Source organism: Mobula hypostoma, chromosome 29, assembly GCF_963921235.1.
Source record: "Mobula hypostoma chromosome 29, sMobHyp1.1, whole genome shotgun sequence".
Classification (NCBI taxonomy): Eukaryota; Metazoa; Chordata; class Chondrichthyes; order Myliobatiformes; family Myliobatidae; genus Mobula; species Mobula hypostoma.
Window position 1 is genome coordinate 14144519 of NC_086125.1, and position 207488 is coordinate 14352006.

The 207488-nt window shown below is 43.9% G+C and overlaps 4 protein-coding genes across 10 annotated transcripts; 2 read left to right on the forward strand and 2 right to left on the reverse strand.

Annotated features, from left to right (window-relative positions):
• The first annotated feature begins 5135 nt into the window (after nucleotides 1-5135).
• On the forward strand, nucleotides 5136-63989 carry LOC134339401 (procollagen galactosyltransferase 1-like). The gene is made up of 12 exons (XM_063035864.1): nucleotides 5136-5445; nucleotides 32879-32989; nucleotides 39003-39120; nucleotides 41185-41319; nucleotides 42159-42363; nucleotides 46941-47060; nucleotides 51029-51105; nucleotides 51524-51630; nucleotides 55569-55701; nucleotides 57440-57567; nucleotides 59125-59331; nucleotides 61630-63989. Exons 1-12 carry the CDS (start codon nucleotides 5240-5242, stop codon nucleotides 61895-61897), a joined length of 1815 nt encoding a protein of 604 aa, XP_062891934.1. The 5' UTR covers nucleotides 5136-5239; the 3' UTR covers nucleotides 61898-63989.
• Nucleotides 12689-119368, reverse strand: nxnl1 (nucleoredoxin like 1). Of its 7 annotated transcripts, none has more exons than XR_010016391.1 (4): nucleotides 119015-119368; nucleotides 115518-115669; nucleotides 86762-86856; nucleotides 74666-75634 (listed from the first exon to the last, which is right to left on the reverse strand). XR_010016391.1 is itself a non-coding variant. In XM_063035866.1 (2 exons), the coding sequence occupies exons 1-2, from the start codon at nucleotides 73995-73997 to the stop codon at nucleotides 67519-67521; spliced, it is 603 nt and encodes a 200-aa protein (XP_062891936.1). In that variant the 3' UTR covers nucleotides 66974-67518. The 7 variants fall into 7 exon arrangements, 1 of the variants encoding a protein (XP_062891936.1); XR_010016390.1 differs by having other exon boundaries at nucleotides 74668-75634; nucleotides 86762-86860; nucleotides 119015-119360; XR_010016392.1 differs by lacking the exons at nucleotides 74666-75634; nucleotides 86762-86856 and adding an exon at nucleotides 12689-12843 and having other exon boundaries at nucleotides 119015-119352.
• Nucleotides 92485-178677, forward strand: LOC134339402 (very-long-chain enoyl-CoA reductase). Its single transcript, XM_063035865.1, has 13 exons — nucleotides 92485-92588; nucleotides 125512-125562; nucleotides 129394-129445; nucleotides 133332-133376; nucleotides 134749-134852; nucleotides 136550-136665; nucleotides 137667-137772; nucleotides 150121-150193; nucleotides 163769-163812; nucleotides 166011-166068; nucleotides 173484-173572; nucleotides 174559-174604; nucleotides 176769-178677. Exons 1-13 carry the CDS (start codon nucleotides 92574-92576, stop codon nucleotides 176894-176896), a joined length of 927 nt encoding a protein of 308 aa, XP_062891935.1. The 5' UTR covers nucleotides 92485-92573; the 3' UTR covers nucleotides 176897-178677.
• A 6569-nt stretch (nucleotides 178678-185246) lies between these two features.
• Nucleotides 185247-190877, reverse strand: ndufb7 (NADH:ubiquinone oxidoreductase subunit B7). The gene is made up of 3 exons (XM_063035722.1): nucleotides 190707-190877; nucleotides 186031-186199; nucleotides 185247-185460 (listed from the first exon to the last, which is right to left on the reverse strand). Exons 1-3 carry the CDS (start codon nucleotides 190816-190818, stop codon nucleotides 185376-185378), a joined length of 366 nt encoding a protein of 121 aa, XP_062891792.1. The 5' UTR covers nucleotides 190819-190877; the 3' UTR covers nucleotides 185247-185375.
• Nucleotides 190878-207488: the final 16611 nt, after the last annotated feature.

The following is a 207488-nucleotide window of genomic DNA, read 5'->3' on the forward strand; positions in this document are numbered from 1 at the left end:
CCAGGAATAGATTTTGCTTTCTCAGAATAGTGCTGAAGATTCTTCAAAGTTTTTCTTCTTTTACTGCATACAAGATTCTGCAAGATTTCAAATTTGCTGTGGGTTTCTAGAGCCGTCAGATTCCAGATTGATTTTTTGGAGGCATTTTTAAAATTAACTTACTACAGCATGATCAGCTTCCAGCATAACAATCCCAATGGACCAATTCTCCCTCATCTTCTTATCCTGTACCTCTGTATTTCATTCTTTCATATACCTATCATCATCTCTTTGATCCTGTTCATCACTCACCAGACACTACAAGCAACTTAGAGCAGTCAGTTGACCTACCATCATGTCTTGGGATGTGGGAGGAAAGCTGGGCAGCTGGAGACAATCCACGTGGTCACAGGGAGAGTGTGCAAACTCCACACAGCCAACAGCATGGTCAGGACTGAACCAGGGTCACTGGAGCTGTGAGGGGATGGTGCTAACTTACCACCATGCTGCCGTCTTCTTCCACCACACCACCTAATTTCCTTGTTCCTCTGCTACCTCCTCTTCCATTGCTTGGGGAAGAGGCCGGGGGCTCTAAAATGGAGCATGGCAGCTTGATGCATCCAGACCTCCCCTCCTTTCTCTGGACGTTCCTGGTTGAAGCCTTGGAGGGAGAGGGGAGGGGTTTTCCTTTCTGAATATGTTGCCAGCACCCTTTTATGTTGTTCGTGTGTGACCTGGGCTGGCTCCTGTAGCAGTGGTCTGCTTACCATGTAGACTGATGCCAATACTCTGCCTGCTATAATTTACCTGGTGCCCCTCCTGCCTGTCAGAGCCCACTGACTCTTTACCCAGTTATCTGCTAACCTTTTCCCAAACAACATCTTCATAACCACCCATACACAATCTCTCCATGATGTCCATTCTCCTCTAGATCCCAAAGATCTTCACCCACTCTATCCCACAATGATTCCTCATCCTGTTCTATTGCCTGAAGACTTCAATCCTGTCCATTCCTTGAAGATCCTTTCCCTCTGCCCCTCCTCCCCTCCCAGACCCCTTTCCACACTCTTCTCCCATTCCTGTACCCTCCCTCCACACTCTCTCCCCCACCTCTCCCCTCCCTCCCCAGCTCCCTCTCCACACACTCGTCCCCTCACCCACAGCTCCCTCCCTCTCCGTACACTCTTCCCCTCCCCTCAGCAGTCTTACCTACTGCCTCCACCTCTCTCCCTATTTTCCCTCATGCTCCCCACTCTTCCTCCGTTGATCTCCCCTCCCCACCACTCCTCCTTTCCTCGCCCTCCATACTATCCCACTTACTTTCCCTCAGCATCTTCCTTCCCAATACTCCTCTCACCTTCCTCCTTCTCCACTATTCCTCCCCGCTCCCCATCCTTCACTCCCACCATTCCCCTCCCCACCCCCTTACATCTCCCCTACCCTCCTGCATTCCCTGCCCATGCACACACTCCCCCTCCCCATACCCTACCTAAAGTCGCCCACATCCCCTTTATATTCTCTGCAACTCCCTCTCCCATGCTTCCCTCTCCACATTCTCCCCTCGCCACATCTCCTGCCCACCCCACTTTCCCCATTCCCTAAGACCATTCCCTGTACAATTCCCCAAACCCATGCTGACAATTCCCCCCTCTCTCCACTCCCATCTACCCCTCTGTTCCCACTTGCCACCCCACCTTCACCACCCTACTTCCCTCTCCTTTCCTCCCCTTCACCTCACCCCTCCCCTACCCATTCCCCCTTACCCCTATTCCTTTGCTCTTTCCTTGCCCCATCCTCTGCTTCCCTCCCCCACCTCTGCCCCCATATTCCTCTATTGCCCCTCTCCCCTTCCACTATTGCCAGACTCTCCACTTCCACTGCCCTCTGCCCATTCACTCTGCTCCTCCCATCTCCCCCACCACCCTCACTCCTCCCTTCCTCCCCACTACCTTACCTACCACACCTGCCCCTCCCTTATCCCTCCACTCTTTACACCCACTTCCCTCTCCCACAATTCCCCTTGCCACCTTCCTCTCCCCCCATTCCTCCCCATCCCACTCCCCTCTTCCTTTTACCTGCCCCTTATAACCCCCTCCACTACACCTTTGTCTTCCCCCCATTCACCTCCACTCCCCCTCCTGTCCTACCCTTCTCATGCCTCCAACTCTCCTTCCTCTGCCCCTTCACTACCTCTCCCCGCCCGATCACTCACTTCTCCCACACCCACTCCCCCTCCACTCGCTACCTTCCCTCCCATCAACCTTCCCTTCCCCCTTCCAACTCCCCTACCCCTCCACTTCCTTCCACTCCCCTCCCCTCTCATTCACTTTGTCATTTCCCCCTCCCTATCTCCTTTCCTTGGCCCTTTGCGCTACTCTCCCCCTTTCTCCCTCCCTACTCACCTCCACCTCTCCTCTTTCCACACAACACTCTTCTGACCTACACTCCCCAGCCAACACTTCACATGCTCCCTCCTTCTCCCCCTTCTACTCTCACTCCTCCTGCTCCTACCCTTCTCCCTCATTCCCCCTTTTCCTTACAACCCCCTCTCCCTCCCTTCATCCTTCCCCCATTTCCCACATCCCTCCCCTCCCTGCTGTCCTCATCCTCTCTCTCCTCGTGCCCTCTTACCCCTCTCCCCTCATCCCCTTTCCCACACTCTCCATTCCTTCCCTTCCCCCTCTCCCCACATCCTTCCCCTCCCTGCTGTCCTCATCCTCTCTCCCCTCATGCCCTCTTAACCCCCTCCCCTCATCCCCTTTCCCACACTCCACCATTCCTTCCCTTCCCCTCTTCCCTTGTCCCTCCCCTTCCCCCTCACCTCATTCCCCCTCTCTCCTCATCCCTCCCCTTCTCCCCTCAACCCTCCCTTTTCCCCCACTCCCCGCGTCCCTCCCCTTCCTCCTACTCCTTATTCCTTCAACTCTCTCATCTCCCTCCCCAATCACCTCCGCCTACTCCCCACCTCTCTCCTCTATCGTCAGTCCTCCGCTCTTCCCCCACTCTACTACCCTCCTTAATCCACCATCCCCTTCCTCTCCATCCATTATACCCCCCACTACTTCCCTCTCCCCTCTTATTTCCCCTTCCCCTCTGCTGCTTCTTCACTCCACCTCTATCCTTCCTCTGCCCCCTTCCTTACCCCTCATTCACTCCCTTCACCCTTCCCTGCCCCTCCCCTTTCACTCCCACTTCCCTCTCCATAACTGCTGCTCTTCTTCGTCTCTTCCTTCTCTCCAGCTCCTCTGCCACTTGCCTCACCCCTTCCCCTCGGATCTACCTTCCTCAATCCCTTTTCCCATCCCCTCTCCACTCTGTCACTCCCCCATTCCCTCCTTCCAACCCCTACCTCTTTCCCCAGCCCCTGTCCCCTCTCACTACCCCTCCCCTTCTTCCCTACCTCTCCCTCCCAACCTTCTCCCTCTCCCCACACCTCCCTCTTCTCCTCCAAACCTACCTATCCCCTTCACCTCCCACTACTTCTCCCCACTCCAATGCCTTCTCCTCCATCCCCAACCATACCCTCTTTCCCACCCCTTCCCTATCACAGCTCTCACAACACCTTCCCCTTTCACCCCCCACTTTCCCTCCCCCTTGCCACCACTCCTGCTCTTACTCCCACTGCTCAAATCATCCACCCTCATCCCCCCCACTTCACCCTCCCTCCACTCCACACTCCCCTTCCCTTGCCCTCAAAAACGCTCCTCCTGAACACCTCAACTACCCCTTCAACTCCCCCTCCCCCACCCCACCCCACCCCAATCTCCTCCTCTTCTCAACCACTTACCCTCTCGCGTAACCTTCCCTCAACTTCCCATCCTCCTCCCCTAACCTTCCCCCCCACTCTTGCCTAACCTTCCCCAACTCTCCCTCGCCCTCTCCCCTAACTTTCCCCTTCTCCCCATCTCCCCATCCTCCTCTCCCCACTCCCCTTACCCTCCCCATTTGCCCTCATCCAATCTCTCCCTTCCCTCCTCCCAACTCACCCTCCCCTCCTCGAACACTTCTCCCCTCACCCGCCTGCCCCCTTCCCCTCCCCTCTTTCCCCCTCCCCCTCCCCTCTTTCCCCCTCCCCTCTTTCCCCCTCCCCCTCCCCTCTTTCCCCTTCCCTCTTTCCCCCTTCCCTCTCTCCCCTCTCCCCCTCCCCTCACCCCCTCCCCTCTCCCCCTCCCCTCTCACACCCCTCCCCCTCCCCTCTCTCACCCCTCCCCCTCCCCTCTCACCCCCCTCACCCCCCTCCCCCTTCCCTCTCACCCCCCTCTCCTCTCACCCCCCTCTCCTCTCACCCCCTCCCCTCTCACCCCTTCCCCTCCCCCTCCCCTCTCACCCCTCCCCCTCCCCCTCCCCTCCCCTCCCTCCCCTCTCACCCCTCCCCCTCCCCTCCCCTCTCCCCTCCCCTCCCCTCCCCTCCTCCCCCTCCCCCTCCCCTCCCCCTCCTCCCCCTCCTCCCCTCCCCTCCCCTCCCCCCCTCCCCCTCCCCCCCCCTCCCCTCCCCCCTCCCCTCCCCCTCCCCTCCCCCTCCCCTCCCCTCCTCCCCCTCCCCTCCCCCTCCCCCCCTCCCCCTCCCCTCCCCTCCCCCTCCTCCCCCCTCCCCTCCCCTCCCCCTCCTCCCCCTCCCCTCCCCTCCCCTCCCCCTCCCCTCCCCTCCCCTCCCCTCCCCCTCCCCTCCCCTCCCCTCCCCCTCCCCTCTCCCCTCCCCTCTCACCCCTCCCCTCCCCTCTCCCCTCCCCCTCACCCCTCCCCTCCCCTCCCCTCCCCTCTCACCCCTCCCCTCCCCTCCCCTCTCACCCCTCCCCTCCCCCCTCTCACCCCTCCCCTCTCACCCCTCCCCCTCCCCTCTCACCCCTCCCCCTCCCCTCTCACCCCTTCCCCCTCCCCTCTCACCCCTTCCCTTTCACTCCTTCCTCTTCTCCTCTTACCTGTCCTCCCCCCAGCTTACTCCTCCATGCACCCCAACTACTCCTCCCCTCTCCCAGCTTGCCCCCTGCCCTTTCCCCTCACCCCAACTCCTCCTCCCCCTCCCCCACAGCAATCCCCTCCCCCACAGCAATCCCCTCCCCTCCTCACCCCACCTCCTCCTCCCCCTCCCCCACAGCTAGCCCCTCCCCCTCACACCCACACGCCCCTCCCCCCACTCACCCCCGGCGCCCCTCTGCCCCTGGTCGGCTCCGCCCTGAGGCCGGGGGCGGTCCGACCTGCTGTCAGGCAGCAGAGCTGCCGCGCTCCGAGCGAGTTCTTGCAGTTTCGGCCTCGCCGCATCATGTCCTGCCGCTCGCTGTTGCTGGCCGCGCTCTTCCCCGCTCTGACCCTGGCCTACTTCCCGGAGGAGCGCTGGTCCGAGGAGTCGCCGCTGCTCTCTCCGCGGGTCCTCATCGCCATCATCGCCCGCAACAGCGCGCACGGACTGCCGGCCTTCCTGGGCCGCATCGAGGGGCTCCGGTACCCCAAGGACAGGCTCAGTCTGTGGTAGGTAGGGAGGGGATGAGCGAAGTTGTGGTCGAAGGGCAAGGGTTTGAGGAGGAGGTAGTGGTTGGAGGGTGAGGGGATTATGGAGGGTTGAGGATGGGGAGTGGAGAGAGGGGTGGGAGCAGAGAAGGGAGGCAGGGGCATTGACTGAGGGAGTGGTTGGAGGGCAGGAGTTTGAGGGGGTTATGGAGTTGGTGGATTACAGGAGCAGAGAACGGCGGTAGGGACGTTGGGGAAGGGAGGGGTTGGATTCGAAATGGAGTGGGAGGGTAGTGATTTGAGGAGAAGGTAGTGGTTGGAGGGCGAGGGGATTGTGGAAGGTTGAGGGGGGTAAGAGAGCGGAGTTATGATAGGGAAAAGGACAGGAATCAACAGTGGAGATTAGGAATTGATGGGGATGGGGACAGTGAGTGAGGGAAGTACATGAATGGAGAACGTAGTGAAGAGGGGAGTGAAGGTGGTAGATAACGAAGCAAGAGAGAAGTGGGAGAAGATGGTAAGAAGGCAACGAGGAGGGAGTGAAGTGGGGCAAAGGTGCAGATGGGGGAGGAAGAGGTCAGAACAATAGAGAGGGGATCATGGCAGACTAGGAGGAAGACATAATGGGCAGGAGAAGAGATGGAAAGGATGATGGTGGAAATAAGGGGAGTGGATTGGTGATTTGGGAAAAATGAAAGTGGGAGATTAGAGAACGGAGGTGAGAGAACTGATCTGTGTTTGGGGTAGAAATCCACAAAGGAAGGAAGGTGCAATCATAGAATTATGTGGACCACAATTAGTTCACAGGAAGCAAGATGGACAAGGAATAAGTTTTAAGGAGAGCATTAAATGCAAAGAGTTGGAGAGGTTAAGAGAGGGAATTCTCAAATCATAGCACTGGTATAAGTGAAGGTGCAGCTTACAGACAAACAACAGGAATTCTGCAGATGCTGGAAATTCAAGCAACACACATCAAAGTTGCTGGTGAATGCAGCAGGCCAGGCAGCATTTCTAGGAAGAGGTACAGTTGACGTTTCAGGCTGAACCAGTGTCCTGACGAAGGGTCTCGGCCTGAAACGTCGACTGTACCTCTTCCTAGAGATGCTGCCTGGCGTGCTGTGTTCACCACAACTTTGATGTGTGTTGCGTGCAGCTTACAGAATCTAGTGGTGGTTAGTGGGGAGGATACAGGTGAGAGGGGAAGAGAAGGGTAATGTCTGAAGTACGATAATCACCACTTGCACACCAGAAGAGTATAATATTTAAATAGTTAAACTATTTTGTTGTTAAAGTTTTTGCTTTTTTAAAAAGCAAATTTTATGTTAAGGTACGTATGAAGTTAGTCCCATTTTATGTTCCTCTGTAAAGGGAAGGATATCATTTATTCCTAGAAACGTGGGCTGATTTTCTCCAAAAGCTGAGTCTCTGGAATGCTTTGCCAGCTGTTGTACTGATGCTCCGCCTTTAGGAGTTCACTGTCCATGAAGCAAAAAGCAAAATGCTGTAATTGCTAAAAATCTGAAGTAGAAACAGATAAAGAAGGAGCTGCTTAGCACACCACACAACGTGTGTGGAAAAAGAAACGGCGTTTCATGTCAGTGACCTTTCCCAGGTCTGATGGAAAGTGGAGAAACTGGTTATCTGAAGTCTGGTGCAGGTCACACATGGGCTTACAGATGCTGTTTCTCGAACAAAGTCCAGTTTACTGTTCATGTAAAATATATTCACCCTGATGATAGGCTTTTCCATTCATGGGCATTGGTGTTTGCATATCAGGCTCTGATCAATAATCTGTCTTCACCGAGAGGTGGTTCCTGAGAAATTGGAAACAATCCAGGTTTTAAAAATCTTTAATATCATTCACTGATACTGTTGGAGAGCTTTGAATGGCAGCTATTCTGTGTGCAAGAAAGACTTTTCCTCATGATACATTTGACTATTATTTGTGTTGTCTGCTTTTTGACTTGTTCACCAGAGACAACAGTGTATTGAATTGAATTGACTTTATTTCTTACATTCTTCACATACATGAGGAGTAAAAACCTTTATGTTACATCTCTGTCTAAATGTGCAATGTGCAATTTATAGTAATTGTAATAAATAGTATGTACAACAGGACAGTCAATATAGCATAGAAATACAATTGTATCAGTGTGAATTAATCAGTCTGATGGCCTGGTGGAAGAAGCTGTCCTGGAGCCTTTTGTTCCTGACTTTTGTGCTGCGGTACGGTTTATGCTGCTGTCTCTGCACCATTAAGTTAGCTTAGGGTTAGTGTGTTCCTTGGTCCTTTCTCTCACTTCGATAAACTGGAATAGTTTTTCTTTATTATCACGTGTATTCTGAGATGTAGTGAAAAAACTTTGCCAGCCATACGGATAACCTTAGGCACCTGTTACGTTGAGGTAGTTCAATGGGGAAAAACAAATAACAGAATGTAGAGTAAAGGAACAGTTGACAGCAAGCGGGATGGCACGGTAGCGTAGTGGTTAACACAACACTCCACTGAGCCAGCGATCGGGGTTCAAATCTCATCGTTGCCTGTAAGGAGTTTGTACGTTCTCCCTGTGTCCGTGTGGGTTTCCTCCCACAGTCCAAAGACATACTGGTCAGTAGGTTAATTGGTCATTGTAAATTGTCCTGTCTTTAGGCTAGGTTTAAAATCGGTGGACGGCATGGATCAAAGGGCCTATTCGGTGCTGATTCTCAATAAACAAACAAGTAAATAGAATAAGGGGCAAGGTGATGTAAATTGTGAGGTCAAGTGTTCATTTTTTTGTACACAAGGTCCCTTCAGTAGTCTCATAACAGTGGGATAGAAACTGTCTTTGAGTCTGGTGTCACGTTTTCAAGATTTCGTATCTTCTGTTTGATGTGAAGAGTGGGCGGGGGATGTGTTCGGGCAGAAAATGTGTGCAGCAGTGCTGATTTTTGATTATGTTGGTGCCTTACCAAGCGGCAAGAAGGGTAGACGTTGCCCATGGAGGAGAGACTGCTTTATATTTTCATTTTCTGAAGATTAAACTTCTCCGATTCTTACATACTAAATTAGTTAAAATTATTTATTATGCAAGTTGAATTACTGAGGCATTTAAAAGAAGAAGATAAACACCAGGTCAGCATCCATATAGATGCTGATGACCACAACTTGGGAGCGCCTTAACCACTCACTCATTGCCTTAACCACTCATCATTTAGACAACTTGTCCGGCACCCACAGGTGTGCTGTAAAGTTATCATTCAGTGGGTCCACCCTCCTTTCTAGCCAATGTCTCACACAGTGTAAGATTGTTCAAAGCGTTGTGACTGTGGAACTCAGCGCTGTGCTTTTAAGGTACGAACTTTTCATCATAAGGGTCAACTACTTCCATTGCTACCCATCTCTCTTCTTACCTCTGCTCATCAGTAGAGGCATTTTTCCAAAACTTTACACTGCATAAAGTCATGCTTGTTGATGAAAACCCTTTTTCCCCATATTTTGTTTTGCACCAGAAGAATTGGGGTTAGTTTTGGATTACCTGGAGCATGGGTTTTAATTTGAGGAAATTGATGGTGTGTGGTGTTGCTGACTGCATTTGATACTTTTTGTTTTACTGTTGTAAATCTGGGCAAGATGTGAGCAGTCTACCTTCTCCAAGGCAGGAATTACGATGATGTTTACGGGATTTAACTTGGGGTGGCACAATGCTTCACAGTGCAGGTGACCCGGGTTCAATTCCCGCTACTGCCTGTAAGGGGTTTGTATATTCTCCCTGTGATCACATGAGTTTCCTCTGGGAGCTGCGGTTTCCTCCCACAGTCCAAAGATGTACCGGTTAGTAGGTGAATTGATAATTCTAAATTGTCCCGTGATTAGGCTAGGATTAAATCGGGGGACTGCTAAGTGGTGCTGCTCGAAGGGCCAGAAGGGCCTATTCCGCATTGTATCTCAAAAAAATAAATAACTTCAAAGCTTCACAGTGGCAGTAAGACATCACATCTTCTCCATGGGCTTGAAGGAGCAGTATGTTTCCTCTTGGTCTCCCATCCCTGAAATTGCTGACCTCCCTGGTCCACCAGGCTGGAGACCACCTGGCAGATTGGAAGCCGCGACAGTCGACCAAGTTGAAAGCTTAATGGAGACAAAAGGCTGCAACGCTGTGACGAAGCTTCCAGGTCTGAAATGTTAACAACAGGAATTCTGCAGATGCTGGAAATTCAAGCAGCACACATCAAAGTTGCTGGTGAACGCAGCAGGCCAGGCAGCATCTGTAGGAAGAGGTGCAGTCGACGTTTCAGGCCGAGACCCTTCGTCAGGACTAACTGAAGGAAGAGTGAGTAAGGAATTTGAAAGTTGGAGGGGGAGGGGAAGATCCAAAATGATAGGAGAAGACAGGAGGGGGAGGGATAGAGCCAAGAGCTGGACAGGTGATAGGCAAAAGGGGATACGAGAGGATCATGGGACAGGAGGTCCGGGAAGAAAGACAAGGGGGTGGGGACCCAGAGGATGGGCAAGAGGTATATTCAGAGGGACAGAGGGAGAAAAAGGAGAGTGAGAGAAAGAATGTGTGCATAAAAATGAGTAACAGATGGGGTACGAGGGGGAGGTGGGGCCTTAGCGGAAGTTAGAGAAGTCGATGTTCATGCCATCAGGTTGGAGGCTACCCAGACGGAATATAAGGTATTGTTCCTCCAACCTGAGTGTGGCTTCATCTTTACAGTAGAGGAGGCCGTGGATAGACATGTCAGAATGGGAATGGGATGTGGAATTAAAATGTGTGGCCACTGGGAGATCCTGCTTTCTCCGGCGGACAGAGCGTAGATGTTCAGCAAAGCGGTCTCCCAGTCTGCGTCGGGTCTCGCCAATATATAAAAGGCCACATCGGGAGCACCGGACGCAGTATATCACCCCAGTCGACTCACAGGTGAAGTGTTGCCTCACCTGGAAGGACTGTCCGGGGCCCTGAATGGTGGTAAGGGAGGAAGTGCAAGGGCACGTGTAGCACTTGTTCCGCCCACACGGATAAGTGCCAGGAGGGAGATCAGTGGGGAGGGATGGGGGGGACGAATGGACAATGGAGTTGCGTAGGGAGCGATCCCTGCGGAATGCGGGGGGGGGGGAGGGAAAGATGTGCTTAGTGGTGGGATCCCGTTGGAGGCGGCGGAAGTTACGGAGAATAATATGTTGGACCCAGAGGCTGGTGGGGTGGTAGGTGAGGACCGAGGAACCCTATTCCTAGTGGGGTGGCAGGAGGATGGAGTGAGAGCAGATGTATGTGAAATGGGGGAGATGCGTTTAAGAGCAGAGTTGATAGTACAGGAAGGGAAGCCCCTTTCTTTAAAAAAGGAAGACATCTCCCTCGTCCTAGAATGAAAAGCCTCATCCTGAGAGCAGATGCGGCGGAGACGGAGGAATTGCGAGAAGGGGATGGCGTTTTTGCAAGAGACAGGGTGAGAAGAGGAATAGTCCAGATAGCTGTGAGAGTCAGTAGGCTTATAGTAGACATCAGTGGATAAGCTGTCTCCAGAGACAGAGACAGAAAGATCTAGAAAGGGGAGGGAGGTGTCGGAAATGGACCAGGTAAACTTGAGGGCAGGGTGAAAGTTGGAGGCAAAGTTAATAAAGTCAACGAGTTCTGCATGCGTGCAGGAAGCAGCGCCAATGCAGTCGTCGATGTAGCGAAGGAAAAGTGGGGGACAGATACCAGAATAGGCACGGAACATAGATTGTTCCACAAACCCAACAAAAAGGCAGGCATAGCTAGGACCCATACGGGTCTGAAATGTTAACTGTTTCTCTTGGAAGTTGCTTGACCCGCTGAGTTTTCCCAGCATTTTCTCTTCTCACTTCAGAATTTCATCTGAGAACACCACTATTTCTGTACCACACCAGCTAGCTAACCTACTTAAGTAAGTATCCAGGCTATTGAGCAAGCCTGGTGTGAAGTCTATTTCTGTGTGATTATCTTGCATGTAAATAGAGCAGCTAGTAATTTTATCCTGAACTTCCTGGCTTTATACTTCTCATCTTTCAAAGTGAACAAGAGGGCACTGTGGAGAATTTCGGGTGATGTAAAAGCAGTAATATAATTTTGTTACAGACTTCTTTAACACATACAAGGAAGTTGTTACACGAACAGTTAATCTTTTGTTTTGGTTTCATATTTTCAATGAACTTCCACAAAGGTATTTTGATACTCTGTCACTACCTTACACTTGGCTCCAGCCTTCAGGCCCGCTATAGGTGATCCTTCTGAACCAGAATCGGGTTTAATACCACCGGCATATGTCGTGAAACTTGGTAACTTTGTGGCAGCAGTACTATACAATACATAATAGAGAGAAAAACTGAGAATTACAGTATGATTGGAAAGGAAAGGTACGTTGCATCCGGAGTTTAGCGGACGATTTCCCTCCACGCCTCTCTGACGTAGTGGGGAACCGTGTACGAGGCAAGTTACAGCAGTGGTTTGCCATTGCCAAAGAGATCACCAGCTCGTAACCCAGCACGGATGGAAAGCGTGCAGGGGAGACAGCTGGATTCGAACACGGGACCTTTTGTACCGAAGTCCGACGCTGAAGCCACTACGCCACCAGCCGGGTCCACAGTGTGAATATATATATATATTAAATAGTTAAATTAAAGAAGTAGTGCATAAACAGAAATAAAAAAAGTAGTGAGGTAGTGTTCATGAGTTCAGTGTCCATTCAGAAATCAGACGGCCGAGGGAAACGCTTTACGGTTGTTTGGATTGCAGCAGTTCATCCTTACAGAATTTACAAATCATTCCCCCAAAAATTTAAAATAGGCGATACAATTTGTTCTCTCAGTGCTTATGCAAGTAAAAAGTAAATACATTTTATCAACTTGTATTTTTTGACAAGTGCAGATTACACAGCTGTGCATGACGGAAAATCGCAATACGGACCATTTTATTTATTTGGCAATACAGCATGGAGTAAGCCCTTGGAGCCATGTTGCCCCAGCAACTCCCAACAAACCCAATTAACCCTAACCTAATCACGGGACAATTTTTACGACGACCAATTAATCTACCTGTTACTTCTTTGGACTGTAGGAGGAAACCAGAACACTGGGGGGAGAAAATGGATAATCCACAGGGATTACAGAACAGCATCAGAATTGAACTACAGTCTTCAGAATGCCCCAAGCAGTAATAATGTTACACTGACTGCTACACTATTGTGGTTTTATCAGAATGCTCTTCCTCATAATGCTGGTGTTACCTGTACTTATATATATTACAAATTTAAAAAGTACATTTCTCAAGATTTCAACTTGTGCAATAAATGAATTAAACTAATTTAGTAGGAATAGTTTAATATTTTCAGATGGCAAAAATAAAAAAGAACTTCCGATGCTGAAAGTGTAAAATGAAAACAGGAAATACTAGAAATGCCCAGCAGGTCAGGCAGCATCTGTGGAAAGAGAAACAGAGTTAATGTTTTAGACTCTTTGTCAGAACCGCAAAAAAGAGAACACAAATTAGTTTTCAGTACCAAAAGAGGCGAAACTTTCTCTCTCTCCTCACATGCTGCCTCACCTGTTGAGTATTTCGAACATATTCAGCTTTTATTTAATTTCAGAGAAATGTAGTGTGTAGTAAGATTTCTTGAATAATAACTTGTAAACTAAAAGAAATGGTTTCTAAAGGTTAGTAGAGGTGATCCCTGAGTTATGGGGAGTTTTGTTTTTCGAAAATATTTTATATCACGTGAAGCTGTGTCACCTATGGGAGTGTTAGGAAGCGCAAGCTGAAGAAAATTTTGTGTTTGTTTACTTGTTTCTCCAAATAAATCACTCAAGAGTGAATTTTATTCTGCATCTCAAATTACTGGGTAGTGATTTGTGAATAAGGGTGAATTTCTGTAACCTGGGTGGCTAGAATATGGATGTTGGCTGTCGTTGTTCTGCCCTGACGTTATCTCTTGCGCTGTAAGGTGTATGTTGCCAAGGTGGCAGATTCCATGAGATTGCTAAACATCCCTGTGTTATGGCTTATGGGTATAGCCTGAGTATCGCTTTTCACACTAATTAATATAATCAATTTAATAATGGATAATAGCATTAACAGTCTCAAATGACAAAATGAATAGATGACCAGAGGTTTTGTAACTAACCGATGATTTATTACCATATTGCTTGTCTGCATGCATTCTTATAATATCACCTTAAACACCATTCCTTTTCCAAAATGTGTGGTGGGCTTATGGGTTTACTTGCCAATAAGATTGAGACTTAACTAATATGCTGGTTCACTGCATCTTTCTTCCTTCAACTGACAAATCTTGTAATGTTCATTCCCACCCCTTGCTCAATTCTAGTCACAGACTCCTGCTGTTCTCTGATTTCTCTCCTGTTTCTTCTCGTATTCTTTGTAAGCTCATCAACTTCTGGAGATCCATCTTCTATCCCCACTAACCTACAGATTATCTAGCTTTCTCTTATGGCCCCATTTTAGTTAATATGTTTAACCGATCCCTCTTGTCAAATACTACCCTTTTCCATTTCAGATATGTTATCACCTCTTTCCAAGAAACCCTCTTGAATCCTTGCCTATCTGTATCATTTTTTCATTTGCTTACATTGTCTTGATATAAATTCTTTTACACAGAACATAGTGTTTGAATATGTTCCTTTCCTTGATATTACACCAAAGTGTCTCAGATCAAGTGATTCTAACAATTCATATTCCTGTTAGTACCTCTTCACTGACATCTAACTCGTCCACTTCCATTCCTACCCATTCTTTCATAGCCAGAGAATTATCAGTAATGGTTTATCTCCCAATGTCTACTTCGATGAATTAGACCCTGAGGTGCAGTGGCATACAAAAGTTTGGGCACCCCTGGTCAAAATTTCTGTTACTGTGAATAGCTAAGCGAGTGAAAAATGACCTGATTTCCAAAAGGCATAAAGTTAAAGATGAACATTTCTTTAATATTTTAAGCAAAATTACTTTATTATTTCCATCTTTTACAGTTTCAAAATAACAAAAAAAGAAAAGGGCCCGAAGCAAAAGTTTGGCACCCTGCGTGGTCAGTACTTAGTAACACCCCCTTTGGCAAGTATCACAGCTTGTAAACACTTTCTGTAGCCAGCTAAGAGTCTTTCAATTCTTGTTTAGGGGATTTTTGCCCATTCTTCCTTGCAAAAGGCTTTTAGTTCTGTGAGATTCTTGGGCCGTCTTGCATGCACTGCTCTTTTGAGGTCTATCCACAGATTTTCGATGATGTTTAGGTCGGGGGGACTGTGAGGGCCATGGCAAAACCTTCCGCTTGTGCCTCGTGAGATAGTCCATTGTGGATTTTGAGGTGTGCTTAGGATCATTAAAAGATCATGAAAAGAGCCAACCTCTTTTCATCTTCAGCTTTTTTACAGACGGTGTGATGTTGGCTTCCAGAATTTGCTGGTATTTAATTTAATTCATTCTTCCCTCTACCAGTGAAATGTTCCCCGTGCCACTGGCTGCAACACAAGCCCAAAGCATGATCAACCCACCCCCATGCTTAACTGTTGGAGAGGTGTTCTTTTCATGAAACTCTGCGCTCTTTCTTCTCCAAACATACCTTTGCTCATTGCGGCCAAAAAATTCTATTTTAACATCATCAGTCCACAGGACTTGTTTCTAAAATGCATCAGGCCTGTTTAGATGTTCCTTTGCAAATTTCTGACGCTGAATTTTGTGGTGAGGACGAAGGAAAGGTTTTCTTCCAATGACTCTTCCGTGAAGGTCATATTTGTGCAGGTGTCGCTGCACAGTAGAACAGTGCACCAGCAGTCAAGGGTCTGCTAAGTCTTCCTGAAGGTCTTTCGCTGTCAAACGGGGGTTTTGATTTGCCTTTCTAGCAATCCTACAAGCAGTTCTCTCGGAGAGTTTTCTTGGTCTTCCAGACCTCAGCTTGACCTCCACTGTTCCTGTTAACTGCCATTTCTTAATTATATTACGAACTGAGGAAACGGCTGCCTGAAAACCCTTTGCTATCTTCTTATAGCCTTCTCCTGCTATGCGGACATCATTTATTTTAATTTTCAGAGTCCTAGGCAGCTGCTTAGCGGAGCCCATGGCTGCTGATTGTTGGGACAAGGTTTGAGGAGTAAGGGTATTTATAAAGCTTTGAAATTTGCATCACCTGGCCTTTCCTAACGATGGCTGTGAACAAGGCATAGCCCTAACAAGCTAATTAAGGTCTGAGGCCTTGGTAAAAGTTATCTGAGAGCTCAAATCTCTTGGGGTGCCCAAACTTTTGCATGGTGCTCCTTTCCTTTATTTCCCACTGTAAAATTGTACAAAACAAAATTAATACACTAATGTTGCTTAAAATGTTGAAAAGAACGTTTCATCTTTAATTTTATGACTTTTGGAGATCGGTTCATCTTCTACTCACTTAACTATTCACAGTAACAGGAATTTTGACCAAGGATGCCCAAACTTTTGCATTCCACTGTACGTACAGTAAGTATAATTAGACCTTCTCTTCCATCGTGTTTGCTTTGCTGTTCAATCATGGCTGACTTTCTTTTGAACCTAATTCTCTCACCTTCCCCCTATAAGTCTTAACCCTCTTACCAATCAGGAACCTCTCAACCTCTGCCTTGAGTACATCCAGTGATTGATCCTGTACAGCTCTCTGTGGCAACATATTCCACAGATTTACTACCCCCTAACTGAAGAAATCCCTTATCATCTCAGTTTTAAAGGGAGGTTCCTTTATTCTGAGGCTATACCCTCAGATTCCAGTTTCTCCTACTAATGGAAACATCTTCTCCACATTCACTCTGCCATGTACCATCAGTATGTGGTAAGTTTTAATGAGATCTGCTCTCATCCTTCTGAGTAAATCTCTGGGGCTGTCTCAGACTAGGACTCGCCCTGAGTTTCAACATCTACCTTATCTACTTGCTCTTTCTTGATGATGTGAAAAATGTGAAGTCAGTTTCCACATGTCCTTTTGCTGGTATTTAGCTTTATCTTCTCACCTCTTCATAGTTTCTTGCTTGTCAGGAAAATTAACCAGTAATGGATATTTTCTCAACATATGGAAAGGCAAACTTCAGAAATACCGTCCACTGAATATTTCTCTGCTTGGAAATTAACTGAACTTGAACCAGAGCCTCACTCAAATTGCATCTATGCCCGTTGATTTTCACTTTAATGTTACCGCCCAGCTATGTGCTTTCCTTAGCTTACCTGCCATCGAACCCTGGTTCATGCCTTTGTTCTATCTTAGTCTGATTGTGCCAACACACCCTTTTCTTTTCCCGTTCTTGTTAAACCCGAAATCATTCAAAATTTGTGTCTTAACTAGTACCAAATGCCATTTTGAAATGCACACTGGGTTTGCTGATTATACCAGCTCCCACCTAAGTAATTTTTAAACTCCTGTAGTAAAATCACATTATTTGCTTTCCTATCTTTTTAATCTCTTCTAATCTTATTCCCTTCCTTGATACCTGCCTTCCCCAATTCTGGCCTCATGTACTATATACCTCGAAATCCGATCCTCCCACAGCTGGCAGCTGTACCTGCAGCTGACAGTTCAAATCTCTGGAATTCCCATTTTCAATTCCTTTGCCTCACTACATATAATAATAAATCATGCAAGACAGAGAAATTTAACACCTCAAGCCATTCAATATGGTTATGGCTGATTTTGAAACTTTTATATCACTACTTTTCTGGACTAAGTTTTAATGTCACAAGATCTATTGATGTCTGTGCTGAATATGGTCAGAGACTGGCTTCATAACCCTCTTGGGTTGAGAATTCCAAAGGTTCACCACTTCACAGATCAAGAAGTTTCTCCTTATCTCTGTTCTGAATGGTTAACCCAATTTTTTGACATTCTGGTTTTAGACATTTGACCGTAGAGTAATGTACTTTTTGCATCTATCTTGTTCATCTCCTGTAAGAAAATTGTATGTTTCCATGAAATCTCTTCTTATTCTTTTGAACTCTGGATAGGCCCTGACTGCTTCTCCACTTGTACGATGAAGATTCCGTCACTGGAATCAAGGTACTGAATCACTGCCGCATTCCCCCTACTACAAGTACAAGTGGAGTTTGGTTAATTGGGCCATTGGTTAATCAGGGCAGCGGCTTAGTTAGGCCAACTCGTAAAGAACAAAATTCAATCAAGAAAGTAACTGGGATTCCCTTCATTATTTGGGACACTACGCTGCTAAATTGGAGCAGGAGACTGTTGCCGAGAAGTTTCTAACTAGCATCAGTCATGTGCACTGGAGTGGCTGTTAGATGCTACACTGTGCTTTGAGTGAACAGTTTTTAAATAGTGTCAGTTGAGTGCGCTTGTGTTCAAAAAAGCAGACATCTTTGTTGCTGATAGTGAGAAATAGGAAGTAAGACAATTCAGAACTGTTTTGCTCATTGCGTTTTCAAGCATTCAGACTTGGAGATGCCAAAAATGTCTGGGAGCAAAAGTGAAATGATTTCACAACTGCTGCAAGTTAGGAACTATGAGGACTTTTAAGGTATCGGCAATCATCTTGAATGTTACAATGAAAATCAAGATTTAGAGGATGTGATCGTTGAAAGGATTGTATGAAGGCAGTTCATTATCTACACTAGGTGTCTGCACTAATTTTGTTCACTTACAGTCAATCAAAAGAACACAGCAGCTTACACTGGATTAGTTTCTCCATTGTTAACAGGAACTAACACAGTTTTTTAGTACTGTGGTAGTATTGATAGTCTATTAATTGTTCTGTTTTTCATTTGAATACATAATGTTTTACTCAGTTAAATGGTAGTCTTGTCTTTTTTTTTATATATTTCTAACTATTTCCATGAAACTTTGGCTAACTGGGGCAGCGACTTAATTGGGCTAAAATGTACTGGTCCTGATGTCTCCCAATGACCCCAAATCCACTGTATATCCTTCCTTTGGTGGGTCAACCAGATGCGTACATGAGGTCTCACCAAAGTTTTCTTTAATTTCAGTATGAATCTTTAGTTTTGTATACAAATTATTTTGCAATAAGTTAAACTGGAGAGGGTGCTAAAAAAGTTTGTTACTGGGATTTAAGTCTTAGGCTGTAAGAAGAGGTAGGACAGGCTAGTAATTTCTTCCCTGGAGCATAGGAGGCAGAGGTGTGACTTTATAGAGGCATCACACCATTCATAGTCATAGTCATACTTTATTGATCCCGGGGTAAATTGGTTTTCTTTACAGTTGCACCATAAATAATAAATAGTAATAGAACCATAAATAGTTAAAAAGTAATATGTAAATTATGCCAGTAAATTATGAAGTAAGTCCAGGACCAGTCTATTGGCTCAGGGTGTCTGACCCTCCAAGGGAGGAGTTGTAAAGTTTGATGGCCACAGGCAGGAATGACTTCCTATAACGCTCTGTGCTGCATCTCAGTGGAATGAGTCTCTGGCTGAATGTACTCCTGTGCCCACCCAGTACATTATGTAGTGAATGGGAGACATTGTCCAAGATGGCATGCAAATTGGACAGCATCTTCTTTTCAGACACCACCGTCAGAGAGTCCAGTTCCATCCCCACAACATCACTGGCCTTACGAATGAGTTTGTTGATTCTGTTGGTGTCTGCTACCCTCAGCCTGCTGCCCCAGCACACAACAGCAAACATGATAACACCCTCCCAAATGGAAAATGATCTATTTATTCTAAACTTGCGTCTTCCTTATCCACCCTCTGTCCACCCTGGTGTATTATGCACAGACTTGTGTGCTCTTATTTTCTTTAATTAACTCTTGGTGGACACTTTACCAAGGACTGTTGGTATAAGCTGGATTTCCAAACATGCTTTGGAGCGTACACATTTGACATGTATGAGGAAGAGGCAGTTGGCTGCCCTGATCGAGCCTTGCAGTGAAGCTTTGACAAATCGATAGTGTTGCAGTATAAATAACATTACTCCTGCCTGAACATGTTCCCTCACAAGAATAAATCTCGCTCACTTTGTTATCATTAATTTTTATCTGGTTTGCTTAGTGTTGAGTTACTTTTGTAATGGTTCATGTGCTCAGTCATGTTCAAAGTGCTCCACATGAGGGGCCCAAATGAGGTAGAACCTTCCTCAAAAAGATTAAGACAGAGTAGAGACATCTGATCCAAGGTATAGAATTCAATGACTATGGATTAATCCTGAATGTGATTAACTCACTCTGTGCCATTACAAGGACACTGTGTGTCCTCAGGAACCATGCACAGTGCACCAATGTCACTTGAAAGAACGTCATCAGATTAGATCAAATTATTCTCATACACATCACGATGCAAAGAAATTCCTTCCTTGCAATGTAAACATGAGGAATTCTGCAGATGCTGGAAATTCAAGCAACACACATCAAAGTTGCTGGTGAACGCAGCAGGCCAGGCGGCATCTCTAGGAAGAGGTACAGTCGACGTTTGGGGCCGAGACCCTTCGTCAGGACTAACTGAAGGAAGAGCTAGTAAGACATTTGAAAGTGGGAGGGGGAGGATATTTTACATCTGTCTGTTGAAGGTGCTATCTGTTTGACTGATGAAGGTATCTACAGCTGATGCACTTTGTTCTAGACCACTGTGACAGGGAGCTGGGACAGCGAGCAATTTGGTGGGAGTGGGGAGCTTGGTAGAGAGGTGGGCAGGTTGGAGAAAAGAAGGAGAGAGAAACAGGAATGGGCAGAGAGGGAGAAAAGAGGATGGTAGATTAGAAACATTGGAAAGAAGGGAATGAGGCACAAGAGTGGTGGGTGGGAGTAAAGAATGGCAGGTGAATGGGGAGGGTAGTGAGGAAGAAGTAGTATATTGGGGAAAAGTAGGAGTTGAGAGGGGAGAATGGACAGAGAACAGGAATGAAGGGTACTTATCTGGCTAAGTTGATGGAGGAAGAATTGAAATTTTTCATATTGGCGATGGTCAATATATATACAAGCTGCCAGAAGAAGTGGTTGAGACAGGTACAATAACAATATTGAAAAGACATTTGGACAGGTTCCTAGATAGGAAAGGTGTATAAAGATACGTGCTAACATTTGGCAAATGGGACTAGCATTGATGGGCACCTTGGTTGGCATGGATAAGTTGGGCCAAAGGGCCACATTCTGTGTTAGATGACTGTATGAAGCTCATAGAGTAAATAGTACATGTGGTAATTGGTTTGAGATGATTGGTTTAGGGGACAACATGGTTAGCACAGCGCTTTACAGTACCCGTGACCCAGGTCATTTCCCACTGCTACTTGTAAGGAGTTTGTACGTTCTCTCTGACCGCATGGGTTTCCAACAGGTGCTCCGGTTTCCTCCCACAGTCCAAAGCCATACCGGTTGGTAGATTAATTGCTCGTTATAAATTGTCCTGTGATTAGGCGAGGGTTAAATTGAGGGTTGCTGGGTGGTGCAGTCTGAAGGGCTGGAAAGGCCTACTCCGCTGTATCTCTCTAAAATAAAAATTATAATAAACATAACAGCAAGTATAACGATGAGCACAACATAACAGAATGTCGCAAAGATTGTAGAATAATCTGAGGTAGTGCAAAAAAATCCTATTAGTAGAATAATTGAGAGAGGTGGAAATAAGAGTCTGAGAATGTGGCAGCACATTGAGAGGAGTGTGAAAGAGAAGATTGGTTTAGTCCTGATTCAGGACTCTATGTGGTTCATAATGGGAAAGCCAGATGCCTATTCAAAATGAGTGACAATGAAGAGGGGGCTTATGGGGAGGGAAGTAAAGAGGAGCAGCAAAGAGAGAGAATGCAGAGGGAGGTCATTGCAAGAATAAAAGAAAGATTAACCAATATAGTTTTAAAAGATGGTTTAGGCAAGGCTAAAATGACCATGTTTATTTCAGAGATGAATCAGTGAAATTGTGATGATCTGGAATTGGTTCTTGGTCTGAGTGTATGTCTGTGGGACAAGATAGAGTAAAACAAGTACACTCATACCACAGCCCGGTTAACTGCGAGCCTTTGAATTGTTTACAGACAAAGGGCTACCAGGAAGACAGGGCTTGAAGCACAATGTTGGGTTGTGCAATGCTGACAGGAACATGGTGAGATGTTGGTGATATTTGCATTATGTGATAGACGCACTGCATTCACGATTTCTGTTGTTGACTGTTCAGCTGTGGCTGGAGCGCTGCATCCTGGGTTGAGCGTGGAGAATGCTGGAGGAAGTCTGTAGGCTGTGGATAACTTTCCCACTGGACCGTATCAAAGTGTTTGTGTTTCTTTACTATTGTTGATCTCGGGCACATCAGTTGTAGAATATAGACCCTCTAGGAGCTATGAGGGATTGGAGAAGTGATCAGAGGCACAATTTTTATGGATGGAATTGCTAATTACAGAAGTAGTATTTTAAAAAAAAAAGAGCAGTTCCAGAAAGAGTTGGTGAAATAGTTGGTACCTGGCTACTCGTGATGTGTGAAGGAATGATGTGCAGTATTGGGAGGTGGTGTCAAGGCTTGTGGCTCTGATATGAGGTTCCTTATCACATTGGGGACAGTGGGAATCTAGAACTTCATTGTCCTACCCTCTAAAAGGACACTTATTGATGTCAGCTAGAATCTTGACTATGTGGGCTTCCATTTGTAGAGATGTCAGAGACTATTTAATGATTTTGAATACTGTTTAGGTGGAAGTTTGAAAAGATCTGACTCACTTTTATAACAAGCTTGGGAGGGCTGGATGGTCTTATTTTGTTCCTATATTCTGACTATAGAGGAGTTCATAAGCAATGACTAAGTCTGTCAAGATGGTGTGGTTACCCTCTGGAAGAACTTATCTCCTGGGTGAAAGGGGGTTTGTGTTGTTCAATAGAGCAAGCCCTATCCTTGGAGCAGTCTGGTCTGCAATCACCATTGCAGCATGTTCTGTCAAGCTGAGGGAGCAAACCTCCATAAATATTGACACATTCCTCCTTTCTTCAAGCTGACAGGTCTGGAACTGGTATCTTGCTAATTGAAAGTTCCAGTCATGTCAGGGTAAAGGGTGTAATTAAATTTAGCAAGACAGTTCATTTTTCTACAGACACCTGGAAATGGTCTGTGTAAATTTAGAGGGACTCATCTGGAAACGCTCTAGCCTCTGCATTAATAGGTTGTGGGTTTGAGTCCAATACCGAAGCCAAATTTCAGCATCTGGGCTGATGATTCTTGTGTGAGGGAAGGGACTGCTGAAGTGCTGCTCTTTGGCCAGAACGCTAAACTTGCTTTCACTCTCTCCTTCCCACTCCTAGTGGCTGTAAAACATCCCACAGTCTAGTTTTGAGTATTTTTCCCCAGTATTAACCTTTCATTTGGTGATTATAATGTTACTGATGTGGAATCTTACGGTGCCCAAGGTAACTCCCTTTTGAGAAACAACACATAAAAAGTTACTGTTGACTGTGCAGAGCCCTTTAAAACAAGGCTGTGAAAGATGCAGTGCAAAAGCATGCATCACAGTTTCTTTCTTTCATTGTTCTTTGGGAGAATCTGCCATCATTGCTTGGTTTGGCAGACCTACTAGCAACCTCATGTTAAGTGGCTGACTCACAGTCTCCGTGAATTGGTCCAGCTACGTACTATCATCTCAGCACAACTTGGAGATGGCTGGCAGTTGTAGCCTTGCCAGACAACCATATATATTTAGAGACTTTACTTTGCAATTCAAGATGTTTTAAACCCCTTTCATTTAGGGGCATTTTGTTTTGAGTTTGTCTGTATAACAAAGTTAGGATTTGTTGTGTATGTGTTGAGCAGATGATCTTGTGGATTAAACCATAAGGCATAGGAGCAGATTGGGCCATTCAGCCCATTAGGTTTGCTCTGCTATTTGATCATGGCTGATATGTTTTCCCCCTCAACCATACTCTCCTGCCTTTGACATCCTTACTAATCAAGAATCTGTTAAACTTCACTTAAAATGTATCCAATGACTTAGCCTCCACAGCTGGATATGGAAATGAATTCCACAGATTCGTCACCCTCTGGCTAAAGAAATTTTTCATCTCTTTTCTAAAGTGACATCCTTGTATACAGAGACTATGCCGTCTGGTCCTAGACTCTCCCACTTCTGGAAACATTCTCTCCACATCTTGTAATAATATTTAATATTTGGTAGATTTCAATGAGATCTCCCCTCCTTCAAACTCCAGCAAGTACTGGCCCTGAGCTGTCAAAAGGTCCTCATACGTTAACACTTTCATTCCTGGGATCATTCTCATAAACCACCTCCGGATCCTCTCCAGTGCCAGCATTTTCTTAGATATGAGGCTGAAAACTGCTCTCAGTTCTCCAAATGTGGCTTAGTCAATGCTTATAATGCCTCAGCTTTACATCCGTGATTTAATATTCTAGTCCTCTGGAAATGAATGCTAACATTGCATTTGACTTCTTACTACAGACTCAACCTGCAAATTAAACTTTAGGGAATCCTACACTAGGACTCCCAAGTCCCTTTGCACCTTCTATTTCTGAATTTGCTCTCCCTTCAGAAAATAATCTATGCCTTTATTCCTTTTACCAACGTGCCTTTGTCTCTTCCTTCCTTCCTTCATCCTATAATCTGAAGAAAGAAGTGTCTCATAATTTGGAAATATATTTTGCCTGACAAACAGGCTAGTTGGTTAATGGACGCTGCCTTTCTGAGACATCGCTCCTTGAAGATATCCTGGGTACTTTGTTGGCTAGTACCCAAGATGGAGCCGACTAAATTTGCAACACTCAGCAGCTTCTGTTGGTCCTGTGCAGTAGCCCCTCCCATACCAGACAGTGATGCAGCCCGTCAGTATGCTCTCCACAGCACATCTATAGAAGTTCTTGAGTGTGTTTGTTGACATTGCAAATCTCTTCAAACTCCGAATGAATTATAGTCGCTGTCTTGCCGCCTTTATAACTGCATCGATATGTTGGGACCAGGTTAGATCCTCAGAGATCTTGACACCCAGGAACTTGATTTGGACTGAAGGACCATTTTCTATGCTGTGTAACACTATGACATGACTGTCAGTAATGTTGGAGGTTGTACAAGTAGCCAAAGTTGGAGAAGTACACAGATCCCAGAAGATTATAGGACATCTTGAGTTTTTATTGATAGGGAGGACTGAGATTATGGAGGAGTTTGAAAGGTTTTTGGCACAATCCAGACCTCTCATACTGTTGATTCCATTTCATGTATCTAAGACCTTCTTGTTCAACTCTTTGACAGAAAGGTAACACGGCTGACAGACTGACACTGCATTCATACAGCTTTTACCACATGGTAGACATGAACTTGGTGTTTGTTTAAGTAGACTGGGAACATGTAATTTCCCCTGGTTTGACTTGTTTGAAGTGTCTATTGACCACAAGTTAGTTGCTCAGATTAATAGAATCCAAATTGCTGGAAAATATTGTGCTATAAAAGTAAGAGTTTGCATTCATGTGGTTGGTTGATGGAGCCTACAACTAGTACCACAGTTCCACACATTAGCAGTTCAGGACAGAGGAAGCGGTTGTGTATCAAATGACCTCACGAATACCAGGTGAATGAATTGCCAGTTCTGTGATGTTAGTAGTGGAATTCAACTCCACACAGGAGAACTTCTGACCTCTTCTAGTGAGCATTTCACTATAAGAGCAGACAGTAACTACTCAATAAAGAATGGCATTTCTTCCAGTCTAGCTCCCCCTTCCCTGCACCATCTGCTTAGAATATGCTCAGGACTCCACAGTGGAACTGGAATCCACACCCTTGGTGGAAAGAGCCACACTTCTGTCTGTGTTGGAGGATACGCATACAACATGGTCAATGTGGATAGGTTGGAGCTTCAGTGACCCAAGTTCAATCCTGTCCTCTGGTGCTCTATTGAGTTTGCATGTTCTCCTTGTGACTGCATGCGTTTTCTCCAGGTGTTTCTGTTTCCTCCCAAAGACTGTGGATTGGTGGTTAATTGGACTCTGTCAATTGCCCTCTGAGCATAGGTAGGTGAGGAGCAGATGCACGTGTGAGCGAGAATAAGTTACAAAGAAACGGAATCAATAGGTTTGCTCTGATAGCCAATCTCTGTCATAAGGACGATGAAGTGTGGATGGGATATGCATTTACGGTGAAAGGGGCAGAGTTTAAAGGAGATGTGCAGGACACTTTTTTTTACACAGAGTGGCACGTGAGTGAAACCGCCTGCCAGGGTAATAGTGGAAGCAGATATGATAGTAATGTGTAAGAGCCTGTTAGATATAGGCATCAACATACAATTAATAGAAGGATACAGATTGTGTGCAAGCAGAAGAGATGTAGCTTAATTTGGTATTGTTTTCGGCACAGACATTGTGGGCTGAAGGGCCTGTTCCTGCACAATACTTTTCTATTTTTTGTGATTTAAACTTTGACTAAGCAGAACAAGAACCTCCATGCCTTCTCCAGGCCTGTGAAATCTTCCTTTCAGAGTGAGTGACTGCGCCTCACCCTGCTAAACCTGACTTGGTGACGTCAACAGAAGTGAACCAGCTCTTTTTATAACTTTAGCTGAACTGTTTATTTGCACGCACAGCAAAGGATCTGTAGTTGGTATCAAGGGAGATGATTTATGCATGAGCCTGGATTAAAGGTGCCTTTGTGTTCTGGTCTGATGTGGGCCAGACCCTGTCACAGACAGTGATACTACTATACCATGTGCAGTGTACAGCCCCATTCACTGCTCTCGTGACAAGAAGCTGGGCCTCTTGACCTATGGAAGCTGGTTGATTAATCACTTTGCTTCTGAATTTGGTACCATATTTGTGGTCTTCTGCTGCTGTAGCCCATCCACTTCAAGGTTTGACATTGTGCTCTCAGAGGTGGTCTGCACACCACTATTGTAATGCATGGTTATTTGAGTTACTACACCTTCCTATCACTTGAATCAATCTGGCCATTTTCCTCTGACCCCTCTCATTAACAAGGCATTTTCACCCACAGAACTGCAACTCACTGGATTTTATTTTTGTTTTGGTACCATTCTCTGTAAACTCTAGAGACTGTTGTGCTTGAAAATCCCAGGAGATCAGCAGTTTCTGAGACATGCAAACCACCCCTTTTGGCACCAACAATCATTCTATGGTCAAAGCCACTTAGATCACATTTCTTCCCCATCCTGATGTTTGGTCTGAACAATAATTGAGCCTCTTGACCATGTCTGCATGCTTTTGTGCATTGAGTTGCTGCCACATGATTGGCTGATTAGATATTTGCGTTAATGATTAGGTGTACAGGTAAGGTTGCCACTGAGTGTATGTGTAGGATTTAGCGGGTATTGGCTTTATAAAATGTTTTAAGTTCTTAGGCTCATGTTACACTGGAACTGGTCTGCTTTTTATAAATAAAAATTACTATCTTTCAACTTTGTTGCTGGATGGCTGTATATTTGGTATATCTAGTGTACAGACTCTGTATAGATAGCCAGGGGAAACATAATGGTACTGAAGCTGCATTGAGAAGGCAGGTATGGCTGTGCCCAAGATGGAAACTCTGAGGGTTGATGTGGGAGAGTCCCTGGGCAGGGACTATTGAGCCTTTGCCTAGTTTCCGCACCCATCTATTGTCCTTGGGCTAAGGTCAGGTCGAGGTCTGAACAAATCTCTCATTTACTGTGACAGGGAGGATCAATAACCAAAGTGTACATGTTGAAAACTAATGACTACTCTTGCCTCACCCCGTACTCGCTGCATGCCCAGTTAATGAACATTTCTGTATTTTTCTATGACATAGAGGTTCTTTACCCATCAAGTCTATGCTAGGTCACCCCACAGATTTTCCTTGTAACCTGTTTCTGAACACTCCCAGATTCTACCACTCACCTACACGTTATAGACTATTGACAGCAGCCAACCCACATGTTTTTGAGATGTGGTAGGAAACGCAGAACACCCGGGTGAAACCTAAGTGGTTACCAAGAGAGCATGCAAACTCCAAACAGGCAGTATAGGAGCTGCAAGGCTCTACCACAGATGACGCAGATGCTGTCTGCGGCAGTCATGACTTGGAAACTTTGCCACGGGTCAACATTGGATTTTAACCCCTAACCCATTTCGTTCTTGCAAACTATTGTCCTCATCTCTAATCTCCCATTTTACCTATGAGTCCTTTGATATGCGATTGGCTCTCAAATCTTTGCTCATCCATCCCCTATGTTGTGATCCATCCATTCTGATTTCTGCCCAGTACTGGTCAAATGAATGATGGTCTTTTATGACTGTAATGAAGATAATCTCCACCCCCTTGCACTTCCGCATCGTTCTGAGACCTTTGACACCATGACTGTCCCACCTCAGCCTATCCAGCACCTTGCTGGGTGTGACTTTATTCTCTTGGTTCAATTCTTGCCCATCCACTCATGTGCATCCCAGTCCTGCATGCTCCCTTGTGGAATCTCTAGAGTTTTTTCTTTTGTTCACCTACCCATCATGTCCACTGAAATTACTGTTGTTTCTCTGTGTTATTTGTTTATTTAATGAGATACAGCACGGAGCAGGCCGTTCTGGCCCTTTGAGCTGTGTCGCCCAGCAATCCACTGATTTAATGCTAGCCTAATCAGGGGACACTTTACAATGACCAATTAACCTACCCAACCAGTATGACCTTGGACTGTGGGAGGACACCCACACGGTCACAGGGAGAACGTACAAATTCCTTTCAGCCAGCAGTGGGAATTTGACCCGTGTTGCTGGTACTGTAAAGAGTGTTGCTAACCACTACACTACTGTACCACCCCTCTAGGGGCTCCCCCCCCCCACCCCTGAAGTGTAGGAGGCTGAAAGGCCCCCTCATTAGAGTTTTATAAACTCACTCGGGCAAAGATAAGGTGAATGTTCACAGTCTTTTTCCTAGGGTGGGTGAGTCAAAAACTAAAGGGCATAGAGTTAAAGTGAGAGGAAAGATTTTCATACAGAGGGCGTTAGGTATGTGAAACAAACTGGCAGTGGAAGTAGTAGTGATGGGTAAAATTACAACATTTAAAAGACATTTGGACAGGGATATGGGCCAAACACAGACAAATGGAACCAGCTCAGAAAGACACCTTGGTCAGCATCAACATTTTGGGCCGAATGACCTGTTTCTGTGCATTATAATTCTAACTGCAATATCAAAATGGTTGTTGTGACATGTGTAGTGTGGTAGTGTGGTGGTGTAGTGGGTAGTGCTTGTTACTCTCGCTCACAGCTTCCAACGCTGGCTAGTAATCTCACAAAAAAGAGAACTGAATGCATGTCCCTCCCTGCCAGTACATAGCCTGTCCAGCAGCAAGCCTCATGTAGTGCCTCCTCGCTGGCGACACACAGAAACTGAACTCCTTTCAGACAGAAGCTGAACTACAGAGGATGGGGAGGAGGTCTGGCCCCTGCGCACTTAGCAGGCAGGCCCACCAGTGTGTGGGCTTCCCCTGGTGCTTGTGAACCAGAACCCCAGCTATGGGTAAGTAGCCCCACTGCCTTGTGGGCAGCCTCAGGAGAAACAAAAGCTACAAGAGTAAAGCCAGACAGAAAATCTAGAGTGGAGCCTCTAAAGGCTGGATGTCACTGAACATCATTCCAGCAGCTCCTGCAGCCAAGCTGGTGCCAACGTATTGCTTCGCTGTCCTTTGGACTACACTGGTGAGGCCAAGAGGGCATCCCAGGACTTCCGTACCTTCCACTCAGGCTTGTGCCCTAGAGAGGTCAGCTCTACAATGGACTGACCCATACTGCACATCTGTTGTCCTTCAGGACAGTCTGATACAATCATCATCCTCACAATGAGTGAGTGAACGCAATGATGAGCTAACAATCCAGCACCCAAGTTACCTGGTCACAGTGTAGATATGGTGCAGTAGAATTCTTCACTACACCCAGTACCTGACTGCAGAGGTATTCCAGCAAGGTATGCCTTGCAAACTTGCTTTGGTTGGTCTGCAACTTGACAGTAGCCCCAACACGTACTTGATCTTGCTTTGTGTAGCTCTGCAAAATATGACTAGTGAATGATCACTAAAAAATAGGAACCGGCGCCTTGTTTACACGCAAAGGGATGTTGCGATCTGGAAAGCACTGCTTGAAAATTCAGATAGAAGCAGGTTCATTAGCAACAATCCTGATAGATACTTTAAGGAGAAAAGTTTGCAGGAACTTTATTTCAGAAAGCTTGTAGAAAGGTAAAACCTTGCATCCGTTCAAAAGTAAACTGGTTGGATTTTCGAAGGTCAGCAGCCAGGCCGACCCAGGAAAATTGCTCGTTCTCTCAGAGTTTTGGTTGCAATCATAGCATTAATTGCTAGTTATTTGCTTAATCACCCTTCAATTTAACAGTCTGTTGGCAATTAAGAAATAATCATAATGAGCACTGTGGCTAACTTCTATAAAGCCAGGATATCCATAACTGGCATGTGTTGGCAAGTCAAAGGGTGCGTAGCAAATATTTCATGTCCGCAACTCTTCACGCCAAAGCACAACATCTTCCCTCCTTCCAAGCTTCACTCCGCCTCCTCTTGTCTGTCTTCATCTTTTATGCCCCTACACCCACCACTTGCTGCCCGTTCTCATCACCTCCCTGTCCTGTCTCCAGCAATGTATAAAGTGCTGTCCAAGAGTTAAAGTGTTGGCCGGGGGTGTTCTTCACCATGTAGTGACATGTCACATGAATGACATGCAGTCATTGCGAAGCTGCAGTGTCTTTATCTGCATTTTTACTTATGGGTTTCACTGAGAATTGCCAGCAATTGGTCACATTTATGGTAACAAGCTCGTGACTTTGCCACATGCACATCCAAACGCTGCAGTTCTGAGCTTGCTGGCAGATTCCAGCTGGTGAAGTGGCAGACCACAAACTAGCTGGGATTCTCTGGCACTTGTTCATGTTAGACCATTATTTTTGAAGGAGGTCTTATAAGTAGGGAAAAGAAAAAAAAAAAACAACAAAATGCTGAGGGAACTCTGTGTTTGTGTTCAGGACACAAAACATTGACCATCCATCCCTCTGCCTCCATAGATACTGCTACACACACTGAGTGCCTCCAGCAGTTTGTTTCTTGTTTCAGATTCCAGTATCTGTGTCTTTTAGTGTAACATAAATTGCTTAATTTTTTGTTTGCAGTAATTTTTAAAAAAGTTTTGGGTGATAAAGTTTTAAGAAGTGTATTATAATTAACAGGGCTATTGATATCAGTGTCTAATAGTTTTTTTAATGCTCTTGACTGTCAGAGGCATTGAAAGCCTGAGTTAACAATCTACTCAGAGTTTGGATGGCATGGTGTATTAAATACTTTATCAAAACAAGAACTGGTAATGATAGGATAAAATCAAATTATTTCATCAAATCACTGACAAAATAAAGATAACTAAAATGGAAATTCATGACATGTAATCAGCTGGAGGGAAAATCATTAAGTACTATAGAAGTGAAAATCCAGCCTCACTGCAGGTCTTCACTTGATGGAAAAGGGCTTGCAATGACTTTTAAGCATTTCTTAATACGGCTCTTGAAGTTGCAGTCCTCTGTCTTTTGGTTTGTCTGTCTTGCTCCTTATAAAAAAACCTACACTGCAAATTCAGTCATTGGAAGTTCTCAGTTTCTCCAATTAATGGATGGCAAGGAGTTGGTGCACTGGACAGATCTGAATCACTGGTTCATAGCCTTTGTTATATCCTTAGCACTTACTTTAATACAATATAAGTAGGTATATCCTTTAAATAACTTGTCCAATGATAAAACTGTGCATCTTAAACAAAAGGATGCATTTTCTGCCAAATGATTAACTGAGGACTGTTTGCAATATGTATAGCATCTCCTCTTTGCTGTTGATGGATTGTGTATCCAAACCTCTTGTGGAAATAGCTAGTTCTTTTTTAAAAGTGTTTCCAAAAACAAATTTGATGACTTGCATTCTGTTTTCACTCTCTGCTGGTACCTTGGATTTTATTCGAGGAAGTTTAACTTGGAAGTTAAGGGTGGTTTTACTGTCAAGCCTGTCATTCCAAACTTGAGAGGGAGGAAGGCACCAAGTTCCTGACACCTCTGCAATTTCAGAGTTTCATTCCAAATCACACGCTATTGAAACTTGGTTTTTCCTTCAGTCTGTGGCTAGATTTCAGCTGGTGTACTCCTTGTCCGTTTACACAGGGCTCCTGATGCATGGGTTCAAGGTTCTTAGTATCATATTAGTTGCTGTCCTGTAGTTTGAGTGGCCCCAGAAGTTTGTGGGGCTGCTCCTTTTTTCGAGGAGCCGTATGCACATCCATGAATCTTTTCTTCTGTGCACCTGGTAATCTTTCTCTCTGGGTATAGAGATTCTGCATCAAGTATCTGGTGATAGACAGCAGTGCCTCCTCTGTAGACCTGACTGCCTGTTCCATGACATCAGTGACAAGGATGTTGGCCTGGGAGATGTTGGATCCTTTATCCTTTCAATAAATTCTGGAAATGCAGCACAAACGGCATTGATGGTCCCTTTCGTGTTTCTTGAGGTTTCTAATGAAAATAGTCTGGGGCTGAGAGACAGGGAAGGCAGAGAGTGCTTCCTCTTTTCCTTACCTACCACCCCATGAGCCTCTGTATCCAACACATCATTCTCTGTCGCTTTCACCATCGTCAACGGAATCCTACCAACAAACAAACACATCTTTACTTCCCCCACCCCCACTCTCTGTTTTCTTCAGGCATTGCTCCCTTTGTGATTCTCTTGTCCATTTGTCCCTCCTAGTACGTATCCCTGCAAGCAACAAAAATGCTATACCTCCCCAGTCATCACCTCCCTTGCCTCCATTCAGGGCCTCAAACAGTCCTTCCAAGTGAGGCCACACTTCCACCTGTGAATCTGTTGGGATCGCCTATTGTATCTGGTATTCCCAATGCAGCCTGCTCTACATTGATGAGATCTGGAGGGACTGCTTTGTTGAGCACTTCAGCTGCATCCTCCAAAAGTGGAATTTCCTAGTGCCCAACCATTTTACTTCCTCTCACCATTCTCATTTCGACATATCAGTCCATGGCCTCTTCTTTTGTCACAGTGAGGCCACTTTCATGGTGGAGGAACACCACCTTGTACTTTATCTGGGTAGCCTCCAACCTGATGGCATGAACATTGATTTCCCTTTCTGGAAATTTTATTTTCCTCTCCCTTCCCTCTTCTTCTATTCCCCACTCTGGCTTCTTACCTCTTGTCCTCACCTACCTATCACCTCCCCCTTGTGCTCCTCCTCTTTCCCTTTCTCTTGTGGTCCACTCTCCTTTCCTATCAGATTCCTTCTTAAGCCCCTTACCTTACCAACCCACCTTGCTTCACCTATCACCTTCAAGCTAGTCCTCTTTCCCTCTCTCCAAGTGACGATACTTGTGGTCTTCCCACCACAATCCTTGCTGATTTGATTTGACAGGAACAGCACATTTTGGTGTATGTTTTGATGTTTCTGTGACAAGTAAAGCTATATAAATGCAAGAGGATTAGAGTGTTGTTTTGGAGAAACCTTCTTTGTGTGCTGGTTTAGATTACATTATGCTTTGTTCTCTGTAGGATTGCCACGGACCACAATGTGGATAACACCACCGCAGTATTGAGAGAATGGCTGGTGAATGTACAAAGATTTTACCATTCCATTGAATGGAGACCCATGGATGAGCCAAAGTAAGTTCTGTGCTGGTCGTGCCCGAAAGTATCATTGACCTGTTAATTTTTGCATTTTTTTAATATGTTGGACTGTAGTTTACTCTTGCCATTATAAATGAAGCAGCACATGAGTACTATTTACAAATTGTACCATCTCCAGTACAAAATGCTGGAGAAATTCAGCAAGTCAGGGACCATCTACAGAGGGGAATAAACAGTCAACGTTTTACCTGAGACCCTTCAAAAGGACTCTGTTTTTTTCCGCTCCATAAATGTTGCCATACCTGCTGAGTTCCTGCAGCATTGTGTGGTGTTCAAGATTTCCACCATCTGCCCAATCTCTTCTGTTTAGTACCTAGTAGGTGTTGATGCAAGGTCTCAACCTGAAACATTGACAATTTCTTTCTCTCCAAAGATGCTGTTAGAGCCACTGAGTTCCTTCAGCAGTTTGTTTTTATGCTCCAGATTCCAGCATCTGCAGAATTGTGTCTCCTCTTTACAGTAGCCTTTGTCTCAAACACCTTCATTATTCTGATTACAGAGATGCTGACCAATTGGGAGAATGATTAAGAGATGGAGCAACGAAACAGTTCCTTCAGCCTATCGAGTCTGTATCAACCATCAGCCACACATTTACACTAATCCTATATTAATCCATATTTTTATTCTTCCCACATTCTTCTCAACTTACCCCAGATGACATCACTCACCTACACATTTAGGCCAATTTTAGTGGCCAATTGGCCGTTAGGTTAAGTTCCGCTCTAATCTTGGCAATCCAGTTGCAGACGTTTTGTCACCATACGAAGAGACATCACCAGTACTCTGTTCACTTGTGGTGTCTCCTCGTAATGCTGGGCCTTTATTTAAGTATATAAAGGCCAAGCATGAGGAGGACATACCGTAAGTGATCAGTGCACTGATGCTGTCTCCTCCTATGGTGCCGAAATGATTGCCAGGATTGGAGAACAACTCAACCCAACCATCAACCACCCGAGCTACACGTTTTCAGAGCTATTTCCTGCCAATTGACCTTCCAACCTGCATGCACGGTAGCGTAGTGGTTAGTACAACGCTTTACAGTACGGGCGTCCTGGGTTCAGTTCCTGCTGCTGCCTGTAAGGAGTTTGTATGTTCTTCCAGTGACCGCGTGGGTTTCTTCCAGGTGCTCTGGTTTCCTCCCACAGTCCTAAAACGTACCGGTTGGTAGGTTATCTGGTTATTGTAAACAGCCCTGTGATTAGGGTCAGATTAAATCGGGAGATTGCTGGGTGGCGTGGCTTGAACAGCTGAAAGGACCTATTCTGCGCTGAATCTCAATAAATAAGTGTTTTTGGGATGTTGGAGGGCACCAGAGGGAACCCCACATGGCCACAGATAGAACACAAAGTCAAGATTGAACCTGAATCTTTAGTAGTGATCTTATGGCTGCACGATTGTGTCACTCTTTTTATTTTTATTCCTCAACAGCAGAGTTAAGAGTAAGATTATCACTTTTTTTCATTAGTTTATCCAGCAATCGTGAATACTTGTCATTGATGTGTGCTTATTGCCTGTTTGCACATTGGTCCCTATCTCCATAGTCCCACTCCTGACACTGCCAATCTTGTCTTCAGTCCCTCTTGTAACATAGCCACTCGTAGATTTCCAATTGATTGTTCCCTACCTTGAACAAACAGTCTTCCCACTGACATCTAGTAGTCAACCTCCCCAGGACCTTTTCTCAGTTGAAGGTTAGTAAACCTTCCCTTGCCACAGTTTGAATTATTGTCACACATGTTCACCATTTTTATGTCTCACCATACTGTGCCCCAAGCTTCCCTCTGAGAAGACTGTTCCTATCAAAGCACTGACCATATTGCTTTGGCAGTGAATCAGCTCTGCTTTATTGTTTTGGAATTCCTCACGTCACGTTGTCATGGAAGGGTCAAGAGCTTCAACAATCACAGGTGAAGGATCACTGCCATTCAGGGTGTTAGGTTTCACTTTGTAGGACGCAAAAGCCTGCAAACCCTGTCCGAGCTGATGTGCGTCTATTTCTGGCTCTAACCTCAATCAAAATTGTTCTCTCATTCTTAATGTATCAAAATCAACGCAGCCTGAGGAAATCCCGAAGTTCGCAGAGTTGTTAGAATTTTGCTGCACAGACACACAGACCCTTTGGCCAACCTTATTGCAAGCCATTGGGTATCTATCTGTACTAATCCAATGTACTAGAATTGGATCCATAGCCTACCGTGCCCTGGCTGTTCAAGCAATCATTCAGATGCTCTTGAGGTGCAAGAGCCTCTGCCTTTACCACCTTCTCAGGCAGTGTATCCTAGATTGCAACCAATCTCCGGATAGAGAAAAAAATCTTCTTCTAATCCCCTTGAGGCCCTCCTAAATCTACATCTTTTGATCTTAGACAGAATAGAGAAGTTTAATACCAGAGGGCATGCATTGAAGGTGAGAGGATATAGGTTCAGGGGGGATGTGAGGGTTTTTTTTTACTCAGGGAATGGTGGATGCCTGGAATGCACTGCCTGGTATGTTGGTACAGGCAAATACATTAGAAGCAGTTCAGAGACATTTAGATAGACACATGGATGCGAGGAAGTTGGAGGTATGAACATTGTGTAGGTCGGAGGGGTTAGTTTTGGGGGTTTTTTAATGTACTTTTTAGCTGTTTTGGCATAACATTGTGGGCTTAAGGGCCTGTTTGTGTGCTGTACTGTTTTATAGAAACATAGAAAACCTACAGCACAATACAGGCCCTTCGGCCCACAAAGTTGTGCCGAACATATCCCTACCTTAGAAATTACTAGGGTTACCCATAGCCCTCTATTTTTCTAAGCTCCATGTACCTATCCAAAAGTCTCTTAAAAGACCCTATTGTATCCGCCTCCACCACCGTTGCCAGCAGCCTATTCCACGCACTCACCACTCTCTGCGTAAAAAAACTTACCCCTGACATCTCCTCTGTACCTACTTCAAAGCACCTTAAACCTGTGCCCTCTCGTGCTAGCCATTTCAGCCCTGGGAAAAAGCCTCTGACTATCCACATGATCAATGGCTCTCATCATTTTATACACCTCTGTCAGGGTCACCTCTCATCCTCCGTCGCTCCAAGGAGAAAAGGCCCAGTTCACTCAACCTGTTTTCATAAGGCATGCTCCCCAATCCAGGCAACATCTTGTAAATCTCCTCTGCACCCTTTCTATGGTTTCCACATCTTTCCTGTAGTGAGGCGACCAGAACTGAGCACAGTACTCCCCAAGTGGTGTCTGACCAGGGTCCTATATAGCTGCAAGGTTGCCTCTCGACCCCTAAATTCAATTCCATGATTGATGAAGGCCAATATACTGTAAGTCTTCTTATCCACAGAGTCAACTTGGGCAGCTGCTTTGAGCGTCCTATGGACTCGGACCCCAAGATCCCTCTGATCCTCCATACTGCCAAGAGTCTTAGCATTAATAATATATTCTTCCATCATATTTGACGTACCAAAATGAACTACTTCACACCTTATCTGGGTTGAACTCCATCTGCCACTTCTCAGCCCAGTTTTGCATCCTAACAATGTCCCGCTGTAACCTCTGACAGCCCTCCACACTATCCACAACACCCCCAACCTTTGTGTCATCAGCAAACTTACTAACCCATCCCTCCACTTCCTCATCCAGGTCATTTATAAAAATCACGAAGAGTAACGTCACAGAACAGATCCCTGAGGCACACCACTGGTCACCGACCTCCATGCAGAATATGACCTGTCTACAACCACTCTTTGCCTTCTGTAGGCAAGCCAGTTCTGGATCCACAAAGCAATGTCCCCTTGGATCCCACGCCTCCTTACTTTCTCAATAAGCCTTGCATGGGGTACCTTATCAAATGCCTTGCTGAAATCCATATACACTACATCTACTGTTCTACCTTCATCAATGTGTTTAGTCACATCCTCAAAAAATTCAATCAGGCTTGTAAGGCACGACCTGTCCTTGACAAAGCCATGCTGACTCTTCCTAATCATATTATACTTCTCCAAATGTTCATAAATCCTGCCCCTCAGGATCTTCTCCATCAACTTACCAACCACTGAAGTAAGACTCACTGGTCTATAATTCCCTGGGCTATCTCTACTCCCTTTCTTGGATAATGGAACAATATTCGCAACCCTCTAATCCTCCAGAACCTCTCCCGTCCCCAGTGATGATGCAAAGATCATTGCCAAAGGCTCAGCAATCTCCTCCCTCACCTCCCGCAGTAGCCTGGGGTACATCTCATTCGATCCCGGCAACTTATCCAACTTGATGCTTTCCAAAAGCTCCAGCACATTCTCTTTCTTAATATTTACATGCTCAAGCTTTTCAGTCCGCTGCAAGTCATCACTACAATCACCAAGATCCTTTTCCATAGTGAATACTGAAGTAAAGTATTTATTAAGTACCTCTGCTGTTTCTTCCGGTTCCATACACACTTTCCCACTGTCACACTTGATAGGTCCTATTCCTTCATGTCTTATCCTCTTGCTCTTCACATACTTGTAGAATGCCTTGGGGTTTTCCTCAATCCTGCCTGCCAAGGCCTTTTCATGACCCCTTCTGGCTCTCCTAGTTTCCTTCTTAAGCGCCTTCCTGTTAGCCTCATAATCTTCTAGTTCTCTAACATTACCTAGCTCTCTGAACCTTTTGTAAGCCTTTCTTTTCTTCTTGACTAGATTTACTGCAGCCTTTGTACACCATGGTTCCTGTATCCTACCATAACTTCCCTGTCTTATTGGAACGTACCTATGCAGAACTCCTATGCAGGAAAATCTTTTTCACACAGAGGGTTGTGGATCTGTGGAATGCTCTGCTTAAGAAGGCAGTGGAGGCCAATTCTCTGCATTCTTTCAAGAAAGAGTTAGATAGAGCTCTTAAAGATAGTGGAGTCAAGGGATATGGGGAGAAGGCAGGAACAGGGTACTGATTGTGGATGATCAGCCATGATCACAGTGAATGGTGGTGCTGGCTCAAAGGGTCGAATGGCCTACTCCTGCACCTATTGTCTAGCTCAAACCATCGGTCTGGGCACATCCCTTCTCTATCACCTGCCTGTCCTCCCTCACACACTGTCTCCAAGCTTTCTCTATTTGTGAGCCAACCACCTCTTCCCCAGTCTCTTCAGTTTGGTTCCCACCCCCCAACAATTCTAGTTTAAACTCTCCCCAGTAGCCTTAGCAAACCTCCCCGCCAGGATATTGATCCCCCTGGGATTCAAGTGCAACCCGTCCTTTTTGTACAGGTCACACCTGCTCCAAAAGAGGTCCCAATGATCCAGAAATCTGAATTCCTGCTCCCTGCTCCAATCCCTCAGCTGCGCATTTATCCTCCACCTCATTCTATTCCTATACTCACTGTCACATGGTACAGGCAGTAATCCCGAGATTACTACCTTTGCGGTCCTGCTTCTCAACTTCCTGCCTAAATCCCTGTAGTCTGTTTTCAGGACCTCTTCTTTTTTATGTTGTATGTACCTCTACAACAGTGATATGTTTCTCACTGTTCGCTCTATCTGTACCTCTCATAGTTGTACACCCCTACCGAGTCCTCCCCTCATTCCCCTCTATTCAAAGGAAGTGAAACTCAACCTATCTACTCTCTTATAATTGTAGCATTCCGTCCCAAGCTGGTGAATTTCCTCTGCATCCTCTTCAGCCATGTCCTTCCTGTAGAGTGACAACTGGAATTGTACACAATATTCCAGCTGTAGCCTAACCAACATCTATCAGATTCACGTGGGCCATTGAATATGGGCAATTAATTCCAACAAGAATAATGTCAGTAATAGCTAATACTAAAATACCAGTGGTGTGCCAGTCAGCATAGACTTTGGAAACCATTGTGTACTCTGTAAAATTGGTGTAGGGTTACCCTTCAAACTGATCAACTGGAGAAGGTATGAATGGAAATGGATCAATGAGCAGTGGCCATTTTGTTCACTCTGGTGAAATACCTGTGTTATGCTGGCTCCTAAAGTCCTGTGTATTCTTTGCAATATTGGCTTCCAGATCTTACCCCGATGAAATCGGGCCAAAGCATTGGCCGGACTCTCGATATGAACACGTTATGAAGCTACGACAAGCAGCACTAAAGGCAGCCAGAGACCGGTGGGCTGATTATATTTTGGTAAGGCCAGTAAGGTTTGAATGGAGATAGAATAGGAGGGAGTCCCTGACACCTGTGTTTGTCATTAAGACAGTAGATTTAGTTTTAATTGGTGCTGCTGTTTTCCTGGGTAATTAATCAGACATTGGTTAAGTGTTAATCTGTCATTCGTATGAGCTTGTAGGATTTGTTCTGGTCATCAACCAGACACACTGTAAGCATCACTCTGGTTTCTGAATTAGAAAATTGTGGGTTTGAATTGACTGCAGAGTGCAGAATGTTAGCTGATGGTCTAATAGTGTTGGATTGTTTTTAGTGTCATAACTCAGATGAGATTTAAAATAAAATTATTGCCTGCCCTCTGAACCAAATATAACTAATTCCACAACATGCTTCAAAGAAGAGAAGCGAGTTCACCATGGTACCCTGTTCATTTGCTCAACTAGTCTCCCTAAAACAGATTGTCAGTTACTTATCACATTGCCGATTAGGAGAATATTTTGTATAAAAGTTACCTGCTCTTTTTCAGATAACAATGGTAACTGCATTTGAATGATGAAGTCTAAGTGTTGGGAGAAAGTGCTACGTCACTGTATAAAACAGACACAGAAATCCATCATTTGGAGAGAGCAGAGCATTGAGAATTGTGGGCTCGGCCATCATGTTTCCACTAAACAAACAGGTCCCCTCCAGTTTACAGACACCCAACTTGTCCACAGCCCTTACATATGAATAAGCATTTGGGAAACTGTCAGGATAGGTTTTCCAGCAAGTGCAAAGCTCCAGGCATCTTCTGTAGTGAAGGAACACGATTCACGGCTGTATTTCTGACTTATGGACTGTCCCGGTTAAAAACTGTTCACAAAAATGGAACCATGGAACCCTGATGTAATTGGGGGGGCGGGGGGGGGGGAGAGACACCTGTACCTGGTATTATAGCTCCATCCCTTTGCCTCTTGAATAAATGTGGAACTTTGATTGTAGGTTTGTCATTTGCAGTCCTACATTAAAATAAGGCCACAGTAAATGAAAAAGATCCCAAACCTTGCCAACAGTGTGCTGTTTCTCACCATAATGGGAAGACCAGGTAAGTTCCTGTCACACCATAGGAAATAGAGTAGTAGATTGAGTTATTGATCGAGGTGTTATGGCACCTTTAGGTGGTCAGTATCTGTTGGGGTGAGGGGCATTTAAAAAACTTGATGACCCAAGCAGTGGTGGTTCCTAACCAGTTGACATGGATCAGGAGAATGGAACAGTACATTACAGTACTGGAATGTAGGCTCTGTCTGGAGGAGGTGTATCCTGCAGCTGGTTAGATAACACTTGTGTTTGGAAATTGCTTTCAAACTGCCTCAGTGGCTTGTGCACAAACAAGGATTCTCCTGAAATTCTGAGAGCTTAGTTGAGGGAAAAGGAGATCTGGAAATGATGCGGCTCACCAACCGATATTACTGTGAGAATTGAAAAAAGTAAGCAACATCAATTTCCTCTGGTGGGATGGATAGTCTTATAACAGGAGGATTAAAACTGAATTGTTGACATGTGAGCAAGAAGCACATTTCCACACAACAGTTTGTGAAGATCTGGATTTCTCACCACACAGAAAGCATTGAATCCTGGGAGGCTTGGTAGGATGGAAATTGGTCAAAGTTAAAGTAAAGTTTATGCACAGTGCATGTAACCATCAGTGCAATGGAAAAACTTGCTTGCAGCAGCAGATTGGCAGGATTGACAAGAAAAAACATAAATTACTAAATTATACTATTTTTCCAAGAAAGAATTGGAATTTTTAAAAAAGTCCATTTTAATGCTAAGTGGTCAAACTAACAACTGAGAGATATTGGTTGGGTGAGGAGCACAGAACCGATGGATTCAACCAAGGGGCATCATTGTGACTTTTATACAACTGGTGTAGTTTCCCCTTTTGTAAAAGGCCATATCTCCACCTGGCTGCTCTGTAAGGAAGCAGTGGTCCAGCTCCTGCCAGTTTACAGATGTCCTGATTCCTCTGCACTCAAGTACAATGCAATCAATAGCTAGTTACCTGCAATTGCCATCAATGATACTCTTGTTTCTTTTAAGTTTATAGATGCAGATAACTTCTTAACCAATCCAAACACCCTAACTCTACTCATTGCTGAGAATAAGACAGTTGTTGCACCGATGTTGGACTCACGCTCTGCCTATTCCAATTTCTGGTGTGGAATGACCTCCGAGGTATGGACAGGATGGTGTTTTAAAGAAGCCACTTTTGTTTTGTCTTTTAATTTGTGGACTACTGAGATTGTTCAGTCTGAAACTAGTTGATACCTTGCAGCTTTAGTTTTATTTTCTGAAGCCTCATTTGAACCCCTTTCCCTTCCTCAGTGATTTCCCTTCTCCAAATTCATTGTTCGTCTTGTCTCTCAGCCTTCACATTTCCACTCTTAGTACGCTTTTTATAATCCAAAACCCACTAAATCACCCTTCCCACTCCGTCCCGCCTGGATTTATGTCCATATATGCCGATCTATTTTAGGCTCACTTTGGACAGAAGATCGTTTTCTTTATCCTGGTCTTTGAAGTGCCTTCCAATCTATCCCATTTTACTGTCATCCTCTGTAATGTTGAATCAGGTTTGCAGGTCTGGCAAGTGAGACCGAAAACACTGACTGTGAATAAATATATTAACCATTTACTTATAAACAGTAAGAATTTGACCAAACATTCAGGTTCCCCAAGTTACAGAAACTACAAAACTAAATATTCAACAGACTTACTTCCAACAAATATGTTTAGTTAAAAGCGTGCACGGAGCATACCTTCCCAGTGGGTATGTGCATTGCTTGCCTTAAACAAAGGACGAAAGAGCAAACCTCTGCCACGTGCTATTTTATACCTGGGATGTCTGAAACTGGACCCCAGATGGCTAACCAATGGGAAAAGCAGATGTAGTTTCTAAAATAACGAAGGACAAAGCGACTTTTGACTGGCAGAATATGGTGCGCTCTCCCCCTCCCCCCACCCCCATGACACCCCCACTCCCAGGTTTTACTTCAATGTTCTTTGCTCTACAGGGTTATTATAAGCGGACTCCAGCCTACCCTCCGATACGGAAACGGGACAGACTGGGCTGTTTTCCGGTGGTTATGGTACACTCCACAATGCTGATTGATCTTCGCAAAGAAGCCTCCAAGAAACTGGCGTTTTACCCCCCACATCCATCCTACACCTGGTCTTTTGATGACATCATAGTCTTTGCATATTCATGCAAGCAAGCGGGTAAGCTACACAGTTTAACATGCTGTCACCACACTTAAGCCCAATTAAACTTTGAGATCTAATTTAGAAGCTGTGAAATGGATGTGTCTCTCTTATCTGACCAATATCCACATTGAGCAAGTCATCCATTCACATTGAAGGTCTCAGGCAGATCATCCTTATGTGAAGTAAATTTTTCCTGTACTTCAACACGTCTCATTCGCTGTATGTCAATGTTCCTGTTGCTATTATCCAGTTATTTTCCCCACAAAAGTGAAGGCACAGGTCTGAAGAAGAAGGGATCTGATAGGAATAGATGGTGGACTCATTAGATTCCTTCATCTTCAACCCTTTGCCTCGTCCACATATTTACCCAGCTTCTCATACTGTTCCTTTAAAAACCCCTACCCCACTTACCTACCTAGCTTCTTCCCTCTCCCCGAACTCATCTATCACCTGCCAGTTTGTGCTCCTCCTCTTTCCCCACACTTTCATTCAGGTTATTGCCCTCTTCCTTTCCAGCCCTGATGAAAGGTGTTGTCTGAAATGTTGACTGTTTATTTTCCTCCATGGCTGCTGCCTGACCTGCTGTGTTTCTCCAGCATTTTGTGTGTGTTGCTCCAGATTTCTAGCAACAGCAGAATCTCTTGTGTCTCAAGCCTGAGGGGCCGAGTGGCCTACTCCTGCTTCTACTTTATATGTGTATGTCTTTGCATACCCTCACATTTCTTCTATGGTCTTCCCTTGACCACCTCCCCCCTTCCTTTAAGAAAATTCATCAGATCCTACTTATTTGTCAAAGCTCTTGGTTATCGCCTCAGGTACCTCTTTGTGTGGCTGCCATCCTTCCTCCTTGTTTGATAACTTTCCTGTGAAGCAGGGCAACCCCTCAGTCTGTTTTGTTATTTTAATGATCCTGTATAAATGATTGTTGATGTTAATGGATCTGATGTCAAGCGACTGTGTCGGCCTCTCCCACACGCGCACACGTTACCTGGCTCTCTGAGGGCCACTCAATGTTTAAGTTAATTTATTACACATGTGTACCGCCAAATGAGACAACTTTCCTAACTTTTATTATGTCATAGCCCAATACCATTAAGCAAGGGATCTGTGGACCCCAGGTTGGGAACCCCAGCTCTAGACCAAGGTGCACAACACTGATACATGTAACTCACACACATAACACACTACAAATAAATTAAAACATAATAAGGTGCATATGCAATACATTAAAAAGTAAATAAAATAAAAAGAATCAAAGACCCCACCCATCCCATATGTCCTCGTCACTCTTCCTCCTCCCAACAACACCCATCAGACAGAAGATACTAGAGCCTGAAAGCATGTACTGCTAGGCTCAAGGTCAGTATCCATCCTGCTTTTATGAGGTTATTAAACAGTCCCCATGTACAATAAGATGGCTTCCTGATCTCACGATATACCTCGTTATAGCCCTTGCACCTTCTTGTCTACCTGCACTTTCTCTGTAACTGGAAGACTCTATACTGCATTCTGTTACTGCTTTTCCCTTGTACTTTCTTAATGCACTGATGTGATGAAATGATCTGTCTGGGTGGCAAGCAAAACAAATTTTCACTGTGCCTTGGTACAGGTGACAATAATAAGCCAAGTTACTAAATCATTAACCAGATCTCTCAGACACTTTTATCCCACTATGTACCCCTTGAGGCAGTGATATTATCAGTTGAATTTCTTTCTCACTGCTTTGTGTTGAGCTTGCACTTTTGACTCTGAATCATTGTGCCTTCTGATCTGCTACTGATTTTCATTAATACGAAGATAAATTGAGTCCTTGTCTCTTGTATGTCTCTAAATTTAATCTCTTCTTTCACCACTGCTTCTGTCCTTCGTAGAGCTCCCGCGGTGATTAGGGTGCAGTTGTTTTTAAAGCAGATTCTAGAGAGTTTTTCTTCACTAGAATTATCCTTGAGGATCTCTGTGTTGCCCTTGGTTTGGTGACTGGCTCAACCGCCTGAGTTGAGATCTGCCAAAGGGTTTTGGCCCAAAACATCGACTGTACTCTTTTCCATTGATGCTGCCTGGTCTGCTGAGTTCCTCCAGCATTTTGTGTGTGTTGCTCGCATTTCCAGCATCTGCAGACTTTCTTTTGTTTGTAATTGTCTCACTTCAACAAATTTTTTATTTTGTTATTTCATGCTTGTTATTTATTGCTACTTATTTATATCTGCATTTGCCCAGTTTGTTGTCTTCTGATCCAGTTTACAGTTACTGTTCTATAGATTTGCTAAACATAGAAACATAGAAAATCTACAGCACGATACAGGCCCTTTGGCCCACAAAGCTGTGCCAAACATGTACTTACCTTAGATCGACCTAGGCTTATCCATAGCCCTCTATTTTGCTAAGCTCCATGTACCTGTCCAGGAGTCTCTTAAAAGACCCTATCGTTTCTGCCTCCGCTGTCACCAGCAGCCCATTCCACGCACTCACCACTCTCTGCATTAAAAAAAACAACAACTTATTCCTGACATCTCTGTACCTATGTCCATGCAACTTAAAACTATGCCCTCTTGTTCTAGCCATTTCAGCCCTGGGAAAAAGCCTCCGACTATCCACGCGATCAATGCCTCTCATTATTTTGTACACTTCTATCAGGTCACCTCTCATCCTCCATCACTCCAAGGAGAAAAGGCCAAGTTCGCTCAACCTATTCTCATAAGGCATGCTCCCCAATCCAGGCAACATCCTTGTAAATTTCCTCTGCAACTTTTTATGGTTTCCATGTCCTTCCTGTAGTGAGGTGACCAGAATTGAGCATAGTACTCCAAGTGGTGTCCTATATAGCTACAACATTACCTCTTGGCTCTTAAACTCAATCCCGCGGTTTATGAAGCCCAATGCACTGCATGCCTTCTTAACTACAGAGTCAACCTGCGTAGCAGCTTTGAGTGTCCTATGGACTCGGACCCCAAGATCCCTCTGATCCTCCACACTGCCGAGAGTCTTACCATTAATGCTATATTCTGCCATCACATTTGACCTACCAAAATGAATTAACTCACACTTATCTAGGTTGAACTCCATCTGCCACTTCTCAGCCCAATTTTGCATCCTATCAATGTCCGGCTGTAACCCCTGACAGCCCTCCACACGATCCACAACACCCCCAACCTTTGTGTCATCAGCAAATTTACTAATCCATCCCTCCACTTCCTCATCCAGTTCATTTATAAAAATCACGAAGAGTGGGGGGTCCCAGATCAAATCCCTAAGGCACACCAGTGGTCACCGACCTCCATGCAGAGTATGACCCGATTACAACCACTCTTTGCCTTCTGTGGGCAAGCCAGTTCTGGATCCACAAAGCAATGTCCCCTTGGATCTCATGCCTCCTTACTTTCTCAATAAACTGTGCATGGGGTACCTTATCAAATGCCTTGCTGAAATCCATATACAGTACACTACATCCACAGCTCTACCTTCATCAATGTGTTTAGTCACATCCTCAAAAAAATTCAATCAAGCTTGTAAGGCACAACCTGCCTTTGACAAAGCCATGCTGACTATTCCTAATTATATTATGCCTCTCCAAATGTTCCTACCTCTCAGAATCTTCTCCATCAACTTACCATCACTGAGCTAAGACTTACTGGTCTATAATCTTCTGGGCTATCACTACTCCCTTTCTTGAATAAGGGAACAACATCCTCAACCCTCCAATCCTCCGGAAGCTTTCCCATCCTCATTTATGATGCAAAGATCATTGCCAGAGGTTCAGCAATCTCCTCCCTCGCTTCCTACAGTAGCCTGGGGTACATCCCGTCTGGTCCTGGTGACTTATCCAACTTGATGCTTTCCAAAAGCTCCAGCAATCCTCTTCCTTAATATCTACATGCTCAAGCTTTTCATTCTGCTGCAAGTCATCCCTACAATCGCCAAGATCCTTTTCCATAGTGAATAAGCATGCCCTCGGAAAAAGAATCTCAGGGTTGTATGTGATGACTATATGCACTCTGATAATAAATTTTACTTTGAACTTTGTCAGTATTTAACATGTTAACCAAGGTCACTAAAGGAAACGGATAGTGTTACATAGCATGGAAACAGGTCTGCACCGACCATTAACCACTCTTGCACTAATCCCATTTTATTCTCCCCATATTTGCCATCAATTCCATCAGATTCTGCCATTCACCCACACATGGGGGCAATTTACAGTGGCTGATTAACCAGCCAACCCATGTGTTCTTGTGATGTTGTGGAAGACTGGAGCAACGGGGGAGCACGGAGGTCAGGATTCAACCTAGGCTCTGGAGCCGTTTGTGGAGACTCTCTACCGCTTGCTGTACCACCCTACTATTTGGTCATTATTAAACTGTTGGAATGCGATCTTGTTGAATTTCCTATATTACATCAAAGTTACTTCACTGACTGCAAAGTGTTGGATTCATGAAGCCATGAAAAATTCAGTACCAGAGCAAAAATGTAATGATTGCACTTTCACCATTCAGTGATACTGTATTTCTATACATTTCCTGCATACGTAATAATTCAGCAATTTGCAATGTGAATGCAACTGCAGTGATGAACTTAATTTTTCTCTTCTGTTTCAGGAGTCCAGATGTACATCAATAATAAAGAGCACTTTGGGTTCCTGCAGGTACCTCTGAAGTCGACCAGCACCATGCAAGATGAGGTGGAGAGTTTTATTCATGTCCAGCTGGAGGTGATGGGTAGGTCAATCTGGTTAACTTTCCCAAGTAGCACTATTCAGCTGTTGGGAGTCACTGGGGCATGGGTATGAAGCCGTACAGCGTAGAAACAGACCCTTTTGCTCACCATATCTGTGCCGATTGACCTTTTTGTCCATCTACTCTAATCCTACTTGCTCGCATCAGATCCATATTCTTCTATGCCTTACCTAATTAAATGTCCTTGTAAATGTCCCATTAATGCAAATGTTTCACCTCGTTCCACCTCCTCCACTGGCAACATATTTCAGATATCGATTACTCAAAGTTCAAAGTACATACGGTATATGCCACCATATACAACCCTGAGATTCATTTTCTTGTGAACACACTTGTCCAATCTATAGAATAATAACTATAACACAATCAATGAAAGACCACCCAACTAGTGCGTCCAACCAGAGTGCTGCAGAAGGCAACAAACTGTGCTAATACAAAAAGAAGAAACAACAATAATAATAAATAAATAAGCAATAAATATCGAGAACATGAGATGAAGATTCCTTAAAAATGAATCCATTGGTTGTGGGAACATTTCAAGTGAAGTTGAGCGAGTTATTCCCTTTGGTGACAGTCATTGAGACAATTACTCTGTGTGTTTAAAAAAGATTACCCTTCAGATCACCTTCAACACTCTTTCACCTTAAACTTATGCCCTCACATTTCTGATATACCTACATTGGACTGTGGCCTATCTACGCCTCATAATGGTATGTATGTCTGCTTTCCAGAGAATACAGACCTAATGTATTCATTTTCTCCCTATAACTCCATTCCAGGCACCATCTTGGTGAATCTCCTCTGCACTCTGTCCAGTTCAATCACATCCTTCCTATAGTGGTGTAACCAAAACTGCACATATTACTCTAAATATGGCCTAACCAGTATTTTATCAAGTTGCACCATCGTGCCCCAGACTGAAGAAAATGCGTGTGTGTGTGTGTGTGTGTGTGTGTGTGTGTGTGTGTGTGTGTGTATGTTTGTTTGTTTGTTTATTTATTTATTTATTTTCCTGTCAGTTACCCTATGTTTCCAATTTTAGGGAACTTTGGATTTCCATCCTTAGATGGTGCTGTTATTCAACTAGAATTTTATGAGCAACAGGTTTTGTTTGGTGATTACTATAGGTTAGCTTTCCTTTGAGGAGTTGTGCACAGTTAAATTCACTGTGTTATTAATGTTAAGATTCTAGCTGAGGTCTGGGTAACTAAAAGACTTAAGAGTCTACTGTCAACATCTTTATTAAGAAGGATTTACTGTGTTTGTTGGTCTCTTGGATGAATTTGGGGTGTAACTAGCATCTCACGCAACATGTCTTGCTTGTAAGGAGTTTGTACGTTCTCCCCATGACCGCGTGGGTCTTCTCCAACAGTCCAAAGACGTATCGGTTGGTTAGTTAATTGGTCATTGAAAATTGTCCTGTGGTTAGGCTAGGATTAGGGGATTGCTGGAAGGTGTGGCTTAAAGAGCTTATTCCACAGTGTGTCGCAATAAAATAAATACGTTTGAAAAAACTTGCATACAGTAACTCATCGAAGAGTATCGAGTTCACAATGCTTATTTGCACAAAGATGGTCACATATTTAATCTCCTTTCCAGATCACACTTGTGCAGATAATTTAAAGAACAAGTGTCCTTTTTAATTGACCATCAGTATTTAATTCAATTCCCATACATCCTTCCAGCACTTCCCAAATCAGAGATACACAGAAGTCTCAATTTATTGAGCCTGGAGTTCCCTGTGGTGACAACATCTACTTTTACGTTAGTTCTGAGTGGAAGTTGTGCTGCCAATTCCAACATACGGCTTTTACATTTGGCCGTGTTTGTGTTGTGGTTGTATTCAGGTGGGTGAGCTGTGTTGTATATTTACATTGTGGGAAGCCCATTTAAACTAACTGCAGAAGAAGCAGGAGAGGGAGACGGGACTTTTCTATGGAGTGAGGTATTATGATTTGAAATGCTCTGACTGAGACAATGGCAGAGCAAATTTTGGCATAAATTAGAAGAGATACTTGAATTTGAGAGGGTTATTTAGAAGGAGTAGATGGAGATGGGGAGATTGACATCCTTTAGTACTCCAGAACATATGAACTTGGATCTTATGTGAGAGATTTTCGAGGTCAGCACTCCATGTTCTGATCACCTCCAGGGTCAGCGAACCATGTTCTGACCCCCAGGGTCGGCGCTCCGTGTTCTGCTGACCTCCAGGGTCGGCGCTCATGTTCTGCTGACCTCCAGGGTCGGCGCTCGTGTTCTGCTGACCTCCAGGGTCAGCGCTCCATGTTCTGATCACCTCCAGGGTCGGCGCTCCGTGTTCTCATCACCTCCAGGGTTGGTGCTCCGTGTTCTGCTGAACTCCAGGGTCGGCGCTCCGTGTTCTGCTGACCTCCAGGCTCGGCGCTCCATGTTCTCATCACCTCCAGGGTCGGCGCTCCGTGTTCTGCTGACCTCCAGGGTCGGCGCTCCGTGTTCTGATCACCTCCAGGGTCGGCGCTCGTGTTCTGCTGACCTCCAGGGTCAGCGCTCCGTGTTCTGATCACCTCCAGGGTTGGCGCTCCGTGTTCTGATCACCTCCAGGGTCGGCACTCCGTGTTCTGCTGACTTCCAGGGTCGGCGCTCCGTGTTCTAATCACCTCCAGGGTCGGCACTCCGTGTTCTGATCACCTCCAGGGTCGGCGCTCCGTGTTCTGATCACCTCCAGGGTTGGCACTCCGTGTTCTGATCACCTCCAGGGTCAGCGCTCCATGTTCTGCTGACTTCCAGGGTCGGCGCTCCGTGTTCTGATCACCTCCAGGGTCGGCGCTCCGTGTTCTGCTGACCTCCAGGGTCGGCGCTCATGTTCTGCTGAACTCCAGGGTCGGCGCTCCGTGTTCTGCTGACCTCCAGGGTCGGCACTCGTGTTCTGCTGACCTCCAGGGTCGGCGCTCCATGTTCTGATCACCTCCAGGGTCGGCGCTCTGTGTTCTCATCACCTCCAGGGTCGGCGCTCCGTGTTCTCATCACCTCCAGGGTCGGCGCTCCGTGTTCTGCTGACCTCCAGGGTCGGCGTTCTGTGTTCTCATCACCTCCAGGGTCGGTGCTCCGTGTTCCGCTGACCTCCAGGGTCGGTGCTCCGTGTTCCGCTGACCTCCAGGGTCGGCGCTCCGTGTTCTGATCACCTCCAGGGTCGGCGCTCCGTGTTCTGATCACCTCCAGGGTCGGCGCTCCGTGTTCTGCTGACCTCCAGGGTCGGCGCTCCGTGTTCTGATCACCTCCAGGGTCGGTGCTCCGTGTTCTCATCACCTCCAGGGTCGGCGCTCCATGTTCTGATCACCTCCAGGGTCGGCGCTCCGTGTTCTCATCACCTCCAGGGTCAGCGTTCCGTGTCCTGCTGACCTCCAGGGTCGGCGCTCCGTGTCCTGATCACCTCCAGGATCGGCGCTCCGTGTTCTGATCACCTCCAGGGTCGGCGCTCCGTGTTCTGATCACCTCCAGGGTCGGCGCTCCGTGTTCTGCTGACCTTCAGGGTCAGCGTTCCGTGTTCTGATCACCTCCAGGGTCGGCGCTCCGTGTTCTGATCACCTCCAGGGTCGGCGCTCTGTGTTCTCATCACCTCCAGGGTCGGCGCTCCGTGTTCTGATCACCTCCAGGGTCGGCGCTCCGTGTTCTGCTGACTTCCAGGGTCGACGCTCCTTGTTCTGCTGACCTCCAGGGTCGGCGCTCCATGTTCTGCTGACCTCCAGGGTTGGCGCTCCATGTTCTGATCACCTCCAGGGTAGGCGCTCCGTGTTCTGCTGACCTCCAGGGTCAGCGCTCCTTGTTCTGCTGACCTCCAGGGTCAGCGCTCCTTGTTCTGCTGACCTCCAGGGTCGAAGCTCCGTGTTCTGATCACCTCCAGGGTCGGCGCTCCGTGTTCTGATCACCTCCAGGGTCAGCAATTCATGGTATAATGCTCTCTTTTTTTTCAGTGAATCACCCTCCCATGGAGCCTTCTAAATTTCTGCCTGCGCCTCCAAAATACCCAGATAAGATGGGCTTTGATGAGGTAAGATTTTTGTTTTAACTTACCCTAGAGATGTGGATAAAGGTGGCACGATCAGTGTTCCTGATAAAGTGCTGATGACCCTTAAACAACAACTAACTGTTTGGTGAATGCTCTCCCCGCCCCCATTTCCCTGTTACGCAGAAAATTTTTAGGACTTCCATCAGTGTTGATGAAGGAATGGAAATGTGTGTCCAAAATACTGATCATATTTCCTTTGTAGCCTTTATCTGGCAGAGACTTTCAGGACAGCATGATTGGAAAACCTTCCCTTTCTAGATCAGTGGCAACTAAGTTAATTAATAGTCTCCCATATGATTAGTGTGATCTATGCACACTGCCCTCTTTGAAGCAACACCCTCTCTTTTAAGAACTCTTTGACCATGCACTTTGAAAATTAGTCTTGCCTTCCAACTCCTAGGTTTTTCTGATTAACTTGAAGCGACGCCCAAAACGGAGAATGCGAATGCTTCGTTCCCTGTACGAGCAGGAGATCGCCTGTGAAATCTTTGACGCAGTTGATGGAAGGTAGCAATTTTATACAAAATCACTGGGAAAATTTACCTTGTGTAGAGAGTTCTTCACGAGTTTTATGTTGAATGCAACATGGTGAGCGTTTCTATGAAAAGTATATAGAGATACAGGAAATACAGAAAAAAAGTAAAGAGTTATACCAGAGTGTAGATCTGTGTGTAAAGTTTACCAAGATAGTTTGCTTGAAATGCACTTATGAGTCATCTTTAAATCAGTGAAACGTTCCAAGCCATTTCCATCAAAGGTAATTAACAAACCATCACCACCTCTGTGGAAGTACATGTAATATTCATTTATTTAAGAGATACAGCATGGACTAGACCCTTCTGGCCCTTTGAGCCATGCCGCCCAGCAACCCTCAAAACTCCTGATTTAACCCTGACCTAATCACAGGACAATTTACAATGACCAGTTAACCTACCCAGTGCATCTTTGGACTGTGGAAGGAAACTGGAGCTCCCAGAGAAAACCAACACATTCCATAGAAAGGACGTACAGCGACTCCTTATGGAGGATGGCGGGATTGAACTCTGAACACTGATACCCTGAGCTGTAGTAGTGTTGTGCTAACTACCTTGCTACCGTGGCACCCACGTGACAGTAATGGGGTGAAAGCGTTAAGTTTGAGAAGTCTGTTAATGAAACACGAGAGAAGGGAAAAAATAAAAAGAGGAAGAAGATTTCAGAATTAAGCGCTTGGCAGCTGAAGTGCAACAACCACAGTTCAAGAAAGACACTACAGTAACCTGGAGTTTCAGGACTGTGATCTGGAGAGAGCGAGACCATAAGTCCTGAAGATGGGTCTCGGCTTGAACCATTGACTATTTACTGTTCTCCATAGATGCTACTTGGCCTGCTGAGTTCCTCCAACATTTTGTGTGTGTTGCATAAGACGTAGGAGCAGTAGTTGGCCATTCGGCCCATTGAGTCTGTTATGCCATTCCATCATAGCTGATTTATTATCCCTTTCAACCCTGTTCTCCTGCCTTCTGCCTGTATCCTTTGATGCCCCGACTAATCAAGAACCAAGCAACCTCTGCTTTAAAAATACCTAATGAATTGGCCTTCACAATCTTCTCTGGTAATGAATTCCACAGATTCACCACTCTCTGCTTAAAGAAACTCCTCCTCATCTCTGTTCTAAACGGACATCCGTCTATTCTGAAGTGGTGCCTTCTGATCTTAGACTCACCCACTAAAGGAAACATCTCCACATCCACCCTATCTAGCCTTTTCAATATTTGATAGTTTTAAATGAGATCCCACCCCTATTCTTCTAAATTCCAACTGCTGTAGGACCAGAGCCATCAAACTAAACCCTTTCATTCCTGGGATCATTCTCGTGAACTTTCTGTGGACCCTCTACAAAGACAGTGGAGTTATTTGAAATCAAGGAGGAGAATTTGAAACAGAGGCAGTAATGCTTAACCAGGAGCCTGTTTCAAAACAATAGGAGCGTTGGAGGACAAAGTTAATTACAGACAGTAGTTTCGGATGACACTGGTCACTTGATAGTTGAGCAAAGAAGGCTGGACCAGTGTGCATTGGGGAAAAAAAGATTGTTTGAAGATTTCAGCAAGTGAAGAGCTGAAGTAGCAGTGGAGCCAGGGTTGGGCAATGTTAGACTGAAATAGGTCGTCTCAGCATTGACTTGGATGTATGTCAAGACATAACCTTGGAGTCAAATGTGGCGCGAAGGTTGAAAACAAACAATCTGGTTGAGTTTCAAGCAGCTGTCCCATAAGGATTAAGTTAGTGACGGGTGAATGGAATTGATGGTAGGGACCTGGAAGTAACAGCTTTGGTTTACACACTGTTTAGTCGGACTAGGTTTCTGCTCCCCCTCCAGTGGATGTTAGTTTTGCAGTGTAACTTTTAGAGCTAGTGTAGCTGATTGCACTCTTTGTGTGGGAGCTGGCACCCTGACTCAGGGTGGTGCAAGAAACAACCTGCTGGATAAACTCTGCGGGTCAGGCAGCATCTTTAGAAGGAAATGGGACAGTCTGTGTTTCAGTTCAGACCCCTTCATCAGGACCTGAACTTCAATTGTTCATATCTCTCTGTGGAAGATACCTGATCTGCTGAGTTCCTCCAGCAGTTTGCCTTTCACATCTGACTTGCGGTGATGTTTCTGAGGTGTAACATTTGATCACAAAATGGGGAAGAGCTGAGCATTGGTCCTTTGGGAACACGAGGGAATGGAGTAGGAATTGGAGCTGGACCTATTGAGAATAATTCTCTGGTGACAGTGGATGAATAAGAATGGAACCATGTGAAGGAGGGGTGACCTGACTTAAGGCTTTGATAAGACCGGCAAAGGTATGTTCTCAAGTTCAAATTCAATTTTAATTGTCATCCAACCATACATGAATACAGCCAAATGAAATGGCGTTACTCTGGGGCCATGGTATAAAGCACTGTGCCAACTAATATACATCACAAGGCACACACAGAACATATAAGGCAGAAGTAAAATATAGTCACACAGAACAAAATATAGTCTAAGTCCCTGCATCCATGAATGTTGCAGCAGTTTGCAGTTGAACACAGTACAGCTTGTCTTCTGCTGAGTAAACACTAGAGGGCAGCACCAATTCCAGCATGTATGCTGTGCCACACTGCCTCCTGCACGCTGGTGGAGTGCACCAACCTCTGATGCCTCTCTCCTGAGCAGCTGCAAGCAGGCGACACCGTGGCTTTAGGACTAGTCCTCAGTATGACCAAGGCCACGCAGCTCCCTCGCCGTCCTTCAGTCAAAGACTGAATTGGGCTTGCAGCATTCCATATTAACAATGTCCAGCAGCATCTTGCGATCATAAAAATATGTCTTTAAAAAAAACCAAGAATACCTTTGGTTGACCCAGTAGATGCTGCTGCATCAGAGTACACCGCCAGCTTACTGTAAATTCTCAACGCAAGATTCATGAATAGAATACACTTAAAAAAACACTGAGAACTAAATATAATCATTTTCATTCAAAATAATTAAAAATTATTACTACTTATTTCATTTGTCTCTTGAGAGCAATTGAAATAAGCGATGTAGATTCAATTCAGCAGAAGCTAAATAAACATGTGGTAGGTAGAGGAATAAAAGATAATATGGAAATGGTAAAGTGGGAGAGGAGAAGCTTGACAGTGTGAGAATGAGAATGAACAAGTTGTTCTGGATTTCCCATTTCTGTATTGGAAGTTTTGTAATTTAATACACCCTGAGTACTCATGAAAAGATGTGAATTGGCACCAGCTAGGTAGAATATCCATCAGTTAATTGAAGGTGCTAAGTTCAATGGAATAAAGTTACAGGAGGCTTTTGAATGCACTTAAATATTTCATATAAAGAATGGGTGCAAAATAATCTGCTAATTAGATCCTCAGCCTTGGTGATCAGAAGGTTTGGGACTTGTTCCAAAGTCTTTAGCCTCTGATCTTGGACAATGTTTCCTGTATGGTTCCAAGGGATTCACTTCATATCAATGCTTATAAACAATGTGCACTTGAAATGCTACTGTGACACTGTAATTTCCTTTGTGATCGATAAAGTATCTGTCCTACCTAAAGAATGTAATACATGTACTCATAGTCAGCACATTCTCCATGGAATCATTGTAAGGTTGGCTATCATTACCTATCTGTTGTTCAGATTATTGACTGGTTACTCTTATCTGATCAATAATTGCAACAAATTAGCCTAGGTCTTGTATAACATCTGAGACTTTGTATTGCCAGACCCATTGGTACAACCAGGGAGCTAAGGAAAGGAAGGATGGGGTGCACCCATTCTTGGTGGTGGGGGGTTGGGGAAGGTGATTCGATTTGTGAGATAGTGAAAGGCTTGTCAAACTCTAATTATCATCAAGTATTCCTGGACAGTACATTCCTGTGCATCTTGAGATTACTCCTGAAATGTTTCTCTTGAATCCACCCAACAGAGCTTTCAACAGCAGTCAGATTAAAGAACTTGGTATCACAATGTTGGCAGAATACCAAGACCCATATTCAGGACGGCCCCTAACTAAAGGGGAGCTGGGCTGTTTCCTCAGTCACTACAACATCTGGAAGGAGGTAAGGAATCATAGTACATAGTCATACTTTATTGATCCCAGGGGAAATTGGTTTTTGTTACAGTTGCACCATAAATAATTAAATAGTAATAAAACCATAAATAGTTAAATAGTACTATGTAAATTATGCCAGGAAATAAGTCCAGGACCAGCCTATTGGCTCAGGGTGTCTGACCCTCCGAGAGAGGAGTTGTAAAGTTAGATGGCCACAGGCAGGAATGACTTCCTATGATGCTCTGTGTTGCATCTCGGTGGAATGAGTCTCTGGCTGAATATACTCCTGTGCCCAACCAGTACATTATGTAGTGGATAGGAGACATTGTCTAAGATGGCATGCAACTTAGACAGCATCCTCTTTTCAGACACCACCGTCAGAGAGTCCAGTTCCATCCCCACAACATCACTGGCCTTCCGAATGAGTTTGTTGATTCTGTTGGTGTCTGCTACCCTCAGCCTGCTGCCCCAGCAAACAAGAGTAGCAGGGGAGAAAATGTTAGCTGGTGGTAGGAGTGTTAACGACAAGGTGCATTTATAGGCTAGTGCAATAGAGTTGGATTAGGGTGGAGGTGGCAGGGGAGGAACAAGATACTTTGCCATAAAAAAAATTGCAGTGTAGAATTCAACAGCTTTAAGAGATGGTGGTAGAAGATTTGGTGGTAACTTTCACTGGCGGGGGTGGGGGGAGTTCACAAGAGTGACCCCAAGAATGAAAGGCTTATCCTATGATGAGTGTTTGATGTCTCTGGGACTGTACTCGATAGAGTTCAGAAGGATGAGGAGGGATCTCATTCAAGCCTACTGGATACTGGAAGGCTTTGGTAGTGTGGTTGTGGAGAGGATATTTTCATTACCAGGAGAGTCTAGTATCTGAGAGCATAGAATAAAGGGATGTCCTTTTAAAACTGTGATAAGGGGTAGTTTCTTTAAGCAGAGGATGGTCAATCTGTGGACTTGGTTACCTTTTGCTATGGAAGCCAAGTAATTGGGTGCATTGAAGACAGAGATATATAGGTAGGAAGTTAAGGGTTACAGAAAGAAGGTAGGTAAATGGGATTGAAAAAAAACTGCCATTAGATTCAATCTAATTCTGCTCTGATATCTTACTTTAAAAGTAACATGTACATAAAGAAAATATCCACAGGCATGAAGGTGAATGGAAGGACAGAATGATGAGAGTAGCTTTGTGAGCCTTTGGAATATTCATCAGAATCGTGAATGTTACATAAGCAACAGTAGCATGTCCATTACCAAGGAATGTACTTAAAACCAAATCTCTAAACACAATCAGCTGCTTGGTGGACCGTTAACTTGCTCCAGGTCATCAGTTTGTGTGACATCACTAGGCAAGATGTCGGTGTATTATGTGTATTTTGGTATTGTGTAAAATCTATTTGTGGATCCCAAGTCACTAATAAAGTTGCCCTGCTTCTGCACTGATTAAAAAGGTGCTTCCTTACTAGGCCTGTGGTAAGGAATGTCTGAGATCTGGATTAAGTATTGTATAGATCCTGCTCTAAGAATTTCTCTTGGTGTTCACCAAGTTTTCCTGGGGGTATAGCTCACAGAGGCTCTGTTGGTCCCATTTCCACAAGTGGAGAGCTCCCTGAGAAATGGCCCCACTGCTCTAACACCACAGTAGAGAGAACCACCCACAGCTGAGCATCTGCTAACTCTGATGAGTTTTGTACCCAGTTGTGCCGGTCTAATGCCTCTTGTTGTGTTCCTCTGATGTTCCGTAGATTGTTGACCGAGGTTTGCAGAAGTCAGTACTGTTTGAAGATGATCTACGGTTTGAAATCTTCTTCAAACGAAGACTGAAGTACCTGATGAAGGAAGTGGAGAAAGCTAAACTCGACTGGGACCTAATGTGAGTGAGCAGAGGAAAGGCAATATGCTACTTCTTTATCCTTGAACAGATTATGTTTGAGGCCATCCACTCCACCAGTTTGGTGTAAATCCTGGAACTTCTTTCCCAGCGGGAATATTCGGATCATTAGGGATGGGCAACAAAAGCAGGCCTTTCCAAGATTGCCTAGATCCCATAACAGAATATAACAAAAAAGAATGCTGCCAGTGTCACAGATTAAGCCTATGCGTGCAACTGCTAGAATATACCTTTGTATCAGTCAGTTAAACCATGCCTCTTGATATATCTGGCTGTCGAAGGTATCTAATTCAGAAATATTCCAGAACAGTTAAACATTCATGAAGCTAATATATTTTTAAAACTAGCTCGTACTTAGGAAAATAAAACTCAAACTTACGACTTTCAAATAAACTCAAAGAATTACAAAGGTTCCCTGTGGTAGGCTCATTCAGAAAGTCAAGATGCATGGTATCCATGGAAACTCAACTATGTATGAGGAGTCTAGCTGTGCAGCGCAGTCGCACAATCATCTTTAAGTTCATTACCTCTGTATTGGCTGTTCACTTGGCGCAGGAAGCACCGACTTACTGGCATAGAACTGTTGGCAAAATCTAGCCAGTTACGTTTTATGAGGTAAAATTATGAAATTCTGAATTGAATAAAATTAGAATCTATATGGAATAGAGGAGCAGAGTGATTCAGGAGCACAAATACTTCAATCACCAAGATTAGCAAGATTAACAATATTAACAAGATTAATACAGCCATGAATGAAACAAAATAAACAATGGGTTCATTTTTAGAGAGCTAGAACTGAGAAGTAAAGATTAAACAGTTTTGACCGCAGGTTGGACCTCACACTGCTTCTGATCTCTATTTTAGCAGCCTTTCCTCATTAGCTCCTGAGTCCGCTGATCTAGAGGTGACCCTCTGACCCACAGCTGACCTCTGATTATCCAATGCGGTTTGCAGGCTATTTAAGTACATTTTCCATTTCCAATGTAGAAAATATGACATTCAGTTTACAGCAACCACCCAAAAGCTGCAATGATATAAAATCAGTTTTAATACTATTGGTTGAGCCCTGAATACAAAACGAAAGCATTTTATATCCACTTGAGAGCACAGATGGGGTTCAGTTCAATGTCTCCTATTGCCACCCCAGCAGGGTAGAACTCCCTCTGCACTCCATTTTACTGTCAGCTTAGGTTTTGTGCCTATATCCCTGGACTGCGACTCCGACCTGCAACCCTCTTACTCGTGGTTAATACTACCGACTGCTGTGATTTAAAGCAAGCCGTGCAAATCTTCTTACAGCAGTCACAATTTACTTGACAGCTCATCTATAAGTTAACATTTTCAAGCAGTCTTGTTCTATTCCCATGCATCTTTTTATGTCCATTCACTGTCGATCCTTCAATGAAACCTATGTGTTCACATCCTTATATAAAATCTTTCTTTTTCTCCTTGCCTCCAGACCTTGAACTACCATTTGCCATCTTCCCTCACCCCAGAGTAAATCTCATTGTTTTGATCCCCTTTTTCTTTCTCCTGTAGTTACATTGGCCGAAAACGAATGCAGGTGGATCACCCGGAGAAGGCAGTGTCTGGCGTCCGAAATCTGGTTGTGGCTGATTATTCTTACTGGACTCTGGGATACGTCCTCTCGCTGAAAGGAGCAAAGAAACTCATTGATTCCAAGCCGTTTGACAAAATGTTACCAGTGGATGAATTTCTACCCATAATGTACAACAAACACCCGATGTGCGTACCACAGGATAAAATATTGGCGGTAGGGAAGGTGGTTGTATAATGGATGAAATTCGTGATCACAATAGATGGAGTTTAGGTTTGTTGTCTTGCCTTTGGGGTGCAAAATCTTGTCACTATGCAGCCCAGAGCACTTATAATGGAGTTCCATGGATAGTGACGAGCAACATAATTATCAGGGTACACAGGATAATCGTGCAGTATAGTGGGTTATATAGTACATTAATGGATCCACATAGAGAATACGATGTTCAGTATTGGTTTTGTTGTTTAAGGCAAGATCTAAAGTGAACAGATTATCTTACAAGGACAGAGGTGTTTCCAAGGGAGTTTAGAAGAGTGAGAGGGGACGACTGAAACATTTGAGATCCTGGGGGATTCTGACAGGTTAGAAATGGAGAGGATGTTTTCTCTTGTAAGAAAATCTAGAATTCTGGGCCAATTTTTGAAAACAAGTTGCCACCAATTTAAGGTTGAGATTAGATTAAATGTTTTCTCTCAGAGATTGTGAACTTCTTTTTTGGAACTTTCTTCCTCATAGGGCAGTGGAAACAGAGCCTTGGAAATACTTAAATATTATTAGTAAATGGTAGAGAAACCTTGAGGGGTTGGGTGGCCTACTGCCAGTCCTAATGTGCAAGTTCATATTCCAAAAGACCAGTAGAGATTGTGGGGAGGTGGGGGACCGGGGGAGAAGTGGAAGTCAGAGTTGCAGGGTTGGAGGTAGGGATGAGAACAGGGATACACAAATATGAGAGACTACAGATGCTGGAATCTAAAACAACAAGCAATCTGCTAGATGAAGTCATTGGGCCAAGCAGCATCTATGGAGGCAGAAGGGTGGTTAACATTTTGTGTCGAGTTCCTGCATCAGGACTGAGTGTATGGGCTAGGGGGCAGGGAGATGGGAGAATGGAGAGAGGTGAGGCAGAGGGGTAAGTGAAAGGTGGAACTAGACAAGGAGGAGGATGGTGAGCAGTTGGAGGGAGGGGAGGGGGAAGGTAATGACAGATTGATGGAGCATTGGGCGGATGGAATCAGATGATGGAAAGGATAGGAAGGTTAGGCCAATGGGGTAGAAACCCAGGTGGATAGATATGTGAGTGATAGGCAATGGAGGAGGGATAACAAATCTTAGTTATGGGCAGTGGGTATGTGGAATGGAAGAGGCAAAGGTGAACAAAGTGAAGGAGAACCTGTTTGGACCAGAGGAATGAGAGAAGGACATGGAGCACTTGAAACACGGGTGGTCAGGGAGAAGTCATTGTTGGGATGATGGGAAACCAGAAATACAATCTCACGAAGAATGTGTTTCTTAAAGTGATACGCCTTCTCAGACTGGCTGGTGAGGCTGGTACACCTCTGCTATGGGTAGATAGTTCATTCTGGAAAGGTGAGAAACATAAGTTTAAGCATTTAATAAACACTGGAAAGTTAGGAACAGTAGATGATTAAACTAATTTAGAAATCCTCGTTCAGAAAAAGCATGAACTGGTGGACAAGCCCACCATTTAATTATCTATTGGAATGTACGTGTAACATGAGAGATTGAAGGCAGACAGAGATCATCTCCCTAAACCTCCAGATCTTTGGGAGGATGTGTGGCCCTGGACTAGATTCAACCCAACTACTGGAGATTTATTGTGTGAAAATGAGGTGCAGGGATTGGCGTTGGGCAATTAAGATAGTTCTCCCAGGGCAAAGACCACACTTACACTTATCGTTGGGACGTGCTCATGAGCTGCCTATTCCTCAGAGTACAGTGCAAGTATGGAAATTGTTCGCCCCAAATGTTGTTGAGATTGGCAGTGAATTAAAAGTTTCAGAACTGCAATGGTTAATGGAGGATAGGGGACCAAGCCAAGGCAAGTAGGCAGAGATTCAATACAAATCAGTCACTATCTAATTGAATAACAGGGCTGAAGAGATAAGTAGCCTCCTCTTATTTCTGTGTTTCAAGAAGATGCTCATGTCCTGTAAAGGGTCCTCTTAAGGGATCATTGGTTGGGTGATATGTGACTCAAAATCTTTAATAATTAAATGCTTCTATATGCATACCTTATTTCTCGGATGATCTTCCATTTTACTAGCTCCTACATAAAACAATACAGCATAGGAATGGGCCATTGGCTCATTGTAGTTTTGATAATTGTATTGTCAAATTTAAACTAAATCTTCTGCCTGTACCTGATCCATATCCCTCCATTCCCAGCATGTTCATGCCTTGGGGTTTCCAGTCACTGGTGTTTCTGTGGTCTGTCTGACTCTTGACAATTTCTGTTCCTCCGACAGATCCAAGTATATGGATCACTTTGAGAAGCGTAACCTGAAGGCTTTCTCCGTGGAACCGCTTCTGGTCTACCCCACGCACTACACGGGTGAGTCGGGCTATGTCAGCGACACTGAGACCTCCACGGTCTGGGACAATGAGAAGCTGAAGACTGACTGGGACCGCGCCAAGTCACAGAAGACCAGAGAGCAGGTAAAGATCCGGGAAGCAGCTCAGAACCTTGACGTGTCGCATTCACCGATGGACTCGACTTCCAGGGATGAGCTGTGACCCGTGGCTTGCACCCGCACAAAGGCTGTTCGTAAAGGAGGGTGCTGAAACTGGACAGGGATATGCCATGTCTTGAACTGAGTTGAGATGACGTTCAAAGCACGACTAAGTGAGGTAACGCTCTTCACTGTGGTGACCAGCAGTTATGCTGAGTTAGCTGTTGATTAATTTGTTATGTGCCTCGATGTATTATTATTAATAGCTAGCCATGCACAATTCACCTCAAAAAGACTGAATACCATGGAGGGCCAAAGCAGAAAAATCAAACAAGTGATATTGAATCGATCATCTGTTATATACCTCGCTCATCATTGAGTTCTATTGACTTAAATCGAACAGAGTATCAGAAGGGGTTTATAACTGATGTGACATCAATGAGTACTGATCACTTCTTCACATTGCCTTACGATTCTGCTTGGACTTTTAATATAACACTAATCTCAGTCTTTATTTTACAGTTTGATTTCTGTTGGTGCTGTTCCTGCAGTTGTTGCGGTGTTGGCCCCTGTGGGTTTTATCGGCTGTGTACTAATCTGATTGCTGGGTGAAAGTCCCATTGCTTTTGTAAGGACACATCATTCTAACCTGGTCAAGTGCTGTATCTCTAGCAAAGGATGTTCTGGGAAATGAGCTGATGCAAAAATCAGCCTCTGCTTTCTGGTTAGCTAATAACTGGCGAGCAGCGTAGTCTTCCAAAGCCCAGAGGTGTACAAATGAGGGAAGCTAGTGAATTACATAAGAGGCAGAGGTGTGCACACAGCTCACAAAGCATGTTAGTACTGTCAGTACCTGCTCACACATTGTGTAAGTCCAGTGGTACAATCCACACAAATGTCGAAAATGGAGCTGGGGTCCAGCTCAGATCGATTGAATCAAGTGGTGGAACACCTCTGAGATACTGTGAATTCCAAACCAAATTGTCCACAGATCATTACTTAAAGAAGGTTCTATGTCTTACTATTCATTATAAAGCTGCCCTGTGCCCCCGTGTGCAGATCTTAAGTAAGTTTATTGACTACACATTGGATGTTGGGAATAATTTTGATCTTCATTGAGAATCTGGTACATCTTACAGAGATGCAGGTTGCCAGAACAGTGCCAAGAATTTTACACTGTTGCTAAAGTCCAAACCAAGGAACGGGTCAGCTTCATGCTGTTTCTAGTTTGTTTGTTCCTGCTGCTCCAAACCTCCTGGAACCCCTGTTTGATGTATATCTGGGATCTGCAGTCCCTTCATCCAGCCACTGTTAATTCATTACATTGCCCTGTCATTGTGGATGTATCAGGCAGCTGGGACCCGGATCAGCTTCAGTTTTGGCTTTGAGCAAGACACGAACTGCTGGAGGAAATCAGTGGGTTGAGCAGCACCCGCAGGTATTGAGTTCATCCAGCAGTTTGCTTTTTGCCGCAGGCTGCTCATCTGCACTCTTAATTTTGGCTTTTTTTCATTCTTCTTTGACACATGCAAACTTGAGCACATTTTTCATGGGACTAGTCCATTATTAGCTTATGTACAACACCAGAGGTGATTCAACAAGTACAAGGAACAATATTACTCTCTCCTTGCTTTTTGAAATTCCAAAGCAACAGCTGGATAGGTTACAGATATCAGTGAGTGTATTCTGAACTGTTTTTTCCCCGTTACTTATGCCAAAACTAAGTATCACCTTATTGAATATTCTGTCTGCTCCTGCTCTCTCCCTGTTCAATTCATTCCACACAGACCACCCACTGGCTGAAGTAATTCAATCAACATGATTTGTTCAGCTCTCAACTTGGTTCCCACCTACTCCCATATATTATAGTTGGTTATGGTTCAAGGTGTTGGAGGAACTCAGCGGGTCGGGCAGCATCAGTGATTGGAAATGGACCCTCGATTATTTGGATTGACATCCGTCATCTGGAAGAGAAACTGCTCCCCCCGACCCTTCCCCTGCCACCTCCCCCTCTCCACCTCACTCCCAGCCTCCCCCCCCCGCCCCATCAGTTCACTCCTGGCCTCCCCTCCCCCATCACTTCACTCCTGGCCCCCCCCCCCACCTCACTCCCGGCCTCCCTCCCCACCCCACCTCACTCCCGGCCTCCCACCCCACCTCCCTTCTGGCCTCCCCCCCCGCCCCACCACCACCACCATTTCACTCCCGGCCTCCCCCCCCCCACCCCACCTCCCTCCCACCCCCCCCCTTTCCACCACCCTTTTTGTGGGATATTCTGTTATTCTGTTCAAGGGCATTGGTGTTTCCATACCAGACTCTGATGCAGCCAGTCAATATACTCTCCACTACTCATCTACTGACGTTTTTCAAGGCTTCAAGGCTTTTGGTTTGTTTTGCTCTATTCTGTGCCCGGCATTTGAATCTTGACGATCCAATGGATTGCATCGTGAATTCAGGACAGTAATATCCAGCCTACAAATACCACTGTGTTGATTTCTGTTTCATTAGGTGTTTTAACATTTTCTTTCAGGTTCATGTGTTGCACGTATTTTTCTTCCTCTTTACAGGATATCGCACTGGTCCTCATTAAATTTCATCTCCCACTGTTCTGTCAACTCATGTATCTTGCCCATTACAGCCTAATCTGTCACCATTCTGGTCCAGTGCTCTTTCGAAACTTAACCTAGCGTTTGAGCTCAATGCATTGATGTAAATAAAGCTAACCATATCTGTAATTTTCCTGCCCTACTGTTGTGGTCAGTGCCTTTAGAAGTCTGTAGAAGTCTTTTTCTAATAAAGTAACACAAACTTAACATTGCCTCTCCCAAAGACCTCCCGTCACTCTTTCTATCCCTCAATCTCTTTCTCTCAGCCCCACCCCTTCCTTCAGAATTTCAGGCTGATGGTTGAGGGATTACTGTCGATACAAAATTTTAAAAGATGGTGGTTGGGAGTTTTGTAAGTATCTGGTATTTAATGTTACTCAAATGTAGGCAGACTAGATTTTTAAAAAAATCTTAAAAGAGTTAAGTCTACTTTAGATGGGGAAAACTTGTTGAATAACACTGCCATGTCTCATTAGTTTGGCTGATTTAACCCAGGCATCATTCATTATCCTTGCAATGGCTAGGAATTGTTGATTTATTTAATATTTCCTATGTTTAAATTTGTTTACTACTTTGCAAGTTTCAATAAAGATTTTATACAAATTCAGCTACCTTAGCTTGTGTAACTTTATTCTCTCAATTGAAATCATGTACTTCGAAAACAAATGAGCTGTACCACCAGACTGATGTGCATGAAAATCCAGGGTGGTGAGTTGCAATGTACCAATGTGTCCTGTTGGCAAATTGTCTTTTGTTATGCTGTGGTTTTGCTGATGCATGTCTGGAGAAAGTGGTTCCAAGATCTGAATCTGCAATCTGGATCCTTCTATATACATGGATTGAACAAATAACAGAATGACAGTGCAGATTAATCTGTTTAATACTGAATGTTCTGATTTGAAACTTCCTAGTTTGTTAACTGCTAAGGAGTGCCTTTCCTCAGGTAAACTTGGTGCTCCCATTTAATTTGGGTCTGCACTTTTGCTGACCAGTGAACCATAGCGAGTGACACCAACATTAGTTTTCACTTGACATGTTTATTTATTCTATCTCAGCCGTTACTGCTGTCTCATTATCTGCATTGCTTAGTCCCTGACTCTCCAGGTACAGTACTGTGTACTGTTTTGACAGAGCTGCTCTGTAACATGTGCAGTGAGCACTGTGCTGGAGGCCCACCCTGGATAAACAAGGCAGCCAGGCTTCACTGAGTCAGAGTACATCAGATCTGGGACATCTAAACGGAGAAGGCAATTGGGAATAATTCGGAAGATGTGTAGCTCGGGTGGTTGGGTTGAGTTATTCTCCAATCGCTAAACGATGAGACATCATCAGTGCACTGTTGATTGTGGCGTGTCCTCCAAATGCTCTCGAAGATTAAGAGGGGCACAAATTCGTCTGGGCAACAGTGAAAGTGAGCACACGCCGTGCAAGAGAATTCCTAGAAGTGTGGTTTTCCGCGAACAATTCTGTAAACAAACATGTAGACCTCGATCCCAATGCAAGTAAAATTCCAGACCACAACATACAAAGTTTGCCACACAACCAATCAGCAATGAGATCTCTTCCCTACATCACAAATGCGTTTCCGTAATGACGTCCAATCAGCTGATTGAAAAGTATAGAAAGGCCAAGCATTCAGACAACACACCACACTCAGCGCACTGACGATGTCTCCTTGCAAGGAAATTGCCAAGGTTGGAGGACAACTCAACCGAACCAGAGAATGCTATCTTATATTTCAGTCACTGCTTGAATACTGTAGTGGGAATGATATCAGCAGCTAATGAGGTGGGAGGGTGAGGCAGATTAGTGGGTAATCGTAGTTCCCACTCTGACTTTATTTAAATGGACTCGAGAAGAAATATTCGATTTTTTTTTTATTCGGTCGGCGGGGAAGTAGTACCTCAGCTCACTGTTCCAATAACCCGCTTGGGTCCCATTGTCCTTCAAGAGAACCTGAATGTAAAAGGAAGTCAGTAATTAACAAAAGATGGAATGATTTTTATTTTGGATTTAGAGATACAGCTCAGTAACAAGTTCTGTCCAAACAAGCCCACGGTGCCCAGTTAGACCCATGTGACCAATCAACCCAGTAACCTGTGCTTCTTTGGAATGTGGGAGGAAACCAGAGCATCTGGATGAAACGCTTGCCATCACAAGGAGAACACAAAAACCCCTTACAGACAGCAGCGGAACTGAATCCAGGTCACTGGCACCATATTAGGGTTTACACTAACCACTATGTCACCATGCTGCCTCCGACTCAGTACTGATGGCCCCCCCCCAAAACATTTAAATGGAGTAATCATTAAATGAGTTAAAACAATGTTAGAAAACAACAGAAAGAGTAGTGTCTTAATTGTCAGGGTAAACACAGAGACTGTTCTGCACAACGTTACAAGTGGAAGGTGTACACAAGCATACATCTGAAAATGAAATTTCGTAGCTTCGCTTCAAGTATGCAACTGAGAAGTTCAAAATCAGCGAAAATGTGGTAGATACAAAGGTCTTTTGTGTTTAGCTGTTATGGACGGCCCATTGTAAAGTGTAACTCAGGATTGCTGTCACTAGTACAAAGTAAAAAAAAAAATTATCACCCCAGGGTTAATTAAATCAAACTTAACCATTCTCAATTGCTCTGCCTGTACATTCAAGGAAAGGGTACTCTTGCAGTTTGGAAGCCTCTTGCATCTGGTTTGTTCTCTGACTACCTTTGCCTCTGATTATACTGGGGGTCAGTTAGGAAAATGCTTTCACTTTATCAGAACCTGTTACATTAGGAATTCTCTGGATTTAGATTATAATGCGTTGCTTGATACTAATTTAGCTGTGTTGTATATCTGTATTTTTAATTTTCCCTTGTTAATTCATTTCTTGATGAAGTTGACAGGTTAATTGTATTCAGTAGGCTGGAGCTGAGTTATTTTCTCCTGAGGTGAGAGAAGGTTATGGTGGGAATGATTTATGCAATTTTGAGTTAATTATTACTCCTGGGATACGCTAATATAAGGGAATAAGGATGTATATGGCCTGGAATAGAAACTGGATAAACCACGAAAAGGTTGAACAGAAACGTTGGTCACTCTGTTTCATTGTCCCTCTCTGTGCCCGTCTTTTTAACTCTGTACTTGAGCTGCCTTAAGGGGTCTGTCAGACTCTTCCAGGACCATTCCTCAAAATCTTCTGCCAGGAGGAAATTCCTGTCAATTATGTCCGACGCTTCCCACCAGTTCTTCAGACAATTCACCCCCATGGTGGAGATCTCTGCCACACCATTCCTGGTGATAAGATCTCCATTGGGTTTAAGAACAATGATGCATGGGATCTCCTTGACATCATACATTCTTTGTAAGTCTCTGGAATAGAAAAAATAAACATTCACTGAAATCCAGGTCCCCTTATAAGAACAAATCAGAATTGTTGTAGTTCCTTTTACCCATTCATACTCAGGAACTAATGAACTTTTGAACTGCCCATTACGAGCCCATTGACTATAGAGAAGTCCCAAATTGTAAGTAAGTAAATTGTAATTTGGTTTATTATTGTCACACGTAATGAGGTACAGTGAAAATCCTCGTTTGGTTTGCCCATACAGAATAGAACATCAGTGCAGTGAGGTAATAAGGATTCGAGGCACATTTATTATTAAAGAATGAATAAATTCTTGAGATGCAACTTGAGATTTGTCTGCTCATAGGCAGCCACAAAGCAAGAAACTTAAAAAAAAAGACCAAAAACCATTGCGCAGAGAAAGAGGAAAAAAACACAAAACATGCAAACAATAGAAGCAAGTCACCGGCGTTCTGAACCAGATTGAGTTCCTGGATCCACTCCCAGAGCAATACGAGGAAAAATAACAAAAGATAACAAATTCTCATTTTACTTGAACATAGAAGAATATTGGCCCTTCAGCCCACGATTCTTGATGCCAATCTGAATGAGCTCCACTTGTCTGTGCATGATCTACATTCCTCCATTCCTTTGATGTTCAACTACACAATATGAAGAGGCCATAGAGAGGTATTCCTGAATTTGGTTGGATTGAGTTGTTCTCCAGTCTTGGCGATGTACTTGCAAACATTTCATCACCATATGAGGAGATATCATCAGTGTGCTATTAATTATGGTGTGCCTTCCGAATGCTTGGCTTTTATATACTTTTCAATCAGCTGACACACCATAAATAACAGCACACTGATGATGTCTCCTCGCATGGTGACGAAACTTTTGCAAGTAAATTGCCAAGATTGGAGAACAACTCAATCCAACCATCAACCACCTGAGACACACACCTTCCAAATTATTTCCAATTCCTGAATTTGTTTCTCTCTCTCTAACCCTGTGGTTTTGTTTTATCCATGGTTTTCCTTCTTCTGGAAGGTTGTATTGTATTCAGGGTATAGGTTGGTCATGATGCTTCAGTCATTATCGTGTGAAGAAGGGTTGATGAATTAGTTAGCACTCATCTCTGCCTATTCACTGTCCAAAGTCTCAGCTGCCATCCTGTAGACAGTCAATTCTGTGATTGTCTTCTCTTACCTACATTTACGTTACTCAAGCTGTAGCAGTAAACTGTGTTCAGAATCTAAGCTGGAAACGAATATCCCTGATGTTTTCTATATTTGATTTCAGTTGTAACAACTATGTACTAGAGGAATTAAGTGGGTCAAGCTGACTTCTAATCAGTCCATCCTTTGTACAATTGTGTCAGGCATTCTTTGCACTCTCTTTGGGAAATCTCTTTTCTGAGGAAGCTTCCTGGCAAAATTCCTAGAACTCACCATGTGCTTTGAATTAGTAGCATTAGAATCTCTTGTCTTTACTATAAAACCAGAAGCTTCTTATAGGATTAAACCCAGCAATTCAAATCCACAGCAAATACTGTTGATCAAAAGCAGGCTGAAAAGTGCCTGGCTGGCAAGTGTGGTGACTTTTAGAGTGTCATAGGTTTTCTTCATTCAAGCGCTGACTCACCCAGAAGGTCTGGAAATTACTGGTTTGAGAAAGAGTGCCAGAGCTTCAGAGGATGTTGGCTGGAAATTAGGGTGTGCCATACACTGGGCTTATCATAGTATGGAGCAATGATAGTGCAGGAATAACCAGATGGGGTAGGTGGAGCTGCAAACGATCACTTAAACCACTTATAAATCCTCAATCTAAACCCTATTTCAGACCAAGTGGTCTCCTAGGAGAAGTAAATATAAAGATAATATACACAGCGGGCAGAACTCAGTCCTGTTCTCAGGTGCTGTCTATGTGGAGTTGGCATGTTCTCCCTATGACCCATATGAGTTTCCCGACAGGTGAACTAGTGTCCTCCCGCAACCCAAAGACTTAAAGGTGGCTAGGTTAATTGGTCGGTGTAAATTTCCTCTAGTGAGGGGTAGAATCTTGAGGGAGTTGATGGGAATGTGGGGAGAATAAAATGGGACCAGAATAGATGGGGTGGTTGGTGGCTAGGGTAGACTCAGTGGGCTGAGATGAAGGCAATGTCAAATTCAAGTTCGTTTAATTTTCATTCAGCCATGCACATGAATGGAGCCAAATGAAACAGCACTTCTTTGGGGTGAAGGTGCAATACATAGTAGCAACTATCACACACAGTGCATATAGTTATGAAAGCAAAAAAGAAATTGCAGTCACAATATATATATTATAGCCCACGTCTCTGAGTGTCATGGCCTACAGATTGATAGTGCAGCAGGTCTCATCACAGGCTACTGACCGAACACTGGAGGGCAGCGCCGATGGCTGGGGTCAGCCCCCAGCCCACACTGGCTCTGGCGTCTCCCCTGGGTGGCTGCAACAGGTGACCCGGGCACGAGGGCCTAGTCCGCATAATAACTGAGCCCACGCAGCTCCCCCGCCATCAGTCTCACCAGTGAATACTCACAGTATTCTACATTACCAATGTCCAACAGGGTTCTGTGATCATGAGAAAAAGCCCAAGACAATCCTCTGCCCCATTTGCTGGACCGCGCACCTCATCAGGAAAATGCAATGGGATTAGTGTACGAGTTGCTGGATGGTTGGCAGAGACCCGGTGGGTGAAAGGACCTGTTTCTGTGCTCTTAAAAAAATTTCTAATCTCTGTATAGGTCACCAATAACCAATAAATTGCTTGCAACCTAACCAAAACAGTTATAAGTCACTGGAACAAAGCAAAACCTGCAGAGCTTGAAAATCTGAAGTACAAATGGAAGCTGGAAGCAATCGGCAGGTCTGGCAGTGTCAGTAGGGAGAGAAACTGGGCTGATGTTCCAGATCAAGTACTGTCATCAGAACTCAGTCTGAGAGGATGGAAGTGTATTAAGTTGTAGGCAAGGAGAGGTAGAGAAAACACAGGAAATGTCTGGATAAGCTGCAGACACAAGTTCCCAAGTTAACAAATACCTTAAATCCACCAGATGGAGAGGAAAAAAGTGGAATGAAATACATTGAAGCAGTCATGTTGAGGGAGAAAGGTAAAAAAAAATGAAGCTATCCGAAATTCAGTGCTGCGTCTTGTTGGCTGCAATGTTTGGAAATAAAGAAAAATAAGGTGCTATTCTTCCTCAACTTCTTAGATTGCCCCAGCAATACTCGATGCAAGTCCAGCTTAACCTTCCCATGGACATATTACAGGTTTCAGGACTTTGTATGAGATTTAACAATTTTCCCTCTCCCTCCTGTTGCAGTGTGACTGGGTGAATGCTCATAGCATCCTCTTTGTGGTGAAATAATGTAGTTAACTTTAAACACCAATGTAGGGGCAGATAGTTTATCTTGAACGTAGTTCTGACTTGCTTGACCCTGCTGGCTTTGCAGCACCTGCCCCCCCCACCCTCCCCACCCTCCATGATGCCCTACCCTGCAAATCGTCTCCCCCTCCTGCCTCACGCCCCTCTGCCGCATAACCCCACCCTGATTCGCTTCTTCTCTCTCCCCCCACCATCTCACTCCTCTACCATCTTTATTCTCCCTCCCCATCACCCTCTCCCTTCCCCTCATGGAGACGTGGTGAAGATTAGAGAGGGGAGTGTCAGAGTTTACAGCCATGGCATCTGGTGGACTCTTAGAGATCTGGAAGAACCCTGGGATGGGGAACTGCAGAGATTTGGGTGCTGTAGATTTCAGAAATGAGGAGGAGCATGGTCACAGAGAGAGATGAAGATCATAGTTGGGAGCTTAATATCAAAGGACATACTTCGTATCGAAAGGACAGGCAGGAAGGCGTAGGTGGCAGTGTGGCTCTGTTGGTAAGAGATGGAACTGCATCTTTAGAAAGAGGTGACGTCGGGTCAGAGAATGTCAAATCTTTGTGGATGGAGTTAAGAAACTCCAAAGGTAAAGAAACCATTATGGGAATCATATATAGGCCTCCAAATAGTAGCCAAGATGTAGGGTTGAGATTGGAAAGGGCATGTAATAAGGGTAATGTCACAATTGTAATGGGGGACTTCAATATGCAAGGGGATTGGGAAAATCAAGAGAGGGAATGTCACTTCACTCTTTAAGAAGGGAGGAAGGAAAAAGGAAGGAAATAATAGGCCGATTAGCCTAACCTCAGTGGGTGGGAAAGTGTTGGAGTCCATTATTAAGGAGGAGATTTTGGGATACTTGGAGACTAATGATAAAATAAGTCAAAGTCAGCATGGTTTCTCTAGAGGGAAATTTTGCCTGACAAATCTGTTAAAGTCTTTCGAGGAAGTAACCAGCAGGGTGGACAAAGGAGAGGCAGCGGTTGTTATTTACTTGGATTTTCAGCAGGCATTTGATAAGGTGCCGCACATGAGGCTGCTTAACAATATAAAATCCTATAGTGTTACAGGAAAGATACTGGCATGGATAGAGGAATGGCTGACAGGCAGGTGGCAGTGAATGGGAATAAAAGGGGCCTTTTCTGGTTGGCTGCTAGTGACTAGTGGAATTCTAGTGGGACCACTACTTCTCACATTACTTGTCAATAATTTAGATAATGGAATTGATGGCTTTGTGGCAAAGTTGGCAGATGATATGAAGAGAGGTGGAGGATAGGTAGTGCTAAGGAAGGAGTGCGATTACAGCAGGACTTAGATAAATTGGAAGAACAGGCAATAAGAGTGGCATATGGAATACAGTGTTGGGAAATGTATGATAATGCATTTTGGGAAAAAGAACAATAGTGCGGACTATTTTCTAACTAGGGAGGAAATTCAAACATCAGAGGTGCAAAGGGACTTGGGAGTTCTCGTGCAAGACTCTCAGAAGTTTAATTTACAGGTTAAGTTTGTGGTAAAGAAGGCAAGTGTAATGTTGGCATTCATTTGAAGGGGAATAGAATATAAAAGCAAGGAGCTTATGCTGAGCCTTTATAACCTGGTCAGGCCACACTTGGAGTTATGTTCACAGTTTTGGGCCCCGTATCTCAGAAAGGATGTGATGTCATTGGAAAGAGTCCAGAGGAACTTCATGAGGATGATTCTGGGAATGAAGGGGTTAACATATGAGTAGCATTTTGCATTTTTAGTCTTGTACTCACTGGGATTTGGAAGAATGCCGGGGGAGGGGGTGATCTCATAGGAATCTACTGAATGTTGAAAGGACTAGATGAGGTGGATGTGGAGAGGATGTTTCCTCAGGGCCAAAAGGCCTGTTTCTGTGCTGTAGTTCTTCTATGGTTTCTATGTGTGCAGGTCAGTGGGACTAGGCAGAAAATGGTTCGGCACAGCCAAGAAGGGCCAAAAGGCCTGTTTCTGTGCTGTAGTTTTTTCTATGGTTTCTATGGTGGTGGTGTCCAGAACTAGAGGGCACAGCCTCAAAATTGAGGAGTGACCCTTTAGAACAGAGTTAAGGAGGATTTTTTTTTTAGCCAGAGACTAATGACTGTGGAAACCAAGACCGTGGGTACATAAAGCGAAAATTGATAGTTTCCTAATTGGTCAGGACATCAAAAGTTATGGCAAGAAGGCAGGTGTATGGAGTTGAGAGGAATCCGGAATCAGCCATAGTGGAATGGTGGAGCAGACTCAATGGGCTGATTGGCTTAATTCTGCTCCTATGTCTTATGGTCTTAAATGAAGTCAAAAAATAAAATTTTAAGACCACGGCATTGTTTTTCCGAAGAGGATGTTGATTGTGTACTGGATTTGGTGCAAATTAACATGTCAGGAGGCAGAGTTTAAGATGATCATGGCTTTCATTTACTTATTGCAGAGCTTTCTGCAGGTTAGACAGTAAAAATCTCCCCGTCCCACCAGGGTGAAGTCCTTACCTTCTGTATTTGTCCTGGAATGGTAGAAAGAGCCACCTCCTATGCAGTGTCTTGAGGAAACACTGCTGCTTCTTCTCAGTTTGATCCTGGGAAACATACACCAACACTAGCTGAGCTGCTCGAAGGACGTAATATTCATCCATCAGCCGTTTGGAGAAGTCCTGCAGTGCAGGGGCGAACGCCTGGCATCTGGGGCAGTCGCTTGAACCGAAGTACAGGAGCACCACCTTGTTGCGTAGCGTGTTGTCCAGCTGCTGCTGGGTGTCGAGTTCGTCTCTGTCCCTGTTATTCTTTATCAAGGTTACTCCCGTGAACAGGTCCACCATGGTGATCAGTCTGTAGCAACCTCGGACGCAATATCAGATTTATCCCGTCGGGATCTTTGCGAATGCTTCTTTAGTTCTCCATCTCACTCTGATACCAGTCTATTACACCGTTCTACTGAAGCTCAGCAGGAGCTTAAGGAATAGCATTTAATCCTTTCTACTGGGGACTTTACTGTTTCCTGTCCTCGTTGTCCAATCTTGTTTACTGATATTGAACTTAATAGCACCGTGACAGAGTCAATCATAGGCAGTGCTCCATTTTCTTAGTAAGAAGGTACCAGTAATAGTCCTGGTGTAGCTATTCACGCCTCATCCAGACATACATTTTGTTTCATTACATTTCTTAATGCCAGACACATTTTCCATTAATCATTTATGAAGAACCAACTTGCCTGGCTTAACCAGTCCATGCCAGTGGCTGTGCATTGCAAGAGGAGAGGCTCTTGCAGACACATTCATCCACTAGCATAGTTATCTACCGTTACCTTCTTCTGAAGCTTTCCCTGAAAATGCTTTTGCACTATTTATAGTGATTGCACATTTTAGATCAGAGTTATTGACTAAACACATGTCCATCGAAACATGCAGTTAAATGCTGTGCTTGCGTATACCGCCAACGCAGTCTGAAGATGTGCTGGGGGCAGCCTGCAGGTGTTGCCAGGCATTCCGGTGTAAAACACGATGTTTTGAAGTTCAAAACGTAACATTAAGTTAAGTCAAAGAAAACACGGGAGTCCGGGAATGCAAGTTAAACTTTAAGTTTATTTTTAACAAGGAGCGCTGTGTAACATGGTAGTGTGATGGTGTATGCAATTAATATATCTTTACATATAACCCATAATTAATTTAAATAGTATATATACACATACACACACACACATCCAAGGTTACTCAGTTGTTGTAGAATACACCTCTGGTGCTACTTGGACACGCCTTCAGTGATGAACCTGGGGTTAGAGGGTGTTTCGGGTCTTTAATCATCAGACACCCTCGCCCGGTCGACCCAGCCGGGGGTGATCAGCCCCCGACTTGTGTCCAAAGTATTACATACGTAACACACAGCATGCCCACGATGTTCAGCAGACCAACAGGCAACCAACATAGAACAAGCAAATAACAGCAAAATAAACCCCTCCCCCCCCCACCTACACACACAAAAGTGGGCCCCCAACCCCAGTACAGGCTGCATCCAGGCCTATAACCTTCAGACTGTGACTCCAGTCTTGCAAAGATCGGACCTCCAACCTCCAGATCCACCGGCCTCGGGGCTTTGACCTGTGGGCTTTGGCCTTCAGGCCTCTGGACTCGTTCACCTTTCTCCTAAATTCCCTGTAGGACATATTGATAATTTCTCTGTAATGACGGGCTCTATTTTTTTGATTCTTCTCCCAACGTCACTGTCCTCCTTCCAGTTTGCTCCTTTCTCCCTCCTCCGTGATATTTACTCCGCTCTCCACAGCGGAGGGTGTGGGCCTGCTCCGGCTGTTCTGGGCTTTGGGTCTATGGATTCACTTTCGTTCTGAATGCTGTTGCTTGCTTTTGTTGTTTGCACAATTTGTGTTTTTTCTCTCGCTCTCTACATTGGGTGTTTGTTAGTCTTTTTTTATAATGGGCTCCTTTGGATTTCTTGTGGCTGCCTGTAAGGGGACAAATCTCAATGTCATATAATTTATATACACTTTAATAATAAATGTATTTTGAACGTTGAGCACCTGTCTACAGCTCATCTCCATACTATTGCAATCAAGAATATTCCCTTTGTCCTATCCACCCCTTTCACATTAGCTCTGATCTCTTACAATAATAACATTTAAAACCAATTTGGCCAGGTACACGTTTAAAGGGATATGGGTGAAACACAGGCAAGTGGGTCTAGCTTAGATGAAAATATTTGTGGGCATTGGCACACTGATCCAAAGAATTGTATCCACACTCTGTGACCCTTTCCACAGATGCTTTCTGACCTGCTAAGTACTTTCTTCTTTTTTCTGTTTTTACTTCATAGTTTCAGCATCTGCAGGTTTTAGGAAAAAAAAATCTCTTCATTTTTGAAAAAGGATCTAATCCTTTCCCGGCGTATATGATGAATAAACTCTTCTTGGGCTTCCAGCTGGGTACCAGCGTCATCCCTGAAGATGATAGAGTTAGCCATTGAAGCCTTGGTTAAAATCGATACCTACCGGAATAGTCCTGCCCAGTTATCATCCCTGATTAAGATGGCAGAGTTTGTCATCAAAACATCAGCTAAAATCGATGCCTGTACCTGGCTGGAAGCCCAGGAAGAGTTTATTCATCACTTCATTATTTTTTTTTGACAGGGACCTATTGGCCAGTGGCTGCAGCAGATGGTGTGGAAGTTAATTGCCGATTCTTCCAGCACAGTTCCTTCTGCTCCAGCGGTTCCAGCTGCTGGGGAGAGGTCAGCACCTGGAAATATTAATTCAGTTTCTCTTTTCTCACTCTGATCTTTTTTTTATTTCAGATCTTCACCCGCAGTATTTAAATTTTGTGTGTACTCTTGACGATCTGGTATCGGAAATGCGGATGGTTCACTTATTAGCCTGGACCACGAGATGGCGATCCAGAGTACAGGTGGGGTCTATAGCGCAGCTGTGGCCTAGGTCTGGGTGGGTGTTTGGCTGGAGTCAGAGTTGGTGCCTGGGACACTGGAGGTCGGGAACATGGGCAAGTTTGCAGCCAGAGTTGGGTCCACAGTGCTTTTTACATTTCTCACTTATAGTCACCAGGTTCACCTGAAAATTTATTACATGACCATGCACATATAAAAATGATAACAGTGTGCTTGTGTGTTAACTGGAATAACGTAAAACGGTTCAGAAAATCTGCTTGTCTGGTGCTATATGAAAGTTGCAAAGGTGCTGGATTATTGGAATCATACTGTACCACTGTTGAGATTGCTGTAGAAATTGTGCCAGCCAGTTTGGTTACAACAATGTATATCTATTCGAAGAAGGAAAACTCTGATTTTAAACCTCTGCTGCCTTGCGACCATACCCACCCATGGGAGAGGCTTCAGGAGTAAGCCCCGAGGAAGAAATCTGGAGCTGGGGTCCCTAAGGCAGTTTGATGTTGTTTACAGTTTCATTCTGGCAACCTCTGCGATGACACTGGTGCCAAGCTGTATCGGCGCTTGCCCTTCCCTTGGACTACATCAGTGACGTGGAGAGGGGAACCTGCTGCGTTGACAACAGCGGTTCTTCAAATCTTCCCACCCATGCTTGTGCCCTGGAGAGGATACAGTCCACCAGAGGCGCAAACCAGTGATTCCCTGGGATTGATGGCTGCTTGCTATATATATATACACACACACTATCAAACGAGACGATGTTTCTCCAGACTAGAGTGTAAAGGACAGTAGTACATATAACACACAATAACATAGGAGGGTAAGAAATAAATCTACAAATAAATTATGCATAAATAAAGGTGTTGCTCCTTCACCCTGAGGAGGAAATGGGGAATGGTTAGTAACGGGGAAAAGTATATGGTCTGTGAATCTGAACAGAGAGTTGGGACCTGAATAGGGAATGGACATTGTATATTGGATCATGGCTAAAGTCTGAATTCTACGTGGTGCACTGTCAGTCTCTTAATACCAGTTTGAGGAAAAGGATTGGAACATATGGTGATGTTTATAAGAACAGATTAGAGACCGAGACAGTAATTTGAAATGGCAAAGAGACAAGGAATGTGAACAAATGGTGGGAGTTAACATCAGCTGTTATGTGTGTTTCCTTTCTCTTCTACAGCTGTTGCCAGTGTGGTTTATGAATGAATATTAAATTTGAGATTTGGATGGTATTAAAAAGAAAGCAGACAATAAAAGCTAAACAGGACTAGCTTTTGGTCGACAACTAAACAATGGCAGAGAGGGGTTTTGGACAAGAATGTAAAAAGGATATCAAAACCAACACAGGAGATTTTTTTCCCAATTAATTTAGGGAATAATGGCTTCTTGAAAACTGGTTTTGGTCATACAGAACACAGCAGACAACTGTATATCCTGCTTTATCCTTTGACAGTCTTCTACACTATCCAAAACTCTTCCAGTCTCTAGCAACACACATCAAAGTTGCTGGTGAACGCAGCAGGCCAAGCAGCATCTATAGGAAGAGGCGCAGTCGACGTTTCAGGCCGGGACCCTTCGTCAGGACGAAGGGTCTCGGCCTGAAATGTCGACTGTGCCTCTTCCTATAGATGCTGCTTGGCCTGCTGCGTTCACCAGCAACTTTGATGTGTGTTGCTTGAATTTCCAGCATCTGCAGAATTCCTGTTGTTTCCAGTCTCTAGCAGATTGTTTGTTGCTCCTGATTCCAGCATCTGCAGTTTCTTGTGTATTCATAGTAACCACTGGCAATAGTGAACATCGAAGAACAGGAAGACTGTAATGTACACCCAAAGATCCCTGAAAGTGGCAGCATATATAAGTAAGGTGGTGAACAAGGCATTTTTGCTTTCTTACTTATACCTAAACACCAAAGCGTGTTAAAAATCTTTACATAATAACGTCATCGCATCAGACCAGCCTCTTAAAGTGAAACCCTGAACTCAATGTTGGTGGTTGTGAATTTATGGACTTTTCTCCCAATTATGTTACCCTACAATACCTCATAGCCTAAGTTCATGGTGGTTATGGTATAGCATTATTGTTTAAACCACACCCGGACTACCATGTGGTGTACCCGATCACTAGTAAGGACATTCTGCATCAGTCTTCACTGTGGAAGACACCATCAGTATGCTAGAAATTCTAGAGTGTCTGGGGTGGAAGTTGTTATGACTAAAGAGAAGATGCTTGGGAATCTGAAAGGTCTGAAGACAGATAAGTCCCCTGGACCAGATGGTCTGCACCCCAGGGTTCTGAAAGGGGTTGCTGAAGAGCACGTGGAGGCATTAGTAATGATCTTTCAAGAATCACTGGATTCTGGAATGGTTTGGAAGGACCAGAAATTTGTAAATGTCACTCCGCTCTTTAAGAAGGGAGGGAAGCAAATGCCAGGAAATTACAGGCCAGTTAGCTTGACTTCTGTGGTTGGAAAGATGTTTCAGTCCATTTTTAAAGATGAGGTATCGGGGTACTTGGAGGCACATGATAAAATAGGCTGAAGTCAGCATGGTTTCCTTAAGGGGAAATCTTGACTGCCAAATCTGTTGGAATTCTTTGAGGAAATAACAGTGAGGATAGACAAAGGTGAGTCAGTGGATGTTTTAACTTGGATTTTCAGAAGGCCTTTGACAAGGTGGCACACATGAGGCTGCTAAACAAGATAAACAGGAAAGATATTAACATTGATAGAAGATTGCCTGACTGGCAGGAGATGAGGAATGGGAATAAAGGGGGCCTTTTCTGGTTCTGAAGGGATCAGTGTTGGGACCACTTCTTTTCATGTTATATGTCAAGGATTTGGATGATGGAACTGAAGGATTTGTGGCAAAGAATGCAGGCAATACCAAGATAGGTAGACAGGCAGGTAGTTGAGGAAGTGAGAGTCTGCAGAAGGACTTGGATCAAGTGGGCAAAGAAGTGGTAGATAGAATACGGTGTAGAGAAATGTGTGGTCATCCCCATTTATGGTGTGGCAGAAGAAATAAACGTGTAGACTACTTTCTAAATGAGAAAATTCAGAAATCGGAGATGCAAATGGACTGGTGAATCTTCATGCAGTATTACTTAAAGGTTAACCTGCAGGTTGAGTGAGTGGTGAGGAGGGGAAATGCAATGGTAGCACTCATTTCAAGAGGACTAGAAGCTTTATAAGACATTGGTCAGAATGCACTTGGAGGATTTTGAACAATTTTGGGTCCCTTATCTAAGAATAAATTAAACCATAAGACTTGGGAGCTGAATTAGGCCATTCGAGTCTGCTCTGCCATACCATTATGGCTGATCTCGGATCCCACTCAACCCCATACATCTGCCTTCTCACCATACCCTTTGAGGCCCTGACAGGTCAGGAAACGACCAACTTCCACCTCACATATACCCACGGACTTGGCCTCCACCACAGTCAGCAGAAGAGCATTCCACGCATTTACTACTCCCTGGCTAAAACAAATTCCTCCTTACCCCTGTTCTAAAAGGTCACCCCTCAATTTTGAGGCTGCGCCCTCTAGCTCCGGGTACTACCACCATAGGACACATTCTCTCTACATCCACCTTATCTAGTCCTTTCAACATTCGGTAGGTTTCAATGAGATCCCCCCCCCCCCCCGCATTCTTCTAATTCCCAAATAAAAGGCCTCCTTTTATTCCCACTGGCTGCCTCCTGCCTGTCAGCCATTCAACTATCCATGCTGGTATCTTAACTGTAACGCCACAGGATTTTATCTTGTTAAGTAACCTCATGTGTGGAACCGTATGAAATGCATTCTAAAAATCCAAAGCTGCAAAACACTCCTCATATGTTAACCCCTTCGCTCCCAGAATCAACCTTGTGAACATCCTCTGGACTCTTTGTAATGACAGCACGTCTTTTCTGAGATATGGGGTCCAAAACTGTTGACAGTACTCCAAGTACAGCCTGGCTAGTGTCTTATTAAAGGCTAAGCATTATCTCCTTGCTTTTATATTCTGTTCCCCTTGAAGTAAATACCAACTTTGCATTTTCTTTCTTTACCACAGACTCAGCCTGCAAATTAACCTTCTGGGGATCTTGCACAAGGACCCCTAAGTCCCTCTGCACCTCTGATGTTTGAACTTTCTCCCCATTTAGAGAATAGTCTGCACTATTGTTCCTTTTATTAAAATGCATTATCATGCATTTCCAAACACTGTATTCCATCTGCAACCTTTTTGCCAATTCTTCCAATTTGTCTAAGTCCTGCTACAATTGTACTGCTTCCTCAGCACTACCTACCCCTCCACCTATCTTTGTATCATCCACAAACTTTCTCACAAAGCCATCAATTGCATTATCCAAATCACTGACAAACAATGTGTAAAGCAGCAGTCCCAATACTGACCCCTGAGGAATACCACTAATCACGGGCAGCCAACCAGAAAAGGCCTCCTTTTATTCCCACTGGCTGCCTCCTGCCTGTCAGCCATTCAACCATCCATTCTAGTATCTTTCCTGTAACGCAATAGGATTTTATCTTGTTAAGCAGCCTCATGTGTGGAACCTTATCAAATGCCTTCTGAAAATCCTAGTAAATGACATCCACTGCCCCTCCTTTGTCCATCCTGCTTGTTACTTCCTCGAAGAACTCAAACAGGTTTGTCAGGCAAGATTTCCCTCTACAGAAATCATGCTGACTTTGACTTATTTTATCCTTAGTCTCCAAGTACCCTGAAACCTCATCCTTAATAAGAGACGCCAGCTGTTTCCCAGCCACAGAGGTCAGGCCAACTGGACGATAATCTCCTTTCTTTTGCCTTCCTCCCTTCTTAATGAGTGGAGTGACATTTGCAATCTTCCAGTCCTCCAGAATCATGCCAGAATCAAGTGATTCCTGAAAGATCATGACCAACGCATCCACTATCTCTTCAGCAACCTCTCTCGGGACTCTGGGATGTAGTCCATCTGGTCCAGGTGACATATCTACCTTAAGACCTTTGAGTTTGCCTAGCACATTTTCCTTTGTAATAGCAATGGCACTCACTCCTGCTCCCTGACACTCACAGACCTCTGGTACACTGCTAGTGTCTTCCTCAGTGAAGACAGATGCAAAGTACCCGTTAAGTTCATCTGCCATTTCTTTGTCCCCATTACTACCTTACCAGCATCATTTTCTAGTGGTCCAATATCAATGTTCACCTCCCTTTTATGCTTTATTTAACTGAATAAGCTTTTGGTATCCTGCTTTATATTATTGTCCAGTTTGCCCTTATATTTCATCTTTTTCCTTCTTATAGCTTTTTTAGTTGCCTTTTGTTGGATTTTGAAAGCTTCCCATCATCCAACTTTCCGCTGACTTTTGCAACCTTGTATGCCCTTTCCTTGGCTTTTGTGCAGTCCTTAATTTCCCTTGTCAACCACGGTTGCCTACCCCTCCCATTTGAGAACAACGTCTTCTGTAGGACATATCTAAACTGTGGCTTGTGAACTATTTCCAAAAACTTCAGCTGTCTCTGCTCTGCCGTCATCCATGCTAGTATCCTTCTCCAATCCACCTGGGTAAGCTCCTCTCTCATGCCTCTGTAGTTTCCTTTATTCCATTGCAATACTGATACATGTGAGTTGCTTCTCCCTCTCAAATTGCAGTATGAATTCAGTCATATTATGATCACTGTCTCCTAAGTGTTCCTTTACATTGAGCTCCCTAATAAGATCTGGATTATTACACAACATCCAATCTAAGATGGCTTTCCCTGAGTAGGCTCAAGCACAAGCTGCTCTAAAAGGCCATATCGTAGACATTCAACAAATTCCCCCTTGTGATCCGAGACCAACCTGATTTTTCCAATCCCCTTGCATACTGGTCCCCCATTAAAATTGTGCCATTACCCTTATTACATGTCTTTTCCAGCTCCCTTTGTAAACTCAACCCTACATCTTGGCTGCTATTTGGAGGCCTATGTATGATTCCCATAATGTTTTTTTTCCACCCTTGCAGTTTCTTAACTGCACCCACAACGATTCGACATTCTCTGACCCTATGTCACCTCTTTCTAAAGATGTAATTCCATCTCTTACCAGCAGAGCCACACCACCGCCTGTGCCTTCCTGCCTGTCCTTTCGATTCAAGTTATATCCTTTATGTTAAACTCCCAGCTTTCAGTCATGTGCCAGTGATGCCCACAACGTTATGCCCACCAATCTCTAACTACGCCGCGAGTCCGTCCACCTTATTCCAATGTGCCAGCATTGGAGACGGTCTTGAGAATGAGCCTGGGAATAGTAGGATTAATGTATGAGGAGTGTTTGATGGCTCTGGGTTGTACTCACTGGAGTTTGGAAGAATGAGAGGGGATCTCATTAGTAGTCAGGGAAAATGCCACAACACTGGTCAGTCTGGACAAACTGAAGAACTCGTTTATTGGGGCTTTTTGGGTGGAACTGAGCAATAAGAAAGGTTTGTCTGTATTAATGGGGCTATATTACAGACCACCCAACATTCTGCAGGATTTAGAGGAGCAAATTTGTAGTGAGATCGCTGACTGTTGCAAGAAACATAAGCTGGTGATACTGTAGTGGGTGATTTTAACTTTCCACATATTGACTGGACTTTTATACTGTAAAAAAAAAAAGGCTGGATGGGAAAGAGTTTGTCAGATGTGTTCAGGAAAGCCTCTTTTAGCAGTACCTAGAAGTTCCAACTAGAGAGAGTACAATACTTGCTCTCTGTCTAGGGAATGAGGCAGGCAGGCAGAAGTTGTATAGGGGATCATTTTGCATTTTGTGATCACAATGCCATTAGCTTCAAGGTAATTATGGAAAAGGATAGGTTGAGATTCTAAATTGGAGAAAGGACAATTTTGATGGTATCAGAAAGGATCTGGCAAGTGTGTATTAGTATAGCTATTTCCTGGCAAAGGTGCACTTGTTAAGGGGGAGGCCTTGAAAAGTGAAATATTGAGAGTTCAAAGTTAGTGTGTTCCTGTCAGAATAAAATGCAAGGATAACTGGTTTATGGAACCTTGGTTTTTGAGAGATATTGAGGCACTGGTTAAGAAAAAGGAGATGCAAAGTAGGTAGGAACAAATGAGGTACTTAGGGATAATAAGATGCGAGAGAACACTTGAGAAGGAAATCAGGTGGACTAAAAGAAGACATGAAGTTGATCTAGCAGACAAAATGAAGGAGAATGCTAAGGGCTTCTACAGATATATTAAAAGAAAAAGGATAGCAAGGGACAAAATTGATCCTCTGGAAGGTCAGAGTGTAATCTACGTGTGGAGCTGAAAGAGATGGGGGAGAGATTCCGGTGAGCCTGACATCAGCAGGAAAATTATTGTAAGGTATTCTAAAGGACCAGATATGAGTATTTGGAAAGACAGGGACTGATTAGGGAGACAACATAGCTTTGTGTGTGGTAAATTGTGTCCAACCAATCTTAGGGTTTAGACTTAGATTAGATTATGAGGCCACGCAGGCCTCTTTTATTGTCGTTTAGTAATGCATACATTAAGAAATTATACAATGTTCCTTCAGAATGATATCACAGAAAACAAGACAAACCAAGACTGAAAAACTGACAAATAATTATAACATATAGTTATAACAATGTTATAACTATAACATATGGTATATGTTATATTATATACTATATATAGTATAACATACTATATATGTAATAGTATATTATAATATAACATAATATATGTTATTATTATGTTAATAATAGTAACATACCAAGGGGTTAACATATGAGGAGTGTTTTGCAGCTTTGGGTTTTTAGAATGCATTTCATAAGGTTCCACACATGAGGCTGCTAAGAAGATAAAATCCTATGGTGTTACAGGAAAGATACTAGCATGGATGGTTGAATGGCTAACGGGCAGGAGGCAGCCAGTGGGAATAAAAGGGGGCCCTTTATTTGGGAATTACAAGAATCCGGGGTTGGGGGGGGATCTCATAGAAACCTACCGAATGTTGAAAGGACTAGATAAGGTGGATGTGGAGAGAATGTTTCCTTGGATGGTAGTACCCAGAACTAGAAGGCACAGCCTCAAAATTGAGGGGTGACCTTTTAGTACAGGGATGAGGAGGAATTGAGTGTTTCAGCTATGAGGGGAGATTGAAGAGGCTAAGTTTGTTTTCCTTGTAGAGAAATATGAGCTGGGAGAGGCGGGACCTTATTGAGTTAAACAAAATTATGAGTTGCATCAACAGATTAGATGATGAGAAACTTTTCACCATTGCAGGGGTGTCAAGAAGGAGAGGACTAGAGGAGCAAGAAATTTTGATAGGATCTAGGTAAGAACTTTTTTCACCCATACGATGGTTGGAATCTGGAAGTCACTGCTTAAGAGGACGATGAAGACTGGTACTCTCTTATTTAGGAAATATCCTGCTGAGCCAAGACACAGAAAGCCACAGATCTGGTGTAAATTAGATCAGTGTAAATGGTTAGCATGGACATGGTTGACTGAAGGTCATGTTTCTCTGCTGTCTGACTCTGTGACTTTAGTCAAAAGGTACAAATTCCAAGACTAGATCATTTCCAGCCAAGAGTTTTTGAAGAAGCAGGTGAGAACATTCTATGTATAAATTCCCAAGCTTTAGGGACTCTTTTTTGGATTAGAATTTCACACAAAGTCACACTGGTATTTAGGAAATTGGGGAATTATAGATCTGTAGGTCTATCATTTGTTCTGTACACATGCCTAGAGATTTTGATGAGAAACTGACATTGAATGCTTCAAAAATGTTCGTTGGACCAAGGAGAGTGTGGACTTTTAAAGGATAGGTTACTTCGACAAGACTGATTCATTATTAAGGTAGTGGACAGGCAACTGCTTATGGATGCTATTTAGATTAATTTCCAGAACGCAATTGATATTGATAATTGAGATTGCAGCTAAATTTAAAGCTCATAGAATTGAAGGAAAAATATTGACAGGTAGACACTACAAGTAGTGGTGTTAATTGGTCTATTTTAGAGTTTTTTCCTGCGATTTATGACCTGGAAATGAGATTGCAGAATATTAGTCAGTGGGTTGCTTGACCTGGCCTTAAAGTTGAATAAGCACGTGGCTTGATGGTGGGTTGTTACCACCTTGGACACTGGAGAGTGATGAGAGTGGTGGACTGTTGCTGTTGAGCAATGTCCAGGTCTCAGTAGGAAGGTCACAATGGCTTGGAAGCCATGACCAAGGGTGGAGCCTTGAGTCTCAGAGAGAGGAGCAATAGTTTTGGGTGTTGCCTCCTGCTCTTGTGTAGCCCCCCCCCCCAGCTACCCTCAGGGTCGCTTGGCTCGCTGTCGTCTAGGGAAACAGCCCTCGGCCCTGCCAAACTGGGTAATTAGTTTGTGTGGATGCTGTGTGATGTACCCCACCCCGCCCAAATAACAGACAATATACCAGATACGATTAAATGATTTACAGTTTATAGATATTACTGGAACTATATAATTAATAGAGAATAAAATATAAAAGGAAAATAAAAGGCGCCACACTTATCAAAGTTCAATCTCTTCGTGCACAAAACAGTTGGAGCTCGGGACCCTTCTTCTTCACCCTGCGACCCCTCGGACCACCTCAACCGGCGGCCTGGGACCAACAACGGTGGTCGACCAGACGCTCCACATGAGTCTGTCTCTGTCTCCTCGCCGAACGCCCTCCTCGGGGTCCGACCCCTTTAGCGGACATCACAGCACCTGGTCCATCCTCTTTCTCGCTCTCCCGCCTTCCCCCCCCAAAACCCCGCGCATACAAATCTTCCAGATACACCAAAATCATAACAACTATCCCAAATGGTTAATAGCAGCCTGCTATCTGTATTAACCCAAGCAAATGTCCAGCTAGAGACTTCCTCAGCATTTAACATAACAAAGAAACATTCCCGATTATAACATAACAAAGAAGCCATTTTAATTAGCCTCCGCAGTAACATAAAAGACGAAACCCCCTTACACTTATATGGCAGCAATGTGTTTATAGTCATGTTAACCTGCGAGGATTAGAGTTCATTCATTTAAGCACAGGTCGTATCATTTTATAATTAGGACCTGTACCTGATTGTTAAAGACAAAACTTCATCCTTGTTTCTATCAGTAAAGTTATGTACGTATTTCCCAGTGTCATCTTTTTCTAGCATTTATAATGCATTTACAAAACCTTTTACAAGCAACAGCATTACCTGATTCTCCATCCCAGAGGGCTGTGGATTCTCAGTCATGGGGTGTATTCAAGGATCAGATGGCTGAAGTGTTTGTCATTACAAGTTCGAGAGGACTGGCTGGAAAATGTTAGAGAGGGGTATGAACCATGATCTTACTGAATGGATGAGCATGCTGAGAGTCTATGGCTTTCTTCTGCTTCCATACATGTACACTCACGCTATTATATGCATTAATTTTTGTACTCTATTTATATTATCTAAGGCCACTGGCTTGATTCCTCTTTACAAACTGTTTTCTGGCCAACAAGCTACAAGTTTTCAGAATCCAGTTTATTATGTCATGAAATTTGTTGTGTGGCCGTACTACAATGCAAGAGATAAAAAAAATGAGTTTGTTACAATAAATAGTGTTAAACATGAATTTATAGTAGCACTGTCTGAAATGAGACAAGTCTTTGTAGCTTTAGTGTCTTACATGAGTCAATGTATTTCATCTCATATCTTGGCCGTTTCTATGACTTTTGCATAGACTTAGCTGACGAAAATTTCATGCATGCTTTTTGATCCTGAAATTACATTTTTAACGCTCTCTTAACTGGCCTCTTTCTTCCATTGACATGGCTTCAAGTCTAATCTTTGGCAACACATTTGCTCATCTGCACTAATAGCACTCAATGGCAAGTTATTTTGTTTTAAAGCTTTTGTAGCACCTACAACAAGAGGCCATTCAACCCATCATGTCTGTGTCTGTTAAAAAGGAGCTATGCAGACTGATCCTACATTCCAGCACCGTGTGCAGGTCATAGATACTCAAGTACACATCTAAATACTGTTTTACTTTTTCAATATTTTTATTGATTTTGATTTCTTTCTATATAGAAGAATACAGAGTTCAGGAGAATACATATTATAAAACAAAAGACAAAATATAATACTACCAGATACAGTATATTGAATCACATTAACAAACTCCTTACTCTATATTCATATGGATTAGATTAGTTTGTATATTTAACAACTTAATTAAGAGAAAAAAGATCTACACCCACTACCAAAGCCGAAGCTGTTTGGGGAAAAAAAAAGAAAAAAAGAAACTAAATACTGTTTTAATATGATGAAGGGTCTCAGCCCGAAATGTTGACTGTTTACTCTGTTCCTTGGATACTGCCTGGCCTGCTGAGTTCCTCCAGCATTTTGTGGCTATCTTGACGGTTCCCGCTGCCACCACTGTTTCAGATAGTGAGCTCCAGACACTCCTGAGGAATAAAATCTTCCTCTCTAATCCTTTTACCCAATTACTTTAAGTTTATGTTATTGTGTTTTTTTTTGCCTCGAATTGTTCCTCACAGCTACAATCTCCATTTCAGAATTACAATTTTTCATTCACTTCCTCAAACACGATGATAGTCTACAGATAGTGGAAATCCAAAGAAACACACACAAAATGCTGGAGGAACTCAGCAGGCCAGGCAGCATCTATGGAAAAGAGTAAACAGCCGACATTTCGGGTTTCTGGTCTGTTTACTCTTTTTCATAGATACTGCAAAGCCTGCTGAGCTCCTCTGTCGTGTGTGTGTGTGTGTGTGTGTGTGTGTTGCTTTCCACTCAGTTCAGTGATTTAGGAGGTATTTTTCTCCTTTAATAGTGCTATATAGCAGGGGTATTATTTGGAATGTATCCTGCCTTCATCAAGTCACACAGTGGAAATACCCTTCAGCCGACTGTCCCCATTGATCACCAGCACCTATTGTAGGCTAATCATTACACCAATCTTATGTGAATCCCATTTTATTCTCCCTGCAACTCCTCCAAGATCCAACTGAAGGAGGGCAAACAATATCGATCCGTTTTAACCTGGCAATGAAAATGTCTTTGGGATGCGGAAGGAAACAGGACCGCCGGGGTCAAAGGAGAACGTGCAAACGCCACACAAACAGCACTGGAGGTCTGGATTGAACAAGGGTAACTGTGGCAGCGAGGCAGCAGCTCTACTGGTTGTGTTGCCCTGTATGTATTTTATCCTCTGTATACCTGCATCGTATAAACATTGTCCCTGTTTCTCCTGTAACATGTATACACTGGCCTGTGCTCTACTAGCCTTGTATATACGCACACTACCATGTGTATGAGAGTGTATCCTGCATAAGTATTGTCCTGTGGACACCTATGGTGTATAGGTTTGTCTGTGTTTTTTCTTTGTTCCTTAAGGTTGTCATAGTGGGCACGGTGAGAGGGAGTAGCGGTGATAAGCTCCCACTATCTATTTAAAAAAAAGTCCCAATGGCATGCATCTTAAATAGACTCTGACAAGCCTTGATGTGTGGCTTAGTTACTAAGCCTGACTGAACAATTTCAGCTGCCAGGGGAAGGGGCAAAGGTGGATTACTGATGCCTTAAAATCAATTGCCTTGGGCAGACGGGGCGTGCCGGCTGTGGTTGGCAGCTCATCTAGAAGGAAAATGCTGATCTCAAACCTCCGCTGCCTTGGGGCCATACCCACTCACAAGGAAGACTTTGGGAATACCCTAAGGAAAAATTGAGAGCTGGAGTCCCTAAAGCAGTCCAACATTGAGTTCAACACTGACAGGCAACTTATGCGATGGTGCTGGTAACTTGTGCGATGATGCTGGTTATAAAACTGTATCAGTCCATGCCATTTCTTTGGATTCACCAGCTGTGTGGAGTTGGGGAGCCTACTGCATGGACAACAGTTTGTTCTCCGTAATGTACTGTCCTGGCTTACAGAGACACAATAGAACAAAAAAATACAATTGAATCTATTAAAAACTGCGCACAAAAACAACAGAAAAACAACCAACGTACGAAAGAAGATAAGCTATGCAAATGCAATAAATAGATAGATGGGTAAATAAATAATACTGAGAACGTGTCCTTGAAAGTGAGTCCATACATTTTGCAATCAGTTCAGTGTTGAGGTGAGTGAAGTTATCCACACTAGTTCAGAAGCCTGATTGTTGAAGGGTAATTACTGTTCATGAACCGGGAAGAGCAGGATCTAGGGCTCCTGTACCTCCTTCCCGATCGCAGTTGTGAGAAGACAGCATGGCCTGGTTGTTGGGGGTCCTTGATGATGGATGCTGCTCTGCTCTCTTGTGGCAGTGCTCCTTGTGGGGGGGGGGGAGGGGCTTTTCCTGTGACAGACTGAGTTATGTCCACCACTCTTTGCCTTGTGCATTGGTGTTTCCATGCCAGACTATGATGTAACCAGTCAGGTTTTGGTGGTGTTGAGTGAGAGGCTGTTGTGGCACCACTCAACCAGATTTTCAATCTCCCACCTATATGCCAATTTGTCACCTTTGATTTGGCCGACAAAAGTGATGTTGTCAGCAAACTTAAATATGGCATTGGAGCAGTATCTAGCCTCATAGTCAAAGGAATAAAGCCAGCAGAGTGAGGGGGGGGGCGCGTGGGGAGGTCAAGCACACAGTTGTGATTGTGGAGATGTTGTTGCAAATCTGAACTGAATTTGCAAGTGAGGAAATCGAGGATCCAGTTGCAGAAGTATCAAAGCCTTGGTCTTGGAGCTTATTGATTAGTCTCGCGGGCATGATCGTGTTGACTGCTGAGTTGTAGTCAATGAAGAACGTCTGATGTATGCACCTTCACTGACCAGAAGTTTAAAGTTCAAAGTAAATTTATTATCAACATATATGTCACTATATACCACCCTGAAATTAATTTTCTTGAGGACATAATAATCTTAATGGAAGACTGCACTGAGAAGGTGAACAACCAGTGTGCAAAAATAACAAACTGCAAATACATAAAGAAAATCAATAAGTAAGCAATGAATATCAAGAACATGAGAAAGTCCATCAAAGTGAGGCCATAGATTGTGGGAACAGTTCAGTGATGTAGCAGGTGAAGTCGAGCAAAGTTATCCCGTCTGGTTCAAGAGCCTGATTAATGGTTGGGGTGTAATAACTGTTCCTGAACCTGGTGGTGTGAGTCCTGAGGCTCCTGTACCTTCTTCCTGATGGCAGCAGCGAGAAGATGGCATAAGTGGGTGGTGGGGATCCCTGGTGATGGATGCTGTTTTCCTGCCACAGTGCTCTGTGTAGATGTACTCAGTGGTGGGGAGGACTTTACCTGGATTGACTGGGCTATATCCACTACTTTTTTGCAGGATTTTCTGTTCAAGGGCATTGCTTTTTCCATAACAGGCTGTGATGCAGCCAGTCAAAACACTCTCCACCACAGAGAAGCTAAAATCTATAGAAATTTGTCGAAGTTTTAGACATCATGAAAAATCTTAGATGTCCCAGAGCCGAGTGAAGAGCCAATGAAGTGGCATCTGATGTTGACATTTTGTGATGGTAGGCAAAATCGAGTGGAATCAAGTCACTCAAGTTTAGGGGGGAGTTAAAATGCTTCATGACAACCTTTCCAGCGTTGTTGCAGGAAAGCAGCATCCATCATCAGGAACCCCCCCCCACCCCCACCACCAAGGCCACGCTGTCTTGTCACTGTTCTCACTGTTGCCATCAAAGCGTTTCATCCCAATGGATGCAAGTGCTACTGGATGATAGGGAACCTGGTGCATGTCGAGTGTGTGCATAGCCCACTGCTCTACTCTCTCTATACCTATGACTGTGTGGTTAGGCATAGCTCAAATACCATCTGTAAATTTGCTGAGGATACAACCATTGTTGGTAGAATCTCAGGTGGTGACGAGAAGGCGTACAGGAGAGAGATATGCCAACTAGTGGAGTGGTGTCACAGCCACACCTTGCGCTCAATGTCAGTAAGACGAAAGAGCTGATTGTGGACTTCCGAAAGGGTAGATGAAGGAACACATACGAATCCTCAAAGAGGGATCAGAAATGGAGAGAGTGAGCAGTTTCAAGTTCCTGGGTGTCAAGACCTTTGAGGATCTAACCTGGTCCCAACAGATTGATACAGCTATAAAGAAGGCAAGGCAGTGATTATACTTCATTAGGAGATTGAAAAGGTTTGGTATGTCAACAAAACACTCAAAGACTTCTATAGATGTACTGTGGAGAGTGAGAGCATTCTGACAGGCTGCATCACTGTCTGGGGGCGGGGGGCCTACTGCACAGAACCAAAAGAAGCTGCAGAGGGTCGTAAATTTAGTCAGCTCCATCTTGGGTACTAGCCTACAAAGTATCCAGGATATCTTCAGGGAGCAGTATCTCAGAAAGGCAGCGTCCATTATTAAGGACCTCCAGCACCCAGAGCATGCCCTTTTCTCACTGTTACCATCAGGTAGGAGGTACAGGAGCCTGAAGACACACACTCAGTGATTCAGGAACAGCTTCTTCCACCCTGCTAAACGATTCTTTGGACACTCCCTCACTTTTTAATGTACAGTATTTGTTTTTGCACGTTTTTAGAAATCTGTTCAATGTACATAATTGATTTACTTGTTTATTAATCATTATTATTTTTTTCTGCTGGATTATGTATTGCATTGAACTGCAACTAAGTTAACAAATGTCAGGACACGTGCTGGTGGTAATAAACCTGATTCTGAAGGTTGGGGTGCTGCTCCTGTTGATAGAGGCGCTAGCCAATAAATGCGCCTTCTCGCCGTTAAAATTTAGCATGTCCTGATTGGCTGCAAGGACAGGCCGTCTTCCCTATCGATTGGTCGCCTGGATGTACTTTTCCGTGGAACCTATTGGCTGAGGAGGGAAATCGGACCTTTGGACTGTGATTGGTGAATCGGGATTAAATAAGCACGGCGATTGGTCGATAGACTAGAGACGGAAGCTGTCACGTGATTGATCTGGAAGCCGAAGGTCGTTAGGTGGTTTGGAGCTTGCGGGATTGATTCGTTATCGGCGCCATGAAACATTATGAGGTGAGGTAGAGGACAGGCGTCATTCCTGTGGAAGGGCAGTTGGATGGTGACAGCGGGCGAACGTTATCGGTGTTGTGAGATGGACGTGTTATTGTAAAGCATGGTTAAAGCTGCCGCCTGAAACCTCGTTATGTCGTGTATGCGCATGCGCCATTTGTTGGGGACGTGTTTACGCATGCGTAGTTCATACTTTACCGATACTGCGCATGTGTCTTGCACACCCGAGCGATGACTGTCGAGTGCCTCATAGGGAGGGAGGGTACCCCAGAGGTCTTAATACTCATACTGTTGCTAATGGTGATTCTCATTCTACCAATAAAATTTACTTCATGGTCATTTTAAACGAACGTAAGGTTTAAGATACATCTGATAACCACGTTATGTAGTCTGCAGTCATTCAAAGGCAGCAGTTTGACCCAGCTTGTCCTGCAGGCACTGCAGTTGTCCATATTCCTGACTTGTGTACATAGTTGCAACGGGATCCGACCACCAAACACATCCTTACCTCTCCCCGCCACCCCCTGCTTTCCACAAAGATTGCTCCGTGCCCATTTGTCCCTTCCCACTGATACCCCACCTGGCACGTTTCCCTACAAGCGGCAGAAATGCTACATTACACCTGCTCATTCACTTTCTCCATTCAGGGCCCCAAACAGGCCTGAGGCAACACTTCACCTCCGAAACTGTTGGGGTCGTCTGTTGTATCCGGTGCTCCCAATGTGGCTGGGCTACATTGTTGAGACCCGAAGTAAATCGGGAGACCGTTTTTTTCGAGCACCTCTGCTCCATCTGCCAGAAGTGGAATTTCCGGGTCGCCAAACATTTTAATTCCCCTCACCATTCCCGTTCTGACATGTCAGTCGTCGGCCTCCACTTTTGTTACAATGAGGCCACTCTCAAGGTGGAGGTGCAACACCTCATGTTCTCTCGAGGTAGCCTCCAACCTGATGGCACAAATATCGGTTTCTCTTTCCAGTATTTTCCCCCTCTTCTATTCTCCTCTCTAGCCTCTTACCTCTTCTCACCTGCCTAACAACGCCACCTCGTGCCCCTCTTTCTTCCCTTTCTCCCCTTTCTCCTATGACCCATTCTTCTCTCCTATCAGATTCCTCTTTCTCCGTCCTTTACCTTCCAGTCTTCGCCCATCGCCACCTATCGAGCCCACCTTCCCCACCCTCCACTTTTTTTTTTCCTGTCTTCTCCCTTCCTTTCAAGTCATGAAGGGTCTTGGTGCAAAAGGTTGACTTTTCCATTCATTTCCATAGATGCTGAGTTTTTGTGTGTGTGTTACTATCAACAAATGCTTGATTTATAATTTTTTAAAAAGTAGTGTTGGAAGTACATGCAGTTCTGAGCTTGACTTTGAAATGACAGTTAATTACTTGGGTGAATGTCCTCTTATCTGGAACTCCTAGTTCTGACAGTAAGATGATCATAATTTACCATGTCCACTGACTCCTGCAACTAACTTTAATGTATTTTCATCTTGTTTCCATATGAAATTCATTCTGTTCTTCCAGTTTCTTTGTTGTATTGGTGTATCTTTCATACTGTTGCCTGGGATTAGAGGTCTGCTCTGGATTAAATTCAAGTCTTAACTAACTGATCACAGCCCATGCAAATCCAGTCTGAGCTCATTGTCAGGAGATTCAGTTTCGTTCAGCCCAGACATCAGAAAGGGGAAGAAATTATTTTTGCTGTGGAATGACTATTAATGGCAGAGGGGGTGGTTTGAGTATCTCGGAAACTGCTGTCCTCATAGGATTTTCACGCACAACAGCCTCTAGAGTTTACAGAGAATGGTGCGGGAAACAAAAAACCACCCAATGAGCAGTTCTGTGGGTGAAACACCTTTTTAATGAGAGAGGTCAGAAGAGAATGGCCAGACTGGTTCAAGCTGACAAGAAGGTGACAGTAACTCAGATAACTGCATGTTATAACAGTGGTGTGCAGTAGAGCATCTCTGAATGCACAACACATTGAGCCTTGAAGTGAATGGGCTACAGCAGCTGAAGACCACGAATATACACTCAATGGGAACTTTCTTAGGTACAGGAGGTAAAATGGTTACTGAGTACAGAAACAGTTTGAAAGAGAAATATGCAGCTACATCTGTAGAGAAATAACCGGGTTTGCTCCGTGGAATGGTTAAACTCACTGTTGAATCCTGAGGGTGCAATGTGTGCGGACCATGGATGCAATGTGTGCGGACCGTGGATGCAATGTGTGCGGACCGTGGGTGCAATGTGTGCGGACCGTGGGTGCAATGTGTGCGGACCGTGGGTGCAATGTGTGCGGACCATGGGTGCAATGCTATTGCTTGAGCTTACATTGAGCATTGTTTGGACAGTATAAGAAGCTGAATGTAGCTTGGTCAATGAGATGCAGCTTAATTGGGACAAGAGATTGTTGCCAAACTGTTTCTAGTTAGCATCAATAGTCCTTAGACACTACACTGTGCTCAGAGTGAGTAGTTTTTAGATGGCATCAGTTGCATGTGTTTGTGTTTTTTTAAAAAAAGTGTTTTCATCACTGATTGTTAGTGAGAAATTTGCAGCAAGACAATTCAGAACTGTTGTTCACTGTGGTTTCAAGCATTCAAGCTTGGAGATGCCAGGAACAGCCAGGAGTGAAAAATGAAACCATTTCACTAGTTCATCAAATTTGGTATTATGAAGAATTTGAAGGTATCAACAATCATCTTGAATGTTACAATGAAAATGAAGATTTGGAGGATGCAATCACCAAAAACATTCTTATTATGTTTGTTTTATCATGCACCATAATTCTTTCTGTATTTTAATTTTATCATCCTGTCACAGACCTTCTTTGTTCTCTCCTCCCCTGGCTTTCTCTCTGTCATCATTGATAACTTCTCCTCCCTCATCCAACCTTATCAAAAAGTAACATTGTTTTTTTTTGCTGTACTTTGATTTTGTACTCCAGGCAGCTGTATAATATTCAAATTTAATTTGTGGCTTGTGTAGTAGATCATTGAGGGTTCTCTGGAATTTTCTACCCTCCTGTGACTTGTGGAGGCTAGATCGTTATCGGTAATTTGAGGGCGCAGTAGGTAAAATTTTTGAAAGATCAAGGAATTTAGTGTTCTGTGGATCTGGCACAAGGGAGGAGCTGAGGCCTGAAGCATATCATCTACAATCTACAATATTGAATGGTGGGGCAGACTCGAGGGGCTGAATGGTCTGCTCCTGCTCTTATTTTCTTGTGAGAATTCGATGACATAATGTATCAACACACCAGAAATGCTCGAGGAACTTAGCAAGTTAGGCAGCATCAAAGGAGGTGAATAAATAGTCGATGTTTTGGGTTGAGACCCTTCATCAGGATTGAGAACAGAGGGAACAGAAGCCAAAATAGGAATGTGGGGTGATGGTGAGGAGTGCAAACTGGTAGATGATGGGTAAAACCATCTTGGCCTGAAACATTATTTATTCCTGTCGTGTCTTGGTTAAGATTTCTACTGCTATGCTGTAGGTACTGCTGATAGAATGTTTTGGTTTCAGCTAAAGATAAGAAGCCTTGTTGTTCAGTTTAGGAATGTTGTGTCAGCCAATCAGAATGGTGGGATCCAGAGAAGGTTCTAGAGACGGTGAAGCGGAGAGAGATTTGTTACAGACAGTGGTCTGATTTGGGGTCTTTTGGCGCGAGCTACAGGGCAGGACAGAAGGGAAAGATGCCGCAGAATGCAGTTGGAAGGAGAGTCTCTGTTGCAGGAAGGGCTTAGTGCAGCTGAATGGCCTTGAGGAAGGGCCAATACACCTGAGAGAGAGAGAGCCAGTTGTTTGAGATGGAAGTTGAGGGAAGTTGGGACTGTGGCGGGTGCAGACCGTGGGTTCGGCGCTGTGAGTAACGTTATAGCGAGCTTTTGGAGATGAGCTCCAGTGGTCAGGTGGACATTAGACTGGTCTCATTGTAATTGACCCTTTTTTCCCTTTCTTTCTTTTCTTTTTAATAACTGCTAAAGCTGAAATTAGTAAATACACTTTCTTCATAATGTTCTGCAGTGTACGGTCTGTTATTTCTTGCTGACAGATTCCCTCTGACTCTCAATACAGGAGCTCCTCAGGGCTGTGTACTGAGTACCCTCCTTTACTCCCTCTATACCCATGACTGTATCACCACCCACAGTGCCAATTTGCTAATTAAATTTGCCGATGACACTACACTGATTGGGCTTATCTCAAACAATAACGAGGTGGCCTACAGGGAGAAAGTCATCACCCTGACACAGTGGTGTCAAGAAAACAACCTCTCCCTCAATGTCGCAAAAACAAAGGAGCTGGTTGTGGATTACAGGAGGAATGGAGACGGGCTAACCCCCAATGACATCATGGATCTGGGGTTGAGAGGGCAAACAGTTTCACGTTCCTCAGCATCCACATCACCAAGGACCTCACGTGGTCGATACACACCAGCTGTGCAATGAAAAAGGCACAACAGTGCCTCTTTCACCTCAGACGGTTGAGGAAGTCCAAATCCTAAGAACTTTCTACAGGGGCACAATTGAGAGCTGACTAGCTGCATCACTGCCTGGTATGGGAAATGTACCTCCCTTAATTGCAGGACTCTGCAGAGGGTGGTGCGGACAGCCCAGCGCATCTGTAGTTGTGAACTTCCCATGATTCAGGACATTTACAAGGACAGGTGTGTTAAAAGGGTCCATAGGACCACTGGGGACCCAAGTCATCCCAACAACAATCTATTCCAGCTGCTACCATCTGGGAAACAGTACCACAGCGTAAAAGCCAGGACCAACAGGCTCCGGGACAGCTTCTTCCACCAAGCCATCAGAATGATTAACTCATGCTGATCTGAGTGTACTGTATATTACATTGTCTGTTCTATTTATTTATGATTGCACATGGCACATTTATATGGAGACATAACATAAAGATTTTTACTCCTCAGGTATGTGAAGAATGTTAGAAATAAAGTCAATTCAATTCAATTCAATTGTGTATGGGCAGTATTACATACAATTCGCTCAAATTGAGGTTTCCTTAATTGGAACATGATGTTCCTGTTTGGTTGATCCCCAAGTCATACCAATCTGAGACGTATAATGTGTATGAAGGTGCTCTTCTCACCACTGAGTCATGTGGCTGTTAGCAGAGCTAGCTAATGAGCCGAGCTGGTATATGAGCCAGTGAGAGAGTTACATTCCCCTGCATAGGTGTCACCTGACTTGCCGAGTTCCTCCAGCATTTTGTGTGTGTTGATCAAGATTTCCATCATCTGCCAAATCTCTTGTGTCTGCGATATTCTGGTCCCCTCTCAGTCCTATTGGTCATGTTAATTATTAACAGGACTCCTGTTAACATTTCCAACCAGGCATCTTCTAAGATCTGATGCTGCATATTACATCACCAGCTGTATCTATTGCTCAACCAATTTATAGTACTTCATGAGCAAAGAGAAACTCAGTGATCTGTAAGTTATGCCATTATTCAGAATGAGGATAATTCTTTGGTGACCCAAAATTTATTTTGTTACAAAACAAGAAGCCATTTTGCTCATCTAGTCCACATTAATCCTCTTACAACCAACACCACCCCCCCATCTCCCATAAGACTGGACAACAAATTTCTTCAAAAGTGTTGTTCCTCAGAATTTGTTTTTGGTTATGATAGACTGCTTGAGGCTGAACACAAATATAATTTCTGTCTACAGTTATGTAGAAATTTGGAGAAACAGGAAATTAACTTGTATTAAATATAATGTGTTTAATTGCATAACAATGCTGATGCTTTGCAATGACTCAGCTAAGCAAAAATCTTTTGATGACGATTTTCATTTGTACACCGTGTCTGAGGCTTCTTGCTTAAGTGTCCAACAATAATCATAAGAACATAAGAACTAGGAGCAGGAGTAGGCTATCCGGCCCATTGGGCTACTCTGCCATTCAATAAGATCATGACTGATCTGACCATGGACTCATCTCCACCTATCTGCCTCCTCCCCGTAACCCTTAATTCCCCTGCTATGCAAAAATCTAACCAGCCTTGTCTTAAATATGTTTACTGAGGTATCCTCCACTGCTTCATTGGGCAGAGAATTCCACAGATTCACCACTATTTGGGAAAAGCATTTCCTCCTCATCTCTGTCGTAAATTTACTCTCCTGAATCTTGAGGCTATGTCCCCTAGTTCTAATCTCACCTGCCAAAGGAAACAACTTCCTTGCCTCTATCTTATCTATTCCTTTCATAATTTTATATGTTCTATAAGATCTCCTCTCATCCTTCTGAATTCCAGCAAGTACAATCCCAGGCAACTCAATCTCTCCTCATAGTCTAATCCGCTCATCCCTGGAGTCAACCTGGTGAACCTCCTCTGCACCGCCTCCAAAGTCAGTACTTCCTTCCTCAATTAAGGAGACCAGAACTGCACGCAGTACTCCGGATGCGGCCTCACCAGTACCCTATACAGTTGCCACATAACTTCCTTGCTCTTAAATTCAATCCCTCTAGCAATGAGGCCAACATTCTGTTTGTCTTCTTGATAGCCTGCTGCACCTGCAAAACAAATTTTTGGAAGAAGCACTCCCAAGTCCTTCTGCACAGCAGCATGCTGCAATCTTTTACCATTTAAATAATAATCTTTTCCTTCCAAAGTGGATGACCTCTCATTTACCAACATTGTACTCCATCTTCCAGACCCTTGTAAAGTAAAGGCATCCGTTAGTCTTGCGAGACCATGGATCTGCCCCTGGAAAGTCTTCACTCTCCAGGGTGCAGGCCTGGGCAAGGTTGTATGGAAGACCAGCAGTTGCCCATGCTGCAAGTCTCCCCTCTCCACAACACCAATGTTGTCCAAGGGAAGGGCATTAAGACCCATACAGCTTGGCACCAGTGTCGTCGCAGAGCAATGTGTGATTAAGTGCCTTGCTCAAGGACACAACACGTTCCCTTGGCTGGGGCTTGAAATCACGACCTTCAGGTAGCTAGTCCAATGCCTTAACCACTTGGCCACATGCCCACACAAACCCTTGACCACTCACATAACCTATCTGTATCTCTCTGCAGACTCTCCGTCAACACAGTTTGCTTTTCCACTCAACTTAGTGCCATCAGCAAACTTAGATACACTACGCTCAGTCCCCTCTTCCAGATCATTAATGTATATTGTGAACAGTTGCCGGCTCAACATTGAGCCCTGCGGCATACCGCTTACCACTGATTGCCAACCAGAGAAACACCCATGTATCCCAACTCTGTGCTTTCTATTGCTGAGCCAATTCTCAACTCATGCTAATACATCACTCCCAACTCTATGCACCCTTGTCTTATGGGTAAGTCTTTTATGTGGCACCTTATCGAAAGCCTTTTGGAAATCCAAGTTAGTAATGTCTGTCTGTTCCCCTCTATTCCCTGCACCTGTTATATCCTCAAAGAACTCCAGTAAGTTTGTCAAACAGGACCTGCCTTTGCTGAATCCATGCTGCATCTGCCTGATGGATCCATTTCTTTCCAGTTCAATCGGCCATTACTGATGCATTCCAGTTGCCCTAATACCGTTTCTTCATGACTGCAATGTCCTGGTGAAACCTTTCACAATGCTCGTCACTTACTAGCACCAAGATTTGCAGGGAGAAAGTCTAAATGGGAATGCAACAAACATGAGGAGCCCAGGCTTGGTGATAGTCACCAAGTTTACACCCAAAGTAGAGCTTAAAAAGAGGAGTCACGTTCCGTCTTTGAGATTTTAAGCGTATCCTCGCCACAAGTACAACAGAAACAATCACGGCTGTTGCAACGTTGCAAGACATTTTGCTATCACAAATACTCCTGAAAATACAATTACTTTATTCCACTGGCTACACACAATCTGCTATGTGCACAGAGCAGGCGCATCAACATGATTGCAAAGTGATGCAGATGTAAACACAATGTATAGAACTGTGTGTGTGTGATGCTTTTATAGTCTTTCTAAAACCTGTCCTACCATGCAGCATCTGCCCTGCCAAAGCGTGCCACAGCATGCCTGGGTAAGATAGAAAACTTCTCAGCTTACATTGTGGGAAACATTTTAATCGACTTTAATTATGAATTGAAATAACAAATGTAGGCAATTTTTTTTTATAAATGGTGTGTGATAGGGAATTTTCATGGCGATTTTCATGATCATCAGCCCAAAATCCATCAGGTACACTCACAAGTATTCAAGAAGCAAAATCTTTGTTGTCTTGTGTGATTTATTGTCCCTTGCACATGCCCATCATCTTTTTGCAATTCACCTACAGTAAGGGGTAAGTTACCGCAGGCAGTTAGCTTCTGAGCATTTCTTTAAGATGTGAGAGAAAACCAATGCACCTGGACAACCTCATGTAGTGTTAGGTTTAGTTGCCCTTCCAAGGATAGAGAGACTCTGCAGACTCTACATAGATGATACTAAGTTCAGGATCAAATCTGAGTCCCTGAAGCTGTCAGGCAGCAGCACTAACTGCTGTTCCATTGTTGCCACACTAAGACGTTACTAATTAGATACACAGACAGGTATTTCTGGGTAATTTAGCTGCATGCAGTCCAGGTCGGTGTCACGGCAGGAGACTCGTGTGTCGTCGGGGGAGTTGGAAGATCTATGGCCAGAGACCCGAGATCTTTGGGCACAGAGCTCAAAAAAAGCAACACAACAGACTTTTAACATCGTAAACCAGTGAGTTGTTTGTTATGTCTCCCCTCTTGCTGTGAAATGGAGACACCTCTTTCTCCCTCCCTTTATTAGGGGGAGAGAGAGAGAGCCTGTGGTATGTCGAATGCCAGGTGAACGATGTAGTCTTTGGAGTACTGTAAGTCTGTGTCTTTACTGTTGCTTTGCTCGCGCTTGAGTGCTCAGTAGTGTGTGCTGATGCTTTTTTTTGCAGGTGGGGGAGGGGGTTGTTGCTTGTTGCTGCTTACGCGCGGGAGGGTGGGGAGCTGTGGGGGCTTTGGAGTTCTAACATTTAAATGTCGTTCATTCTTTGGAGCACCCCTCTGTTTTTGTGGATAGTTGCAAAGAAAAAGCATTTCAGGGTGTATATTGAACACATTTCTCTGACATTAAATGTACCTTTGAAACCTTTGGAACCTTGAAACCTATGAACCCTTTAATTACTGTGTGATAGTGCCCGCTAATAGGAACATTCAATTGACACTGGTAGGAAGTTCATCTTAATTACTGAGGCACAGTGGAAACCTAATTTTAATGGAGTCTGAAGTAGCCTTGGTGAAAATGTTTTGCTTTTCAATTAGGAAATGCTGGGCATGGAGCAGTTTCCTCATTGGGAGAACGGGCAAAGGAGTGACAGGTGGAATATACTGTCGGGAAGTGTATGGTCATGCGCTTTGCTAGAGGGAATAAAGACTAGACTATTTTCTAAATGGGAATAAAATTCAGAAATCAGAGGTGCAAGTGGACATGTACTCCATGCACAGGATTGGCTAAAGCTTAACTTGCAGGTTGAAATGGTGGCAAATGCAATGGTAGCATTCATTTGCAGAAATCCAGATTATAAGAGCAAGGATGTAATCCTGAGGCTTTATAAGGCATCCATTAAAGTTCAAAGTAAAAATTATTATCAGAATACATACATGTCACTATATCCAACCCTGAGAATTTTTTTCTGCAGGCTTACTCAGCAAATCTGCCCGGACAAGCTAGAAAACTTAATCAGCTTACATTGTGGGAAACTTTTTAATTGACTTGAGTAGTAACTGTAAACAGGATCACTGGAAAGAGTAAGAGCCTAGAAGACAACAAACTGCAACTGCAAATATAAATAAATAGCAATAAATAATGAGAGTGTGAAATAACAAGATATAAGAGTCCTGAAAGTGAAGCAATTGGTGGCAGGAACATCTCAATAGATGAGTAGATGAGTGTAGTTATCCTCTTTTGTTCAAGTCTGATGATTGAGGGATAGTAACTGTTCTTGAACCTGGTGGTATGACTCCACTTGTACCTTCAACCTGATGGCAGCAGCGAGAAAAGAGCTTGGCCTGGGTGATGAGGATCTTTAATGAGGGATGTTGCTTTTCTACGGCATTGTTTCATGTAGATGTGCTCAATGGTTGGGAGGGTTTTATCCATGATGTACTGGGCCGAATACACTACCTTTTGTAGGAACTTCTGCTCAAAGGTATTGGTGTTCCTATACCAGGCCGTAATGCAGCTGGTCAACACACTTTCACCACACATCTATGGAAGTTTGTTAAGGTTTTTGATGTCATGCCATATGTCAACAGACTCCTAAGAAAGTAGAGATGCTGTTGTGCTTTCTTTGCAATTACATTTATATGATGTGCTCAGGACAGGTCCTCTGAGATAGTGACACCCAGGAATTTAAAGTTACTGATCCTCTCCACTTCTGATTCTCTGATGGGTATTGGCTCATGACTCTGGTTCCCTTCTCCTGAAGTCTACCATTAGTTCCTTGGGTCTCAGACCGCATTTGGAGTATTGTGAGTTGTTTTGGGCCCCTTATCTAAGAAAAGATATGCTGGCACTGGAGGGGTTCGTTCACGAGAATGATTACAGGAATGAAAAGGTTAATGTATGAGGAGCGCTTGATGCCCTGGGCCTGTACTTGCTGGAGTTTAGAAGAATTGGGGGTGGGGGGAGGATCTCATTGAAACATATTGAATATTGAAAGGCATAGATGGAGTGCATGTGAAGAGGATGTTTCCTATTGTAGGAGGGTCTAGGACCAGAAGGCCCAGCATTGGAATACAGGGACATCCTTTTAGTACAGAGACAAGAAGGGATTATTTTAACCTGAAGTTTATGAATCTGTGGAACTCCTTGCCACAGGCAGTTGTGGATGCCAAGTCATTGAGTATGTTAAAGCTGATAGGTTCTGGATTAGTCAGGGCATCAAAAGTTATGGAGAAAAGCCAGGCAATTGGGTTTGGGAGGAAAAATAGATTATCATGTTGGAATGGCGGAGCAGACTCAATGGGCTGAATGGCCTAATTCTGCTAATATGTCTTCTGATCTTATAGTTTTATACATCTGATAATCACACAAATTTGTGGTTGTGCCACCTTTAGGAAAAGTTACCCAATTAGTTTTGCAAATATTTCTATTTCAAATATTTATCTAATGGCACTTTTGTTTCAACTTTGACCATCCTTTCTGGTCATGCACTCCAGACTGTAACAACCGGTTGCATAAAACCTTTCTCACTACTTTGGCTGATTTTCACACATCTGCAACTCTGGACTGGTGTGTTGCCAACTGAGTAATGGCTGACACTGTTCACCAGCAACTTTGATGTATGTCACTAAATTTTTAGTAAGTTATCAGGAATGTGCAGGGAGCTGTTCCATACAGTGCGACAAGACATTATACCAATAAGCTCTGGCCCCGTGAAGCCTATCTTGAATCTGATTATTGGAGATTTTACATTGTAATTTATGTGGGAGAAGTAGCTGCATTCCATTCGCTCTCTCAGAGCCACTGCTTTATGATGTAATGCTTGACTCTTGGCTTTCTGGAGGAAAGGATATAGAGACATAATTCAAAAGAACAGCATCAGGAGTGTAGTCAAGAAACATACAGAGTGTGGTGAGATGCTTTGGTTTATAGCAGTATCAGTTAAATGTCCAGCAGCAGAGGGATTTGGCTGGAGTGAAGAGAGGGTGGTCAAGGTGACATCTGTAGCTGGTAAATCTGCAACCACACAGCTCTAGTAACCAGGGTTCAATCCTAACGTCTGGACCCATCAATGTGGAGCTTGCATGTTCCCAGTGTGGCTGTGTGGATTTCTCCTGGGTCGTCTGTTTTCCTTCGTTATCCCAAAGCCATGAAGGTTGAAAGATTAGCTGTAACTTTCCATGAGTGAGTAGATGAATGGAAGTTGATGGAACCGTGGAAAGAGTCAAATAGATTAGGATATGACTAGTCAAAAAAAGTTGTGGAATGGTCAGCAGAATTTCGGGGATCAGAAGACCTGTTTCTGTGCCATGTCTCTCTGACACCTTGAGTGAATAGATAGCAAATTAAATGGGAACTTGGGATTCATAAATTGTGATGTTGAATACAGAAGCAGGGAAGCTTTGCAGAATCTTTTATAACATTTTTGGTCAGTCCACAGCCTGATTATTTTGCTCAATTCTGGTCACCACATTGCAGGGAAAGATGTTGGAGTCCTTGAAGAAGTACAGAGGAGATTTACCAGAATGGTTCCAGGGGCAAAAGTGTTTAGTTTAACTTAGAAATTCTTGGTTGTTCTCTTAGGTTCAAGGATAGTTAAGGGAGACTTGACTGCAGAATTATATAATGCTCCCATGAGTTGGGGGGCACAGATGAGGGGTGGGATTGGGTTGCTATTCAAGATTCAGGATTGCTTAATGTCATTTCCAATACACAAGTGTAAAGGAGAAGGAAATAATTGTTACTCATTCATTGCACAAGCTAATAATAAAACATATAATAGTAATAACTGCATTTTATACATATTGATTGTATGTACATAAAGTGACACTAGATACAGGAGTTTCTGTACATAAGGTGATTGATTAGAAATGATAAAGTAGCAATGATGATGGGGAGTGTGGTGGGGTGGGTTAGTGGGTAGAGATGTTGATCAGCCTTACTGCTTGAAGAAAATAACTGTTTTTGAGTGTAGTGGCCCTGGTGTGGATGCTCCATAGCCGCCTTCCTGATGGGAGTGAGACTACCCATTGTAAAGCCTTCCTGACCACTGCAGTGCAGTTTCCGTACAATGCAGTTTGTAAGGATGCTCTGTACTGCACACCTGTTGGGGACTTGGAAACATGAGTATAGACATGCATAGTCCAGCTCTCTTCAGCTTCATCAGAAAGCAGAGGTGTTGTTGAGATTTCTTGATTGTGTAGGTGGTGTTCTGGGACCATATGAGATTGTATGGGATGTGCACTCCCTGGTGTTTGAAATGCTTACAGTTTCCACTGCTGTGTGATGATATAAAGAGGGATGTGAGTGGTGTGGGTTCTCTGGAAGTTGATAATCATCTCCTTTGTTCTGTTGACATTGAGGAAGAGGTTACTGGTGTAAATACCTTTTTACAGAGTAAGTGGTAATGAACTGAAGCATTTTTTTCTTGAGAATGATGGAAATGAAGATGATTAAATATTTCAGTAGGGACTAGCTTAGAAACTTGCCAGGTTGCAGGGAAATGTGACTGAATTCTGAGAGCAAGCATGGGCTTGATGGGCTGAATGGCTCCCTATACCATAACCATTCTGAATCTGATATAGGCCTGACTGACAGCTTTGGAAAGGATCCATGAGACAGCCTTAGTTTTTTGGATTTGATTGTTGCATTTATCTTCTAAGTGTGCTTGTAGACTTTAAATTGTGCTGAAAGTGGACAATGCCTCTGCTCCTAATTTAAAGCACATAGAAGTTTCCAGAAAGTGTCTAGAAGTTTTCTTGGAAAGAACAATATTTACCTCAGAAATTTCAGGAATGTCAGAAGCAGTTTGGCAAGGAGCAGGGAGAGATTAAGTATTAAAACAAAAGAAATTAAACTTGGAAGCTGTCACCACTACTGGTTACAAGATCAGTCTCTGAATATTATTTCAACAGATTAGACATCTAACATATTTGTTAAATGTGAGAAGGTGAATTGACAAGGTAGTTGAAGTGGCAGAGTGAAGTTAAGAACATGATGAGATGATGGCCAAGGGAGGATCAATTGGCTCATTGAGCCTGCCCCCACATTATGATGGCCATAGCATGCAAAACCTTCCTCTCCAAACCCTCACTGCAAACATGTGATCTCTGGGATGGGGGGTATGGACAGACTGGACATTACTTTAGACATCCCACCTTGCAAAAACTCATTTCAGGGGGGTAGCACCACCACGCCCACATAAAAGCATAAGGTGTATCCTTATTATATTGTCTTATGCAAAAAATATGACATTAAAATATGTGCTTGTATTATCATGGAGTCGTTTATTTTATTACAACCTTAAGCAAGTCTACAGGGAGTTTGGCCTCGTCGCGTAGGACATCAATAGAGTAGCTCCTTAGCAGCTAGCCAGCTAGTTTAAATAATGTTAGCTATGCTAATGAACAAATGACATCTGTTAAACTCACCTCAACATGTCTTTTACAGTCATTTAACCCACCATGGGCAATAGAAAAGTCACTGTGCAAACAGTGCAGCAGGCAACACTGTCATTATTTTTGGCCCCTATTAGGGCAGGGGTACACTTTAGTGTAGTCTGGGGTGAAGTACGTTTTATATTTTCTATTTTTGGATCCCTCTGCCATGGCGCTGCAGGACACTAAATTGAACTGATGGACAATGAAGGAGAGAGAGAGGTCGACTGTAAAGCCTGCCCACAGAGAAAACTGATGGGTCTACTTAACACAAAGAGAGACCAATCAGGATTCATTCTCATTCTTTCTTTCTCTCTCTCTCTCACTCTCACTCTCACTCTCTCTCTCACTCTCACTCTCACTCTCACTCTCACTCTCACTCTCACTCTCACTCTCACTCTCTCTCTCTCTCTCACTCTCTCTCTCACTCTCTCTCTCACTCTCTCTCTCACTCTCTCTCTCACTCTCACTCTCTCTCACACTATCGATTTCTGGGATATTGTGTATGATTTGTGAGCGTCAGAGAGCCTCTATCAATATGCGGGAGATTCCTGGAACTTCCGGGAGAGGTGGGATACCTGTTACTTCAAAAAAACAATACCCAAGGTCACAAAACCAGGTCCAGGAAATTATGTGGACAGAGAGATATTTATGAACTAGTGTGCTTTCTCCACCACCCTGTCAATCCCAGTCAGTCACACTACTCGGTTGACTGATGGGGTAAGTAACACATCGCTTGGTAGGAAGAGCAAAGAAGGTAGGCTAACTGGCACTATTTTAAATTTGGAGTAAAAATCACACTGCTGGAGGAACTTGAGGGTGTGGGGGGGGGAGGGTGGTGGGCGTCATCTTTAGAGAGAAAAGGACAATCTGTGTTTTGATTCAAGACACTTCTGCAGGGCTGCCAGTCTCGATGAAGGAGTCTCCGCTTGAAGCGTGAACTATCCAGTTTGCTCTGCAGATGTTCCCTGATCCACAGAATTCCTACAGCAATGGGTTTTTTTTGCTTCAGATTCCAGCATTTTCAGCCTATTGTACCACCATTTTGGATTTGGTGTAGAAACGTTTGTAGATCTTTTATTATCCGGAGTGCAGCAACCTATATAAAGCCCTGGGGACATGCCTCACTGGAACTGTTCATGTTTGTTCATCATGCTTTGGCATGGTAGGGGTCAAGGCTTCAGAGGAGGTGCAGGTATAGTTAATGAAAATCAGATTAAAGTTGAACTTGTTGACTAAACAAGGTGGATTGATAGCTTTTACCCTGAAAAGATTTCATAGAAGATTTAAAGTACATTTATTGTCAAAGAAAGTATAAATTATAGAACCTTGAGATTTGTTTGTTTACAGGCAGCCACAAAGCAGAAACCCGAAAGAACCCAGTTAAAAAAAATAAAAATAAAAGACCAACACCTGATGTGCAAGAGAAAGGGGGTAAAAAACGCAAATCATTCAAACCATTGAAGCGAGCAACATTCCAAACTAAATTGAGCCCTCAGATCTGAACCCCAGAGTAGGCCAAAAGCCTAATAGTGGGCACAGAGCACTGCATAGCCTCAGCATCGTGGAGAGTGAGCGAAGTTGGCTCTTGCTTCTGATCTGGGCTGGCAGTAAAATTGTCTAAACAGTGATCATACCTCACACTAGGACCCAGCTGCTGTGAAGAGCTCGGGGCCTGGAACACACTCCCCAGAGTGATCCAGCCTCACATCTGAGTCAGTTGTACAGACATTAAATCTCCTCTGCTCTGGTCCCAACTTCTCCTCTTGGTTTCCAGAGCGATCCAACCTCACAGCTGGGTCAGGTGTATCAGCATCAGAATTCCTCTACCCCGGCCCCGGCTTCTCCTCTCTGAATGGCTCACTTCACCTGCATTGATTCTGCAATACACCAGCTCGGCTGGTCCCCCGAACTCGCCTCGCCATTGCTTGCCCCCTCATTGTTTGTGGCGATAAGTTATCACAATTCATGTTGGAAAAGGTTTTTTGTGATGTTTTTAGTCAATTTTTTTGCTATTTGAACTATCAATAAGCTGCTGCACACTTTCGATAGAGGTGTCTAAATTTCAAAATGAATTAGAAAAAAATAAGTGGCCACAGATATAAAATGTTGGACAAACCAGTCAGATTATCCTATGAAGAGAAATTGGGCAGTTTGGGTTGGTATTTTTGGAGGTTAGAAGAACGAAAGGTGACATTTCAAACATAATGGGGATTTGACAGGGTAGATTTTGAGAAGCTTTTACTAATGGAGGAGTCACAAACAGGGAGACATAGTTACAAAATAAGGGTTTGGCCATTTAAAACAAATGTGTAGTAATTTCTTCTGTGGGTAGTTATTGTTATTCCTCTCCGTGCCTTGTGGTGCATTGGGTGGCAACCTTGCTGTTTCTTTAGCATTTAGTGTGTTTTTATTTATGAGGCTTGGTTACTAGCTTGACCCTGAACCCAGCATGGATGGAAAGCGTGCAAGGAGCCGGTCAGATTCAAACCCAGGACCACTCACCTCGAAGTCCAGTGTTGATGCCACTACACCATCGGCCGGCATACTGAGGATAGTGAGTCTCTGGAATTTTCCACCCCCAAAAGTGGTGGGGGCCTGATTGTTAGAGAAATTTAAGGTAGAGATAGATAAATATTTGAAGGTTCGAGGAATTGGATGTTACAGGGAACTGGCACAGAAGCGGAGTTGGACTAAGGATAATTTTACTTTTATTTTTTATTTTAGCAATACGGTGCAGAGTAGGTCCTTCGAGCCATGCCGCCCCAGTAACCCCAGACAAAACTGATTAACTCGAGTTTAACCATGGGACAATTTATAATGACCGATTAACCTGCCCAATATGTCTTTGGACCGTGGGAGGAAACGGGAGCACCCGGGGAAAACCCACACATTCTATGTGGAGGACTTAGATCCTTACAGATGGCGCTGGAACTGAAATCTGAACTCCAGAATGCTAGCTCAACACCAAACCCACTTAGGTGGAAAGCATGCAAGGAGCACCCTGAGCTCTAGTACCACAATGCTGTTCTGCTACCACGGCGCCCATCACGTTGAATGGTGAGGCAAGCTTGAGGGGTTAGTTTACCTGCTCCTGCTTCAAAGTAAATTTATTATCAAAGTATATGTATCTTACCATATACAACCCTAAGATTCATTTTCTTGTGGGCATTGACAATAAGTACAAGAAACGTCTCAGTAGTGTAGAGGTTTTGTTATTCCTTTTTGTGCCTTGTGGCACATTGGGTGGCTTTTTTTTGCAATATCCTTAGCATTTGTCTTTTTTTTTTACGAGGCCAAGTTGCTAACTTGACGCTCGACCCAGCGGAGATGGAAAGCGTGCAGTGAGTTTCAAACCCTGGACAATTTGCACCAAAATCTGGTGCTGATGCCACTACACCACCAGCTGGCTGGCACAGTGGTTACTGCTTGGCGTGTTGGAGTTCAGAGTTCAATCCTGGCATTCTCTGTAAGGAGTCTGTACCTTCTCCCCATGGTGTGTATGGGTTTTCTCTGGGTCCTTCAGTTCTTCCCACAGTCCAAAGAATACCAGGGAAGCTAATTAGTCATTGGGAATTGACCTGTGATTAGGTTGAGGTTAAAGTGGAATTGTTGGGTGGTGTGGCTCAAAGCGCCTGAAGGGCCTATACGGTGCTGTATCTGTAAACGAATAATCAATAAACACAATTGAATCAATGAAAGACAGTCCCAAATAGGACAGTAAAACATTTGGATGTATGCAGTACTTGTAGGGCTATGACCTAGCATGGGAAAGGTGCAAGACTGGAGCCAATTGAATTGGTCTTTGAAAAAGCTGTCGTAAATCCCTCTGCTATATTGAAACAGCAATTCAGAAATATGATTAGGACTTAACTATCTGCAATTTTCTTAGAGCTTTTGAATCGTTGTCCTAGGTGGCTGCATATGCCTAATTTAGTTGTGTAAATCAAGATTTCAACTCATCAATGGGTCCACACTCTCACTGTAAGAATAAAGTAAAAAGCAGATAATCACTAGATGAGGCCATAAAGCTGTTGAATTACGACATTCAGTTCTTTATCTGCCTGTATGTTGCTCTAGATTCCCACTGATCTGATTGATTTGTTGGCCCTTTGAGTGGCCTAGTCAGGTACTCCATTTGTATCAGCTCAACCCCTCAGTGATAGTCAAGGTTGAGTACTTCGCCATGTATTCAACCTGAGCCTGAGGCTCCGGAGGGTTCCTGTGCTGTGGAAGACGTCCTGCCTCGTCCCTGTGCCGAAGATGCCGCGCCCCAGCGGCCTCAATGACTACAGACCGGTGGCATTGACCTCCCACATCATGAAGACCCTGGAGAGACTTGTTCTGGAGCTGCTCTGGCCTATGGTCAGGCCACACTTAGATCCCCTCCAGTTTGCCTACCAGCCCTGACTAGGAGTTGAGGATGCCACCGTCTACCTGCTGAACCGTGTCTACGCCCACCTGGACAAGCCAGCGAGCACTGTGAGGGTCATGTTTTTTGACTTCTCCAGTGTGTTTAACACCATCCGCCCTGCTCTGCTGGGGGAGAGGCTGACTGCGATGCAGGTGGATGCTTCCCTGGTGTCATGGATTCTTGATTACCTGACTGGCAGACCACAGTACGTGTGCTTGCAACACTGTGTGTCCGACAGAGTGATCAGCAGCACTGGGGCTCCACAGGGGACTGTCTTGTCTCCCTTTCTCTTCACCATTTACACCTCAGACTTCAACTACTGCACAGAGTCTTGTCATCTTCAGAAGTTTTCTGATGACTCTGCCATAGTTGGATGCATCATCAAGGGAGATGAGGCTGAGTACAGGGCTACGGTAGGAAATTCTGTCACATGGTGTGAGCAGAATTATCTGCAGCTTAATGTGAAAAAGACTAAGGAGCTGGTGGTAGACCTGAGGAGAGCTAAGGTACCGGTGACCCCTGTTTCCATCCAGGAGGTCAGTGTGGACATGGTGGAGTATTACAAATACCTAGGGATACGAGTTGACAATAAAATGGACTGGTCAAAGAACACTGAGGCTGTCTACAAGAAGGGTCAGAGCCGTCTCTACTTCCTGAGGAGACTGAGGTCTTTTAACATCTGCCAGACGATGCTGAGGATGTTCTACAAGTCTGTGGTGGCCAGTGCTATCATGTTTGCTGTTGTGTGCTGGGGCAGCAGGCTGAGGGTAGCAGACACCAACAGGATCAACAAACTCATTCGTAAGGCCAGTGATGTTGTGGGGATGGAACTGGACCCTCTGACGGTGGTGTCTGAAAAGAGGATGCTGTCCAAGTTGCATGCCATCTTGGACAATGTCTCTCATCCACTACATAATGTATTGGGTGGACACAGGAGTACATTCAGCCAGAGGCTCATTCCACCGAGATGCAACACAGAGCGTCATAAGAAGTCATTCCTGCCTGTGGCCATCAAACTTTATAACTCCTCCCTTGGAGGGTCAGACACCCTGAGCCAATAGGCTGGTCCTGGACTTATTTCCTGGCATAATTTACATATTACTATTTAACTATTTATGGTTTTATTACTATTTAATTATTTATGGTGTAACTGTAACGGAAACCAATTTCCCCCGGGATCAATAAAGTATGACTATGATTATGACTATGAAATGATGCCAGAGTCAGCACTTGTGCATACCCAGAACCACAGTGCATACAACAGCATAACAATTTAAATTATTTTAACAGTGGCATAGTGCTGCCTCGCTGCTCCAGTGACCCAGGTTCAATCCCGACCTCAGGTGCTGTCTGTGTGGAGTTTGAATGCTTTAATCTGTGACTGTGTGACTTTCCCCTGGGTGCTTCAGATCCCAAGGATGCATGGGTTGGTAGATGAAATTGCCCCTTATGTGTGATAGAATAGGGAGAGGGTGGGGTAGTTGTAGACTTCCTGGAAGCAGTCCCTTCAGCCCAACTAATCCATGATGGCTAGGGTGCCATGTTTGACCCATATCCCTGTAAGTATCAGCTGGTTGAGTGGTGTCGCAGCAACAAACTTGCACTCAACATCAGTAAGACCAAAGAGCTGATTGTGGACTTCGGAAAGGGTAAGAACAGAGAACACACACCAGTCCTCGTGGAGAGATCAGAAGTGGAGAGAATGAGCAATTTCAAGTTCCTGGGTGTCAACATTTCTGACGATCTGTTCTGGGCCCAACCTATCGATGCAGCTACAAAGAAGGCATGGCAATGGCTGTAATTCATGAGTCGTCTGAGGAGATTTGGTATGTCACCAAAGACACTCTCAAATTTCTATGGATGTACCATGGAGGGCATTCTAACTGACTACATCACTGATATGGGAGTGGGGAGGGTTGCTACTGAGCTACAGAGAGTTGTAAACTTAGTCAGCTCCATCATGGGCACTAGCTTCTGTAAGATCCAGGACATCTTCAAGAAGTAGTTTTTTCAAAGAGGCGTCATCCATCATTAAGGACCCCCACCACCCAGGCCATGCCCTGTTTTCATTGCTACCATCAGGAAGGAGGTACAGAAGCCTGAAGGCCCACACTCAGTGATTCAGGAGCAGCTTCTTCCCCCTCTGCCATCTGATTTTTGAATGGATGTTGAGCCCATAACCACTACCTCATTACTTTTTAAATTTATTTCTGCACTACTTACTTAATTTTACTATATTTTTATATATATTATTTGCTGTAATTTACATTTTTTTTCTCTATTGCATTGTAGTGCTGCCACAAAGACAACAAATTTCACAACATATGTGTTGGGAAAAAATTGTCTCAGGTCCTTATTAAATCTCTCCCCTCTCATCTTAAACCTGTGCCCTCAGTTCTTGATGCCCCAACCCTGTATAAAACATTACATTCACCCTATCTAGGCCCCCATGACTTTATACACTTCTATAAGATCTCTCAGTATCCCACATAGCAACAATTAAAGTACTTGCCTGCCCAGTCACCCCCATCTTATCTGTTGATGAGAATACGGGGTAACTAAAACATGGAGTTAAGCAACACACGCAAAATGCTGGAGGAACTCAGCAGGGCATGCAGCATCTATGGAACAGAGGAAACAGTTGACATTTCGGACCGAGACCCTTCAACAGGAAGGAGGTAACACAGGATTAGTATGGTTAATGTTGGTGTGGCACATTTCTATGCTATGATTATTTAAGCACAACACTATTACTGCAGTGTCAGGGCATATATTAAATAATTGTACAGTGTTGAGTGCCCAACGGATAACACATCTATATTTTGGGCCACACACCTAATCTACGGCTGAGTAACTGAGTTACGATAAGCTATAAAAATTTGCACTTCAGCCTTCAATCATTTGGCATCTTTTTACAGACTATCAGATGTCAGCTGTGCTTAAAAGGATGACATTTTTGTAATGGTTCAAGCTCCACTCCAGACACTTGAGTCTGTAATTCACCCTGGTGTTCCAGTGCAATGCTGAGAGGACACACGGAATTGTTAAACTGTCGTTTTGATGCAGACTGTATCTTTGGTGCTGTTCTTCAATGTGCCACCAGGTGGGGGTGTTGCTTTGATCAGAACATCCTCATTGACAATGAAAATAATTGATTATTTTTACAAATTCACTGAAAAAATCTTGCTTCTGAAAATTAAATCAACCATTAGAAACCCTGCCGATGAAATGTGGATTCATTATTTTAAACTGGGTCTTTTACGTATATGCGAAAAGATGGACAGAACCTTAGTTTAATACGTCATTGAAAAGACAGTGCTTCCAACACTGAAACAATCCCTCAGATTATCACCAGGATTATGGATAATTATGAGTAAGCACTTGTGGAACTGCACGATGCTGTCTGTAAACAAGAAACATCCCATCCTGATGCATTTCAAATTATAGTCAGCAACTTTAACCAGGCCTGTTTGAAGAAAAATCTGCCTACCTATCACCAGCACATAACGCGTTGCACCAGAGGTCCCAGCACATTAGACCACAGCTACACTATAACAAGGAATGCCTATCGTTCCTTTCTGAGACCGCATTTTGTTAAGTGGGATCATTTGGCTGTACTCCTGCCACCTGCATACAGACAGAGCCTAAAGGGCAAGGCTCCAGAGATCATGAAAACCAAGAGGTGGTCGCGAGAGGCTGAGAAACCATTTCAGGATTACCTAGGGTCAGTGGACTGGGCCGTGTTCAAAAATTCATCTGAGAACCTGAATGACTACATCAGGTCATTACAGACTTTAATAAAACAGCTGTGGATGAGTGTGCCTCTATCGTTCAAGGTTTTCCCAATCAGAAGCCTTGATGAACAATGAAATCTGGAATCTGCTAAGAGCCAGATCAGGTGCACTCAAGTCTGGAGATCAAGAATGCTACAAGAGGTGCAGGTATGATCTACGGAAAACCATCTCTCGGGCGAAGTGGAGATTCCAGACTGGACTGGAATCAGCAAGGGATGCTTGACAGCTGTGGCAGAGTTTGAATGCTACAACATCCTGCAAAGTTAAATCTGTGACATAGGGACAGCAGAACTTTATTTCCAGATGAGCTCAATGCTTTTTATGCTCGCTTTGACCACTGGAATAGGGAGGAACCATCGCGCACCCCCATGTCTCCTGATGAGCCTTTAGTCTCGGTATCTGAAGATGACATGCGGGCTGCTATCAAGGGAGTGAATCCAAGGAAAGCATCTGGTCCAGACAGAGTACTGAAGACCTATGCTGACCAACTAACTGGTGTATTCACGGATATCTTCAACCTCTCGCTGTGGCAGTGTGTGGTACCCACCTGCTTCAAGTAGGCTTCAATCGTAGTGGTGCCAAAGAAGAGCGTGGTGACCTGTCTGAAATGACTATTGCCCGTTGGCACTTACCTCCACAAGTATGAAGTGCTTTGAGAGGCTGGTGTTGAAGCACATCAGCTCCTGTTTGAGTGCTGACTTGGGAGTTGCTCCAATTCGCCAACTGAAGCAACAGGTCTACAGCAGATACTGTCTCGTTGGTTCTTCACATAACGCTGGAACATCTGGAGAGCAAAGATGCATACATCAGGATGCTCTTTATCAATTACAGCTTGGCATTTAACACCATCATCCCTCAAAACTAATCAATAAACTGCAAGATCTGGACCTCGATCCCCCCTTGTGCAATTGGATCCTGGGATTTCCTCACTTGGAGACCCCAGACCTTTCATTCAATGTCAATAAGACCAAGCAACTGATTGTAGACTTCAGGAAAGGGAAACCAAAGGTCTATGAGCCAGTAATCATCGGGGGTTCAGAGGTGGAGAGGGACAGCAACTTTAAATTCCTGGGTGCCACTTTTTCAGAGTACCTGTTCTGGACACATCATATAAATATTGAGAAGAAAGCACGAGGGTGCCTCTACTTCCTCAGAAGTCTGTGGAGTTTCAGCATGTTATCAAAAACCTTGGCAAACTTCTATAGATGTGTGGTGAAAGTGTGCTGACTGGCTGCAGTATGGCCTAGTATGGGAACACCAATGCTTTTGAGCGGAAAATCCTCCAAAAGTTAGTGTCTTTGGCCCAGTACATCACGGGTAAAACCCTCCCAACCGTTGAGCATATCTATGTGAAACGATGCCGTAGAAAAGCAGCACCCATCATCAAAGATCTTCACCACCCAGGCCATGCTCCTTTCTCTGTGCTGCTATCAGATAGAAGATACAAGAGCCTCAGGACTCGCACCACCAGGTTCAAGAACAGTTACTACCCGGCAAGTCTCTTGAACAAAAGGGGATGGCTATACTCATTTAAGGACTCTGTTATATTGCTATTTCAGGCTCGTTATTTACTGTTATTTATATCTGCATTTGCGCAGTTTGTTTACAGTTCACAGTTCCTGATGTTTACTGTTCACAGCTACTTCTCTATCGGAAGAGTCTAAGGGTTGTATGTTGTGACATGTATGATAATAAATTTTACTTTGAACTTTGATATACTCGTATCTGTTGGAAGTAGGTGAAATGTAGAAAGAATTCAGTAATTTGGTTAAAGGTTTTTCACAAATAGGGAGAATATAGCAACCTGGTACTAGAACTAAAAAAGAAAAAGATGTAAGAAAGTTTTGTGAGTTTTATTTAGGCCTTCTGCAATAAAGTAAAATGGAGAGATTAGAATTGCAGAATGTACAGTCTACTAATGAGGGAATACTTACTTTCATATAGATTGGGGTAAATAAATTACTTTTTGTCAGAAAGATGGTGAGGTTCTGCAGCATGTTCAGCAGGTTTTTCTCCTACAAATGCTGCAGAACTAACAAAGGTCCATTTTACACATGGTAACAAGCCACACTTAGTTCAGAGCTTTATAGTGTGTGAACATCACGTCGTCAGTATTGTCCCAGAGCAAGACAGAAACACAAAACTGACTGCTGCTTGAGTTCTAAACGGGTTAAACTTCATTGTTGTGATTCCGAGATTATTTTATCCAATAACAGATTTTTCGGAGTGGAAGATCCCCCAAAGAAGAAATTTCATATAGCCGAGAATTCGTTTTATATCTTCTTAAAAGACATGAGTTGCTTACTAAAAATAAATCACTGATTCGTAACAGTCTAGGACTACCTAAAACTAAAATAAAGAAACATTCAAAAAAGCAAAGAACTCGCTCATATTCTGGAAACTGGAAGATACGCAAAGAAAGTTTCTCTCCCAAAAATGCATCGAGTGCAACACCTAGCGTTACATTTCGAGTACTGTACTTAGTGTAATGTCATACATAAAATGCAAGATCATGATAGTGTACAGGATAATATTGGAGGCAGCAGTCATGAGGAGAGGATACAAGGCTAATGTTTCAGAACTATAAAAGTGATTATATTACTTCAGACTTTCCGCTCAGCGTTTCAGTGCTCAACACCTTGCTTACCAATAGACATCTTAATTTGTGTACTCTGCTTTCCATTGTACTGATGACCGTAATGGGGTTGTTAACTAATCACAGGAAAGACTGTCGTTCAGTCAGGCAACCTAAAATCCATATATGACATGAACAGTGAGGACTTTTCAAACTGTAGCTAAATGTCATGATTCTTCTTAGTTTTTTCACTGTTTACATATTTTTACTTTTAATTGTAAAAGACCATTGGCTACTTGATTGTTCTATTCATGAAGGAAGGAAGTCCTAGAACTTGAGTAACTGCCACAATTGAAACAGTCCATCACACAAACTAATCTCCTTTCTGTGGACTCCATTTATATATCCTGCAGCCTCGGAAAAGTAGTCAACATAATGAAGACTACCCCCCCCCCCGGACATTCTCTTTTCTGTGCCACTGTTATTATACTTTGGACATACCTCTCATAAGCTAAAGGATGAATTCTTCATCTCCTAATCCACCTTGTCATGCCCCTGGAACTTTATCTGTCTATTTGCACAGAGCTTTCTTTTTTAACTGCAAACTGTAATCTGCATTGTTTTCTTTCTTTTACTTCAGTGTAACTGTGTATGGCATGCACTATCTGGATAGCGTACAAAACACAAGACTTTCACAGTCCTAATGAAGGGTCATGGCCCTAAAGACTCAACTGTTTATTCCTCTCCTTAAATGCAGCCTGATTTACTGAGTTCTATCAATAATTTTTGAGTATTAAGATTTCCAGCTAAGTTTTTCACCCTATCTTGTTACATGTGACAAGAGTATACCAATACCAGAATTTCACAGTGTGAAGGCTTTCAGGTATAGCTGTCTGATGTTTTCCTGCAATGTGGATTTGCTGGGTTTAGGTTCCAAGCAATCATTACTTTATCCTATCTACATACTGTCAGGCACTATGATACTGCATATGTGTTCTATCTGCACAGGGTCTTGAGTTGCTGTGCAGAACCTCACAGACTCCAGTTTCAGTATTGTGAGAAATGACCCTTTCCACCTTTCTATAAATCTGAGCATCATTATCTGCAAAGTTGTGGGAAGGCTAATGGTGCACCTTGGCCTAGAGCCCTGCTGCTTAGACTCTGTCTGAGGAGGTTAGTACAGATAACCATTTATAACTTTAGAATGCTGAAGTCATTCTTCCTTCTCCTTCCCATCTTCCCCTTCACCTCTTCTCCAGCCCCAATAAAGCAGCCAAACAAATCACTAATTTTGAGCTGGAGTTTTTTATGTGCCTGGACTGCAGCAATACAGTTTGCAACTTCTTGTCTAAAATATCTCCGTACTCATTGTCTCAAACCCAATCCAAGTTGTTGAAAAATCTTGGGGCTGAATCTCTGCTACTTTCTTTGACGTATCAAGACTTTAACAAACATATCACACCTCTCCTGACTTAGACTGATTGCTAGGCCACTGTAACAGCTAATAGTGTATGAGCTTTTCTAGGACGCAAATTAAAACAGTGGGTAGCTTACTGTTAGTGCGCTGATTATGGAGCCAGGTTTCCAGGTAAAGTCCAGTGCTGCTGTCTCTCCATGAAGGACGGCTGTGTGATGATCGTGGTTCCCTATCTGCACTCCCCGCTACATTTGTTCCTGCCTGTAGGTTCTATTAATATAACCACCACGAGCCTAGCTCAGTGCTCGGTCTTAACAGCTGCAAATAAGTGATCGTATTTGCACATTAACGCACACCCAGTTTGCTTTCACATTGCCTGTCACCAAGGCTCTACAGAACCCTAACCGCATTAGAAGCTCATCACCGGCCATTTTGGGACATGAGGTGTTTGCCTGTATTGGTAAAAAGACCTTTTTCCACAAGCCAGTCTCCCATAGAATAACCAACCTTAAAAGGAGACTAATTGGCTCACTGAGTGCATGTCAGCACTTTCAAAGAGCCACGGATTACTGCTCCGACTTTTTTTTTACTACCTATTCAGTTTGAAGATCACTGTTAAATCTCCACCACCGCCTGATCAGACAGTGTGTTCCAAATCTGACTCTGCCTAAAGAGTTTCTCCTCTTGTTCTTTGTTTTGAAATCTGTGTTATTGACCCTTCAACCAATGGAAACAGGATTCTCTTAGTTTCACTTGGAATTTCACAGTCTTATGGCACGTTTTTTTTCCTAATGTGTAAAAGCCTCAAATTGCTGATGCAGATCTTGGGCCCTGATGGCAGGATTTATCCACCAATAAGGCAGCAATGCCAAGAATAGCCCTCTGCATCCTCCAGCAACAAGTAATTCATACTGGCTGAGTCAGCGAGCAAGAAGTTAGTAATTGGCTGCACAATTAGTAATGGGTGGTCTGAGTTTAATGGGTTACTGATTGCCTACAGACAGCTCTGGCCTATTCCCCTAGCCCATCCCATGGACCAGTTTATAGCAGTGAAGTGTTATGGAAGCTTCTGCAGCGAGGATAAAGTTGTCAGATAATTTCTCGCTAACTGTCCTTTTCAGTGAGCCTGTCTCATGTTGGTGGTTGGTAACTATCTGTAGAGGTGGGGTGGGGGGGACTGAGATTCATGACAGATAATGATCCTGTGCAAGTGGAGAATTGGGAGCTGAAGTCTTGTGCAGTTGCTTGAAGGAATTTTGATGGAATTTCCAGCCACTTCTACTGAGAAAAAGAGCTATCGTTTTAGCAGCTTGGTTATTGCAATACCCAAGCTTTTAATATGATTTTGTTCAAGTGTGTCTCTATAGGTCAGTTATGAGAACCCCTGATCATCCTTTAGTGATCATGGGCTAAGGAATTATTTGTTTGCCATTTGGCATTTGATTCTAGGCTGATTGTCCACTGATTAATCAACAACAGGAGATATCATGGATGATCCCATGGAAACATCAGCTGCCTGCCTGGTAGACGTTAATGGAAGAAGCAATGTGACTAAATACTTTCAACATCTGGGAGATTAAAAATTCCCAGGGAAGGCGAGCCCAATAATGGTGATGGGGAGGAGAAGCAGGAGATTACCCTCTATAATTAATCTTGGTTCCCCTCAGCTAACCTAGACCAATCCAGGAATTATTTCCCTCGTCCATTCATCCCTCCAATTTATCTCCCTCCTGGCACTTATCCTTGTAAGCAAATCAAGTGCTACACCTGCCCCTACTCCTCCTCCCTCACTACCATTCAGGGCCTCAAAGGTGAGGCGACACTTCACCTGTAAGTCTGTTGGGATCATCTATTCTACTGTATCTTGTGCTCCCAGTGTGGCCTTCTGCATATTGGTGAAACCTGGCGTAGATTAGGAGACTACATCGAGCACCTTTGCTCTGTCTGCCAGAAAAAGTGGGATCTCCCAGTGGCTACCCATTTTAATTCAGCTTCCCATTCCCTTTCTGACATGTCGATATGTGGCTTCCTCTACTGTCGCGATGAGGCCACACTCAGGTTGGAGGAGCAACAAATTATATTCCATCTTAGTAGCCTCCAATCTAGTGGCATGAATGTCGATTTCTTGAACTTCTGGTAATCTTTCTCACCTGGCCTCCTTCACCACTCCCTTTTCCCATTGCCCTCTCTCACCTTATCTATTTACGTGCCTATCTGGTGCTCCTTCCCCTTTTCTTTCTTCCATGGCCTTCTGTTCTCTCCTATCAATCGTCACCCCCCCCCCCCCCAAGCCCTGTATTTCTTTTACCAATCAACTTCCCAGTTCTGTACTTCATCCTTTCCTCCTGTCCTAGTTTCGTCTATCACCTTGTGCTTCTTCCTCCCTTCCTCCCCTCCTCCCCCCACCCCTCTAACTCTGACTCCTCATCTTCTTTTCTCCAGTCCTGATTAAGGGTCTCGGTCCGAAACGTCAACTGTATTTATTTCCATAGATGCTGCCTGGCTTGCTGAGTTTCTCCAGCATTTTGGGTTTTTTTTGCAATTATTTACTTTATTCGTTTTTTTAGGACCAGGTTGTCACTGGCAAAACCCATTTGTATTGTTCAACCTTAATTGTCCATGAGAGGCTGGTGGTGAGCCTCTTTCACCTGCAGAGATGTTCTGACAGTGTTCAAAATCCAATATAAATTTATTATCAATGTACATGTATGTTACTATATACAGTGAATTCTGGTTAATTGGGACACATCAGGACCAGTACATTTTGGCTCAATTAAGAAGACTATCCCAATTAGCCAAAGTTTATGGAAGTAGTTAAGGTATATTTTTTTTAAAAAAAAGACAAGGTACCATTTAACAGAGTAACAAATACTTAAATGAAATGCAGATTAAATTAGAACACTACCAATACTACTACAGTACTGTAAAACTATATAGGTTCCTAATAGTTATGCATGGAGGAATTCATCTAGTGTATGCTGCCTTGTTCTTTTAAGAACATCAGACCTAGGAGCAGAATTAGGCCATTTGGCCCGTCAAGTCTGCTCCACCATTCCATCATAGCTGATTTATTATCCCTCTCAACACCATTAATGAAGGACCTATCAACCCCTGAATTAAATATACCCAATGACTTAGCTTGCACATCTGTCTGTGGCAAAGAGCTTGGTGAATCTAGAATAACCGCCCTCTAGCTAAAAAATATTTTACTCAACTCTGTTTTAAATGAATGCCTTTCAGTTCTGTGGGTATGCCCTCTGGTCCTAGGCACCACTATAAGAAACATACTCTTCACATCCACTCGATCCAGACCTTTCAATGTTTGATAGGTTTCAATGAGATTTCCCCCTCCACTTTTTCTAATCTCTAGTGAGTGCAGACCCAGAGCCATCAAACGCTCCTCATATGCTAACATTTTCATTCCTGGATTCATTCTCATGAACCTTCTATGGACTCTCTCCAAAGCCAGCACATTTCTGAGATAAGGGGCTCAGAACTCTCCAAGTGTGGAATGACCAATACCATATAAACTCTCAGCATTACATTCTTTCTTTTATATTTTAGTCCTCTTGAAATGAATGCGAACATTGCACTTGCCTTCCTTACTACCAACTCAATCTGCAAGTGAATCTTTAGGGAATCCTGTACGAGAACTCACAAGTCCCTCAGCATCTCTGATTTTTAAAAAATATTTTCCCTATTTACAAAATAGTCTACGCCTTTATTCTTTGTGCCAAAGTGCATGTCCATGCACTTTCCTACATTATATTCCATCTACTCCTTTTACATTTCCCCAATATGTATCCCAATTAACTGGAATCCACTGTACACCCTTGAGATTTATTTTCTTGCAGATATTTACAGCAAAAAAGAACTATAATAGGATTTTATGAAGATCTGTACATAAACAGATAAAGACTGACAAACAACCAATGTGCAAACAGAAGACAATCTGTGCAAATCAAAAAAAAGTACCAAGAACAGGATCTGTAAAGAGTCATTGAAATCCTTCTGTAGGTCGTAGGATTAGTTCAGAGTAGTGATGAACGAAGTTATCCACGTTGGTTCAAGAACCTGACAGTTGTAGGGTAATACCTGTTCTTGTATCTGGTGGTTTAAGACTTCAGGCTTCTGAACCTCCTACCCAATGGTAGTAGAGAGAAGAGGATATGTCCTGGATGATAAGGGTCTTTGATGATGGATGTTGCTTTCTTTCAGCGGTACTTTATGGTGGGGAGAGGTTTGCCTGTAATGGACTGGGCTGTATCCACCACTTCTAGTAGCCTTTTCTGCCCCTGGGCATTGGTGTTTCCAAGTGAGACTGTGAATCAACTAGTAGGATACTCTTTGGGTAACAATTGGCTAGATTGGATATGTTCTGTCTTATTAGTTGGACATACCTGGGTAAGGTCCTACATCGTTGGGAAGTGAAATGGAATAGGTTTGTTCGAGGTGGGGCTGGTGTGCAGTTCCTAATCATACGGCTGTCATGTTGCCTACTCCCATCACGTTTGCTGTATCCACTGGTTGCAGCCATTTCTTTTATTAAATGAAATAAATTGAATTGTTTGAAGACTGAATTCTGTGTCTGGTGACCTCAGGAGGAAGCCGAGATGGACCCTTCCACTCAGCACTTCTGTTTGAACGTGGCCACTGCTAGCCTTCAGAGCTGGAGGATAGGCTTGTTCTTGAAGTCGTCGCCTCCTGTTAACTGTTTAATTGTCCTCCACCATTCACAACTGGCCATGGCAGGACTGATTCATTGGTTGAAAGATTATGTAGCTCTGTCTATTGCATGTTATTTTGAGCATTTGTGTTCTGCACTGCTGCTTCAATTTTGCACAAACCTAGTGCTGCTGTTGGCTTTCCCCCAGCGTTTCTCATTGAACCCAGGATTGATCCATTGGTTTAGTAGTAATGGTGGAGTGAGGGGAATGCAGAGCCACAAGGTTATGTATTGTGGTCGTGGGCATTTCCACTGATGTTAGTTGTCCACAGCACCACCTAGTTTTGAACTGCCAGATCTTAAGCTTTGTGCGCTCCATTCATGCAGCTTTGTCCTTCCACAATCTTGACAGTGGCCATTGAAGTTCTGCACCCAGGGTGCATTCCACTTCATAATATTCAACTTTGGGCTTAAGTTCATTAACTGAAGGGGGCAATGGTAGTAATCAGTTGGTTTCTTTCCCATGTTTGACTTGATGCTATGAGACTTTATGTGTTCTAGAGTCAATGTCGTGCACTCTTAAGACTGTTCTCCTGCCTCTGATCCTCCCTTCTGCAATCTCTGTGAGTCTATCCTGCCTGGTGGTACAGGCTGTTCTCAGTGATGCAGGAGTCTCGCATAGAGTGTGGTTCTGATTGTGACTCTGCAACCTCTTGTTGATCATTCTGTGCGAAAGCTCTCTCGATGTAGACAAATGTTTATCAGCAAGGCTTTTATCAGGTGGGGTTTTTTTTTTAGAAGGGCTTTGCCACATTCAAAATTGTTGCCTGGGTCTATCTATTTCCATCGCTCTTCTTGGGTGCAAGTGAAACAAGTGGTCTAAAGTACAGTTTGAATGTAGAAGGAGGCAACTGGCAGAGATCAGTGTGGAGTCGAATGGTCTGGGTCAGTGTTGTGTGTTCTATGCAAGTAGTGCAGCCTAAGGGAGTTACACCATTTTAGACATTCAACTTATGTCTATGCGTGTTTGAAATTCTGTGTCTATTCTAGAAGTACTGGCACCCTTCGAGAACTGCAGTGCCTGATGAGAACTGTATTTTCAATCAGAATCCCCCCCCCACCCTCCCCCTCATATTCTATGACATGGGTGGGTGGTAGGTATTGCTGGTCCTAACTCGTGGCCAAAACCAATGTCTGACCCCCTCATTGTTGTCCCCCTCCCCTTATCTGGTCTCCCAGGTGCCCTGACAATGTGCTTGGAAGTAGGTACAGAGGAGATGTCGGGGCAAATTTGTTACGCAGAGGGTAGTGAGGGCGTGGAATGGGCTGCCAGCAATGGTGTTGGAGGCAGATATGATAGGGTCTTTTAAGAGACTCCTGGATAGGTACATGGAGCTTAAAAAATAAGAGGGCTAGCGGTAACCCTAGGTAATTTCTAAAGTAAGTACCTGTTTGGCATAGCATCGTGGGCTAAAGGACCTGTATTGTGCTGTAGGTTTTCTATGGTTTCTGAGGTTTTCTATTACAGGAAGTTTATTAGTTTAAAGAAACACGTATGCATGGATTCCTCTAGTTTGCCAAGCCTTCCATGTCCCAGATGTTCTCCTGGGGTTTGCTTTTCAATTAGATTATATTTAGTTAGAGTCTCAGCTCAGATTCCAGGGCTATCGGGTTGCTGCTTCTCTAGGCGGTCTCCTTTTTACAGCTGCCCTGAAAAGAAGTAACAGATAACTGGGTTTTATCTCAGCTCTCTGTGCCACGAGCAGAAGCAGTGACTTGACTTCTCTTGTAGCCTTTTAAAAAAGAGGAAAGGGCAGATAAACTTTTAGAGTGGAACAGACGACAAAGACAATGGACACGAGCACCATATTGCCAGAGCCAAATATGATGATGACTAATGGGTTAATCCTCCCTAATCGCATGATAAAATCACAGAGGAAATCTAAAAAAGCTTCTGTTTTTTTTGAGGTGGAGATCTTGGATGCCAGGACTAAGCAGAAGCTCAGTTTTCTGGACAAGGTAAGCACAATCGTATGTCTTTTGTTTAACTCCAAAAATATATGCATATCCGCATCTGGTTGGGGAAATCTAGCTATTCCATGTGAAAGCTGATGTTTACCATTGATGCAGTGCTTTCAATGGAGAATCTGCACCCTACAAATTCCTCCTTTAATTAATCACCTCAAATTGTGCTTACAGTCAAGATTTTTCTCTGGTTTGCTAATGCAATGAAGTTTCAAAGAGTGGCTGCAGAAGTAGTTGGAAAGGAGATGGAGAAATAAGAGCAGATTTCTTTAAGAGCAGAGTTGAACAGGAGATCTGATGGAAGAAATAAAGCTACATTTGCTCTGGCAGAAGGGACGGTATACATAGGGCACAGCAGTAAATTGACTGGCAGAGCTGAAGCAGATTTCTGAGCTGTGTTGGTAAATGTGGAGGAAGCAGATCAAGGAGGTATTGGATAAGCACTCGTGGAAAATATTTACAGGGTTGTGGGGTAAGGGCGGATATTGGATTCATTATAACTTTCCCAAAGAGCCGATTCAAGCTGATTAGCCTTTCTGTGGTTAAGGGTGCCTGAGAGAATCTAGATTTGTCCGTGGCTTCTATACACTTTCACGGTTTTCTCATCCCACAACAATCATCCCACCCTTCCCACTGTTGTGACTTACTGCAGTTCCAGTCTACTGCACTGCAAGGTTTGCTTAGAGAGGTGGTGATGAACATCATTAGAAACTTTACAACCATATAACCAGCAAATGCTGGCCAGGGGTTGGTATCTGCAAAGGTGCCCGTAGCCCATTTGTATTAACTTTCAATTCCATGAAATTCTTCCCACGTGGAAGGTCTGCGGGGATTATGTGGGAAAGCCTGTCATTACTTTATAGTATATTTTTGTGAGGTGTCAGCTGTCTGTGGTGCTATCTGGTCTATTTCCTGCCATATGGGTGAATTGATGGTGGGGTTGGGGGCTTGCATTCCGATGATATTATTGGTAAGTGTTCAATGTGTGGCTGTCAAGGATCCATCCCGATAGAAGTTGCTGACAACTGCTCTTTGGACACCCAGGAAGGCGGATACTACTGCCAGACCAGGCATGGATAGGCTTGTTATGTTGCTGGTGGCAGTCATTTACAGGCACTGAGCGTTCCAGGCCTGGGTCCACCTCGCTAGGTTAGAAGCTAGTTAGTGTGCAAGTCCAATGCTGATCATAATTAAACCATAAAATATAGAAGAAAAATTAGGTCATTCCACCACCTTCTCTCCTTAATACTTATTCCCTTACTAATCAAGAACCTATAAATCTTTGCCTTAAATGCACCCAATAACTTAGCCTGCACAACTCTCTTTGGAATTGAATTCCACAGATGCAACATCCTCTGGCTGAAGAAATTCGTTCTCACCTCAGTTTTAAAGAGACGCCCCTTTGATCTGAGTCTGTACCTTCAGATCCAGACTCTCCTACTAATGGAAACATCCACTCCACAGCTACTCTATCCAGGCCTTGTGGTATCCATTAGGTTTCAATGAAATCCCCCCTCAACTATGTGAAGTGCAGGCTGAGAGATATCAAATTTATTGATTAAATCATTCCCTCCAGCATTTTAATTACGTGCCTGCTTGTAGGAACAACCCAAGGCACAAAAGATGTGCACTTAAAATGACGCAGGAGACCGTTTTATCTGCTGGGTCCACACCCACTCACAGCAGAATGATCCTATTCATCCCATTTCCCTGCTCCTTAATTCTCTGCAGTTGTTCTGTCACCCACTAACTGTCCTTTAGTTCTTTTGCCACTTATCACCATAGGGCAATTTACTAGTGCCAGTTAATCAACCAACTTATCTTTGGGATGTGAGATGAAACTGGAGCACCTGGAAGAAGCTCAAGAAGTCACAGGACGAATGATCAGACAGGACATAGATAACGTCAGAGGTCAGTGTTGTGTCGGAGACAGTGATACCAGTTCCTGTGTCACGTGCTGCTTCCAAATCTAGATGACTTAATCACAGTCAGATTTGCTCTGGTACTTCTGCAACACCCGCTGGTATTATTGAGTCTTTTCTACCCCACCCGCAAAGGGTATTGTGTCCATCTTGTGTGGCATATCAGAATCAAGTTTAATATCACTGGTGTATGTTGTGAAAATTGTTGTCTTTGCGGCAGCAGTACAGTACATAATAATAGAGAAAAAGAATTACAGTAAGAGTGTGTGTGTGTATATGTATGTGTATATATACAGTATATATTTAAATAAGTAGTGCAAAAATTAAAATTCTTTAAAAAGTAGAGAGCTAGTGTTCATAAGTTCAATGTCTGTTCAGAAATCAGACGGTAGAGGGGAAGAAACTGTTCCTGCGTCATTGAGTGTGTGCCTTCAGGCTGATGGCAGCAATGAGAACAAGGCATGACCTGGGTGTTGTGGGTCCTTAAAGTGATGCCTCAAAAAGATGTCCTGGATCCTGCAGTGGCTAGTGCCCGTGATCGAGCTGACCAAGTTTCCAGCTCTCTGCAGCTTATTTGGATCCTATGCAGTAGCCATCCCACCCCACCCAACCCTGACGGTGATTTGCAGCCAGGTTGAATGTTCTCCATGTAGGAATTTGCAAGTGTCTTTGGTGACAATACTTCAAATGAAATATAGCCGTAGTTGTGTTCTTTGAAGCTGCATTGATATGTTGTGTCCAGGATACGAGATCTTCAGAGATATTGACACTTACGAACTTGAAATTCCTCTCTTTCCAATATAACTAATGTTATTGAATTGGTAGCTCAATGGATTATTCCAGGCCAGGTAACACCAGCCTACTTTGCATTGGTTGCTCTTTATGTTATCAACAATGGATTGTATTTTCTGTTCCTGAGAGGCAGAGGCTGCAAAGGAATCAGCTCACTTCTCAAAACCGGCAGTGCTATTGGAGAAGTCTGCTTGGTTCAATCCTACTCCGATCCTTGCGTCCCCTTATTTTGTCTTGTGCTCTAAATCTAATGCACTCTATCCCTTGCATACACGTATTGAATAAAGACAAATGGTTTGTGTAGTTTCTGGAAAGTACAAATCTAGATTTCAGAGTGCATTTTGTAGCATCTAATGTTTCAAAGCATATTTTTACGATATTGTCACTCTTGTATAGAAGGAAATCTGGTTGTTTCATAGTACCTGCCCTGTTGCATAATCCTTTTCCAAAATTGCTGGTCTGATTTCATGTGCCTAGCATTTGTTGGCGCTGGATGCTGAGTGCTTGTTTAGAGCCTTGGAGGAACACTGGCAAGACCACAGATTGTTTTTCACCTCTCTTCTTACAACTATGCTTCTGCACCAGTGCCAGCCTCTAAAATAGCCTTAATACATGATTCAGGCTTATATGAAGAGCAAGGACTCTTGAGGGATATTTTTGATTCATTTGGCATTGATATTGAGTTCATAATGCTACAACCCCCCCCCCAACCCAAAACTCTATCCTCAGTGATCATTTGGGAAACTCACTCACTTTGTCTCACAAGAAGAAAGGATCCCTGGTGTGATCCTCGTTTTGCGCTGGTATAACCCTCCAATGAAGGACTTCAGGGTGGATGGAGTGGTGAGAGTATTCATTGATGCTGCATTTAAATCCTGAATCCCGTGACCAGAGAAGTTTAAAATACAATGAGATTGCTGTCCTTTTCACCTCTGCCGCAAGGCGAAGGTTCAACAGTGCTGCATCCCTTAGCTAAATACTCTAATTGGATTTCATTTCTGCAGTTTCATGTTACTGGATGTAATTTATTCTGGTTTCTCTAGCCCAGACTCCAAATCTGAATTTGGATGCTGAATGTGCCATTTACGCTAACTATTAAATGTTTAAACAGGTGGAGCCTAATGCCACGATTGGAGAGATCAAGGTTATGTTCCATAAGAACCGTAAGTATGCAGCTGGACTGCTAGTTGATAGTCGGCAAAGTGTTCGCTCCTGGTGCTGTTTTTGTTTTAGATAACCTGACAGGAAGCTGATGTTCAGCAAGTTCCTTTTATCCTCTTACACTTTTTAACCACCTGTTACACACTCTCTTGCCTGTAGTGCTGTCCAAGCTTGCATTTTCTGCTGGGTTTCAAACTTGAGTGCTTAACTCTAGTCAGTGGTTTCAGATGGCAATATAGGTCTGATACAGTGCAGTAGCTGCAGTCGGGTTGATATTTTTTTTTGTCCCCTTTCCATTTAACTGAATGATAACTTGACGTTAAATGAAGTCGAGCTCTTCCGTCTCAGTTTGTGTCACCAGATTCATTCGTGATTGTTTTCTGGCATAATTCATTGTCAAGCCAAGTTAAGCTGTAGAGGTACTCATCCTTAGTGATCACAGGGGAAACAAAAGTTTTGGGAGCAGGGATCTTGTATTGCTTCTGAGCCGCTCAGTGAGAGCCCGAGAGCAGCAACAGCACAGCGCACCCACAGCTGAGATCAGCTCGTCGCCTCCGAGCAGGAATCAGACCTTTAAGTTTCTGATTTTGCATTCCCGAAGGAAACAGCTGCAATTTTTATTAATATATTAACTTGTGATGTTGTTGTTACTGGTCAGTCAGTAAGCTGACAGTGGCCACACAGGGATCAGCCATGTCAAAGGCTGAGTAAAGCCTACTAGTAAAGTGACAGAAGTTAACTGATATGTGTAGGAATCCGGGTACTGTCTTTTTGAATGTGAGCTCAACGTGAACTCCAGCTTCATGTTGAGATACTGATTTAAGATCATGAACATTGAAGAATTAGGCCATTTGCCCATTGAGCCTGCTCCACCATTCAATCGTGGCTCATTTATTTTCCCATTCTCTGGCCTTCTCCCTGTAATCTTTGATGCCCTGACTAATCTAGAACGCATGAACCTCTGCTTTAATTATACCCAATGCCTTGGCCTTCACATTTGCCTGTGGCAATGAATTCCACAGATTCACCACCCCCTGGCTAAAGAAATTCTTCCTTATGTCTTTTCTAAAGGGATGTCCCTCTGAGTGTGTGGCCTCTGGTCTGAGACACTCCCACAATTGGAAACATCCTCTCCACATCTACTCTATCTATGTCTCTGGGGAGGATGGAAGGGAAATTTGGAAAATTGAAGTGGGATTAGTACAAATAGACCTGATGGAGTAAAAGTCCTGCTCCAGACTATGTGACTAATGAAACGATTCTCTAACGAGGATAGGTAATACAGGGCAATACAGAGGGACCTGAAAGCCAGGATCAGGGAGGCTAAAGACAGGTATAGGAGGAAGCTTGAGTGGAAACTCCAGCAGAACAACATGAGAGAGGTCTGGAGGGGGATGAGGACCATCACTGGGTTCCGGCAAGCTAGCAACAGAGGAGCTGAGGGCAGTGTGGACAGGGCCAATGAACTTAACCTGTTCTTTAACAGATTTGACATTGTGACCCCTGCCCACCCCCCACATGAGCCATTTGTTGTTGGCCCCCAATCAACACACGTTCCACTCTCCCCTCCTACCCCTCCTCACAGTCCCCCACCCTGCTCTCATGACTATACCCCTCCCCCACACAAAACCACCACGGTGGGCTTCACGGCTGAACAGGTGAGAGGACAGCTGAAACGTCTCAACCCAAGCAAGGCTGCAGGACCGGATGGTGTCAGTACCAGGGTGCTCAAAGCCTGTGCCCCTCAGCTATGTGGAGTACTTTGCCATGTATTCAACCTGAGCCTGAGGCTCCGGAGGGTTCCTGTACTGTGGAAAACGTCCTGCCTCGTCCCTGTGCCGAAGATGCCGCGCTCCAGCGGCCTCAATGACTACAGACCGGTGGCATTGACCTCCCACATCATGAAGACCCTGGAGAGACTTGTTCTGGAGCTGCTCCGGCCTATGGTCAGGCCACACTTAGATCCCCTTCAGTTCGCCTTCCAGCCCCGACTAGGAGTTGAGGATGCCATCGTCTACCTGCTGAACCGTGTCTACGCCCACCTGGACAAGCCAGCGAGCACTGTGAGGGTCATGTTTTTTGACTTCTCCAGTGCGTTCAACACCATCCGCCCTGCTCTGCTGGGGGAGAAGCTGACAGCGATGCAGGTGGATGCTCCCCTGGTGTCATGGATTCTTGATTACCTGACTGGCAGACCACAGTACGTGTGCTTGCAACACTGTGTGTCCGACAGAGTGATCAGCAGCACTGGGGCTCCACAGGGGACTGTCTTGTCTCCCTTTCTCTTCACCATTTACACCTCAGACTTCAACTACTGCACAGAGTCTTGTCATCTTCAGAAGTTTTCTGATGACTCTGCCATAGTTGGATGCATCATCAAGGGAGATGAGGCTGAGTACAGGGCTATGGTAGGAAACTTTGTCACATGGTGTGAGCAGAATTATCTGCAGATTAATGTGAAAAAGCCTAAGGAGCTGGTGGTAGACCTGAGGAGAGATAAGGTACCGGTGACCCCTGTTTCCATCCAGGGGGTCAGTGTGGACATGGTGGAGGATTACAAATACCTGGGGATACGAATTGACAATAAACTGGACTGGTCAAAGAACACTGAGGCCGGCTACAAGAAGGGTCAGAGCCGTCTCTATTTCCTGAGGAGACTGAGGTCCTTTAACATCTGCCGGACGATGCTGAGGATGTGGTGGCCAGTGCTATCATGTTTGCTGTTGTGTGCTGGGGCCAGCAGGCTGAGAGTAGCAGACACCAACAGAATCAACAAACTTATTCGTAAGGCCAGTGATGTGGGGATGGAACTGGACTCTCTCACGGTGGTGTCTGAAAAGAGGATGCTGTCTAAGTTGCATGCCATCTTGGTCAATGTCTCCCATCCACTACATAATGTACTGGGTGGGCACAGGAGTACATTCAGCCAGAGACTCATTCCACCGAGATGCAGCACAGAGCGTCATAGGAAGTCATTCCTGCCTGTGGCCATCAAACTTTACAACTCCTCCCTTGGAGGGTCAGACACCCTGAGCCAATAGGCTGGTCCTGGACTTATTTCATAGTTTACTGGTATAATTTACATATTACTATTTAACTATTTATGGTTCTATGACTATTTATTATTTATGGTGCAACTGTAATGAAAACCAATTTCCCCCTGGGATCAATAAAGTATGACTATGACTAAAATATTCAACACCTATAAAATATTGGAGCAATATTCTACTGTTCTCTAATGGGATCTCTCTTAATCAATGACTGTTAACAAAATGGTGATCATTTATCTTTTGCTGTTGGATGTTGCTGGAGATATTTTTCCTCTTGTTCCCAGTCCCTCAGAACTTCAGGCTTACTGGGGGTGGGGGGAATCTTACCTTCTGGCATTACTGTTGAATAGTAATCAAGAGTGGAAAATTTGGCTGGTCTCTTTATAGATGGCAGATTTGTACATTTTAGCAATCCCCAAACTCAGTAGCTAAGATTAATTGGCTCTGTGAGTTATCTGAATTCATCACAACTTAACAGTCAAAGCCGGTATTATTGTAAGGTATGTAGCTTGATAGTTGTAACTAAAAGATTCAAATTTATCAAATTTTTCAGAATCTGAATAATACTTCTTGCTTTGACAACAAATCTACAAAATGCCCAGCGTATTCCAGACATTTGTCATGTTTCTGCCCAAAATAAAAGAATGCTTATAATTCTTAACCTACAGTTTTGGGACTGATGTTAGAGTGAAATAGTAATCACATTTAAGCCAACAGTAGTGATGATTAATGGGACTGCTTTATGAAGGATTTTACAGTATTTTAAGTTGCCCCTTTTTACCAGTAAGATGCAAACTCATAGTCTGTGCTAATGATATGGATTTTCCTTCTCTTTCAGATGCCCAGTGGTATCCTGCCAGGCAATCCCTCAGATTGGAGCCGAGTAAGTTATAAACTGACACCTCACCTCGTGAACACAGTGTGCTGCTTAGTGCCCTCCCCAATACTTTGAAATCAAGGGTGTTATTACACCGCCATTGCCATCTACACCTCTCGAGCCTCGCTGTGTGTAAGCCTTTTAGTGACCTAAGCAAAATCATTCTGGTGAATCAGTAAGTGTGAATGTGTACCTATCACCTTGTAGTGACCTACAGGTATTGTGATACTGTGTTTGACCTCAGGGGAATGATTGGTGCACAGATTCACTAAATTATGGAGCAGAATTATGTTTTCACTTTAATTACTCATTGAATCTACTAAATCTAAATCGAAGTAGGGATATAGAGGATAAAATTGGATCGAGGCTTGTCAGGAAATGGGAGCAGTGTGTATTTAGTGAAACTCTAACAGTTGGGAAGTAGTATTCATGAGATCTTGGCTGTGGGTCCATCAGAACGGTAGCTGGAATCAGTTGTGTGTGTGCACATATGTCATATTTTGCACCATGTTTCTGTATATGGTCGGGAGGGTTTGGCCTTTGACCTCTGTAAAGCACCTGCTTCCTGAATTAATATTAGTGTCACTGTGTCATCTATTGAAGTGGTGACTGGACAGCCCTGAACTCGAGACAAACCACAACATAATCTGTTGCTTAAACCAAAATCATATATCTGGTAAAGTCGACTGAGTGTGGGATAGATAGATCATGCAAATTCTATGTGTAAAAGTCTTCTTCATGCATGATTGATGGAGTAATTATTCAAACATTGCCAGGAATTGTGTCACTGTATGCAGCAGGTAATTATTGCTCTCATAAAGCGAGATTAACCCATTTGTTTTAAATACTGTGTTCCCTGTTTGCAAACGTACTGTCCTTGTACATTCCTTTTGTGGTGTTGTCTCCAGCTGAGAGGATGGGTAGCTTGTAGTCTACTAGAGTTCCTGTTGAGAAATAGTTACAAGGTAAGAGAGCAACTCTTTCAGAACTCCAGCAAGGTTTCCTCCTACAACCCCCAGAAGGGAATTTAACCAAAGTACAAGTTATGGGAAATCAGGGCAAGGAACCCATTTTTCAATGTTGCACAGTGTTTAACAAAGTATTGAAGTGTCTGCTGTAATTCTAAACTTTAACTTATTTTATTAATCTATTAGATTGAGATTTCCTTTTAAAAATGATTTGCTTTAAATGCCATGTTTTTTCAAGTCTTAATAATAGTCATATGGATTAGTCGGAGAATGGGGGCGAAGGTTTGAAGCCTCCTGTTTATAAAGAGATGGAGAAGGCTGATCAATAGCCTCTGGCCTGAGATTTGCTATTGTTATATTGGTAACTGAGAAGAAGTAGTTTAAGATAGCTCTCCGACTTGATATTGCAGAAGGGAAGTCACTGAGGGACGAAGAAATCTTGCAGAGTCTTCCCGTTGGTACCACAGCCACTTTTTACTTCAGAGACCTTGGTGCTCAGATCGGGTGGGTCACGGTAAGTTCTTAATAAAGTCAATGCTTAACTCACAAATATTGCTGGGTGTGAACCAAGCAATTAATGCAGCAACAGAAAAGGCAGATTGTATATTTTCTTTAACAACTCACCCAAATGCTGGCACTTCCAACACTGCTATACTCCCTCAGTCCATGATTGGAGTTCCAGCCTTGCTCTAAAAGAGGCTCTGCCTGAAATGTCCACTGTTTATTTATTTCCATAGATGCTGCCTGACCTGCTGAGTTCCTCCTGCATTTTGTGTGTGTTGCTTTGGATTTCCAGCATCTGTAGAATTTATCATTTTTAAGAGAATGAACCAGTTTTTTTTCCCCCCGAGAGACTACTGTGCTATTGTTGACACCACATGACACTTTACCATAATCCCTCATAGTTATTGTGTACAATAAGTTACTTATCAGTTTTGTACATTACCCAGAGATATGTGATGGTTGAGTCAAGAATATTCCCCCAAAACATTGAAGGTCTTGCCCTGCTTTGTATAGAGATATGGGATCATCTGATCTGAAGGACATTACTGTTAGGATGGCACAGAGGTGCAGCTATCACAGTTACTACCTCATAGTAACAGTGATCCAGGTTCAATCTAGTGCTGTCTGTGTGGAATTTGCTCATTCTCCCTGTGATGCCTTGGCTTTTAAGGTGTATAAGATGATGAGAGGCATTGATTGTGTGGATAGTCAGAGGCTTTTTCCCAGGGCTGAAATGGCTGGCACAAGAGGGCACAGTTTTAAGGTGCTTTGAAGTAGGTACAGAGGAGATATCAGGGGTAAGTTTTTTTACACAGAGAGTGGTGAGTGCATGGATGGGCTGCCGGCCACGGTGATGGAGGCGGATACGATAGGGTCTTTTAAGAGACTCCTGGACGGGTATATGGAGCTCAGAAAAATAGAGGGCTACGGGTAACCCTAGGTAACTTCTCAGATAAGGACATGTTCGGCACAGCTTTGTGGGCCAAAGGGCCTGTATTGTGCTGTAGGTTTTCTATGTTTCTCTGGGACTTCTGTTTTCTTCCATATCCCAAAAAGTGTATGAGTCAGTAGGTTAGTTGGCCACTGAAAAGTTCCTCAAGGGTGTGAGAGTAATAGAATCTGGAGCAGTTGCTGGGAGTGTGAGAAATATGAGTTACAGGGAAAATGGGATTGCTCTGTGAGTTTGTGCAGACTAAATGGAACGAGTGGTCGCCTTTCTTGAGTGAACATTTTTCTTGTGCCAGATATTTGATGTATTGGCTGTTGCTTTTAAACCCAGAAGGTTCTATAGATGCTGAAAATCTGGAGCAACACGTACAAGCTGGGGGAGCTTAGAAAGCCCGGCGAACTCTAAGGGGAATAAACAGTCGATGTTTCAGGAGTGTAGGAGGCAGAAGCCGGAGTAAGAAGGTGGGGATGAGGGGAAGGAGAACAAACTACTGTAAATGTTGACTATAGATTTGAGTTGGTTTCATCTTATGAATCAAGAGGTTTTCTTTAACTCATGACTATGTTAATTTACTGTAACCCTCCCCTCCCCCTCTCTCTTCCTCTACCCACTTCCCCTCCCACCTCTATTCTTTAAAGAGGCTCAATGAATTAAAACATTTTATCCATAAAGAAAATGTAAAACTAAATAAGCACATTGTTCTGGAAACCCATCAAATGACAGAAATGGATTTGATGTTCTTTGTTATGTCTGTCTAGGTGTTCCTGACGGAGTATGCTGGGCCTTTGTTAATTTACCTGCTGTTCTATTTCCGGCTGCCGTTTATTTATGGTCCTAAACATGCTTTCACCTCAAGTCCGCATTCGGTTGTACAGTAAGTTAAAATTTGTTAACTTGTGTTACCATTTCTCTAGATTTAAGTAATCCAAAGGCCATAGAGACGCCATAAAAATGAATGGGGATAGGCAGTAGATGGGCATTATTCTCAGGGTTAGCTAAAGCATTTAACTACTCTCCTGTTTTCTGTGTCCTTTAGCATCAATGATCTACTTTACCCGATGTATGTTCTTGCTTTTTTGTAATGGGAGAACTCCTGGCTCTCCCACCAATTCGCCATCTGACTGAATAAGTAGATTTGGTGAACAGGTCATACATTCGCATATACAAGCAAGCCTCATAATGTTATTAAATTTAAAGTCTGATATACATAAGTTAATTTCTATGAATGGCAGAAATAGTTTACACTTTCCACTTCTAATAATTTTTCTTTTTAGTCTTATGTGGTATTGATGCCCTTAGTTACAAAATTAGGATGGCATAGTTATCAAGAGATTTCTGTAAATAAAATCATTTTAAGACCATCTGTAAAATTGGAAGTCAATTTTTGCCTGGGTATGACCTGTAATTTTTAATCTAGAAGGTGGCATCAACAACAATATCGTTGGATTCTGAGACATTAGTTTTTTTTTTAACGTGTCACACCAGACGGTCAGCCATTCTTGTCTGGCACGTGGTGTCAGGATTGGTCTCCTTTCGGATTAACCGGGTTACAATATGAACATTCCTGACTCAACCCTTTTTTTCTCACGAGGCCGAGTGGCTAGCTCGACACTCAACCTGGCACGGATGGAAAGCGTGCTCGGGGGGTGGCCCGACTTGGATTCGAACTCGGGAGCCTTCGCTCCGGAGTCTGGCGCTGATGCCATTGCGCCACCAGCTGGCCCGAAACTTTAGTGAAATATATATATTTTGCCTGTTGTTTTCATTAGAAACCCAGCAGGGTATTAGCCATGTTAAGTAATGCTCTGCCAATTTCTAGTGCTATGTGGTGGGCATTCAGTGAGGGTCACCCTTCTCTTGCTCTCCTTCCCACAGCCTCGCCTGTATTTGCCACTCCTTCCACTACATTAAGAGGCTGCTAGAGACGTTATTTGTTCACCGCTTCTCCCATGGCACCATGCCGTTGCGCAACATCTTTAAGGTAAAAGTGACCTGTATTTTGCTTACTTTCTGATTGTGTTCAATCTGCCCTTCGGTATAGACTTGCCTGGTAAATAAGACCCCTGGCTAGGGGACATAGAACTTGATGATACGAGAAATTGCAGATGCTCGAATTTGAGCAACAAAGCATCTGCTGGAGGAACTCAGCGGGTTAATCAGCATCTGTAAGGGAGAAAGAAATTGTCAGTTTACGGGTTGAAACCTACATCAGGATTCTAATACAAGGTTTCAACCCAGCATATTAGTGTTTGGTTTATTGTTATCATGTACCGAGAATACAGTGAAAAGCTTGTATTGCACACAGTTCATACAGATGAATTAATTACAACAGTGCATTGAGATAGTACAAGGAAAAACATTAACAAAGTGCAAACAAGGTGTTAAAGTTACAGAGAAAGTACAGTCCAGGTAAGACAATTGGCTGTAACATCATAATCAGGTAAATAGTGAGGTCAAGGGTCCATTTTGTCGTACAAGAGAACCGATCAGAAGACATAACAGTGGTTTAGAACCTGCTGGTATGTGCTTTTAGGTTGTTGTATTTTCTGCCTGATGGGTGAAGGGAGATGAAAGTGTCTGGGGTCGGTAGGGTACTTGATAATGCTGGCTTCTTTACTATGGAGTGAGAAGTGTAGATAGAGTCCATGACAGGGAGGTTGGTTTCTGTGATGTGCTGAGCTGTGTCCACAGTTCAGCAATTTCTTGTGGTCATGGACAGAGCAGTTGCCATACCAAACTATGATTCACCCGGAGAGGATGCTCCCTATGGGACGTGCCTAATTTCCTTTGTGTCCTGAGGAGGTAGAGGCTCTGATGAGCTTTCTTGGCCATGGCATAATAATGATTCGAACACATCAGGTTACTAGTGTTGTTCGCTTCAGGAACTTAACCTTCTCAACCGCAGCACTGCTCCTCTTTACATCAACAAGGCTCTGCTTCCTGAAGGTAGTGGCCAGCTCTTTTATTTTGCTGACATTAAGTGCACCGTGTCACAGGGTTATCTATCTCCTTCTACTCTGGACTTATCTTTATTTGACATATGGTCACTACAGTTGCGTCACCTGGAAACGTGGAGATGGATTTGTTTGTTTGTTTATTTAGCGAAACAGCATGGAGTGGGCCCTTCGAGTCACGCCACCTCAACACCCCACAAACCTGAGTAATCCTTGTCACGGGACAACTTACAATTATCAGTTAACCTACCCGGTACATTTTTGGACTGTGGGAAGAAACTGGAGCACCCAGGGAAAAGCCATGCGTTCCATGGGGACGGCATAAAGAGACTCCTTGCAGAACAGCATGGGAATTGAACTCCGAACTTCAGAACACCCTGAGTTGTATTAGTGTCACGCTGACAGCTCCGCTATTGGAGCAGATTCTGGCCGTGCATTTGTGAGTGCACAGGGTGGAGTAGGAGGCTGAATACTCAGCCTTGAGCGCGACCGTGGGGAGGATGGTGCTGGATGTGTTGCTGCCTGTCCTTACTGATTGTGGCCTGTTGGTCAGGATGTCAAGAATCCACTTGCGAAGGGAGACGTTGAGACCCAGGTCTAGGAGTTTGAAATGAATTTACTTGTTATCACAGTATCGAAGGTGGAGCCGCAGTCAGTAAATAATAGTGTAATGTGGAGGTCTTTTTTGTCTAGATGCTCCAGAAATGAGTGTAGGCCTAGAGAGATGGCAACTGCTATAGGCCTGTTTTGGTAGCAGGCAAATTGCCGCGGGAGGCTGGAGGTAATGTATGCTATGACCAGCCTATCGAAGCACTTCATGATGGTGGATGTCAAAGCTACTGGGCAGTAGTCATTTAGGCTCGTTACCTTGTTTTTCTTAAGTATTAGAATGATAGTGGTTTTCTTAAGGCGAGTGTGAACGTCTTTGAAGGAGGGGGTGGTTAAAGCTGTCTGCAAATACACCGGCCCACTGATCTGCACAGGATCTGAGGATGTGACTGAGGACACCATGCAGGTCAGATGCTTTCTTCAGGTTCACTCTCTTGTAAACTGATCTTGTGTCCACAGTGGTGACTGTGGGTTCAGATGCATCGGAGTCTGTTGGGTGGATGGTGATATTCCAATGCCTTTCTGTTCAAAATGTGCTTTGAATGTGTTCAGCTCATCAGGAAGGGTTGGGTTGTTATCAGCAGTGCTGCCTGATTTTGGTCTATTGCATGTAAACCCTGCCACAACTGACATCTGGTCTTGGTTTCGATTTTCGAACTGGTAGCATATGGACTTGTCTGACTGATCCATTAAAATTCCAGCCATTGATATACCACAATATTGATGTTGAGAGACGTTGAAAAGATAATACCGCTGAATGTCAAGGGTAGGTGGTTAAACTGCCTCTATGATTGGTCAATGTCCAGGCACCTTTGTGGCATGAATGTTACTTCCCTGCATATGGCTTTGCTTGAATGTTGTACGAGTCTTCCTTCACATCCCAAGGAGTTATGAATGAAATGAATACTGTGCAATTATCAGTGAACATTCCAATTCTGACGGATAAGATGGAAGGAAGGTGTTCGATGAAGCAGCGGGGTTTGTATTTGGCACAAGTGAGGAACTCCCAGCAGTGATATCCAGATGCTGGGATGATTGATCTTCAAGATCCACAGACATCCTCTTTAAGCTTTTTGCTTCAAGTGATTCTGCGCTGTTTCTTCCAGTTTTACCAAGGAGACATTTCAGTATCAACAAGATAAACTTCCTGGAGCCAGAGCTGTTTTCCAACCAAGACAGTTGGTTACCCTGTTGAATGCACATTTTGAATCCGTTTAATGGGTGGGAAAATGGCTGTTTTAGCAATGGACATGGCTCAGTTCTATGGTGTGTGAACTTAAAATCTAGTATTTTTGTTGATTTTTGTCTCTTTTCAATTACTGTAAGGAAGTTGACTTCCCTCTTGTGGGTCAGAGCTTTGTTGTACATCTGTAGCTGAGTGATTAATGTGAACTCATTTCAGATTGGTATGATGCACTACTCTGACCATTGTAGCTCTGAAATATTTACTCTATTTTGCTGTGGTGGTTTGAATTGAGTTGAAACCCTCAAGATGGTTTGGTGCCATTGTCTGGACCAGTTGTAGTTGTTTCTTTGCCTGATTGGGTGGCTTAGTCTACCCTGGAGGGTAATTAAAAAAAAGAACAAGAAGCAATCTGCTGGAGGAATCCAGCAGGTTGAGCAGCAGGACCTGATGCAGGGTTTCAGTCTGAATTGTTGACAGATCCTTTCCCGCCTACAGATGCTGCTCGATCCACTGAGTTCCTCCAGCAGATTGACTGTTACTCCATATTCCAACATCTGCAGTCTGTGTCTCCAAAATAAGAGTATGGCACTGGGGTAATTGATAAGGTCTGCTCCATTAGTAGACTCCTATTTATATTCTAATTTGTAGTTTACCATATTTATTGAATTCACTTTCACAGGTTCTGGCGATTGAACATATCTTGTGACACCAATCGTACTGTCATGTTTTCAATCGCTTTATCATACAGATGATTAGCTCAGAATGGGTCTTGTACAGACCTGCTCAACATATAATGTTGCAAGCTCTCCTTTTCCTCCTACTTGTTTACAACAAAGGAGGCCACTCAGTCCATTAAATCTATGCTAGCAATCAGAACACATCTCTTCATCTCCCTGCAGCCTATTCTCTCTACTTTGTCCATCAACTGCCCATTATGTGAACCCGTGAACAATATCTTATTGGTCCTCGTTTACACTACTTAATTATTTATATTTTTATTTATTGTAACATAGTAAATTTTCATGCCTTGCATTATACTTCTGCTACAAAGCAACAAATTTCCAGACGTGCGTCAACGATAATAAACCTGATTCTAATTCCGATTCCCCTCCACTTTGCCTTCCCATTCCCCTGCCATCCCCTAAACACAGAATCAGGTTTAAAATCACCAGCATACGTCATAAAATTTGTTGTTATGTGGCAGCAGTACATTGCAATGTGTAATAAGATCTGTAAATTTTAGTAAGAAGTGAACGTGTGTATATATAACAAGTCAGGTATGTAGTGAGGTAGTGTTTGTGGGTTCAATGTCCGTTCAGGAATCTGATGGCAGAGGGGAGAAGCTAAACAAACAGCACCTGTGGTCAGGATTGAATCTGGGGGCACTGGAGCTGGGCAGCAGCAGTACTACCTGCTGTGACACTGGCCCATCCTGTAATATTTTGAATCTCTGCAGCTGAGTTTGGAGTTAGTTGATGGCTCTACATTGACCCCTGTATGACCAAATGGTAAAAGACTAAGATGATTTACAGGAACTACTTATAAAGTAGGAATTTTAATTTCTGAAGTTTTAAAAATATTGAATAGTACTGTTTAAAATTTAATAGTGCATGCTATTAAATGGCATTTTGGATTCCACTGTATCAACCACGGGATCTGGTGGCCTGCCGTTGTCGTGAAAGCAATAGTGCTGAGAGGCAAGCTACATCCCATTCCCTTTCTGCTAATACATTGAAATGAACTGCGTCAACTTGATTTTGTTCACTAGCTGATGACTCTTAAAAGTTTGAGCAAACGATGGCAAGAGTTGTGCCAAGTTATGGCCAGCACTGCATAAATCTATTCCCTTTTCCGGAGACTGCGTATTAAAGTCATAGAGCAAGACAGCACAGAAAGAGGCCTTTCAGCCCAACTCATCTATGCCAATCAAGCTAGTCCAAATAATGATTAGTTCATGGGAAAAGAGGAACTTTCAGCTCTGAACATTTTCTGTCCTTCCATAATGCCTGATCAGGAGCTTTATCTGTTTTCAGTTCTGTAATTCATTAACCCTTGTCAAATACAATCTTAACAATCAACGTTTTGAGTTTTCCAGTCTCAAGAGGCTTTTGTGGGAGGAAAATAAGTGATTCAGATGTTTCCTCTGCGTGAACATCTGATTATAAGCATCTGTCCTTGAACTTCTTGCCCTAATGTTGTTACACAACTTAGTATGGGTGCTAACTAGGGAAAGTCCTTCCCTCTCTTATTCATTCATTTCACCCTTCTCACCCTTTCAACACTCTTTTGCCCTTTCTGTTCTGACCTCACTAATGTATGAAATGATGTGTTTGGATGACATGCAAACACTGTATCTCAATCCATGTGGCAATATTGAACTAACATTGGACAACAAATTTTTTCAAAAGTATTGATTCCTCAGAATTTTCTTTTGTTTATATTAGACCATAAGACCATAAGAAATAGGAGCAGAAGTAGGCCATTCAGCCCATCGAGTCTGCTCTGCCATTCAATCATGGGCTGATCTAATTCTTCAGTCATCCCCACTCCCCTGCCTTCTCCTCATATCCTTTGATGCCCTGGCTAATCAAGAACCTATCTATCTCTGCCTTAAATACACTCAGTGACTTGGCCTCTGCAGCCTCTTGTGGTAAGAAATTCCACAGATTTACCACCCTTCTGACTAAAGTAATTTCTCTACATCTCTGTTCTAAATGGACATCCTTCAATCCTGAAGTCGTGCTCTCTTGTACTAGACTCCCCTACCATGGGAAATAACTTTGCTATGTCTACTCTATTCAGGTCTTTTAACATACAAAATGTTTCTATGAGATCCCCCTCATTTTCCTGAACTCCAGGGAATACAGCCCAAGAGCTGCCAGACATTCCTCATACGGTATCTGTTTCATTCCTGGAATCATTCTCATGAATTTTCTCTGAACCCTTTCCAATGTCAGTATATCCTTTCTAAAATAAGGAGCCCAAAACTGCGCACAGTACTCCACGTGTGGTCTCCCGAGTGTCTTATAGAGCCTCAACATCACATCCCTGCTCTTATATTCTATACCTCTAGAAATGAATGCCAGCATTGCATTCACCTTCTTCACAACCAACTCAACCTGGAGGTTAACCTTTAGGGTCTGTCCCTTTGCATCTCTGCATTTTGAATTCTCTCCCTATCTAAATAATAGTCTGCCTGTTTATTTCTTCCACCAAAGTGCTTGACCATACACTTTCCAACATTGTATTTTATTTCCACTTCTTTGCCCATTCCCCTAAACTATCTAAGTCTCTCTGCAGGCTCTCTATTTCCTCAACAGTACCCACTCCTCCACCTATCTTTGTATCAACAGCAAATTTAGCCACAAATCCATTAATTCCATAGTCTAAATCATTGACATACATCGTAAAAAGCAGCATTCCCAACACCAGCCCCTGTGGATCTCCTCTGGTAACCAGCAGCCGCCCAGAGTAAGATCCCTTTATTCCCACTCTCTGTTTTCTGCCGATCAGCCAATGCTCCACCTATGCTAGTAACTTCTCTGTAATTCCATGGGCTCTTATCTTGCTAAACAGCCTCATGTGCGGCACCTTGTCAAAGGCCTTCTGAAAATCCAAGTACACCACATCTACTGCATCTCCTTTGTCTACCCTGCTTGTAATTTCCTCAAAAAATTGCAGTAGGTTAGCCAGGCAGGATTTTCCTTTCGGAAACCATGCTGACTTTGGCCTATCTTCTCATGTGCCTCTAGGTACTCCATAATCTCATCCCTAACAATTGATTCCAACAACTTCCCAACTACTGATGTCAGGCTAACAGGTCTATAGCTTCCTTCCTGCTGCTTCCCACCCCTCTTAAATAGTGGAGTAACATTTGCAATTTTCCAGCCATCCGGTACAATGCCAGAATCTATCAATTCTTGAAAAATCATTGTTAATGCCTCCACAATCTCTCCAGCTACATCCTTCAGAACCCAAGGATGCATTCCATCAGGTCCAGGAGACTTATCCACCCTCAGACCATTAAGCTACCTGAGCACCTTTTCAGTCGTAATTTTCACTGCATATACTTCACTTCCCTGACACTCTTGAATGTCTGGTATACTGCAGGTATCTTCCACTGTGAAGACTGATGCAAAATACTCATTCAGTTCCTTTGCCATCTCTGCTCCTATCATTACAATATCTCCAGTGTCATTTTCTGTTGGTCCTATATCTACCCTCGACTCTCTTTTACCCTTTATATATTTAAAAAAAGCTTTTAGTATCTTCTTTGATATTAGTTGCCAGCTTCCTTTCATAATTCATCTTTTCTTTCCTAATGACCTCCTTCTGCAAGTTTTTAAAATCTTCCCAATCTTCTATCTTCCCACTAGCTTAGGCTTCCTTGTATGCCCTGTTTTTTGCTTTTACTTTGGCTCTGACTTCATATGTCAGCCGAGGTAATGTCCTTCTTCCATTTGAAGATTTCTTCTTATTTGGAATATATCTGTCTTGCACTTCCTCATTTTTTGCAGAAACTCCAGCCATTGCTACTCTGCTGTCCTTCCTGCTGGTGTCCCTTTCCAGTCAACTTCAGCCAGTTCCCCTCTCATGCTATTGTAACTTCCTTTATTCCACTGAAATACCGACACATTGAACTTTAGTTTCTCCTTCTCAAATTTCAAAGTGAACTTGATCATATTGTGATCACTGTTCCCTAAGGGTTCCTTAAACTTCAGCTCTCTCATCACCTCTGGATCATTGCACAACACCCACTCTAGCACAGCTGATGCCTGAGTGGGCTGAACAACAAGCTGTTCTAAAAAACCATCCCTTAGACATTCTACAAATTCTCTCTCTTGAGGTCCAGTACTGGCCTGGTTTTCCCAATCCACTTTCATGTTAAAATCTCCAACGAATATCATGGCATTGCCCTTCTGACATGCCTTTTCTATCTCCTGCTGTAATTTGCAATCCACATCCCAGCTGCTGTTTGGAGGCCTGTATGCAACTACCATTAGGGTCCTTTTACCCTTGCCATTTCTTAACTCAACCCATAGAGACTCTACATCTTCTGATCCTATGTCATCCCTTTCTAATGATTTAATATTATTTCTTATACACAGGGCCACACCACCCCTCTGCCTACCAACCTGTCTTTCCAATACACTGTATACAGGTCAACCTCCTATAATCCGGTACCATTGGGAACTGAGGAGTGCCAGATTAGTGAAAATGCTGAATTACAGATGGATCACATTAAGCAATAGCTAACCGCCTCATCATACCTTTAAAATATCAAAAGATTCAAAGGTTCATTTAATGTCAGAGAAATGTATAAATATACATCCTGAAATGCTTTTTCTTCGCAACCATCCACAAAAAGAGGAGTGCCCCAAAGAATGATCGACAGTTAAATGTTAGAACCCCAAAGTCCCCCCCCACTCCCCTCCCTCCCGCACGTAAAGCAGCAGCGAGCAACAATCCCCCCTCCCCACTGGCAAAAAATAAAGCGTACCCACTACCAGCACTCAAGCGTGAGCAAAGCGATAGCAAAGGCTCAGACTTGCAGTTACCCCAAAGACTACATTGCACTCGCAGTTACTGAGGGAATCCTCGTCAATTTCTTTTCCTTCGCTTAGTAATATGCTTAAATCCAGCGGGTCACCACGTCTGATCTGAGGTCGTAGGCAGAAGAGAACGGAGTGCTGGCCGGGCGATGCCGGAGGGCAGTGTGCGACTGCCGGCAGGCGGGCGAGAAGGTGGACCGACCCAGCACGCGTCAGCTCCTCTGCCGCTGGCAGGTGAGACGGGCGGGTGTCGGGCGGCCGCACCTCACGCAAATGATACTAATAAATGTAGGAAAACAAGCAGGGAGCGCCTGTCTGTGCTTACAAGAGCGCGCCAACACGTGAATAGATCTAGCGCAACCAAAACAATACGCAGCAGACTGGTACGGTGACCCGGAAGATTTGAAATTACAGTTGCGTGGAAAATTTGAAATTAGTGTGGATTATTGAAGGAACTGGATTACAGGTAGTCGGATTAGTGGAGGTTGACCTGTATCCTTGGACATTCAGCTCCCAGTGGCAGCCATCCTTTAGCCAAGTTTCTGAGACTGCTTGAAGCTGAACACAAATATAATTTCAGATAGGAATCACATAGGAATTTGGAAAAACAAGGAATCAACTTTTATGAAATGTAGTGCATACAGATGCTGTCACTTTGCAATAATTCAACTAAGATTAAAATGTTTTGTTGTTGATTTTCATTTGTATTCTGTGTTTGGACTTTTCGCTTAAGTGTCCAGCAATAATTAGCCGGCATTGATGGATTCCAGTTGCCCTGATATTATTTCTCCATGACTGCAATGTCCCGGTGAAACCTTAAATCGTGCTTATCACTGACAGGCTGAGATTTGCAGGGAATAAGTCTAAATGGGAATGCAGAAAATGAATCTTTAGTGACATGTTGCATTTCATGGTTTTGTGTACTTGAACTATGTTGTCAACCAGCTGCACGTAGTTTGGTGCTCTGTAATTGCTAAGAAAATTTTCAGCATGAATGCCTTCCATGTGATTTTTCTCCATCCTAGAAGTTCTTTGAATTGCAGTCACTGATGACCTGTTTCATTTGTGGACCAATAAAAATGCCTTGCTTAATCTTGGTATAAGTTATTCTGACTTGAATTATAAATTGAAACAACAAGTATAGGCAATTTTTAAAAAAATGATATGTGATATAGAAATTCCATGGTTATTTTAATGATCAGCAGCCCAAAATCCATAAGATACACCCAAACAGTATTGAGGCAGCAACATCTTTGTTGTCCAGTCTAATTAATAATTACCTTTGTATTCTTTTTCTTCCCTTCCACATTCAGCATCTCCCTCCCACCAAACTCTATTTTATCAAATCCTTTAATCTGCTTAAACACTTCAATTAGGTCACTGGTTCATCTGTTGAGCTGAGGGGAATAGGAGCTTCCTTTACAACCAACACTCATAATTTAAACTAAAGTAAGAACAGAAACTGCTGAATGGATTCCACGTGAAATGAAGTCGACATTTCAGGTCAACAAACCTGCCTAGTTTTATCTTGCATTTCTAGCAGTATTTTATTTACAAATTAACTGTCTTGAGCTTGAGGGAACATTGTCTGCAAATGTAGAGACTATGTTTTTAGGGCAGGTAGTAATGCTATTGAAACAGCTTGCTTCAGGTAACCTCAACCAAATAAATGTGTCCTGCATTTCTCTGGAAGTGGAAGGTCAAGGCATGTTCAGTTATGTTGATCTGCACTGAATTTGATCTGCCCCCCTTAGTACATCCTCCGATGAAATCATGTTACATACTTGCAAAGTATGTACAGCCAGTTAGGGTGATGCAAACCCTCAAACTGCTCCTAAGACAGTGCAATTTTAAATCAAATATTCTGGGCGCACGATATGTAATTGACTAAATATTTGTAAAATTAGGCAGGTCTGACTTTTTAAAAATGTATTCCAATCAGGTATATGTTCTCCACTACTCAATCCAGCTCAGTAGGTTGCCTGTGTTAGTTTGGACAAGCTGACCCAATGACCTTCTCCTAGAGTTCTCGTACACGAACCTGGAAAAGCGAGTCAGCTGTAAGCAGGAACAGTTTCGTTTTCACCTTCTCCTGCATTGATTAACAACCAGCTTGAACTTGATAAAATCTACTATCATTACTGCCTTCTGCCCCTTACCAGATCCTCAGCTGTTGCCAGCTCAGAAACTCATTGCCCAGAAGCATAAACAAACTTGAATGGTAGAGTTTCTGTACTGTTAGGAGGAGCTTCTTGGGATCTAGGAACAGTACATGTTTCATGATTGAGCTTGGTAGCCACTCTCTCCACCACTGCAGTGTCACAGTTTCTGATCGCCCTATCTATTGGATAAATGACGGAGGTGATTTCAATAACATTTTACCACTGACAAAAATAAAAGCAGCAGGTATATAGGAGCATTTACACCTGGGCTCCTACCCGGACCTGGGCATCCATTATGTCACCCCTCGCTGTCAGGTGTGGGTAAGTGTACCTGACGAGGGTCACCAGTTGGGGGAAAAACAGATAGTAAATTGCAACAGCACATTAGTGCAAAGGGGTTTTATTTAGTGCCAGGAGGAAAAAGTGCAAAAGCTGCCCAAAAGTTGTGAAGAAAGAAAATGGAAAACAAACATGTATGTACAAAAACTTAAAAATATACAGGGGCTTTTTCTACGACACCCTTTGTCTTAAACTTTCCAATATAACTATTCACCAACCATCAGATCAAACCTCCACACCTCTCTAGCAAAGCCAGACTGAGGGGTTAAATCTGATTCCACCTGGCCCAGAAGGACCAGGAAATTCTGCGGTTGGTCTGAAGGGAAGGGAGTGGTGGATAATCATGTGACTAGACTGTCATAATTATTTCAGATACAGAAATGGAGCATTTTAAACAGGGATTCTAACATCCTACAGTTTTATTCCACGGTAAATCTTTAGTTAAACCCATAGGCCAGTGTCCATATGCTCAGATGAATATAAGAGAATAATTCCCCCCCCCCGCCCCACCCAGTGGTGTTGCCTGTGTAGGGTGTGATGCATCTGTTCCCACTAACCCAGGCATTATTTTTAGGATGTGTCAAACTGTCCTTCAGATCTTTTGCAGCCATTCTGCTTTCTACGAACTGATGTGATGTTGCTAGTGAAAATAAATGAAACTGTTTGAAATGCCTGTGTCTAGAATCCTTGGTTTTATGTTATAAACCAGTAGAGCACGTTGACTGAGGGGATTATTCTGATTAGCCAGGCTAGTGATTATTTACTATTGGGATGTGTAAATTGTGAACTCCCAAGAACTGCAGAATGGGAGGGCAAAGTGTACTGGGGAAACTAGATCAGGGGAAGAATGAGGAGGAGTGACCAACTGGGCAAAGGGGCAAGGTTAGTGGGCGAATTAGCATTACCAACCTGTTCTGTCACACATTATCATTCCTTTGTTGTCACTGGGTCAGTACTATCGAGCATTACCAAGTATAGTAGTGCTTCGAGCAGTTCAAGTAAAGCATCCACCACCAACATCTCATGGAAACAAGGAGTGAGCAATAAATACATTTGCTAAGACTCTGCCACATTCCAAGAATGGTAGCAAGTGAATGTGCTGGTTGAGAGTTAAATTGTTTAAAAAGCTGATAAAACCAACAATTGCTGTTGGTCTGTGTGCCATTAGGCTGTGACCTAGTAAACTGGCAAGCAATCTGGAGTCATCAGACCTAAGTTTCAGGAAAATATCCATCAGGTTAGTCCAGGGCGAATGTTATGTACCTCCAAAAGGATGGAGAGTGTGTGTGTATTCACAGTCCACATTGGATGGATGGAATACACATCTGAGGATTTGTGTACACTTGGTGAGTTTGTCAGTCTGTCAGACACATGCTGAATTTCTATTAGATCTGTCTATATGTTATCCAGGGTATTCAGTCATATTAATGAATATTTTGGTTTGATCTAAGTCTTCACGCTTTTTGCTTTAAACTTAAGTTCAAATTCTTGTTGTGAATACTGTTTTACCCTTCTTTTCCTCTTTAGAATTGTACATACTACTGGGGTTTTGCTGCCTGGCTGGCATATCACATCAACCACCCACTCTACACGCCTCCTGGTAAGTCATGCCACATATGACATTGGCAAACTGTGCTCTCTGTGTAGCACCTATCGTGGAAGCAACATCAGTCCGAGAATGCAGCTATTTAATTTTATCTCATAGCTCTTGCCTGCTGGGGTTTGATAACAAGATTTCATCGGTGTCTGTGGAGCAAAATAAAAAGCATGTATTTTTTTTGGCTGGCAGCTGCAGGGTGGCCTTGGTTGAGGTCCAGGATAGACATCATTATTGTTCTGTGTTTACTCTCCTACTTGTAATTATCTGTTATGTGCGCATACAAGGAGTAAGGGTTGGATCAGAAGGACTCTGGCGTCAAGTGGTCTGCCATTTGCTACCACGTCTTCTCCCAGTGTGTGCAGAAGTGGAGAACAGGGAGCAGGATAGTTTGTTATATGTATATTATTGCAGTAGTTTGGATGCATTTATGTGTCGAGAGAAGCTTTTGGAGCTCCTTCCTCCAGCCAGTATTCAGCTTTGAATTTATAATGCTGAGCCCCTTCACGCAGCCCTCTGGGAATTCTTGCGTGCTCCATTTATGGTTTATGGTGAATCTTCCAAATCCTTCACTCTCTGACACCAGGGGAAAATACTTAGAAGATGCCTTGATAGTACGGTAGTAGGTAGCCATCAATCCCAGGAGATCATGGGTTTGCACCTCTGGTGGACTGTATCCTCTCCAGGGCGCAAGCCTGGGTGGGAAGGTTTGAAGAACCGGCTGTTGCCCATGCAGCGGGTTCCCCCTCTCCACATCACTGATGTAGTCCAAGGGAAGGGCAAGCACTGATACAGCTTGACACCAGTACTGTCGCAGAGGGTGCCAGAGTGAAGTTGTAAGCAACATCAAACTGCCTTAGGGACCCCGGCTCCAGATTTCTTCCTCAGGTTTTACTCCTAAAGCCTTTCCCATAGGTGGATATGGCACGAGGCAGCGGAGGTTTGAAGTCAGTTTTCCTTCTCCCAGGTCGGCTGCCTTCCAAGGCTTCCACCTGCTCAATGATAAACCTCTACCTTTTGTACTTTCTGTGCTGCTTAATTCCTTCCTCCACTAATCTTGCCCCAAATTTCCTTATTGCTTTCTTTCTTGTTTGGAGTATTCCAGAAACTCAAACTATTGAATGTGGCTGCTGAAAGTGAAAGTTGAGTTTATTGTCATAATGCACCAGTAGATGTGTGCACAGGTGCAAAGAAAAACTTACAGCAGCGTCACAGCCACTCAGCATTAGATAAACAGCATTCACAAGAAAAACATAAAATAATCATAACTTATACACAATTTGTACAAGAAAACACAATTAGAGCAAAAACATTTTTGTGCAGGGTGGTCAAACTGGTCACAGTGTTTTGCTAAACTGGAGAAACAAAGCCGAAGGAGTGGATTTGGTAACTGCCTGAGAAGCAGTGGACTTGAGTAAGCAAGTAATGTAGTTAGAAACATAGAAATCCTACAGCACAATACAGGCCCTTCGGACCACAAAGCTGTGCTGAACACGTCCTTACCTTAGAAATTACCTAGGGTTACCCATAGCCCTCTATTTTTCTGAGCTCCATGTACCTATCCAGGAGTCTCTTAAGAGACCCTAAGGTATCCGCCTCCACCACTGTCACTGGAAGCCTATTCCATGCACTCACCACTCTCTGCATAAAAAAAACTTACCCCTGACACCTCCTCTGTACCTACGTCCAAGCACCTTAAAACTATGCCCTCTCGTGTTAGCCATTTCAGCCCTGGGAAAAAGCCTCTGGCGATCCACACGATCAGTGCCTCTCATTATCTTGTACACCTCCATCACTTTTCGTCCTGCGTCTCTCCAAGGAGAAAAGTCCGAGTTCACTCAATGCCTTGCTGAAATCCATACACACTACATCTACTGCTCTACCTTCCTCAACATGTTTAGTCGCATCCTCAAAAAATTCAATCAGGCTCATAAGGCATGACCTGCCTTTGACAAAGCCATGCTGACTATTCCTAATCATACTATGCCTCTCCAAATGTTCATAAATCCTGCCTCTCAGGATCTTTTCCATCAACTTACCGACCACTGAAGTAAGACTCACTAGTCTATAATTTCCTGGGGTATCTCTACTCCCTTTCCTGAATAAAGCAACATCTGCAACCCTCCAATCCACTGGAATCTCTCCCGTCCGCATTGATGATGCAAAGATCATCACCAGAGGCTCGGCAATCTCCTACAGTAGCCTAGGGTACATCTCGTCCGGTCCCTGTAACTTATCCAACTTGATGCTTTCCAAAAGCTCCAGCACATCCTCTTCCTTAATATCTATGTGCTCAAGCTTTTCAGTCCGCTGTAAGTCATCCTTACAATCGCCAAGATCCTTTTCGATAGTGAATACTGAAGCAAAGTATTCATTAAGTACCTCCGCTATCTCCTCCGGTTCCATACACACTTTTCCACTGTCATACTTGATTGGTCCTATTCTCTCATGTCTTGTCCTCTTGCTCTTCACATATTTGTAGAATGCCTTGGGGTTTTCCTTAATCTTGCTCGCCAAGGTCTTCTCATGGCCCCTTCTGGCTCTCCTAATTTCATTCTTAAGCTCCTTCCTACTAGCCTTATAATCTTCTAGATCTCTGTAATTACCTAGTTTTTTTAACCTTTCGTAAGCTTTTAAACATAGAAACATAGAAAACCTACAGCACAATACAGGCCCTTCGGCCCACAAGGCTGTGCCAAACATGTCCTTACCTTAGAACAGGGGTTCCTAACCTCTTTTGCACCCCGGACTGGTTTAATATTGACAATATTCTTGCAGACCAGCTGACGGGGGAGGGGGGTGGGGGTGGTATTCAAGTAGGGTTAAACTCACCTCAACATGTCTTCTACAGTTACGGTTGCCAATCTTTTCACTCCCAAGTAAGGGACAAAAGTCGCAGTCAAATGCGGGACACTTGCGTTTACCCCAAGAAAGACTACCATGAAGCCTTGCGTGGGCACCTGTGTGCACATGCGTGACGTGCACATGCACATACGTGCCGATTTTTTTTTCCACATATTGGTTTTGCCTTAATCTTCCTGACTACACTGTACATACATTATTTCTATTTTATATAGGTTGTGTATTTATCATATCATTCCTGCTTTTACTGTATGTTAGTGTTATTTTAGCTTTTATATGTTATTTGGTATGATTTGGTAGGTTATTTTTTGGGTCTGGGAACGCTGAAAAATTTTTCCCATATGAGTTAATGGTAATTGCTTCTTTGCTTCACGACATTTCAGCTCGAAAGGTTTCATAGGAACGCTGTACCTTAGCGGGGAAATACGGGACAAGGGTGGTCCCGTATGGGACAAACCAATATAGCCCAATATACGGGATGTCCCAGCTAATATGGGACATTTGGCAACCCCGTGTTCAAGTTCAACAGTGCGTGACAAGGAATGAGGAAAGATGCAGCTGACTCATATCGTTTCCTCGCGACCTGGTAGCACATGCTTTGTGGCCCGGTGGTTGGGGTCTGCTGCCTTAGTACTACCTAGGCTTACCCATAGCCCTCTATTTTTCTAAGCTGCATGTACCTATCCTGGAGTCTCTTAAAAGACCCTTTCGTTTCTGCCTCCACCACCGCCGCCGGCAGCTCCTTCCACGTACCTACCACTCTCTGCTTAAAAAAACTTACCCCTGACATCTCCTCTGTACCAACTTCCAAGCACCTTAAAACTATGCCCTCTCATGCTAGCCATTTCAGCCCTGGGAGAAAGCCTTTGCCTATCACGCGATCAATGCCTCTCATTATCTTGTACACCTCTATCAGGTCACCTCTCATCCTGTGTCGCTCCAAGGAGAAAAGGCCGAGTTCACTCAACCTATTCTCATAAGGCATGATCCCCAATCTGGGAAACAAACCTTGTAAATCTCCTGTGCACCATTTCTGTGGTTTCCACATCCTTCCTGTAGTGAGACGACCAGAATTGAGCACAGTACTCCAAGTGGGGTCAGACCAGGGTCCTATATAGCTGCAACATTACCTCTCGGCTCTTAAACTCATTCCCACGGTTGATGAAGGCCAATGCACTGTACGCCTTCTTAACCACAGATTCAACCTGCATAGCAGCTTTGAGTGTCCTATGGATTTGGACCCCAAGATCTGTCTGATCCTCCACACTACCAAGAGTCTTACCATTAATACTGTATTTTGCCATCATATTCGACCTACCAAAATGAACCACTTCACACTTATCTGGTTTGAACTCCACCTGCCACTTCTCAGCCCAGTTTTGCATCCTACCAATGTCCCGCTGTAACCTCTGACAGCCCTCCACACTATCCAGAACACTCCAAACCTTTGTGTCATCAGCAGATTTACTAACCCATCCCTCCACTTCCTCATCCAGGTTGTTTATAAAAATCACAAAGAGTAGGGGTCCCAGAACAGATCCCTGAGGCACCACTGGTCACCAACCTCCATGCAAAATATGACACGTCTCCAACCACTCTTTGCCTTCTGTGGGCAAGCCAGTTCTGGATCCACAAAGCAATGTACCCTTGGATCCCAAGCCTCCTTACTTTCTCCATAAGCCTTGCATGGGGTTTTATCAAATGCCTTGCTGAAATACATATACACTACATCTACAGCACTACCTTCATCAATGTGTTTAGTCACATCCTCAAAAAATTTAATCAGGCTCATAAGGCATGACCTGCCTTTGACAAAGCCATGCTGACTATTCCTAATCATATTATGCCTGTCCAAATGTTCATAAATCATGCCTCTCAGGATTTTCTTTTCTTCTTGACTAGATTTACAACAGCCTTTGTACACCACGGTTCCTGTACCCTACCATCCTTTCCCTGTCTCATTGGAACGTACCTATGCAGAATGCAGAACTCCACGCAAATATCCCCTGATCATTTGCCACATTTCTGCCGTACATTTCCCTGAGAGCATCTGTTCCCAATTTATGCTTCCAAGTTCCTGCCTGATAGCCTCATATTTCCCCTTACTCCAATTAAATGTTTTCCTATCTTGTCTGTCCCTATCCCTCTCCAGTGCTATGGTAAAGGAGCTCTCCCACTGAGAGATCTGACACCTGACCAGGTTCATTTCCCACTACCAGATGAAGTACAGCCTCTCCTCTTTTAGGTGTATCTACATATTGTGACAAGAAACCTTCCTGAACACACCTAACAAACTCCACCCCATCTAAACTCCTCGCTCTAGGGAGATGCCAATTGATATTAGGGAAATTAAAATCTCCCACCACGACAACCCTGTTATTATATCACCTTTCCAGGATCTGTCTCCCTATCTGCTCCTCTATGTCCCTGTTACTATTAGGTGTTCTATAAAAAACATCCAGTAGAGTTATTGACCCCTTCCTGTTCCTAACTTCCACCCACAGAAACTCCGTAGACAAACTCTCCATGCCTTCCTCCTTTTCTGCATTCGTGACACTATCTTTGATCAACAGTGCCACGCCCCCACCTCTTTTGTCTCCCTCCCTGTCCAGTTGTTATGCAAGTGTAAGAGTAATGTAGTAAGCAACAGTAGTTGTGCAATTTCCATTCGGTATGTCCTGTGTTACAAGTGTGTTTATTGTTAGATGATAGGTTAGGTAAGTTTGAAAATGATGTGGTTTAATGCAAAACTAAGTAAAAGAAATGAACTGTGAGAAAGTATTTGGTAATATATGTGAGTGTGTGTGTACATGTATGTGTACATATACGTACATATATGTGTATATGTATGTGAGAGAGTGGGGTAAGAAAATCTATTGTAAGATCTAAGGAAATGGCACAGGAATTAAGCGATTACTTTGAGTTTATCTTCACAGAAGGCAACATACAAAAATGTCAGATATATCGGGGAATGAGAGAAGGCAGAAGTGGGTGACGTGGTAGCTTGCGTAGTAGAGTTGCTTTCTCACGGCACCAGAATCTGGGGTTCAATCCTGACCTGGGGAACTTGGAGTTTGTACATTCGACCTGTGAGCACATGAGTTTTCTCTGGGTGTTCTAGTTCCCTTCCATATTCCAATGATCTGTAGGTTGGTAGGCTAATTCCCCACTGTAAGTTGTTGCTGTTGTGTAGGTAAGTGGTAGAATATAAGGGGGAACTGTTGAGAATGTGAGAAAAATACTGATTGGGCGTATTGTAAATAAGTAGCTGGTGGTTGGTGCAGACTCGTTGAGACAAAGAGCCTATCTGATTTTATGAGAACAAATTAAATTTAGTCAAAATATGATATCATAGTGAGACTAAAAGCTCATAATTCTGAAGGACCTGATGATCTACATTGATGGCTTTGAAGATGATGGATACTATAGTTATCATCTGTTTTGCAGCTGTAGATTCTGGAATTTTCCCAATGGGCTAGAGGGTAGCAAGTGTGACTCCAGTAGTTAACAAAGAGGAGAGAGTGAAAACTTGGAACTTACCTGAAAGAGTGGAAAATGCTGGTGTCTATAATGAAGAATGTAATAACAGAATGCCTTGCAAAGGTTTGAGCAGAACTAATATGGATGTAGGAAAGGAAAATAACAATTTCCTAATCTGATGGAGTTCTTTGAGGATGTGACTATAAGGGAGAGCCAGTAAATATGGCATGTTTGGAGTTTCAGAAGATATTTGAGCAGCTCCTGTGCAGGAAGTTGATCAGTAAGGTGAGACCTACATGGGAATAATATACTGATATGGATAGAGAACAGGTAATTGGGCAGGAAGCAAGAACTGGGACTAACCTTATGCTTCTCAGGTTGCAGTCTGTGACTAATGGGGGTTTGAGGGATTGGTGCTTGGACCCTAGCATTCCACAGTCCATATCAATGATTTGGCCAAGGGGACCAAATGTTGACTTTACAAATTTGTTGGTGATACTTAATTAGATGTCTTTGTGAGCAGAGAGGAGAATGTCAGGAGGTTTGAATGGATATAGACTAACTGAGTAAGGAGGTAGTATATAATGTGCGATGATCCTCTTTGATGCACATAATAGAAAATCAGGGTAATTGTTTAAATGGTGAGAGATTAGGTGCTGTTGATGTTCAGAGAAAATTTGGTGTGTGTGTATATATATATGTGTGTATATATATATATACATACACACACAAAGGTGTCGAAGACTTTCATTTGATACTGTAGTAATTTTATGTATTGAACTGTGTTGCTGCTGTTGCAAAAGACTTATTTTGTGATATAAGACATAGGAGCAGAATTAGGCCAGACTGCTCCACCATTCAATCACGGATGATCCTTTTTTTTCTCCTCCTCCTCAATCCCAGTTCCCGGCCTTCTCCCTGTAACCTTTGATGCCATGTCCAATCAAGAAGCTGTTAATCTCTGCCTTAAATACACCCAAGGACCTGGCCTCCACTGCTGCATGTAGTAACAAATTTCACAAATGTACCATCCTTTGCCTAAAGAATTTTCTTTGCACCTCTGTTTTGAAAGGGCACCCCTCTATCCTTATGCTCTGTCCTTTTGTCCTAGACTCTCCCACCATGGGAAACATCCTTTCAACATCTACTCTGTCTAGGCCTTTCAACATTCGAAAGGTTTCAATGAGATTCCTCCCCACCCCTCCCCCATCCTTCTGAATTCCAGTGAGTACTGACCCAGAGCCATTAAACGTTCCTCGTATGATAACCCTTTCATTCCGGGAATCATCCCTGTGAATCGCCTCTGGACCCTCTCCAATGCCAGCGCATCTTTTCTAAGATGAAGGGCCCAAAGCTGTTCACAATACTCAGGGTGAGGCTTCACCAATGCCTTAAAGCCTCAGCATCACATACTTGCTCTTGTATTCTAGACCTCTTCAAATGAATGCTAACATAGCATTTGCCTTCCTCACCACCAACTCAACCTGCAAATTAACTTTCAGGGTGTTCTGCACAAGGACTCTCAAGTCCCTCTGCATCTCAGATTCCTGGGTTTTCTCTCCGCTTAGTAAATATTCTGCACATGTAATTCTACTACCAAAGTGCATGACCATGCATTTTCCAACACTATATTTCAATTGCCACTTTCTTGCATATTCTAAGTCCTTCTGCATCCTACCTGTTTCCTCAACACTACCTGACCTTCCACCAATCTTCGTATCATCTGCAACAAAGCCATCTTTTATACAGGATAAAAAGAAGTGGTCTCAACACCGACCCCTGCGGGACACCACTGGTCACTGGCAGCCAACCAGAAAAGGATCCTTTTATTCCCACTGGCTGCCTGCTACCAATCAGCCATTGCTCTAACCATGTGAGTAACTTTCCTGTAATACCATGGGCTCTTAACTTGGTAAGCAGCCACATGTGTGGCACCTTGTCAAAGGCCTTCTGAAAGTCCAAATATACAAAATCCACTGGATCCCCTTTATCTGTCGGATTTATAATCTCCTCAAAGAATTCCAACAGGTTTGTCAAACAGGATTTTCCCTGAAGGAAACCATGCTGACTTTGTACTATCTTGTCCTGTGTCGCCAAGTACACAATCAGAGTCCAATGATTTCTGAAAGACATTTCTAATGCCACCACAATCTCTAACACTACCTCTTTCAGAACCCTAGGATGCAGTTCATCTGGTCCGCATGACTTCTGTAACTTTAGGTCTTTCAGCTTTTTGAGCACATTCTCTGTTGTAAAAGTAAGTGCACCCACTTCTCTTCCTTCACATGCTACAACATCAGACATACAGTGAATGGTAGACTGATGCAAAATACTCATTTAGTTCATCAGCCATCTCCTTATCCCCCGTTATTATTCCTCTTGCCTCATTTTCTAGCGGTCCTATATCCACTCTCATTTCTCTTTTATTTTTAACATACTTGAAAAAACTTCTACTATCCACTTTGATATTATTTTCTAGCTTGCTTTCATATTCCTTCTTTTCCCTTCTAATGATTTTTATAGTTGCTCTCTGTAGATTTTTAAAAACTTCCCAATCCTCGATCTTCCCACTATTTTTTGCTTTCTTGTATGCCCTTTCTTTTGTTTTTACAATAGCTTTGACTTCCCTTGTCAGCCGTGGTTTACTATTTTACCATTTGAGTATTTCTTCATTTTTGGAATACACATGTCCTGCACCTTCCTCATTTTTCCCAGAAACGCACTCCATTGCTGCTCTGCTGACATCCCTGCCAGCAGCTCCTTCCAATTTGCTTTGGCCAACTCCTCCCTCATAGCACTGTAATTTCTCTTACTCCACTGAGATACTGTTACATCAGATTTTACTTTCTCCCTATCAAATTTCAAGTTGAACTCAATCATATTGTGATCACTGGTTCCTAAGGGTTCTTTTACCTTAAGCTCCCTAATCACCTCCAGTTCACTACATAACACTGTAATGTACAGCTGTATAGCTGATCCTCTAGCAGGCTCAATGACAAACTGCTCTAAAAATCTATCTCTTAGGCATTCAACAAACTCACTCTCTTGAGATCCATTACCGACCTGATTTTCCCAATCGACCTGTATGTTAAAATCTCCCATGACTACCATAACATTGCCCTTTTTGACCTGCCTTTTCTATTTCCTGTTGTAACCTGTGGCCCACCTCCCAGCCACTGTTTGGAGGCGTGCATGTAACGACCATCAATGTCCTTTTACCCTTGCAGTTTCTCAGCTCAACCCACAAGGATTCAACATCTTCCAATGCTATGTCATATCTTTCTACTGATTTGATGCCATTCTTTACCAGCAGAGCCATATCACCCCCTCTGCCTACCTTCCTACCCCTCCTTTGATTAATGCCTGCAGGGCCAGGAGTTCAAATTTTCATCACTATTTGAGCCCTTTAATTCCCTTCCTGGGTCTCCTGTTGGGGGGGGGGGTGTGGAAATTCCAATATAAAAAGGAGCCTTCCCAACTCGCCACAGCAGTGGCCGGCTGTCGGTTACTGAACTTTCCATGATGAACAATGAGTAATGGTAAAATCACGTAATGATATTGATTCTGCGCTTCTGAATTTTGCCTCCAGTTTTTTCTTCCTTCTATCCCCTCTTGAGTATTTCTATATTTATCCTTGGCAGGATCCAGGCATTGTTCACCAGGCTGACATTTATTACTTGTCCCTAATTGCCCTTGAGAGGTGGTGGCAAGCCATCTTCCTGAAGCCTTGTCTTCATTTTGGTGAAGGTGCTCCGACTGTGCTGCTGGGTATAGAGAATTGCTGAACATGCACCCAGCAATGAGTATTGAATGGTGATATATTTCCAAGTCAGGGTGGTATATGGTTTAGAGGGGAACCTGTGGATGGCAATGCGTTCTGCTGTGCCTCTCCTGGTGATAGTAGCCTAGGCAAGTGACTAAAGCGTAACTCGTAGATAATGATTGATGTATCAGTGGTAGAGGAATGAGTACTTAGACTGGATGGAGAGCCAGTCAAATGGGCTATTTGGCTAGTGTTGTGCCATCCTTTGTGAGTGCTGAATTTACGCCCATCCAGGTTAAGTAGAAAGTACTCTGTCATCTTTCTGTGTCATATAGATGGTGAAAAGGCTTTGCTGGGAAATGAGTCACTCGCCACAAGATACCCAGCCTCTAATGTGTTCAAGTCTTTATGTAGCTGGTTCTGTTGAGTCTCTGGTCAGTGGTAATCACACCCCCTCCCCCCCCCCCCCACCCCATAATATTGTTGGTGGAGGACTAAGTGATGGTATTTTCCTTGCATTTTGGAGATAGACAAGGGTTCTTGTGTTGGAGATGTTCATTGCCTTCTTTGTAGTGAATGTTATCAAGCACTTGCTGGTCCACATCCATACATTGTCTAGGCCTTGCTGTGTGCAACTGTGTAGTGTTTCAGTCCCCAAGAAGTTACAAATAGAGTTGAATACTATGCAATGATCTAACATCCCCACATCTGACGTTGTGATAGAAGGAAGAAGGTGAAGATGTTTGAGCCAAGGACACTGTTGTTATTCTGGACTGGGCTAGTTAACCTACAAAAAGCACAATAGTCACTTGAGAGGTAAACTCAGTGAACCCATTTCCACTGATCCTGATTGATTTCAGTTTTATAATGGTGCCTTCACGCCATAGTGGGTCAAATCCTAACCTGATTCGAAAGGTCCTGGGTCCTGGAATTCATTCCTCATCTCTGCAGTTCAGTTCTTGAATTCCTATTTGGACGAAGGTTATGGTAAGTATTGGGGCAAGAGGTCCTGGAGAAACCCACTCGGGGCATCACTGAACAACATTGATGAGTAAGCGCTGTGTTGCACTGTTGGGGACACCTGCCATCGCATTAGTGTTGATTGGGGTGGACTGATTGGGTGTTAATTCGCTGGGTTGGATTTGTTCATCTCGAATGGAGAGGAAATTTTCCATGTTGCTAGGTATCTGCTGGTGCTGGAACTGTACTGGAACAGCTTAAACAGGGGCACACGTTGTTCTGGAGTGCAGTCTTCAGTACTATAGTTTGAATTATTACCTTTATGATATCCAATTCCCTTGGTGATTTTGTGATATCAAATGATGTGGCTTGATTTAACTGAAGACTAGCTCCTGTAAGAGATCTCAAGATAAAGTCATGATGGATCACCTTCTTGGTATTGAGGATACTTCAGCCTATATTTAGCACTCACAATCCATGCCTTGTGATTGTTGAAGATAGAAATGTTCTTGGAGCCGCCTCCTGTTAACTGTTGTTCAGTATATTTGTAGCCATATGTGGAGGGTTGTAGAGCTTTGATCCGATCTATTGGTTGTGTGATTGCTAGCTTTGTCTTGCATGGTGTTTTGGGATTTGCCACATGCAACCAAGGTTGATTCCTCATTTTGAGGGACTCTGGTGCTGTTCCTAATAGTCTGCACTCTTCGTTTGGTTGCAGTTTTCAATGAAACTCCTTTTCTCAAGTCAATGGTGCCCTGTGAGCTGCCAAATGTTGAGAGTGCATCTCATTCCACACAATCGTGATAATACGCAACACTGCTGCTTCCCTGCTGCAAAGAGCAGAAGAAGCAGAATGATGGACAATAATTAGGAGCATCGAGGACTTCTTCAAAAGGCAATACTTCCAAAAGGTGGCAATATCATTAAGGACCTCTATCACTCAGAAGATGCCCTCTTCTCATTGCTACCATCAGGAGGAGGACTAGGACAATTAAGACACACTCAGCATTTTAAGAACAGCTTCTTCCTCTGCTCTTATCAGATTTTTCAACCCGTGTACACTACCTCACTATTTTCCCCTCTTTTTGCATTTTAATTTTTTAATATACTGTATATATATATATTGTAATTTACAGTGTTTTTATGTATTTCACTGTACTGCTGCTGCAAAACAACAACTATCATGACACATGTCAGTGATATTAAACTTGATTCTGAGGCTTCATTGCCTGTGCTTGACATAATGCTGGCAGACTTTGGAGTGTCACTATTAAAGACTCTCGGAGCCACTCTGTCCCACACCAGTGCCAGGCACTTCCATGCCTAGTCTGCTGCTTTTCCAGTCTACCAGATGGTTGTAAGAACTAGTGTGTGATTTATCAAAGCTCAATATACGTTGAAGTTGGCTAATTTTTTCCCCCATTTTTGTTTCAAGATAGTGATTGGAATATAACAGACAGCTTGCTTAGCCTGTTTCAGAGTACAGTCTATATTGTTGTGTGTCTGAATCACTTATAGACCAGACTGAGTGAGGGCAGCAAAATTCCTCCTTGGAGGTCACTTGTGCAGCTGAACATAGAACATAGAACATAGAAAACCTACAGCACAATACAGGCCCTTCGGCCCACAAAGCTGTGCCGAACATGTCCTTACCTGAGAAATTGCCTATGGTTACCCATAGCCCTCTATTTTTCTAAGCTCCATGTACCTGTCCAGGAGTCTCTTTAAGGACCCTATCGTATCCACCTCCAGCACTGTCGCTGGCAGCCCATTCTACGTACTCACAACTCTGCATAAAAAAAACAACTTACCCCTGATATCTCCTCTGTACCTATTTTGAAGCACCTTAAAGCTGTGCTCTCTCATGCTAGCCATTACAACTGTCTGAGAATATATTTTTTTAGTTCCACGTTGTTTAATTAATCTTAATTTAAATTATATACTTTTTGGTGAGGGCATGCACAGAAAGTTTTCATATTGTTGGGTACCTGTCGATGCTGTAAAAGACAGAGATGCAGAGAGTTCGACAGTGCAAGTCTTCAGTGCTATAGCCATAATTTTGATTGGTCCCACTGTCTTTTCTATATGCAAAGCTGTCCGGGCCTTCTTGATATCATGTGGCGTGAGTCAAATTGACTGAAGACTGCTTTCCATGATGGTGGGGTCCCAGGATAAAGTCAAAATGTTCACCTATTTGGCAACTGTGGTGGGTTGTAAATTTGCATGTCTGATTTGCTAGTCTGGCCTCTAATACTTGTCCAGTAACTTAACCTCAGTACCACCACCACACTCTATATACACAGAAGGCAGTAAGTACCTCTTGCCAGCAGCTGAGTTAACATGCAGTATTTTAAGATTCACTTCTTTCTGTTAATGCCTGCTGCTCAAAAAAAATCTGAGGCTTTTGATGGCTGTTGAACATCAGGTGACTTGGTGTTGAAAAGTAGGGCAGTGGTTTGATAATTAAACTTGTCTCCTAGATAGTATGATGATTTTTTTTCTCTCTTTTTCAGCCTATGGAGATAAACAGGTGAAAATAGCATTTGCCATATTTCTGGTGAGTTTTCCTCGTATGGACACTATCTTTTGTTATTTATTAAGTAGTTGTAATGGAGTTGTAATTGTTATTTCGGTTTAAAAGAAAAAAACACAAATCATGTGAATTTTACAGGACTTATAATTGTTCCTTGAGTAATGGTATTACAAATTTCTAGCATCCACTACTATTGTTTTGGACATTACCTACAGTGTCTTCAGTGTACACTGAGAGTTCTTCTGGCTGTATCTCTATATTGTAAGTGTAATTGGTTTATTATTGTCACCTGTACCAAGTGCTTTTGCATGCTGTCTGTACAGATCGTTTCAAGATGTACATCAGGGAAGTACAAGGAAAAGCAATAGTACAATGTAGAATATGTTTGTAATCTGAAATCCAAAGGAAATGCTGAAAACACTCAGCTCATCAGGCAGCGCCTACAGAGGGAAATAGAGTTAAGGTCAAATACACACCATTAGAACTGCACTGAGCAACCACTTTAGTAGGTGACCGCCAAGTGGCTGTGCTGCTGTAACCCATCCACTTCAAAGTTTGACGTTTTGTGCCTTCAGAGACGCTCTCCTGCACACCGTTGTTGTAACGCATGGTTATCTGAGTTACTGTCACCTTCTTGTCAGCTTGAACCAGTTTGGCCTCTGACCTCTCTCATTAACAAGATGTTTCACCCACAGAACTGCCACTCACTGGGTGTCTTTTGTTTCTCGTAAGTGCTAGAGACTGTTAAGCAAGAAAATCCCAGATCGGCAGTTTCTAAGATATTCAAAGCAACCCGTCCTGCAGCAACAATCATTCCATGGTCAGAGCCACTTGGATTACATTTCTTCCCCATTCTGATGTTTGGTCTGAACAACAACTGAGCCTGTTCATCACGTCTGTATCCCGCATAATTGCACATTAGAGATATTTGCATTAACGAGCAGGTGTACCTAATAAAGTGGCCGCTGAGTCTATGTACTTAAGCATTTGTTCTGATGAGGCCTCTTCAAGCTTGAAAGGTGAACTGTTTCCTTTTCCACAGTTTGTTAAGTGCTGGAGAACATTACGAAGTCACGACAAAGCACTAAGGGATCAGAATATAATCGGGGGGGAAATGGTCTTTGACACTTATTTTAAGGGTAATTAGCATGGCACTTAAATCAGTGAATGCAGTATGTCAGATCAAATAAAATATAGATCATGGGTTTAGGTAGTAACTATAAATAATGAATGGATTTTACCATTTTTCTTAACAACTAATTTCATTACTTAGCCTAATAGGTTAGATTTACCACAGTACATAATTATCTATTTAAATGTTTATTTTGCTTTTATATCATCTCAATGTGTACTTAAGAATGTATAAATAATTGTAGTTTTATACATATAAAAAAAAGGAAAAGGTTATATGTGTGAAAAAAGTACATGATAATTGTGAACTCCTTATCCAAATAAAAATAAAATTAAAAAAAAAAATAATGAATGGATTAAAATATGAATGAACTGGTCTCTTTCATGGTGCAAAGCAGATAATAGAGGGGTGCGACTGCCATCAGTGCTCAACCCGAAGTTGTTCAAAATTTACACTAATGACAGAGTGTGGGAAATTTCAAGATCTGTTCCTACAGTTGACTAGGGCCGTAGCAGGACCGCAGCTGGAATAAAATGGTCTCCACACTTTGGTTCTTGTACTGGAGAGCTCTCATGGGGACAGATTAGCCTAATATTCACAGGATTTTGGAAGAATGGGAGATGATTTCATTGAAACATGTTTTTCAAAGGTCTGGACAAGGTGGATTTTGCGAAGGAAAGTATGGAACTCTGGGCCATACACTTCACATTGAGATAAGACATTTCCTTAATCAAGAGGGTCGTATATCCTTGGAATTACTTTGGATGCCTGCTTACTAAATATATTTCAAACCTTGAGATTGTTTGGATTTTTGGAATCCATTGTGAAAGCCAAGCTTTGGAATTAGCCTGAAGTAAACTTGAGGGGCGTCACTGCCGACTCCTGCTTTGATTTGTCGTGTTAACTACCTAGGAAGTACGCCACAGTAACAGGCCATCATTCCTCACTAGTCTATACAGTCAGGTTCCCTCATTGTGATGCTGATCCTGTATCTACTGGTGATGGTTGGGCCTTACTCTTCTCATTTTAAGCTGTGGATATTCTCCACATAACTGTTTCTCACTGATCATCTTTCTCTTTCTTTCTGCAGTTCTGTCAAATAGGGAACTTCTCAATCCATGTAGCACTGAGGAATCTTCGGCCGGCAGGTGAGAATGTTCATGATGTGCTGGTGAAGCCAAGTCACTGATGATTACAATATCGTTCCGTTGCATTTTCAGAATCGAATTCGGTTTAAGGAATGAAATTAAAGCTGTGTTTTCATTAACTCTGCTGATAAAGTTGCAAAAGTGAAGGTGGGAAATTTGAAATGAAAGCGCAAGTGGCGATAAATATTCAGTAGGGCTTGCGGCGTCCATGAAGTGTTATCATTTCATGTCGATCACTGCTTATTAGAGCTGGGAGAGATGTTAAATGCAGAAATAGCAGGGAGGAGGAGAGAAGAAAAAGCAAAAGGAAGCTCTGATAGGGTGGAAGATGGGATATTAACAAAAGGGATTATCTTGGAAGGTGAAAGTGGATTGTAATGAGACAAGACACAAGACTGGGTAGGAGAAAATATAAATGGGAATAGAATTATGATCTGAAATAATAAATCTATAAATATTGTTAATCTGAAATGAAAACAGAAAATGCCATGTGTATTCAAAGGTGTTGAAGACAGTGAAACACAGAAAGTGGGATGTTGTTCCTCAGCTTTCATTGGACATCACTAGACCATTTTGGTGGGAGCAAGGACTGGAGATCCAGGCTGAGAGTGAATGGGAGGAAGGAAAAATCATGATGGTTTCATATTGTTAGTTACTAAAAGAAAATCCAGTGTGGAACACTGATCTGTAAGGAACAGTTACTGATCTTGTACCTGGCCATTGCATGCCACAGGAGAACATAATCAAGCAGTTTAGGTCAGGACAAAACAACAAGAAGAAATTCACTGATTTTTCATTATGGTTGTGAAGTATTTTCAGAGTCAGAGTCAGGTTTAATATCATAGGCATTAGTTGTGAAATTTGTTGTCTTTGCGGCAGCAGTACAAAGAAATACATAATGGAGAAAAAAACTGTGAATCACAGGAAGTATATTAAATAGTTAAATAAGTAGGGCAAAAATAAAAAAGTAATGAGGTAGTGTTCATGGGTTCAATGTCCATTCAGAAATCAGATGGCGGAGGAGAAGAAGCAGATTTTGAATTGTTGAGTGTGTGTCTTCAGGCTTCTGTACCTCTTTCCTGATGGTAGCAATGAGAAGAGGGCATGTCCTGGGTGGTGGGGGTCCTGAATGACGGATGCCGCCTTTTTGAGGCATTGCTGTTTAAAGATGTCCTGGATGCTGCAGGGGCTAGTGCCCATGATGGAGCTGATCCAGAAGTCCGTATCCCTTTCCTCCTCAGAATTACAGAGCCTGAGAAGAAGGATGTTCAGCCCATTGAGTGTATGCTGTTTGGAAGAGCATCCTTCTGATCTCATCTGCTTCTTTTTCCCTATTCAGTGGTTTACCTCAGATTAAAATTTAACACTTTCTCAATATTTAAAAGACCATTTCTTTCCTGAAACCCCCAGAATAAAATCATTAGTCGGTACGAGCTGCATGGGAAATGGACGGGTACATTTTATAAATTGTTAAGGTGTGTTGTTACTCAGTGACTGGGATCCAGACTTTCCCATATAACTCCGGTTTTTTGATTCCACCTGCACTTTTTGTTCTGGTGACTCCCTTATAACCATACTGGTGTTCGGGTTGGCCGTGAGTTCTCAGCTTACCTCTGAGGACCAGGTGACACTGATGGATTTACTTACAGCTAAAGTAATGTTTGGCTGGGAATGGAAACTATCAGACTAATTCTAAAGGATTGAATTGATCAAGGATCAATATTATGTCTGTTTTAGAAAATGTGATCAAGGTGCAAATTATATGGATGATGAGAGGGGAGTAACCTGCAGACTCCAGTCTGTTCGTCAGCCAGAATCAATGATGCAACACTTAGTGTATGTGATAGCTGGTCAGTGAGCACAGACACACCTCCTCTGGTTGCAACATTCCTCATGTTACAGCTTCGTTGGCAGTGAAGTCAAGGCTTCTACACACTGGTTACACTTCAACTTGCATCTTGTGCACTTAAGAAAGATGTTCCTACATAAGCAAACAAAAGTGGACGTGAATCAAAAAAGGAGCCTTTACAATTAGTGACCTAAGCTTTGGTAACAGGGTAGAAAGGCTTGGGATTTAGGCAAGGAACTTCAGCACTTTCCTAGGAACTGGGTGAATGGGAGTTGGAGCTGGAATATCTAGGCAGATGGTGTGGTTGGAGCAAATTAGAAAGGGAGGAATAAAGCCTGAAAGAAGTTGAATATATTCATAAAGATGAAACGGCCTGTCTCAGAGTCGGCCAAATTGTGATAAAGCTGTCCACAGTCCTAAAGTATAAAGTGATGTGAGTTTCACCTGTTCAATCGGAGGGTTTAATCACTGGGGCTGACTGAAGAAGAGGATCAGAGACAATAGACAATAGGTGCAGAAGTAGACCATTCGGCCCTTCGAGTCTGCACCGCCATTCTGAGATCATGGCTGATCATCTACTATCAATACCCGGTTCCTGCCTTGTCCCCATAACCCTTGATTCCCCTATCCATAAGATACCTATCTAGCTCCTTCTTGAAAGCATCCAGAGAATTGGCCTCCACTGCCTTCTGAGGCAGCGCGTTCCACACTTCCACAACCCTCTGGGAGAAGAAGTTCCTCCTCAACTCTGTCCTAAATGACCTACCCCTTATTCTTAAACCATGCCCTCTGGTACTGGGCTCTCACAGCATCTGGAACATATTTCCTGCCTCTATCTTGTCCAATCCCTTAATAATCTTATATGTCTCAATCAGATCCCCCCTCAATCTCCTTAATTCCAGCGTGTACAAGCCCAGTCTCTCTAACCTCTCTGTGTAAGACAGTCCGGACATCCCAGGAATTAACCTAGTGAACCTACGCTGCACCTCCTCCACAGCCAGGATGTCCTTCCTTAACCCTGGAGACCAAAACTGCACACAATACTCCAGGTGTGGTCTCACCAGAGCCCTGTACAAATGCAAAAGGATTTTCTTGCTCTTGTACTCAATTCCCTTTGTAATAAAGGCCAACATTCCATTAGCCTTTTTCACTGCCTGCTGCACTTGCTCATTCACCTTCAGAGATTGATGAACAGGTACTCCTAGATCTCTTTGTATTTCTCCCTTACCTAACTCCACACTGTTCAGATAATAATCTGCCTTCCTGTTCTTGCTCCCAAAGTGAATAACCTCACACTTATTCACATTAAACGCCATCTGCCAAGTTTCTGCCCACTCACCCAGCCTATCCAAGTCATGAGAAACACAAGTGACATCTCCTTCAGGAGCACATCCCTACACTCCCATCAGTGTGAAAGGGAGATAGGACTGGCCTAAGTCTGATACCAAACAGGCCAATGTCATATGAAGCCCAGGACCCTGTGCAGAATTTGACATGACCTTTAACCTGTGGCCTTTTTGTAACTTCAGCTGTTGCTCTAAGTAAAGATAATGTGTTTATAATGAATCCCTAGTGTGCTCCAATGTTTCAGAGTCTGATGCCAAGGTTTTCGGAGAATTTAACTTATCCAAATGGGCAGTTTATGCTTCTTGAACAGGTGGTCTGCTGACAGCCCGTTAGCAGCAGGCACAACCTGAGTCTCTGAGTAACCCTTTAGGAGCCGTGCACCATTTAGAATGGCCACAGCTGCTGCCCAGGAAGCTTCCTGTAAGAATATTTTGGAAATGGATTCACTCAAGTTCTTTAACACTCCAACATAGCGTGAAAAGTACATAGAACATAGAACAGTACAGTACAGCACAGTAACAGGCCATTCGGCCCACAGTGTTGTGCCGAACCCACTGAAAAGTAAATCAAAAACACCCAAACACTAATCTGTCTTCTCTACACAATGTTCATATCCCCACATCTTTCTTACACCCATGTGCCCATCTAAATAAATCTTAAAAGCTTCTAATATATTTGCCTCTACCACCATTACAGGCATCTACCCCCTCTGAGTTAAAAAAACTGTGATCCTACACCCTCTCCCCCACCCGCCCCAACCTTCAATGCATGTCCTCTGGTACTGGACATTTCTACCCTGGGGAAAAAGTTACTTCCTGTCCACTCTATGTTATGCCTCTCATAATCTTATAAACCTCTATCAGATCTCCTCTCAGCCTCTGCCACTCCAGAGAAAACAGCCCGAGTTTATCCGGCCTCTCATGATAGCGCATGCCCCCTCAACCAGACCGCATCCCGGTAAACATCCTCTGCACCCACTCCAAAGCCGCAACATCCTTCCCATAGTGGGGTGACCAGAGCTGTAGGCAGTACTCCAGATGTGGCCTAACCAGACTTTTATAACATTGCAACACAACCTCTTGACTTTTGAACTCAGTGCCTCAACTAATAAAAGCAAGCACTCCATAAGCCGTCTTAACCACCTTATCGACCTGTAGCCATTTTCAAGGAGCTATGAACTTGAATCCCAAGGTCTGTGCTCAGCAACACTGTTAAGGATCTTGCCCTTTGCTCTTCCCAGACACAACACCTCATATTTATCTGGGTTAAACTCCATCTACCATTTCTGTGCCCATATCTGCAAGTGAGGTATATCACACTGTATTCTTGCCAGTCTTCTACACTATCGATGGCTCCACCAAATCATCATATCCGCAAATCTACTAATGCACCAATCTACGTTTTCATTCAGGTTATTAATATATATCACAAACAGCAGTGGTCCCAACACAGATCTCTGTAGAATTTCAGACCTCGAATAAATTCCTTAACCCTCTACCCTCTGTTTTCTATGCACAAGCCAGTTCTGAATCCAGTCAATTTGTCGTGGGCCTTCGCATCTTAATCTTCTGGATTAGCCTCCTGTGAGGGACTTCGTCAAACACCTGGGTGCAGGTGTGATAATGGCCCTGATTAGCAGTGCAACACCCCCTCCCCTTACCTCCTCTTCTGTCCTTTTTAAAACTGGAAGAACTGATTTTTTTTAAATTAGTATACTTTGCTCCCTTTGTCCCCTACCCTAAAAACTGAATGCACCAAGGAGTACAGCCCACATTGGAAAGGCCACAGAGTGCATTGGCTTACTAACCTTGTCTTGTGGAACTGCTGGCTGTCCCAGTCATGTGGTACGCTGTGATCGACATTCCCAGCTTTCACTGCTTCTTGCACAGACCTGCGCAGAATGATCCAACAGTGCATTTGACACTGTTGGATCCTGTGATTTTCGCAATCCATGTTTCTTCGGAAATCAAGAATGAGGCATAAAACTTGGTAATTGTGGCTGTTTTATTAAGTGTTACAAGAACAAAAACAGAAAAAAGACAAAGAACAAAAAAATCATGGTCATCTAGTATCAGAAAACTAGCATAAATTGGAAAGATACCAAGATATGCATACCAAATAACCGATGACATAGCCAGATTCGAGCAGTGTGAACACTCTTCCCCCCACCACCCCCCAGCAGTAAAACTAAGAAGCTTCTAGAAGAATACAGACTCGGCTATGCTACAATTACTGGAAGACACTGAACTATTACGCACACATAGGTGGTTATAAACTGTAAAAATATAGGCAAGCCTAATGAAAGTTAAATTATGAGAAAAGTAGCAATTTTACACTCTAATCCAACAGCACTCAAAAGCTGCTTCCAATATTTTTCCAATCTGTTCTGTCGAGATACTCAGACTTTACAGGGAAGTGATTGCACTGCAGAGCAGAGGGGCTGAATGAGTGAACAGAGTGCCAAATCTCTCCGCTGCTCCCCTAATCCCTCACATCCCTCTCACCATCTATCCCAGCCAGTACCATCCGTCAGACCAATGGGCAGCTTCATCTGTGTGCCAACCTTTCCCTCAGTGCCCCCTCCCACTCCTGGGATGTCCTACATTGATGTAGTAAAACTAAGAAGCTTCAAGAAAAATACAGACTTGGCTATGCTATAATTACTGGAATGATCACTGAACCGTGATGGTGTAGGGGAGATGGAGACTAGGATGCTGCCTCTAAACTTACAAATCAACTGTATGGAAATGGGGTAGGGGGGAGAGGTATTTTGTTTTGATATTGTTCAGTTACATAAAATTAATGAGATTTGGCACAGTCCATATAAATCTCCTCTCCTCCACAACAAGTGCCATAACCTGTCCCACCTCCCACTCTCCAACTGCCCTGATTACCTTTAAGTGCATCTCTTTTGCCTAACCCAACAATTCCTTGAGGTTGGGGGTTCCACATAGCATCCCAAGTTCTTTGTTGGGGCTATTGGTGCCCATTTTGTGGTCTCTCCCACAGGTGGATGGGGCTCCACCAGCCCATTGTGATTTCTTCCCTTTGACAGCGAAGTGACCGGATTGTCCAGTGTTTCCTGACGGGTCCAGACAGTCGCACCCCTGCTCCCCTAGCATGGAATCATCTCCCTGAGTTACAATAAGACTCAGAGGCTTCTCTGTGACCTCTCTGAAATGAGTATTAGTAAATTGAAGATCAAGAAAACTGTAGAGGCTGGGAATGTGAAATAAAAAGAGAAAATGCCAGAAACATGCAGCAGGTGGGCAGCTGTGTGGAGAGAGCAACTGTGTGGATTGAGTCTTTACAGCATTTTACAGTCTTCCTCCCACCCTGCCAGTGTGGATCACATTCCTGCTATTTGGGGTACCTAACCAGGTACTAAATGCCTGCTGCGTTCACCAGCAACTTTGATGTATGTTGACTAAATGTCTGTGCTGATCAACTGGATGAAGTGTTCACTGACATCTTTAAACTTTTTCACTTCAAGTGGGCTTAAATTATACCGGTGTCTAAGAACATGCTAAACTGCCTGAATGACTATCGTCCAGTAGCACTTACATCCACAGTGATGAAATGTTTTTTTTAGATTATGAGGACTCTCAGTCCTCATTTATTGTCATTTAGTTATGCATGCATTTTCAGAGGTTGGTGATGAAACATATTAACTCCTACCTGAGAAGGGACTTGGATCTGCTTCAATTTGCCTTCTAGAACAACAGGTCCACAGCAGATACCATCTCACTGGCTCTTCACTCAACCTGAAACATCTGGACAGCGAAGATACAAACATCAGAATGCTCATTATCGACTACAGCTCAGTATCCCCTCAAAACTAATCAATAAGCGTTGCTGCCCTAGTGGGAGGTTCATTGGTTGCACATTAGGGTGAATGGGTTGGGGATTGTTGCTGGTTTTGATCTCTGTACCCTGGCTTATTGTTGCCCTGATGCAGCAATAGGAAACTTTGAGGTAGTTAATGACAAACAGCAGAGGGGTTCCTTCACTGATTACTCTGGTGGTTGTCACCTCGTGCAGTTGAACAGTCTGTGGTGACGTACTGAGGTACATATCAGTATAGCCACAGTACCGAGGTAATGAAGAGTGCCCCAGCGTGGTATTGTGGCCAAACTGTTGCTTTCCAGGAGAGGTCTGGTTGGGCAGTGAATGGGCTGAACACTGCAGGTATCACAACCTCTCTCTCCTCCCCTTCCAGGCTCCAAGACACGTAGGATTCCCTTCCCAACAAGGAACCCCTTTACCTGGCTCTTCCTCCTGGTGTCTTGTCCCAACTACACTTATGAGGTAAGTGGATCATCTGCTGCTTGGCTCTTGGGATAGGGCTGGGCTGGGCTGGGTTGATGTCATCTGCAGATAAACCTGTGAATGCCATTGGACCTGGGTGTGAGAGTGGTGGGAGGTAGGTGGACACCCAGAGCAGGCTAGGGTGCAGGGGTCTCCCACAGCTGTTGCTTATTCCTGAAGCTTTTCCCTGTATCCTGATCTTGACTGACAATTTTCCCAGTTTTAACACATTATCCCTATCCTCCTGCTCTTTCAACAGTGGGTTTCACAGCTGCTAATGTGGCCCAACGTATAAAGTAATTGTATCCAGTTACTGCAAGGCATTACTTTCCACGTGTCTTTACTCTTAAAGCTTGTTGGGTATTTTTACCTTCTTGGAGTCATACAGCAGGGGAACAGGCCCTTCGGCCCAACTGGTCCATACTGGCACAAGTCCCATTTGCCCATGTTCTTCCCTTGGAGAACTCTGTGAAATAGTTGGATCAACTGAGGTGCCCAACTAGCTGCCCAACCCAGCCTCCCCTGAAAATCGGCAGGTCAGCCAGAACACCAGGCTGGCATTCAACACGAGATAATCGGAGGAACACTAGACATATGGGCCCTCCAGCCTGCCCTGTGTTTCAATATGAACATGGCTGACCTATACTGGCTCACTCCGCTGTCCGCTCCCCATAACCCTCAATTCCTCAATCTTCTGAATATTTCCCTCCTTCAAAAATAGTCCTCCCAGGCCAGTCTCCATCGCCCTCAGAATTCCAAAGATGTACTGCTCTTTGCAAGAAGAACTTTCTCCCTGCCTGGGCTGGTTGGATCAATGAGCAGCCCCTTGTCTTGCATCCATGTTGTCATGTGCGGTACTCTTCCACTAGTGAAACCCTCGCGTGGGCTGGTTGGGTCAAGTGGTGTGTAGGTCTGTAGTGATTCGGGTGAGGCAAAGCCTCTGTGCTGCCAATTAATGGTGTTGTTCTCTCCCTGTGATCCTGCAGGTGGGCTCCTGGATTGGCTTCACCGTGATGACACAGTGCCTGCCAGGTGAGGCCACACTGCCAACACCAGCTAGGACCTTCACTCACAGGCAGCTCAGGGGTTGTTTTCTGGGGATCAGATTAATTTCAGGTCCAATCAGAACCACGAGGGTGAAGTGGTCACAACTTTAAGCCCAACAGCAGTTTATAAACTTTGAACTGTACAATATTTCCTTGTAATCGCCACAATGTTCCTAACATCCGAGAGGGAGCTGCAGGTGTGATGCTGCGTCCAGCAGCCCTTGCTGTGGTTATAATCGGCTGAGCAGCTGGAGTGTAATTTGGTTGCCCCCTGATGTGAAAGGGTCAAGCTGGCCCTTATCCTAATAACTTAGGGGCAGCAGTAGGAGGAGGCCATTCAGCCCCTTTATCCTGCTGTTTTTCTTCAGTTTCACGAACCCCCTTTACCTCTTTGCCACTTTCCTGCACTAATCAAAGGTTCAAAGAAATGTATACAATATACATCCTGGAATGCTTTTGCTTCACAAACATCCACAAAAACAGAGAAGTGCCCCAAAGAATGAACGACAGTTAAACGTGAGAATGCAAATGTCTCCCCCTTCCTCCCACCGGCAAAAAAAAAGCAAGCATTAGCACCACCACCGAGCACTCAAGTGTGAGCAAGGCAATAGCAAAGACACAGACTTGCAGTTACCCCAAAGACATCGCGTTTCATCTGGCATTCAACAAACCACAGGTTCTCTCTTTCCCTAATAAGGGAGAGGGCGGTGTCTCCATTTTCCCAGAGAGCGGGGAGACATAGCATCGCAAACCAGCGAGTTGTTAAAAGTCCGTTACATCGCTTTTTTCAAGCTCTGTGCCTGAAGATCGCAAAGATCTCGGGTCTTTGGGCCCACAGCAGTAGATTTTCCGACTCCCCCGATGACACACGGGTCTCCTGCCGTGACACCAAGCCTCGATCCACCCGTCTCCAGAGCCCTGAGATATTTGGCTTCCAAATACAAGCCGGACTCTCAGGCCAAACCCTTGGCATGCGGAACAACGGCCAGTCCTGAAACCCCAAGACTGGGTCCCATTCCTGCAAAGAACCGAAGTCTGCATGTAACTCCAGGTCAGGGTCTTCAAAAGAATCCTGAAAGGGAAAAATAAAGATATTTAAGATGAAAATAGAGCAGTTTCTGAAGATGCAAACAAAGATGTCGCCGTTTAGCACCATCTTAACTCCGCCTCCGTCTCCAAAATAATCTTGTATCTCCTGAGCTGCCTTCCAAGGATCTCTGTCCTAAGCATCCTCTGTGACTGAGGCTTCATCTCCAGCCCGAGGATGAGGAAATGTTGGTCTGCAGTGACTGCTTCACTGTTCAGAGCAGAAATATCATCTCTGTGGGAATGAGATCAGATAATTCCTCTGAACTCACAAGTGCAGATGAAGTCTGCTTAGCCTCCCCTCATCCTACAGACTCCATCTCCCGGGCTCAGTGAATCAATGCCGCACTTCCTTTCCTCGTACAACAGACCCCCTTTCCCGTGCTCGGTCTAGTGAATCTATGATACACTTACTTCTATTCTGAGTGGATCCTTCCCTACCCCATGCTCCTGGTTTTCCTCTGCCGAATACATAAGAAAACAGGATCTTAGGTACCTCAAACCTGCCCCAAGTCTCATGTCCCCTGCCAGTTCCCCACAGTCCTCAGATCTTCAGTCTTTTAAAAAATGTGCACAACCCTTTGGGGTAGAGAATTTCAGAGATTCTCTGCTCTCGGAAGGAAGTAACTTTAATTGACTGCCCCCCACCCTCTTGCCGTTGTAGCTAAAAAACTACATTGTGAGTAATAGCTATTGAGTACAAGCACGATGATTACGGCACCTTCTCTACGGTACAGTGACAACTGGACCCAGCTCTGGGCTTGGCTGCTGCTGCTGAAAGCCTCTGTGCACCCAGACTAAAGGAAGGAAATGGTTCAGGTTTCTGCTAGCCAGTGCCTCATTACTCCGTCTGGGGTCTGTCGATGTGCGAACATTGGGTAGCCCTAGCTTCACTGATTCTGGTATCTCATAGATTTGTAAAAGTAGATAACAAAGGGGAGGGGCAGGGAACCCGTCAATAGATCCACTCCACCATTTCCTAAGGCTGTGGTTTCAGGTAAACTACTCACGGGGTGAGCCGGGAACACTTTGATGCCTCTAAAGGGCTTTATTTTCTCCCACAGTTGCATTGTTCACGCTGGTTGGGTTCATCCAGATGGCGATCTGGGCAAACAGCAAGCACCGCAGCTACCTGAAGGACTTCCGTGATTATCCGCCTCTGCGCACACCCATCATCCCCTTCATCCTGTAGAAGCTGGACTCTGCCAATCCGGGCAGGGAGGGGGCTTCGTGAGTCCCCTACCCCTCCCTCTCCTCTCATCTGTCTGTCTCCCTGTCCTTTCTGCAATAAAAAACAATCACAAGCTTCTGCACTGCCCCCTGATTACACAGTCCTGCGTTTTCTCCCTGATCTTGTGATTGAGATCCCACTGGGGCGATCTTGGCTTTCGATGCAATGTCTCAGGGCTTGAATGGAACGTTTCAGGGAGGGCAGCTGCTCTAAGAATATTAAACCCCCGGTTCTGCTAGGATGCTTAAAGACTTCCTCCATATTTCAAACTTAGAAGACAGGGTCTCCTTGAACTCATGTTGCTGTGTGGCATTCCCATGTCCTATAATTGTCAGGGCAGTTGGAACATGGACTGTTGGTCCTTGTACAAATATTGCTGCTTACTTCACCCTAATTTGCCTCTGCCTACCTCATAACCCCCTCTGTACCCTGACTTACAGCTAGCCTCCTCTCACACCCCTCCCGTCTGGACACCTGGACAATGTAGTCCTTAATGATATTTGTTGTCCTTATAGTCAGTAGTAAGGCAGAGCAGATCCCTTTCATCTTGTACACCAAGCTTTGTACCTGTTTCCCGTGTGTTCTCCATTAGTGTGAGACGCAGCTGTTTGTACTCTTCATCCCTGTAGTTTAAATGTCTGGCAGCCCAAGCCCTGTGAGCTGTGCTTGTGGGTAAGTCCCATCTCTGAACTCTGGGATTTGTTAGAATCAGCAGCTGCTTTTAGTGGTTGTTACAGAGGTTTCAACTACACTATTGGGAGATCTGGGCAATGTTAGTTGTGTGTTGTGAGGTCTGGTGGCTGCTTGGGAAAGATGGTGTCAACGATTCCTTTTCACAGGAAATCCTGGCAGCCCTGGAACTGCACAAAAGTCTTCACCAATCTTCACCAAGGGCCCCAGAAAGTGAAGGGTTCCAGCCTATCCCCACTGCCAATCAATTCCTCACACTGTGATCCTTCATATCAGAGTGGAGGGAGTTTCTCCTGTGTCTAATCCCTGCTGGGATTGTCTGATAGACTGGAACATGTTCAGGTGTTCATGAAGAAATGGGTAGGTGTCAGAGCTTCTGTCACAGGGATGAGACCAGATCACTCTCATTATTGCCAGTCCTGTGTTTGCCCCTCCCTCCTCCCCACACTCCCTAGTTTTCCTTCTCTCCTTCATCCCTGACTTTTATTTATTTCTGACAAATTGACGAGGAGCAGTTACAGCCCCTTGTGACGAAGAAAATGAACAATAAGACCAAAGCAGGTCCTAGCACTGAATATCGGCAGAGACCTCATCCTGCTGAGAAATCTCATTTGCCCTGTGTAGTAGGGTTGAGGTAGGGCAGGGGGATTAAGAACATCGGTGTGGAGTTTTCCTGGCTTAGTTTAACTGTGAGGCTGCATGAGGAATTCATTCAACTTCTGTTTCTTGCACTCTGATTGAATCGCTGCTCCTCATAATTTTAAGTCTTAATATCAACGGTGCGACTAACTGCTGTCTATGTGTAATGGCGACGCATTGCGCGATTTCGATACTTGTGCTATCTGCTAAATGTCGTTCAAAGATGTTCTGGTAATTGTATCTGTGGCTTACTGGAGAAGATTGGGCTTTCAGATAACAACTTTAGATTCTGGTGATTCATTCTATGTGATAGATTAAAGGAACAATTTTCTTCAAACTGCACATCAGCAATAATTATTCTGTTTCTTTGTAAACAATAAACTTCATTTGTCTGGTATAGGTTTTTTGCTGTGATTCTTTATTGTTAATTTTTAAATGTCCTTTAAAAGCCACGGCCAGTTTCTGTGTTAAAATAATTTTGTAAATAAAATCCCATCTAGTAATTACACTCAGTGGCCACTTTATTAGGTACACCTGTTTATAGGCATCTGTTAGTCTTGCGAGACCATGGATCTGCGCCTGGAAAGTCTTCACTCTCCAGGACGCGGGCCTGGACAAGGTTGTATGGAAGACCAGCAGTTGCCCACGCTACAAGTCTCCCCTCTCCACGACACCAATGTTGTCCAAGGGAAGGACATTAGGACCCATACAGCTTGGCACCAGTGTCGTCGCAGATCAATGTGTGATTAAGTGCCTTGCTCAAGGACACGACACATTCCCTTGGCTGGGGCTCGAACTTACGACCTTTAGGTAGCTAGTCCAATGCCTTAACCACTTGGCCACACCTGTACACATGCTCATTAGTGCAAATATCTAATCAGCCAATCACGTGGCAGTAACTCAGTGCATAAAAGCATGCAGAACATGGTCAAGCAGTTCAGATGTTGATTAGTCAAAACATCGGAATGGGGAGGAAATGTGATCTTTGTGGGCTTTGTCTGGGGAATGATTGTTGGTGCCAAATGGGGTGGCTGGAGTGTCTCAGAACTGCTGAGCTGGGAGTTTCACCACAACAGTTTACAGAGAATGGTGCAATAAACAAAAAAAAAAACCCAGTGCGTGGTAGTTCTGTGGGTGAAAATGCCTTTTTAATGAGTGGCCAGAAGAGATTGGCCAATCTGATTCAAGCTGGCAGGAAGACAACAGTAACTCAAATAACCATGCATTACAACACATCAAACCTTGAAGTGCATGAGCTACAGCAGCAGAAGACCAGGAGCATACGCTCCATGGCCATAGGTATAGGAGGTACCTAATAAGGTGGCATGAATATCGGTGGATTTAATTGCATCTTTAATGGACCAATAGTGGCCAATAGGACACCTCAGGCTGGGTCAGGAATTCCTCAGCTGGCAGCCCAGGAGGGAAAGGTCACAGGTAATTGGCTGACAGTCCAACATCGACTCTGTTGTTATAGGCCTAACCTACCCCATCGGCTCTAAATAGCAACGCTAGGATAGGAAACTATAGGCCAGTAGATGTAACATCTGCTACCTAGATGGTGCTGGAGTCTATAAACAGAGTTAGTCACTTAGGAAGCCTTAATGCCCTCAATCCATGTTAACATGGCTGTATGTGAAATGAAAATCATTGTTAAAGTGGTTTACAGTTCAAGGAGAAAACTCACAGAGTTGATAGAGGGAAGCCATAAGACAATTGAACATCGCATCCTCCTTTTCCAGGGAAGCCACCTCCCTTTTGTTTCTATTTCTGCTGGTCCTCTTACATCCTTCCTTCTTTGCAAACAAACTGTCTCACCGTCCCCCAGTTTCTTTACCCTCCACAAATGGGTTCCATCAAACTGTCATCCACACTCAAACCACTGAATCTTCCCACCCCATCACTGTTCCCACCTGCCCACCGTCCTTCATCTGATTCCACTTGGCAGCACATTTTCTTACCAGATCTCATCATCTGCAGTCCTTTGTTGCATCCACATGTCACTTCCCGGCCACTGTCACCACCCCTAACTCCAGCTGACTCTATCAACCTCTCCCCAGATGGATGTGTGTGAGTATCGCGTGCCATCTCTTGTCTCATCTCTCTATACAAGCTAATTCCCCTCTCCACTCTGCATCTCGTTGCAGGGTCTCCACCTGAATCACTGGCAATTCCTCTGCCTTCACAGAAACTGCCTGACCCACCGAGTTCCTCCAGTAGTTTGTTTCTTGCCAATAAAGGATTGGTACACAAATTAAAAGTATTGAAGAAGTGTATTAACGTGGATTCAAGACCTATTTTGAAACAAAAGATCAAGAGTTGGAATAAATGTTTCTTCTTGAAACCAGGAGGTAACAAAGTGGAGTGCTCCAAAGATCAGATCATAGTCCTCAATCATTTACTACCTGCTTGGTGACTTGGAGAGGCAGACTAGGAGGTGTCCAAGTTTACAGCTGTCATGGGGGAAAAGAAGTGGGAGAGCACATTGCGGTGTGATACAGAGCGAGTGGGTGAAAGTACGGTAAATGGAGTTTTGTGTGGGAAAGTGTGAGGTCCTGTACCTGAGAAAGGAATCGGAAGGTAGACTGTTGCCCAAATGAGTGAGGCACAGGTTAGAATTCAGCTGTGGCAAGTAAGTAAAATGATGTGTAAAAATACACCAATGTATTGCTGTGATTGTACAAGTTCTGGAGTTTCCACACTGAAGTACTATGTGTCTTGATCCCTTAAGACCATAAGACATGCGAGCAGAATTAGGCCACCTGGCCCATCGAGTCTGCTCTGCCATTCAATCATAGCTGATCCTTTTTTCTGTCTCCTCAACCCCAGTTCCCAGCCTTCTCCCTGTAACCTTTGATGCCATGTCCAATCAAGAACCTATCAATCTCTGCCTTAAATACACCCAATGACCTGGCCTCCACAGCTGCACGTGGCAACAAATTCCACAAATTCACCATCCTTTGGCTAAAGAAATTTCTCCACATCTTTGTTTTGAAAGGGTGCCCTTCTATCCTGTTCTAAACTCTCCCACCATGGGAATCATCCTTACCACATCGACTCTGTCTGGGCATTTCAACATTTGAAAGGTTTCAGTGAGATCCCCCCCCCCCACCCCATCCTTCTGAATTCCAATGAGTACAGACCCAGAGCCATGAAACGTTCCTCATATGATAACCCTTTCATTCCTGGAATCATCCTTGTGAACCTCCTCTGGACCCTCTCCAATGCCAGCACATCTTTTCTAAGATGAGGGGCTCAAAACTGTTAACAATACTTAAGGTGAGGCCTCACCAGTGCCTTATAAAGCCTCAGCATCACATCCTTGCTCTTGTATTCTAGACCTCTTGAAATGAATGCTAACATGACAGTTGCCTTCCTCACCACCAACTCAACCTGCAAATTAACCTTCAGTGTATTCTGCACAAGGACACTCTGCCTCACAGATTCTTGGATCTTCCCCCATTTAGAAAATAGTCCGCACGTTTATTTCTAATTCCAAAGTGCATGACCATGCATTTTCCAACATTGTATTTCATTTGCCACTTTCTTGCTCATTCTTCTAATCTGTCTAAGTCCTTCTGCATCTTACCTGTTTCCTCAACACTTCCTGCCCCTCCACCGATCTTCGTATCATCTGCAAACTTAGCAACAAAGCCATCTACTTTATCATCTAAATCCTTTATATACAGCATAAAAAGAAGTGGTCCCAACACCGACTCCCGGCAGCCAAACAGAAAAGGATCCTTTTATTCCCACTCGCTGCCTCCTACCAATCAGCCATTGCTCTTACCATGTTAGTAGCTTTCCTGTAAACCATGGGCTCTTAACTTGGTAAGCAGCCTCGTGTGTGGCACCTTGTCAAAGGCCTTCTAAAAGTCCAAATATACAACATCCACTACATCCCCTTTATCTATCGGACTTGTAATCTCCTCAATGAATTCCAACAGGTTCATCAGGCAGGATTTTCCCTGAAGGAAACCATGCTGACTTTGTACTATCTTGTCCTGTGTCGCCAAGTACATAATCACCTTATCCTTAACAATTGACTCTAACATCCTAACAACCACTGAGGTTAGGCTAACTGGTCTATAATTTCCTTTCTGCTACCTTCCTCCTTTCTTAAAGAGTGTAGTAACATTTGCAATTTTCCAGTCCTTTGGCACCATGCCAGAGTCCAATGATTTTTAGAAGATCATTTCTAATGCCACCAGAATCTTAACACTACCTCTTTCAGAACACCAGGGTGCAGTTCATCTGGTCCGGGTGACTTATATACCTTTAGGTCTTTCAGTTTTTTGAGCACCTTCTCTCTTGTAACAGTAACTGCACCCACTTCTCTTCCTTCACACACTACAACATCAGGCATACTGCTAGTGTCTTCCACAGTGAAGACTGACGCAAAATACTCATTTAGTTCAGCAGCCATCTCCTTGTCCCGTTATTATTTCTCCTGTCTCATTTTCTACCAGTTCTATATCCACTATCATTTCTCTTTCATTTTTAACATACTTGAAGAAACTTTTACTATCCACTTTGATATTATTTGCTAGCTTGCTTTCATATTTCATCTTTTACCTTCTAATGATTTTTTTCATTGCTCTCTGTAGGTTTTTAAAAACTTCCCAATCCTCGATCTTCCCACTAGTTTTTGCTTTGTTGTATGCCGTTGTTTTACTTTTAAAACGGCTTTGACTTCCCTTGTCAACTGTGGCTGTACTATTTTACCATTTAAGTATTTCTTCATTTTTGGAATACACATGTCCTGCACCTTCCTCATTTTTCCCAGAAACTCACCCCATTGCTGCTCTGCTGACATCGCTGCCAGCAGCTCCTTCCCATTTACCTTGGCCAACTCCTCTTTCGTACCACTGTAATTTCCCTCACTCCACTGAAATACTGCAACATCAAACTTTACTTTCTCCCTATCAGATTTCAAGTTGAACACAATCATATTATGATCACTAAGGGTTCTTTTACCTTAAGCTCCCCAATGGCCTCAGGTTCATTACATAACACCCAATCCAGTATAGCTGATCCCCTAGTAGGCTCATCACAAACTGCTCTAAAAAGCCATCTCTTAGGCATTCAACAAACTCACTCTCTTGAGATCCATTAGCAACCTGATTTTCCCAATCAACCTGTATGTTAAAATCCCCTATAACCACCATAACATTGCCCTTTTGACTCAACTTTTCTATTCCCTGTTGTAATGTGTGGTCCACCTCCCAGCCACTTTTGGAAGGCCTGTATATAACTGCCATCAATGTCCTTTTACCCTTGTAGTCTCTTAATTTAATCCACAAGGATTCAACATCTTCCGATCCTATATCACATCTTTCTACTGATTTGATACCTTTCTTTACCGGTAGAGCCACAGCACCCCCTCTGTCTACCTTTCAATCCCTCCGATATAACGTGTAACCTTGGACATTCAGCTCCCAACTTCAGCCACGATTCAGTGATGGCCACAACATCATTCAATCTGTAATATTGCAACAAGATCATCCACCTTATTTCTTATGCTACGTGCATTTAGATACAACACCTTGTGTACTGTATTTGCTATCCTATCTGACTTTGCATCCCTAATGTTTTGATACTCAGCCTGTTGGCTGCAACTAAGTCCCATCACCTGCCTGCCCTTCCTGACAATCTGACTGCAGGTTATCTTCACTTTTTCATCATCCGTCCTTTCCAGAATCCCTTCACTCTGGTTCTCACCCCCTGCCAAGTTAGCTTAAACCCTCCCCAACAGCTCTAATGAACCTCCCCATGAGAATATTGGTCCCCCTCAGGTTCAGGTGCAACCCGTAAATTTTCTCCAGTATGTTTACATTTCCTTCAGCTCCTCATTCACTTCAAGCCTTTTCTCCACTCTTCTGCTTTCTTGCATGAAGGCGGAAGCAAAATCTATCTTTACATCTTTGTCGTTTCAATATTTGCAGCCTACTTTGTCCTGTTTCAGTCAGTAAAGGGACCCAGATTAACCTTTGATGATTTGGTTTGATTTAAGATTCTCTTTTCAACTTGATGCTAGATTTTATCATAGTCAAGATTGCCCTCTCTCTTCCATTTTGTCCATTTATTCATTAAATATTGAAGTCTACATTTAAGTAGACTTCATTCTACATTGAGTATGCTGGAATTCTTAATTCCCAACTTTGGTCATTTTGCTACCATTCCTTGTAGCAGCTATTATACTGCACGTACTTGCTTCTATTTGTGCCTCTAATTCAATGTGCTCGATAGGAACGGAGAATCAGACAGAAATCCCTCGTTTGTTTATTAGCATTTCCTCTGCCCTTTCTCTAGATGGAGATAAACTTTTTTATCCCTTGCTGACAGATCCTGGTTATCTATAACCATCTCACAACCCTGCAGACAACAGGAATTCTGCAGATGCTGGAAATTCAAGCAACACACATCGAAGTTGCTGGTGAACGCAGCAGGCCAGGCAGCATCTGTAGGAAAAGGTGCAGTCGACGTTTCAGGCCGAGACCCTTCGTCAGGACTAACTCACAACCCTGCAGTATTGCATTCCCATTTAATTCCCCTGATCAGTTCATGGTCCTGGCTCCCATTCCAATGTGGTTCATCCAATGATGATTTCCGCTTTACCCTCCGTATCACAGCCTCCTGTCCCTTGGCTGACCAATCCTGTGGTTGTTAATCTAAGCCCTTTAAAGTACCATCCATCTCACCCAGGAGCAGAGGTATTCTCCTTGGCAAGCCCCTACTATTAATCCACAGTCACAGAAACATCTCCTGTGGGGCAAGGACTGGTTACAACACTGGGAGAACTGATTCCCATACAGACTGGGACAACCCTGACTTCACACTGGGAGGTCTGTAACTGCATTTACAGGGACAGGACGAGGATCAGCGATGGAGCCCACCAACATGAATCAACCCCTCGACACTGTCAAGACACACGCTGACAAGGGGTTGAGTCAGAACCAGAAGAGAGAGGGGTGAAGCCACACCAGGTTTAGAACATCTTTATTGATTTCAGGAGATAGAATTATGTACAAAACATTGCCCATCTCTCCTGCAGACGGGACGTCCTGACTGGTGCTGGAAGAGCGACTCCAAGCTTGTCCAGAAACACTCACTACGCAGCCTGGCGCTCCTCCATCAGCTTCTTCCTCTTCAGCAGACGCCTCTCTCTCTCGTACTCCTTCATGCGCATCACGTAACTGGGACAAAAGAACAAGATTACTGGGGCGCCTGCTACTGTCTGACAGGCAACAGAAGGCCCACTGGTCACAGTCTAAACAAACACTGCAGTAGCAGGTGCACAGCAAGATCTCACAGACGTTATACCACCCCCCCCCCACCAATTCCCCTGGGTTGACAGCAGACCGGGGAACAGTTTCCCTGAAGCTCTGATACTGTGGTACAGGATGTTTGTCACCATCCTGTGGTTTGAGGTAGGAGTTGGAAGGACCCAGGAACAACACAGCGCTTTACTCACTGGGAGACTCAATCAGGACTCTGTACCCCAGCTTTCCGTGATGGGAGTGAAGTCTCAACCACGGTAAAGGGGGTGACACTAACATTTTCTACACCTTCGGGTAATTTATCTGCAATTGAGACCAAGTTTATCTTATCCTGTATTGTTGTACCCTGCAACGGTATCGATGCCATGTTTTGGGTGAACCTCATGTCTCCTGCAGTTTAGACTGGGGAGAGGGAGGATAAGGGGGCTGTTGGAGAATTAAGCCAGGTTCAATGGTTCAGTCAGCCAACACAAAAGTGAACCTTACTCCTCATGCTCGCACTTGTCCCAGTCGTGTCGCTCATGTTTGCACTCCAAGAAGTTGGGCCACATGTCCCTCTTACACTTCAGAAACTTGATGAGGTAGTGGGCACAGTAATCGCGCTGGTTCAGGGGCAGCTGGGCGGCATTCATTTCTTCTTGGGTTGCAATCATCTCTGAGAGAGAAACAGAGAGGTATGCTACAGATAAGCCCACATCCATTACAGTGATGAAGCATCTCTACATCAATCATTCCAAGGCATTTCTCAAGAAGACCAAATGAAATCATGCAAAATAATTCAATGCCCAATCAATGCTACAAGCATCATGGGAGACTGAAACATCGAGCCAGCATCTGTCACAAGATGACAGCCGGCTTCTGTACTCGAGCAATCTCTCTCTCTCTAACAAGATTTAAAGCTACGATGGTCGACAGGCAGTGGCAGGTATTCAAGGAGATAATTCAGTATAATGCCTGTTGGGAAATGGAGACCATGGGAAGAATGATCCATCAGTGAATTAAAACATGAATTAAATCAAAGGACAGGGTAAACAAAATAACAAAGTGCAGGAACATTTTTGAAATTAGCGAAGGCTGGAAACATAAAGAGGGAGAGGTTTTGATAGTAAACCAGCCAGTACAACAACACATAAAGGGAACCAGCAGGCAGTCGGACTTCCAAGGGGCATCTGATATCCTAGCATGGATGTAGGATTATCTGACGTACAGAAAGTATCTGCGCTGGGGCCTCCGTTATATGAAACATGAATTAACGAGATGAAGGAACAAGTAGATTGTAGACAGATCTGCTGATTGTGCAAAAATATGTCGGAAAGTAAGTTATACAGGGGATCTGGAGTGAATGGCAAAAAAAGCAGCATGGTGGTGTAGTTGGTAGCACAGCACTTGGCAATACAGATGATAACTTCACTCACCCCATCATTGAAATATACTCACAACCTATGGACTTACTTTGAAGGACACTTCATATCGTGTTCTTGAGACTTATCGCTTATTTATTTATTTATTTTTTGCAGTTTGTTGTCTTTGTCACATTGGTTGTTTGTTCGCCCTGCTGGGATAGTCTTTCGCTGGTTCTATTATGTTTCTCGGTGTTACTGTGCAGGCCCACAAGAAACTAAATCTCAGGGTAGTATGTATGCACTCTGACAAAAAAATTTACTTTGAACTTTGAGACAAAAATCTGCAGCTTTGGAATCTCAAGCAAAGAATAAACTGGAGCAACTCAGTTGATCAAGTAGCATTTATGACAGCGAAGGGGTAGTTGATGTTTCAGTGCAAGACTCTATGGGCACAGCAGGTAATTAGGAAATCAAATACAACATTTGCTTCTATCACCAGCGGACTGCAATATAGAAGCAACAACGTTTTGCTATAAAACGTGGGGTTCTGGTGAAACCACCCCTGGAGTTACTGCACAGAACTTTAATCTGCTTATTCAGAGGACGTGATGAGAAGGCTCATAACATTAATTCCTGGGTGAAAAAGATTGTCTTATGAGGGAAAGTGAAGCAGCTTAGGTCTATGCACATGGAGTGGAGTTTGCAGATCCGTTCTGTGACTGCAGATTCCTCCCACAATCCAAAGAAGATCAGGTTAGGATGAAACAAAGCTCATGAGTATAAAGAAGCCAGAAAAGAACTGAAGGGAATTAGAACAGCCAAGAGGGGCCGTGAAAAGTCCAAGTAGAATTACGGTGAATCGCAAGACATTCTACACATACATCAAGAGCGAGAGGATAACTAGGGAGAGGGTGAGACCACTCACGGATAAAGGGGGGAAAATTTGCTTGGATGGAGAGAATGTGAGTGAGGTACTTAGTGAGCATTTACCAAGGAAAAGGACAGGGAGAACCAGGAGATCAATGTTGAGTGTACAAATACATTAGGGCACTTAGAGGTCAAGGAGGAGGAAGTGTTGGGCCTCCTAATGAGTTTTAAGGTGGATAAGTCCCCCGGGCTTGATGGGATTTACCCCAGGTTACTGAAGGAGGCAGGAGACAAGATTGCTGGGCCTTGGCCAATATCTTCACGACTTCTAGCCACAGGCGAGGTCCCGGAGAACTGGCAAGTGGCTAATGTTGTACTTCAATTTAAGAAGGGAACAAGGAAAGATCTCAGGAACTATAGACTGGTGAGTCTCAAGTCAGCTGTAGGGAAATTGCTGGAGAAAATTCACAGAGATAGGATTTATAAGCTTTTGGAAACCTATAGGCTGATTAGTGAGAGGCAGCGTGGGTTTGTGAGGGGCCAGCTTGATTGAGTTTTTTGACAAGATGACAAAGGTCAGGCAGTGGATGTTGTCTACATGGATTTTAGTAAGGCGTTTGACAAAGTCCCTCATGGGAGGCTAATCCAGAAGATTAAGATGCATGGGATCAACGACAAATTGACTGGATTCAGAACAGCCTTGTGCATAGAAGACAGGGTAGTGTTTGAAGGGACCTATTCGCGCTGGAGCTCTGTAATTAGTGATGTTCTGCAGGGATCCTTGCGGGGACTGCTGCTGTTTGTGATGTATATTAGTAACCTGGATAAAAATGAAGATGGGTGGGTTAGTAAGTTTGCGGTTGATACCGAGATTGGTGGAGTTGTTGATAGTGAAGAAGACTGGCAAAGAATACAGACAGCACTGCCTTTAAGAAGTTTGTACGTTCTCCCTGTGACCACGTGGGTTTCCTCCCACAGTCCAAAGACGTACTGGTTAGTAGGTTAATTGGTCATTGTAAATTGTCCCGCGATTAGGCTAGGGTTAAATCAGGGGTTGATGGTTGGCGCAGCTCGCAGGGCCGGAGGCCCTATTCTGGGCTGTATTTCAATAAATTTTAAAAAAAGATCAGTTGCAGATATGGGCAGAGAAATGGCAGATGGAATCTAACCCTGATAAATGTGAGGTGTTGCACCATGGTAGAGCAAATGCAAAGAGACAGTACATTCAGGGTAAAATCCTTAACAGTGTTGCTGAGCAGAGAGATCTTGGGATCCAAGTTCATAGCTCCTTGAAAGCGACTACACAGGTCAGTAAGGTCACTGAGGAGGATTATGGAATGCTTGTTTTTACTGGTCGACGCACTGAGTTCAAAAGTCAAAAGGTTGTGTTGCAACTTTTGAAATTCTGGTTAGGCCACATCTGGAGTATTGCGTACTCCACTATAGGAAGGATGTTGAGGATTTGGAGAGGGCGCTGAAGAGGCTTACCACCTGGTTTAGAGGGTATGTGCTGTCGCAGAGGCTGGATAAACTTGGGTTGTTTTCCCTGCAGCAGCAGAGGGGAGATCAGACAGAGGTTAACAAGACTATGAGAGGCATAGAGAGAGTAGACAGGGAGTATGTGTTTCCCAGGTTTGAAATGTCTAATAAACAGAGTTGTGGACACATGGAAGAAAGTACCGAGTTGTGCATCTGAGAGTAGTACCTTAGAGACTTTCAAATCTAAACTCAATAGTCATTTCAACACACTATGTGAATAGGAATAGGCCAAGCTTTGTTGGGCCGAATGGCCTGTTCTTGTTAAAAAACTTTCTGATGTCCTAATAAGGTGAGAGGGGGTAGGTTCAAGGGGGATGTGAGGGGTAAGTTTTTTACTCAGAGAGGGGTGGATGCCTGGAATGCACTGCCTGGTATGGTGGTAGAGGCAAATATATTAGAGGCTTTTAAGAGACGTTTAACAGATTGATGCAAGGAAGACGGAGGGATATGGACATTGTGTAGGTAGTAGGGACTAATGTTTGGTTGTTTTTGATTTGCCTTTCAGCTGGTTTGACACAACATTGTTGGCCAAATGGCCTGTTCCGGTGTTGATAGAAACTGTCGCTAGCGTGAGAGTGAATGGAAGGGAATGTGCAGTCTGATGTAGGATTTGTGAAAGCAGGAAGATTGATAGTCTGCATACACAATAGACAATAGGCACAGGAGTAGACCATTCAGCCCTTCGAGCCAGCACCACCATTCACTGTGATCATGGCTGATCATCCACGATCAGTACCCCGTTCCTGCCTTCTCCCCATATCCCTTCACTCCGCTATCTTTCAGAGCTCTAACGCTTTTTTGAAAGAATCCAGAGAACTGGCCTCCAAAAAAAGTTTCTGTGCTGTATAAATGGCTCCCTCTTGTTTTTACCTAGGTTCTTAATCAGAGCTGTGTCCAATAGCCCCAACTCTGGATAACACCAGGGTCATGCACCCTCCCTGATCGCATGCATTAACAGCAACCAGAATTGCATAGGACCTTAAAAATGTCTACAGGCCACAGAAATGTACACTCCAGTCTCTGCATAGAAATGTCTACATACCAGACACGTAAACCCCAGTCTCTGCATAATCCCCACAGTCCACATTGTCCCCCAATTCCACACCCTCTTTTGCTCCTTCCTTCCTCCCCCAATCCCAGTGTACCCTCTGCCCTCCATCATTCTCCCTCAACCTCTCCCACGTCTTCTCTCCCTCCATTCTCCCACTGTCTCTCGTTAGTGCTGCCTCAGACCCCCGATGAGCGTCTCCTCAGCACTCCAACCCCATTCCTCTGCCTTCCCCGACCCACTGTGACCTGGTGCATCCGACACCCCCCGCCCGGCCCCTCTTCCGGCTGACAGGCCGTGAACCCCGGGACGTCCCAGCACTGCCGCCGGCTGCAGCATCCGGACACCAGCCAATGGCGACTCACCGCGCTTTTTGCGCTCGGGGAAGCCGAGCTCGGGCGGGAAGCTGGGTAGGGATTTGGGATCGGGCTCCACATCCGGCTCCGTCAGGTACCGCCGCACCAGGTGAGCCCCCATGGCGGCTGCAGTCCGCAGACTCAGGGTCACCTACCACCACCCGGATGTGAACCGCAGACTTCCAGGGCAATGCCGCCGCCACTCTGCGGGGCGTCAACCGAGTGACGTCATTGCGGGGCGGAAATTCATTTAAAGGCACGTGTGCGTACACCGAGCCTACTTTGTGGCTACTGCAATGCAATTGGGCAGCTTGGGAAAGTGGCAAAGTACTCCCATACGTCACGTGGAGCAAAAGTTTGGGCTTCGGGTTTAAATACGCAAAAATGTTGGGGAAATTCAGCAGATCAGGAAGCATCTATGCAGGGAAATGAACAGTAGTGTAGCAGTTAGCTTGGGACGTCGGAGTTTAGCTTGGGCATACTTTCCAGGGTTGAAATGTTTAATACCAGAGTGCGTGCATTGAAAGCGTCAGGGTGTGGGTTTTGAACTCAGGGATCGGGTGCCTGGTACGGCGGTAGAGGTAAATACATTAGAGGCTTTTAAGATATGTTTGGATATGCACATGGATGTAAGGAAGATGGAGAGATTTTTGATTTGCTTTTTAGCTGGTTCAGCAACAACGTTGTGGGCCGAATGGCCTGTTCCTGGGATGTTTTGGACTCACAACTATCAATCCTGGCCTCCTCAGTCTCTCTCTTCCACCCAGGACTACGGACAGCGGAGGAACACAGGCTGTTTAGCCACAGTAATGAAGAATGTGCTGGAAGAACTCAGCAGGTTGAGCAGCCTCTGTGGGAGGAAAGGAATCGTCCGTGGCAACACTCACAACACGCTGGAGGAACTCAGCAGGTCGGGCAGCATCCGTGGAAACGATCAGTCAACGTTTCGGGCTGGAACCCTCCATCAGGACTGAAGAGGGAAGGGGCAGAGGCCCTATAAAGAAGGTGGGGGGAGGGTGGGAAGGAGAAGGCTGGTAGGTTCCAGGTGAGAAACCAGTAAGGAGAAAGATAAAGGGGAGGGGGAAGGGAAGCAGGGAGGTGATAGGCAGGAAAGGTGTAGAGGAAAACACAATGGGTAGTAGAAGGAGGGGGAACCTCGAGGGAGGTGATAGGCAGCTGGGGGAGGGGGCAGAGTGAAACTGGGATGGGGGTGTTGTGAGTGTTGCTTTGACCCCAGCATCTGCAGATTATTTGGTGTTTATGAATCATTTGTGGTTCAGCGTGAAACTGCATCAGGACTTCATTACTACAGATTTCAGCATTTGCAGCCTCTTGAGTCCTTTTGCATGGTGTGCTTATTCTCAGGCATAACTTTCTTTTTACTCATTTCTTTCAAAAATGTTTGAAGTTACAAATTAATAGAATACACACTCAGTGGCCACTTTATTAGGTACACCTAATGCAAATATCTCATCAGCTAATCATGTGGCAGCAACTCAATGCATAAAAGCACGCAGACATGGTCAAGAGGTTCTGTTGTTGTTCAGACCAAAGAGCGGACTGGGGAGGAAATATGATCTAAGTTAGTTTGACTGGAATGACTGCTGGTGCCAGATGGGGTGGTTTGAGTACCTCAGAAACTGTTTTCTGTGGGGATTTTCACGCACAACATGGTGCAAAAAAAACATCCAAAGGAAATTGAAATACGATGGAACATGATCAGAATCAGGTTTACTATCACCGGCATGTGACATGAAATTTGTTAACTTAGCAGCAGCTGTTCAATACATAATCTAGTGGAGAAGAAAAATAAAACAATAAATAAGTAAATCAATTACATATATCGAATAGATTAAAAAATGTGCAAAATCAGAAATACTATCTATTAAAAAAGGTGAGGTGTTCAAAGATTAAATATCGATTTAGGAATCAGATGGCAGAGGGGAAGAAGCTGTTCCTGAATCGCTGACTGTGTGCCTTCAGGCTTCTGTACCTCCTCCCTGATGGTAACAGAAAAGGGCACGCCCTGGGTGCTGGAGGTCCTTAATAATGGACACGGCGTTTCTGAGACACGGGTCCTTGAAGATGTCCTGGGTACTTTGTAGGCTAGTACCCAAGATGGAGCTGACTAGATTTACAACCTTCTGCAGCTTCTTTCAGTCCTGTGCAGTAGCCCCTCCATACCAGACAGTGATGCAGCCTGTCAGAATGCTCTCCATGGTACAACTATAGAAGTTTTCGAGTATATTTATTGACATGCCAAATGTCTTCAAACTCCTGAAAATGAGGATAATGTATATATACTCATGGTATATATATATATATACACATACATATACACACACACACACACACACACACACACACACACACACACACACACACATATATACACACACACACACACATATATACACACACACACACACATATATATACATATACATACATACACACATTGTCCTAATAGTAATATCTACAATTGGTGTCATCCCAAAGGCACTACACATTACCATTAAACAATTAAGCCTACACAGCAATATCTCCAGAAAGCCACAGTGCTAAACACCACTACAATAGTCCGAAATTTTGAGAGTGTCTAGGACTTCCAGGTGGTCCACAACAGGGGTGATTGATGTTTATGGCCTAAGGTAGGAGGAGATGAGTTCTACAGCTCTCGTTACATGCACGTGCAGTTCAACTCTTTGAGCGAAAATGCAGAAAGTTAATAACTCATCTTCTTCTACCTTAGGCCACAAAGTTATCAATCATCCCTGCTGTGGACCACTTCTGGAGGTCCCAGACGCCGACTTCTACAAAGAAGGGATCCATATGCTCCACGACCGCTGGACTAATGCTACGTTTTCTAAGATTGACCCCGCCTACCTTAGGCAATGAACTTATCAATCACCCCTCGTAAATACAAGCCTAATCTAGTTTTAGAGTCAAAGTCCCTCAAATTATATTATGACCAATCCATTATTACAGATAGGAGAATTCATAATAATCGTCTGGGTATAATAACACAGGATAAACAAGCAAGAACCAAAACAAGAGAAAATCTGTGGATGCTGGATATCCAAGCAACACACACACAGGATGCTGGAGCCACTCAGCAGACCAGGCAGCATCTATCGAAAAGCGTAAACAGTTGACATTTCAGGCTGAGACAGTTCATCAGGACTGGAAAAAAAAGAGTAAGAAGGTGGGGGGAGGGGAGGGAGAAGTCCAAGGTGGTAGGTGATAGGTGAAACCAGGAGAGGGAGAGGGGTGAATTAAAGAGCTGCAAAGTTGATTGGTGAAAGAGATGAAAGGGCTGGATCGGGGGAACCTGATAGGAGAGAACAGAAGGCCGTGGAAGAAAGGGAAACGGGAGGAGCACCCGAGGAATGTGATGGGCAGGTGAAGAGATAAGGTGAGAGGGAAATGGGAATGAGGAATGCTGAAGGGGTGTTGGGGGGGGGGAATTACTGGAAGTTCATGAAATGGATGTTCAAGAGCAACTTAATAGGTATAGCCATTCCAAACACATGTAACATACAAATATCAATAAGTGGAAAAACACCAGCAATATCCTCAATTAAAAGAGGAAATTGAAAGACTATGGAACATGAACAAGGTATGCTGTCCCAATAGTAATATCTACAACTGGTATCATCCCAAAGTCACTACATAATAGCATTAAACAATTATAATCATATCCAAATAGCGAATACATATGATAAGTAATGGAGAACCAAACACCAGTCCCTGTGGTGCACCACTGGTCCCAGTCCTCCAGTCTGAAAAACAAGCCTCCTCTACCACCCTCTGCCTCCTATCCCCACCTTTATGCAATCCCGTCCATAAAGCCATTCTGACAATTGCTAATGAGTTCTGGCCTTTTGAAATGTTAGTAACTCCCGAATCTCAGAATCCCTTCCAATAACTTCCCCACCTCTGATGTAAAGCTCACTGGCTTGCATCATTATGACGACATCAGCTATCGCCAAGTCTTCTAGTACCTTACTTATGGTTAACTCAATACGATCTCAACAAGTTTTCCACTCATTCTTCTCCGCTCCAACAAACATAGACCCACCCTGTCCAACTTTCCTTCATACACAAAATAATCTGCAGATGCTGTTGTCAAAGGAACACTCACAATGCGCTGGAGGAACTCAGCGGGTCAGTCAGCATCAGTTGAAAAGATTAGTCGACGTTTTGGGCCGAAACCCTTTGTCAGGACTGAAGGAAGAACTTTGGGGAGGGTTTGAAGAATGCTGGTAGTTGAAAAAAACAGTAATTTTTAAGACAAAGGGGTGGGGGAGGGGAAGCAGGGAGGTGATTGGCAGGAGAACAATGCAAAGTAGTAGAAGGAGGCAGAACTATGAGGGAGGTGATGCAAAATAGGGATAGAGGAAGGGAGGGGGAGGGAATTACCGGAAGTTGGAGAATTCTATATTCATACCAAGGGGCTGGAGACTACCTAGACCGTATATGAGGTGTTGCTCCTCCAACCTGAGTTTAAACGGTGAAACCGACGCAGATTGGGGGACTGCTTTGTCGAGCACCTCCACTCCATTGGTGAAACCCGACGCAGATTGGGGGACTACTTCGTCAAGCACCTCCACTCCATCCGCCACAACAGACAGGATCTCCTGGTAGCCACCCACTTCAACTCTGCTTCCCATTCCCATTCTACCGCCATGATGAGGCTAAACTCAGGGTGGAGGAGCAACACCTCATATACCATCTAGGTAGTCTCCAGCCCCTTGGTATGAACATAGAATTCTCCAACTTCCGGTAATTCCCTCCCCCTCCCTTCCTCTATCCCTATTTCGCATCACCTCCCTCATAGTTCTGCCTTCTTCTACTATTGTTCTCCTGCCAATCACCTCCCTGCTTCCCCTCCCCCACCCCTTTGTCTTAAAAATTACTGTTTTTTTCAACTACCAGCATTCTTCAAACCCTCCCCAAAGTTCTTCCTTCAGTCCAGACGAAGGGTTTCGGCCCGAAACGTCAACTAATCTTTTCAACTGATGCTGACTGACCTGCTGAGTTCCTCCAGCGCATTGTGAGTGTTCCTTCCTTCATGCACAAGTCCCTGCATCTCAAGAACCAACCCAGTGATTCTCCTTGGCACTCCTTCCAATTCAACCACACCCTTCCTTAAACACGGAGTCCAAAACTGTATAGGGTACTCCAGATGCAATCTCACCAGTGTTCTGGAAAGTTGTATCAAAACTCTCCAAAGTTTCTACATTGATAGCTCTTGAAATAAGTGCCCACATTCCATTAGCTGATTTAATAACCACTAGTCTGTATGGTCCCATTTTACTCAATAATCTCTTGTGAGGCATCTTATTGAAGCCCCTCTGAAAGCCCACGCACACCATACCAAATGACATGTCCTGTCCATTCTGACAGTTACAACCTCAAATGCTAGCACATTTTTAAATATAGTTTCCCTTTTATAAACCCATGTTTGCTCAGCCAAATCCTGTACTTTCCTCATGCCCTATTGGCACTTCCACGCAGTATATTCCAGCAAGTTCCCTACTATCGTGGCACAATAATTGATCTTTAATTCCTGATTTTCTCTGTCGGAAAAAGAGCAAGGGATATATAATGGCAAATTTGACCAAATGGACAACTGTCACCACAAAGCTGTATCCATGGAAACCATGATCACACCATTATAACATTATGACACGCAACATTTGCTCTCTGACAGAGCATTGAACAGATTAGGAGATGAAATTACAATTGATTACCAATATATTGCCTCCAATTCATACCAAAGATTGTCAGGGCAGCTTATATGTCACCGTAGACCCACATGGAGGTATTTGACTTACAATAGCCCAGTGAAATGTCTTAGCCATGTCTTCGGTTGTGCAATGAACAGCCAAGATGAACTCTCCATTGATATTCACAAGCAAAGAATGTATCGTAAAAAATATTCAGATAAAGTATCTCGCTGATTCCCATAAACCTCCGTGTACATAAAAACCTAGAGCAGGGACAGCATGCTGGCCATCAAGCACACTTGCGTACTAATCCTATTGACCCGTCCTTTTTTAGACCGGGGTCCCAAAACTGCACACAACACTCCAAGTGAAACCTCACCAGTGCTTTATAAAGCCTTATTTATTTCACTTTGTGACTATTGTATAATCTATTTTTGTATGTCAGACCATCATGTCTGACCTGCCTTTGGTATTTATTATGAAACCTTAATTGGTACTTGGGTGGGAAAATGGATTATTCAGCAGAAGCTGAGCAGGTAATGCAGAAACACCGAGCTTGCAATCACACTGGGACCTGGAGCCTCTGATCTTTGTATTGTGGATAACTTGTGCGTCTGGTGATGTAGGCTCCACGGAATTCTCTCCTGACCTGGACTCTAGCTGAATGGCGAGAGGCCCCTAGCTGAGCAAGACTTGTAGGAAGAAATGCAAGTCTCTGACTGGGTCAAAGTCGAGCTTGTTTGTCATCTGCGCAAGTACGTGTGGGCACCGGTGCTTTGTCAATCTGAACCTGCAGCAACGTCACAGACACACAGCATCACCTACGCAGCATTCCCAAATAAGCATGAACATAAATCGTACAAAATTTCTTCAAATAATAACGCAATAAGGACAATAATAGCAAAATCTATTTTAATGCAAAGTGGCCATAGAATTGCTAAACTGTAGTGGTTAGTGTTGTACAGAACGTTCTGGGAAAGTTCTTGAACCTTGAGTGGGATTTTAGGTTTCTCTGTCTCCTGGCCTGTGAGAAGATGGCATGTACCGATGGTGAAAATCTTTAATGATGGATGTTGCCTTCTTGAAGCGGCCTCTCCTATAGATACTACCAATGGTGGGGAGAGACGTGCCCGTGATGCAATGGGCTGAGACTCTACTTCCAGCAGCTTCTGCATTCAGGTTTATATTTGCTCTGGGGCAAGGGAGGGGTGAGAAATTTCTACAGATGTACTGTGGAGAGCATTCTACCTGGCAGGATCACCATCTGGTATGGGGGGAGGGGGGTTGCGACAGTGGCTTTGCACAGGATCGAAATAAGCTGCAGAGAGTTGTAAACTCAGTCATCTACATCGTGGGAATTAGTCTCCCCAGCATCCAGGGCATCTTCAAGGAGTGATGCCCCAACAAGGACCCCGCTAAGGATGAAGGCAAGGCAGCGGATGTTGTCTACACGGACTTTAGTAAGGACTTTGACAAGTTCCCGCATGGGAGGCTGGCCAAGAAGGTTCAGTCGCTCGACATTCAGGGTGAGGTAGTAAATTGGATCAGACATTGTTAGGCTTTGTGGGAGAAGGCAGAGAGAGGTAGTAGAGGTTTGTCTCTCTGACTGGAGGCCTGAGACTAGTGGAGTGCTGCAGGGATTGGTGCTGGGTCCATTGTTACTTACCATCTAATGGGGTTAGCTGCATCAGCAGATTAGTGGATGACACCAAGATTTGGGGTGTAGTGGACTTCCCAAGCTTGCAACGCGATCTGGACCAGCTGGGAAAATGGCAGATGGAAGTTAATGCAGACAAGTACGAGGTGTTGCACTTTGGGTGGACTAACCAGTGTAGGTCTTGTACAGTGAATGGTAGGACACTGAGGAATGGAGTGGAATAAAAGGATCTGGGAATACAGGTCAATAATTCACTGAAAGTGGTGTCACAGATAGATAGGGTCCTAAAGAAAGCTTTTGGCACACTGGCTTTCACAGATCAAAGAACTGAGTACAGGAGATGGGATGTTATGTTGAAGTTGTACAAGACATTGGCGAGGCATAATTTGGAGTACTGTGTGCAGTTTCGGTCACCTACCTACAGGAAAGATGTAAATAAGATCGAAAGAGTACAGAGAAAATTTACAAAGATGGTCAGTGGGACTGGAGGACCAGAGGTATAAGGAATGATTGAATAGGTTAGGACTTTATTTCTTAGAATGTAGAAGATTGAGAAGAGATTTTATAGAGGTTTACAAAGTTATGAGGGGTATAGATAGGGTAAATGCAAGCAGGCTTTTTAATAATGAGATCGGATGAGACTAGAATTAGCGGTCATGGGTTAGAGGTGAAAGGTGAGCAGTTTAAGGGGAACACGAGGGGAAATTCGCTTTAGAGAGGGTGATGAGAGCGTGGAACAAGCTCCCAGTGCAAATGGCGGATGGGATTTCAGAAGTATGGATTGGGACAAGGATGGTAGGAGTATGGAGGACTCTGGCGTGGGTACAGGTTGAAGGGACTAAGCAGCTTAAATGGTTGTGCACAGACTAGATGGGTTGAAAGGCCTGTTTCTATGCTGTAGTTTTCCATGAGTCTGTCACTCTTTGTATTGCATTGTACTGCTGCTGCAAAATAACAAATTTCATGACATATGCCGGTGATACTAAACCTGATTCTGAACAAAACCATTTCACAAAATGAACTGTGTGAAAAAGTGAAGGATGATTACTGTAAATTGCCACATATGAATTAAGCTGCTATGGGATTCTGTACTCAAATGAACTGCAACCATGCGCCATGCATGTTCTCAAATAGGACACCGAACTTTGATCTTGTAATCTCTTACTAGCTTTTCTTTCAGTTAGTCCTGACGAAGGGTCTCGGCCCGAAACGTCAACTGTACCTCTTCCTAGAGAATCTGTCTGGCCTGCTGTGTTCACCAGCAACTTTGATGTGTGTCACCAAACTTTGAGTAGGGATTGGGGAGAATACGTGAACAGAGGTGACTAGAGTTGCTCTGTGGACCGGCATAAATGGCCTCTTTCTGTGTTTTACCGAAATCAGGAGTATTGAAATGATGTTAACGAGATGTTAGCCAAGCAACCAGTAGAGGGGGATCAAGTAAAGAATTCCAGAGACCAGGTGTGAGGTTACATTTAGCAAAGAGCCTACAGGTTGGGCCTGTTAACAAGCAGTACCCATCGGACCCACTAATCCACTGTTAACTGACAAGGCAAGTGCTGTGACCTGGAAGGTCTGTTCCATCTCCCCATGACAACCCTGTTCTGTCAGGCTGGCCAAAATCAGCTTGTCCGTCAGGCTACTGACTGACATACAGTATCTTACTGATATTCAAGAAATTAGGACAAAGAACAAAAATAGTAACTGACTGGAGGTTATTTTGAAATATGTCAACCTACTTCGCCAGTAGGGTCAGGCTGTTGGATTTCCACCCATTTCAATTTTTTGAAGTCAGCAGAACCGTGGCTGGAAATCAGTCCGAGGCCCTTTGTTTGGATGGATGGTGCGTTGTGATACACAATCCAAGGCAGAACAGTATGGAGGGCAAGCTGTTACCCACACAGCTGATGAGTCCAAAAGAATGGCAGAGACTGATACAGTTTGGCACCAGCAACATCTCAGGAGATGTCAGTCAGCTCTGAACTCAAAGTAGGACTGCCTGAGAGGTTCTAGCTCCGGGCTTTTCTTAGGCTGTACTCTAAGTGGATATAACTGCGATTCAGCGGCGGTTTGAGATCAGAGTTTTTTTTCTCGTAGATGACATAGTCATAGTCATAGTCATACTTTATTGATCCCGGGGGAAATTGGTTTTCGTTACAGTTGCACCATAAATAAATAAATAAATAAGCTGCCAGCCATGGCTGATAGGCCCCATCTGCCTGAAGCGACTGGTTTTAAAGCATCACTCACCCACCTTCGCCCCTTTCTCCAGTCATTGGGAGCATTTAATAGGTAATTGGAGCTTATCCCCACTACCCCCTGACGATGACAACTTTCAGACTGGAAACCAGTAGCGCCCTAGTAATAGCATAACCGCACAACATGCCCTGTGACTTAAAGGTATGACCCTTCATTAATTATTGAAAGGATCTCCAGAAGTGTCCTGCCATTACAAACAGGATGATCAGATAAGTTGGGTGAACCAGGTTCAGGAATAGTTATTACCCTCTCAACCATCAGGCTCTTGAACCAGAAGGGATAACTTCACTCACCTAAACACTGAACTGTTCCCACAACTCATGGACTCACTTTCAAGACTCCCCGTCTGATGATCTAGGCATTTACTGTTTATTTATTTACTTATTTCTTTCTTTTTTTTTGTATTTGCACAGTTTGCTGTCCTTTGCACATTAATTGTTGGTCCGTCCTGTTGGGTGCATTATTTCGTTGATTCTGTTGTGTTTCTTGGATTTACTGTGTATGCCTGCAAGAAAATGAATCTCACTGTTGTATATGGTGACATATACAATATGCATTCTGATAAATTTCTTTTGAACTATATAACTTGACAGACTATACAACGTCTTGCAAACGATTTCACTTCATAAGAACATAAAACCATAAGTTCAAAGTTCAACATACAACATATATTTATTATCAAGGTATGTATAAATTATACAACCTTGAGATTCGTCTACCTGCAGGCAGTCACAAAGCAAGAAACCCGAAGAACCCAATTTTTAAAAAAAACAACACCCAATGCGCAGAGAGGAAAAAAAAACACAAATCGTGCAGACAATAGAAGCAAGCAACAGAATTCAGAACAAAATTGAGTCCGCAGATGCAAATCCCTGGAGCATCCGGGGTAGGCCCAAAGCCTCAGACTTGGTTCATTGTATTAGTAGGGCAAATCAGCGTGAAGCTCGCAGACTTGAAGCACAGCAGCCGGAGCAGTCTCACAGCCTTAGCACCATGAAGAGAAGAGTAATCATCATGGAAGAACGAGCGGAACTGGCTCAAACCTTGCTCCGGTCTCGACACCCTGCCTATGTGGGCTGGCGTTTAAATTGTCCGGCCACCGGGTCATGCCGCACATTAGGTCCTCGGCCCTGCCGCAGTGATATGCTCTGGGTCTAGGCCTCGCCACCCATACCATGGCCACAGTCAGACTGGCTCGGTGCTTAAATTGATCCAACCTAGCTCCCGGTTTAGGTGGACAGGCTCAAAAACCCCTCAGCACTGACTCCTATCCAGGCTGTTTACTCCAACTCCATCTCTGATTCTAACGTCTTGACCATGCCTCAACCTTGCCTACCCCTGAACATGCCATGCTCCGACTTCGTATCGCACCCGCACGGCTCAACCCTCGAATCAACCTCACCTTCGCTGGCCTCTCCATTGTTTGTGGTGATAGTTTATCACAATTCACCACAGAAAAAGCATTATTAATCAAGTATTTAGTGGTATTTCTTGCCTTTTAACCACCAGTAAGCTGTCGCCCAACTTCAGCAGCGCTATCTTAAATCAGAAGATTCTAATACAGGAGCAGTATTAGGCCATTTGGCCTATCGAGTCTGCTCACGACATTTCATCATTCCCTTTCAGCCCTAATCTCCTGCCTTCTGCTCATGTCCCATCCCGCCCTAACTAGTCAAGAATCTATCAGCCTCTGCCTTAAATATATCCAATGACTTGACCTCCACAACTGCCTTCCACAGATTCACCACCCTTTGGCTAAAGAAATTCCTCTTTATCTCTGTTGTAAAAGGACACCCCTCTCTTCTGAGTCAGTGTCCTCTGGTCCTAGACTCTCCCACCATCCACTCTATCAAGACGCTTCAACATTCGATAGGCTTCAATGAGACCACCCCTTATTCTTCTGAATTCATGCGAGTACAGGCCCAAAGCCAACAAATGCTCTTTATATGACGCACCTTTTAATCCTGGAATCATTTTAGTGAACCTCCTTTGAACCCTCTCCAATGTCAGCACATCCTTTCTTAGGTAAGGGGCCCAAAACTGCTCATGAATCTCCAGTGCTTTATTAAACCTCAACATTACATTTCTGCTTTGATATTCTAGTCGTACGAAATGAATGTTAACATTGCATTTGCCTTCCTCACTCCCGATTCAACCTGCAAATGAATTTTGAGGGAATTCTACACGAGGACTCCCAAGCCTCCTTGCACCTCAGATTTTAGTATTTTCTCTCATTTAGATAACAATCTATCCTTTTATTTCTTCTAGCAAACTGCATTAACATACACTTCCTGATATTGTATTCCATTTGCCACTTTTTTGTCCATTCTCCAAATCTGTCTAAGTCCTTCTGTAGCCTCTCTACTTCCTCAAAACTACTGGCCCCTCCATCCATCTTCGTATTGTCCACAAACTTTACAACAAAGCCATCAACTCCGTCATCGAAGTTATTGACATATAATGTAAAAAGAAGCGGTCCCAACACAGACCCCTGTGGAACACTATTAGTCACTGGCAGCCAACCAGAAAAGGCTCCATTTATTCCCATTCTTCCCCCCCCTGCCAATCAGCCACCACTTTATCCATGCTAGAATCGTTCTTGTAATACCATAGGCTCTTAACTTGTTAAGCAGCCTCATGTGTGACACAGTCAAAGGTCTTCTGAAAATCCAAGTACACAACGTTCATCAATTCTCCTTCGTCTATTCTGCTTGTTATTTCTTCAAGGAATCCAACAGTTTTGTCAGGCATGATTTTCCCTTGAGAAAACCATGCTGACCACGGCCTATTTTATCATGTGCTTCTAAGTATCCCGAAACCACATCCTTAACAATCGACTTGGACGCTAATATTCCGGCTATAATCTTCTTTCAGCCATGATTCAGTGATGCCCACAATGTCATACATGCCAATTCTGTGACTGTGCTACAAGTTTATCTTCCTTATTCCATATACTGTGCGCATTCAAATATAAGAACTTCAGTCCCATATTCACTCTTTTTGATTTTGTCCCCCTTTTACATTGAAACTTATCCTGTTGACTGCTATCATCAGCCTCTCCTTGCTAGCAATCTCACTACACACCGCCTCTGTTTGTAAACCAAATACCCCATCCTCAGCACTATCACTGTGGTTCCCATGCCCCTGCCAAATTAGTTTTAACCCTCTCAAACAGCTCTTGCAAACCAGCCTGCAAGGATATTTGTCGCTTTTGGGTTCAGGTGTAACCCATCACTTATATACAGGTTGTACCTGCTCTTCCCTTCCCCAGAATGATCCATAAATCTGAACCCCTGCACCAGTTCCTCAGCCACTTTTATGGTAAATATTTTTCAAATTATGAGCGCATAGATAAGGGTACACAGTCAGAATCTTTTCCCTGGGCTAGAAATGTCAAACACCAGTGAACATGCTTTTAAGGTTAGAAGGTGGTGGCAGTTTAAAGGTGATGTGAGGGGCAATTTTTTTTTAACACAGAGAATGGTAGGTGCCTGGAATGGTTACTGGGGTAGGAGTGGGAGCAGACAATTTGGTGGAGATTAAGAGACTTTTGTTCAGACACACTCACACACACATGAAAGGAATAGAGGGATATGGATGAAACACAGGAAGAGAACATTTCATGTTGGCATCAAGATTGGCACAATTGTGGGCTGACTGACCTTTCCAGTGCTATAACGTTCTATGTTTACAAACATCACTGTGGCAACAGGGAGGACATTTTCAATTTATGCAGCAATACCTCATCAAAGCCAAAACCACTCTACCAGGGAAGGCAACATTGCCATTTTCTGCTGCTCATTCTATCTTGTTCTATAAGCCTCAGCAGTTGCTCCATGAGATAATATGCCTGGTTTGTACTGTGGGCGGAAACTGCTTTTGAGTGGAATCCTAACTGCTGAGATACTTTTTACCTCAAACTAATCATTAAGCTTCAAGACTTTGGTCTCAAATACCTCCTTGTGCAATTGTTCCCTCAACATCCTCACTTGCAGCCCCCAGTCAGATCGGACTGGCAACAGCATCTCCCCCACAATCTCCATCAGTAAAGGTGCACCAGGAGGCTGTGTGTCTAACCCCCTGCTCTACTCACCTTATACTTATGACTGTGTGGCTAGGTCATCATCACTATCATCATCAGCGATCACTTGTAGTTGAGTATGATTCTTCTCCTGGTGCTTGCTTGATCTGGTCACTTGTGGGTCTTGCGATGACTGAAGAGGCCGATCCGTGACCCACAAGTCCTCTTGCAGTGCTGGCAGGGGTAGGTCATTGAGGTGGTGGTGGATGTAGCTGGTTGGGCCTTTCCCAGTCTCTCCTTATGCTGAAGCCATTTAGTCTCAGCGGCTCAGTGGGGGTATTCTCCGAGCTGTTGAGTCCCCTCAAGGACAGTCCTTCTCCAGCTTTCCCTACCCTGTGATAATTTCTCCCATCCATTCAGACTGATGTGGCACTTCCTCAGGTGGGTCTTGACATTCTCCTTGAACCGTTTTTTTCTGCCAAGATGTGGCGAAGTGTTCTCGAGAAGGATGTCGTCAACTTAGATGGTTGGAGGTTTAGGAGCTTGACCTGGAGCAGGTTGGTGCAGGACTTGGGTTTTCTTGATGTTTAGATCAAGTCCCAGGAGCTAGTATGCTCTAGCAAAAGCATCTGTTACGCACCGCAGATCCTCCTCAGGACTTTTTATTACAGCAGGTCAATTGCAGAAGAAAGCCTGGGAAGAAAATCTCCCACTTTATATGGCCTTCATAGACCTTACAAAAGCATTTGACTCTGTAAATCATCCCACCCTTTGGCAGGTACAGTCCAAAATCAGATGCCCAGAGAAATACTTCAAAATCCTGCAGCTCTAACACGACGATATGAGTGCAACAGTCATCAGCAACAACTGCTTTGAAACAGCACCTTTTAAAGTTGAGACTGGGACCAAACAGGGGGGCATCCAATTCTCCAATTCTGTTTGCTGTTTTCATTGCAACCATTCTTCACCTCACAGGCCAAGACCGCCCACAAGGAGTCCAGATTCTTTGTAGGAGAGTTGGGGTGTCTTTAACCTTAACAGGTCCAAGGCAAAGAGCAAGGTGTCAACTGCTTCCATCATGGAGCTCCAATATGCAGACGACAGCTCCATCGTAGCTCACTCCGAGGAGGATCTGCAGCGCATAATAGCTGAGAACCCCTCCAATGACACCACCGTCACTGGCCGAGTCAAAGATGGTGACAAATCAGCACACAGGAGGGAGACTGAAAATCTGTCTGAGTGGCGCCATAGCAACAGCCTCTCACTCAATGTCAGCAAGATCACAGAAATGATTATTGACTTCAGGAGGAGGAAACCAGAGGTCCACATCGAGAGAGAGTCAGCAACTTTAAATACCTCGGTGTTATCATTTCAGAGGATCTGTTCCTGGGGCCATGCAATTATGAAGACAACACAGCAGTGTTTCCACTTCCTTAGAAGTTTGCAAAGTTTCAGCACAACATCTAAAGCCTTGACAAAAAAAATGGGTGGTGGAAAGTATGTTAACTAGTTGTATCACAGCCTGTTATGGAAACACCAATGCCCCTGAACAGAAAGTGCTACAAAAAGTAGTGGATATGTTCAGTCCATGGTGGGTAAAGCGCTCTCCACCACTGACCACATCTACACAGAGTGTCATCGCAGGAAAGCAGCATCCATCATCAAGGACTCCCACTGCCCAGTCTATTCTCTCTTCTCACTGCTGCCATCAGGAAGAAGGTACAGGAGCCTCAGGACTCACACCATCAGGTTCAGGGACAGTTGTTACCCCTCAACCATCAGGGTGCTGAAGCAAAGGGGATAACTCCACTCGTCCCCATCACTGAACTCTTCGTACAACCAATGGATTCACTTTCAAGGACCCGTTGTCTCACTTCTCGGTATTTATTGCTTATTTATTATTATTATTTCATTTTTATTATTTACATGTTATTTTCTCTTTTTATTTTCTTATTAGTATTACATTTTTTTTCTTTTGTATTTGTACAGTGAGCTGTCTTTTGCACGTTGTTTGTTTGTCCGTCCTGTCGGGTGTGGTCTTTCATTGATTCTATTAAGTTGGATTTACTGAGTACGTATTTACTGTGAATGCTCACAAGAAAATTAATCTCAGGGTTGTATATGGTGACATAAACGTATTTTGATAATAAATTTACTTTGAACTTTGAAGCTATCAGGGAATACTTCTCTGATGGCCATTTTATACAAGTTAGAATTAATGCACGGTTGTAACCACTAACCACTACAGTTTAGCAATTCTATGGCCACTTTGCATTAAAATAGTCTTTGTTATTATTGTCCTTATTGCATTATTATTTGAAGAAATTTTGTACGATTTATGTTCATGCTTATTTGGGAATGCTGCGTAGGTGATGCTGTGTGTCTGTGACGTTGCTGCAGGTTCAGATTGACAAAGCACCGGTGCCCACACGTACTTGTGCAGATGACAAACAAGCTCGACTTTGACCCAGTCAGAGACTTGCATTTCTTCCTACAAGTCTTGCTCAGCTGGAGTCCAGCTCAGGAAAGAATTCCATGGAGCCTACATCACCAGAAGCACAAGTTATCCACGATACAAAGATCAGCGGATTCCCATTCCCTTTCCGATATGTCCATCCATGGGCTCCTCCACTGTCAGATAAGGCCACGTATAAGTTGGAGGAACATCACCTTATATTCCGTTTGGGTAGCCTCCAAACTGATGGCATGAATATCGATTTCTCAAACTTCCAGTAATGCCCCCCCACCTTCACCATTTTCCAACCCCTTGTGCCTCCCTCATGTTATCTCCTTGCCCGCCCATCGCCTCTCCCCCCCCACCCGCTTTTCTCTTTCTTCCATGGCCTTCTGTCTCTTTCACTGATCAACTTCATCCCTCACCCTCCAAGTTTCACCTCTCCCCTGGCGCTTCTCTCTCCCCTCCCCCAACCTTTTAAATCTATTCCTCAGCTTTTTTTTCTCCAGTCTTGCCAAAAGGTTTTGGCCCAAAGTGTTGAATGTACATTTTTTCCCCATAGATGCTGCCTGGCCTGCTGAGTTCCTCCAGCATATTGTGTGTGTTAATCAGAGGCGTCATGTCCCTGTGTGATTGCAGGCTCTGTGTTTCTGCAGTACCTGCTGAA

Bases quoted from the DNA above. Each gene is read 5' to 3' on its own strand.
- LOC134339402 (XM_063035865.1), top strand. The intron at 133,377-134,748 runs GTAAGTTATAAA...TTGATATTGCAG, and splicing joins ATCCCTCAGATTGGAGCCGA to AAGGGAAGTCACTGAGGGAC. The intron at 137,773-150,120 runs GTAAAAGTGACC...TTTCCTCTTTAG, and splicing joins CGTTGCGCAACATCTTTAAG to AATTGTACATACTACTGGGG.
- ndufb7 (XM_063035722.1), bottom strand. From the start codon at position 190,818: ATGGGGGCTCACCTGGTGCGGCGGTACCTGACGGAGCCGGATGTGGAG. The intron at 186,200-190,706 runs GTGAGTCGCCAT...TTTCTCTCTCAG, and splicing joins CCCCGAGCGCAAAAAGCGCG to AGATGATTGCAACCCAAGAA. The intron at 185,461-186,030 runs GTAAGGTTCACT...CTTTTGTCCCAG, and splicing joins GACAAGTGCGAGCATGAGGA to TTACGTGATGCGCATGAAGG.
- nxnl1 (XM_063035866.1), bottom strand. From the start codon at position 73,997: ATGGTGGACCTGTTCACGGGAGTAACCTTGATAAAGAATAACAGGGAC. The intron at 67,796-73,671 runs GTAAGGACTTCA...TTTCTATTCCAG, and splicing joins TTCCAGGACAAATACAGAAG to AGACTTACAAAGAATGTATG.
- LOC134339401 (XM_063035864.1), top strand. From the start codon at position 5,240: ATGTCCTGCCGCTCGCTGTTGCTGGCCGCGCTCTTCCCCGCTCTGACC. The intron at 42,364-46,940 runs GTAAGCTACACA...CTTCTGTTTCAG, and splicing joins ATATTCATGCAAGCAAGCGG to GAGTCCAGATGTACATCAAT. The intron at 47,061-51,028 runs GTAGGTCAATCT...CTTTTTTTTCAG, and splicing joins TGTCCAGCTGGAGGTGATGG to TGAATCACCCTCCCATGGAG.